The 288,358-nt window shown below is 43.2% G+C and overlaps 1 protein-coding gene and 2 long non-coding RNA genes across 4 annotated transcripts; 2 read left to right on the top strand and 1 right to left on the bottom strand.

Moving 5' to 3' along the window:
* Positions 1–56,806: 56,806 nt before the first annotated feature.
* On the bottom strand, positions 56,807–77,425 carry LOC149971427 (uncharacterized). Its single transcript, XR_016492286.1, has 5 exons — positions 77,095–77,425; positions 59,572–59,660; positions 59,348–59,444; positions 58,891–58,911; positions 56,807–57,029 (listed from the first exon to the last, which is right to left on the bottom strand). It is a non-coding gene; the product is annotated as an uncharacterized LOC149971427 (long non-coding RNA).
* Positions 77,426–78,198: 773 nt separating this feature from the next.
* Positions 78,199–120,992, top strand: LOC149971426 (uncharacterized). The gene is made up of 2 exons (XR_016492287.1): positions 78,199–78,380; positions 119,921–120,992. It is a non-coding gene; the product is annotated as an uncharacterized LOC149971426 (long non-coding RNA).
* Positions 120,993–121,288: 296 nt separating this feature from the next.
* LOC110506631 (spondin-1) lies at positions 121,289–262,661 on the top strand. Of its 2 annotated transcripts, none has more exons than XM_036963482.2 (16): positions 121,289–122,040; positions 122,656–122,762; positions 144,051–144,184; positions 149,655–149,728; positions 150,147–150,269; positions 159,875–160,023; positions 235,328–235,392; positions 244,638–244,839; positions 247,266–247,406; positions 254,033–254,108; positions 254,915–255,097; positions 256,684–256,854; positions 257,289–257,456; positions 257,688–257,852; positions 260,372–260,665; positions 261,433–262,661. In XM_036963482.2, the coding sequence occupies exons 1-16, from the start codon at positions 121,806–121,808 to the stop codon at positions 261,594–261,596; spliced, it is 2,451 nt and encodes an 816-aa protein (XP_036819377.1). In that variant the 5' UTR covers positions 121,289–121,805; the 3' UTR covers positions 261,597–262,661. The 2 variants fall into 2 exon arrangements, with proteins under 2 accessions (XP_036819377.1, XP_036819376.1); XM_036963481.2 differs by having other exon boundaries at positions 121,372–122,040; positions 244,617–244,839.
* Positions 262,662–288,358: the final 25,697 nt, after the last annotated feature.

Below are 288,358 nucleotides of genomic sequence, written 5' to 3'. Positions count from 1 at the left end.
TGGGTCTGGCATTGATGTGTCCTTGGTAGCCGGTGAAGGCAGCGGACCCAGAACTGGCGCTGAGTCAGCCGATGGAGTTTGACCCAGGACAGGAATTGATGGCTAGAACAGGACTTGAGCCTGGTTGGCTGGTGGGTCCAGGACAGGTCTGGACATCGGACCCAGGGCCTGAGTCAGGCATATCTGCAAGGGCAGCAGGTGTAATATGGACCAGGACTGGAGTTGAGTCCGGTGATAGTTGGTCAAGGGAGACACCAGCTTTCGTTTGGGGTGCCAGCTCAGGCACCTGTGGCTGCAGGGCTGACTAAGAGTCTGTTGGCTGAGCAGGTTGGAGCTCTGGCACTTGCTGAACCGGTTGGGGTGCGGAGTGGAGCTCTGCCAGCTGCTGGAATGATTTGGGCCTTGGTAGCTTTCGCAGGGCAGGCTTGAGCATTCACAGTCGCCAGTCTGGCTACACTGCTGTCATCAGGTTGGCTAGCTGGAGCACTTTGGACGATATGGTTAGGTGCAGTTCTGGCCACTGCTTGGCTGGCGCGTGGACTGGTGAAGAGAGCCATGGAGGTTCCGGTGCTGAACTGGGTTTTAAAGTGATGCCCGCTGTGGCATCGGTGTGGGTGACAGGATTCAACTCTGGCAGCTGCTGGGCAGACTGGCATGCTGGAGGCTGGATTGACGGTTGGACAAGCTGGGGTCCGGGTGGATATCTGTTAACCAAAGGAGCTGGTGAGGACAAATGGCTGGAGCACCTCCATGGGCATCAGTGTTCACTCCACATGAGTGAGTTGCGGCTGGACCGGCGGCCGTGACACCCAGGCTGTTTAAGGCTGGGTTGCGTCTGGTCGATCCTGTGGTACTTAGGGAGGGGAGATGAAGGCCAGGAATTGGGGTGCCTCAAATAGCCAGACAAAGGTTTGGGAGCTGGTGAGTTCTGGACATGAGGGGGACTCAGGACCGCCACTGCAGGGTCTGTGTGCCTCAGTAGGGCCGTGTATTCCTACTGTTGACACCTGAGTTACTCCAGGCTCTGTTCCCCGACGGTGACAATGTGACGGTAGGCGGACAGAACCCTCATGGGTTGGGACAGAACCCTCTCCATGGCCTCGATGTTCTGGACTTCCCAGTTCTTCCCTTCTTGCCAGCATGTGTGCCTGGTCTGGGGCATGGCATGTGGCATTAACTGAATCCTATTGCTACTGATCAGAGTCTAGGACAATTGCACCTATCTGGCTCGAAGGACCATGAAAAAGTGTGCCACTATTGGTGATCTCGAAAGAAATGCCAGTTTAGAATTTCGTTGCCACGCTCAACACAGGCACACACACACAGCAGACAGGAAGTGGACTAGTGAATGTGTATTGTAATAGGTTTTTCTGTCAATGATGCACTAACATAGGGAAGGTCCAGTGGAGGATGGGTTCCATAGTTGAGTGGTCTAGCTGTGTGAATGTCCTATTAAGTACCTAACTGTGATTGTTTTCAATTAAAATGGTAAAAAATAAACAAAAATAGCTTCTTAGCAAAAAGCAATTTCTCAAGCAAGAATTTTGCTAGGACTGTCTGAGAGTGGTCTGAGTGGGGAGAGAAAACTAGCTGTTATTGTCAGAGGTTTGAAACCCTCTTTTTTTGTTTTTTTATAAACCCATTACACTCATTCCCATATATGGGTAAGAATGGCAGATCTGGGCACGTATAAGAGCCTAAATTGGAATGTAGTAAATATGCTTTACATGTCGTCAGAGCTCTGGCTCTGCGCTTCACAGCGCTGCGTGGGTTTTGACTTACAGCTGTTCTGAACTTGAGCAACCTGCGCAACAAGACGTTGCCCCCATCCCTCCCAGTAATTGTGAAACATTTGCACATTTTTTGTTGTCTGAGTGAGGGAAATCAATGTATTTTGAAAGATGAAACATTGAGGATTATAATAAATACGGCTTTGATGTCATACTAGCAAGCTAAACACCCGTGAGTCCAAATCTGCACTTCACATTTCCATTTCTTCACGTCATATACAGTGTCAACGTTTATGATCACTATGTTTGATGTACACATGGCAAAATACCCTGGCTTATTTTAAACAGATTGAGCCTGTTTGTTTATTTTGAAGAACATTTGCCGCAGTACAAGCACCCAAATGCCCTAATGACTCCTTTCTATGCACACCAAAATTACAATCTGTTTCTGTAAATTGCCTTGTGAAAGCCTAACATTATAAGATCATATTTTATAACTTTGCTAGTTATGTTGGCAATAGAACAAACTTTCAAATCATGCACACCTGTCCCAGATTGCGATTTATAACGTACTGTTTTCGGATTGCCGGTTTATCGACTTGTAGTGCAGCCTAATCAGCCACGCAAAATGGTCTTGCATGGAAACAAATCTGCCCAATAAGCTGATTTTCACTACTTTCGATACACCCACTCGCTCATACTCCGGTCGCCATATTGGGTTGCAGCTACCCATAAATCAACAGCGCATGCTCAACTAGCATGCAGCCAGTTCACATACAGCACTGGTAAATAGAGACAGATTAACAATAGCCTAAGAATCAAAATATTTACAAACATTGATAAATTAGTGACATTATAGATAAGACTCTGCAATTTGTTCTTTACAATACACAATGTTTGATGGGACTAAGAGATAGCTTAGCAAACAATGTTTGTAGCAAACACTTAGTCTCTTGACTATAACCAAAAAGGTTGTATCATATTACTCCAGTGCTAGCCTCTCTACACTGGCTTCCTGTTAAGGCAAGGGCTGATTTCAAGGTTTTACTGCTATCCTACAAAGCATTACATGGGCTTGCTCCTACCTATCTTTCCGATTTGGTCCTGCCGTACATACCTACACGTACACTACGATCACAAGACACAGGCCTCCTTACTGTCCCTAGAATTTCTAAGCAAACAGCTGGAGGCAGGGCTTTCTCCAATAGAGCTCCATTTTTATGGAGACGAAGACTCGGTCTCAACCTTTAAGCCTTTATTGAAGACTCATCTCTTCAGTAGGTCCTATGATTGAGTGTAGTCTGGCCAAGGAGTGTGAAGGTGAACGGAAAGGCACTGGAGCAACGAACCACCCTTGCTGTCTCTGCCTGGCCGGTTCCCCTCTCTCCACCTCTAACCCTATTACAGGCGTTGAGTCACTGGCTTACTGGAGCTCTTCCATGCCGTCCCAGGGAGGGGTGCGTCACTTGAGTGGGTTGAGTCACTGACGTGATCTTCCTGCCCAGGTTGGGGTGTGCCGTGGCAAAGATCTTCGTGGGGTATACTCGGCCTCGTCTCAGGATGGTAAGTTGGTGGTTGAAGATATCCCTCTAGTGGTATGGGGCTGTTCTTTGGCAAAGGGGTTATATCCTGCCTGTTTGGCCCTGTCCGGGGGTATCATCGGACGTGGTCACAGTATCTCCTGACCCCTACTGTCTCAGCCTCCAGTATTTATGCTGCAGTAGTTTGTGTCAGGGGGCTAGGGTCAGTCTGTTATATCTGGAGTATTTCTCCTGTCTTATCTGGTGTCCTGTGTGAATTTCTCTCTCTCTCGGAGGAGGACCTGAGCCCTAGGATCATGCCTCAGGACTACCTGGCCTGATGACTCCTTGCTGTCCCCAGTCCACCTGGCCGTGCTGCTGCTCCAGTTTCAACTGTTCTGCCTGCGGCTATGGAACCCTGACCTGTTCACCGTTACCTGTCCCAGACCTGCTGTTTTCAACTCTCTAGAGACAGCAGGAGTGGTAGAGATACTCTGAACGATGGGCTATGAAAAGCCAACTGACATTTACTCCTGAGGTGCTGACCTGTTGCACCCTTCACAACCACTGTGATTATTATTATTTGACCCTACTGGTCATCTATGAACATTTGAACATCTTGGCCATGTTCTGTTATAATCTTCACCCGGCACAGCCAGAAGAGGACTGGCCACCCCTCATAACCTGGTTCCTCTCTAGGTTTCTTCCTAGGTTCTGGCCTTTCTAGGGAGTTTTTCCTAGCCACCGTGCTTTTACACCTGCATTGCTTGATGTTTGGGGTTTTAGGATGGTTTTCTGTACGGCACTTTGTTAAGCTGATGTAAGAAGGGCTTTATAAGTAAATTTGATTGAATTTGATTGAAGAGAAATGGAGGGAAAACTCAGACGTCACGATACCTTTAAAACAAATCTATCGTCGTTCCACCTGTCGGTGACCTGCAAGCTGCAGAATTAAATCCACAACAACACACTGCTGAGGGGTATCCTACGAAGCAAGCTAGATCTACTCAGGGTTTTCTAAAGCTAACTAGTTTCAGTTAACTTCACATTCCAGCTCAGGCTTTATCCGTACTACGAAGGTGGATATTGCTCGTCCACCTACCATTAACTCTAGCATGCAGGCTTGTCACTGCATGTGCATGTTGCACATGGCTAGTTGAATACCGAACTATTAATTGAGACAATGCTGAAACATCAATCAATGGTCAGTGACACATTTCCATATGTGCCGAAATCAAAATGAAATAAAAGTTACCTTGCAAATTCAGCTGGCTATGGTGGGAAATAGTCTTGTTGAAGTACCTTCTTTACTTTATTGTTAATTCTGTCTTTGGTGTGCTTTTCAATTTACAAGCAACTTTTTTTATTAAGTCATACAAAAGTGTTAAATTGTGTGAAGTTTAAAATGCATTCTGTGTAATGTGATATATTACATTAAAATGTTTGAAAAAATGTGATTTATAAAATATTTAATCAGTCGTCTTCCATAAATAAAAGGCATGATGACTCACACTTTGCAAGAGGGAGTGACTCTGATTTAATTGGTTCTCGACTAGTGACTCAGTCATTTAATTCAGGGTAAGTGGAGTTAGCCGTGAGATAGTTCTGAAGGATTTGCTTGAGACTGCCCATCTCCTCCCAAGTAGTGACACAGTCCAGATCTCGCTCCCATGTCCAAAAATCCTGACATCGCTACTGCTGCTGCCCATTACCACGCCGCTTGGTCCTTTTGTGGTGGGTGATTCTGTAACGGCAGATCTCCTCTTCATCTGAAGAGGAGTAAGGATCGGACCAATACGCAGCGTGGTAAGTGTCCATGACGATTATAATAAGAAAAGCCTGAACACTATGAAATACAAACCAATAAACGATAACGTGAACTAGTCCCGCGTGGCACTGACACAGGAAACATAGACAATCACCCACAATGACAAAACAGGCTACCTAAATATGGTTCCCAATCAGAGACAATGACTAACACCTGCCTCTGATTGAGAACCATATCAGGCCAAACACAGAAACAGACAAACTAGACATACAACATAGAATGCCCACTCAGATCACACCCTGACCAAACAAAACATATAAACATACAAAGCAAACTATGGTCAGGGCTTGACATTGTTGCCATAGAAATGTACCTGGCTAAAAGGTGAAACACTTTCGTATGACCGGTTATCCCAAGTTGAACTGCTTTGTAGGATACCCCTCCGGTGAATTTCATTCTAGTCCACCTGATTGTGGTGTTATGTTTATTCATGGTTCTTAAAATGTAAATTAGGTTTTAGGAAGGGCCTTCTGTTCTGCTTTACTATTGTGTAGGCTATTTTCACCCTGCAGCATTCAGAGGATATTTTTGAATGACTGCCAATTCGGGTAAAACTCTTGGACCTTGGTTCAGAATACTCTGCTTCCATTATGACCCCAGTTTTAGAAGAGGCATTCTCCTGATTGTTTCCAAATTCTGGGAAACAATCAGGTGGACTAGAGGAGAAGAACACAATGAGTCTGCCCCCCCCCCCCCCTTGCCCCTTAATTAACTGCTGGAATAAAATACAAAATACCATGTTCAATTTCCTGCAGCCTCCTCCTGTAGATAATGCTATTGTCGTGGTGGTAATTTGATTCATTGTAGAGCGCAAGTGTGTATTGCTTTGTATTTTGGTCCTTCTGGCAGACTAGAATTTTGTTCTTCAATTTACGGGACACCAAGGACACAATAAGATGCTGACATTGCCTGACATTTCAGGGCTCCTTACTTGCAACGGAGATTAAATAAAGTCCATTCATATTTCAAAGAGGGAAACGGCACAATTTTATGCTTATTACAGAGTTATGTTCTTGTTTTAAGAGTGGGACCATTCAGAGTGAATTTGTTATAAAAACAAAGGCTAACGGTAAAGTTGGCAGACAGAACAACCGTTCATCCTACAGTTTGAATAACAGGGGGAAAGAATGTTATGTGACCTACTAGTATAATCCTTTTGCGTGTAGGGGGCATTATTTTCATTTTTGGCAAAAAAATGTACCCATTTGAAACTACCTATATCTCAGCCCCAGAAACTAGAATATGCATACAATTGTCAGATTAGGATAGAAAACACTTTAGTTTCCAAAACTGTAAAAAATATTGTCTGTGAGTATAACAGAACTGATATTGCAGGCGAAAACCTGAGGAAGATCCAATCAGGAAGTGCCTCTTATTTTGAAACCTCTCTGTTCCTATGCATGCCTATCCTCCATTTAAAGGGATATCAACCAGATTCCTTTTCTATGGCTTCCCTAAGGTGTCAATAGTCTTTAGACACAGTTTCAGGCTTTTATTTTGAAAAAATGAGCGTGAAAGATCACATTGCGTAAGTGGATAGGCGGGGGCTCTCAAAGTGAGTTTTGCGCTACAGAGTAAATCGGCCATTGTTTCTCCCGGTGTTATTGAAAAACCTACACACCCAGTTGATATATTATCGAGTATATATTTTAAAAACAACCTGAGGATTGATTATAAAAAAAGTTTGACATGTTTCTGTGGACATTATGGATATTGTTTGGAATTTTCGTCTGCGTTGTGGTGACCGCTCTTTCCTGTGGATTTCTGAACATAACGCAACAAACACCTGTATATTTGTGGGAAAATCAGCCTGATTAATTATTTAGTCATATCTCATTCTACCTATTTACTTATGGCCCTGCCTATGCCTAACAACTTGTTTTTTTAATTATATGAGCAAACACGATTCACTTTACTTGGAACGGCAAGCTAGAAACATGTTACGGGCTTATTTATATAATGAATAGGAATTCTGAGGGCAGAAATGATTCAATATTAAAGCATTGGACCTCTCACGAAATAATTCATTCAAAAACGATACTTTAATAATCTGCTAAAGAACCAGTTCGGATTTATGGCTCACCCCGTGTTCAAGAATGGTATTTTTCTCTTCATTCAGATTACAACATCTCACTTTCGTTATTTGAAAATTAAATAATCTCTGAAATATTGCTATTTTTATACCAAGGAATAGAAAGCTGGTTGCAATTTCAGTTTAATCCACCAGAAAAGACAGAACAAATATTATAATGCATTTTAGGGTTAAACTCCCATATACTACATATACAATTATATTATAAATAGGACTGGTGCAGCATTCCTGCAAAAATGGAGGAGGCAAGTGGGAAGGGGAGAATAAAAGGAACTAGCCAAAATTGGGAAGAGAAAATTGTGATAAATGAAAAAGTATACCAGTTTCATTTTAGCTGCACTATACAGGTTGCAAAATTGATGGGAGGACATTTTCGATGTACCGATTCAATGGCACATGGTTTATGAACAATGTAAGATTCAAAACTTTCAAAAGGTTCAAAGGTTTTTTCAATTTAAATTAATATACAAAACTCTTGCAACCAATAGAATGCTATATATTGGGGATACAACCATCCCACCTCTGCAGATTTGGCTGTGAAGACAGAATCATTAGATGTTTTGGTACTGCCCACATGTTGCTTGTTTTTGGTCTCAGAGTTAGGAATTGCTGAATCTATATTTACTTGGAGCGAACTCTGCAAATAGCACTGCTGGGTGATTTTATAAGTCCTAGCCAACCAATAATAATAATACTCTTAGTAAATGTGTTTACTGTATCTTTGATTTACAGTCTGTAGAATCTATGAGAATAGAAAGGTTCATAACCTTTGTGAAACATCACAGCACAATGGAAAAATATAAGATAACCATAACTCTTATCTCTTCTACTCCCCTGCAGGGCTCTTTGTTTATCTTTGAAATGCTTTCTCACAGACCCCATTTCTTTATAAGAGGCAGAGACTTAGAAAAGAGTGTGGAACAATTATAAATCCTTTAAATGAATGTATATATTGTTAATCTGTAGTCTAGGACCATATAAATGTAGAGGAGGAGGGGTCCCATAGCCCCTTCCCTTCTATTAATACAACATATTATAATACATCAAACATTTGGTGCAGCCCCCATCATGACCCCAATTTGACCCATCAATGTATAATCTGAACGTGGAAGCCTAAATATTGTTGTCCATTAGTTTACTCCAATTAGGTGAAGAATGGTAGGGATAGGGGAAAATAATAATGAAGCAAAATATATTAAAATAAATATACATTTAAAATAACATATATATTTAACCCCAAAAATATATATGGGGATTGGAAATGATGCAGAAAATTTAATTGATAGAAGCCACAATATTAAAGCTGATCTACCCCCTAACAATAAATAAATAAAATAGCAAAATAAAATAAAAAAATGTTTATTTTTCCCCCAGGTTTAGCCCAACTTGGTGGGCCCAACTTTCCCTGTGTGGTCCCATGTGGGCAGTGTTCCCAATTGGGAAAAGCAGAGCCGAGATACACACACGTACAGTGGGGGTCGTAATTATTGACACCCTTGATAAAATGAGCAATAATCACTGTATAAAATGAATTATTCAAATACTCAGCTCTATTGTATGTTTAAACATTTTTTAACAATTATAATATTTTATACTAGTATAATTGCTCAGAGAAAGAGATTGTGTTAATCAAGTAAATTATTGACACCCCTAAATATTCTTAGAAATAAAGTAGTCAAAAGTTAGTCACTTTTATTGGAAATCAGAATATAATATGTTTCTCAACACTTCTACATTAATGTCGACGCTACAATGATTACAGATAATACAGAATGAATCGTGATAAGGATGATTGAGAAAGTTACAGAGGGTCAAAGACATGCTAACCTCTCATCATTACAATAACAGGGGAGGTTAGCATGTCTTGGCGGTATGATCCTTGGCCCTCTGTGACTTTCTCACTCATCATTATTCATGATTCATTTTTCCTTTTTCACAAACTTTCCTCTCTGCACGTATTCTGACCAGTGCCAGCCTGGTACGTGTTTGGGGTGGAGATGAATGAAATGGAGGTGTGGCAGAGGTGTGTCTACAGATACGCATATTCTGACCTTGACTTAGTACCCTCATAATTCCACCACTATTGCGCTCTTGAAAAGGTGTAATAAGTTTAGCAAACCTGTTAGTTGCAAGTGGGAAAACACATTCCCAATTATAAGAATGACACGACTCTCTGTGCAGTATTATTGATAAATTGATAAGAGCTATTATAGGTAAATGAGTAATCAGTTTGAAAAGTGTATGATAAATATGCTACACATACTGAAAAAGTATAATGACTGAAATTAGTGGAGATGAATGTGAAACCAGTAGTACGGCAGAAACTGACTGGTTGCCTATTCCGGCCTCTTTTCCACAGTGAAGTATAAATAGCTGTGCCAATATTCATAATTCTAACAATAGAATCTGGGACATATAACCTGCTTCATTCATTATGGAACACAGACCAAATGTGGCAGTTTGAACCTGGAGCCTGGAGCACGGTTCACAACAACTGGAACGTTGTCAATAAGTTCCATGATCACTGAGGATAGGATAGCTTTATAGGACTATTGTGGGAGGGTTTTCAGCTGGTTGAATGACATTTATTCAGTGCGCACAAGGGATCCAAACTGAAAGAGCTTATTGCGCATCTGCATAAGGTAAGTCTGAATACCAAAAACTGAGAAGTGCATAGAGGGGATAGTGCAACATTTTTCTACCCAGAGTCAGATTAACTCATGGATACCATGTTCATGTCTCTGCGTGCCATTTGAAGGAAGTTGAAGGTCATTTCTAGAGTCATTGCTAATCAGCATTAGCGCAATGACTGGAAGTTTACAGGAACAACTAGCATGCAAGCTGTTCCTATAGACGTCCAGTCATTGCGCTAACACTTCCTTGCAATAAAAACACTTATTTGCATAGCCAACATGGGGATGTGGTTTTGGAAAAACGTCCCCTCTACATTACCACAAAGATCACCTCTGCACATTTCAATACTAGCAATAAGGGCCTAATATTACAAAAACCCATCTTATCCCTTGACTAAGGCTGGCAATTTCAGAGCTGGCTTTGACCAGACAGACAAGATTGAAATGGAATGGAATATGATGGACATAAAGTGATACACTCACTAATGAACTCCTACACCTGGCTAGTTAGCTAGTTGTTGAAGCTAGCTAAATACATTGCGCGGACCGAAATGGATCTACAAGTGATTTATAAACATATTGACAACACTGACCCTGCACAGCAAATGTATGTGCTGCTTAGCAAGCTAGCTAGCTACCTCGGCTAGCTTTCTATAACAAGTCATCAAAATATATAACGCTTGGCTGGAACATAATAAAACTAACGCTAGATGACTAGTTAGATAGATATTAGGTATGATTATACTGTAACTAGTAAATGTCAGCTCGTTTTGAGTTTAGCCTTACCATCAGTTTCCGAAGTAGTAGTAACTCCCTTTTGGTTGGCCAATTTAATTTTCTTATCAGATAGTTTCCTCTCAGTTTTCCGTTGACTGGTACAAATCTCGCTATAGCTTTGTAACATCCTCCATTTTTGTTGTGGGGTTCTCAGGAAATGCGGAAATATCCCGAAATACGACCCAACCAATGGAATTTCATCAGCTGCCACAGAGGGCAAACTGGGGTTTGACCTCACCATCTAATATTCATATAATCTCATATTCTGATCCTTGCCTCTTAAGTATGGCCATCTAGAACTGTTTGAATTATTTTTTTAAAAACATATTGTACCTTTAATCAGCCATTAGAAACCCCACTGTAAGGTGCTGAAGTCCTTTGGGTCTGCCTTCCAATGGCATGGGAAACCTGAAGCCTTTTTGTTTTTTCATTACCACAGCATTTGTTGTGTGTGTGTGTGTGTGTATTATCTCGTCTGAAGTCATCATCCTTGAAGCCTTACTGCAAAGGTCAGTGCTTCTATAAAGTCAACCCCGCTACCCCGCCCCCCAGGCATATACCACATAACTTTTGGGACCTCCAAGGGGCTTAATACATTTTGTCAGGAGGTGGAGAGAGGGTGACACCTTAATTACCACAATCCTCTGAAGTCCTTGAGGAGACCCGGGCTCTCAGAGCTCTCATACATACTCATTTGAAAGTTTTGATTACCAATCTCCCACCCGTGGTGTCGGATGAATTTGGAGATCCACGCATGAACGGAGCCATTAGTCTTGAATAAAGCTTTTATGAGAAGTTCTTTACGGCAAAGCATCCTTACAGGGCACAAACTACAGTCTGACCTTCAGATCAAAGAAGTGTTTAGTCCCAGTTGTACACTGAGGAAGGCTTTTATATAATTTGGGCTCTTAGGTGTTGGCTGATCCGATGTTGATCCACGGTTCATCCATCGATTTTATTCTGTTGCATTCAAGTTGTGTTCAAGTTGTCTTTGAGTTTTCTTTGCATTATATTCAAGTTGTATTTGAGTTCTGCACCCCCCTCCTCTACAATCTCTGAACTCTCCAGCTGTGTTTCTGTGCATCCATGCCACCCCGCACCCGGCTGTTAATAAACCATTCTGGTGGGCTAGAGCACAGAGAAGACTGGCTGTTCAGCCAGTACATCCAGAAAAATCCAACAACAGCAGGAGGTTGAGGTAATGATGGCTATTTTATGGAAAGCAGGAGGTCCAGTTGAGCCGGATTCTTACGGTCATCAAGCCAAACCTAGCATTTAGTGCTAATTCCTTTAACTGCTGTCAAGCAAAGCCAGTTCCTTTCACTCTCTATTTTCCTCTCTTTATTATATCTATTTTTGCCATCACTTAAATACACTACATGACCAAAAGTATGTGAACACCTGCTTCTCGAATGTCTCATTCCAAAATCATGGGCATTAATATGGAGTTGGTCCCCCCCCTCCACTCTTCTGGGAAGGCTTTCCACTAGATGTTGGATCATTGCTGCGGGGACATGCTTCCATTCAGCCACAAGAGCATTAGTGAGGTCGGGCAATAATGTTGGGCAATTAGGCCTGGCTCACAGTCGGTATTCCAATTCATCCCAAAGGTGTTCGATGGGGTTGAGGTCAGGCTCTGTGCAGGCCAGTCAAGTTCTTCCACACTGATCTTGATAAATCATTTCAGGACCTCGCTTTGTACACGGGGGCATTGTCATGCTGAAACAGGAAAGGCCTTCCCCAAAATGTTGCGACAAATTCAAAGCACATAATCGTCTAGAATACCATTGTATGCTGTAGCATTAAGATTTCCCTTCACTGAAACTAATCCGCCAAACCCAGATTCGTACGCTGGAATGACAGATGGTGAAGTGTGATTTATCACTCCAGAGAACACGTTTCCACTGCTCCAGCATCCAATGGCGGTGAGCTTTACACTACTTCAGCCAATGCTTGGCATTGCACATGGTGATCTTAGGTTTGTGTGTGGCTGGGGTGTCCCCATACTTTTGTATATTTAGTGTACTTTGTCTATTCACAGAATATATACACACTGCTCGTCAAAAGTCTTTATTTTTACTATCGCCTACATTGTAGAATAATAGTGAAGACATCCAAAATATGAAATAACAAAATATGAAGTAACCAAAAAAGCGTCAATCAAATCAAAATATATTTAAAATTTGAGATTCTTCAAAGTTGTCACCCTGTGTCTTGATGACAGCTGTGAACACTCTTGGCATTCTCTCAACCAGCTTCATGAGGTAGTCACCTGGAATGCATTTCAATTAATATTGAATAATTTCTTTCCTTCTTAATGCGTTTGAGCCAATCATTTGTGTTGTGACAAGGTAGTGTTGGTATACAGATGATAGCCCTATTTGGTAAAAGACCAAGTCCGTATTATGGCAAGAACAGCTCAAATAAGCAAATAGAAACGACAGTCCATCCTTACTTTAACACATGAAGGTCAGTCAATCCAGAAAATTTAAAGAACTTCAAAGTTTCTTCAAATGCAGTTGCAAAAACCATCAAGAACTTTGAAGAAACTGGCTCCCATGAGGACCACCACATGAAAAGAAGACCAAAAGTGACCTCTGCTGCAGAGGATAAGTTCATTAGAGTTACCAGCCTCAGAAAAGTAACAGACACATCTCAACATCAACTGTTCAGAGGATACTGTGTGAATCAGGCTTTCATGGTTGAATTGCTGCAAAGAAACCACTACTAAAGAACAAAAATAAGAAGAAGAGACTTGCTTGGGTGGAAATCTGTCCTTTGGTCTGATGACTCCAAATTTGAGATTTTTGGTTCCAACTACCGTGTCTTTGTGAGACGCCGAGTTGGTGAACTGATGATCTCCACATATGTGGTTCCCACCATGAAGCATGGAGGAGGAGGTGTGATGGTGTGGGGGTGCTTTTCTGGTGATACTGTCGGTCATTTATTTAGAATTCAAGGCACACTTAACCAGCATGGCCACCACAGCATTCTGCAGCGATACCCCATGCCATCTGGTTTGCGCTTAGTGGGACTATCATTTGTTTTTCAACAGGACAATGACCCAACACACCTACAGGCTGTATAAGGGCTATTTGACCAAGAAGGAAAGTGATGGAGTGCTGCATCAGATGACCTGGACTCTGCAATCAAGTGACCTAAACCCAATTGAGATGGTTTGAGATGAGTTGGACCTCAAAGTGAAGGAAAAGCAGCCAACAAGTGCTCAGGATATGTGGGAACTCCTTCAAGACTGTTGGAAAAGCATTCCAGATGAAGCTGGTTCAGAGAATGCCAAGAGTGTGCAAAGCTGTCATCAACACAACTTTTGGTTACTACATGATTCCATATTTGTTATTTCATAGTTTTGATGTCTTCACTATAATTCTACTGCAGAAAATATTACAAATAAAGAAATACACTTGAATGAGTAGGTGTGTCCAAACTTTTGACTGGTACTGTATGTATAGTTGAAGTCGGAAATTTGCATATACTGAGGTTGGAGTAATTTAAACTATTTTTTTTCAACCACTCCACAAATTTATTGTTAAAAACTGTGCATTCAATCAGCTCGGAAAATTCCCAAAAATTATGTCTATACACAACTATTTACAGTTGAAGTTGGAACTTTACATACACCTTAGCCAAATACATTTGAACTCAGTTTTTCACAATTCCTGACATTTTATCCTAGTAAAAATGCCCTGTTTTAGGTCAGTTAGGATCACCACTTTATTTTAAGAATGGGAAATGTCAGAATAATAGTAGAGATAATTATTTATTTCAGCTTTTATTTCTTTCATCACATTCCCAGTGGGTCAGAAGTGTACACACACTCAATTAGTATTTGGTAGCATTGCCTTTCAATTGTTTAACTTGGGTCAAATGTTTCGGGTAGCCTTCCACAAGCTTCCCACAATAAGTTGGGTGAATTTTGGCCCATTCCTCCTGACAGAGCTGGTGTAACTGAGTCAGGTTTGTAGGCCTCCTTGCTCACACACACTTTTTCAGTTCTGCCCACACATTTTCTATGGGATTGAGGTCAGGGCTTTGTGATGGCCACTCCAATACCTTGCCATTGTTGTCCTGAAAACATTTTGACACAACTTTGGAAGTATTTTTGGGGTCATTGTCCATTTGGAAGACCCATTTGCGATCAAGCTTTAACTTAATGACTGATGTCTTGAGATGCTGCTTCAATATATCTACATAATTTTCCATCCTCATGATGCCATCTATTTTCTGAAGTGCACCAGTCTCACCTGCAGCAAAGCACCGCCACAACATGATGCTGCCACCCCCATGCTTCACAGTTGGGATGGTGATCTTCGGCTTGCAAGCATCCCCCCTTTTTCCTCCAAACATAATGATGGTCATTATGGCCAAACAGTTCTGTTTTTGTTTCATCAGACCAGAGGACATTTTTCCAAAAAGTATGATCTTTGTTCCCATGTGCAGTTGCAAACCGTAGTCTGGCTTTTTTTAGGCGGTTATGGAGCAGTGACTTCTTCCTTGCTGTGCGGCCTTTCAGGTTAAGTCGATATAGGACTCATTTTACAGTGGATATAGATACTTTTGTACCTGTTTCCTCAAGCATCTTCATAAGGTCCTTTGCTGTTGTTCTCGGTTTGATTTGCACTTTTCGCACCAAAGTACATTCATCTCTAGGAGACAGAAGATGTCTCCTTCCTGAGCGGTATGACGGCTGTGTGGTCCCATGGTGATTATACTTGCATACTATTGTTTGTACAGATGAACCTGGACCTTTGGATATTGCTCCCAAGGATGAACCAGACTTGTGAAGGTCTACAATTTATTTTCTGAGGTCTTGGCTGATTTATTTTGATTTTCCCATGATATCAAGCAAAGAGGCACTGAGTTTGAAAGTAGGCCTTGAAATACATCCACAGGTACTCCTCCAATTGACTTAAATTATGTCAGAAGCTTCTCAAACCATGACATAATATTCTAGAATTTTCCAAGCTGATTAAAGGCACAGTCAACTTAGTGTATCTTAACTTCTGACCCACTGGAATTGTGATACAGTGAATTATAAGTGAAATAATCTGTCTGTAAACAATTGTTGGAAAAATAACTTGTGTCATGGAAAAAAAGATGACCGAACAGACTTGCCAAACTATAGTTTCTTAACAGAGTTGTTGAAAAACGCATTTTTAATGACTCCAACCTAAGTGTATGTAAACTTCCGACTTCAATTGTACATATACCTACTACATACTGTATGTATATATATTTTTAAGGGATGGCTTCTTAATTATTTTTTAAGTGTATTTAATGTATTGGATATGTGTAATATCTCTCTTTTGTAGTAGGAAAAAATAGATGTTAAATAAATAAATACATTTCACTCTCCGAGTTTCTCATGTACAGTACCTATTGCCTCATATATGAGACAGATAAGGGTAATGGGTTAAAACCCTTAAAAAATACCAGAACATCTTGGATCTTGTATGTATGGACCAGGCCATTATGTCCAACAATGTCCCTTTGAAAGTTCTTAAGGCTGTTGCCTGGGCCACTCTCCATCACCCTGTGCTTTCAGAGCAGTAATAGGATTGCTCAGGGATCATAACAGTATGTGTATAAATGTGTCCATTTGAAAAGCCGTTTGTGATGTCAGAGGTGCTCTACCATTGATGAGGCAATTCTACGCATGACTGCCTCTGTCTCACTCCCTCTGTCTCTCTCCCCTCTCTCTGTTTCTCTCTCCTTCTCTCTGTTGCTACAGTCAGAGTGAGGGAGGGAGCGGGAGGACACACTGCAAATGCATCTCTTTCTATTCAATCCTCTGCCATCCTTTCGTTTCTATCTGTCCCTCTCTCCATCTCTCCTCAGTTGCAAATAGCCAAGCTGTGCATGGGTCACGATGTGTTAGGCTGTGAATGGCTACCAAATATCCATGCTTTCCAAGTGACAATACGTTATCAGCTATCCAAGGATCAGAAAGGCATGTGATATGGCAGACAGACATACTTCACAGTAGGGGAATGCTTTCCAATTTTCAGAGAACTCAGTACTAGAGTCAGGGCTTTCCCATTGTCACCCACTCTGGTGCATACTGACAAGGCCATATCTTACCCCACCCCACACAAGCTGACATTCGTTAATACAGGAGATATGGAGAGATGTGCCCGTATATCATTATATTAAAATAAGAGGATGTATTCAGTGTCCTTGAGAGGCACCTGAAGACCGCATTTTAAATGTCAATGTCTCTTAATAATCCACTCTTTATGCATTGCCTTGCCTGTGCTGCGGAAGGACTGATTTAAGATTCCCCAGCATCTCCATTGCTGGAGCATATGCTGTTAAATAGTAAGACCTTGCTCTGTGTTGTGTAGGGTAATTACCACAGGAAGTTGGTGGCACCTTAACTGGTGAAAACGGGCTCGTGGAAATGACTGGTGCGGAATCAGTGGAATGGTATCAAATGGATGAAATATATGGTTTCCAGGTGTTTCATGCCATCCCATTTGCTCCGTTTCAGTCATCGAGAGCATCCTGACCGGTTGCATAACCGCCTGGTATGGTAATTGCTCGGCATCTGACCATAAGGCGCAATAGAGGGTAGTGCGTACAGCCCAGTACATCACTGGGGCCAAGCTTCCTGGCATCCAGGACCTATATACTAGGCGGTGTCAGAGGAAAGCCCCAAAAATGGTCAAAGACTCCAGTTACCCAAGTCATAGACTGTTTTCTCCTCTACCGCACTACAAGCGGTACTGGAGCGCCAAGTCTAGGACCAAAAAGCTTCTTAACAGCTTCTACCCCCAAACCATAAGACTGCTGAACAATTCATCAAATGGCCACCAGATTATTTACATTGACACCCCCCCCCCCCCCTCCATTTGTTTTTTTACAATACTGCTACTTGCTGTTTATTAGCTACGCAGGGTCACTTCACCCCTACCTACATGTACAAATTACCTCGACAAACCTGTACCCCCCACACATTGACTTGGTACCTTGTACCCCCTATACAGTATCTGTTTACCCGTTTAGAAATGACAGCACTTTATGTCTCTAGTCCTCCTATTTGAAGGTGTCAGAAGAAAATTGGACAATTTACCCTTTTAGTGTGTTAAATGTAGTCAAAGGTTTAGTATTTGGTCTCATTTTCCTAGAAAGCAATGACTACATCAAGCTTGTGTCTAAGAACTTGTTGGATACATTTGCATTTTGTTTTGGTTGTGTTTCGGATTATTTTCTGCCCAATAGAAATGAATGATAAATAATGTAATAGGACATTTTGGAGTCACTTTTATTGTAAATAAGAATATAATATGTTCTTGAACACTTCTACATTAATGTGGATGCTACCATGATTATGGATAATCATGAATGCATCGTGAATAATGATGAGTGAGAAAGTTAGATGCACAAAGATCATGCCCCCAAAAGATAATACTTGGTATGATATTTATCATTATTCACACTAAGCACACATCAAATTCCACAACATCCACATTTTGCAATGGCAATCTCATCTCAGTTTTGAATCCCATTAAAAACCTGTGGTTTGAATTGGAGGGCAGTCCATAGGCGCAGACAAAAGATATCAGGGATCTTGACAGATACTGTATGGAATAATGGTCTAAGATCCTTCCCAATGTGTTCTCCAACATTTTAGAAAAAGGCTCAGTGCCGTTGTTCTAGTAAGGTGAGATATTGAAAACAGGGGCGTCAATAATTTTGACCCCTACCTTTTTGAGAAACAAAAGATGACTTGTTCAACAAAATCCCTTTCTCTGAGCAATTGTATTAGTATAAATAGTATAAATATATACACTGCTCAAAAAAATAAAGGGAACACTAAAATAACACATCCTAGATCTGAATGAATGAAATGTTCTAATTAAATACTTTTTTCTTTACATAGTTGAATGTGCTGACAACAAAATCACACAAAAATTGTCAATGGAAATCAAATTTATCAACCCATGGAAGTCTGGATTTGGAGTCACACTCAAAATTAAAGTGGAACACACTACAGGCTGATCCAACTTTGATGTAAGGTCCTTAAAACAAGTCAAAATGAGGCTCAGTAGTGTGTGTGGCCTCCACGTGCCTGTATGACCTCCCTACAACGCCTGGGCATGCTCCTGATGAGGTGGCGGATGGTCTTCTGAGGGATCTCCTCCCAGACCTGGACTAAAGCATCCGCCAACTCCTGGACAGTCTTTGGTGGATGGAGCGAGACATGATGTCCCAGATGTGCTCAATTGGATTCAGGTCTGGGGAACGGGCGGGCCAGTCCATAGCATCAATGCCTTCCTCTTGCAGGAACTGCTGACACACTCCAGCCGCATGAGGTCTAGCATTGTCTTGCATTAGGAGGAACCCAGGGCCAACCGCACCAGCATATGGTCTCAGAAGGGGTCTGAGGATCTCATCTCGGTACCTAATGGCAGATAGGTAAAAAAAAAAGAAAAAAGATTCTGACATGTAATATTCCTTTGAGCATGGTGAAGTAATGAATTACTCTTTGGAGGGTGTATCAATACAGCCAGTCACTACAAAGATACAGGTGTCCTACCTAACTCAGCTGCCGGAGAGGAAGGAAACCGCTCAGGCATTTCACCATGAGGCCAATGGTGACATTAAAACAGTTACAGAGTTTAATTGCTGTGAAAAGAGAAAACTGAGGATGGATCAACAACATTGGCTAGCAGCATACAACCCTACATCCCAGTGCTAGTTTGCTTCTGAAGCTACGTAGGGTTGGTCCTGGTCGGTCCCTAGATGGGCTTCTGATGCTGCTGGAAGTGGTGTTGGATGGCCAGTAGGAGGCACTATTTCCTCTGGTCTAAAACAATACCCCAATGCCCCAGGGCAGTGATTTGAAGGACATTGCCTTATGTTGCGTGCCATTTTTCATCTGGGACATTAAACGGGTGTCCTGACTCTCTGTGGTCACTAAAGATCCCATGGCACTTATTGTAAGAGTATGGGTGTCCAGGCTAAATTCCCAATCTGGCACTCATACCATCACGGTCACCTAATCATTCCCAGCTAACAATTGGCTCTATTACCCAGGTCGTTGCTGTAAATGATAATGTGTTCTCAGTCAATTTACCTGGTAAAATAAGGGTAAGTAAAAATAAATAGTTACTCCACAATACTACCTTAATTACAGAGTGAAAAGAAAGAACCCTGTACATATTTTTTTATGGGGTATTGTGTGTAGTTGGGTGAGATTTAAAAAATATATATTTTGAATTAGGCTGTAACACAACAAAATGTGGAATACGTCAAAGGGTATGAATAGTTTCTGAAGACATTGTAGATAAACCTGGCATTTAATATGGAACAACATTATTTGCTTATTGATTCAAGAACATGCGAGTGAGAGGGACCGAGAATGGAGTGAAAGATGCAGTAAATTATTGATGGTTGTGATTTTCATTTTTCAAATGGTGGTCACACATACACACACACACAACTCAATTTATGATATCGGGTCAGTGCGCCCACATCTCGCTCTCTTTATCTGGGATGAGTATTTTTTTTTCTAACAGACGTTTTTTTCTAACAGACGTTTCTCTGTAGCAATCCCCTTAATGGGTTCAGAGATGGACATATTTCACTCTAGCGCTCTGAAGCGGATCCTCTGACTCACATCTCTCCCATCAAATCATCTTAAAACGGGGAGAGACACCAACTCTCCTATCAGCGGCCACGCCCACTTCTCAATGTTCCAATCTTCAGTGGTGGCAGCACCTCCACCGACCTGATTGGTGATTAACGCGTGTGGGCTTTGCCTTGCTATTGCCAGAAATTTGATCGACAGCTTTCTGACAGGTTATATAAAAGCATTTCGCTACACCCCAAGCATTTCGCTACACTACAAGCATTTCGCTACACTACAAGCATTGCTACACTACAAGCATTTCGCTACACTACAAGCATTTCGCTACACTACAAGCATTTCGCTACACTCGCATTAACATCTGCTAACCATGTGTATGTGACAAATAAATTTGATTTGATTTATAGGAAGTGCATAGCACCAAGATACACTGTTAGTGCTATAAATTAAGATCTTTAAGAGATGTTAACAAAGCTGCTGAATATGGACATGGAACAATTTAAAAAGAGTTTGTGTTGCAATCTATAGCTGCTTTAGCAGGGCCTATCAGATATATATATTTTTGGAGTAGACAGAGGGGTTGAGACTTAAGAATAACTTTTAAGGAGCCTTATGTGTGGGAGCAACTGCTGGCACGTGCGTTACCACTCCACTATGTCTCCTTGTCATGGCTTTTGATCCATCAGTACAGATACCAACACATCTTGACCACCAAAGTCCATTTGATGTCACAAAGCTGTCCAGTAAATATCCTATCCTGCTGTTCTGGTTTCCAGTGGTTTTCAGAACAGGATGTCTTCCTTAATTGAACCCCATAAATGAAACAGACTTGTACCAGGAGCTGTGCCAGGCCTGCCACGTCTGTTGACTCATCCAGCTGTAACGCATAGAATTCACTGGCTTGTATGCGAAGCAGTAATTGTTTCAAAACATTTGGTTGTCAAGATATATATAAAACTTTACATACCTGTCCTGGAACACCAGGTGTAAATGTCATGTCAGACCTACAGTGTGTTCTCTGCTCATTTAAAATACATTTGAAATGTATACTAAAATTCTACAAGTTTCGCCTAATTTCAGTTTATGTGACAAAACAAGCATGTATAGTGTAGAACATGTATTCACAAACTGGGGTACTTTTTTTTTTTGTGTATCACATTGTTAGTTGGCATACCCCTGACAGCCTTGCACGCGTACCCCAGTTTGTGAATACATGTTCTACACTTCAATTCTAAACCAGAGGTTGATGTACAATAGAGATGTTGAGAAACAACAAACAGAGATCTGTTCATTATCCTCATCCCCATTAGTACAAAGTAAAAATCTGTCGTTCTGCCCCTGAGCAAGGCAGTTAATCCACTGTTCGGGCGCCGAAGACGTGGATATCGATTAAGGCAGCCCCCCACACCTCTCTGATTCAGAGGGGTTGGGATAAATGCGGAAGACAAATTTCAGTTGAATACATTCAGTTGGACAACTGACTAGGTATCCCCCTTTCCCTTACCATATTTCACTGCAGCTGGATAGGGTTTAACTTTAGGTCCTTTCCCAGTGAAAGTCATTATCCACTCAATGACTTGGCTCTGAAGGGGGGAAAGGCGTCATGAAGCACATGCCCATATTGACGCTGATGTTATTTATGCTGGTGTTTTTTATGCTGGTGTTTTTTATGCTGGTGCGTTTTCCTCTGCAGTTAGCTGATCATTAGGCCCCCCTCTGTGTAACTGGAGTGGAGATGCACTGTGGTCAGATCTCTCTCTGATTGATAGTTAGTGGTTGGAGGCTTTTAGTGCTGCCCTTTCATTCAGGATCAGCCACATCGCTCACCCACTTACAGTAGTCATAGATTGCCATCACATTTCTGACTCTAATGGCAGTGCTCCTATAATATACTGTAAATTTCAAGCCTGTCAACAATCAAGCTAGGCTTCATGTGCTTTACACTTTGTTTGCATTGGTGCACAATGAAGGAGGTGTACCAGGGTCTTGCATGTTCTTTGGAGTGTGTTATGATTGAGTGTTAAAGTGTGGTTGTAAAAATATAATTGATACAGCCTTTATAATGTATTACAGTTTGTTTCCTTTACACATATGAATCAGAGACCTTTAGACCACAGAAACTGTGTCTACACAACCTTCACACAACCTTCAGAAGACACATTTCAATAACATTCAGAAACCCTTAAAAACAACACAGAAGATTCCTAGGTTGATTAGGTTTAAGTTTTAATCTTTGTCTGAGTGTGGGCCTTTAGAAAGAACGTTATCATGCATCTCATTACACCTCCCAACCCCATAACTGAGAGGTTATCGATTCTTTCAGGGTGTCACAGTTCAGAGAAAAAGAGGGAGAAACTAATTGAGGCCTTGTAATTACTCACAGTGCTGAAGTTAAGGTGACCTGAAGGACACATGATTTCTAAAGGGAAAGACCTGAGGAATTTGGACATGGGCATAAGTGTGTGTGTGTGGGGGGGGGGGGGGGGGGGGGGTCTATAGCTGATCTGTGTCAAGTTTTCTAGGACAATGAACAGACCACCATGTACTGTACAGTGTGAATTATTCATAATGAATTACTCATAATCAATATCAAATGACACAAATGTACCACAACCATGCTTTTCATTTAACTTCTCATACCATCTTATTTCCTCTTAATCTCCCTTTTTTTTGTACCTCTCTCTTTCTTTCTCTCCTTCCACTCTATTTTACATACTCTATTTTACACGCCATGTTGGCTGCTGACCAGTCTCAGTGCTCCATAATTGGTTTCATGGTGAATGTGTCCATCGCTCAGTCATTCCTCTATCTCTTTAGGCTTGTGCCAAGAGGTTCATCCCTTTAAGGTACATTTTCTATTTGTAAGACTGATTTTGGTTCTACCAGTTTGGAGGATGGAAAAATGACTTGTATGGCTGTGATTTAGTGTGAATAGGAAGAGAAAAAGGGAAAGTGCATGGAAGAGAGCTGGAAAATGCCAGTGATTGGTTTATCTCTGATCAGAGAATTAATCAATCCTTCCAAATCAGTTGGCTTTTGTGCAGCTCCGCTTTGCTCTAATCTGTCTGTGGAAGATTACAACTCTCTGTGCACTGACTGACGAATGAGAAACAGAGAAAGCTAAAACTCCTTCAGACTTTTTGGATAGGAAAGATACATACTTAGTTTGTGTGGGAACTTTGTTTTGAGTTCAGTAATATTTTTTGATTAATTACTTTATGCAGAATCAATGCTGTTTTTTATACTCCTACACTGCACTCAAGTTCAATAAATAATTTCTACTAACCGAACAATTTGTAAGATTCAGTCCTGCATTGGATCTGTCCTGTTATGAACCTTGACCATTCAATTCCATGCAAGAATCTCTCAGAGAATACACTGTAAAAAAAAATCTAGTTGTTTAAACTAATTATTAAGGAACTGGTTCCACAGCCTTTTTTAGTTTGCTCAGCTTTTCAGTGTTACCTGAACTTAACATTTTTAGTTGGACCAAACTTGCCTCCAATATTCAGTCAACTTTGAATGTCTTTGCTCAAATTGTCTTGTACAGTATGTCATTTAACCCTCCTGCTGTGTTCTGATCGAATTGGACCGATTTACAAGTTTTCTCTCTGAAAAATGTAGTTAATTTAATCTGATTGTCATAAGGTTCCATTACTTTGTCCACACAGGGCATCTGAACACACAAAATACATTTAGATGATTTTCATTACATTTTGGGTGTTTTATTTAACTTTTGTACACTTGTGGTGTCACCTGGTCAAAAATTACCGGTCATTAGAAATGAATGTGAGACTACAATTAGTGCATAAAATTTAGTTCAGGCACATGCCCATTCATCAGATGGACACACTTCCTCTCTCAGACCCCCACATGCATGTGTGTTTGAGCACACACACTTCACTCCCCTTCTTGGCATCCAGAGCAACATTTACCCAACAGAATCTTTCCCCCAGGTGAACCACACCTGTTGGCATTCTCACAAACAATCGCAACATTGTTTCAATAATATATCGAATTTTTCTCGAGCTCTGGTATATAAAGCTTTTTGAGGCCTTGCTCACAATTAATTATGTGGTAACACAATGACCAAACGATATACTGTATGTGAGGCTCTTGATCACATCTTTGATCGTGACACTGGTGAGTCCATGTTAACCTTTGACACAAAGTTGTCTGTGATAAACAGCACAATATGTTTCATCTGAGTATTTGTTATAGTCAAAATCATCCATACATTATGTTTTTTTTACTCCAAAACTAGTTGTATGAGCTCAGGTCAATGATAATGAATTAATATGAAACAAACACAAAAGGGGGGTTAACTAGAAATCATTATTTGGGGATTTTACCTTAAAAAAAAGCGGTGGAACTACTTACAAAGACAGTGCTTTTAACAGGCAGAACAATGTTTTAAATGAACATATTTGACACTTTGACATACACTACCGTTCAAAAGTTTGCGGTCTCTTAGAAATGTCCTCATTTTCCATGAAAACGTACATGAAATTATTTGCAAGATGAATAGGAAATATAGTCAAGACGTTGACAAGGTTATAAATAATGATTTTTAATTTAAATAATAATTGTGTTCTTCAAACTTTGCTTTTGTCAAAGAATCCTCCGTTTGCAGAAATTACAGCCTTGCAGACCTTTGGCATTCTAGTTGTCAATTTGCTGAGGTAATCTGAAGAGATTTCACCCCATGCTTCCTGAAGCACCTCTCACAAGTTGGATTGGCTTGATGGGCACTTCTTACATACCATACGGTCAAGCTGCTCCCACAATAGCTCAATAGGGTTGAGATCCGGTGACTGTGCTGGCCACTCCAATGTAGACAGAATACCAGCTGACTGCTTCTTCCCTAAATAGTTATTGCATAGTTTGGAGCTGTGCTTTGGGTCATTGTCCTATTGTAGGAGGAAATTGGCTCCAATTAAGTGCCATCCACAGGGTATGGCATGGCTTTGCAAAATGGAGTGATTGCCTTCCTTCTTCAAGATCCCTTTTACCCTGTACAAATCTCCCACTTTACCACCACCAAAGCACTCCCAGACCCTCACATTGCCTCCACCATGCTTGACAGATGGGGTCAAGCACTCCTCCAGCATATTTTCATTTTTTCTGCATCTCACGAATGTTCTTCTTTGTGATCCGAACACCTCAAACTTAGATTTGTCTGTCCGTAACACTTTATTCCAATCTTCCTCTGTCCTGTGTCTGTGTTCTTTTGCCCATCTTAATATTTTGGCAGCTTTATTAAATAGTACCCGCAAAACACCAGTCTCAACGTCAACAGTGAAGAGGCGACTCTGGGATGCTGGCCTTCTCGGCAGAGTTCCTCTGTCCAGTGCCTGTGTTCTTTTGCACATCTTAATCTTTTACTTTTATTGGCCAGTCTGAGATGGCTTTTTCTTTGCATCTCTGCCTGCAAGGCCAGCATCCCGGAGTTGCCTCTTCACTGTTGACATTGAGACTGGTGTTTTGCGAGTACTATTTAATAAAGCTGCCAGTTGAGAACTTGTTTCTCAAACTAGACACTCTAATGTACTTGTCCTCTTGATCAGTTGTGCACCGGGGCCTCCCATTCCCCTTTCTATTCTGGAAAGAGCCCATTTGCACTGTTCTGTGAAGGGAGTAGTACACAGCATTGTATGAGATCTTAATTTTCTTGGCAATTTCTCACATGGAATAGCCTTCATTTCTCAGAACAAGAATAGACTGACACATTTCAGAAGAAAGGTCGATGCTCCAGATACTCAACTAGTTTAAAGAAGGCCAGTTTTATTGCTTCTTTAATCAGGACAACAGTTTTCAGCTGTGCTAACATAATTGCAAAAGGATTTTCTAATGATCAACTTGGATTAGCTAACACAACGTGACATTGGAACTCAGGAGTGATGGTTGTTGATAATGGGCCTCTGTACACCAATGTAGATATTCCATTCAAAATCAGCCGTTTCCAGCTACAATAGTCATTTACAACATGTCTACACTGTATTTCTGATCATTTGTTATTTTTTTTATTTTTTTGTGCTTTTCTTTCAAAAACAAGGACATTGCTAAGTGACCCCAAACTTTTGAACGGTAGTGTACATGACTACATTGTTAATGTTAATTCATACAGTAACTAATATTCAACATGGCCTCACCTGGGATTTGAACTCAAAACCTCTTGGTTCACAGATGGGATGGCTTGGCCTGGGGGGATTTACTTGGATGATCACACCCTAGCGACTCCTTGTGGCAGGCCAGGTGCTTGCAGGCTGACCCTGGTCACCAGTTGAACAGTGTTTTCTCCAACACATTGGTGCGGCTGGCTTCCGGGTTAACCTGGCAGGTGTCAAGTACACATTAAAGCAGACAATACCCCACCAACAATACAGATTAACATTGCTGAAATAAATTAATCAAATCAATGATGAGAAAATAGTCAGATTAAATTATAATTGAAACAGACATGGTGGCATAGCCAGAAGATTAAAATACTGTGAACCAAGAGGTTGTGAGTTCAAATCCCATGTTAAATAATAATGACTGTATAAATGAACACATACTTCTTCAGGCTAGGCGTCCCACCAGCAGGACAACTTCGCAATTCAAATAAATAATCATAAATATTCATAAAAATTATGGATATTAAACATTTAGGTAAATACAAGTATCTTATATCAGTTAAAAGCTTAAATTCTTCTTAATCTAACTGCACTGATTTACAATAGGCTTTACAGCGAAAGCATGCCATGCGATTATTTAAGGACGGCGCCCCACATCAACAAATTTCTCCACCGGCACAGGATTCATAAAATCACAAATAGCAATTACACATTCACTTACTTTTCTGAATTGCAATCCAAAGGGTCCCAGCTACAACATTTAGTGTTGTTTTGTTAGATAAAATTCTTCTTTATATCTCAAAAAGTGTGTTTAGTTGGCGCCATCGATTTGAGTAATCCACTTGTTCAACATGCAGAGAAAGGAATCCAAAAAGCTACCTCTAAACTTTGTAAAACCAAGTCAAAATACGTACCCTAAAATGTCATTAAACTATAATATTTAATACGGAAAGAAGTATGTTCAATAGGAAAACGATATTAGCAGGTGCGCGCCCTCTTCGTCGCTCGCGCACAGACTGATTTTCAATTTGGAGTCCCAGTAATAAAACTCATAATTCTTCCTCGTTTGGGAAGAAACAAGCCTGAAACCTTGAACAAAGACTGTTGACATCTAGTGGAAGCCATAGGAATTGCAATCTGGGAGCTGGATTTTGTTTATTTGGATATGACCCTATACTTTCCATTGTAAGAGCATGGGCTCTCAAAAAAAAAAAAAAAAAAAAAAAAATCTAATGTACTGTGTGGACAAAGTCATGGAACCTTATGACAATCAGATTAAATTAACTACATTTTTCAGAGAGAAAACTTGTAAAACGATCCAATTCGACCGGAACACAGCAGGAGGGTTAAAAGAACATACTGTATAAGACAATTTGAGCAAAGACATTCTAAGTTGACTCAATATTGGAGGCAAGTTTGGTACAACTAAAAATGTTAAGTTCAGGTAACACTGAAAAGTTGAGCAAACTAAAAAAGGCTGTGGAACCAGTTCCTTAATAATAATAATTAGTTGAAACAACTACAAAAAACGTTTACAGTGTAGAAAGATGAAACCCAACAATTCCACTCACAACACAGGCTATCAAAGTGTGAGGCTTTGGACGATAAGTTCAGGAACAGTTCAGGAACAGTCCTTGCCTATAACCTTCTAAAATATCTCCTCTGATGATCTACAGTGTGTTAGAACCCCGGTTTAGGAGACCTTGCCCCCCTGCTCGTGTTTACGTAACCTGGCTCTGAGTAGCGCTGCGAGGAATGCCATGATTTATTCATCTTCTGCAGGTCTTGGTTGGTGATTATTTGCTTGGCACATTCTTGCCCTCTGCTTTTGTTCTGACTGAGAATTAATACTTTCTTATAGTAGAACCGGGCCCTTGATCCGTCATCTTATGCATATACTATTATCGAGCCTGCCTCGGCTTCTTTGCAGATTAATTTTGTTTTTCCCCCACTCAACACTCAGAATCATGGTGACCTCTGCTACACACCACACAAATAGAACTCTAATTCCACTTTGTAGATCTCACACTCCATGGAGATCGATCTCCACAGTGGGAGGAACTGCTAGCTGATTATTACACAAGTTTTAGCAAAATTCCTACTAAGGAATTCATTAACAAATTCAATGCATTCATTAATACAGTACTTACCTAGCTTCGACTGATTCATTTGGTGCTAAAAAAGCTGTAGTAGGAAATGGTTAACCATTCTCTGCCAATATGGTTTGAAATGCATCAAGCATTTAACATTGTCTCTCTATCTGTCTCTCTCTCAACAGGGAGAGAAACATATATCATTAATCTCTGTGCAATGGAGGAGGTGACAGTAACAAAGTTGCACTGCCAGGACATGTTTTCCTGAGTTGATAAATAGCTTTGTAATGCATGCCTAGAAACTCATTAATGAGTTTAATGCTAACCCCGTGGGTTTGTTTAAAGTAATTAAATTCACCTTAAATTATTCAGAAGAATCCATCAGGTGTCTGCGCTGTGAAAGGAGCTGGGGAGTATGAGCTGGGAGAGAGAAGAACACTTCCATAGCAGTTGTAACATTATGACGTTGAACTAGCAGCAAAGCATAGCCATGTTTTGGAGATTTATGGATGCATGTACTGTATGTGTGTGTAAAATTGGCTGATTAAACAAATTATTGGGGCTGCATTTAAAGAGTGGAAGATTGTATTAACTGGTACAGAGGTATTCATTATTTTTCAGATGGAAGTTTGCTAAAAGAAAAGTCAAAAAAATAGAAAATAAGAAAAAATTCAAGGAGCAGCCTTCCTGTTGAACCCATTATGGAACTATAATCTGAAAGGAAAATGTAATTTTCAACATGAGTCCACTCCAATCAACCTCCTGTATTGTTCAGACGGCAAAATATCCACAGTTTTTCCAATCACGAGTAAGCACAAATCTTTGGTGACATAGCCACAGGAATAGTGGGGGTGATGGGGTGTTGCCATTTATCCGCCGGCGGGGGGATAATTATACATATTTTGTCCGCGCTACAGACGACTATATCGGTTCGCTAATACAGGACTAGTAAAGGCCCAGTGCACTACTTTTGTGAAAAATATACACTACCATTCAAAAGTTTGGGGTCACTTAGAAATGTCCTTGTTTTTGAAAGAAAAGCAAAAAAATGTGTCCATTAAAATAACATCAAACTGATCAGAAATACAGTGCAGATTGTTATTAATGTTGTAAATGACTATTGTTGCTGGAAACAGCAGATTTTTTATTGAATGTCTACATAGGAGTACAGAGGACCATTTTCAGCAACCATCACTCCTGTGTTCCAATGGCACGTTGTGTTAGCTAATCCAATTTGATCATTTTAAAAGGCTAAATGATCACTAGAAAACCCTGCTGTGCTGATTAAAGAAGCAATACAACTGGCCTTCTTTAGACTAGTTGAGTATCTGGAGCATCAGCATTTGTGGGTTCAATTACAGGCTCAAAATGGCCAGAAACAAAGACCTTTCTTCTGAAACTCGTCATTCTATTCTTGTTCTGAGAAATGAAGGCTATTCCATGCGAGAAATTGCCAAGAAACTGAAGATCTCGTACAACGCTGCGTACTACTCCCTTCACAGAACAGCGTAAACTGGCTCTAACCAGAATAGAAAGAGTGATGGGAGGCCCCAGTGCACAACTGAGCAAGAGGACAAGTACATTAGTGTCTAGTTTGAGAAACAGACACCTCACAAATCCTCAACTGGCAGCTTCATTAAATAGCACTTGCAAAACACCAGTTTCAACATCAACAGTGAAGAGGCTACTCCGGGATGCTGGCCTTCTAGGCAGAGTTGCAAAGAAAAAGCCATATCTCAGACTGGCCAATAAAAGTAAAAGGAACTCTGCCTAGAAGGCCAGCATCCCAGAGTCGCCTCTTCACTGTTGATGTTGAGACAGTTTTTTTGCGAGTACTATTTAATAAAGCTGCCAGTTAAGGACTGGAGCTTGCCGAGGAGTCTTGTTCTGAGCATAATCTGTGCAAGCGGCGATGAATATGAAGATGTCAGGAACCATGGTGGGTCACCAAAAGCGTCATCGCACAAACGCCAGGGTCCAATGAGAACCAGGGTGGCAGGCCAGTCCGGAGGAGTGGGCCCACTCCAGGACCGCTGAGCGGACCGCGTCAGGCACGAGCATCCAGTTGTCTGCCAACGTGCGGAAATCCACCGCATAGGCAGCCATACTGCAGGAGACCTGCCGAAGCTGGATTAGCTTCCGGGCAGCTTTTCTCCCGAAGAACGGGGCATAAAAACCTTCTTCACCTCTCCCATGATCCCCTCCAGACTAACGCATATGGCCGGCTGCTGTTCCCATACAGCAGTAGCCCAGGTGAGAGTCCTCCCAGACATCAGCGTGATGAGACATGCTATCTTGAAGCGATCCGAGGGGAAGGATGAGGGCTGAAGCTCGAACATGAGGGCACACTGAGCTAGAAATGCCCGACAGGTGCTCGACTCCCCATTGAAGCATTCCGGGGGGGGGTCCTGAGAAAGTGGAGTGCCCGATGAGACTCCGCTGTGTGCCCGATGAGACTCCGCTTTTTGGTTACTATATGATTCCATAAGTGTTATTTCATAGTGAAGACATCAAAACTATTATTCTACAATATAGAGATTTGTAAAAAGAAAGAAAAACCCTTGAATGAGAACTGTAAGTGCGTCTAAACCTTTGACCGGTACTGTGTATATATTTTGCATTCTTATTTTTCAGGGGGTGCTTCAGCACCCTCAGCACCCCTACTTCCTGTGGCTACAGTATGCCTGGTGACACACTCACGTGCACTCACACACTCAGTGACTCACTCACTCACTCAGTGACTCACTCACTCACTCAGTGACTCACTCACTCACTCAGTGACTCACTCAGCAATCATAACAAAAATATTTCATTCCAATCAGTCCAACAGGTCTGTTCCATCTCAATACAGGAACAGACATTTCCGTTGTACTGTACAGCAGGGAGGAGAAACCTACGCTATAGGCTTAGCGCCATTTTGACATTATCTGTAGAGGACAAAGATCTCCTGCCTTCTCCACTTCTGGTTTATAACAACACCACAGGGAATATCTGTTTAACAAGGTGACAAGCACTTAAATGAACAGACAACCTTGCTGCTTCATCAGAGTCTCTTGGTCTCAGTCTCTTTGTCTCATTCAGTATTCCTCCCACGTGTGTCCGTGATTGACTGTAACAGACCAAGTCTTGATAAATAGAACATGGTTCAAGAGAAGTTCAGAGACCCCCGGCAATGACAATCTTTTATTCCATTTTTTCCATGCTCTAGGACTACATATAAAGTAGTTGTAATACGGGAACTATGTAAAAAGCAGGATGTTTTCCACTTGTAGATTGGTTGAAATTGGTGATTAAATAATCATAATGGCTCAATTGTCTATTGAGTAAAGTTGAGAACACATGATGCAAGATCAAGTGGTCATTTGTAGAAACAGAGGGCAAGCATTCTGATTGGCTGCTTGTCGTCCTCGTTAATCAATTATCTCCAAAAAATGATGACTGCATGGCAACTGGAATATGGTCTGGGTTTAGCCAATAATGATGATGCAAATACACTAGCTTCTAGGTCAGGGGTTTGGCCTAATTACCTGAGGCACAGGAAGCATTTAATGTACAACTCCTTTCCATTGGGAGATCTTCTGAAGCATTGACTAGAACACAAGTAATTTCATATGTCCCTTATGTGAATGGGAGACAACTATTTATGTTTTGTCATTGATATAATTTTAAATTCCCTCTCTAGCCACCTTTCTCTGCAATCAGAACAATGCATTCCATTAGCTCACCAGAACATTATAGAGGTGATCGGTTGATTAAGTTGTCTCTCTGGCTGTAAATGGCAGGTGGATGCTTGGTAGCCTGGCCTAGTCTCTGTGTTAGACATCTTGTTGTTGTCATGTTTGATAGCATTAGAACATTTTGGCTAAAGCTGAAACAGACTGACATCTAGGATAGATGATCGGTGGGCTTTGAGTGGGGCTGGAGCTGGGGATCATATTTGGAGGAATAACTGTTTGAGTGCAAAGCCCATCAGTTGTGGGACGATTACTCATAGCAATCATTTCTAAGTGTACCTTTTGTGTTGGTACTTTACAACGATGTAAAATTAGTATAGTGTCCCCTGTGTTAATGGTACTCTGGGAAGGAGGGGTGAATCTAAGGGGATATCATCATTCACTGCTGTGCACTGTGCTTTAGTAGCCTACACCTTATTAATATTTATAAGTTAAATAATGCAAGAATACCCTTAAAGTGGAACTGACAACATTTTAGCAACATGAACTATTATTAAAATCTGTTCATGTACTCCCCCAGGAACAATATGAAACATTTATTTGACATTTTCTGACAAGTGAGCACTTAGATATGGTCATTTTCATGTTTTCATAAATTCATAGAATGTTTGGAGTCTTTGCAGACCGGTGCGCTATACCCAATCAGCGCTACAGTAGGCCTATAAGCAAATAAGCCATTTCCACATGGGCCTGCCATCATTCACTGAACTGTGTGTTTACAGGCAGTAGCAACAGTGCAACTTCAGATCATTAGAATGAATTCGCCAAAAGCCACAAAATTCACCTGAAAGGATTTCTGCATAAATGTAAATACTGTAATGACCTGACTAGATCATAAAGGAACAATTGTCCAGACAGAGGATTGAGTTTACGAATTGACGGTTTATTAACCCAACTTTACACACCGTAGCCCACGCCAAATAAATGAAAGATAACCCACAAGCCAACCATGACCGTCTCTTGTGAAGGCCAGACATAAGAGAGAGAACTAAGGCTAAACCTGGTCTTAATTTCCAATACTCCATCCCCCGGCCCAACCCCCCTCCACGCCACTCCGCCAACCATCAGAACATTCCAGGCATTCCTGTGATTGGCAGATAGCAGGTTGATTGGCATGTCGGACCCCGCGAACACTGGGTACTGGTAAGTACAACACAACCACCTACTAGCCTAACACATAAAACACAGCTGTCTGTGCGGGTCGCTACAATACCATTGAAGTCCTCTTACATTTGGAAACTTCGTAGTCCGATTGATCAAACAACTATGAAAAGGTATGCTATCGCTCCCTCAGTTGCTTATACACATCATCAACAACAACAAGATCAACAACTAATGCTAGCCAGAGAAAGATGAGCTAAAATCTAACGAGGGAATATTAGTTAAACCCTGGTTGGCCATCATAATTTCACTGATAAACGATGGAGAATTAGTAGCCTTCTCGTCCTTCTGCAGCTTGCCTGCCAATGCATGCTTGTTCCAACCCAAGTTTTGACAACTGAATGGGAACTTTCCTGCACGCTCTTTTGATCAATGCCAAATACATTTAATTGACAACTAAGAGATATGCTGACTGTGGATTAACAGTCATTCAAGTTCAGTATAGCTGGCTAGCTAGCAATGCGATTCACATTTCTTGCTAGCTAACCAAATTACACATACATCTTTAGTTGTAGTCACAGAAAAACGCTATGAGGGGGAAAAAGTTGGTCACTTACTCACTCCTCCAATGACATGACATCCACCCAGCAGCTAGTTAACGTTAGGCTCCGTGTTTTTAGCTTGCTAAATTAAATACCTAGCTGCATAAATATATATGCTAGTCCAGGGGTGTCAAAGACAATCAGTGCACGTGCCAAACACAAATTCACGGGCCAAGAAATAATAAAAAAGAGAAAAAATATTTGTCCAGATTTTGCTGCTATGCTTGCAAATGTGCATAATATTCTGTGACCCTAATCAAAAAGTATTTATCAACTCAAAATAACAAAGTACCGTATAGGTTTTTGTAACATTTAAACTAGTAACATGTTTTTAATTATTTTGTACTGTATGGATCACCGGTCCGGTTGAATGCACCATTGCTGTATGGTGCACTCAAAATGTATTGTAGTTGAGTAGCCAGCCTAGGCTACTGCTTAAATGTATTGTAGTTGAGTAGCCAGCCTAGGCTACTGCTCAAATGTATTGTAGTTGAGTAGCCAGACTAGGCTACTGCTCGAATGTTACTATAATAGGCCCACGTGTTTCTCCTTGGCTTCATGTTTTGTTGCAGGTTTAGTTTTTTGGTTATTCATTGTCAAGCTTTAAAAACCGAAGCCAGACAGCAACATTTTAGTAACCTGACTGTGGGACGTGTCTGTACACTTTCCCACCACTGCATACTGTACACAGGACACATGAAAACAGCACAACTGAAATTGAATTCACCAATGCAAGCACGAGGCTGTAATTATATTAAGTAGATGATTCAACTGTTGACACATTTATACTTGCTTGTGTGTCCTATTGTTTGGCCTTTTGTTTGACACGTGCGCTAGCCCATTAGTCACATTATGACTGACTTGTGATCATTGCCCTTCGATTGTATTGACATTCCCAGCCTTTGAAACAGTCGTCCGTTTTTGTTAAAAATATTGAGTAATTCAACTGAAACAGTGCCTCCCGAATGGGTGGAGGCAGCAATTAATGCACCATGCCAGCTGTGATTTACAACCTGATAACAATATTTTTTGGAATACCAAGACATTTATTGGTAAATTAATCATGCATTGAGCTGCATTAAAGCTTGAAGCTTCAATGCTTTAATGTAAGTCATGGAATTTTGAGTCAAATAGAACCTGTTTTAAAAACCTCTTAAGTTGGTTTTGAAGCATACACTGGAAATTACATATTTTTGACTGATATTATGATTGTCTGTTTGTTTCATATGCAAAGTAGTTAAAACGCTGTCAGTTCCACTTCAAAATGTTTTTCTACACCCTGTACTATTCTCCTCTTGATCCCTTACCTCATGCTATACTTCCTATCGACAAAGTAGCGATAATCTTAATTACACAATTTCCTTAATGTGCTGAGTTGAATGGAGTAATTATCAGTGTCCTAATAATTTGTCATTCTTTAGTAGAACATTGTAATGCAGAGTGTGTGGTTGTTGTAATACATATTGGTAAAGCAGTGAGGTAGTATGACAAGGTTTCATGTATGATACAAGAGTTGTTGTTGACCATTGGTGTAAATAGGCAGGAGTTTGTGTACACTGTTGCTTTTGACTCCTTCACTTAGTCACGACAGCTCATATTCTTGCATGGTAATACCATAAAGCTTACCGTATGCTTCCCAATTGAAACAGTTTGCACATATTACGACTTCGGTAGCCGAAGTCCTACGCCCCTTCATCAGTGATTGGTCAAAGTAATACTCCTTGTAGAGGTGGGAACAAAGGACGGGATTCTTCAATTAAGTGTTTGTTGTCATTCAACAAGAGACAACTAGTTTTCATGCACATTGTTTCACTTGAAAAAAACTGTGCTTAACATCTTAGTTAGATGTACAATTGGGCGACTAAGACCAAAACATGTATTACATGTTTCTTGATTTCTTAGATTAATTTGGCCTATATTGAGGAAGTGTTACTGAGTATGTTGGTGCTACAGTGGCTCAAGAGGGGCAAACAACCGTAATATTGGTGCTTTTTTTCCCCTCATTTTTGAAGTGAAGGTCTTCACGGAGCATGTAAGCACAGATCTTTATTTTGCCTAAGTTCTGATAGAAGCAAACCGAACCTACAGTTGAAGTTGGAAGTTTACATACACCTTAGCCAAATACATTTGAACTCAGTTCTTCACAATTCCCCAAATTTAATCCAAGTAAAAATTCCCTGTTTTAGGTCAGTTAGGATCACCACTTTATTTTAAGAATGTGAAATGTCAGAATAGTAGTAGAGAATGATTTATTTCAGCTTTTATTACATTCATCACATTCCCACTGGGTCAGAAGTTTGTATACACTCAATTAGTATTTGGTAGCATTGCCTTTAAATTGTTTAATTTGGGTCAAATGTGTCGGTAGCCTTCCACAAGCTTTTGGCCAATTCCTCCTGACAGAGCTGCTGTAACTGAGTCAGGTTTGTAGGCCTCCTTGCTTGCACAAGCTTTTTCAGTTATGCCCACAGATTTTCTATGTGATGGAGGTCAGGGCTTTGTGATGGCTACTCCAATACCTTGACTTTGTTGTCCTTAAGCCATTTTGCCATAACTTTGGAATGCTTGGGGTCATTGTCCATTTGGAAGACCCATTTGTGACCAAGCTGTAAAGTCCTGATTGATGTCTTGAGATGTTGCTTCAATGTATCCACATAACTTTCCTGCCTCATGATGCCATCTGTTTTGTGAAATGCACCAGTCCCTCCTGCAGCAAAGCACCCCCACAACATGATGCTGTCACCCCCGTGCTTCACGGTTGGGATGTTGTTCTTCGGCTTGCAAGTCTCCCCCTTTGTCCTCCAAACATAACAATGGCAATTATGTCCAAACAGTTGTATTTGTGTTTCATCAGACTAGAGGACATTCCTCCAAAAAGTACGATCGTTGTCCCCATGTGCAGTTACAAACCATAGTCTGGCATTTTTATGGTGGTTTTGGAGCAGTGGCTTCTTCCTTGCTGAGCGGTCTTTCTGGTTCTGTCGATATAAGACATGTTTTACTGTGGATATAGATACTTTGTACCTGTTTCCTCCAACATCTTCACAAGGTCCTTTGCTGTTGTTCTGGTATTGATTTGCACTTTTCGCACCAAAGTAGGTTAATCTCTAGGAGACAGAACGGGACTCCTTCCTGAGCGGTATGATGACTGCGTGGTCCCATGGTGTTTATACTTGCATACTATTGTTTTTACAGATGAACGTGGTACCTTCAGGCGTTTGGAAATTGCTCCCAGGGATGAACCAGACTTGAGGAGGTTTTTTCTGGGGTCTTGGTGGATTTCTTTTGATTTTCCCATGATGTCAAGCAAAGAGGCTTGAAGGTAGGCCTTGAAATGCATCCACAGGTACACCTACAATTGACTCTAATGATGTCAATTAGCCTACGAGAAGCTTCTAAAGCCATGACATTTTCTGGAATTTTCCAAGCTGTTTAAAGGCACAGTCAACTTAGTGTAGGTAAACTTCTGACCCACTGGAATTGTGATACAGTGAATTATAAGTGAAATAATCTGTATGTAAACAATTGTTGGAAAAATTACTTGTGTCATGCACAAAGTAGATGTCCTAACCGACTTGCCAAAACTGTAGTTTGTTAACAAGAAATTTGTGGAGTGGTTGAAAAACAAGTTTTTTAATGACTCCATCCTAAATGTATGTAAACTTCTGACTTCAACTGTATGTACAGTATGTGGACACCTTTAGACTCAGTAGTCAGCTCTGATCATTCATTCACTTAAAGTTGTATTTATTTTATATAACCTTTATTTATCCGGGAGTCATATGTTTTTACTTATGTCACCGTCTGGCTGCCTCCTTTGATATTAGACAATGTAACTTTTTCTGAATTCAGAAACTATAAGCAAATGTTTATTTTGCTGTTTGATATTTAATTTCACTGACATTAAAAATAACTGAAAGTTCCTTCAATTCAAATATGTCCTGTTCCTCGCACTCCCTGGAATACATTTTGACAATGTAAAAAGCTGTATCAAAAGGAACCATTTTGCCTTGACATTCTTGCAGCCGATGTAGGACGTCCATGAGAAGGCGACAATATTTTACCAAGGTTTTCCAATACACAGCTTTGACCTACAGTAGATATGTTGGTCTATTGTACTTCAAACAATGTGTACGCAGGTTGATTTTTAAGATTCAAACCTTCTCAAACAGACCAAGTCATACACTGAGGTTCTCCCACGATATGATTTGTACCACTAAGAATTTAAAGAATTGGATTCTCCACACACCATACTAATCCCATTCCACTACATTTTCAAGCTTTGTTTTTATATAAAAACAAATCTTTGCTTTTACACTTACAAGATCATCATGCTGAGCAAGCTGTTTTGTCTTGTAGTAATGCCTGTAGTTTCTTCATTTTTATTTAGCAAAACATGTCATTGTGAATTTTTTTTTTGTTCAGTAGGTGCCCAGCGTGTGTTGGACACAGTCACTCAAATAGAGGTCTAACGCCTGTCTCCATCCCTTGACATAAGCTCTTGAAAACATGGTCCTATTTCATCAATTGCAATTGCTGCTCAATGGGCAGTTCATTACCTCTGTCAAATGAATACGTAGCTTAAAGTTGTGTATTTGTATATTTTTTTATCAATAAAGATGAAGCTACAATAAACATTTACAATAGGCCTATATCTAAAAATACTTACATCCTAATTATACAGTATGTGTGTATATATAAAAATATACAGTGGGGAGAACAAGTATGACACACTGCTGATTTTTGCAGGTTTTCCTACTTACAAAGAATGTAGAGGTCTGTAATTTTTATCATATGTACACTTCAACTGTGAGAGACGGAATCTAAAACAAAAATCAAGATTCACATTGTATGATTTTTAAGTAATTAATTTATTTTATTGCATGACAAGTATTTGATACATCAGAAAATCAGAACTTAATATTTGGTACAGACACCTTTTCAATGACAGAGATCATACGTTTCCTGTAGTTCTTGACCAGGTTTGCACACCCTCGCACTGCAGCAGGGATTTTGGCCCACTCCTCCCACTTCTCCAGATCCTTCAGGTTCTGGGGCTGTCGCAGGGAATACGGACTTTCAGCTCCCTCCAAAGATGTTCTATTGGGTTCAGGTCTGGAGACTGGCTGGGCCACTCCAGGACCTTGAGATGCTTCTTACGGAGCCACTGTTACGGTGCGTGAATGAGGACCCAAAAGCGAATTAACGTAAACAGAACTTCTTTAATAACAAAACATAGGTAGGCTCAGATGGACCGGCAGATTCCGACAGGACAGGACAAGGTTGCAGCAAACATGACGATAGTCTGGTTCAGGCATGAAAAACACAAACAAGAATCCGACAAAGACAGGAACAAAAACAGAGAGATATAGAGGACTAATCAGAGGGAAAAAGGGAACAGGTGGGAAAAGGGGTGACGAGGTAGTTAGGAGGAGACAAGGAACAGCTGGGGGAAAGAGGGGGAGAAAAGGTAACCTAATAACGACCAGCAGAGGGAGACAGGGTGAAGGGAAAGGACAGAAACAAGACACAACATGACAATACATGACAGTACCCCCCCACTCACCGAGCGCCTCCTGGCGCACTCGAGGAGGAAACCTGGCGGCAACGGAGGAAATCATCGATCAGCGCACGGTCCAGCACGTCCCGAGAGGGAACCCAACTCCTCTCCTCAGGACCGTACCCCTCCCAATCTACTAGGTACTGATGACCACGGCCCCGAGGACGCATGTCCAAAATCCTACGGACCCTGTAGATGGGTGCGCCCTCGACAAGGATGGGGGGGGGGAAGACGAGCGGGGGCGCGAAGAACGGGCTTGACACAGGAGACATGGAAGACCGGGTGGACGCGACGAAGATATCGCGGAAGAAGAAGTCGCACTGCGACAGGATTAATGATCCGAGAAATACGGAACGGACCAATGAACCGCGGGGTCAACTTGCGAGAAGCGGTCTTAAGGGGAAGGTTCTGAGTGGAGAGCCAAACTCTCTGACCGCGACAATATCTAGGACTCTTAGTTCTACGCTTATTAGCAGCTCTCACATTCTGCGCCCTATAACGGCAAAGTGCAGACCTGACCCTCTTCCAGGTGCGCTCGCAACGTTGGACAAAAGCCTGAGCGGAGGGGACGCTGGACTCGGCGAACTGAGATGAGAACAGCGGAGGCTGGTACCCGAGGCTACTCTGAAAAGGAGATAGCCCGGTCGCAGACGAAGGAAGCGAGTTGTGGGCGTATTCTGCCCAGGGGAGCTGTTCTGACCAAGACGCAGGGTTGCGAAAAGAAAGACTGCGTAAGATGCGACCAATAGTCTGATTGGCCCGTTCTGCTTGACCGTTAGACTGGGGGTGAAAGCCGGAAGAGAGACTGACGGAAGCCCCAATCAAACGGCAAAACTCCCTCCAAAATTGAGACGTGAATTGCGGACCTCTGTCCGAAACGACGTCTGACGGAAGGCCATGAATTCTGAAAACATTCTCGATGATGATTTGTGCCGTCTCTTTAGCAGAAGGAAGCTTAGCAAGGGGAATAAAATGAGCCGCCTTAGAGAACCTGTCGACAACCGTAAGAATAACAGTCTTCCCCGCTGACGAAGGCAGTCCGGTGACAAAATCTAAGGCGATGTGAGACCACGGTCGAGAGGGAATGGGAAGCGGCCTGAGACGGCCGGCAGGAGGGGAGTTACCGGACTTAGTCTGCGCGCAGACCGAACAAGCAGCCACGAAGCGACGCGTGTCATGCTCCCGGGTGGGCCACCAAAAACGCTGGCGAATGGAAGCAAGCGTACCCCGAACGCCAGGATGGCCGGCTAACTTGGCAGAGTGAGCCCAATGAAGAACAGCCAGACGAGTAGGAACGGGAACGAAAAGAAGGTTCCTAGGACAAGCGCGCGGCGACGGAGTTTGAGTGAGTGCTTGCTTTACCTGCCTCTCAATTCCCCAGACAGTCAACCCGACAACACGCCCCTCAGGGAGAATCCCCTCGGGGTCAGTGGAGGCTACTGAAGAACTGAAGAGACGAGATAAAGCATCAGGCTTGGTGTTCTTAGAGCCCGGACGATAAGAAATCACGAACTCGAAACGAGCGAAAAACAGCGCCCAGCGCGCCTGACGCGCATTAAGTCGTTTGGCAGAACGGATGTACTCAAGGTTCCTATGGTCAGTCCAAACGACAAAAGGAACGGTCGCCCCCTCCAACCACTGTCGCCATTCGCCTAGGGCTAAGCGGATGGCGAGCAGTTCGCGGTTTCCCACATCATAGTTACGTTCCGACGGCGACAGGCGATGAGAAAAATATGCGCAAGGGTGGACCTTGTCGTCAGAGAGGGAGCGCTGAGAAAGAATGGCTCCCACGCCCACCTCTGACGCGTCAACCTCGACAACGAACTGTCTAGTGACGTCAGGTGTAACAAGGATAGGTGCGGATGTAAAACGATTCTTGAGGAGATCAAAAGCTCCCTGGGCGGAAACGGACCACTTAAAGCACGTCTTGACAGAAGTAAGGGCTGTGAGAGGAGCTGCCACCTGACCGAAATTACGGATGAAACGACGATAGAAGTTCGCGAAGCCGAGAAAGCGCTGCAGCTCGACGCGTGACTTAGGGACGGGCCAATCAATGACAGCTTGGACCTTAGCGGGATCCATCTTAATGCCTTCAGCGGAAATAACAGAACCGAGAAATGTGACGGAGGAGGCATGAAAAGAGCACTTCTCAGCCTTCACAAAAAGACAATTCTCTAAAAGGCGCTGGAGGACACGTCGAACGTGCTGAACATGAATCTGGAGTGACGGTGAAAAAATCAGGATATCGTCAAGGTAAACGAAAACAAAGATGTTCAGCATGTCTCTCAGGACATCATTGACTAATGCCTGAAAGACAGCTGGAGCGTTAGCGAGGCCGAAAGGAAGAACCCGGTATTCAAAGTGCCCTAACGGAGTGTTAAACGCCGTCTTCCACTCGTCCCCCTCCCTGATGCGCACGAGATGGTAAGCGTTACGAAGGTCCAACTTAGTGAAAAACCTGGCTCCCTGCAGGATCTCGAAGGCTGAAGACATAAGAGGAAGCGGATAACGATTCTTCACTGTTATGTCATTCAGCCCTCGATAATCTATGCAGGGGCGCAGGGACCCGTCCTTCTTCTTAACAAAAAAAAACCCCGCTCCGGCGGGAGAGGAGGAGGGGACTATGGTACCGGCGGCAAGAGCTACAGACAAATAATCTTCGAGAGCCTTACGTTCGGGAGCCGACAGAGAGTATAGTCTACCCCGGGGGGGAGTGGTTCCCGGAAGGAGATCAATACTACAATCATACGACCGGTGTGGGGGAAGAGAGGTGGCCCTGGACCGACTGAACACCGTGCGCAGATCGTGATATTCCTCCGGCACCCCTGTCAAATCACCAGGCTCCTCCTGTGAAGAAGAGACAGAGGAAACAGGAGGGATAGCAGACATTAAACATTTCACATGACAAGAGACGTTCCAGGAGAGGATAGAATTACTAGACCAATTAATGGAAGGATTATGACAAACTAGCCAGGGATGGCCCAAAACAACAGGTGTAAAAGGTGAACGAAAAATTAAAAAATAAATGGTTTCGCTATGATTACCAGAAACAGTGAGGGTTAAAGGTAGCGTCTCACGCTGAATCCTGGGGAGAGGACTACCATCCAGGGCGAACAAGGCCGTGGACTCCCTTAACTGTCTGAGAGGAATGTCATGTTCCCGAGCCCAGGTCTCGTCCATAAAACAGCCCTCCGCCCCAGAGTCTATTAAGGCACTGCAGGAAGCTGACGAACCGGTCCAGCGTAGATGGACCGACAAGGTAGTGCAGGATCTTGAAGGAGAGACAGGAGTAGTAGCGCTCACCAGTAGCCCTCCGCTTACTTATGAGCTCTGGCTTTTACTGGACATGAAGTGACAAAATGACCAGCAGAACCGCAATAGAGACAGAGGCGGTTGGTGATTCTCCGTTCCCTCTCCTTAGTCGAGATGCGGATACCTCCCAGCTGCATAGGCTCAGCACCCGAGCCGGCAGAGGAAGATGGTAGTGATGCGGAGAGGGGGGCAACGGAGAACGCAAGCTCCTTTCCACGAGCTCGGTGACGAAGATCAACCCGTCGCTCAATGCGAATAGCGAGTTCAATCAAGGAATCCACGCTGGAAGGAACCTCCCGGGAGAGAATCTCATCCTTTACCTCTGCGCGGAGACCCTCCAGAAAACGAGCGAGCAAAGCCGGCTCGTTCCAGCCACTGGAGGCAGCAAGAGTGCGAAACTCAATAGAGTAGTCTGTTGTGGATCGATTACCTTGACATAGGGAAGACAGGGCCCTGGAAGCCTCCTCCCCAAAAACAGATCGATCAAAAACCCGTATCATCTCCTCCTTAAAGTCCTGATACTGGTTAGTACACTCAGCCCTTGCCTCCCAGATTGCCGTGCCCCACTCACGAGCCCGTCCAGTAAGGAGAGATATGACGTAGGCGACACGAGCAGTGCTCCTGGAGTAAGTGTTGGGCTGGAGAGAAAACACAATATCACACTGGGTGAGGAACGAGCGGCATTCAGTGGGCTCCCCAGAGTAACACGGCGGGTTATTGATTCTGGGCTCCGGAGATTCGAAAGCCCTGGAAGTGGCCGGTGGATCGAGGCGGAGATGGTGAACCTGTTCTGTGAGGTTGGAGACTTGGGTGGCCAGGGTCTCAACGGCATGTCGAGCAGCAGACAATTCCTGCTCGTGTCTGCCTAGCATCGCTCCCTGGATCTCGACAGCTGAGTGGAGAGGATCCGAAGTCGCTGGGTCCATTCTTGGTCGGATTCTTCTGTTACGGTGCGTGAATGAGGACCCAAAAGCGAATTAACGTAAACAGAACTTCTTTAATAACAAAACATAGGTAGGCTCAGATGGACCGGCAGATTCCGACAGGACAGGACAAGGTTGCAGCAAACATGACGATAGTCTGGTTCAGGCATGAAAAACACAAACAAGAATCCGACAAAGACAGGAACAAAAACAGAGAGAGATATAGAGGACTAATCAGAGGGAAAAAGGGAACAGGTGGGAAAAGGGGTGACGAGGTAGTTAGGAGGAGACAAGGAACAGCTGGGGGAAAGAGGGGGAGAAAAGGTAACCTAATAACGACCAGCAGAGGGAGACAGGGTGAAGGGAAAGGACAAGACACAACATGACAATACATGACAGCCACTCCTTAGTTGCCCTGGCTATGTGTTTCGGGTCGTTGTCATGCTGGAAGACCCAGCCACGTTTCATCTTCAATGCCCTTGCTGATGGAAGGAGGTTTTCACTCAATCTCACGATACATGGCCCCATTCATTCCTTCCTTTACACGGATCAGTCGTCCTGGTCCCTTTGCAGAAAAACAGCCCCAAAGCATGATTTTTCCACCCCAACTCTACATTCTTTGTCCTCCAAACACGACGAGTTGAGTTTTTACCAAAAAGTTATATTTTGGTTTCATCTGACCATATGACATTCTCCCAATCTTCTTCTGGATCATCCACATGCTCTCTAGGAAACTTCAGACGGGCCTGGACATGTACTGGCTTAAGCAGGAGGACACGTCTGGCACTGCAGGATTTGAGTCCCTGGCGGCGTAGTGTGTTACTTGATGGTAGGCTTTGTTACTTTGGTCCCATCACTCTGCAGGTCATTCACTAGGTCCCCCCCGTGTGGTTCTGGGATTTTTGCTCACCGTTCTTGTGATCATTTTGACCTCACGGGGTGAGATCTTGCGTGGAGCCCCAGATCGAGGGAGATTATCAGTGGTCTTGTATGTCTTCCATTTCCTAATAATTGCTCCCACAGTTGATTTCTTCAAACCAAGCTGCTTAGTCTTCCCAGCCTGGTGCAGGTCTACAATTTTGTTTCTGGTGTCCTTTGACAGCTCTTTGGTCTTGGCCATAGTGGAGTTTGGAGTGTGACTGTTTGAGGTTGTGGACAGGTGTCTTTTATACTGATAACAAGTTCAAGCAGGTGCAATTAATACAGGTAACGAGTGGAGGACAGAGGAGCTTCTTAAAGAAGTTACAGGTCTGTGAGAGCCAGACATCTTGCTTGTTTGTAGGTGACCAAATACTTATTTTCCACCATAATTTGCAAATTCATTAAAAATCCTACAATGTGATTTTCTGGATATTTTTTTCTCATTTTGTCTGTCATAGTTGAAGTGTACCTATGATCAATTACAGACCTCATCTTTTTAAGTGGGAGAACTTGCACAATTGGTGGCTGACTAAATACTTTTTTGCCTGTGTGTGTGTACAAAACATTATGAACATCAGCTCTTTCCATTACATATATTGATCAAGTGAATTGACAGCTATGATCCCTTATTGATATCACTTGTTACATCCTCTTCAATCAGTGTAGATGAAGGGGAGGAGACATGTTAATAAGGAATGGACAAATATTTTCAATTTTCGCCTAAAATTGCATACCCAAATCTAACAGCCTGTAGCTCAAGACCTGAAGTAAGGATATGCATATTCTTGATATCATTTGAAAGGAAACACTTTGAAGTTTGTGGAAATGTGAAATTAATGTAGGAGAATATAATACATTAGATCTGGTTAAAAGATGGCCTTTCTCTTGCATTTAAAGATAATACCATGTTGTATTATTCCAGCCCAGGCCATATTGTAGTATTTCACTCAACAGTTTCCTTTGTGTCTCAAGAATGGTCCACCAAGGACACCCAGAAAACTTGACACAACTGTGGGAAGCATTGGAGTCAACATGGGCCAGCATCCCTGTGAAGTATATAAACTCAGCAAAAAAAGAAAGGGTACATTTCTAGGACCCTGTCTTTCAAAGATAATTCATAAAAAGCCAGATAACTTCACAGATCTTCATTGTAAACGGTTTCATTGTTTCTTAAGGTCACAGTTATGAAAACGTAGGACGATAAAGAGGCCTTTCAACTGACTCTGGAAAAACACAAAGAAAGATGCCCAGGGTCCCTGCTCATCTGCATGAACATGCCTTAGGCATGCTGCAAGGAGGCATGAGAACTGCAGATGTGGCCAGGACAATAAATTACAATGTCCGTAATGTGAGATGCCTAAGACAGAGCTATAGGGAGACAGGATGGACAGCTGATCGTCCTCGCAGTAGCAGACCATGTGTAACAACACCTGCACAGGATCGGTACATCCAAACATCACACTTGCGGGACAGGTACAGGATGGCAACAACTGCCCGAGATACACCAGGAACACGCAATCCCTCCATCAGTGCTCAGATGGCCGCAATAGGCTGAGAGAGGCTGGACTGAAGGCTTGTAGGCCTGTTGTAAGACAGGTCCTCACCAGACATCACCAGCAACAATGTCACCTATGGGCACAAACCCACCATCGCTGGACCAGACTGCTCTTCACTGACGAGTCAGGGGGTGTCTCACCAGGGGTGATGGTCATGTTTGCGTTTATCGTCGAAGGAATGAGCGTTACACCGAGGCCTGTAATCTGGAGTGGGATCGATTTGGAGGTGGAGGGTACGTCATGGTCTGGGGAAGTGTGTCACAGCTCATCGGACTGAGCTTGTTGTCATTGCAGGCAATCTCAACGCTGTGCATTACAGGGAAGACATCCTCCTCCATGTGGTACCCTTCCTGCAGGCTCATCCTGACATGACCCTCCAGCATGACAATGCCACCAGCCATACTGCTCATTCTGTGCGTAATTGTCTGCAAGACGGGAATGTCAGTGTTCTGCCATGGCTAGCGAAGAGCCCAGATCTCAATCCCATTGGATCGGAGGGTGAGGGCTAGGGCCATTTCCCCCCCCCCCCCCAGAAATGTCTGGGAACTTGCAAGTGCCTTGGTGGAAGAGTGGGGTAACATCTCACAGCAAGAACTGGCAAATATGGTGCAGTCCATGAGAAGGAGATGCTCTGCAGTACTTTATGCAGCTGGTGGCCACACCAGATACTGACTGTTACTTTTGATTTTGACCCCCCCCCCCCCTCCCCCCTTCTTCAGGGACACATTATTCAATTTTTGTTAGTCCCATGTCTGTGGAACGTGTTCAGTTTGTCTCATTTGTTGAATCTTGTTATGTTCATTTTGATACTAGTGCTGAGAATATTGTGTGTGCAAGTGGATGACATTAGTCTTGGCGGTAAAGGGCTCTATCTTTTTTGTGCCGATTAGCTGTGCTCAGTAAGTCGATGAGCTGGAGTAGGGATACACCCCTACCAGCATGGTGCGGCGTGGCACGGACGGGAGGTTTCTAATCACCTTTCAGAGATGCAATTTATCTACTATCTTTGTGGGGGGAGGCCTATCTGACTCAAGGAGGCTCAAGGAGCTGTGAATGGTGGGAGACTTGTCTGTGTGTGAAATCTTAATTAAAGCCCTCACGTGTGTGTGTGTGTGTGTAAAACGGGCAATTAGAACATGTTGATGGAGGAGTGGGTTTTAGTGTTTTTAAAAAAAAATATATTTACATGTTCTATTACCACAATTGAAAATGGAGAATGATTAAATGAATGCCGGCATGAAATTGCAGGACGAAGGCCGTGGCACAGTGCGGATAAACAATGGATCATTGTGTGTGTATGTTATAGCAATAGCTTCCTTATCTCCTGTAAAGATAGTCATCATGAGTCACGGCCCACCCAGCAGGAGGCCATAGTGTTCTCTTAATGAAGAGTGTCCCTCTCCCACTGTGACCAGACCACCTGGCACAGTCCTGTAGTCAACAAGAGAAAAGTCACCAGTTAACAAACACTGCATCTTCTGCCTTGTGGATTGCAATGTACTGCATGTCCATTCCATCAATGCATGTTAACTTTGCTCTCTTTGTCAGTATACTGCTCAGGTTTTACCATTCACTGCTTTGTTGAATAATGTCCTTGATATCTTTGGTTTATTTAAGGTGATGACTATGAGGATCAGGCCATAATGACCTATACTGTAAACTTTTTCCTGACATGTGACCCAACCAGGAAGTACTCCTGGCCGTAGTGTGCTGATCAGGTAAAATGTAGCTCTGTCCCCATGGAGCCCCCTCTCTCCCTTGCTTTCCTGCCACAAAGATCATTATCTGGCCTTTCAGGTGTTCAACTTCTTCTCCCCTGGCCACATTGATGTTAACCTCAAATTTCTCCTCATGTTAAGATAATCTAATTATTCATGGACCCTGCCACATAGTTGGACTAATAGGTAGGCCTATTAGCTAATTACTAACTAGTCATTGGCTTGAGAAAAAGAAAAAGTATTTCCTAAATGTTGCTTATCTTTCTGATCACAATTATAATTGATCCAAACAAATTAGATTACTTTTTTATCCTGCATAGAGCATGTTTTCTGCATAAATTGTCAACTTGTTTGTCCCCGCCCCTAAAATGTACCACGGTAGTACAATTAAAAAAAGACCACTACCATGGCAGGAAAATACAAAAGTACTGGTGAAAATATCATGGTATGTCTCTGCCACGGTGGTGACAAAAATACATGACAGTCCAATGGTATTTTTTTCCTGCCATGGTAGTGACCAAAAACATGGTATTTATTTAATTGTATTACCATGGTACAAATATGCACCATGAAATAGTACAATGAAAAACATACCATGACTTTGTACTAGCAGCATGTAGTGAAACATGAAAGCATGGTAGTGGTTTACAATGTATTATCAACCATTTTTTGCGTAAAGTGACTTAATACTAATTTATGGTACTCACATAATGCAATATTGACTACTCACTCTGCAATGGCAAAGCATAGGCCTAGTGTACCCTCTGAAACCTCTTAAGCTCATAGTGAAAAACCATAACACACATGGTCTAGTTGTGTAGTATACCCTCTTAAATCTTGGGATGTGGAGAGGGTATGATGAGTAGAATCGATGGAGTCTGACACCTTGAACATAAGGTTTAAAATAATGAGTTGATGTGGCGCTTTCTCTTCAATACAGTTTTCAGTAGGCTCTCTCTCATTTTAACTGACTAGGCTACTTGTATACATTTCTAAATTTGTGAAAAGTTATCTTATTTCATACATTTTCCTTATGTCATTCCCACAGCAAGTTTACAATTTTTCCATTTGTTTACGCTCTCTGTGTCATGGGAGTCCTCGGTCACCATGACTACGACAGGCTAGCTTGACTGCAGCTAACGTTAGCCAATGTTAGCTTCTATTCTAACTGACTTAGTTTAATTAATTTATCAAAATGTCATAATCACAATCACTTCAAACTGAAGCTGGAATGACTGCAAACTAGCTGCACTTCATTTCCTTTTTTCAAATGACATTTCTTTGTATATATCCATAAAAATGATCCAGCTGATTCAGGATTTTGACTGGCTGAGAAACGCTGCCTGTCTGTTCGCCTCGTCCCCTCATTACTATGGGACAGCTGGAGATCTAATTTTAATTATTATTTTTTAAATAAAAAAAAATTCTAAGGGGTGGATTAGCTTAATATTGCGGAATGAATGTTGCTTCCATCAATCTAATTGTCTGCATCATTTCCAATCCCCCATATATTCTGGGGGTAAATATAAATATCCATATACATACACACACATGCATACATATACACATACCTACAGTGCCTTGCGAAAGTATTCGGCCCCCTTGAACTTTGTGACCTTTTGCCACATTTCAGGCTTCAAACATAAAGATATAAACCTGTATTTTTTTGTGAAGAATCAACAACAACTGGGACACAATCATGAAGTGGAACGACATTTATTGGATATTTCAAACTTTTTTAACAAATCAAAAACTGAAGAATTGGGCGTGCAAAATTATTCAGCCCCTTTACTTTCAGTGCAGCAAACTCTCTCCAGAAGTTCAGTGAGGATCTCTGAATGATCCAATGTTGACCTAAATGACTAATGATGATAAATACAATCCACCTGTGTGTAATCAAGTCTCCGTATAAATGCACCTGCACTGTGATAGTCTCAGAGGTCCGTTAAAAGCGCAGAGAGCATCATGAAGAACAAGGAACACACCGAGATACTGTTGTGAAGAAGTTTAAAGCCGGATTTGGATACAAAAATATTTCCCAAGCTTTAAACATCCCAAGGAGCACTGTGCAAGCGATAATATTGAAATGGAAGGAGTATCAGACCACTGCAAATCTACCAAGACCTGGCCGTCCCTCTAAACTTTCAGCTTATACAAGGAGAAGACTGATCAGAGATGCAGCCAAGAGGCCCATGATCACTCTGGATGAACTGCAGAGATCTACAGCTGAGGTGGGAGACTCTGTCCATAGGACAACAATCAGTCGTATATTGCACATCTGGCCTTTATGGAAGAGTGGCAAGAAAGCCATTTCTTAAAGATATCCATAAAAAGTGTTGTTTAAAGTTTGCCACAAGCCACCTGGGAGACACACCAAACATGTGGAAGAAGGTGCTCTGGTCAGATGAAACCAAAATTGAACTTTTTGGCAACAATGCAAAACGTTATGTTTGGCGTAAAAGCAACACACCATCCCCACTGTCAAACATGGTGGTGGCAGCATCAAGATGGGGACAGGGAAGATGGTTAAAATTGATGGGAAGATGGATGGAGCCAAATACAGGACCATTCTGGAAGAGAACCTGATGGAGTCTGCAAAAGACCTGAGACTGGGACGGAGATTTGTCTTCCAACAAGACAATGATCCAAAACATAAAGCAAAATCTACAATGGAATGGTTCAATAATAAACATATCCAGGTGTTAAAATGGCCAAGTCAAAGTCCAGACCTGAATCCAATCGAATCTGTGGAAAGAACTGAAAACTGCTGTTCACAAATGCTCTCCATCCAACCTCATTGAGCTCGAGCTGTTTTGCAAGGAGGAATGGGAAAAAATGTCAGTCTCTCGATGTGCAAAACTGATAGAGACATACCCCAAGCGACTTACAGCTGTATTCGCAGCAAAAGGTGTCGCTACAAAGTATTAACTTAAGGGGGCTGAATAATTTTGCACGCCCAATTTTTCAGTTTTTGATTTGTTAAAGTTTGAAATATCCAATAAATGTCATTCCACTTCATGATTGTGTCCCACTTGTTGTTGATTCTTCACAAAAAAATACAGTTTTATATCTTTATGTTTGAAGCCTGAAATGTGGCAAAGGGTCGCAGAGTTCAAGGGGGCCGAATACTTTCGCAAGGCACTGTATATAGACATACACACTTTTTTTTAGAATATACCTTAATTATTCCCCGCAAACCCTACCACCCTTCCCCCAATTGGAGTAAACCAATAAACACTTAGGCTTCTACCTTCAGTTTATATATCTTATACACATTTTACAGACACAATCTATTTTACAATAGTTATATTTCGTCTGTTTTTAGTCCTTCCAGTTTGATATCTATTTGTAACTGTGCCATTTCACAAAATGTCTTAACCTATAAACATTTGACAGACCCTGTATGTTTTACGTTGGTTATCTTGTTATTAGTCCCACCCTTCAGCTCCATTCAACCCCTTCCATCTATTTCTCAACATCAATCCATTTTGGATTTCTATTTGCCATTAATTTTTCAACTGTGCAGTGAGGCTTCACAGAAATATTGAACCTTTCTATTCTCAAAAATAAACATTTTTGCTAAAATAATTATATTATTGATTGATTGACTATGGCTTTTCAAATCACCCAGTATTGCTATCTGCAGCGTTAGTTCTAGGCAAATGTTGCAATTCTTCAGCCATTCCTTCAACCATTCCTGGAGCTACATATGGACAGTACCAAAATAAATGATCTAATGACTCTGCCTCCTCACAGCAGAATCTGCAGAGCTGTGAAGATTGTATCCCATATATATTTATATATATATATATATATATATATATATATATATATATAACATTCTATTGGTTGCAATAGTTTTGTATGGTAATTTAAATTGGAGTTTTGAATCTGGCGTTGTTTTGCGCATCAATTCATAAACCATGTGCCATGGAATGGGTACATCGCAAATCTCTTCCCAACTATTTTGCAATTTATATGGCACAGCTGTCAGTTTTTGGTCCTTAAATGAAATTGGTATACGTTTTTATTTATCATACTTTTCTTTAACCATTTATGTTCTTTAATACAGGGCCGACAAACAAGTTCCTTACTTTTTCCCCCTTCTACTTGCCTCTTCCATTTTTGTGGTAATGCTGCAATTAATTGGTTGTAATTTTGGGTAGAGCAGATATTTCCATATGTCTGTGTTATCATTCACTAAAAACTTTTTAAAAAATGTATTTGAAAAATGTATCTTTTTCAATCAATTAGTATATTGAGTTTTACCACTATTTGTATTATTTGTTCTGTCTTTTCAGGTGGATTGAACTGAAATTGCAGCCGACTCTTTTAAGGCTTGTTTAAAAAAATTATCGTTTGGAGATTACACCTGCTCACTTTCAGTTGTTTGAAAAGGAAATAATCTGAAAAAAGGGGAAAAGGCCCTTCTTAAACACAGGATGAGACATTCTTACCAGTTTGGATTTAAGTATAACTTTTGTATGACTGATGCCTTTAGTGAGAGGTCTAATGCTTTTAATATTTAATAATTTCTGCCCTCCAAATTCATATTCGTTATATAAATAGGCCCTTTTTAATTTTGTCTGGCTTGCTGTTCCAAATAAAATTTGAATATTTTTTTGTTCATATAATTTAAAAAGCAGGTCACTAGATGTAGGCAAAACCATAAGCAAATGGCTAAACTGTGATATGACTAAAGAGTTAATCAGGGTGCTTTTTCCACAAATAGACAGGTATTTTCCTTTCCATGGTAGCAAGATCTTATCTATTTTTGATAACTTTCTATAAACATTTATTGGAGTGAGATCATTTCTTTCTTTTGGGATTTGTATACCGAGTATGTCCACATCTCCGTCAGACCATTTCATTGTTAAACTACATGGGAATGTAAAATGTGCCTTTTTTTTAGTGATCCAATTCGTGAAATAGTACACATCATAATTTGGTTTTAATCCAGAGAGGATAGCGAAAGTATCTAGATCATCTATGAGGCCGTGGAGAGAATCTAATTGTGGTTTTAAAAGAAAACAACATGAATCATCAGCGTACAGCGACACCTTAGTTTTTAAGCCACGGATTTCTAATCCCTTAATATTATTGTTTGATCTAATTTTAACAGCTAACATTTCGATGGCAAAAATAAATAGATATGCCGATAGTGGACAACCTTGTTTTACTCCTCTAGACAGTTTAAACCTTTCTGAGATGTAGCCATTATTTACTATTTTACACCTAGGGTTACTATACATAATTTTAACCCATTTTATAAGAGATTCCCCAAAATAATCTAGGCATTTATATATGAACTCCAGTCGTACTTTATCAAAAGCCTTTTCAAAATCAGCTTTGAAAGCAGGACTGGTGTCCCCGATATTTCATAGAATACTATTGTTTCCAGTACTTGTCTTATATTATCTCCAATGTATCATCCATGTAAAAAAAAACCTGTCTAATTAGGATGAATAATATGACAATACTTTTAAAAATTCTATGCTCCAAGCATTTTGCTAGGATTTTTGCATCACAACATTGAAGTGTAAGAGGTCTCCAATTTTTTTAAATGGATTGGATCTTTATAATATATATATATATATATATATATATATATATATATATATATATATATATATATATATATATACGAAAACAAAATATTCACACAATGCAAACCGAACTCTCCAGATTTTCTTTAGACAGTTAAAACTTAATTAACCATACACACACACCATTTGGGTCCTGTTTCAGTAATAATGCTATCAGACTTCCCTGTTGCATGCCTGATAGTCTACCATTTTATATAAGAGTTGTTAAAAGATGCTAATAATGGTCCTCTGAGTATATAAAACATTTTTTTGTATACTTCCACTGGTAAGCCATCCTGCCCGGGAGTTTTCCCATCCTTAAAGGCCCCAATTGCATCAAGAACGTCCTCCTGTCATTTGGCCTTCACATTAGTCTTTCTGTACAGATGTATGGATTTTTTTTTCTAAAAAGAATGTAAAATTAACAATTAGTTTCAGTTAGTGGAGATGGAGGAGACTGAAACAAAAACATATTGTAACAGCTCTCGTTGGTGGTAGGAAGAGTGGACCAAAGCGCAGCGTCGTAAGTGTTCATGATTCCTTTTATTCAAACAACACTTAATCCATATAACAACGCGAATAACGAAAGCAAACAGTTCTGTTAGGCACAGACACTAAACAGAAAACAAGATCCCACAAAACCCAAAAGGAAAATGTACAATTTATATATGATCCCCAATCAGAGACAACGATAGACAGCTGCCTCTGATTGGGAACCACACTCTGCCAAAAACAAAGAAATAGAAAACAGACTTTCCCACCTGAGTCACACCCTGACCTAACCAAACATGGAGAAATAATAGGGATATCTAAGGTCAGGGCGTGACACATATTCTTAAAGTACTTTACTTCCTCTTTCAAAATATCATTCAGTGACTCATGCGTGACTCTATCATTTTTAACATACCCACCCCATTCAGGTGGGTGTCTAGGGTAGAGGGCTGTGGACCGTTCCATCAATATAGGATAATTAATAAATGAATTAGATACCCTTGATAGGGCAGTAAATAAATTAAATGTATAATTTATTTTAAAACGGTTCCACCCTGATAGGACAATAAATAAATAAGATGTATAATTCATTATAAAAAGTATATCCATCATCTGAACAACATTGATAGCTCTCTGACACCCCCGCTCACAGCAATACATTGGTTCTGGGATATGCAACCATTTAATTTCTCACTCAACGCTACACTTTCCCAAACATAACAAATGAAATAAAAAATAAACACACACCACACCATCCATACATATGCTTACTGAGTTATCTTCACCATGTTGAATTAGTGCTTGTGTGTTCCAATTAGTTATATTTGAAGATGTATAAAAAAGCATTTTTTTTATTGTATTGTTACAATCCATAACCGGGCTAAAATTGTGTTTAATTATTTTCCTAGTCAATGAGAACTTTATAATTTTTAAAATAACCATGGAGTAGTCTGTCTCTGAGCAACTGGTTATCAATAAATAGTTTATCGACGACGAGAGCTAATCGTTTCCCTTTTAATCTATTTTCTTTGAAAATTGGATACAGAACTTTACGCCGTTCTGCAATTTCCTTCGGGAACTGATCATTCATGCCAATTTTGGTCCCAGCAAGTCTTATACCCAGGCTTTTAACCATTTTATCTTTAAAGGAAGCAAATTTGCCAACGATTGGGTGTTCATACCTTTGCCCTCTCTGTCCGAAGCGGTGTATACGTTCAAGTTGGATTTTGACGATAGCTTGCATGGAATCTGAAGCGCTGTAAGGAGGAACTCTAACTACAGATTCAGGAACTTCTCCTTCTTTCTCTTGGATACCTGTAAGTACCAGATTCTCTCTCATGGATCTAGTCTGTATGTCAAGTAAAGCTTCTCTCAGAACGGTGTTCTCCTTTTTAAGTTCATTCACTTCGGTTTCAATCTTATTGACTGTCCCTTTTCGCTTGTTTCCTTCTCCAATGTCACAACATTTTCCTTCACGCATCTCGAGACTTGCCTTCAACTATTTTATATCTTTACTGACTAATTCAAGTATACCCAGTTTGTCATTTGTTGATTTTAACAGATCAGTTTCGACCTTTACCATTGCCGGTGGTGAAACTATTAAATCGTCTGTGTCTGTAGAAGAGTAACATTTTAGTTTAGAAATCGGGTCCCCTGTCTTACTCTCCGTCATGTTTGGGTGTTGCTTGTTTTCATAATATTTGTCGATAAATGTTTCTCGTCTTAATATTTGTTTTGTGTTATTTTCCAGATTGAAGGTTATCACCCATCAGATTGTGTAGTGCTACTATTTAGTCTAACTTGCCGATATTGAATATTACGTTTTTATCTAGAGGTGTTCTACACAACTTCCAAGGCACAGCGTGGTATGCGTACATTCTCTTAATAAAACTTATTGGTGACAGGGAGGCAGTATTGAGTAGCTTGGATTAATAAGGTGCCCAGAGTAAACTGCCTGCTACTCTGTCCCAGATGCAAGTAGATGCATAGTGTTAGTAGTATTGGATAGAAAACACTCTGAAGTTTCTAAAACTGTTTGAATGATGTCTGTGAGTATAACATAACTCATATGGCAGGCAAACACCTGAGAAAAATCCAACCAGGAAGTGGGAAATCTGAGGCTTGTATTTTTTAAAACTCAGCCCCTATTCTACCTACAGTGGGATATTGGTTATGTTGCACTTCCTTAAGCTTCCACTAGATGTCAACAGTCTTTAGAACTTTGTTTGAGGATTCTACTGTGAAGTGGGGGCTCATAAGTGCTGTTTGAGCCAGGTGTCTGGCAGATTGCCACAGGCTCTGCCCTGCACATTCACTGGCTGTTGGCGAGGTGGGACGCTACCATCCCACATATCCCAGAGAGTTTAAAAGAATGAACACCGAACAAAATAATACCTGAAATGTGAAGCTAAACAATATAGTGCTGAAAGGCAACTACACATAGTCAAGATCCCACACCAGAAAGTGGGAAAAAGGCCTGCCTAAATATGATCCCCAATCAGAGACAACGATAAACAGCTGTCTCTGATTGGGAACCATATCAGGCCAACATAGATATACAAAAACCCCTAGACCTACAAAAACTGTAGATATACAAAAACCATAGACATACAAAAGATTAGAGTACCCACCCTAGTCACACCCTGACCAGTAACGTTATCAGTCAAAAGTTTGGACACACCTACTCATTCCAGGATTTCTATATTTGTACTATTTTCTACATTGTAGAATAATAACTATGAAATAACACCAGTCTCCCGCGTGCCCTGCATTCTGTAGTACAGACATGGCCCTTATGTAAGGAATTAGGCACTTTCCCATGTTTACTACAGTATGTATTGTAGACTGCACAGTAGCCTTAACAAATAAACACATTTTGTTAATAAAATAATGATCAAAAATACTCTTTCAAAATGCAGATGTTGATTTAGTTATGGATCCATAATGAATTACTATGGAAATAAATATCACTGATTTACAGAAATATTGGAACAAAGTTGTCTAATGAAGGCAAACAATTTATAATCCTCCAATCCTGTAGCCTACTCCTGACGGTCATGTTGTACATCGCCATATTTTCCATTCCATCCTGCCGGAAACACTGAGGGTTTCGTTTTTCGTTTTTCTCTGAATAGAAACACCATAATATTAATCAAATGAATTAAGCCAAATTTCTTAAACTCAATCCCATACACTATGTTATAACAAAAAAAGGTTTAAAATTCTCTGGTAATGCCAATACAGAATTCCATAAAATGCTTCTCAAAGATGCCCTCTGGTGCTCAAACTAGCAATAATTTGCAGTAACAGAAAAAAATGGCTGGGCATTAAATGACGTGCCACACGTCCAATCTATGTTCAGTTTTGGTAGAAAGTGAAAGTTGAAAGGTCATTGTAAAAACAAATTTATAAACACATCCGTTTACATTCAGGTTTTTTTACGACTTGAAAACAACTTAACTTCAATCTACTTCCAGCCTATGAACAATTTTATTAACAATTATACATCACTCCAGTATTTACACACAGTATTTCTTCACAACATTCAAGTGCTAATTGTCTTTATTCCATTACTGAAGATTGCCACTACATATTATTGCCACTACATATTAACAAAGGGGTTTCCATTTGGTTTTGTTATTTCATATTTCCACTTCAGGTAAAATTTAGTAATCATCATTATTTATGCAACCAAATGAGAATTTATATTATTTACAAACAATGGAGTAAAACAAGCTTATATTTTGAGTCGGACATTGCATCCTATTCTTACTCTTTTAATCAATGGCATCAACATATTTTAAAACCAATGAAGCCAATGAACTGACTCTTGCAAAACCAATGAACAAATATATGCAAAAGCAACACATCTTGGTCCATTTTGTTATGAAAAACAGTGAATTCATTATGTATCTTCCACTATGTCAAAATAGTGCAGGGTAAAGTAAGTAGCCTTGCATGTGCATTGGCTTGTGCGAGCCGGAACAGCTCATATGGCAGGAGCCTATCTCCTGTTTCTGTAGTGTAAAGCAGCTTGATGTACAAGTACACCCCCTGGACAGGACACCAATCTATTGCAGGGCCTGGTATATTCACTGAGAACAAAACATTAACAACATCTGCTTTTTCCAGACCTGACCAGGTGAATCCAGGTGAAAGCTATGGTCCCTTTATCTCACTTGTTAATCCACTTCAATCAGTGTAGATGGGGGAGACAGGTTAAAAAAAAGCTTTGAGCCTTGAGACAATTGTGACATGGGTTGTGTATGTGTGCTTTCAGAGGGTGAATGGGCAAGACAAAAAATGTAAGTGCCTTTGAACAGGGTATGTAGTAGTAGGTGCCAGGCACAGCAGTTTGTGTCAAGAACTGCATTGCTTCTGGGTTGTTCACACTCAACAGTTTCCCGTGTGTATCAAGAATGGTCCACCACACCCAAAGGACATCCAGCCAACTTGACACAACCGTAGGAAGCATTGGAGTCAACATGGGCCAGCATCCCTGTGGGACGCTTTCAACACCTTGTAGAGTCCATGCCCCTACTAATTGAGGCTGTTCTGAGAGGGGTGCGATTAAATAAAAAAATCAACACGTGTCATATGTTGCTGCCGTGCTATGTTGTCTTAGTTCTCTCTTTATGTAGTGTTGTGGTGTCTCTCTTGTCATGTGTGTTTTGTCCTATATTTTTATATATATATATTTTTAAATCCCCCATCCCCGCAGGAGGCCTTTTGCCTTCTAGTAGGCCGTCATTGTAAATAAGAATTTGTTCTTTAATAATTGACTTGCCTAGTTAAATAAAGGTTAAATGAAAAACAACATAAAAAATCCCTACATCAAAAGATTGAACTACTGAAAACTGAAAAAAACAAGGACAAACAGATCAATCCCACTTTTCCAGCCTACTGAAGGCATGTGGTGGTGGGGTACTAAACACCACCCTCGGCTTGTCTCCCACAGTTCTGTGTATGTCATGTTCTGTGGACTTACCGTTCCATTTCTTGACTGCCCCTACAACACAAAAAGAAACATGTTTAGTTATGTAAAACACTCCAAATAATGGATATGGAGCATCTATGGCCTCGGTTGCACCCAGCACTTAAATGTGACCTCGGCCATCCGATCACTCCAAGCTGCATTAGGTCTGGATGCAAGAAAGTCACATTGTGCTCGTATTAGGTTTAGATCTGTCAGTATCGGCATTGTGTTCGGAATTTGACATAGTCTGGATGCTATCGGACCACTGAATATGGATAAGCAATGTAAAGAGGGGGAGTACATTCTACACACATTACTTTCATAATAACAGAGAACAAATGTGAAATTACATGAATATCGGTGGACAAATGTAAATGAACATAGGTGATGGAACATATTCCCTTTTGCTTTTGTGATGAACCACTATGGGGATATAGATATTTACCCTAAACCATGTGTGACCTCTCACCTCTCTGGCTGTAGAAGTGTTCTTCCTAACCAGTGCCTCAACAGCTCACAGACTTGATTGAGCTCCACCCTCACTGGGTCCTCAGAGGAAAGTATGGCTGGGGAGAGATGGAGGGATAGAAGGATGAATGGATCAATCATTCAACAAGTCAATAAAATGAAGAGTGTTGATAAGGTTAAATGTCCATCTCCCACCCATGGAGAGACCTATATACTGTATCTTACCCTCCAGGCAGTCTCGGAGGTAGCGAGGCGGAGCGGCTTAGCTCATCTCCTGGTCAGCTGACATATTGTAGGGAGTGAGCGAATCATCACTGGTTCATACACACACAGAACAGTTAATACAACACTACTATTGAGAGATAGTAATTGCTTATTTTTGTAGGCACTAAATCTGCCATGGTTCTTTTGAAAAAGCCTATGGGGAAATGAATGGCTTTTTTGTAGGGGTTTTGGATAAATGCCAAACATATGGTCTGTGGTAGATACAGGTTTAGGAGATCTTAGTTATATGAGAATCTTCATAATTAAAAAAAAAAAAAAAAAAATATATATATATATATATATATATATATATATATATATATATATATATATATATATATATATATATATATATATATATATATATATATATATATATATATATATATATATATAATTAAAAGCATTTACAGTATGTAACCAAACAAAGCCAATAAAGCACATAAAGGTATCATACTGGTCATGTTAAGTGACTGATATTAATTAATAGAACAAAACGTATAAGATCTTGTAAGCCAGTGTAAACCTCAGACGTTATTTTCGGCGTTAATCCCAAAAGCTTCATGCCCTTTACTCCTAATGTTAACCATCCATAATTTATGTCTAATGTTAAGAGTCTATGTTCTAGTTTTAGAAGTGATAGTTTTGATCAGTTAATGTCATAATTTTGACCACTGATATTGCGGCATTTTGTAACAGCTAGACTGGCGGTTGATGGGACGTGTTGGTATGTTGTATTTAGCTCGACATTGGGAATCACATGTATAGAGTTTTGGAATATCAACTCTTAAAAAGTATTTTATGTTTTAACATCAGCTATGCAAAAACCCAACTGTTACATGACATACCTTGTGTAACAGCGGAACAACACATGTTGATCTGTGGGGAAAAAAGCAAAAAGCTATGGCATGGCAATATATTGTAAACTGTTCTGTTGGTATATTATCCTACAATGACTACTAAAGGGGTGTTTAACAGCTATGCCACTGGTATGACAATAATATCACTAGCTAGCTATTACAGTTTTTACTCAGCAATAAAGTAAAGTGCTTCACAGCCTAATAAAACTCTGATAAGGAGAAGGAATAGCTCTCATCTTTGAACTGCATTTGCCAGTAAGAGTGCGTGCACACACACACACACACACACACACGAGAGCCAGGAAGAAGCAAAAGAGGGAGGGGCAGGGAGGGGGATGAAGGTTTAAACTACAGGATGATTCTTGTTTTTGCTCGTTTAAAACATGTTTGACTAGATAGCTAGCTAATAGAAATGGTGCAGTAATGAAATGTATCAGTGTATAATTCTGACTTGCAGGGTTATTCAAGGTTAATTCTCAACTGGGAACTAGGAGCTTTCAAAATGTACTACAAAGTGTAAATTGCATCATTTTGGTCATAAAGTAAGTGTCTTCCAAAATTGTGATTTGCGAGATTTAGAGAAACTCTGACATTCCTACATCCTTGGAAATTTGCAGGTTGGGTTTTGATTTCAAATCATGCCCAGTCATGACCACATTTCCACTAACACGGGATGGTAACGCCTAGTGAGAATTGTCATGCACAGAGAAACAGCTGTGCTGATTGCACTCTATCCAATCGTAGCAGCAGAATCAACCTAGACAGTGAGACAGACCTGCCCAATATGCAGCGCCTCGGACATGTTTACATAAGACAACACATCACCAATGTTATGTTGAAAGAACACTTGACCCCTAAGCCCTGTATTAAGTGGCCACTTACTGATGATGTATTTGATATACAGTTGAAGTTGGAAGTTTACATACACCTTAGGCAAATACATTTAAACTCAGTTTTTCAAAATTCCTGACATTTAATCCTAGGAAAAATTCCATGTCTTAGGTCAGTTAGAATCACCACTTCATTTTAAGAATGTGAAATGTCAGAATAATAGCAGAGAATTATTTATTTCAGCTTTTATTTCTTTTATCATATTCCCAGTGGGTCAGAAGTTTACATACACTCAATTAGTATTTGGTAGCATTGCCTTTAAATTGTTTAACTTGGGTTAAATTTTGTCCCATTCCTTTTTTTTTTCTTTTTCCCCACCTTTTATTTAACCAGGTAGGATAGTTGAGAACAAGTTCTCATTTGCAACTGCGACCTGGCCAAGATAAAGCATAGCAGTGTGAACAGACAACACAAAGTTACACATGGAGTAAGTAAACAATTAACAAGTCAATAACACAGTAGAAAAAAAAGGGGAGTCTATATACATTGTGTGCAAAATTCATGAGGAGGTAGGCGAATAATTACAATTTTACAGGTTAATAACACTGGAGTGATGAATGATCAGATGGTCATGTACAGGTAGATATTGGTGTGCAAAAGAGCAGAAAAGTAAATAAATAAACAGTATGGGGATGAGGTAGGTAAAAATGGGTGGGCTATTTACCGATAGACTATGTACAGCTGCAGCGATCGGTTAACTGCTCAGATAGCAGATGTTTGAAGTTGGTGAGGGAGATAAAAGTCTCCAACTTCAGCAATTTTTTTTTATTTATTTTTTTTATTCATTTTATTTTATTTTTGTAAAAAAAAAATTCGGTCAGGCGTGCGGGTGCAGGCAGCGAACGGTTGAAAAGCATGCATTTGGTTTTACTAGCGTTTAAGAGCAGTTGGAGGCCACGGAAGGAGTGTTGTAATGGCATTGAAGCTCGTTTGGAGGTTAGATAGCACAGTGTCCAAGGACGGGCCGGAAGTATATAGAATGGTGTCGTCTGCGTAGAGGTGGATCAGGGAATCACCCGCAGCAAGAGCAACATCATTGATATATACAGAGAAAAGAGTCGGCCCGAGGATTGAACCCTGTGGTACCCCCATAGAGACTGCCAGAGGACCGGACAGCATGCCCTCCGATTTGACACACTGAACTCTGTCTGCAAAGTAGTTGGTGAACCAGGCAAGGCAGTCATCCGAAAAACCGAGGCTACTGAGTCTGCCGATAAGAATATGGTGATTGACAGAGTCGAAAGCCTTGGCAAGGTCGGTGAAGACGGCTGCACAGTACTGTCTTTTATCGATGGCGGTTATGATATCGTTTAGTACCTTGAGCGTGGCTGAGGTGCACCCGTGACCGGCTCGGAAACCAGATTGCACAGCGGAGAAGGTACAGTGGGATTCGAGATGGTCAGTGACCTGTTTGTTGACTTGGCTTTCGAAGACCTTAGATAGGCAGGGCAGGATGGATATAGGTCTGTAACAGTTTGGGTCCAGGGTGTCTCCCCCTTTGAAGAGGGGGATGACTGCGGCAGCTTTCCAATCCTTGGGGATCTCAGGCGATATGAAAGAGAGGTTGAGCAGCTGTAACTGAGTCAGGTTTGTAGGCCTCTGTCCTCGCACATGCTTTTTCAGTTTTGCCCACAAATTTTGTGTAGGATTCAGGTCAGGGCTTTGTGATGGCCACAATACCTTGACTTTGTTGTCCTTAAGCCATTTTGCCACAACTTTGGAAGTATACTTTGGGTCAACGGGAAGACCCATTTGCCACCAAGCTTTAAGTTCCTGACTGATGTCTTGAGATGTTGCTTCAATATATCCACATCATTTTTCTCCCTCATGATGCCATATATTTTGTGAAGTACACTAGTCCCTCCTGCAGCAAAGCACCCCCACCACATGATGCACCCCCGTGCTTCACGGTTGGGATGGTGTTCTTCGGCTTGCAAGCCTCCCCCTTTCTCCTCCAAACATGATTATGGTAATTATGTCCAAACAGTTATATTTTTGTTTCATCAGACCAGAGGACATTTCTCCAAAAAAGTACGATCGTTGTCCCCATGTCCTGTTGCAAACCGTAGTCTGGATTTTTTTAATGGTGGTTTTGGAGCAGTGGCTTCTTCCTTGCTGAGCGGCCTTTCCGGTTATGACAATTATAGGACTTGTTTTACTGTGGATATAGATACTTTTGTACCTGTTTCCTCCAGCATCTTCACAAGGTATTTTGTTCTTGTTCTGGGATTGATTTGCACTTTTCGCACAAGTCGTGTGTCCTTCCTGAGCGGTATGATGGCTGCGTGGTCCCATGGTGTACATACTTGCGTACTATTGTTTGTACAGATGAACATGGTACCTTCAGGCGTTTGGAAATTGCTCCCAAGGATGAACCAGACTTGTGGAAGTCTACAATTTATTTTCTGAGGTCTCGACTGATTTCTTATGATTTTCCCATGACGTCAAGCAAAGAGTCACTGAGTGTGAAGGTAGGCCTTGAAAAACATCCACAGGTACACCTCCAATTGACTCAGTTAGCCTATCAGAAGCTTCTAAAGCCATGACATAATTTTCTGGAATTTTGTTGTTGAAAGGCACAGTCAACTTAGTATATGTTAACTTCTGACCCACTGGAATTTTGTGATACAGTGAAATAATATGTATGTAAACAATTGTTGGAAAAATACTTGTGTCATGCACAAAGTAGATGTCCTAACCGACTTGCCAAAACTGTAGTTTATTAATTAACAAGAATTGTATGGAGTGGTTGAAAAACGAGTTTTAATGATTCCAACCTAAGTGTATGTAAACATCCGACTTCAACTGTATCAATCACTCGAGTCTGAAACTGTTTTGGGCAAAATTTGAATCAAGACGATGCACCTCTTATCAATATTCAACATTTTTCAACCCATTCGTGAGAATCTTGTGTCTCGCCGTGACCTGTTTTGTAGCCTGATTCGCTAAGAAACACTGCCAGAGAGACGCACACTCCAGTAATAGATAGTGTTTTGTTTTTAAAACTTTATCACTATCGCTCTACTCCAGCACAAGAAAAGCATGTAGCCACTCATCAGTGACATGATAAAATTATTTAGCTGACATAACTTGCCTGTTCTTCCCTAGCTCTAGTAATTTTGGACACTGATAAACAGCTTCCTTCATGGTTTTTAATTTATGATAATTTGAAAGCTTGCTGAATCTGATGTTGTAGGCTTGTTCTCAGAAGTCTACAGTCGTGGCCAAAAGTTTTGAGAATGAGAATTAATTTTCAAAGTCTGCTGCCTCAGTTTGTATGATGGCAATTTGCATATACTCCAGAATGTTATGAAGAGTGATCCGATGAATTGCAACTAATTGCAAAGTCCTTCTTTACCATGCAAATGAACTGAATCCCCAAAAAACATTTCCACTGCATTTCAGCCCTGCCACAAAAGGACCAGCTGACATCATGTCAGTGATTCTCTCGTTAACACAGGTATGAGTGTTGACGAGGACAAGGCTGGAGATCACTCTGTCATGCTGATTGAGTTCCAAATACAGACTGGAAGCTTCAAAAGGAGGGTGGTGCTTGGAATCATTGTTCTTCCTCTGTCAATCATGGTTACCTGCAAGGAAACACGTGCCGTCGTCATTGCTTTGCACAAAAAGTGCTTCACAGGCAAGGATATTGCTGCCAGTAACATTTCACCTAAATCAACCATTTATCGGATCATCAAGAACTTCAAGAAGAGCTTGAAGTTGTGAAGAAGGCTTCAGGGTGCCCAAGAAAGTCCAGCAAGCGCAAGGACCATCTCCTAAAGTTGATTCAGCTGTGGGATCGGGGCACCAGTAGTACAGAGCTTGCTCAGGAATGGCAGCAGGCAGGTGTGAGTGCATCTGTGCATGGTTGTTTATTAAACACATAAACTGAACACTATACAAAACAATAAACGTACCGTGAATAACGAAAACCGAAAACAGTACCGTGTAGTGTAAACCACGGAAACAACCACCCACAAACACAGTGAAACCCAGACTACTTAAGTATGATTCTCAATCAGAGGCAGGTGTCGTTAGTTGTCTCTGATTGAGAATCATACTTAGGTAGTCTGGGTTTCACTGTGAACCATACTAGGCCGAACACAGGAAAAACAACCTAGACACACAAAACGTAGAATGCCCACCCAGCTCACGTCCTGACCAACACTAAAACAAGGAAAACACAAAAGAACTATGTTCAGAACGTGACAAACTTCATGTAATTGTCAAAAGCCGTTGACACTTATGAAATGCTTGTAATTCTACTTCAGTATTCCATAGTAGCATCTGACAAAAATATCTAAATACACTGAAGCAGCAAACTTTGGAAATTAATATTTGTGTAATTCTCAACTTTTGACCACTAATTTGTTCAGCTAAGCACAGCAGCAGCTGACTTGATAATGTATGTTTGACTAGTTTTCATGCACGTTTTCCTAACTTCAGAAATGCTGCTCTTTCAATCACAACGCCTTAGTTTAGCAATTTTACATCTAGCTAAGGCCTCTTTGGCAAAACGGCAACATTTTTATTACAGATTTCTTGATTTATCTTAGATTTATTCAGATAATTTTGAGGCCCAAATTGCTATGTTGCTATGGTGGGTAAAGAGGGACAAAGAACATCTGCCAGGAACGGATATAGCGAACATAACACACTCACATTAAGCCACACCCCCAAGATGCAAGTGTCATTTTTCTTAATGAGCAGCAGAAAATCCCAGGCAAACCTGGGTGAGTTCATCCCTCCTTAAGTCATTATTTGTTTGGACAATTGGCCGTCCCAACCGTGATTATGGATAATCATTAATGATTCGTGAGTAATGATGAGTGAGATAGTTCAGAGGCACAAAGATCAAACACCCCCCCAAGGATGCTAACCTCCACTGTTGTAGCTTCTGCAACCTTCTCACTCATTATTCATGATTCATTCATTATTTTTCTTTATCATGGCATCATGAGTAATCAAGTGTTCAGAAATCTTATTTTCTCACTTATAAAGATAAATTAAGTATACATACAAATACGCCAGTCCTCATTCACCATCCATTTGCTACTTGGCAAAACATAACCCCAAACTGTCAAGCCCTGATCTGTTTCACTTGTGCTTGGATTCACCCCTTCCAGGTGTCACCCATCTTCCCCATGTATCCTATACCTGTGTTTTCTGTCGGTCTGTGCCAGTTCATCTTTGTCAAGCTTACCAGCGTTTGTCCTGTCAGTGCCTGTCTTTTCCCAACCTCTCTTTTTCTCGTCCTCCTGGTTTTTGACCCTTGCCTGTCTGCCATCCTGTACCATTGCTCCACCTCTGGATTACTGAACTCTGCCTGACCCTGCCTGCCATCCTGTACCTTTGCTCCTACTCTGGATTATCGACCCCTGCCTGCCTTGACCTGCCGTTGGCCTACCCGGTTGTTACAATAAACATTGTTACTTCACACAGTCTGTACTTGGGTCTTACATTGATTCCTGATAGTACAAACTGGCCATGACTGACCCAGCAGACTTGGACCAGCGCCACAACGCCATCTCCTCCCAAGGTGCCACCATTGTTAGGCACGAAGAGTTGCTTCGCGGTCTGATAGAAGGGTTCCAGGCTGTGGCCGAACGTCCCGACCTAGCCTTGGACGCATTGCGGGAGCAATTCCGTGGGTTGCCTATTAGGCAGCCTACCACGATGGTAACCTCCCAGCCCCTCTGTAACCCGGCTGGTAGTAGCGCCATCACTACGGTTTCCTGGGAACCCCGCTTACCTCCCCCGGAGTGCTACGATGGAGATTCTAGAACCTGCCGGGCCTTTCTCTCCCAGTGCTCCCTCGTTTTCGAGCTGTAGCTTTCTTCGTCCCCCTCGGACCGGTCAAAGATGGCATACATTATTACACTGATGTCCGGGAGGGCACTCACCTGGGCCACGGAGGTGTGGGAGCAACAATCCACCGTCTGCCTCAGTCTGGAGGTATTCATGGCAGAGGTGAAAAGATTTAGGCTCTGGTGTCCGGGAGAGATGCTGCCCGGAAGTTACTCCAGCATCTGCTGGACACCCTCAGTGTGGTAGACTATGAAGTGGAGTTCCGCACGCTAGCAGTGGAGGGTACCTGGAACCCAGAAGCGCTGTTCGACACGTTCCTGCACGGATTATCGGAGGAGATACAGTAAAAGATAAGCTGGCAGCCTGAGAACTACCGACGGATCTCGACTCACTCATCGCTTTAACCATCCGGATCGATTGTCGGCTACGGGAACGTAAGAGGGAGAAGAGGTCCGATTGTCGTCCCAATCACTCACTCAGGGATCCCACCTTGCAGCTGATGAACTTGGATGTCCCCGGCGTCTACGTCCCCGAGAGGATCCGAGCTTACCCGAGTCCCTCCAAGAGCCTCCTGAGACTGCCGATTCACTTCTTCCCAAGCCGATGCATCTCGGCAGGGCCAGGCTGTCTCCAGCTGAAAGTGTACGCAGACTTGAGACCCAGAGTAAATCAAAGTTTATTTGTCATGTGCGCCAAATACAACAGCTGTACAGTCACGCCCTGATATGTTTCACCTGTCCTTGTGCTTGTCTCCAGCAGTGTTTGTCCTGTAAGCTCCTGTCTTTTCCCAACCTGCCTTTTTCTCGTCCTCCTGGATTTTGAACCTTGCCTGTCCTGACCCTGTACCCGCACGCCTGACCACTCTGCCTGTCCCTGAGAATGTCTGCCATCCTGTACCTTTTCTCCTTCTCTGGATTATCAACCCCTGCCTGCACTGACCTGTCGTTTGCCTGCTCCTGTTACAATAAACATTGTTACTTCACCCAGTCTGCACTTGGATCTTACCTTAATACCTGATTAAAAACACAACCAAAATAAACTGCACATACATCCAATGTTTTTTAGAGTCCCAAGCTTGATGTAGTCATTACTTGCTAGGAATATGGGACCAAATACTAAACTTTTGACTACTGTAATGCACTATGTTAATTTGTCCACGTATTTATGACTTCTTCAAATGGGGGGACTTAATACATACACTGCTTTTGTTTCAAAATGGTAAAACCGATACAGTATGAATGAAAATAGTCAAATAGAAGGTAACATTCTGTATTTTCATCTTGTATTAAATATTTGATCTCCAATTCAAAATGCTGGAGTATAGAGCCAAATATTTTTTTTTTCTTCACTCTCCAAATACATATGGAGGTGAGTGTGCATGATGTAGGACAACACATCAGAGAAAGGGAACATAATTATGATACACTACATATACAATGGTGTATATATTGCAGCTCAAACTTGAGTTTGAGCTGCAACCATGATGCAGTTAGCCATTGTGGCTGGGATCGCGGATTGTCCCTGGTTTGTGGCTGTCTAGATCCCTGCTGTTTGTTTTGAATTTTCCCCGTGACCTGCCCTGTCTGGAACTGCGAGGAGTAACAGCTAGCTGCTAGCTACCATGACAAAGATCAAAGCTGGTGGGAGTACTGTTGAGGACAGTGCCAGTGGTGTCTCTATGTCACATGTGAAGGATCTTTTAAACAAACAAAAAGAGACCTATAAGCAGTTGTTACAACAACAAGAAAATGGTTTCAACTGTTTTGTCCAAATACTCATGGATTCTACTAATAAAAGAATGGACAACCTGACCAGAAAGGTCCAGGACCTGAAGAACAGTTTGCAGTTCTCCCAGGGTCAGCTCGACGAGTTGAAACAGGAGAATAGCAAGATGACAGCAATCTGTAGAGCGGTTCTGTGTGTGAATCCATGATAACAATAACAGATAAATCAGACTATCTTGAGGGACAATCAAGGCAAAACAACATGGTTGTGGACAGAAATGCAGAATCTCCACCTGAGATCTGGATTGAGTCTGTGGACAGTGAGGGAAATGATCTTTGAGAAATTCAAGATGGACCACAGGAAGTTTGAGGTGGTGCGAGCCCATAGGACTGGAAAACCCACCACCAGCCCAGGTGATAGGCCCAGGCCGATAGTGGTCAAGTTCCTGAGGTTCAAGGACAAGGTAGCTGATCTGGAAAGAGCCAAGAACTTGAAAGGAACGTATATCTTCCTCAACGAGGACTATCCTGAAGCTGTGCGCCAGAGGAGAAAAGAACTGATCCCAGCCATGAAAGCTGTCAGAGTGCGTGGGGATATTGCGTACATCTGCTATGCTCTTTGTCCACCCTCCCTCCCAGAAGCCTGGAAGGGATGAGAGAGCCAACTCTATGGGTCCGTAGCCTCAACCCCGCAGCACACACACACACCAATTGATTAATGGACTGCTGAATGTACATTTTTTTTTCTTGCTTTGTCTGCCCTTTTCAATATTATGTCTATCTCAGATAAGCTGCGCAGGAAAGGGCTGAAAATAGCCCATATTAATATATGTAGCCTTAGAAATAAGGTTCATGAAATCAATAACTTGCCAACATCAGTAAACATTCATATATTAGCCATTTCTGAGACTCACTTAAATAATTAATTGATACAGTAGCAATACAAGGATATAACATTTATAGAATGCTTATGGGGGAGGAGTTGCTGTATATATTCAGAGCCATATCCCTGTAATGTTTAGAGAATCTTATGTCAAGTGTTTTTGAAGTGTTGTGGTTGCAGATTCACTTGGCACACCTAAAGCCTTTTCATTTGGGGTGTTGCTATAGGCCACCAAGTGTTAACAGTCAGTATCTAAATAATTTAAGTGAAATTCTTGATATTGTATGTGATGTAAACAGAGAGGTCTTGGGAACCTGAATATTGACTGGTTTTCAACAAGCTGTCCGCTCAAGAGGAAGCTTCTTAATGTAACCAGTGCCTGTAATCTGGTTCAGGTTATTAATCAACCTACCAGGGTGTTTACAAACAATACAGGAACAAGATCATCCACATGTATCGATCACATATTTACTAATGCTGTAGAACTTTGTTCTAAAGCTATATCCGTACCCATTGGATGCAGTGATCACAATATTGTGGCTATATCTAGGAAAGCCAAAGTTCCAACAGCTGGGGCTAAAATGGTGTATAAGAGATCATACAAAAGATTTTGCTGTGACTCTTATGTGGATGATGTTAAAAATATTTGTTGGTCTGGTGTGATTTAATGAGGAGCATCCAGACGCTGCACTTGATACATTTTATGAAATTGCTTCTTCCAATTATTGATAAACATGCACCTGTTAAGAAACTGCCTGTTAACTGGCTGTTAGAACTGTTAAGGCTCCATGGATTGATGAGGGGTTGAAAGAGATGGGGCAGGAGGAGTGGCTAATAAGTCTGGCTGTACATCTGACTGGCTTACTTACTGTAAATTTAAGAAATTATGTGACTAAACAACAAAAAGAAGAATAAACTTTATTATGAAGCCAAGATCAGTGATATAAAGAATGATTGAAAAAAAACTTTGTAGTACTTTAAGTTAAATTATGGGCAGAAGACACATTCTTTCATCGAATCACAAAATAATTTGTTGCCAATTATTTTAATGATTTTCATTGGCAAAGTGGGCAAACTTAGGCAGGAAATGCCCACGACAAACAGTGAGCAATTATGTTCATGCATAAAAAAAACAAATAATGAAATAAAAGAAGTGCAAGTTTGAATTTTGTAAAGTTAGTGTGGGAGAGGTGGAAAAAATATTGTTAACGATCAATAATGACAAACCTGGCATTGCCAACTTAGATGGAAAGCTACTGAGGATGGTGGCTGACTCTATAGCCACTCCTATCTGTCATATTTTTAATCTGAGCCTAGAGGAAAGTCTTTGTCCTCAGGCCTGGAGGGAAGCCAAAGTAATTCCGCTACCCAAGAGTGGTAAAGCGAACATTACTGGTTCTAACAGCAGACCTATAAGCTTGCTGCCAGCTGTTAGCTTGTATTTGACCAAATACAATGCTATTTCTCTGTAAACAAATGAACAACAGACTTTCAGCATGCTTATAGAGAAGGGCACTCAACATGCACTCAACACTGATGCAAATGACTGATGATTGGTTGAAAGAAATTGATAATAAGAAGATTGAGTGAGCTGTGGTGGTAGATTTCAGTGCAGCCTTTGATATTATTGACCATAACCTGTTGTTGAAACTTAAGTGCTATGGGTTCTCAGCCTCAACCATATAGTAGATTCAGAGCTATCTATCTAATAGAACTCAAAGGGTTTTCTTTAATGGAAGCGTCTCTAATGGAAGCGTCTCTAACATGTAAAGTCTGGTGTACCGCAGGGCAGCTCTCTAGGCCCTCTACTCTTTTCTATTTTTTTTTACCAATGACCTGCCACTGGCATTAAAAAAAGCATGTGTGTCCATGTATGCTGATGATTCAACCATATACACATCAGCAACCACAGCTAATGAAGTCACTGAAACCCTTACCAAAGATTTGCAGTCTGTTTTGGAATAGGTGTCCAGTAAAAACTGGTCCTGAACATCACTAAAACTAAGAGCATTGTATTTGGTACAAATAATTCCTTAAGTTCTAGACCTAGGCTGAATCTGGTAATGAATGGTGTGGCGGTTAAACAAGTTGATAAATTACATGAACCAAGATGGCGTAGCAGTGGTTTGTTGTTCTCTCATGTACTTGTATTTTTTGTAATTTTTTTGTATATTTTAAAATGTATATTTAATCTCCTTTCCATTTTTAAATGAAATATAGCTTCCGGTAGCCAGCCTCACCCAATGTGATACGGATCCATCAGAAGCTAGACGTCAGAAGCTAATGAGTTAATTATCTACTAGCTATTTAGTCATTGTCAGCCACTGCTAGCGGCCTTTACCTTCCGCACAGTCACCAGCCATTTTATAGCCTGGATAATACTTGCCAGCCTGCCACTATCAGACTGTTTTCTCCACTACAACGCCGGATTCCTGCCGTAAGCCCTGGACCATTACTCCTGATCATCACAGCTAGCTAGCTGCCACCGAGTGACCCAGCCCCAAAGCTAGCTCTGAGCCCGGCCTACTCAGTGATCACTCGGCTACACAGCTGATGCCTCCCGGACTCTACCCCAAAACGGCTAGAACCCACTACTCCACCGGATCCTTGCCGTAAGCTCTGGACCTTTGCATCGGATCATCACTGCTAGCTAGCTGCTACCGAGTGGCTATTGTGGCTTATGCCCCTGCCCCCGAAGCTCGCACCATTTAGTCGCGAGCCAGATGCATCTCCCGGCTAGCAAACAAAATTACTAGAACTACAATACCTCTTTCGCCATCTGGCCTGGACCCTTTGTTGACACGGCACCCCGCCATACCACCACGACTGGTCTGCCGACAGAAATCCATCCGCAGTGCCCTCAACCGGTCTTTGCCGGACGTCGGAGCAGACGCTTCTACTAACCCCGGCCTGCTAACTTTAAACGCCATATCTCCCACGTGCTAGCATAGTAACGACTAGTAACGTTCCATCTATTGCTGTTCACTGGACCCTATGATCACTTGGCTACATAGCTGATGCCTGCTGGACTGTTCATTAATCCATTTTAGTTTAGTTTTTTGTTTCTGTCTCAAACTCAGGCCCTGTGTGTAGTTAACCGACCCTCTCTTCCCATTCATTACCGTTTTACCTGTTGTTGTTGTCTTAGCTGTTGTTGTCTTATGTGTTGTTGTCTTAGCTAGCTCTCCCAATCAACACCTGTGATTGCTTTATGCTTCACTTTGTCTCTCTCAAATGTCAATATGCCTTTTACACTGTTGTTTAGGATAGCTATCATTGTTTTTAGTTTACTGCGGAGCCCCTAGTCCCACTCAACATGCCTCAGATACCTCCTTTGTCCCACCTCCCACACATGCAGTGACCTCACCCAGAGATGCAGCCTCTCTTATCACTCAGTGCCTGGGTTTACCTCCACTGTACCCGCACCCCAACATACCCCTATCTGTACATTATGACCTGACTCTTTTCTACCACGCCCAGAATTATTCTATCTCCACAATGCACTAGACAACCAGTTTTGATAGACTTTAGCTGTACCCTCATCCTACTCCTCCTCTGTTCCTTGGGTGATGTGGAGGTTAACCCAGGCCCTGCTTATCCCCAGGCACTCTCATTTGTTGACTACTGTAATTGAAAAAGCCTTGGTTTCATGCATGTTAACATCAGAAGCCTCCTCCCTAAATTGTTTTACTCACTGCGTAAGCACACTCCACCAACCCTGATGTCCTCGCTGTGTCTGAATCCTGGCTTAGGAAGACCAACAAAAATTGGGAGATTTCCATCCCCAACCACAACTTTTTCCGTCACGATAGAACTGCCAAAAGGGGAGGAGTTGCCATCTACTCCAGAGAGAGCCTGCAAAGTTCTGTCATACTTTCCAGGTCTATGCCCAAACAGAGCTTCTAATTAAAAAAATTATTCTCTCCAGAAATAAGTCTCTCACTGTTGAAGGCTGTTACAGTATATACAGTGGGGCATAAAAGTATTTAGTCAGCCACCAATTGTGCAAGTTCTCCCACTTAAGATGAGAGAGGCCTGTAATTTTCATCATAGGTACACCAACTATGACAGACAAAATGAGAAAAAAAATCCAGAAAATCACATTGTAGGATTTTTTATGAATTTATTTGCAAATTCATTAAAAATCTAACAATGTGATTTTCTGGATTTTTTTTCTCATTTTATCGAAATGACTCATCACGTTTGGTTGTGTTACAAACAAACCAGTTGATTGCAATGAAACCAAACATGACTGGAAAAGTCACGTTTCGTGTGTATTTACATCGAATGTGTCGTCAAATTGAATGAGACGGAATTCACGACACAAGCCGTTCACAAAATGTTTCGTGTTAGGCTATAAAAATGGATTTTATCAAACAAAGACCATTCATTGTGTAACAATGAGCATTGGGATTGCAAACAGAGGAAGATCGTCAAAGGTCAACAATTTATTTTATTGCAGTTTGTGATTTTGTTACGCCTGTGTTGGTTGAAATTGTTGTTTTTTATGGGGGTCTATCCTCAGATAATCGCATCGTATTCTTTCGCAGTAAATCCTTTTTTAAATCTGACAATGCAGTTCGATTAGCAAGATTCTAGGCTTTTGAAACATGTGAGACACTTGTATTTTCAGGAATGTTTAATATGACTATTTATGTAGCGATCACCGTATGTTGTCGAATTTCATCCTGCTAATCGGTTCTGTGCGCAGAGAAGTTAAAAGTAATTTCCTCACCATCTTAAATAATCATTCCCCTTTCAAAAAATGTAGAACTAAGAACAGATCTAGCTAGCCCTTGGTTCACTCCAGACCTGACTCCCTCGACCAGCACAAACATCAAACATCCTGTGGTGGACTACACTAGCATCGAATAGTCCCCGCGATATGCAACTTTTCAGGGAAGTCAGGAACCAATACAGTCAGGAAAGCAAAGACTAGTTTTTTCAAACAGAAATTTTCATCCTGTAGCTCTAACTCCAAAACGTTTAGGGACACTAATGTCCATGGAGAATAAGAGCACCTCCTCCCAGCTGCCAACTGTACTGAGGCTAGGTAACACTTTCACCACCAATTTAAATCCACGATAATCGAGAATTTCAACAACCATTTCTCTACGGCTGGCCATGCTTTCCTCCTGGCTGCCCCAACCCCGGCCAATAGCTCCACACCCCCCCGCAGCTACTTGTCCAAGCCTCCCTAGCTTCTCCTTCACCCCAATCCAGATAGCAGATGTTCTGAAAGATCTGCAAAACCTGGAATCCTACATATCAGCTGGGCTAGACTATCTGGACTCTCTCTTTCTAAAATTATCCGCCGCCATTGTTGCAACCCCTATTACCAGTCTGTTCAACCTCTTTTTCATATCGTGCGAGATCCCCAAAGTTTGGAAAGCTGCCGTGGTCATCCCCCCTCTTCAAAGGGGGTGACACTCTAGACCCAACCTGTTATATACCTATATCCATCCTGCCCAGCCTTTCCAAAATCTTCGTAAGCCAAGTTAATAAACAGATCACTGACCACTTTGAATCCCATCGTACATTCTCCGCTGTGCAATCCAGTTTCCGAGCTTGTCACGGGTGCACCTCAGCCACGCTCAAGGTACTAAACGATATCATAACCGCCATCGATAAGACAGTGTATACATCTGGCCCTTCTTTGGACACTGTATTAACTAACCTCCAAATGAGCTTCAATGCCATACAACACTCCTTCCATGGCCTCAACTGCTCTTAAACACTAGTAAAACCAAATGCATGCTTTTCAACCGTTTTCACCCGCCCGCCCGAATAGTATCACTACTCTGGAGTGTTCTGACTATGTAGACAACTACAAATCCCTAGATGTCTGGCTAGACTATTAAACATCTCCAATCCAAAATTAAACCTAGAATCGGCTTCCTATTTCTCAACAAAGCCTCCTGCACTCACGCCTCCAAACATACTCTCGTAAAACTGACTATCCTACTGATCCTTGACTTTGATGATGTCATTTACAAAATAGCTTCCAGTACTTTACTCAGCAAACTGGATGTAGTCTATCACAGTGCCATCCATTCTGTTACCAAAGCCCCTTATGCCACCCACCACTGCGACCTGTATTCTCTCGTCGGCTGGCCCTCGTTTCATACTCGTCGCCAAACCCACTGGCTCCAGGTCATCTACAAGACCCTGATCTCCCTCACTAGCTTTAAGCACCAGCTGTCAGAGCAGCTCCCAGATCACTGCACCTGTACATAGCACATCTATAAATAGCCCAAACAACTACCTCTTCCCCTAATGCAGTTATTTATTTATTTATTTATTTATTTATTTATTTATTTATTTAGCTCCTTTGCACCCCAGTATTTCTACTTTGCACACTCATCTACTGTCAAATCTACCACTCCAGTGTTTTAATTGCTATATTGTATTTACTTCGCCACCATGGCCTATTTATTGCCTTTACCTCCCTTATCCTACCTCATTTGCTCACACTGTATATAGACTTATTTTTCTACTGTATTATTGACTATGTTTGTTTTACTCCATGTGTAACTCTGTTGTTGTATGTGTCGAACTGCTTTGCTTAATCTTGGCCAGGTCGCAGTTGTAAATGAGAACTTGTTCTCAACTTGCCTACCTGGTTAAATACAGGTGAAATAAATCAAATACATACAAAAATCTTACATACAAAAGAAGGCTGTGGAACTATAGTAGTTACAAACACACAGTGCTTCTAACATGCAATGATTTCAGCTGAAATATTTTACAAATGTTGACATACAGTTGAAGTCGGAAGTTTAAGTACACCTTAGCCAAATACATTGAAACTCAGTTTTTCACAATTCCTATCATTTAATCCTAGAAAAAAATATCTGTCTTAGGTCAGTTAGATCACCGCTCTACTTTAAGAATGAAATGTCAGAATAAGAGTAGAAAGAATGATTTATTTCAGCTTTTATTACTTTCATCACATTTCCAGTGCGTCAGACATACACTCATTTTGAAATTTTGTAGCATTGCCTTTAACCTTTCTAAACCACCCATCCCGGATCCGGTCTAATTGTCATCAGCAACGCTGAATAGCATAGCGCCACAGTCAAATAATATTACTAGAAAATATTCATATTCATGAAATCACAAGTGCAATATTGCAAAACACAGCTTACCCTTTTGTTAATCCACCTGTCGTCTCAGATTTTGAAATTATGCTTTACAGCGAAAGCAATACAAGCGTTTCTGTAAGTTTATCGATTGCTCGACAAAACAATAAGTACACTTAGCATCAGGTAACTTTGTCACGAAAATCAGAAAAGCAATCAAATTAATAGTTTACCTTTGATCTTTGGATGTTTTCACTCACGAGACTCCCAGTTAGACAACAAATGTTCCTTTTGTTCCATAAAGATATTTTTTATATCCAAATACCTCCGTTTGGTGCGTTGTGCCCAGGAATCCACCGGAAAGAGCGGTCACGACAACGCAGACAAATTCCAAATTATATCCATAATGTCCACATAAAAATGTCAAACTGTTTTTATAATCAATCCTCAGGGTGTTTTTCAAATATCTATTCGATAATATATCAACTGTGACAGTTGGCTTTTCACTAGGACCGGGAGTAACAATGGCCGCCTTTCTCTTTTGCGCAAAACTCGCTCTGAGAGCCCCCACCTATCCACTTACGCAATGTGGTCGTTCACGCTCATTCTTCAAAATAAAAGCCTGAAACTATGTCAAAAGGCATTTGACACCTTAGAGAAGCCATAGAAAAAGGAATCTGGTTGATATCCCTTTAAATGGGCAATAGGGATGCATAACAACAGCGGTTTCAAAAACAGGGGCACTTCCTGATTGGATTTTCCTCGGGTTTTAGCCTGCAATATCAGTTCTGTTTAACTCACAGACAAAATTTTGCCAGTTTTGGAAACTTTAGAGTTTTATAATCTGTCAATTCTATGCATATTCTAGCATCTGGTCCTGAGAAATAGGCCGTTTACTTTGGGAACGTTATTTTTCCAAACACAAAAATAGCTTCAAGAGGTTGTTTAACTTGGATCAAACATTTTGGGTAGCCTTCCATAAGCTTCCCACAATAAGTTGGGTGAATTTTGGCCCATTCCTCCTGACAGAGCTGCTGTAACTGAGTCAGGTTTGTAGGCTAGGTGGTGCTTCAATATATCCACATTATTTTCCATCCTCATGATGCCATCTATTTTGTGAAGTGCACCAGCCGCTCCTGCAGCGTAGGTCACCCACAAGATGATGCTGCCACCCCCGAGCTTCACGGTTGGGATGCTGTTCTTAATGTAGATAATAGATCATGTATATAATGTTGACACTAAGAAACGTTTCAATCTTAATGTGGATGATGTTGCCACTATGAAAGGTTTATCTTCAAAAAAGTTATAATCTGATTAAAGTTTCTTTATCTCTGCATCTTTCCCTTCCCTCTCTCTTTTCTCTTTGATTTCCTCTGTCTCTCTCTGTGGGCTTTCGTCAGACCAGAGGACATTTCTCCAAAAAGTACCATGTGCAGTAATGTACATTATCGAACAAAAGCAACGATTTCTTGCAGAACTAGGATTCCTTGCACTGCATTCTGATGAAAGATCCTCAAAGGTAAGGGAATATTTATGATGTAATTTTGTATTTCTGTTGACTCCAACATGGCGGAGAAATATATTTACGTATCAGCGCCGACTCCAACATGGCGGAGAAATATATTTACGTATCAGCGCCGTCTCAGATTATTGCATGGTATGCTTTTTTCATAAAGTAAAAAAATATACAAATCTGACAGCGGTTGCATTAAGAACCAGTGTATCTTTAGTTATATGTAAAACATGTATCTTTCGTCATAGTTTATGATGAGTATTTATGTTATCTGACTTAGCTCTCTGTAATCAGAGTAATAATTCTGAACATGGCGCCATTGTAAAACGAGATTTGTGGATATAAATATGCATATTATCAAACAAAACATAAATGTATTGTGTAACATGATGTCATATGAGTGTCATCTGATGAAGATTATCAAAGGTTAGTGATGAATTTTCTCTCTAATTCTGCTTTTGTGACTATCTTTGGCTGGGAAAAATGGTTGTGTTTTTTTGGATTTGGTGGTGATCTAACATATATGTTGTGTTTTCGCTGTAAAACATTTTAAAAATTGGACATGATGGGTAGATTAACAAGATGTTTATCTTTCATTTGCTGTATTGGACTTGTTCATGTGTGAAAGTTAAATATTTCAAAAATATTTCAAAACAATCCACCCCCTGTACTTTGGTTAGGGCACCAGGTGGTGCTAAATTAGGTAAGTAGTGGTTAGGCAGGTAAGATAGGCAAGGGGGCTTTGATATTTACTTTCTTTGCTTTGGTTCCGTCCAGCCCCTTTTCCCCATATTACCGTGTGAAGGAATACATTCCTAGTAAACGGTAAATTCTCTGCCTTTTGTCTTGCACCTACAGTCCATACCTCTTTCACTTCACGGAGAGTTGACTTGTAGCAGGGTGTTGCGTTCCCTCTTCATAGAGGTGTGCGTAACAATGTTGAATAATAATTACTGCACAAATGAACATCTACAGTCTGTGCTGTCATCAAGCTGTCATCAAGGCAAAGGGTGGCTACTTTGAAAAATCTCAAATATAACATATATTTTGATTTGTTTAGCACTGTTTTGGTTACTAAATGATTCCATATGTGTTATTTCATAGTTTGTCTTTACTATTATTGCACAATGCAACAAAAATTGAAAAATAAAGAAAAACCCTTGAATTAGTAGGTGTCCAATCTTTTGACTGGTACTGTATGTCAATGTGTGTCAAATATGTAAGTTGCGCAGCCTCCCGAGTGGCACAGTGGTCAAGTGGCACTGCATCGCAGTGATAGCTGTGCCACTAGAGATTAGAGTCGAGGCTCTGTCGCAGCCGGCCGCGACCGGGAGACCCATGGGGTGGCGAACAATTGGCCCAGCATCGTCCTGGTTAGGAGAGGGTTTGGCCAGCAGGGATGTCCTTGTCCCATCGCGCACTAGCGATTCCTGTGGCGGGCCAGGAGCAGTGCACGCTGACACGGTCGTCGGGTCTACGGTGTTTCCTCCAACACATTGGTGCGGCTGGCTTCCAGGTTAAGAGGGCATTGTGTCGAGAAGCAGTGCGACATGGTTGGGTTGTGTTTCGGAAGACGCACGGCTCTCGACCGTAGCCTTTCCCAAGTCTGTACGGGAGTTGCAGCTATGAGACAAGACTGTAACTACCAATTCGATACCAAGAAATTGGGGAGAAAAAGGGATAAAAAATATATTTAAGTTGAAACCATCGTATGTTGTGCTCCCGAGTGACACAGCGTTCTAAGGCACTGCATCTCAGTGCAAGAGGAATCACTACGGTCCTTGGTTTGATTCCAGGCTGTATCACATCTGGCCGTGATTGGGAGTCCCATAGGGTGCCGCTCAAATTCGCCCAGTGTTGTCTGGTGTAGGCCGTCATTGTCAATAAGAATTTGTTATTTTACTGACTTGCCTAGATAAAGGATAAATGCATAAATAAAATGTAAAAAAAGTATGTTTTTGTACCAAGTTGCACAGCCATTTTTAGTTAAGATGCCCAATTAAAGTTAAATGAACACGTAGAGAAAAAAACATTTTAAATTTACCTAATTTGAATTTTTCTCAAGTTGGAGTTAAGTTTGGGCCAACCATTTTTTGTTTAGTTCAGGTAACACTTGAACTGAAATATTTAGTAACCAGTTACTTCATACAGTTCCTTAATATAAGTAACTGGAACCAGTAAAATGAGTAAAAACAACTAGATTTTGGGGGGTTGTTTTTACAGTGCTGACATTGCACAGAATGGTTAGTGTCTTGGCATTTCTCGCCACTCATAACATCCATATTCTTAATGAAGTTCCCACGAGTGATCATGACCTTTCTCTGTGCCCCTGTATAACCCCTGTACAACGACTGTGGATCTAACGTAGCATATGATGACACGCTTTAAGGTATGTTCATGATATAGGAGCCATTGTGTGTGTGTGTTCGTGTGTGTAATACTGGTCACTCATTAATTTCACCTGTTGATGATAAATAATGAGAGGTCCCTGTTACTAAAGCAAATTGCATGGGTGATTGTTGTCAACTGTATGTTGATCTGTTTCTTAGTAAGCATATTGTTTGGTGGAAATGCAACCTATCAGGCTGTACAGTAAAGGTTATGATGGACTGTGGTGTTGGTGTAGAGACACTGAGGGTGGTTTTACTCTATCTGATTTGCTGAATCCTATTGATTTAAGTATGGTTGAGCAGACAGGGAGAGCATGCCATTGATTCTGCTACTGGAGCACCGGAACACTGGCGAGGGTTGAGTGAGTGGGAGAGCTAGAAAGCATGTGGAACAATCTCCATGCACACCAAGAAACCATGCTCAGAGACACTGCCTGGCGAGTTTCCAAGCAACACAGACTAAACCCTGGAGTGGGCGACGAGTGTTCTGCCCACTTCACCCTAAGACAATTTCCCGTGAGCCTCCATTTTCTGCATTTCCAGCTACGCAACATATCCAGTAGTCTCAGTGGAACCCCACACCCCTAGCTTTAAGGGCAATAACTAAACACTGCACTTCCAGTTCAGCGCTGAGCTGTTCCTCCATTTCTGTTCTTCTTTAATTTTTCTTGAATACTTTATGTAGTATTTAGATATATACTGAGTATACCAAATATTAGGAACACCTTCCTAATAGTGAGTTTTTTTTTGCACTCAGAACAGCATCAATTCGTCGGGGCATGGACTCTACAAGGATTCACAGGGATGCTTCCCCATGTTGACTCCAATGCATCCCACAGTTTTGTTTAGTTGGCTGGATGTCTTGTGGGTGGTTCACTATTCTTGATACACACGGGAAACTGTTGAGTGTGAAAAACCCATCAGCGTTTCAGTCCTTGACAGAAACCGGTGTACATGACACTTACTTCCATACCGCTTTTAAAGGCACACATACACAATCAAAGTCTCAATTGTCTCAAGGCTAAAAATCCTTCTTTAACCTCTCTCCTCCCCTTCATTTACACTGATTTAAAGTGGATTTAGCAAGTGACAAGGGATCATAGCTTTCACCTGGATTCTACTGGTCAGTCTGTCATGGAAAGAGCGGGTGTTCTTAATGTTTTGTATACTGAGTGTATGTTAACTAATTGTGAAAGTGGAGCTGATAGCTTTCAATTAGGACTAATGAGAAAATGATGAAAAGAGGGAGAGAGAGAGAAACAGAGAAGTCAAGAGAAAGAAACTGAGGAATAAAGCCAGAGAGGAGAACCAGCTCTCTTTGGTCCTGCGCCCCTTCAACTCACACACTGTTTTCCTTTCCTTTGGTCCTGCGCCCCTTCAACTCGCACACTGTTTTCCTTCCTTTTCCACACACCTCCTCATCACCTCCCTCCTCCCCTCTGGCACTCTGTTTACTCTCCCTCTGTTACCACTCAGACGGCCCTGTGTCCCTCTCTCTCCATCCTTCCATCTGAAGCCTGTAGAGCACTAGACGTCTCACGCTCTGCTCTGAAGCCAAATTCAGGAGATTAAAACCCAACACTCTTCATTGTTATTCAGTGCTGGCAGGGCTCTATGGAGCTAAGTGGCCCTCCACTCTTTGTACCCGATGCCCAGCAGAAACAGAGAGTGATTGAGACTCCTTTGTTTGTGATGGGCCTCCATGGAATTCACTCAGTATGGATATCTGTCTAAGAGTGTGATAGAGTTAAGAATTCTGCATATGCTTTGTACTCCACAGGTTTTCACACTGCTTTGATGCTGTAGGCTGGAACTAGCATGCCATACAGCATGAATGTACATATTTCTCACTGTGTGTGTGTGTGTGTGATTTATCAGTGCATCATAAAAACATGAGGCTAATGTAGTCATATTAATTCCTTCAGAAATTGTGCCCCTTCAAGACACCCTCTCGTCCTCTTCCTCACACTGGCATTCTTCATTAATCAAAAAGAACAAACTATCTATTTTTCTCTCTCCATCGGACTCGTTCCCAATGATCTGGAATAACTGTATATTACGTTTTCACCCTCTCTGGTTTCCCAGATTATTGCCTGTCATTTTTCTTCCGAGCTCACTTCTCCATCCCTGTTTCTGTGGAGAAACAGTCTGGGTGTGGGGAGAGTGAACTGATTCAGAGTGTATTAACACATAAATCACCAACTACCATCTGCTGCCATCTAATAAAACAGACTTTTGGTCTCTCTTCGGCTCTCTGAGATTATCTCTATTCTGCTTTCTCTCTCACTCATCTCTGCCTTTCACTATCTCCCTTTCATTCTACTTTACTTCTGCACAACCATTTCATATTAATCATCCTTAGTATTGGAATTTAGTTTGAAGGCGTGCCTCAAAGTATGCCTTTTCATTTTCCCTCTTCTTTTTACGATGAGGATTCAGAAACCGTGTCTTGAAAGACATGACCTTAAGAAGAATTATCCCCGTTCTACTAGATTTATATCTATAGGGCAGAGCAGTGCTTTAAAACATCGATTGGGACACTCTCTGCACTGCAGGCTTCACATAGCTTACATGACAGGGCTGTACTCAGGACCTTGGGTGTCTGCCTTTATATGGTAAGACGAATGAGACAATCTGTACTCTTTGTCATGTTGGTGGAGGGTCTACACTCTTCGAAAAAAGAGCTCCCAAAGGGTTCTTCGGCTGTCCCCATAGGATAACCCTTTTTGATTCCAAGTAAAACTATTTTTGGGTCCAGGTAAAAACCCTTTTGGTTCCATGTAGAACCCTATGTATGAAACCCAAAGGGGTTCTACCTGGAACCACAAAAAGGGTTTTAAAAAAGGTTCTCCTATGGGATAGCCAAAGAACCCTTTAAGGTTCTAGATAGCACCCTTTTTTCTAAGAGTGTACCCTGCCTTGACTAATATTCCCTCTACTAGGAGAGATAACATACTTTGTTCAGACCTCCAATTGTATTTCTGAACTAAAGAGGAAATAACATGTAAAGTGGTGGTATGGAATACAATAAATGTTAGAACAAATGTGACAGTCTTATACAGTCGTGACAAAGTTTTGAGTGACACAAATATTAATTTTCATATACTTTGCATATTTGCATATACTCCAGAATGTTTTGAAGAGTGATCAGATGAATTGCAATTAATTGCAAAGTCCTTCTTTACCATGCAAATGAACTGAATCCCCAAAAAACATTTCCACTGCATTTCAGCCCTGCCACAAAAGGACCAGCTGACATGTCAGTGATTCTCTCTCTCTCACAGGTATGAGTGTTGACGAGGACAAGGCTGGAGATCACTCTGTCGTGCTGGTTGAGTTTGAATAACAGACTGGAAGCTTCAAAAGGGTGGTGCTTGGAATCATTGTTCTTCCTCTGTCCATTGTTAGCTGCAAGGAAACACGTGCTGTCATCATTGCTTTGCACAAAAAGGGCTTCACAGGCAAGGATATTGTTGCTAGTAAGATTGCGCCTAAATCAACCATTTATTGGCTCATCAAGAACTTCAAGGAGAGCGGTTCAATTGTTGTGAAGAAGGCTTCAGGGACCGTCTCCTAAAGTTGATTCAGCTGCGGGATCGGGGCACCACCAGTACAGAGCTTGCTCAGGAATGGCAGCTGGCAGGTGTGAGTGCATCTGCATGCACAGTGAGGCGAAGACTTTTGGAGGATGGCCTGGTGTCAAGAAGGGCAGCAAAGAAGCCACTCATCTCCAGGAAAAACATCAGGGACAGACTGATATTCTGCAAAAGGTACAGGGATTGGACTGCTGAGGACTGGGGTAAAATCATTTTCTCTAATGAATCCCTTTTCCGATTGTTTGGGGCGTCCGGAAAAAAGCTTGTCCGGAGAAGACAAGGTGAGCGCTCCCATCAGTCCTGTGTCATGCCAACAGTAAAGCATCCTGAGGCCTTTCATGTGTGGGGTTGCTTCTCATCCAAAGGAGTGGTCTCACTCACAATTTTGCCTAAGAACACGGCCATGAATAAAGAATGGTATCAAATCAAATCAAATGTTATTTGTCACATACACATGGTTAGCAGATGTTAATGCGAGTGTAGCGAAATGCTTGTGCTTCTAGTTCCGACAATGCAGTAATAACCAACAAGTAATCTAACTAACAATTCCAAAACTACTGTCTTATACACAGTGTAAGGGGATAAAGAATATGTACATAAAGATATATGGATGAGTGATGGTACAGAGCAGCATAGGCAAGATACAGTAGATGGTATCGAGTACAGTATATACATATGAGATGAGTATGTAAACAAAGTGGCATAGTTAAAGTGGCTAGTGATACATGTATTACATAAGGATGCAGTAGATGATATAGAGTACAGTATATACGTATACATATGAGATGAATAATGAAGGGTATGTAAACATTATATTAGGTAGCATTGTTTAAAGTGGCTAGTGATATATTTTACATAATTTCCCATCAATTCCCATTATTAAAGTGGCTGGAGTTGAGTCAGTGTGTTGGCAGCAGCCACTCAATGTTAGTGGTGGCTGTTTAACAGTCTGATGGCCTTGAGATAGAAGCTGTTGTTCAGTCTCTCGGTCCCAGCTTTGATGCACCTGTACTGACCTCGCCTTTTGGATGATAGCGGGGTGAACAGGCAGTGGCTCGGGTGGTTGTTGTCCTTGATGATCTTTATGGCCTTCCTGTAACATCGGGTGGTGTAGGTGTCCTGGAGGGCAGGTAGTTTGCCCCCGGTGATGCGTTGTGCAGACCTCACTACCCTCTGGAGAGCCTTACGGTTGTGGGCGGAGCAGTTGCCGTACCAGGAGGTGATACAGCCCGCCAGGATGCTCTCGATTGTGCATCTGTAGAAGTTTGTGTGCTTTTGGTGACAAGCCGAATTTCTTCAGCCTCCTGAGGTTGAAGAGGCGCTGCTGCGCCTTCTTCACGATGCTGTCTGTGTGAGTGGACCAATTCAGTTTGTCTGTGATGTGTATGCCGAGGAACTTAAAACTTACTACCCTCTCCACTACTGTTCCATCGATGTGGATAGGGGGGTGTTCCCTCTGCTGTTTCCTGAAGTCCACAATCATCTCCTTAGTTTTGTTGACGTTGAGTGTGAGGTTATTTTCCTGACACCACACTCCGAGGGCCCTCACCTCCTCCCTGTAGGCCGTCTCGTCGTTGTTGGTAATCAAGCCTACCACTGTTGTGTCGTCCGCAAACTTGATGATTGAGTTGGAGGCGTGCGTGGCCACGCAGTCGTGGGTGAACAGGGAGTACAGGAGAGGGCTCAGAACGCACCCTTGTGGGGCCCCAGTGTTGAGGATCAGTGGGGTGGAGATGTTGTTGCCTACCCTCACCACCTGGGGGCGGCCCGTCAGGAAGTCCAGTACCCAGTTGCACAGGGCGGGGTCGAGACCCAGGGTCTCGAGCTTGATGACGAGTTTGGAGGGTACTATGGTGTTAAATGCTGAGCTGTAGTCAATGAACAGCATTCTCACATAGGTATTACTCTTGTCCAGATGGGTTAGGGCAGTGTGCAGTGTGGTTGAGATTGCATCGTCTGTGGACCTATTTGGGCGGTAAGCAAATTGGAGTGGGTCTAGGGTGTCAGGTAGGGTGGAGGTGATATGGTCCTTGACTAGTCTCTCAAAGCACTTCATGATGACGGAAGTGAGTGCTACGGGGCGGTAGTCGTTTAGCTCAGTTACCTTAGCTTTCTTGGGAACAGGAACAATGGTGGCCCTCTTGAAGCATGTGGGAACAGCAGACTGGTATAGGGATTGATTGAATATGTCCGTAAACACACCGGCCAGCTGGTCTGCGCATGCTCTGAGGGCGCGGCTGGGGATGCCGTCTGGGCCTGCAGCCTTGCGAGGGTTAACACGTTTAAATGTTTTACTCACCTCAGCTGCAGTGAAGGAGAGTCCGCATGTTTTCGTTGCAGGCAGTGTCAGTGGAACTGTATTGTCCTCAAAGCGGGCAAAAAAGTTATTTAGTCTGCCTGGGAGCAAGACGTCCTGGTCCGTGACTGGGCTGGTTTTCTTCTTGTAGTCCGTGATTGATTGTAGACCCTGCCACATGCCTCTTGTGTCTGAGCCGTTGAATTGTGACTCTACTTTGTCTCTATACTGACGCTTAGCTTGTTTGATAGCCTTGCGGAGGGAATAGCTGCACTGTTTGTATTCGGTCATGTTACCAGTCACCTTGCCCTGATTAAAAGCAGTGGTTTGCGCTTTCAGTTTCACGCGAATGCTGCCATCAATCCACGGTTTCTGGTTAGGGAATGTTTTAATCGTTGCAATGGGAACGACATCTTCAACGCACGTTCTAATGAACTCGCACACCGAATCAGCATATTCGTCAATGTTGTTATCTGACGCAATACGAAACATATCCCAGTCCACGTGATGGAAGCAGTCTTGGAGTGTGGAGTCAGCTTGGTCGGACCAGCGTTGGACAGACCTCAGCGTGGGAACTTCTTGTTTTAGTTTCTGTCTGTAGGCAGGGATCAGCAAAATGGAGTCGTGGTCAGCTTTTCCGAAAGGAGGGCGGGGCAGGGCCTTATATGCGTCGCGGAAGTTAGAATAAAAATGATTCAAGGTTTTTCCAGCCCTGGTTCCGCAATCGATATGTTGATACAATTTAGGGAGTCTTGTTTTCAGATTAGCCTTGTTAAAATCCCCAGCTAGAATAAATGCAGCCTCAGAATGTATGAATTCCAGTTTGCAAAGAGTCAAATAAAGTTTGTTCAGAGCCATCGATGTGTCTGCTTGGGGGGGAATATATACGGCTGTGATTATAATCGAAGAGAATTCTCTTGGTAGATAATGCGGTCGACATTTGATTGTGAGGAATTCTAAATCAGGTGAACAGAAGGATTTGAGTTCCTGCATGTTTCTGTGATCACACCACGTGTCGTTAGCCATAAGGCATACGCCCCCGCCCCTCTTCTTACCAGAAAGATGTTTGTTTCTGTCGGCGCGATGCGTGGAGAAACCCGCTGGCTGCACCGCCTCCGATAGCGTCTCTCCAGTGAGCCATGTTTCCATGAAGCAAAGAACGTTACAGTCTCTGATGTCCCTCTGGAATGCTTCCCTTGCTCGGATTTCATCAACCTTGTTGTCAAGAGACTGGACATTGGCGAGAAGAATGCTAGGGAGTGGTGCACGATGTGCCCGTCTCCGGAGTCTGACCAGAAGACCGCCTCGTTTCCCTCCTTTTACGGAGTCGTTTATTTGGGTCGCCGGCTGGGATCCATTCCGTTGTCCTGGTTGAAAGGCAGAACACAGGATCCGCTTCGCGAAAATCATATTCTTGGTTGTACTGATGGTGAGTTGACGCTGATCTTATATTCAGTAGTTCTTCTCGACTGTATGTAATGAAACCTAAGATGACCTGGGGTACTAATGTAAGAAATAACATGTAAAAAAACAAAAAACTGCATAATTTCCTAGGAACATGAAGCGAGGCGGCCATCTGTCGGCGTCATGGCAACCAAGAGACATGGTACCAACACATCCTCCGAGAGCAACTTCTCCCAACCATCCAGGAACAGTTTGGTGATGAACAATACCTTTACCACCATTATGGACCACCTTGCCATAAGGCAAAAGTGATAACTAAGTGGCTCGGGGAACAAAATATTGATTTTACGGGTCCATGGCCAGGAAACTCCCCAGACCTTAATCCCATTGAGAACTTGTGGTCAATCCTCAAGAGGCAGGTGGACAAACAAAAACCCACAAATTCTGACAAACTCCAAGCATTGATTATGCAAGAATGGGCTGCCATCAGAAGTTAATTGACAGGATGCCAGGGTGGATTGCAGAGGTCTTGAAAAAGAAAGGTCAACACTGCAAAAATGGACTCTGCATCAACCCCATGTAATTGTCAATAAAAGCCGTTGACAGGTATGAAATTCTTTTAAATATACTTCAGTATTCCATAGTAACATCTGACAAAAATATCTAAATATACTGAAGAAGCAAACTTTGGAAATTAATATTTGTGTCATTCTCAAACCTTTTGGCCACGACTGTACAGTATCGTGTGATTGCTGTTGAACTAATACATCTCTGTCTGGACAGAGCAGAGTAGAGTCTATACTATACTGCCTTGTCAGTATCTCCTACCGCCTTTATACGTCACACAACCTCCAGCTCACGGTTCTATCAGACACACACCCCTGTTTCCCCCCATCCCTGTTACTGGGGAGCCCACCTCCCATCCAGCCTGGCGGGGATGAGTAAAGACTCCAGCAGCAGTTACAGCAGGAGGGGAGAGAGGGGGATGTGCAAGAAAGGAAAGCTGGTATGGAGAAATAAAGAGGTTGGGCGGAAGAGGAGGGAAGGAGAGGGGGTTGTACTGGTGGATTTATGAGACACACAGAGCTCTCATACACCCCTGAGACCTGAGTACTTACATGTAGGGAAGAGATGGATCTATTAAATCCCCATGGTGTCTGAGTGCTGGTGCGTCTGGCATTCAGGAGAGGAAAGTGTCTCTTCAAAAACATCCCCTCCAGTTGGACTTTTGGAGTGCATGGTGAAGCATCAGTCGTAATAAACACAATTATGCCAGGGTGTGTCAGTTGGTGCTGAGCGTTGAGCGAAATGTCAAATTTTTGTTTAGATGATGTTCATGAACACCACAGAGGAGATAATAGTAAGAGATGTTATGCTGAGATTTGGGGTAAGAAACTCAAGTCTAGTAGGCCTAGTCCCAAAACTCGTTCCCCACTCCAATACATACAATATAAAGAAAAAACCCTACCTCTCACACTATAGATGGACGATGATTACTTTCTCTTTTTTATGATCTGTTATCCCAGGATCTATTTTAAGTGAGAGAGGAAAATAATTGACAGTGTGTCTATTTGGAATTCATTACATACGTGTTCTTGAGATGGGCCCAATGTAATTTTGTAGCGACGGTGATAGCGGTGGGAAATTGTGTGGCTCTGCCATGAGATAAGGAATGTAATTACAGAAGCAGCGAGGCGGAGAGCGTGAAGGTCCGTGTGTCAACACACACCCAAAGCCTGTACTTACTACCTCTCATCATCTCAGGCGATGGGGAACGGACGAGAGGGCAGTGGTAAGGATAAAAGGAAACCTGGGAAGATGAAGAACGAGTAAGGAATGAGAATGAGAGAGAGAGGTGTGTGTGTGTGTGCTTGCCTTCCTGCTGGTGTGTGTGTGTGTTTGGGAAAAGCACCACACAACAACTCACGCCACCTAACATCTCCTTATCTCATATATTCTTCTAATGAATCTCTGTGTGAGAGGCTGCTGGTTTCAGACCACTCACACCGCTCTCCACATTGAGCATGCCTGCTCCATATCAAGATGATATCCTGCTGATTTCAGCAGAGACGCTTGTCGTTGGCACTTCAAATGGGCCCAAACCTCATTAACCTGGGCAGGGCTCATTATTTTGGCCAAGGGAGCTTGACAGAGACATATGCTGTGTGAGCGGTCCATGACATGGGAAGACATTAGACTTCAATTAGCAAGAGGTCTGGCCACCCACTGTCTGTCAGAGCGGCAATCTACCTGACCCCAGTGTCCTGATTACGCTTCACGAGAGGAGAGGAGAACAGGGAAACAAGTCCTGTAGTACTCTCACAATCTCTCCTGTATTAAAAGGAAACTCTGTTCTGTGTATTATTGAACTGATTGGACTGACCTTCTCAAAAGCCTGTTCAGAAAGAAAGCACATCAACATTATCTCACTCAAAGTGATGCCTGTGTTAATTAAAAATGACACTCCAGGTTCATTGCTGTAATGCCTGCTTTCTACCTCCGCTTTTGATCTCAGAGAGGGTTTGCATGTGTTTTTGTTATTGCAGAGACACCTTGGCTGTCAAAGAGTGGTGCACAGCTAACTAATGGGTAAATAACTGACTTGTTCCCCCCACACTTAGCCAAGATGGTTAGCTACAGTTGTCTACAGTTAGCTAGTAATCACTCTACCAATTCCTCTAGTAGAGTGGGTAATTGGGTAAGGAGTTGTTCACTTATATAACTTTTTTCAGGGTTTATGGAGTGTGATGGATCACTATTCTTCTGTTTAAGTACTTCCCTCTCAGCCTCATCTCTGCCTCATACACACCAAGTATAAAAATGATCATATCAACATTGTCCATCGCTTGATATGACTTCCTTTCAGTAAGTCCTGCATGGAAAACACAACAGATGTAAGCTCTCTCATCCTCCCTGTTTCAACTCCAATCTCCACTTTACTTTATCTCGGCATTGAACACTCAGTTTTACCATTTTTACATCTTTCATATTTCACTGAGCTGTTGACAAGTAGCTCACAAGTAAGCATTTAATTGCACTGTTTACACCCTGCTGTGTCCTGTGTGTGTGAGACAAACAATATTCAATTGTGTGCTGGGCAGGGTCAGAATAAATAATATATAGGCCGATAATACATCATGTATCCAAATGTTTATTTTCTTTCGGATATCATTCTGAATCAGGTGACAATCTTAGGAAATACATACTTTAAATGCATACATGTATTTCACCAGATCTGATGCAGGTAGATTGCTATTTCCCAGTTTTGCCTTCTTGCCAGGTCACCCTCTGAAAAGAGTTTTTCAGCCTCAATGGGTCTTACAGCCCCTACAGAAAATACCCTTTATAATTGGAATACATATTCCAGAGCCGGAGTGGAATACACTATCAAATCCAATGAAAAATAGGAGCTTTCTTTATAATAATTTAAATTAGCTGAGGAAGGAACAGGAGCAGAATGTTGAGTGCAGTATATAGAACCCCCAGCTGCAGCTCTCAATGTGGAGCGTAAAGCTGCAGGATAATGTCACCATACAAATCAGATTCCTGTGCGAGCCTGAACTGCTATTAGACGTTATTGCCACTTAATGTATCCCCAGCTAATCGTCCTCTTTCCACCAACCATGGCTGATTGATAGCATTTAAAGAGCGTCACTTCTTTAGCCCCATGTGGGATTTGGAGGATATTTCACCATTAACTGGTTCGCGCTGGAACAAGAGAGATTTACTTTGGAGATGGAAATGTTGTCAAACTGTGACAGTGAATTTCACCCTCTGCGTTGCTCTGTCATTCTCCTGAATGTTCTAGTCATCTCTAAAAAAGTAAACATCAAGCATTGAGTGTACAGCATTTACATTGTTTCAAAGACCATGACTCGCTTTTCAGTTTGTCACTACATTTAGCATATCCAACCCTCACAAGAAAATAACCTTGAGATGTTGCGTACAGTGGCTTGCGAACGTATTCACCCCCCTTGACATTTTTCTTATTTTGTTGCCTTACAACCTGGAAGTAAAATGGTGTTTTGGGGGGTTTGTATCATTTGATTGAACTTGAGCGTGCATAACTTGACCCCCCCCCCCCCCCCAAAGTACATACTTTGTAGTGCCACCTTTTGCAGCAATTACAGCTGCAAGTCTCTTGGGGTATGTCTCTATAAGCTTTGCACATTTAGCCACTGGGATATTTGCCCATTCTTCAAGGCACAACTGCTCCAGCTCCTTCAAGTTGGATGGCTTCTGCTGGTGTACAGTAATATTTAAGTCATACCACAGTTTCTCAATTGGAGTGAGGTCTGGGCTTTGACTAGGCCATTCAAAAACATTGTCGTGTTTCCCCTTAAACCACTCGAGTGTTGCTTTAGCAGTATGCTTAGGGTCATTAAGGCTGAAACCAGTTTTCCTCAAGAATTTCCCTGTATTTAGCGCCATCCATCATTCCCTCAATTCTGACCAGTTTCCCAGTCCATGCCGATGAAAAACATCCCCGCAGCATGATGCTGCCACCACCATGCTCCCCTGTGTGGATGGTGTTCTCGGGGTGATGAGAGGTGTTGGGTTTGTGCCCGACATAGCGTTTTCCTTGAGGTCCAAAAAGCTACGTTTTAGTCTCATCTGACCAGAGTACCTTCTTCAATATGTTTGGGGAGTCTCCCACATGCCTTTTGGCGAACACCAAACGTGTTTGCTTATTTTTTTCTTTAAGCAATGGCTTTTTTCTGGCCACTGTTCCATAAAGCCCAGCTCTTTGGAGTGTTTGGCTTGGTGGTCCTATGGACAGATACTCCAATTTCCGCTGTGTAACTTCGCAGCTCCTTCGGGGTTATCTTTGGTCTCTCTGCTGCCTCTCTGATTAATGCCCTCCTTGCCTGGTCCGTGAGTTTTGGTGAGCGGCCCTCTCTAGGCAGGTTTGTTGTGGTGCCATATTCTTTCCATTTTTTTTATAACAGATTTAATGGTGCTCCATGGGATGTTCAAAGTTTCTGATATTTTTTTATAACCCAACCTTGATCTGTACTTCTCCACAGCTTTGTCCCTGACCTGTTTGGAGAGCCCCTTGGTCTCTGTGGTGTCGCTTGCTTGGTGGTTCCCCTTGCTTAGTTGTTGGGACCTTTCAGAACAGGTTCTGAGATCAGAACATGTACTGAGATCATGTGACTCTGACATTGCACACAGGTGGACTTTATTTAACTAATTATGTGACTTCTGAAGCTAATTGGTTGCACCAGATCTTATTTAGGGTCTTCATAGCAAAGGGGTTGAATACATATGCACATTTTTTTCATTTCATTCACCTTTTTGGACTAATTTGTGTATGTCCGTGACATGAAATCCAAATAAAAATCAATTTCAATTACAGGTTGTAATGCAACAAAATAGGAAAAATGCCAAGGGGGGATGAATGCTTTTGCAAGGCACTGTATGTTCTATAGTACTGCTGGGCACAAAGTCATGCATAGGTTATTCCAAGGTCTACCTACTACTACATCAATGGTCTGGTCTGCTGCACTGGTTCTGCTTTATACATAAATGATTCCCCAGCTCTCATCCACTTTATGTTCAGCCGTCTTACTTTGGCCAAACATGGGAGTGGAGGTGATCCATGTTCTTTACATGACTACTGAGCTGCGGAATGCAACACCTGCCCTGATAAAGGTTCCTGTCGGACCCATTCCACCCCTCTCCACTGGATAAAGGTTCCTGTCGGACCCATTCCACCCCTCTCCACTGGATAAAGGTTCCTGTAGGACCCTTTCCACCCCTCTCCACTGGATAAAGGTTCCTGTAGGACCCATTCCACCCCTCTCCACTGGATAAAGGTTCCTGTAGGACCCATTCCACCCCTCTCCACTGGATAAAGGTTCCTGTAGGACCCATTCCACCCCTCTCCACTGGATAAAGGTTCCTGTAGGACCCATTCCACCCCTCTCCACTGGATAAAGGTTCCTGTAGGACCCATTCCACCCCTCTCCACTGGATAAAGGTTCCTGTAGGACCCATTCCACCCCTCTCCACTGGATAAAGGTTCCTGTCGGACCCATTCCACCCCTCTCCACTGGATAAAGGTTCCTGTAGGACCCATTCCACCCCTCTCCACTGGATAAAGGTTCCTGTAGGACCCTTTCCACCCCTCTCCACTGGATAAAGGTTCCTGTAGGACCCATTCCACCCCTCTCCACTGGATAAAGGTTCCTGTCGGACCCTTTCCACCCCTCTCCACTGGATAAAGGTTCCTGTAGGACCCATTCCACCCCTCTCCACTGGATAAAGGTTCCTGTCGGACCCATTCCACCCCTCTCCACTGGATAAAGGTTCCTGTCGGACCCTTTCCACCCCTCTCCACTGGATAAAGGTTCCTGTCGGACCCATTCCACCCCTCTCCACTGGATAAAGGTTCCTGTAGGACCCTTTCCACCCCTCTCCACTGGATAAAGGTTCCTGTAGGACCCTTTCCACCCGTCTCCACTGGATAAAGGTTCCTGTAGGACCCATTCCACCCCTCTCCACTGGATAAAGGTTCCTGTAGGACCCTTTCCACCCGTCTCCACTGGATAAAGGTTCCTGTAGGACCCATTCCACCCCTCTCCACTGGATAAAGGTTCCTGTAGGACCCATTTCTACCCCTCTCCACTGGATAAAGGTTCCTGTAGGACCCATTCCACCCCTCTCCACTGGATAAAGGTTCCTGTAGGACCCTTTCCACCCGTCTCCACTGGATAAAGGTTCCTGTAGGACCCATTCCACCCCTCTCCACTGGATAAAGATTCCTGTAGGACCCATTTCTACCCCTCTTCACTGGATAAAGGTTCCTGTAGGACCCATTCCACCCCTCTCCACTGGATAAAGGTTCCTGTAGGACCCATTTCTACCCCTCTCCACTGGATAAAGGTTCCTGTAGGACCCATTCCACCCCTCTCCACTGGATAAAGGTTCCTGTAGGACCCTTTCCACCCGTCTCCACTGGATAAAGGTTCCTGTAGGACCCATTCCACCCCTCTCCACTGGATAAAGGTTCCTGTAGGACCCATTCCACCCCTCTCCACTGGATAAAGGTTCCTGTCGGACCCATTCCACCCCTCTCCACTGGATAAAGGTTCCTGTCGGACCCATTCCACCCCTCTCCACTGGATAAAGGTTCCTGTAGGACCCATTCCACCTCTCTCCACTGGATAAAGGTTCCTGTTGGACCCATTTCTACCCCTCTCCACTGGATAAAGGTTCCTGTCGAACCCATTTCTACCCCTCTCCACTGGATAAAGGTTCCTGTAGGACCCATTCCACCCCTCTCCACTGGATAAAGGTTCCTGTAGGACCCATTCCACCCCTCTCCACTGGATAAAGGTTCCTGTAGGACCCATTCCACCCCTCTCCACTGGATAAAGGTTCCTGTAGGACCCATTCCACCCCTCTCCACTGGATAAAGGTTCCTGTAGGACCCATTCCACCCCTCTCCACTGGATAAAGGTTCCTGTAGGACCCTTTCCACCCCTCTCCACTGGATAAAGGTTCCTGTAGGACCCATTCCACCCCTCTCCACTGGATAAAGGTTCCTGTCGGACCCTTTCCACCCTTCTCCACTGGATAAAGGTTCCTGTAGGACCCATTCCACCCCTCTCCACTGGATAAAGGTTCCTGTCGGACCCATTCCACCCCTCTCCACTGGATAAAGGTTCCTGTAGGACCCTTTCCACCCCTCTCCACTGGATAAAGGTTCCTGTTGGACCCATTTCTACCCCTCTCCACTGGATAAAGGTTCCTGTCAGACCCATTTCTACCCCTCTCCACTGGATAAAGGTTCCTGTAGGACCCATTCCATCCCTCTCCATTGCCTGCTTGTCCTGGCTGTGGATTACAGCTCACAGAGACTGGGGCTTAGACTAGTCCAGGGAGGGGACGTCCACACTTAACTAGGCTCACACAGATCTCCCTGAGCACCTCGTTCAAAGCCAGACCCAAAAGCACAGGGCTATTGATCTACTTACTGCTAAACTGCTTCAATAATGGCTGGGTCTGAGACACTAAGGGCCGGTGAATATCATTATACAACAATGAGAATACTTGGGAAAGCCAGAGGTGGAGATTTACATGACTATTACTATTAGGCAACACAATGTAAATCCACCTGGATGTGGACAGAGGATAGGAGACATGTTAGTTTGACTCTCCCTTTATGTGTAGTGCATACCCATATGTTAAGGATTGGCAAACAGTGGTAGAGGACTAATTTAGCTTCATTCTGGACAACTTGCTATACACTTTCAACGCATATATTAAAACAAGGGTATGGGTAGAGGTATGGTTTACCATGGCTAATGTGCACACCTTGCTAATAGCATGTACAGCCCCCTCACAAGAATTGGCTATTAGCACGCAGAGTATTGGCACACCTAGATATTAGCATCGGAAGTCCGCACAGTCTGCTGATGGCACAGATACAGTCGTCCTGCTCAGCATGCTATTAGCCTGGCTATCCTGCACAGCTGGGCTAGCGCAGCATCCATATCTTACAGCTGAATCTTGGCACGGTTATAAGTCAGTCAACCAATAACAGGGAAGCGCGGCTCCACACTTGGCTAATTACACTGGAGCTCCCTCGGTGCCACGCTATTCTAGCAGACGGCAAGACCTCGCGGCCCTGACCCTGAAATACTTACCCATGACCACTTCCCCGGACGACGGCCAGAGAAACCAGCCATCATCCATCATGGAGCTAACGCTGGAGAGGGAAGGAGGAGAGCGGGAAGGAACGGGGAGTAAAGGGGGGGAGAGAGGAGAGGGGCTGAAGGGAAGGTTTAAGTGAGGGGGGAAGGAAGCAAGAGGAAGGAAGGAAAGGTGGTAGAGCAAGCGAAGAGAATGTCAAAGAAGGAAGAGAGGAGGGGGAGGAGGAAACGATTGGAGGTGGGCTTGTGGAACACTGCCTTGCACTACCTTGCATCTTGGTTCCCAGTAGGCATTACACAAGCGCATTGTGAAAAGCACAGTGTATTCTCATCATTGCATCAGCACAAAAATCCAACAGAACAGCTACATCTAATTGATTATTTTGAAACGTGTAATTTGTTGCTTGCTCTCTTATCCCCTCCCTATAGCCTGCTCCCTCTATTATTATTTTCTCTCTCACTCCCCAGCCTATATTTCCCTCTTATATACTCTCTCATCTCACATCACTCTCTGACTGTTCTCTCTTCCTCCCTCTCTCTCTCCACTTTTACTCTAAATCCCTCTCTCCTTCCCTGTGGGAAAATCTCAATTGCATTTTCCTCGTGTCCCCTCTCCTTGTCTCCTTCTCAAAACCCATTGGAAGAGAAGGTTAGAGGGGCAGGACATCTGGCTTTTGGGATTTGAGAAAGGGACAAGGAGAGAGTAGAGAGGACACGAGGAGTGTGCAATTGTGGTCTTCCCACAGTTTCTATACTGAATGTAATGAGGTGAGTGTATATGCAAAGCATTATGAACACCTGCATTCCATTAAATAGACTGACCAGGTGAATACTATGATACCTTATTGATATCCACTTCAATCAGTGTAGATGAAGGAGAGGAGACAGGTTAAAGACAGATGTTTGAGTATTGAGACAATTGAGACATGGATTGTGTGTGTGCCATTCAGAGGGTGAATGGGCAAGACAAAATATTTAAGTGCCTTTGAACTGGGCATGATAGGAGCCAGGTGCACCGGTTTGTGTCAAGAACTGCAACGCTGAGTTTTTCACACAACAGTTTCCCGTGTGTATCAAGAATGGTCCACCACCCAAAGGACATCCAGCCAACTTGACACAACTGTGGGAAGCATTGGAGTCAACATGGGACAGCACCCCTGTGGAACAATTTCGACACCTTGTAGAGACCATGCCCCCACGAATTGAAGCTGTTCTGAGGTCAAAAGATGGTCAGAAAGATGCAATTACTGGGCTTTTAGCCCTCCATTACACCACAGCGAGTAACAAGAAAACAGCCATCCACCCCTCATCTTCCGTCTCCCGGTCATGACAGTCTTGAGATGAAGACTAGGAGTCGTGTTTCGCTCTCTACATCACCAGAACTATTAACAAGGCATAGCGTGAGGTATGAGTTAAGGTTCAAATGATGTGACCGCTCGTCTTGGTTTGGGTACACATGCTCAGCATACTGATTGAGTCAGCCGCCTTAGAGGCTCGCTTCAGGAAAGACTGCAAGGATGGTAGTGGTATTGTGCTGGATGTGGTCCTCGCATTGCACCACCTGGGAATGCTTATTGGAAAGGAGGTATTCTAAACATGAATTCTGATTATATTGAAGGCAATGTCCCTGCATTATTTCAGTACCACCTGAACTGAAAAACTCTAAAGTAAAATCCCAGCCACACCAGGTAAAGCAGGGTAGGAAGATGCAACTGGAGTTAATATACAGTATGTTCACTTGCAAAAACACAGAAAATATTCACCCCTATACACACATGCCACATTATCTCCCATTGACAAACACACACACACAGACACACACACACACACACACACACGACATTAACTCCCAGCGGAAGACACATTACTCAGGTAAGGACAGCGGTGTAGCTTTACCTCCCACACACCCGTCTCACTCAATGGGCTCTGACCGTAGGGTGGAAACACATCCCATGGGCCTGTTATGATAGTAATTATGAAGAGATAGGTGGTTTACCTTGAGCCACAAATACTCTGTAATCTGAATTATAAATATATAAGATTTACTTTGCATCATTGGAAATCTATAATAAATAAATCAATACATTTTTGGTTTGAAAAGTAAAACATTTTCAAGTCTCTGTACCGTACCTTCTGTGCTTATATCACTTATTCTCTCTCTCGAACACAGGTAAGATCCTGCATCCAGAGCCCAAGTGGCTGTGGGTGTTTTGCCTCAAATGTCAAGGAATTCATTAAAAAGCCCATAACGAACGCAGCTCACCTGCACAAAGGCAAAAGCAGAGGGATGTAGGGAGAGACGGGGAGAGAGTCTGTGCTCAGAGCAAACCAACTCACCTCTGTGCTTCACTTCTGTGCCATTGGCACCCCCAGGCTACCACGGGCGATCACTGTTGTGGTTGCCGATGGCAATTTACATATTTATTTATTTGAAATTTTGCAGGACGAAATCTCGTTTTCAAGTCTCCAAACGAAAAAAGCTAAACAAACAAACAATACTTAGTAACAACAATAATATGGCAACTTTTACATTATCATCGAGGGGGCAGGCAAGGCCTCCTCCCTCATGTGGTACCCTTCCTGCAGGCTCATTCTGACATGACCCACCAGCATGACAATGCCACCAGTCATACTGCTCGTTCTGTGTGTGATTTCCTACAAGACAGGAATGTCAGTGTTCCGCCATGGCCAGCGAAGAGCCCGGATCTCAATTCCATTGGATCAGAGGGCTTGGGCTTGGGCCATTTCCCCCCCAGAAATGTCAGGGAACTTGCAGGTGCCTTGGTGAAAGAGTGGGGTAACATCTCACAGCAAGAATGGGCAAATCTGCTGCGGTCCATGAGGAGGAGATGCACTTCATGCAGCTGGTGGCCACACCAGATACTGACTGTTACTTTTGATTTTGACCCACTCCTTTCTTCAGGGACACATTATTCTATTTCTGTTAGTCACATGTCTGTGGAACTTGTTCAGTTTGTCTCAAGTTGTTGAATCTTGTTATGTTCATGCAAATATTTAAGTTTGCTGAAAATAAACACATTTGACAGTGAGAGGACATTTCTTTTACATACATACATACATACATACATACAGGTGAAGTCGGAAATATACATACACCTTAGCTAAATACATTTGAACTCAGTTTTTCACAATTCCTGACATTTAATCCTAGTAAAACTTCCCTGTCTTAGGTCAGTTAGGATCACCACCTATTTTAAGGATGTGAAATATCATCAATAGTAGAGAGAATGATTTATTTCAGCATTTATGTCTTTCATCACATTCCCAGTGGGTCAGAAGTTTACATACACTCAATTAGTATTTGGTAGCATTGCCTTTAAATTGTTTAACTTGGGTCAAATGTTTCAGGTAGCCTTCCACAAGTTTCCACAATAAGTTGGGTGAATTTTGAACTCCTTGCTTGCACACCCTTTTTCAGTTCTGCCCACAGATTTTCTATAGGATTGAGGTCAGGGCTTTGTGATGGCCACTCCATTATCTTGACTTTGTTGTCCTTAAGCCGTTTTGCCACAACTTTAGAAGTATGCTTGGGGTCATTGTCCATTTGGAAGACCCATTTGCGACCAAGCTTTAAGTTCCTGACTTATGTTTTGAGGTGTTGCTTCAATATATACACATAATTTTCCATCCTCATGATAGCATCTATTTTGTGAAGTGCACCAGTCCCTCCTTCAGCAAAGAACCCCCACAACATGATGATGCCACCCCCGTGCTTCACGTTTGGGATGGTGTTCTTCAACTTGCAAGCCTCCCCATTTTTCCTCCAAACATAACAATGACCAAACAGTTCTATTTTTGTTTCGTCAGACCAGAGGACATTTCTCCAAGAAGTACGGTCTTTGTCCCCATGTGCAGTTGCAAACCAAAGTCTGGCTTTTTTATGGTGGTTTTGGAGCTGTGGCTTCTTCCTTGCTGAGCGGTTTTCAGGTTATGTTGATATCGGACTCGTTTTACTGTGGATATAGATACTTTTGTACCTGTTTCCTCCATCTTCACATGGTCCTTTGCTGTTGTTCTGGGATTGATTTGCACTTTTCGCACCAAGAACATGTCTCCTTCCTGAGCGGTATGTCAGCTGCATGGTCCCATGGTGTTTATACTTGCGTACTATTGTTTGTACAGATGAACGTGGTACCTTCAGGCGTTTGGAAATTGCTGCCAAGGTTGAACCAGACTTGTGGAGATCTACAATTTTTGGCTGATTTCTTTTGATTTCCCCATGATGTCAAGCAAAGAGGCACTGAGTTTGAAGGTAGGCCTTGAAATACATCCACAGGTACACCTCCAATTGACTCAAATTATGTCAATTAGCTTCTAAAGTCATGACATAATTTTCTGGAATTTTCCAAGTTGTTTAAAGGCACAGTCAACTTGGTGTATGTAGACTTCTGACCCACTGGAATTGTGATACAGTGAATTATAAGTGAAATAATCTGTCTGTAAACAATTGTTGGACAAATGACTTGTGTCATGCACAAAGTAGGTGTCCTAACCGACTTTCCAAAACTATACTTTGTTAACAAGAAATTTATGGAGTGGTTGAAAAACGAGTTTTAATGACTCCATCCTAAGTGTATGTAAACTTCTGACTTCAACTATACATACATGCAAATTTACAAATATCTTCACATGGTGATGTTTCTATTAGTTAAAAACAGATTGAAACAATAGGGCTTCTTAAAATTCACTGGGATTGTAATGCCCTGATTTCTATTTGTAAATTATTCCAGTAAGTTGGGCTTTTGCATCTGAAAGGTCTTACTCAAACCTCATGATGTATTTTGTAATTTCTGTTGTCAAAAATAGTAGTGTGAGTCTTGCAAAGTTAGGTGTTCCTTAATATGTACAGAGAAATGTGAATTGACACATTTCAACATTTTAAATATTTTGCAGTAGCTACATCAAAATCTGTTTTGTTTTTTCAATGTGAATGAAATCCGAGACTCCAAGAAAGGAACTTGTGGTCAGAGTTTATGGTAAAATGGCATAATCCACAATAAGAGGCAATAGGTGGAATCGTAAGTTAAAGTATTTTTGGGGGTATTTGGTATTTTATTAGGATCCCCATTAGCTGTTGCAAAAGCAGTAGCTACTCTTCCTGGGGTCCACACAAAACACAATACAGAATGACGTAATACAGACCATCAATAGACAAGAAGAGCTCAAGGACAGAACTACATACTTACAGTTACATACATACAAAGTCAAGGTCAGTATTAGCATAGGCAATAGCATTACAAAAGTCCCTTGGCCAACCGCAGCATATAATGTAACAAAGTCCAGTGCATGTCATATTCAGGTGTTTTTTTTCTGTATTTATGTCTCTCTGTAAATGTACCTTGACTTTCAACTTAATCTGAATAAATATAAAAATGTATCATTATAATGACACATTGTAGTAAAACGTCTATGTGTGAGGGCTAGGGGGTTTCTTTTAGAATATAAATGTCATACTGACTGAAAATCTCCAACTGTGCAATTGGATTTTCTTTAGATAGCATTGTGGTATTGTCCTTGTGTTATATAAGCCAGCCTTCGGGCTAGAGAGATCTCTCAGCTATAACACACGCCATGGTTTCTTACTTTTATTTGTGTGGATACATGTGGAGATAAACATAACTTGCATAGCCCAAAACAGTACTGAAACTATAAACATATTTGTATGCTTAATCATTTATTAAGCTATATGACAGATTTTCTTCTCAGTTCTGTGTAACTCCTTATTTACCCACCAGTACGTCCAGTATATGTGCATAAAAACAAGTTTGCAGTCAGCACTCCATCAAGCTGTGTGCGTGTTTGTTTGCGTGTGTGTGTGTGTGTGTGTTCATGCGAGTGTCGTGTACTGCGTGTGTGTTCTTCGAGTGTGTGGTAAGGAAAGAGATTGTATCACTGACCTTTGTGACATCATTCCCTTATTCAAGTTGAAATTATGCCTTCGATAAATGTGTATGTCTTTTCAAGCAACATTTCTCTTACATTAGTCTGACATGACCTCATCTTGTCAGGCCTTTTTTGTGAGCATTTAGCTGCTGTTTTAATAACAGCATAACAGCTTGAATGGTGATAAAGTGAGATGCCTGTAGATGAGCTACAGAGCACTGTTGCGCCTCCAGGCATGACATTCAGGAAAACACGAGTGCGTCTTCACATTAACAAACTCGCCTTCCCAGCGAAAGGTCAGCAACCGAGCCCAGTTGTGGAGAAAAGGTCAGAGTTGCTTGGAGGGGGTTGTAAACAAAATGGTTGACATTGTGAACAAGTGAAATGCATTAGGACTGATTAGTGATGACGGTGTAGTATGTGCAGTAGGCTGTGAATAATGACATACTGTTTGTTCAATCTGGGTAGCAGCGTTATAAAGGGACTGATATGAAGATCCGTGTCACTGAGTTACAGTTTTTCTTAAACACGTACAATAATTTTGGGGAACAATTTTGGCGATTTTAAAAGCAGTGTCCACAACAAACAACTCTGGTCTTTTGCAAAACAGTAAATGCATTTTCAAATTGTAGTTGCCTTCTCAAAACATACAGTGCCTTGCGAAAGTATTCGACCCCCTTGAACTTTGCAACCTTTTGCCACATTTCAGGCTTCAAACATAAAGATATAAAACTGTATTTTTTTGTGAAGAATCAACAACAAGTGGGACACAATCATGAAGTGGAACGACATTTATTGGATATTTCAAACTTTTTTAACAAATCAAAAACTGAAAAATTGGGCGTGCAAAATTATTCAGCCCCCTTAAGTTAATACTTTGTAGCGCCACCTTTTGCTGCGATTACAGCTGTAAGACGCTTGGGGTATGTCTCTATCAGTTTTGCACATCGAGAGACTGACATTTTTTCCCATTCCTCCTTGCAAAACAGCTCACGCTCAGTGAGGTTGGATGGAGAGCATTTGTGAATAGCAGTTTTCAGTTCTTTCCACAGATTCTCGATTGGATTCAGGTCTGGACTTTGACTTGGCCATTCTAACACCTGGATATGTTTATTTTTGAACCATTCCATTGTAGATTTTGCTTTATGTTTTGGATCATTGTCTTGTTGGAAGACAAATCTCCGTTCCAGTCTCAGGTCTTTTGCAGACTCCATCAGGTTCTTCCAGAATGGTCCTGTATTTGGCTCCATCCATCTTCCCATCAATTTTAACCATCTTCCCTGTCCCTGCTGAAGAAAAGCAGGCCCAAACCATGATGCTGCCACCACCATGTTTGACAGTGGGGATGGTGTGTTCAGCTGTGTTGCTTTTACGCCAAACATAACGTTTTACATTGTTGCCAAAAAGTTCAATTTTGGTTTCATCTGACCAGAGCACCTTCTTCCACATGTTTGGTGTGTCTCCCAGGTGGCTTGTGGCAAACTTTAAACAACACATTTTATGGATATCTTTAAGAAATGGCTTTCTTCTTGCCACTCTTCCATAAAGGCCAGATTTGTGCAATATACGACTGATTGTTGTCCTATGGACAGAGTCTCCCACCTCAGCTGTAGATCTCTGCAGTTCATCCAGAGTGATCATGGGCCTCTTGGCTGCATCTCTGATCAGTCTTCTCCTTGTATGAGCTGAACGTTTAGAGGGACGGCCAGGTCTTGGTAGATTTGCAGTGGTCTGATACTCCTTCCATTTCAATATTATCGCTTGCACAGTGCTCCTTGGGATGTTTAAAGCTTGGGAAATATTTTTGTATCCAAATCCGGCTTTAAACTTCTTCACAACAGTATCTCGGACCTGCCTGGTGTGTTCCTTGTTCTTCATGATGCTCTCTGCGCTTTTAACGGACCTCTGAGACTATCACAGTGCAGGTGCATTTATACGGAGACTTGATTACACACAGGTGGATTGTATTTATCATCATTAGTCATTTAGGTCAACATTGGATCATTCAGAGATCCTCACTGAACTTCTGGAGAGAGTTTACTGCACTGAAAGTAAAGGGGCTGAATAATTTTGCACGCCCAATTTTTCAGTTTTTGATTTGTTAAAAAAAGTTTGAAATATCCAATAAATGTCGTTCCACTTCATGATTGTGTCCCACTTGTTGTTGATTCTTCACAAAAAAATACAGTTTTATATCTTTATGTTTGAAGCCTGAAATGTGGCAAAAGGTCGCAAAGTTCAAGGGGGCCGAATACTTTCGCAAGGCACTGTAAATACATACATCAAAACTATATTATACTCTTAAAATTACAATGACATTCATCAAAAGAGCCTAATTATGGTGGTTATCTCTTGAGTACAAGCAGAAAGTTAGTATGCCTTTAGAAAATCTCAGTAGAATTATGGGCAATTTCATACACATACAATCTAATATTATCCCTGATGAAAAATGTAATAAAAAATAAGCACCTTGTGTGCAGGATTTATTCACACAATCCGATTCCATGTATTCAATACATAGGTTGGTTTGCTCATAGTTTTGTAGACTTTCTATTGGCCCACAGAAACACAATCCACAATAGACGTAAGGAAAGGTGACCACAATAGAGGAACACAACTAAATCCACACCAAAGCAAAGCTCTATAATGGAAGGTCACAATGTTGGAGATGATGACTTAAAAGTAACCCAACTTCATTCTCCGCATGTCTGCAATATTGTAAAAAAAAATCAAGAATAATTACACAGTCCCCATTGCCTATATTGTACATGTTCAAATCCTATCCAAAGTACAACAGGTGTGGACTTTACAGTGAAATGCTTACTTAGATGTCCTTTCCCAACAATGCAGAGTAAAAAAAAAAACATTTCGAAATTTAGTGTAAGAGTCAGTGCCCCCCAAAAAAGGGGGGTCAATGCAGATAGTCCGGGTAGCCATTTTAAACAACTGTTCAGCAGTCTTATGGCTTAGGGGTAGAAGCTGTTCAGGAGACTTTTGGTCCCGGACTTGGTGCTCCGGACCTGCTTGCCGTGTGGTAGCAGAGACAACAAACAGTCCATGACTTGGGTGGCTGGAGTGTTAGAAAATTTGACACCGCCTGGTACAGAGGTCCTGGATGGCAGGGTGCTCAGCCCCAATGATGTACAGTGCCTTGCAAAATAATTCATCCCCCTTGGCATTTTTCCTATGTTGCATTACAACCTGTAATTTAAATGGATTTCTATTTGGATTTCATGTAACGGACATACACAAAATAGTCCAAATTGGTGAAGTGAAATGAAAACAATTACTTGATTCAAAAAATTATATATATATATATATATATATATATATATATATAAATATAAATAATTTTTTAAATTTTAAGTGGTGCGTGCGTATGTATTCAACCCCTTTGATCTGGTGCAACCAATTACCTTCAGAAGTCACAGAATTCGTTAAATAAAGTCCAGCTGTGTGTGATGCAAGTGTCACATGATCTCAGTGTATATATACACTTGTTCTGAAAGGTCCCAGAGTCTGCAACACCACTAAGCAAGGGGCACCACCAAGCAAGCGGCACCATGAAGATTAAGGAGCTCTCCAAACAGGTCAGAAGTTGTGGAGACAAAGTTGTGGAGAAGTACAGATCAGGGATGGGTTATAAAAACATCTAAAACTTTGACCATGCCAAGGAGCACCATTAAATCTGGTACAAATAAATGGAAAGAATATGGCACCACAACAAACTTGCCAAGAGAGGGCCGCACACCAAATCTCACCGACCAGGCAATGAGGGCATTAATCAGAGAGGCAGCAAAGAGACCAAAGAACCTAAGTCCCAGTCTCACATCTCTAGAAGACTGAAACAGCTTTTCCTCAAGAATTTCCCTGTACTTAGCGCTATCCATCATGCCTTCGATTCTGACCAGTTTCCCAGTCCCTGCGGATGAACAACATCCCCACAGCATGATGCTGCCACCACCATGCTTCCCTGTGTGGATGGTGTTCTCGGGGTGATGAGATATGTTGGATTTGCACCAGACATAGCATTTTCCTTGATGGCCAAAAAGCCACATTTCTGTCTCAACTGACCAGAGTACCTTCTTCCATATGTTTGGGGAGTCTCCCACATGCCTTTTGGCAAACACCAATTGTGTTTGCTTATTTTCATCTTTAAGCAATGTTTTTTTTCTGGCCACTCTTCAGTAAAGCCCATCTCTGTGGAGTGTATGGCTTGGTGGTCCTATGGACAGATATTAAATCTCTGCTGTGGAGCTTTGCAGCGCCTTCAGGTTTATCTTTGGTCTCTTTGTTGCAAATGGAAAATTGGAAAATCACCAAGGGGGATGAATACTTTTGCAAGGCACTGTATCATCGGAAGCAGAGTACGCTCTGTATATTGATGTTTGTCTTGCTGAGCCGGCCACAGTGCTTGTGGAAGTGTCCGGAGGGAAAGAGAAGTTCATCTCAACTACTGTAATTGCACGACTGCAAGGAGGAGGGAAGTTGCTCATTCACAGAGACAGCTAGCTCGAAATCATGAAAAGAATGGTCAATCAGGTTGGCTGATGGAATGTGTCGAGATATCGTAACATCTCCTTGGTTCGAATTCTTCACCAAGAGGTTTCAAAATGTATTTTTCCCAAGGGGTGCTTACGACCGATACCCCTCATGAATGACTGCGTTGCAGCTAGCGTTAGGGGAAGACAGTGTGGTCAGTGGAGAAGGCACTGTGGCCTGTGACCAAACATGGTTAGTTTTCCAATCCATTAGTGGGAGTAACCGATCCATCAAGTTTGCTCCAAGAAGCAGGGCTTCAGATTCGAGGCTAGTAACATACACAGGGTGAACGAGCAATACTTCCTGGAAGTGTAGTTTCAGCATCACTCTCAATGTGAGAGGCGAGGTTGTCTGAGTGAAACCTCAGAGTAGTGTCGCATCATTCCACTTTTAACCAATGTTTAGTTAGTTTCAAAGCCCTTTTGATATCATCAAACAATGTTTGAGAGATCAGCGATATTTTCACACCCGAATCAATTACACGGAACCCAAACTGGCTGCGCGGTGTGCCATCATGCGCTATCGTGAATACATTTATTTCCCCCCCACACCAAAGGTTAAAATATCAAAACAAACTCTGAACCAATTACATTAATTTGGGGACAGGTCAAAAAGCATTAAACATGTATGGCAATTTAGCTAGGTAACTTGCACTCGCTAGCTAACGTTAATTTGTCCTATTTAGCTAACTTGCTGTTGCTAGCTAATTTGTCCTGGGATATAAACATTGAGTTGTTATTTTACCTGAAATGCACAAGGACCTCTATTCCGACAATTAATCCACACGTAAAACGGCATGCCGAATCATTTCTAGTCATCTCTCTTTTTTCCAGTCTTTTTCATCGTTTAACTTATATGGTGATCGCATCTAAACTTTCATTGTATCACCACGACAACTCGTCTTTCAATCACCCACGTGGGTATAACCAATGAGGAGATGGTACGTGGGTACCTGCTTCTATAAACCAATGAGGAGATGGGAGAGGCAGGACTTGCAGTGCGATCTGCGTCAGAAATAGGAATGAGTTCTATTTTAGCCCTTGGCAATGGCGCGCGAGCAGTGTGGGTGCGATAATTGAATAACATGGATTTCTATTATTATTTTCTATATTATTTTTATTTTGCGAGTTAAAAGTTCTTTGGGCTAGACCCCTTTTTTCTCCACTTCCTGTCTGAATGAAGTGCCCAAAGTAAACTGCCTGTAGCTCAGGCCCTGAAGCCAGGATATGCATATAATTGGTACCATTGGAAAGAAAATACTTTGAAGTTTGTGAAATGTTAAAATAATGTAGGATAATGTAACACAATAGATATGGTAGGAGAAAATCCAAAGAAAAACTAACCGGAATATATTTTTTTGAGAGAGACCATTCTCTTAGAAATGCAAGAGAAAGGTCATATTGAACATTAGCTCCCTGGATGCAATTTCTATGACTTCCACAGGGTGTCAGCAGTCTGTGTTCAAGGTTTCAGGTTTGTAACTTAAAAAATGTATAAGAAATATCAGTTTTAGTAGAAGGACACAGTCTTGGAAATTCATGTTTGCATGCGCCATGAAGACATTACGCACCTGCTAAAATCGGTTTCCTATTGAACATACTTCTCTCCGTAAGAAATATTATAGTTTGAAACAAAGTTTAGGGGTAGATTTTCAGATTCCTTTCTTTGCAAGTTGAATGAGTGGATTACTCAAATCAATGGCGCCAACTAAACTGACTTTTTGGGATATTAAATCATTATTTTTTCCAACAAAACAACACTACATGTTATAGCTGGGACCCTTTGGATGACAAATCAGAGGAAGATTTTCAAAAAGTAAGTGAATATGTTATCTTTATGTGATTGTATGAAACCTGTGCAGTGGATTTTTTTTAATCTGGGGTGCCTTCCTCAAACAATTGCATGGCATGTTTTCGCTGTAATAGCTAATGTAAATTGGACAGTGCAGTTAGATTAACAAGAATTTCTTTCATTCGATATAAGATACTTATATGTACCTAAATGTTTAAAATCCGTAATATTTATGATTATTTATTTGAATTGCGTGCCCTCCAGTTTCACCAGAAGTTGTCCCGCTTTAGGGACACCGATTCTTATTAAGCAGTCCTACTGGACTGTTTCCAGGTTTAGATTGGTGTTCAGTTAGCAACGACGTGATGTGCCATTTCTGTTCAAGGTGGAAGCAGATCGACTTTTCAGATTTTGAGTGAGCTTGGCTTTAACGAAGCTATTGACAATTTTCTTCGCAACCTTTGTATCAGAGTCTATAGGCAAAGCCTGTGGGCTTCTTTCTTGATCAAGCGGGCCCTGGATAGGGTCTCGAGTGAGAGCGGGAGAAATTTGAATTTTAACGTCCTTGCTATGAGTGTTAATTCCTGCGGACCTGGTGTCCGGTAATTCCCCTTCTAGTCCTTGTGACTTATCTTTTACCCTTTTCTCAAAATTGTCTAGCTTTAGTGGAACTAGAGTAGTGGAACTTCGGGACTACCCTTGTGCTCTGACACTTTGTGTGGGTTGGGTGCAGGAAGGTAGCGAACAGGTTGATTGTAGCTGTAGTCTTTTCGATGGCAACGATGGCAACGTACTTTACAGTTATTTTTGATAGTGGAGGTTATTGGACTCGTGGTTCCGTGGTCGAAACCGTTGTTGTGCTCCATCTCTTAATGCACCAATACTTGATAATGCACCCTCTAACTGGAGTGAGTGCTCCTGGTCAAACTTCAAAACCGAGTGGACAGGGCTCTTAGCGTTGTGAAGTTTTGATGCGTCAAAAGCTGTGCTTGCAAGCTCTCTGAGTTGTAAGATAGGCAAGCCAACGTGGGATGCAGGGCCCAAGTACGTAGGTATGAAGGTGGGAAACATGTTCGACAGAAACATTTGTTTGAATGGTAACAGCTCTTCCATTCCTGTTTCAGTGATTAGGCCAAAGTAAGCTGAACGAAGCCTATGATAGTAATCTTGTGAGTGTTCGTTCCGAGCTTGTTTGATGATGTTAGCCAGGGAGCTATCGTGTTCGCGAGTCGGAGAACCACTGAATTCTAATTTCAAAGCTGTGGCACATTTAGCATATTCATTTAGCAAGTGTTGCACTTTTAGATGAAGGAAGCTCGTCATGTGTCTGTCTATTTGATGTTCGCTTCAACAGGTAAACCCTGTCAGAACCCGTAGCATTCGGGTAGCCATCCAATGCGTCCTCTGTCAGCTCGAAACGTCTCAGAATTGTTTGGCTGACCGGGAAAGGGGTCAAAGGTGGGGAAATTCTTGTCAAGGTATTCCGCGTCAAGTGGAGAGGGTTGTGGAGAAGGTTGGCTACCTCCTGTGGAGAATTTGGGGCCGAAAGTCCAAGAGGAGAAGCCAAGCTTTGGCTTTGTTGGCCAAGAGGCGCCATATTACTCAGTGCCAAATGGCCAAGAGGAGAAGACTGAGGAAACATGGGCGAGGCAAAGTCTCAAACCTATCGTCTTTACTCCGGTTGCTTGGATGGGAAGACACGTTATGCGTGATCATTCTGGATTTTCTCCAGATGGTAACTAAGGGTGTTATTCTGCTGCATTGCAGAGTCCACTTGAGCGCTTACAGTACTGATTTTGGATACGTGAGTGTCGCACTTTCTCCTTTCGGTCTCAAACTTATCTGTCATTGTTTGCAGATAGAGTTCTTGAGTACAGAACGAGAGATTCAGTGGTGAGATTTCCTCCGCTTGCTTAGAAATCAATATTTTAGTTGAATTGAATGAGACATTGATATCCAGTCATTTGCGATTGGCTGGATATCTTAACCTGATCCACGTTCGGGTGTTACCTAATTTCTTTTGAAGAAAATGTACTCGTGATTCTTCACTACCAGGGGGTCACTGATCACAGAAAGTTGAAATCAATGGTGGGACTTCCATCGCGCAAGGTGGAGGGATTTCAACGCGACACAGGAAAAAGAAAATGCTGTTTTCCATTTGTAAGCTTAGTATCTCGTGCAAGCTAATCCTACTTTGTACAGAAATCTCACTTCCGAGCAGAAAATAGGGTCCCCTTCACCATGGAAAGGGGGGTTTACTAGTGACATCTCACATTAACCCATTCGGCATACTATTTGCTAGCATTATATTACCGGAGCCCACGGTACATAAAAACAGATATGCCTATCCACACTGGTTTATGCCTATCCACACTGGTTTAGCGCGGTAGGCGGACAGATAATCCTTCGGCTCGGTTACCAAACAGATATCTCCTCTAATTTCTAACCTTGCTGGCTCTATGCTCTTGCTCTAGAAATTAATATTGACCGACAGAAATAGTACCGTTTGGCCTGGACTAAATCTGGAATTTACAACTCATTGCGCTGACGCTATCGACACACGACCGGAGGCACTTCCAAATAGCTTGTTCAACTGGAAACACGCATGCAACCAATAACTTTCTCTATTCGCATACAAACAATTCTGTTTCCACAATTGATAAATACATAATTCAACAGCAAAGTCTCGTGCAATCTTAGATGCCTCACACGGGGCAACATAATATGTTGTGTCTTTGGCATCATTAACCTCTAGTGACTCCCCATCCCGGGTGCGGGAGCGTAATCATCGACTGACACTAATTAGCATAACGCAATGGACATAGATATTCCTAGTAAATATTCCTATTTATGAAAATCACAAGTGAAATATCTTGAGACACAGCTTAGCCTTTTGTTAATCACCCTGTCATCTCAGATTTTCAAAATATGCTTTACAGCCAAAGCTAGACAAGCACTTGTGTAAGTTTATCGATAGCCTAGCATAGCATTTTGTCCAGCTAGCAGCAGGTAACTTGGTCATGAAAATCAGAAAAGCAATCAAATTAAATAATTTACCTTTGAGCTTCGGATGTTTTCACTCACGCGTCTCCCAGTTAGATAGCCAATGTTCCTTTTTTCCCAAAATATTATTTTTGTAGGCGAAATAGCACCGTTTGTTCTTCACGTTTGGCTGAGAAATCGCCCAGAAATTGCAGTCACGAAAACGCCGAAAAATATTCCAAATTAGCTCCATAATATCGACAAACATGGCAAATGTTGTTTATAATCAATCCTCAAGGTGTTTTTCAAATATCTATTCGATAATATATCCACCGGGACAATTGTTTTTTCAGTAGGACTGATTGGAATAATGGCTACCTCTGTATTTTACGCTAGAATCACTCTGGGAGCCATCAGGTGACCACTTGCGCAATGTAGCCGCTTACGGGTACTCTTCAACATAAATGCGTAAAACTATGTCACATTGCTGTAGTCACCTTGGGGAATACGGAGAAAAAGTCATCTGGTTGCTGCATTGGAACGCAGAGCTTTCAAAAGATGAGTCGCTTCCGGATTGGATTTTTCTCAGGCTTTCGCCTGCAATATCAGTTCTGTTATACTCAGACAATATTTTTACAGTTTTGGAAACTTGAGTGTTTTCTATCCTAAGCTGTCAATTATATGCATATTCTAGCATCTTGTCCTGACAAAATATCCAGTTTACTACTGGAATGTTATTTTTCCAAAAATTAAAATACTGCCCCCTAGTCACAAAAGGTTGAAGGTGAAGACTGTTATATGATCAAATCAATTCTCTGTAATTATTATTACGTGATTAAACTAATCATGTAAATGTAATTAATTAGGAAGTCGGGGCACCATGGAAACTCTTCAGATTACAAAGTTACAATTTTCTGAATATAACTCTTCAGATATTTAAATATCTGATCAATTAGTATCTAAGATTGCTCTTATTCTGTTGGGATCGATAGTCTCAGAGTTGAACCCTTTCCAGCCGTGTAGCCACTGCTCCACGTGGTATGGCTTTCTAGTCTTGGTACTCAAACCTGTGGTATGTGTGGTCTAAAGAGGATTTTCTCAGGAGGGGTTTTTATTCGTAAACAATAGAAAAGGCGGTTCCATGATGCCAGATCATGCCTGTGCTCATGGGGGCGTGGCTGGTGACTAGTTCAACTTTACAGGCAATTCAATTCTATCAAAATTGAAGTTTAACATCTCATTACATCATTCACAAATAGTTTAATCTTTACTCATTAATTTTATACAAGAATTAGATGCAAACCACCATTATTGAGAAATGTACACATTCAGAGATATAATTATGTGTGTTTCCTGTCCTTCGGGAAGTCATCAAATGAAACACACTCAACTGTCCCTTAAGTGTCCATAGACCCTTCCCATATCCTCACAAATCCTTTGTTCACTCTGGTCTCTCTCTCGGCATGAAAAGGGGAATAGAGTCTTCGCCAGGAATTTACAACCTGAGATAACAGAACTTGGGTATAGGAGAGAGTGAGAGAGGGGGAAGCCATGATATACACCCAGAAAGGGCCACGTCATGACACTTGCTTCCTCCAAGGTTCTGATTGATTGAATCTTGATTAGCAACATTAGACGTGCCAACACCAGGGTTAGGCTTAATTCTATTTACATTTCTGTTAATTCAGGAAGTACAATGAAATTCCTATTTGAATTATCTTCAATGCTTTTCAGTTAGGAAAATGTGTATTTGGAATTTGGTGTACTTTCGAAATTGAGTGGAATTCAAATGGAATTGATCCCAATCCTGTCCAACACACATTCTCCCTCACACACAGGCACACAGACCCAGACACACAGACCCAGACACACACACACACACACACACACACACAAACCTATTCCCCCTAAGCTCCTTCTTGCTGTCAAACTGGTAAACAGTGCTTGAAGCTGTCAGTTCAGAATGTGTGTATCAGTCTGTATTGATCCCTGTCTTCATGTTGTCGCATTCTATCTAACAGAGTGCAGTTCAAGGGCCTATAATGGTGGCTGACGTCCGTGCTGAGCAGAGCTGAGTGTTATGTCTATCTAAATAGCCCAGTCTGATTCCTCTTATCGGCCCCTTTTGTTCAGATAAGTCCTACTCAGGTTGACGTGTGGAGCACATGGGTGTCTGGGGGAACTCCAAGAGAGCTTAGCCAGAGCTACAGGTGTATAATCTTAATTTGATTACACTGTTACAGGGGTAATCAAATTATAATCCACATAATAATTCACATTTCCTGTTGCTGCAGGATTATTTTCCTGATGTAGCAAACTGGCTCAAATTAAGATACTACATCTGTTTTTACAACTATGCTGGATGCAGGGAATTGACATTAAAGGTAAAAAAATGTCTGGCTGCTTGAAAAATAATGCAGGAGGAATCAAACCTGCTACTTATATCAAGGCTGTCAAACAGATTCCTACAATCCACTCACTGTCTTGGATATAACTTGGTTTAGCCAGCCCCTTTATCACAGCCCAACACTCTCCTTCTCATTTCTCTTTCTTAGCAAACGTTGGCTGACCCTGGCTGCATCTGTGGCGGGGGCTCAATAGCTTCTGACAGGGTGTATGATTTCCTTAGTCACTCGGATACGCCCGAGCCCCTCCGGAGCGGGAGACAGGACCCAATGAGTGACGCCTTAGCGGCTTCCCGTACCTGGGGATGTTTGTCCCCCAAATCCCCTCCCCCTGTTCAGCTCCGTCCACCCAACTGACTCTAATCACTTCTGAAGGACCCCATACACTACCAGCCCTCGAGTGCACACGTTTCACTCAGGCATTTAGACGGACATCAAAACGCATTACCTCAGAGATCAGGAGACGTGTGTGTGTGAGAGGCAGGGTGTGGAAATGAAGACATTAACTCTGTCTGCTGACTCGGAGGAACCTGTACAGTTCCTGAGTGGCAGAAAACAGAAGGTCGGTTATGTGTTTATCCTACCAGGGTTATTGAGTACAGCCTGTAGGGAGGTCAGGTAAAAGTAGGCTATAGTTATGATTAAAACATCCTATTGTATCAATCTCTATTTTCATCAACCTTCTGCCTATCTGTCTGTCTGCTGGCATTTGTCTAGATTGACATTATTTTAGTCCATAAGTTTCCATAAGTCACATTTACATAGATTTTCTTGGGGTTTATACAGTGGAAGTCAGAAGTTTACATGCACTTAAGTTGGAGTCATTACAACTCGTTTTTCAAACACTCCACACATTTCTTGTTAACAAAGTATAGTTTTGGCAAATCGGTTAGGACATCTACGTTGTGCATGACACAAGTAATGTTTCCAACAATTGTTTACAAACTAATTATTTAATTTATTAATTCACTGTATCACAATTTCAGTGGGTCAGAAGTCTACATACACTAAGTTGACTATACCTTGGAAAATTCCAGAAAATGATGTCATGGCTTTAGAAGCTTCTGATAGGCTAATTGACATAATTTGAGTAAATCGAAGGTGTACCTGTGGATGCATTTCAAGGCCAAGACCTCAGAAAAAATTGTAGACCTCCACAAGTCTGGTTCATCCTTGGGAGCAATTTCCAAACGCCTGAAGTTTCCATGTTCATCTGTACAAACAATAGTATGTAAGTATAAACACGATGGGACCATCATATATCTTTATGTACATATTCTTTATCCCCTTACACTTGTGTCTATAAGGTAGTAGTTTTGGAATTGTTAGCTAGATTACTTGTTGGTTATTACTGCATTGTCGGAACTAGAAGCACAAGCATTTCGCTACACTCGCATTAACATCTGCTAACCATGTGTATGTGACAAATAAAATTTGATTTGATTTTTGCAGCCGTCATACCGCTCAGAGATGAACGTACTTTGGTGTGAAAGTGCAACTCAATCCCAGAACAACAGCAAAAGACCTTGTGAAGATGCTGAAGGAAACAGGTACAAATGTATCTATATCCACAGTAAAACGAGTCCTATATCGACATAAGCTGAAAGGCCTCTCAGCAAGGAAGAAGCCACTGCTCCAAAGCCGCCATAAAAAAAGCCAGACTACGGTTTGCAACTGCACATGGGGACAAAGATCGTAATTTTTGGAGAAATGTCCTCTAGTCTGACAAAGGCCCACAGAGAGAGACAGAGGAAATCAAAGAGAAAAGAGAGAGGGAAGGGAAAGATGCAGAGATAAAGATAAACTTTAATCAGATTATAACTTTTTTGAAGATAAACTTTTCATAGTGGCAACATTATCTACATTAAGCGCACACAAGCACATACACACATACATACACACATACAAACACACACACACACACACACACACATTGTACACCTACATAGAGACATACAAACACACACATACATACACACATACTGTACATGCACATTCAGGCATACACACATACATGCACACACAAACACACATGCACACATTCACACACATATACACACAGACACATATACACACACACACAAACACACATACACACACATACAGGCATACACTTAATGGGTTAAAATAACAACATAGTCATTAAACAGCAACTAGAAGAACACATATGTCATACATATGGAGGTATATGTTTCTATAGACAGGCAACACACAGTCAGTCCTGTCATTAGATGAGCTGCTTCCTTCAGGAGTGGATACCATTGCGACCACTTCATAACCAACCCTGTGACAGTGTTGTGACCGCGGCGTCACCAGCGAGGAAAACACAACACGAGTGTCTGGACCGGAGGCGACCGCCTCGCGTGCCGGTGTAACCACATTCAGAGGCCACATGTGCATTCTCAGAATGATGTCATTTATGGTGAGGAAGGATTACCACCTCCTCCCTCTCTCTTTTCCTCTCGCTCTCATCACTCTTCATGTTGCACCTCTCCTCTCTCCTTTTCATCTCTCTCTCCATGTTGCGCCTCTCCTCTCTCCTTTTCATCTCTCGCTTCATGTTGCACCTCTCCTCTCTCCTTTTCATCTCTCCATGTTGTGCCTCTCCTCTCTCCCCATCCTCTCTCCTTTTCATCTCTCTCTCCATGTTGAACCTCTACACTCTGTCCCCAGCATCTCTCCTTTTCATCTCTCTCCATGTTTCACCTCTCCTCTCTCCCAGCCTCTCTCCTTTTCATCTCTCTCCATGTTGCACCTCTCCTCTCTCCCCATCCTCTTCATCTGTCTCTCCATGTTGCACCTCTCCTCTCTCCTTTTCATCTGTCTCTCCATGTTTCACCTCTCCTCTCTCCCAGCCTCTCTCCTTTTCATCTCTCTCCATGTTGCACCTCTCCTCTCTCCCCATCCTCTCCTTTTCATCTGTCTCTCCATGTTGCACCTCTCCTCTCTCCTTTTCATCTCTATCCCCATTCTTTTATTTTTCTTCCTTTCCCCATCCCTGCAGCGTATGTTACTCAATCCATCTCTTCTCTTCTTTCCCCTGCTGCCCTCTCCTTTCCTTTTCCAATTATCTCCCCTTTCCCTCTCTTTCCCTTTCCAATTAACAGCTGACCACCTCCCACCCGTTCATACCCATGGGATCTTGGTGAACTTTCATCTCTATATGGAGGTGTATCTAACTGGAGGAGATTGAGCTTCCATCTGGCCAAATGAGATCCACCCCTGATATGAGTTTTCAAAATCAGAACCTGCATGCTACTCCTCTTTCACAATTTTGCTCTCTTCTTCTGTGCCCTCCATCCCTATTGCCTTGCTATTTTATTGCCTCTCACCATTTTCTCTTTATCTTCCTCCCTCTCAGTCCCCTCCCCCCTCCCCCCTTCCACTCTTAGCGGAAAAAGGCCATCAAACTGTGTGCCATCAGACATTATGTGTCTCCATCCATATCACTGAGTGGATTCATTCCTAGTAAACAGAAGAAACAGACTTTAAGCAAAAATAAAAACAAATCATGACTGAATTATGAAATTGAACCATTTTCCTCTGTTTTTTTACTGCCCTTGCAACAGTCCCCTGGCTCCTAAAAATAAGCACAGCATTTGCTGTAGGCTACCATTAACTAGAGACTAGAGGGAGGCTGAGGCAGGGTAAGGCAGTCTAACATATGTGTGGTTGCACTCCCCTGTGTAAAAGCCTATACATGATAATTACAAACACAAACCCGTTGGATCGTAAATAATTTTATTACGCAAGTCTGTTGAGTCACTGCTGTGAGCTGGCGGGGAATGAGTCAATTTGCTTCTCTGAAAAATAATAGATGTGATTGTGTTTGTTCGCTTTCATATGCAAACATCAGTAGGCCTACACGTTAGGAAATGCTATGAGGAACATGTTCAGTGTGTTGTCTTTTCTATATGCAAAATGTATGTGTTGTAGTTCTATGCTTTGGACAGGAAATGTTAGACCTAGACCTACAGTCAGGTCCATAATTATTGGCACCTTTGACAAAGATGAGCAAAAAAGATTTGTATGAAATAAATTATACAAATACTGAGCTATATTGCATGTAATTATGTATTATTTTATACTACAAGAACTGCTCAGAGAAGTCATATAAGTCATATTAAACAAAAACGGGTCAGAATTATTGGCACCCCTGTTTTCAGTACTCCGCATCCTACCCTTGTGAGGATAACGCCACTGAGCCTTTTTCAAAAATGTTTTCTGAAATTGGAGAACACATTGGGAGGGATCTTCGACCCTTCCCTCATTCAGAATCTTTCCAGATCTTTGGATCTTTTCAAACCATAGGTTTTCAATGGGGTTTAAGTCCGGAGACTGAGATGGCCATTACAAAATGTGGATTTTGCGGTCAATTAATAATTGATTTGTGGATTTTGATGTGTGCTGATGTGCCTGGCTAAAGAGGTCTACTTTCATGTCATCTGACCAGTGCTATGGTCAGATGACATGAAAGTAGACCTCTTTGGCCATGCACAACAGTTGTGGGTTTGCCGTTGGAAAAACAGAAGCATATGCAGAACAGTACCTCATACCTATGGTAAAATATGGTGGTGGATCTTTGTTATGGGGCTATTTTGCTTCCACTGGTCCTGGGGTACTTGTTAAGGTCAACGGAAGCAATATCTTTACCAAGTACCAGGACATTTTAGCCAAAATCCTGGTTGCCTCTGCTAGGAGGCTGACACTTGGCCGGAAGTGAATCTTCCAGCAAGACAATAACCCCAAGCACACTTTAAAATCCACAAAGAAATTGTTAATTTTCTACAAAATCAACATTTTGCAATGGCCATTGCAGTCTCCGGACTTTAACCGAACTGAAAACCTGTGGTTTGAATTGAAGAGGGCAGTCCATATGTGCATACGAAGGATATCAAGGTTCTGGAAAGATTCTATATGGAGTAATGGTGGTCTAAGATCCTTCCCAAAGTGTTCTCCAATCTTTTTTTCTTTTTTTATTTTTAATACTAAATGTCATTATCCTTGCAAAAGGGGAGGGTGCTGTAGTATTGAAAACTGGGGTGCAAATAATTTTGACCCGTTTACCTCTTTCTCTAAGCAATTGTATTAGTATAAAATAATATAATTTCCCAATTTTAGCATATTATACAGCTCAGCATGTGTATAATTTATGTGATAGTCTTTTATGCTCATCTTTATGATCTTTATCAAGGGTGCCAATAATTATGGACCTGCCTGTAGGCTACATATAGGATCAAAGGCGAGATAAATGTACATATTGCTTTGAATTGCCTTCAAATATCTCTGAACACAGCACTTTTAGTCGAGGAAAATGTGCATTATATGACCACAGCCTATGTACAAACTATAAGCTGAATCATTACTTGTTTCCTTGTTGAGATAAATGAAGGCATTTTCCCAGTCAGTGTCAAACCTTCCCATCCCAAACAAGAAGGAACAGGAGCTGAGACAAGCATGCTGATAAAAAAATGAAACGTCATTTTCAGCACAGTAAATGCCTGACTGCTATGCTTATCCCCTCGATGCTGCCTTTTATCTGCAGTTTTATAGTCTATTCTGTGGTTGTGTTGTAGGAGGACGAGCTGTGACCGCAGTGGAGGCTTTCATGACACCTGCTGGTGTTTTGCCCAGCTATCCCTGGCCTTCCCCGCTCCGCTTGCGTCTTCTCCTCGTAGAGCACCGTGTCTGACCGCATCCATTGGACGGATCTGCAGGCTTCTATATATTCACATCTTCCTCCTACGTATTCCTTTGAAGACTGAAATAAACTGCGGGAGATCTTTGAAACAATGTTGCAGAAGATGAAGTAGAATATGTCTCACAGGTTAGATAAAGTTTCAATGAAAACGTGTGATTGCACCAACACTTCCCGTTTATCGATTTGTAGCGTACTTGTTTCTTGTTACACATCTGAGAAAACAACTTCCACACCTGTTTCAAAAGGCTTTTCAATCAATCAATGATGTAATCAAATCAAATCATGATAGATAATAAAGTGCTGAGATAAAGTATAGGTCTACAGCATCACTAGCACACCCTGTCCAAGCAAGGCTATTTTTCTCATATTTCCAATGGCTCTGAAGCACGGGAACTAGAGAGGGAAAGGCAGAGGTACAAAGAAATGGGGAAACAAGAGACAGAATATACAGAATTTGAATAGAATGAGGGGGGCAGAGGAGAGTGAGTGTCAAAGTAAGTGTGTGTGTGTGGAGGAGGCTGAGGGGGTGAGTGAGATCATTTTAATTTCAAAGAAAATCATTTTAAAGCTGGATTACAGTATGCCTACCATAGGAACTATTGACCTATATGGAAGATGAAAGTTCACTGAGGCCCCATGGGTATTGTGGGTGATACTGAGGAGAACGCATGACAGGGCATCATTACTCATATTGTTGCTATAACAAAGACAGTCCACATATATCATTTCTGTTTTTTTCATTATTGTTTTTCAAGGTCTGTTGTGGTCAGTTATACAGTTGAAGTCGGAAGTTTACATACACCTTAGCCAAATACATTTGAACTCAGTTTTTCACAATTCCTGAAATGTAAAAAAAAACAGCTGTAACATGGACTGCCCCCAACTTGTGAGCATTGTTGATTCATCATTCAAGACAGATTAAAATAAAAGTTTATTGATTATTGTGACCATTCTCCTTCTGTCAGTGACCATTCTCTGTCAGTGGCAACAGCTGGACAGTGGCTAAAAGAAGCCAATATGAGGTTAAGAATGAAGTCCCTGGAAGCTTGGTCCACATTCCATATTTCTTTAACTTAATTCCCTCTAAAGGGCTTATTGGCCCTGTCTCTCTTTCAAACAGACACACACACACACACACAATAGACTGTGCAGAAGGGGGGGGGGGGGGGCATAAAGGAAACCGTTTAGCATGCATTATTAATTACTATTTGAGAAAGTGTCTGTGCGGTCAGCTAAGGGGCTTGGGGGCGGGGGGATCCGCGGCTGAGCAAACACACAGGCAGGTTCCAGCTAGAGCGTCAAATGCGTCCCTCCATCACTGCAGCCATTGGTAGAAATGTCTGTTTCCAGTCTGTTGGCTTGGGTCGTTGGGCTCATAGCCTGCGTCAATGCCTTGGAGACAGCAGCGCTACGCGCTACACTGCTCCACTATTTCCCCTGACCCTGTGTAGGCTCTCACGCTCAGTTAAGCAAACACTAGACCCTCTCATCATCAGACGCTCTTCAACAAATCAGTGTGCGATTCTGCAAGAGCGAGTGCACATCGTAAACTATTATTTCTCTACACTCTATATCTCTCCAGGATGGATTTACTTTTAGCGGTGACAGCTACCTCGTATCCCGAGTGAGGGGAGTCTTATCAATTGACAACTTTCGTCAATTCCTGGAGTTTTGAGTGGGGAAGCAAGCGTTTTTTCCTCTCTTGATCCTCACTCGTATTTCACCACCGCATCAGCTGGAGCGATAGCTGCCGCTTCACGATGGCAGGAGCGGGAATATTTCTGTGCATTCTGCTATTACATTTTTTTATCTCCACTGCGCTGTGCAACGCCGGATTCATCTTCACGGAGGAGCCCTCTGAGAGAGCTGGGAAGTCAGACGGGTATTGTAGTAAGATATTACGGGCCCAGGGCACTCGGAATGAAGGCTACAACGAGTTTCGGCTCCGAGTCGAGGGGGACCCAGAAAATTATCAGCCTGGGAGCACTTACAGAGGTACTGTATTCCGTCCTATTGCGCGCACGTTGTCTGACACCCAATAGGGTATTTTTTTGCCTTTACACTATTTATCTTTTGTGTTCAACTCATGTGAAGACGCAGTGTTGAGGTCATTTATAAGGAAGTGATATAAGCCTAGAAGTCAGAGCTGTGTTATGACAAGTCAAACTCTCTTGTGGAAAGAGTTGGTCACAGACCAGAATGTTTATCGCTGAAATATTTGGAACTTGTAATGCTCTAACTTCATTTTTGGTGACTGCAAACTCATTGGTCATTATAGTTAACATTTTGATTCATTAGTCTAAATAAAGTCCCATTTTGGCTCAATCACTCATCACATCACAGTTTTATTCGAACACATTATCTCAGGGAAGCTAGTGTATATCAATACAGTAATGATAATGACACGAGTAATGGCAGCAATTTCCAGTTGTTTCAGCAAGTGAAGAGCTAATTTCCCTTCTGATTGATATAGCCTATAAAGATCTCATTCCTATGAGGTACGAATCCAGAAGGGTTAGCACTTTAGGATTTTGCAAACCTTTATTAAACCTATCAATATGTTCCCCATCAGTTTGTTTTCTTCACTGACTGTGTGTTTGTGATCCCCAGTGACTCTGTATGCATCCAGTCCCGCTTACTTCAGAGGTTTCACCCTCATCGCTCTGAGGGAGGGCAGGGAAGGAGACAAAGAAGAGGACTATGCTGGCAATTTCCAGGTAAGACAACAATTCAACTTGTTGTCATATGTCATTGAAATGATACAAAATGAAAATGTAGATATTACAACATGTATATTTTTTAATTGTAAATTACCTTCAGTTATTCAGGTGAAAGTAATGTTATTTCAAGATGCAGTCAGTCATCAGAAGCTAGCAGATTCATTACTTAATGTACCAACAACAGCTGCAAATTCCAATAAAACTACATCACGTTTTGAAGTTCACCTTCCTTGCTTTGTCTATCATGAATCTAGCAAATAAGTTTTGTAGGTCAGATTGCAGTATTTATTTGATTTCATAGCACAAACGTTTGTTAGAACATTTCTCACACATGCTTTAGCCAGGTATAGAGCAGGCCTGCCCAGGCAAGTGCAGGGGATTGCCTAGTAAGATGTGCCTCAGAGGGAGACAACGTCTTCATAGCGCGGCAAATACCCTTATTTGTGAATCTGTTCGGCCTGAACAGCTAGCCAACAGCTAAAATGTCTTTGAAAAATAAGATTTCAGCTCATAGAGAGAAGTATCTAACTAAATAACTACATTATGGCGTTCACTAATCATAAACTGTTTACATATAATAGAAATATGGGTACATTTGTGGACAAAATTCCTACTTACTCAACCTTTAACTTGTTATGCCTGAGATTACCGGGGGCAATATAACAGCAACCAGTGATAGTACAGGGTGCCATATTCAAAAGAACAGAAATCTCATAATTAAAATTCCTCAAACATACATGTATCTTATATCGTTTTCAAGGTAGTCTTGTTGTTAATCCCACCACAGTGTCCGATTTCAAATAGGATTTACGGGGAAAGCACCACAAACGATTATGTTAGCTCACCAACAACTCACTAAAATACACAGCCAATTTTACCAGTCAAAGAGAGAGAGAGAAAAAGCACATATATAGATAAAATGAATCACTAACCTTTGATAATCTTCATCAGATGACACTCATAGGACTTCATGTTACACAATACATGCATGTTTTGTTTGATAAAGTTCATATTTATATCAGAAAATCTGAGTTTACATTGGAGCATTACATTCACTAGTTCCAAAAACATCCAGTGATTTTGCATAGCCACATCATTCAACAGAAATACTCATCATAAATGTAGATGATAATACAAGTTATACACATGTAATTATAGATATACCTCTCCTTAATACAACCGCTGTGTCAGATTTCAAAAAAACTTTACGGAAAAAGAAACCCATGCAATAATCTGAGACGACGCTCAGAACAAAAGTGAAATTAGCCGCCATGTTGGAGTCAACAGAAACCAGAAAATACATGATAAATGTTTCCTTACCTTTGATGAACTTCATCAGAATGCAGACCTAGGAATCCCAGGTCCACAATAAATGCTTGATTTGTTCAATAATGTCCGTTATTTATGTCCAATTAGCTACTTTGGTTAGCGTGTTTGGTAAACAATTTCAAAGTCACAAAGCGCGTCCACTATAACGTGACGAAATGTCCAAAAGTTCCGTAACAGTCAGTAGAAACATGTCAAACGATGTATTGAATCAATCTTCAGAATGTTGTTAACGTACATCTTGAATAACGTTCCAACCGGAGAATTACATTGACTTCAAATGAGCGATGGAACCGAGCTGCCTCTCACGTGAACGTGCGTGGTCACCTCATGGCAGTGGTTACTCATTCCTGTCTCCTTCGGCCCCCCTTCACATTAGTCATCAGACAAAGTTCTATTGACTGTTGACATCTAGTGGAAGCCGTAGGATGTGAAAACTCATCCATATCTCGCTGTAATTTCAATGGGAGCTTGTTTGAAAATCTACCAGCCTCAGAAAAAATCCAAACAGGAAGTGGAACTTCTCAGGTTTTTGCCTGCCATATGAGTTCTGTTATACTCAAAGACATAATTCAAACAGTTTTATACACTTCAGAGTGTTTTCTATCCAATACTAATAATAATATGCATATATTAGTAACTATGACTGAAGAGCAGGCAGTTTACTCTGGGCACCTCTTCATCCAAGCTACTCAATACTGCCCCTGCAGCCATAAAAAGTTAATACGTTTATCCACAGTGTAAGTCAAAGACATTATGATTATACTGTATTTCAAGTTTGCATGATACAGGAACAAAAGAAGGCTGCACTCAAAGTTCACAAAGGTAGTGTAGGTTTTTATACCCTATTCGTATTATGGAGTCAGTCAGTCAGCCAGTCAGTCGCTAGGTGCACAGCAGTCCCAGCGAATAGGGAGTGTATTGATGCAGTCATGTGATATACAGGTGCAAGGATATCCTCTCTCCCAGAGCAGAGCAGAGCCAACACACTTAACCACACCTGGTAGAACACTTACATCAACACCATATGCTGCTTGTGCTGGCTCTCACCCTCTCCGCTCTGTGTGTGAGAGAGAACTCCCAACATAATCTGTCCCCTCTCAGACCCCTCATGCCAGAGTCGTTCTGTTTCACGCATCATCTTGGAGGAAGCGCAATTACTTTCACCTCGTTTCCTCTAATTCCTCTATTTATGGCCCCCTCTGTATTCCTTGTGTGTGTGTGTGTGTGTGTGTGTGTGTGTGTGTGTGTGTGTGTGTGAAAATGGGAAAAGGAGCCTTGTGCCAGTCAGGGAGAGCCCAGGTGTGTGAAATTGGCAATGCATGCATGTACGGTGCGCACACACACACACACACACACAAATCTAGCCAGGTTTAGAGCAAAGATCGTTCCCAGCCTACACAGACGGCTCCACCTGGACTGGAAAAGGGAGGGAGCGAGAGAGGGGGAAGGAGGGATGGGGGAAGTGTTTTCACACTTAGATGTCAGGGGATATTGTAGGACATGTCCCCAGCTCTGATGAGGCCCTCCGGGTTCTAGCGTGGTGAGACATGGGCTGGGGGAGACAGAGGTTTCAGGCCAAGAACACACAGCAGGTGAATTGGCCAATAATATGTTGTTTATAGGTTTTATAACCAGATTGCTGGGCCAGAGGACTGATACTCCTCCTTTACAAACACTATTTTAAACAAACAATGTTATGAAGCCATTTGTTAAACTAGTCACGCACAATCTGACTGAAATCTTTGAGTGATTTGAATAAATCAATGAAAACTGAGCTCCTATAATGCTTCGGGAAAGAAAATCTTCCAACAAGGTGGAACTTCTACAAATATATTATATTTATGACCTTATTATAAATCATTTTTGCACCTTGTAACAACGATAAATGTAATAACACTTGTAAGTGTAATAACTCTGCTTTTAGACTCTCCAATCCAAGTTCTCTGCTGCCAATGACTGGAACGAACTGCATAAATCACTGAAGTTGGAGACTTATATCTCCCTCACTAAGTTTAAGCATCAGCTGTCAGAGCAGCTTACCGATCGCTTTAACTGTACACACCCCATCTGTAAATAGCCCATCCAATCAACTACCTCATCCCTATATTTGTTTCTGTCTTTCTGCTCTATTGCACACCAGTATTTATACTTGCACATCCTCATCTGCACATCTATCACTCCAGTGTTAATTGCTAAATTGTAATTACTTCGCCACTATGGCCTATTTATTACCTTACCTCCTTACTTCATTTGCACTCACTGTATACAGATTTTTCTGTTGTGTTATTGACTGAATGCGTGTTTATTCCATGTGTAACTCTGTGTTGTTGTTTTTGTCACACTGCTTTGCTTTATCTTGGCCAGGTCGCAGTTGTAAATGAGAACTTGTTTTCAACTGGCCTACCTAGTTAAATAAAAGCAATTATTATTATTTTTTTTAAATGAACGTTCTATTTGTAATAACTTTTAAAAATTTGGTAATACCCCCGGTACAGTTTATAACTTGCCGATAAACATAATTTTCCCGCTAAATGGAGTAAGTTATTACATTAACCGGTGGTTATTACGTTAACTGGTGGTTTCATGAATAATGTAATAACTTCATCCAATCATGTAATAACATACCAAAATATATATATTTTTGATGTAATACTTCAGTAAATGTGATGCACATACAGTAGCACCACGCACTGCCAATTACAACACTAACAAACTCTTGCACATCATACAGGAATAGTCATACATAGAGACACCCACAAGCACACATTGAAATGTACACACACACACACACACACACACACACACACACACACACACACACACACACACAGAAATAAAAAAAATACCTGAATGAATCTGTAGGCCCTGGTATTAAACATGTCATCTGCAATATTTCCCCGCAAACAATAATTAATCATTAGGAGGTCACAAAAGTCACCTGAAGTCGCCAGGATGTTGTGTCATGGTCCCTGGAGTTTTTTTTTCTAGATTCCAGTTGGTCCTGGGGATGTTCTTGGAACATTGTGTCATGGTCGCCTCAAGATTTTTTCTAGTTCGCAATTTGACCCGAGGACGATTTTATTTTGGGACATTGTGTCATAGTCTCCTGGAGGTTTTGTCTAGTTTTCGGTTTGTCCCGAGGACGATTTTAGGACATTGTATCATGGTCTCCTGGAGGTTTTGTCTAGTTTCCGGTTTGTCTCGAGGACGATTTTGGGACGTTGTATCATGGTCTCCTGCAGGTTTTTGTCTAGTTCCCGGTATGTTCTGCCAAATTCAAAACAACAAAAATTTCATAATTAAAATTCCTCAAGCATACAAGTATTTTACACCATTTTAAAGATAAAATTCTTGTTAATCCAGTCACAGTCTTCAAAAAGGATTTACAGCGAAGCACCACAAACGATTATGTTAGGTCACCACCAAGCCACAGAATAAACACAGCCATTTTTCCAGCCAAAGAGAGGAGTCACAAAAAGCAGAAATAGAGATACATTTAATCACTCACCTTTGATGATCTTCATCAGATGACACTCATAGGACTTCATGTTACGCAATACATGTATGTTTTGTTTGAGTTTACATTGGCGCGTTACGTTCAGTAGTTCTAAAACATGCGGTGATTGTGCAGAGAGCCACATCAATTTACAGAAATACTCATAATAAACATTGATAAAGATACGACTATTATACATGGAACTTTAGATAAACTTCTCCTTAATGCAACCGCTGTGTCAGATTTTTTTTTAAACTTTACGGAGAAAGCAAACCATGCAATAATCTGAGTACAGCCTTTAGACAGCAAAGCAGCCATAAAGATACCTGCCATATTGGGTAGTCAACATTACTCAGAAATAGCATTTTAAATATTTACTTACCTTTGATGATCTTCATCAGAATGCACTCCCAGGAATCCCAGTTCCACCATAAATGTTTGATTTGTTCGATAATGTCCATCAGTTATGGCCAAATATCTTCTTTTGTTAGGGCGTTTGGTAAACAAATCCAAAAGCAGGTTCAGGTCGCGCCGAACGTCGGACGAAATTTTCAAAAAGTTCCGTTACAGCCAATAGAAACATGCCAAACTAAGTATGGAATCAATCTTTAGGATGTTTTTAACATAAAACTTAATTAATGTTCCAATCGGACAATTCCTTTGTCTGTACAAATGAAGTGAAACGTGAGCGCGCCAGACTGAGGCACTCACTCAAAGATCCGTTATGAGCCCCTCCTTTAGAGTATAATCCTCAAAACAGGTTCTAAATACTGTTGACATCTAGTTGAAGCCTTGGGAAGTGAAACATAACTAATATCACCCTGTATCTTCAATGAAAAACTACAAACCTCAGATTTCCCACTTCCTGATGGATTTTTTCTCAGGTTTTCGCCTGCCATATGATTTCTGTTATACTCACAGGCATCATTCAAACAGTTTTAGAAACTTCAGTGTTTTCTATCCAATACTACTAATACTATGCATATATTAGCATCTGGGACAGAGTAGCGGGCAGTTTACTCTGGGCACCTTATTCATCCAAGCTACTCAATACTGCCCCCCTGTCACCAAGAAGTTAAATCAAATCAAAATCCAATCAAATGTATTTATATAGCCCTTCTTACATCAGCTGATATATAAAAGTGCTGTACAGAAAAAACCCCAAACAGCAAGCAATGCAGGTGTAGAAGCACGGTGGCCAGGAAAAACTCCCTAGAAAGGCCAAAACCTAGGAAGAAACCTAGAGAGGAACCAGGCTAGGAGGGGTGGCCAGTCATCTTCTGCTTGTGCCGGGTGGAGATTATAACAGAACATGGCCAAGATGTTCAAATGTTCATAAATGACCAGCATGGTCAAATAATAATAATCATAGTCGTTGTCGAGGGTGCAACAGGTCAGCACCTCAGGAGTAAATGTCAGTTTGCTTTTCATAGCCGATCATTGAGAGTATCTCTACCGCTCCTGCTGTCTCTAGAGAGTTGAAAAGAGCAGGTCTGGAACAGGTCAAGGTTCCATAGCCGCAGGCAGAACAGTTGAAACTGGAGCAGCAGCACAGCCGGGTGGACTGGGGACAGCAAGGAGTCATCATGTCAGGCTGTCCTGAGGCATGGTCCTAGGGCTCAGGTCCTCTGAGAGAGAGAAACAGAGAATTAGAGAGAGTATACTTAAATTCACACAGGACACCGGATAAGACAGGAGAAATACTCCAGATATAACAAACTGACCCTAGCCCCTCGACACATAAACTACTGCAGCATCAGAAGACACTGTTGCCCCATCCGATGATACCCCCAGACAGGGCCAAACAGGCAGGATATAACCCCACCCACTTTGCCAAAGCACAGCCCCCACACCACTAGAGGGATATCTTCAACCACCAACTTACCATCCTGAGACGAGGCCGAGTATAGCCCACAAAGATCTCCGTCACGGCACAACCCAAGGGGGGGGGGGGGGGTCGCCAACCCAGACAGGAAGACCACGTCATCGACTCAACCCACTCAAGTGACGCACCCTTCCTAGGGATGGCATGGAAGAGCACCAGTAAGCCAGTGACTCAGCCCCTGTAATAGGGTTAGAGGCAGAGAATCCCAGTGGAGAGAGGGGAACCGGCCAGGTAGAGACCGCAAGGGTGGTTCGTTGCTCTAGAGCCTTTCCGTTCACCTTCACATTACTGGGCCAGACTACACTCAATCATATGACCTACTGAAGAGATCTTCAGTCTTCAGTAAAGACTTAAAGGTTGAGACCGAGTCTGCGTCTCTCACAGTGTAGGGAGGCTAGCACTGGAGTAATATGATCAAATTTTGGAGTTCTAGTCAGGATTCTAGCAGCCGTATTTAGCACTAACTGAAGTTTAATTAGTGCTTTATCTGGGTAGCCGGAAAGTAGAGCATTGCAGTAGTCTACCCTAGAAGTAACAAAAGCATGGATTAATTCTTCTGCATCATTTTTGGACAGAACGTTTCTGATTTTTGCAACCAAAGAAATTTGGAAAAAAGCTGTCCTTGAAACAGTTTGATATGTTCGTCAAAAGAGAGATCAGGGTCCAGAGTAATGCCAAAGTCCTTCAGTTTTATTTGAGACGACTGTACAACCATCAAGATTAATTGTAAGATTCAACAGAAGATCTCTTTGTTTCTTGGGACCTAGAACAAGCATCTCTGTTTTGTCTTAAAAGTAGAACGTTTGCAGCCATCCACTTCCTTCTGAAACACAGGCTTCTAGCGAGGGCAATTTTGGGGCTTCACCATGTTTCATCGAAATGTACAGCTATGTGTCGTCCACATAGCAGTGAAAGTTAACATTATGTTTTTGAATGACATCCCACAGAGGTAAAATATATAGTAAAAACAATAGTGGTCCTAAAACGGAACCTTGATGAACACCAACATTTACAGTTGATTTGTCAGAGGAAAAACCGTTCACAGAGACAAACTGATATCCAGAACTTGTCCGTGTAGACCAATTTGGGTTTCCAATCTCTCCAAAAGAATGTGGTGATCGATGGTATCAGAAGCAGCACTAAGGTCTAGGAGCACGAGGACAGATGCAGAGCCTCGGTCTGACGCCATTAAAAGGTCATTTTCCACCTTCACAAGTGCAGTGCTATGATGGGGTCTAAAACCAGACTGAAGCATTTCGTATACATTGTTTGTCTTCAGGAAGGCAGTGAGTTGCTGCGTAACAGCTTTTTCAAAACATTTAGAGGAATGGAAAATTCGATATAGGCCGATAGTTTTTAATATTTTCTAGGTCAAGGTTTGGCTTTTTTAAGAGGCATTATTACTGCCACTTTAAGTGAGTTTGGTACACATCCGGTGGATAGAGAGACGTTTATTATGTTCAACATAGGAGGGCCAAGCACAGGAAGCAGCTCTTTCAGTAGTTTAGTTGGAATAGGGTCTAGTATGCAGCTTGAAGGTTTAGAGGCCATGATTATTTTCATCATTATGTCTAGAGATATAGTACCAAAACACTTGAGTGTTTCCCTTGATCCTAGGTCCTGTCAGAGTTGTGCAGAATCAGGACAACTGAGCTTTGGAGGAATACGCAGATTTAAAGAGGAGTCCGTAATTTGCTTTCTAATGATCATGATCTTTTCCTCAATGAAGTTGAATGAATTTATTACTGCTGAATTGAAAGCCATCCTCTCTTGGGGAATGCTGCTTTTTAGTTAGCAATGCGACAGTATCAAAAATACATTTTCCTCAATTATTTTCCTCAATTAAGTTGGAAAAATAGGATGATTGAGCAGCAGTCAGGGCTCTTCGATACTGCACAGTTCTGTCTTTCCAAGCTAGTCGGAAGACTTCCAGTTTGGTGTGGCGCCATTTCCGTTCCAATTGTCTGGAAGCTTGCTTCAGAACTCGGGTATTTTCTGTATACCAGGGAGCTAGTTTCTTGTAACAAATGTTTTTAGGTGTGCAAACTGCATCTAGGGTATTGCACAAGGTTAAATGGAGTTCCTCAGTTAGGTGGTTAACTGATTTTTGTCCTCTTGTTACGGTTTTCTTCCGTCGAAAGAGAGGAGGACCAAAATGCAGCGTAGTTATCTTTATACATCTTTAATAAAATATGAAAAATGAACAATACACAAAACAAGAACCGTGAAAAACCGAAACAGCCCTATCTGGGGCAACAAACACAGAGACAGGAACAATCACCCACAAAATACTCAAAGAATATGGCTGCCTAAATATGGTTCCCAATCAGAGACAACGATAAACACCTGCCTCTGATTGAGAACCACTCCAGGCAACCATAGACTTTCCTAGACTACTATACTACACACAACCCCATAAATCTAATAAACCCCTAGACAAGACAAGACACATAAATCACCCATGTCACACCCTGGCCTGACCAAAATAATAAAGAAAACACAAAATACTAAGGCCAGGGTGTGACAGTACCTCCCCCCAAAGGTGCGGACTCCCGACCGCACCCATAGGGGAGGGTCTGGTTGGGCGTCTGTCCACGGTGGCGTCTCTGGCGCTGGACGTGGACCCCACTCCATCATAGTCTTTGTCCACCTCCTTAGCGTCCTTAGATTGGCGATCCTCGCCGCCGACCTTGGCCTACTAACCTTAACAAAGGGCCCCACTGGACTGAGGGGCAGCTCCTGACTGAGGGACAGCTCGGGACTGAGGGGTAGCTCGGGACTGAGGGGTAGCTCGGGACTGAGGGGTAGCTCGGGACTGAGGGGTAGCTCGGGACTGAGGGGTAGCTCGGGACTGAGGGGTAGCTCGGGACTGAGGGGTAGCTCGGGACTGAGGGGTAGCTCGGGACTGAGAGGAAGCTCGGGACTGAGAGGAAGATCGGGACTGAGAGATAGCTCAGGCAGGGTGACGGCTCTGGCAGATCCTGGCTGAATGGCGTCTCTGGCAGATCCTGGCTGAATGGCGTCTCTGGCAGATCCTGGCTGAATGGCGGTTCTGGCAGATCCTGGCTGAATGGTGGTTCTGGCAGATCCTGGCTGACTGGCGGCTCTGGCTGCTCCATGCTGACTGGCGGCTCTGGCTGCTCCATGCTGACTGGCGGCTCTGGCTGCTCCATGCTGACTGGCGGGTCTGGCTGCTCCATGCTGACTGGCGGCTCTGGCTGCTCCATGCTGACTGGCGGCTCTGGCTGCTCCATGCTGACTGGAGGCTCTGGCTGCTCCATGCTGACTGGAGGCTCTGGCTGCTCCATGCTGACTGGCGGCTCTGGCTGCTCCATGCTGACTGGCAGCTCTGGGTGCTCCATGCTGACTGGCGGCTCTGGCGGCTCCTTGCAGACTGGCAGCTCCTTGCAGACTGGCGGCTCTGGCGGCTCCTTGCAGACTGGCGGCTCTGGCGGCTCCTTGCAGACTGGCGGCTCTGGCGGCTCATTGCAGACTGGCGGCTCTGGCGGCTCCTTGCAGACTGGCAGCTCTGGCGGATCCTTGCAGACTGGCGGCTCCTTGCAGACTGGCAGCTCTGGCGGCTCCTTGCAGACTGGCAGCTCTGGCGGCTCCTTGCAGACTGGCAGCTCTGGCGGCTCCTTGCAGACTGGCAGCTCTGGCGGCTCCTTGCAGACTGGCAGCTCTGGCGGCTCATGACAGGCGGGAGACTCTGGCAGCGCTGGACAGGCGGAAGACTCCGGCAGCGCTGGACAGGCGGGAGACTCCGGCAGCGCTGGCGAGGAGGGAGACTCCGGCAGCGCTGGCGAGGAGGAAGGCTCCGGCAACGCTGGACAGGCGGGAGGCTCCGGCAGCGCTGGACAGGCGGGAGGCTCCGGCAGCGCTGGACAGGCGAGGCGCACTGTAGGCCTGGTGCGGGGTGCTGGCACTGGTGGTACTGGGCCGAGGACACGCACAGGAAGCCTGGTGCGGGGAGCTGCCACCGGAAGGCTGGTGCGTGGAGGTGGTACTGAAAAAAACGGACCGTGCAGGCGCACTGGAGCTCTCTAGCACCGAGCCTTCCCAACCTTACCTGGTTGAATGCTCCCGGTCGCCCTGCCAGTGCGGCGAGGTGGAATAGTCCGCACTGGGCTATGCAGGCGAACCGGGGACACGTGCGCAAAGCTGGTGCCATGTAAGCCGGCCCAAGGAGACGCACTGGAGACCAGATGCGTAGAGCCGGCTTCATGGCACTTGGCTCGATGCCCACTCTAGCCCGGCCGATACGCGGAGCTGGTATGTGCCGCACCGGGCTATGCACCCGCACTGCGGACACCGTGCAGCATAACACGGTGCCTGCCCAGTCTCTCTAGCCCTCCGGTAAGCACAGGAAGTTGAAATTATTGGGGCTGACTCTCGGGCTTCCATCCACGCCGCCGTGCTCGTCTCTCCAACTCCATCTCCATTCTCCATCCTACACTGAAATGACCCTTGCCTAACGATTGCGTCTGAAGCTGGGCTTGTAGCACAGCTATCCTCGCCGTAAGGCGATCGTTCTCCTGTATATTATGAGTACAGTGACTGCAATTAGAAGGCATCATGTTAATGTTACTACTTAACTTCGGCTGTTGGAGGTCCTGACGAACCATGTCCAGATAAAACGTCTGGAGTGAAAAAGTTGTATGAAAAACAGTTGAGTGAGGGAAAAACAAAAAATATAAACGGTAATTAAAAAGTAAAAACCATGTAGTTGTCAGGTAGCAAAGTAAAGTTGGCAACAAAACGCACAGCAACACGTAAACAAGTCTGCAAGTTGTGACCGAAAATTAGAGAGAGACACAGTAGGACCCAAAAGCTTAATCAGTGCTCTAACTCCCCCTTGCGCTGATCTGGAGCAATGAAGTGGTGACGCAGGGTACCCTACTAAACCACAAATGACCTAAACCACAAAGTCCCGCAGCGTAATCGCAAAACTTTTAGTGGAGCAACAATTGTACATATGCATTGATAACACCTTTATTAAATTATTCAAACCCCCTTCATGAATGTTGCAGTATCTTTAATTCCACATTAAACATCAGTCATATGTAATCTTCACAACAAAAGTCATGTTTTCATTACAGTATTATAGTAGAAATATCTGGTTGGATTGAGCTTGATCATTGCTGGTGCTACTGACTGGGTTAGTTCTGCACTGCACAAGACTTTGATAGCCTCTGGCTGAGCTGAAGCCAAGGTGTTAGCTTGTGGAGCTAATGCAAGTCTTCAGGTCTTAGGCAAGTTTTCTCAACATGTACATTTGACACCATTTGCCCTGGTGTCAACCAGATCTGCCATACAGATTTGAAATAGTTTAAATACTTTGAGCGTTTGCTTGAGCCTGCCTGGAGTTCCAGATTGATGGGTTTTGCACTTTTAGGACTATTCCATGGCCATCAAAATAAGGGAGGTAGTACATGAAGTCGCAAAATGGCGCCGGAAGAAATGGCAGCAGTTTTACGGGAGCCCAACCAAATGTGTTTTTTTTCACGTAATTTGTAAATTATTTTGTACATAATGTTTCTGCAACCGTATCTTACGACAAAAAATAGCTTCTGGATATCAGGACAGCGATCACTCACCTCGGATTAGATGAAGATTTTTTCTTCAACAAGCAAGAAGCACAAGACATTCTCTAAACACCCGACAGTGCCATCATCCCCATTATTTGCAAGAGGAGGCGACGCAGGTACAGAGGACAAAGAGCCGGATGCCTGGTCAGGACCCGGAAAAGGTGAGTGGGAAAGCTGCCGTTACCGTCAATACTACTCGCCAACGTGCAATCATTGGACACTAAACTAGACGAGGTACGATCACGAATATCCTACCAACGGGACATCAAATACTGTAATATCCTATGTTTCACGGAATCGTGGCTGAACGACGACATGGGTATTCAGCTAGCGGGATATACGCTGCACCGGCAAGATAGAACAGCACTCTCCGGTAAGACAGGGGGGCGGCGGTCTGTGCATATTTGTAAACAACAGCTGGTGCACGAAATCTAAGGAGTCTAAGGAAGTCTCTAAATTTTGCTCGCCTGAAGTAGAGTATATATTGTGGTAAATTGCAGGCCACAGTACTTGCCTAGATAGTTTTCAGCTATACTTTTTGTGGCTGTTTATTTACCACCACAGATGGATGCTGTCACGAAGACCGCACTCAGATAGCTGTATAAGGAAATAAGGAAACAGGAAACCACTCACCCAGAGGTGGCACTCCTAGTGGCCGGAGACTTTAATGCAAGGAAACTTAAATCAGTTCTACCAAATGTCCATCAACATGTTAAATGTGCAACCAGAGGGAAAAAACTATCTAGATCACCTGTATTCCACACACAGAGACGCATACAAAGCTCTCCCTCGCCCGCCATTTGGTAAATCCAACCACAACTCTATCCTCCTGATTCCTGCTTCTTTATCTACCTATTGTTCAACTAATACCTTTTTTGCACTATTGGTTAGAGCCTGTAAGTAAGAATTTCACTGTTGTATTCGGCGCACGTGACAAATAAACTTTGATTTGATTTGAAGACCTTGATGTTGGGATGTTATTACATCATCGTTTGACGTGATGTTATTAATCAAAAAAGTTGCTACTGATCTGATAATTTATTAATCACGGATAACATAATAATAAGCTTGATTAATAATAATCAAGTAAAGTGTTACCCGATTATTTGTGTTTGCACCTTTTCAATGTGTGCTTGTGAGTGTCTCTATGTTTGAGTATTCCTGTATGATTTGCATGAGTTTGTTAGTGTTGTAATTGGCAGTGGGTGCTGGTATGTGCATTACATTGAGGGAAGTAGTACATAAAGCTTTGGTATGTTATTTCATGATTGGTTGAATATTATATTATTCATAAATAAGTTGTTACTCACCAGTTAATGTAATAACCAAGGATTAATGTAATAACTTTTTGCATTTAGCGTAAAAAGTTATTACATTTACCATGTTTCTTAAATAAAAAATGTATTACATTTAGAAAAGTGATAACATTTACTGGTGTTATTACATTTACAGTTGTTACACACCTCTCCACCTTACTCTGCTTCACTACACTCCCCTTTGGCACCGCATGTTCTTTCACATCACTCTTTTTTTTTTAGACCTTTGAAAAGAAGAGTGCAGTTAGTTCAACACATCTCCATTCACTGGTTAAGTGATAAAGGATTAGTGGATGAAGGGCAAAATCTAACTTCATCAATGTAAAGGAAACAGGAGGGTGAGGGAATGCCTCTGTCCCTGATCCATCCCATCCAACTACTGCCAACCAACCTCACTGTGAGACTCTCATTAGTCAAGTCAATCGTCCCCTGCGCCTTTTGCTTACTGACTTATCTCCCCTTTTCACCTCCCATACTTGCTTCTCTGTTTGCACACCAGTCTTGTCTCCCTGTATTTTTCTCTCACCGTCCTCCTTTAGGGGAATATTATTCACTCTTCCACTCAACCTCACTCCTTACCACCTGCCAGAGTTAGTATACAGTGATCCAATCAGCAAGGGCTGAATGTATGTGTACAAGCCAGACCTCATCAATTAGAGCCTGTTACATTGGTTTTAAGAGCAGCCATAACTGTAGCAGAACTATCACTCCCGTGAACCTTTTGGTTTCATTCCCTTTCCACATAAAGCTGTAGTGGGCACAGCACGGCGTGACAGAGCATCGTAAATGTCACAGGGTGAAAAAGGGAAAATGTATCATCCAGTCAGTTCCAATCACTCAGGTCTACACACACTGACAATGTTGCTGTATCTTCAGTGAGATACGAAGGGTAAACTGAAATATCTGCTGTGGGATACGAGGGGTAAACTGAAATATCTGCTGTGGAATACGAGGGGTAAACTGAAATATCTGCTGTGGGATACGAGGGGTAAACTGAAATATCTGCTGTGGTGATACGAGGGGTAAAGTGAAATATCTGCTGTGTTGATACGAAGGGTAAACTGAAATATCTGCTGTGGGATACGAGGGGTAAACTGAAATATCTGCTGTGGGATACGAGGGGTAAACTGAAATATCTGCTGTGGAATACGAGGGGTAAACTGAAATATCTGCTGTGGTGATACGAGGGGTAAACTGAAATATCTGCTGTGGGATACGAGGGGTAAACTGAAATATCTGCTGTGGAATATGAGGGGTAAACTGAAATATCTGCTGTGGAATACGAGGGGTAAACTGAAATATATGCTGTGGTGATACGAAGGGTAAACTGAAATATCTGCTGTGGTGATACGAGGGGTAAGCTGAAATATCTGCTGTGGGAGAGGGGTAAGCTGAAATATCTGCTGTGGGATACGAGGGGTAAACTGAAATATCTGCTGTGGGATACGAGGGGTAAACTGAAATATCTGCTGTGGGATACGAGGGGTAAACTGAAATATCTGCTGTGGTGATACAAGGGGTAAACTGAAATATCTGCTGTGGGATACGAAGGGGTAAACTGAAATATCTGCTGTGGTGATACGAGGGGTAAACTGAAATATCTGCTGTGGGATACGAGGGGTAAACTGAAATATCTGCTGTGGGATACGAGGGGTAAACTGAAATATCTGCTGTGGGATACGAAGGGGTAAACTGAAATATCTGCTGTGGTGATACGAGGGGTAAACTGAAATATCTGCTGTGGGATACGAGGGGTAAACTGAAATATCTGCTGTGGTGATACGAGGGGTAAACTGAAATATCTGCTGTGGGATACGAGGGGTAAACTGAAATATCTGCTGTGGGATACGAGGGGTAAACTGAAATATCTGCTGTGGGATACGAGGGGTAAACTGAAATATCTGCTGTGGGATACGAGGGGTAAACTGAAATATCTGCTGTGGGATACGAAGGGGTAAACTGAAATATCTGCTGTGGTGATACGAGGGGTAAACTGAAATATCTGCTGTGGGATACGAGGGGTAAACTGAAATATCTGCTGTGGTGATACAAGGGGTAAACTGAAATATCTGCTGTGGGATACGAGGGGTAAACTGAAATATCTGCTGTGGGATACGAGGGGTAAACTGAAATATCTGCTGTTGTATTTATAGGTACACAGAATGTAATTATTCAAAACACGCAAACACACTAATACAGTACCAATACCCACTACTATGTACACACAGAGTACAATATTGCTCCTTCCCTTTCTTCTTCCCGTCCTCTCTTCCTCCCCCCCATTCCTCTGCTGCTCTAGAAGTGTTCCTTTCACTGTCAACCTCAACTACATGCAAACAATCCACATGCACACTCACACACACACACACAAACATGCATGTACACACACACACACACACACACACACACACACACACACACACACACACACACACACACACACACACACACACACACACACAGGACAGAGTTCTAATATGTTAGAGCGCCCCTCATCAACAAAATCCCATTTCTATGTCTTTCTCTGTAGTGTCTTCCCATCATCAGCAAGTCATATTGGAGATTTGACGCACAGCCCCTTTCAAACACAACTATCTGGTCCTGCCTGGTAGGACAGAAACTGTAACGTGTAACAACACCTGCACAGGATCGGTACATCCGAACATCACACCTGCGGGACAGGTATAGGATGGCAACAACAACTGCCGAGTTAAACCAGGAACACACAATCCTTTCATCAGTGCCCAGACTGTCCGCAATAGGCTGAGAGAGGCAGGCCTGTTGTAAGGCAGGTCCTCACCAGACATCACCGGCAACAACTTTGCCCACCGTCTCTGGACCAGACTGGACTGGCAAAAAGTGCTCTTCACTGACGAGTTGTGGTTTTGTCTCACCAGGGGTGATGTTCGGATTCGCGATTATCGGCGAAGGAATGAGCATTATACCGAGACCTGTACTCAGGAGCGGGATCGATTTGGAGGTGGAGGGTCCATCATGGTCTGGGGCGGTATGTCACAGCATCATCGGACTGAGCTTGTTGTCATTGCAGGCAATCTCAATGCTGTGATTTACAGGGAAGACAACTTCCTCCCTCATGTTACCCTTCCTGCAGGCTCATCCTGACATGACCCTCCAGCATGATAATGCCACCAGCCATACTGCTAGTTTTGTGCGTGATTTCCTGCAAGACAGGAATGTCAGTATTCTGCCATGGCCAGCGAAGTGCCTGGATCTCAATCCCATTGAGCACATCTGGTACCTGTTGGATCATAGGGTGAAGGCTAGGGCCGTTCCCCCTAGAAATGTCTGGGAACTTGCAGGTGCCTTGGTGGAAGAGTGGGGTAACATCTCACGACAAGAACTGGCATATCTGGTGCAGTCTGAGGAGGAGATGCACTGCAGTACTTAATGCAGCTGGTGGCCACACCAAATACTGACTGTTACTTTTTTTTGACTCCCCTTTGTTCGTGGACACATTATTTCATTTATGTTAGTCACATGTCTGTGGAACTTGTTCAGTTTATGTCTCAGTTGTTGAATCTTGTTATGTTCATACAAATATTTACACATGTTAAGTTTGCTAAAAATAAACACAGTTGACAGTGAGAGGACATTTCTTTTTTTGCTGAGTTTATCTGCCTCACTTTCCTGACATCCCCACTTGTTTTGTCATCTCACCCTGCTGTGAAGTGATGTGTAGTCAGAAATCCATTTCCCTTGAAAGTATTGTTGGCAAATCGTGTACACACACACACACACTTCTAGCTGACCTCCCCAGAGAGCTCAATAAAAAGCGCTTTTCATCGAGTCTGGAGCTGTCCAAAGACAGCTGAGATGGAGCACATTTTCAAATTTCAAATGAGCTGTACGTCAAGTAGACGCTGTCGTGTGTGTGTAACGTGTAATCACTTTTCATGTTGGCCCACAATAGTTTGGGCAGAATGTTGTTGAATGTTATTGTTAAAGTCTGACCAGCTGTTGCAAGCAAACAGACTACCTAAAACAGTATTCCCCTTTCTCTGTTTCTCACATTTATTCTCTCATGCACGGTCTCAGTCTCCGTCACTCGCTCTCTCAAACGCGCACACACACACACACACACACACACACATGCAGTCAGAGCCATAGGTCAGTTGAATGGCTGCTGCTTTTCACAGATGGTGTTTAATGCTTTCAATCAATCAATTAAATGTATTTATAAAGCCCTTCTTAAATCAGCTGATGTCTCAAAGTGCTTTACAGAAACCCAGTCTAACACCCCAAATAGCAAGCAATGCAGGTGTTGAAGCATGGTGGCTAGGAAAAACTCCCTAGAATGGCCGGAACCTAGGAAGAAACCTAGAGTGGAACCAGGCTATGAGGGGTGGCCAGTCCTCTTCTGGCTGTGATTATAACAGAACATGGCCAAGATGTTCAAATGTTCATAGATGACCAGCAGGGTCAGATAATAGTAATCACAGTGGTTGTAGAGGGTGCAACAGGTCAGCACCTCAGGAGTGAATGTCAGTTGGCTTTTCATAGCCGATCATTCAGAGTATCTCTACTGCTCTTGATGTCTCTAGAGAGTTGAAAAGAGCAAGGTAGCACGTCCGCTGAACAGGTTAGGGTTCCACAGCCGCAGGCAGAACAGTTGAAACTGGAGCAGCAGCACGGCCAGTTGGACTGGGGATAGCAAGGAGTCATCAGGCTAGGTAGTCCTGAGGCATGGTCCTAGGGCTCAGGTCCTCTGAAAGAGAGAGAGAAAAAGAGAGAGAATTAAAGAGTGAATACTTAAATTCACACAGGACACTGGATAAGACAGGAGATATAACAGACTGACCCTAACCCCCCGACACAAACTATTGCAGCATAAATACTGGAGGCTGAGACAGGAGGGGTCGGGAGAACACTGGGTCATCACAGACTCCAGTCAGCTCAGTCAGCCCCCACCCCAGGGATGCCTGTCAGAAACCATGGGAACCCAGCAAGGGTTTTATGACCTCTGGGTGTGATTCCGAGGGCTGGATACAGACGCAGCCAGGCCAGTCAATCCCAGAGCTCGCTCTCGCTCTCACACACATACACACATACACACAGTCGTCCAAAGTAACCTGATTCATAACATGGCGTGACTGAGGGAATTCTCCGCTGACAGCTTTAATAAGTGAGAGAGTTCCGAGTATTTATCGCCCTGATGTCACTTCCTGTCAAATAGAACTGTGGAGAATGTTGTCACAAACATGCACAAACACGCACACACACGCACGCACGCACCCACATGCACAGGCATGCATCCACACACATGCAAACACACGCACACACACACACACCAAAAGCAATTGGAGCTGAAAATGCGCACACACACTGAAAATGACCCTTCAAGGACGGCACTTAAGCCCTTCATTAATTTGCTAAGAATTGTTGCTGGTCACATACAGTATGTCTGTGAAATGCGCTATCGATCCTACAGTATAACTACTGGTGTGTGACACAGAGGTTGTGAGTGAGTGTGTGTGTGTGTGTGTGTGTGTGTGTGTGTGAAAAACCATTATATTTGCTGTACAGCTGTCAATTAGCCACTATAGGATAGACTTATGTATGTATTCAAACATAATATATTACATTGCATACCAGCCAGACATACAGTGCCTTGCAAAAGTATTCATCCCCCTTGGCGTTTTTCCTAGTTTGTTGCATTACAACCTGTAATTTAAATCGATTTGTTTTGGGATGTCATGTAATGGACATACACAAAATATTCCAAATTGGTTAAGTGAAATGAAAAAAAAATATTGTTTCCAAAATCTATAAAAAAAATATAAAAAAAACGGAAAAGTGGTGCGTGCATATGTATTCACACATAATTAGTTAAATAAGGTCCACCTGTGTGCAATGTAAGTGTCACGGCAGGTAGCCTAGTGGTTAGAGTGTTGGACTAGTAACCGAAAGGTTGCAAGATTGAATCTCCGAGCTGACAAGTTATTAATCTGTTGCCCCTGAACAAGGCAGTTAACCATCACTGTAAAGTTCCTTGGCCATCATTGTAAATAAGAATTTGTTCTTAACTTACTTACCTAGATAAAACATGATCTCGGTATAAAGGTTCCAGAGTCTGCAACACCACTAAGCAAGAGGCACCACCAAGCAAGTGGCACCATGAAGACCAAGGAGTACTCCAAGCAGGTCAGGGACAAAGTTGTGGAGAAGTACAGATCAGGGTTTGGGTTATAAAAAAAATCTGAAACTTTGAACATCCCACGGAGCACCATTTAAATCTGTTATAAAAAAAATGAAAGAATATGTCAACACAACAAACCTGCCAAGAGAGGGCCTCCCACCAAAACTCACGGACCAGGCAAGGAGGGCATTAATAAGCAGAGAGGCATCAAAGAGACCCAAGATAACACTGAAGGAGCTGCAAAGCTCCACAGCGGAGATTGGAGTATCTGTCCATAGGACCACTAAGCCATACACTCCACAGAGCTGGGCTTTACTGAAGAGATAAAATAAGCAAACACGTTTGGTGTTCGCAAAAAGGCATGTGGGAGACTCCCCAAACATATGGAAGAAGGTACTCTGGTCAGATGAGACTAAAAGTTAGCTTTTTGGCCATCATGTAAAACACTATGTCTGGCGCAAACCCAACACCTCTCATCACCCCAAGAACATCATCCACACAGTGAAGCTTGGTGGTGGCAGCATCATGCTGTGGGAATGTTTTTCATCGGCAGGGACTGGGAAACTGGTCAGAATTTAATAAATTATGAATGGAACTAAATATAGGACAATTCTTGAGGAAAACCTGTTTCAGTCTTCCAGAGATTTGAGACTGGGACGGAGGTTCACCTTCCAGCAGGACAATGACCCTAAGCATACTGCTAAGGCAACACTCAAGTGGTTTAAGGGGAAACATTTAAATTTCTTGGAATGACCTAGTCAAATCCCAGACCTCAATTCAATTGTGAATCTGTGGTATGACTTAAATATTGCTGTACACCAGCAGAGCCCATCCAACTTGAAGGACCTGGAGCAGTTTTGCCTTAAGGAACTGGCTCTACAAAGTATTGAATTTGGGGGGTGAATAGTTATGCACGCTCAAGTTTTCTGTTTTTTTTCTTGTAGGTTTCACAATAAAAAATATTTTGCATCTTCAAAGTGGTAGGCATGTTGTGTAAATCCAATGATACAACCCCCCCCATGAATCCATTTAAATTCCACGTTGTAAGGCAACACAATAAGAAAAATGGCAGGGGGGGAATAGTTTCGCAAGCCACTGTATCCACTGATTCATATTGTAGAACGACACAAGGAGCTTAAAATGGATCAAATTCATTTAGAGCACTCATTTAATTGAAAATAATTTGTGAAATGCAAAATGCACTATTACTTTGCAATGAACAGATGCTCCTAATGAATTAGATAATGTCTAATTGAAGCGTTCTAATTAGGCCTGGTAATGGGAGCTAATGGCAGTTAAATGAAGTTGCACTTGAACTCACATTGAGAGAGGGTAACATAGTAATGAAATGTATGGTATAATACAGAGAGAACATGAGGTACAATGCAATTACTATTACATTATCTTTCCTCATTTGCTTGTCCTTATTTAAATCGAATCCGTGCTGTGTGTGTGTGTGTGTGTGTCGTCTGTCTGTCCGTCTGTGTGTGTGTCTGTTTTTATGTGTTATACAGATCATCGATGAAGAGGACACACAGTTCATGATCAACTGTCCCTCGGCAGTGACAGAGAGTACCCCTCGGAGACGCACCAGGATCCATGTGTTCTGGACAGCACCCCCCAGCTCCTCTGGTTGTGTCACCCTCAAGTAGGTACATGTACTTGGGGCTCTCTGAAGAACCCTAAAGTAAGGATCTATATGGCTGTGTCCCCATTTTCCACCCCTCTCACGAAGTGTGCACTTGTCCTGCATACTCTCCATTATGAATGCAACAACAGTGGAAACTCCCTCCAGCCAATGCTTACATCAATCCAATGTGCAAGTGCGCACTTTGGGAGAAGTGTGGAGAATCGGGATGCAGCCAAATGTGATCACCACCCGTGGTACTGGAGAGCTACAGTGTTTAGAGGCTTTTATTCCAGACCAACAGTAATATTATCTGATTCAACGAGTCAATGTTTTGATGGCTTGGTGATTAGTTCATCCAGGTGTGTTAGTGCTGGGCTGGAACAAGACATTCCCAACCTTTAGCTTGTGTATAGGACCAGAGTTGGTGACCATACTATGACACAAATCCAGTGTGTGGTTGATTGTATACTGTGAATAAGGAGCTGTATGTGGACCACTCAGGCATGTTTACATACAGTATCGTACTCACATGTGTCAACCAGTGTGTACCCAGTGGGGGGAGAAGAGCGAGAGGAACAGAAACATAGGGTGGTGCCCTACATGGCATGCTAATCTCTGCATTATTAAAGAGTTCAGTTGGCCTGTCACTTTCTCTCCTGCCCCGTTTAAATCTCTCACTGTGCCGCTGTTATGTGTGTAGGGGCGTAAAAAAAGGCTTGCATTTCTTATTAATGCACGTTATTATGTGCCTGTCAGAGTGAGTGATGAGATGTCCTTGCCTTCGTCTCTGTCTCTGAACTCCCCCTTTCTTTGGCTTTCTTCCTCCCTCTCTCTACTCTCACTCACTCTTCTCTCTCCTGTCGGTTTCTCTTGCTACTACACACCCTTTTCATTCCTTTCCCTCTCTCTCTCCTTTTCCGCTTCACTCTTTCTGCCTTTCTCAACCAGGGCACAGTTCTGTTGTTCCCACAGCACACTAACCAGACAGGCAGGCATCTTCCCCTACTTTACCTCTCAGCTATCTTGTATCTATTGGGAGAAAGGAGGTGAGACAGAGAGTGGGGGACAGAGGTAGAGAAAGAGGTAGAGAGAATAGATGAATGGAAAGAGAGCGGCAGCATGTGAGATGAGGAGAGAGTGAGATATAGTCACTTGTGGTTGGGGAGTGGGGATGTGATACTAAGGTACGTCCAGTGGGGAAGCTTGTTTTTCACTGTAGAGTGATGACACCAGGCGAGGACATGTTCATAGTTGAGTGTTTTTTGGAAACTGGAAAGTTGTATTACTGGGTGATCACACTTATTAAAGTTTTGTCAGTGAAGTGGGGCAGGTGTACCCCTAAACATCATACTGATTGATTATTATTGAGAAGCTGGTGTATATCTCTAGCTAGAGCCCAAGCAGCAACAGCCTCTTTCCTCTCTCTGCCTAAACAAATGCAAACACATATTGGTCATCTACACACACACACACACACACACACACACACACACACACACACACACACACACACACACACAGACACAGACACAGAGACAGACAGAGAGACACGCAGGCAGCATTGAATCTGAAATGGTTGATTATAGTGTGTTTCCCGATATTGTGACTTTACTAGCTTAAATAACAAATGGACGGAGAGCGAAATATGGTTAATGCCAACAGGCGTTTTTATGTTACACCGCACGGGGTAATGGGGAGCTGCACAAAACAACCAACCTAGCCTGAACTAGCTGGCCATAAATCACAGTACAGCAGGAGGTATCTCCCCAGAGATATCATCACCAGAGAAAGAAAATGGGTCTCTCCCCATTAGATATATCCCCACAAACCTACGTGCGGCTCCCCCCTCTTCTATTACCATGACAACCCCATATACACTGAACGTGACTGGTGCTGCCAGCCTGGTGGAGTGTCTTGCCCACCTTTCCTCAGCTACAATAGCATTTGTTTCATCAGAGAATGGGGGATTTCATTATTGATACGAGTTTTTAACTGGTTAACTCAGACACCTCTGGCAATAACTATTATGGAAAAACAGACTGTGCATGTGTCTGGTGTCTGTGTGTGCGTTTGTGTGTCTTTACATGTACGTGTGCGTTTGTGTTGGTGTGTGAGTGTGTGTAATACAGCATAATTTAACATGTGTAGATTTGTACTCTGTGTGTATTACTGTGTATAGTGTCATCGTCGCTCAGTGTGTCTGTGTGGAAAGTGATCAGAGCATCGTCAGAGCATCGTCAGAGTTTTTGAGAGCTCCTCTAGTGCTGTAGCTAGAGAGGCTGTGGTATGACGGCCTCGCCTCCCTGACGGTTAGCTGTAATTGAGGAGTAGCTGCTGTCTCCTGGTGGCTGGAAACAGTGAGCGTGGTGGTTTGATCTGGCTCACCATGATTATGGGGGTCAAAAAGGGACAGACGTTTGTCTGATTTCTGGACCACACTCCCTGTAGAATCTTTATATTTTTGTTCATTTATACATTTTTCAGGTTCACCTGACATAAAGTGTAGTACAGTTTTGACAGTCAGAACATGATAGTGTCAAAACCTATTTGAAATCTCTAGGAATTTAATGACATGAACACAATGGCACATAGATTAAAAAGCCTTCCCAGAGAGAATGGCAGTAACTCTGCAGTTATTACATGTGAGATGAGTAGGAATGGTTCAATGAAACTGGTACAGTATGTGCCTTCCCAAAGGAACAAACTGTAAACAAATAGCTATGTTTATTTATCCCTCTCTGACCTGGCCACACGCACGCACGCACACACACACGCGCACACACGCATGCACACGCATGCACACACACACACACACACACTCCTACCTACCCCACATACCGGAGCGCTTTTGAGGCGATAACCATCGGCGGTGAGGAGCCAGGAAAGTGAGTCTGGCTTTAATAGCATCTCATTGATAGAATTTAAATTGGATGTTAAATAAGCATTACTGTGCCTGATTGCCTGGCCAGCCCCAGAAAGTGGGCAGCTAGTGAGGCAGTTTGTGAGCAGCTCGCTCAGGGAGAGATATCTGAAATTGGGGTGAGATTGAATTAAGGTTTGAACAATTAGAGATATGGTGGCGGTGTGTTTAGGAGCGCCTGGGGTGGGGTTCCCCTGTCACCTCTGTACTTCTAGGTACACCCCTCAGACAGGTTTTTAATGTCCTGCTACTATCCCCTTCCAAACCCATTCCTTGTTTTTGGATGGGATCTGTTGTGTTCTTCTCTTCTTATTTCCCTCTCTCTCTCTCTCGCTCTCTTCTCTTTCCTCTCTGTCTGTCTGTCTCTGTCTCGCTGTGTGCCTTGGAGAGTACAAAATTGCTAAAAAAAAACAAAAGCAAGAGAGGGGGTGAGAAAAAGAGAGATGAAGAAAGAGTTATGTTATGTTAATAGGGGCATATAGCTGTCACTATAGAGATACCATCCCTTCTCTGGCCGGCCTGCCTGACACAGCCTCCTCTGCCACTGGTCCTCTGCAACTGGTCCAGCCCTTAGATCATCAAACATAATCCCCTGATAGCCTGCTCTGGAGACAGGCAGGATAAACAGACAGGAGAGTGGTTGGAGGTTTATTTATAATAAAATCAAAAAATGTACTTTTTATCACTTTTTTATGATATCTAATTGGTAGTTATGGTCTTGTCCCATTGCTGCAACTCCCGTACGGACTCGGGAGAGGCAAAGGTCGAGAGCCATGCGTCCTCCGAAACACGGACGTGCCAAGCCGCACTGCTTCTTGACACACTGCTTGCTCCACCCAGAAGCCAGCCGCACCAATGTGTCAGAGGAAACACTGTACAACTGGTGACCGAAGTCAGCGTGCATGCTCCTGGCCCACCACAAGGAGTCACTAGAGCACTAAGCGACAAGGACATCCCAGCCGGCCAAACCCTCCCTTAACCTGGACGACACTGGGCCAATTGTGCGCTGCCTCATGGGTCTCCCGGTCGCGGCCGGCTGCGAAACAGCCCGTGATTGAACCCGGGTCTGTAGTGACGCCTCTAGCACTGCGATGCAGTGTCTTAGACTGCTGCGCCACTCGCAAGGCCCTAGCAGTAGGAGGCTTGCTTGGGGAATAGGTTGGAATCCCATCAGAATTGAGAGATAATGTATTGTTCCAAAGCAGCTCATCTGAAGTGTGTCCTTCAAGCATAAGGTGAAATGATTTGTCTTCTTTGTCCTTGTCTTGTATCTCTCTTTCTTTGTGCCGTTTCTCCTCCTCACTACCACGGCTTCCTGAGATGAGCATATAGTACGTCTCTCTGTCTTCATAACTTTCCTCTTCTACGTCTACGTCTCGTCTCGCTCTTCTCCCTCCCTCTTTCTCTTTCTTTATTTTTGTGAATGTGGGAGAGCACAATGACAGCAGTGGGCTTGGCCCAGCTACTCCTGCTCCATAAACAGTCCAGCTGGACAGGAACCACCTGGACCAGACCCAGAACCCAGACAGTCCAGAGCCTAGAACCTACACCCTGCTGCTACCCTCTGCCCACTATCACCATGGAAACCTGCAGCCTGTTGTGGGAGGCCAAGTCTGATGTAATGCACAGCACCTAAATGGAGTTTGTTTGTGACAGCTTTTGGGCCCTGAAAGTAATTTGGTTGCGATTGTTTCTGGCCCACATGCGGGCCCCCTTCTGGTCCTTGAATGGGTTTGTTTGTGTCTGATTTGCATGTCAAGGCCCCACTAAGACCTGTGTCCACCCAGCACTCAGTGGCTCTGTCCCCAGACAGCTCTATCAGAACAGTCTCTCTGCCAGGACCCGGAGCAGGACTTTAGCTCTGGGAAACTTAACTTTTGGCCTGTCACTCAGTCTTATCTTTGACACACTGTAGTTCCTCTCGCCTGAGTGTGTGTGTGTGCTCGTTCACTCTTGATCGTTTCTCAAAAGCGAAGCTTACTTTCTGACTTTTTTCTCTCCCTTTTCTCTTTCTCTCTAGGTTTTCAATCTCTTTTCCAACCGCATCTCTCTCCTGCTAAATACAAGTCTTTATGTTAATAAATACTTTCTGTAAGAGCTAGCAAATCCCTCCGGTCTGAGAGTGCCTGTGATTCAGCACCCCTGTGTGCTCTAGTAGCTGATCTCAGACCTGCTGGCAGACCTGTCTGGAAGCACAAGAACACTTCCTCCCCAGGTTTTATTCATTCAGACACTCAACACTCATCCTTAGTTCAACATTACTCCCCGGTTACTCCCTGTGCTAAAAGTACTGTATGAGTATTTAACTCTTCTCTTCTTTCTCATCTCCTGCTTCTTTCCTCCCTTATTCCACCTGTCTTCCATCTCCTGCCTTGTACTCCTCTCATCCTTTCTTGTCTTTTCTCCTCTGTTCATTCCCAATCTCTTTCAACCCTCATCTCCACTTTACCCTCATCTTTTCACTTTTCATCTGCTTTCTCTTTCTAACCTCTTTCTAATCTCCTTTCTCATAACCTGAAACTTCCTCTTCTCCTCTCACCTCCTCCCCTCCTCCTTCTTTCTCTGCAGGGCCAGCATTGTTCAGAAGAGGATCATCTACTTCCAGGATGAAGGCTCTCTCACCAAGAGGATGTGTGAGAAAGGTATGTCATACATTACTGAGACGCAGTAAAGGGCGCTACATGTCTTCCACTCCTCCTCTCTCTCCCTTACTATATCTCAGCATCTCCTGTCTTACTCTCTCTTCCCTTACTGGGTCAGGATGTTTACGCTTGTGCTGTATCTCCCAAGCTGTGCATGACATTGGATAGAGAATTTATGGAGACTGATCACAAGAACATGATCATCCCTCCCTCCCTCCCTCCCTCCCTCCCTCCCTCCCTCCCTCCCTCCCTCCCTCCCTCCCTCCCTCCCTCCCTCACTCACTCACTCACTCACTCACTCACTCACTCACTCACTCACTCACTCACTCACTCACTCCCTCACTCCCTCACCCCTACAGCCCCTCCTCCCACCCTCTCCGCCATTAACTCTCTCTCACTCTCTTCTCTCCCTTCTCAGAGTCATTGTATGGGGAGACCACAGAGAAGCCTCTGCTGGATTGCTGTGCCTGTGGAACAGCTAAGTACAGAGTCACCTTCTATGGCAACTGGTCAGAGAAGGTGCACCCCAAAGACTACCCTCGTAAGTACCCCATAACTTCCAAATGACCCAGGCACATACCCCATTTAATCCCGGAAATACAACTTTAGTTAGTACCCCATTTCACCCCAGGGCTACACTAGTTGGTGCCTCCATTACGTGAAAAATACCCCTTTACTCATAAAATTGCAATACTGTTCAAGTACCTAGCATCACAGTCTACCGAGGACACTACAACCTCCATGGTCACCCCAGGATACTCTCTCCCCATGGAGCTGTCCCCCTGTCTCATTCCTACCCCAGCTTGGCCCTGGGCTTCAGTCTGTGGTGCTACACTGTATAACCTTGAGCCTGACTCCTCACCAGGCAGGCAGGCAGGGTGTGAATGGAGATGGGGATACTGGACTCTTCCCTCCTTCTAAGACACTCCTCTCTCTCACAGCCCAGATCAATATAATGATTAACATGGAGTCCCACAGTAAGATAAACGTGTAGATCGAGTGACACCCTCATTTATTGGCTTAGGAGAGACAGCAGTGTATGTTTTTGAGAATGTGTTTGTGTGTATCTTTATGTTTGAATGTCTTTCTGTTTGTGTGGATGTCTGTCTGTGTTACATTGTGTGTGTGTGTGTGTGTGTGTGTGTGTGTGCTGTTTATGCATGCGTTTCCACTCTGTGTCTTAGGAAACCCATAATTGGTTTTGTGGTTTTTATAATTGAGTTCTCCTCACCACCACAAAGTCATAGCCAAGGTAACAATCCCTGGTTGTCATACATACAGCAGATCACCATCTACAACTTCCTCCCCAAGCATCATTAGTGTCTGGTAATTATTTGTTAATGTGCCTGTGTTTTTTCTATAACTACTGTCAATCAAACACAGATAGAACCATTGCTAAAAGAGGTTTTAGCAATGTTTTTCACACGCTATCCACGGTCATGATGGTCTGTGAGTGTCTGCTTCTTCGCTGCTAGCAGCAGGAGTGAGAGAGAGAGAAGAAAGCGAGAGGGAGAGAGAGAAGAAGATACAGCACAATGTCACGTCAGGCTGATATTTTTACAAGGCGTCCATTCGTTCTTCAAGCAGAGGAGAGGCACACGTGAAGGGCCGATGACATACATTCTGATGTTGAAGGTTACTCTAAAACAGGCTAGCAGGTTTTTTATTCTCCTCGCTCCCTCCATCGTCACATGCACAGCTTTATTTCCCTCTCTGTGTGACTATAGTTAAACAATAAGGTCCGAGGAGGTATGGTATATATGGCTAATAGACCACGGCTAAAGGCTGTTCTAAAGCAAGACACAACGTGGAGTGCCTGGACACAGCTCTTAGCTGTGGTATATTGGCCATATATCACAAACCCCTGAGGTGCCTTATTGCTATTATAAACTGGTTACCAACGTAATTAGAGGACTAAAAATATATATTATTTTTATTTATTTCACCTTTATTTAACCAGGTAGGCTAGTTGAGAACAAGTTCTCATTTACAACTGCGACCTGACCAAGATAAAGCATAGCAGTGTGAACAGACAACACAGAGTTACACATGGAGTAAACAATTAACAAGTCAATAACACAGTAGAAAAAAAATGAGAGTCTATATACATTGTGTGCAAAAGGCATGAGGAAGTAGGCGAATAATTACAATTTTGCAGATTAACACTGGCGTGATAAATGATCAGATGGTCATGTACAGGTACAGAGATATTGGTGTGCAAAAGAGCAGAAAAGTAAATAAATATAAACAGTATGGGGATGAGGTAGGTAAATTGGGTGGGCTATTTACCGATAGTCTATGTACAGCTGCAGCGATCGGTTATCTGCTCAGATAGCAGATGTTTGAAGTTGGTGAGGGAGATAAAAGTCTCCAAGCAGTCACAGGCAGCAGAGAACTGGAACGAAAGGCGGCCAAATTAGGTGTTGGCTTTAGGGATGATCAGTGAGATACACCTGCTGGAGCGTGTGCTACGGGTGGGTGTTGCCATCGTGACCAGTGAACTGAGATAAGGCGGAGCTTTACCTAGCATGGACTTGTAGATGACCTGGAGCCAGTGGGTTCCAGGTCGACGAATATGTAGCGAGGGCCAGCTGACTAGAGCATACAGGTCGCAGTGGTGGGTGGTATAAGGTGCTTTAGTAACAAAACTGTGATAAACTGCATCCAGTTTGCTGAGTAGAGTATTGGAAGCTATTTTGTAGATGACATCGCCGAAGTCGAGGATCGGTAGGATAGTCAGTTTTACTAGGGTAAGTTTGGCGGCGGTGAGTGAAGGAGGCTTTGTTGCGGAATAGAAAGCCGACTCTAGATTTGATTTTAGGTTGGAGATGTTTGATATGAGTCTGGAAGGAGAGTTTACAGTCTAGCCAGACACCTAGGTACTTATAGATGTCCACATATTCTAAGTCGGAACCATCCAGGGTGGTGATGCTAGTCGGGCGTGCGGGTGCAGGCAGCGAACGGTTGAAAAGCATGCATTTGGTTTTACTAGCGTTTAAGAGCAGTTGGAGGCCACGGAAGGAGTGTTGTATGGCGTTGAAGCTCGTTTGGAGGTTGGATAGCACAGTGTCCAAGGAAGGGCCAGAAGTATACAGAATGGTGTCGTCTGCGTAGAGGTGGATCAGGGAATCGCCTGCAGCAAGAGCAACATCATTGATATATACAGAGAAAAGAGTCGGCCCGAGAATTGAACCCTGTGGCACACCCATAGAGACTGCCAGAGGACCGGACAACATGCCCTCCGATTTGACACACTGAACTCTGTCTGCAAAGTAGTTGGTGAACCAGGCAAGGCAGTCATTAGAAAAACCGAGGCTACTGAGTCTGCCGATAAGAATATGGTGATTGACAGAGTCGAAAGCCTTGGCCAGGTCGATGAAGACGGCTGCACAGTACTGTCTTTTATCGATGGCGGTTGGCCGAGGTTGGAGTAGCCAGGAGGAAGGCATGGCCAGCCGTTGAGAAATGCTTGTTGAAGTTTTCGATAATCATGGATTTATCGGTGGTGACCGTATTACCTAGCCTCAGTGCAGTGGGCAGCTGGGAGGAGGTGCTCTTGTTCTCTATGGACTTTACAGTGTCCCAGAACTTTTTGGAGTTAGAGCTACAGGATGCAAATTTCTGCCTGAAGAAGCTGGCCTTGGCTTTCCTGACTGACTGCGTGTATTGGTTCCTGACTTCCCTGAACAGTTGCATATCGCGGGTACTATCCGATGCTATTGCAGTCCGCCACAGGATGTTTTTGTGCTGGTCGAGGGCAGTTAGGTCTGGAGTGAACCAAGGGCTATATCTGTTCTTAGTTCTGCATTTTTTGAACGGAGCATGCTTATCTAAAATGGTGAGGAAGTTACTTTTAATTAATGACCAGGCATCCTCAACTGACGGGATGAGGTCAATATCCTTCCAGGATACCCGGGCCAAGTCGATTAGAAAGGCCTGCTCGCAGAAGTGTTTTAGTGTTTGACAGTGATGAGGGGTGGTCGTTTGACTGCGGATCCGTAGCGGATACAGGCAATGAGGCAGTGATCGCTGAGATCCTGGTTGAAGACAGCAGAGGTGTATTTGGAGGGCCAGTTGGTCAGGATGACGTCTATGAGGGTGCCCTTGTTTACAGATTTAGGGTTGTACCTGGTGGGTTCCTTGATGATTTGTGTGAGATTGAGGGCATCTAGCTTAGATTGTAGGACTGCCGGGGTGTTAAGGGTTTTCATACTCATGGTATACGGTCTAATATAGCATGGCTGTCAGACAATCAGCATTCAGGGCTCGAACCACCCAGTTTTTAATAAGTAATACACCACTGAGAAGCTATTCAACCATTATCTGTGGAGAGCGGAGTTAGCCAGCAGGTTTCCTGGTTACCTGAACCCATTCAGACACTCAGGAGAGAGACAGGTAGAGAGAGAGAGCCCAGTCAAGATAGCCATGACTGCTACTCAGGTGGCTAAGTGTACAAGAGAATTGCCCTGTGGTTTCGATGGATTTGATGTTACATCTAAGGATTCACAGCTCAAGTGTCATTTCATGTCTACTGTGGATATGGGTTCTCAAAAGCATTTCTACCAGACTCACACAAAGCTGAAATATGAGCAATATGAGCAATCACGTTGCTGTTAAGACAGAACACAGACAAGACCAGAAATTCAGCAATACTGTTATTATACTGAGAGAAAGAGAAATAGATGAAAGGAGTTTTTTTAGAGAATATGAAAATAGGCTGTGGAACATCAGTGTATATGATCGAGATTGAATACAGTTCTGATGTATATAGAGGGAATAACCTTAGTGAGTTTGTAGTAACCACTTCCCCTATTTGTGTGTGTGTCTGTGTACACCCCATCACGCCAGAGTAGTGTTATAAATTGCAAAAGGAAATGAGACAGAAGGATTTGAGTGGTCAGATAGAGCCTCCCTTTGCTGAACAAAGACTTTCTGATAATATTTTGGACACTGTGTTAACAACTCTCCAGACGAGCTTCAATGCCATACAACTCTCCTTCTGTGTCCTCCAACTGCTCTTAAATACAAGTAAAACTAAATGCATGCTCTTCAACCGATCGCTGCCTGCACCTGCCCGTCCGTCCAGCACCACTACTCTGGACGGTTCTGACTTAGAATATGTGGACAACTACAAATACCTAGGTGTCTGGTTAGACTGTTAACTCTCCTTCCAGACTCACATCAAACATCTCAAATCCAAAGTTAAATCTAGAATTGGCTTCCAATTTGTTGCCAAACATACCCTCGTAAAACTGACCATCCTACCGATCCTCGACTTCGGCGATGTCATTTACAAAATAGCCTCCAATACCCTACTCAACAAATTGGATGCAGTCTATCACAGTGCCATCTGTTTTGTCACCAAAGCCCCATATATTACCCACCACTGCAACCTGTACGCTCTCGTTGCCTGGCCCTCGCTTCATACTCTTCGCCAAACCCACTGGCTCCAGGTCATCTACAAGACCCTGCTATCTCAGCTCGCTGGTCACCATAGCAGCACCCACCTGTAGCACGCGCTCCAGCAGGTATATCTCTCTGGTCACCTCCAAAACCAATTCTTCCTTCCAGTTCTCTGCTGACAATGACTGGAACAAACTACAAAAATCTATGAAACTGGAAACACTTATCTCCCTCACTAGCTTTAAGCACCAGCTGTCAGAGCAGCTCACAGGTTACTGCACCTGTACATAGCCCACCTATAATTTAGCCCAAACAACTACCTCTTCCCCTACTGTATTTATTTATTTTGCTTCTTTGCACCCCATTATTTCTATTTCTACTTTGCACATTCTTCCACTGCAAATCTACCATTCCAGTGTTTTACTTGCTATATTGTATTTACTTTGCCACCATGGCCTTTTTTTTGCTTTTCCCTCCCTTATCTCACCTCATTTGCTCACATCGTATATAGACTTATTTTTCTACTGAATGACTTATGACTTATTTTTATTGACTGTATGTTTGTTTTACTCCATGTGTAACTCTGTGTCGTTGTACGTGTCGAACTGCTTTGCTTTATCTTGGCCAGGTCGCAATTGTAAATGAGAACTTGTTCTCAACTTGCCTACCTGTTCAAATAAAGGTGAAATAAATAAATAAATAAAAATATGTGTGAGTTGCTCTTGATGAGGAGAGGAGGGAGGGATGAGGAAGTGGGATATGAGTTTATTTTGTAGTAATAAAGAAGACAATTATCCACTCGTAGGTCTTTGACCTTGAAGTGAAGAGAGGACAATATATTGCATCAGCAGATCAAATTTTGACTTTATATTTGGAAACTCAGTATGCTATTTCAAGTTTTTAATGTCACGTGAACAAGTACAGTGAAAGGCCTTTCTTGCAAGCGCTAAACTCAACAACGTAGTAATCGATAACAATGTAACACTAAAAATAACATAAGGTAGAAAAAGACACACAGGAAATAAAAATAAGAAGAACACAAGAAAGTAAGTAAGCATACTATATACAGGTTCAGTCAGTTCCAGTACTGTATTTACAATGTGCAGGGATACTGGAGTGATAGATGTAGATATGTACAGGGGTAAGGTGACTGAGTATCATGATATGTGTGTAACGTCTGCTTCCAACTCACACTCTCAAACATGTAGATCCCCTGAACGCAGCTCACTTTCCAGCTCACAATCTCAAACACATAGATCCCTAGAACGCAGCTCACCCTCCAGATCCCAATCCCCTCAATTCTGATCACCTGTTCACACACCTATATGTCATTATCACACACTATTTATTTGTACCCCATCATTGTGAGGTATTGTTTGATTTGTGACACACTTCTATTGGGAGCTCTGTTTTTCCCCTAACGTAATCCTCCCGTGTATGATAGTTTTGGCCTGCCTCATTAACGATGCCTTTTGCCTATTCCCTGCCTGTACTTTAGCCTATCGGATTTCCTGTTATCAACCTATTGCTTGATCTCCCGGATAACATTACTAGCCTTTTCCCTGCTTGTACTGTTGCCTTTTGGACCCCCTGTGTATGACCTTCTGCCTGCCCCTGGACCCAGCTACCTGCCTCTTCCTGTGGTCATTTAAAATTAAACACCTGCTGCACCCTGTCCTTGAAACCAGCTCTCTGTCTCCCATCGTGTCCATTACAATATGATGAACAGAGTAGTAGCGGTGTATATGATAATTGTGTGGAGTCAGTATACATGTTTGTGCATATTATGTGTGTATGAGCAAATTATAAAGTGAGTGTTTGTGTCTGTGTTGGAGTGTCAGTGTGTGTGAGTGTGTAGGGAGGGCACTGTGAGTGTGCATAGAGACTGTGCAAAAATACGGGTCAACTCAGAGAGTCCGTGTGGCAATTTAGTTAGCTATTTACTAGTCTTATGGTTTGGATGCTGTTCAGGAGCCTGTTGGTGTCAGACTTGATGCACCGGTCCTGCTTGCCGTGTGGAAGCAGAAAGAACAGTTTATGGCTTGACTGGTAGGAGACTTTAACAATTTTTCAGGCCTTCTTTTCACACCGAGGTCCTGGATGGCAGGGAGCTTGGCCCCAATGATGTACTGGGCTGTCTGCACCACCCTCTGTTCGGCCATGCGCTCAAGGACGGTGCTATTGCCATATCAAGCAGTGATGAAGTCAGTCAAGATGCTCTCAATTGTACATCTGTAGAACTTTTGGAGGATTTGAGGGCACTTGCCAAACATGTTTAGCCTCCTGAGGTGTGTGTGGACCATTTTAAGTCCTTAGTGATTTGGACACCAAGGAACTTGAAGCTCTCAATCCCCCCCGGATGTGATGTTTGCCTACCTTCACCACCTCGGGTCAGCCCGTCAGGAAGTCCAGGATCCACTTGCAGAGGGATGCAGTAGTCATTGTGGCATGAAGTCTTAGGTGTTCTTAGGAGTTCTTAGGTGTTCTTAGGAGTTCTTAGGTGTTCTTAGGACTTCTTAGGTGTTCTTAGAAGTTCTTAGGAACAGGGATGATGGTAGTCATCTTAAAACATGTGGATTACAGACTGGGACAAGGAGACGTTGAAAATTACCATGAATATGCCTTCCAGCTGTTCTTCACATGCTCTTAGAACATGCCATGGAATACCGTCAGGCTCCGCGGCCTTGCGGGTTTTGAGCTGATTAAAGACCTTTCTCACTTCAGCCTCAGAGAGCAATGGTGGCGGCACTCACACCCGGCACAATGTTGTTATTGACGAAGCATGCATAAAATGCATGGAGTTTGTCTGGTAGAGAGGCATTGTTTGGCTGATCACGGTTGGGTCTTCCTTTGTAATCCGTATTTTACTGTAGCCCCTGCCACATGTGGCGGGCGTCGGAGCCTGTGTAATATTATTCCACCATATTCCTGTATTGTCCTTTTGCTTGTTTGATTACTCTGCGGAGGTCATAGCAGGATTTCTCATATCTGTTCCAGTCCTCAGACGAAGCCTCAGGGTTGTCTGCAATGTTTATTTATTTAATTTAACTAGGTAAGTCAGTTAAGAACAAATTCTTATTTACAATGACGGCCTACCCCGGGCCAAACCCTAACCCGGACAACGCTGTGCCAATTGTGCACCGCCCTATGGGACTCCCAATCATTGCCGGTTGTGATACAGCCTGGAATCTAACCAGGGCCCTTATTGACGCCTCTAGCACTGAGATGCAGTGTCTTAGAACGCTGCGCCACTCTGGCGCGATAGCCCTGTGTGTGGTAGCCCTGACCTCTAGTTTAGCGCCAACCTCGGTGTTAATCCAGGGCTTTTGATTGGAGAAGCAGCGAACCTTCACTGTGGGGACAATGTCACAGATGAATTTCCTATTGAAGCTGGTGACGGACGTGGTTAGCTTGTTGATTTTATCGACGGAGTCTCGAAACATATTCCAATCAGCGCTGTATCATAGTATCTGATTCTGGTCACCATTTCTCAACCGGTACTTCGTGTTTGAGCTTCTGTGTAATATTATTCCACCATATTCCTGTATTGTCCTTTTGCTTGTTTGATTACTCTGCGGAGGTCATAGCAGGATTTCTCATATTTGTTCCAGTCCTCAGCCGTAGCCTCAGGGTTGTCTGCGATGTTTATTTATTTTCATTTAACTAGGTAAATCAGTTGTACGGAGTCATGATCTCATTTGCTGAATGGCGGATGAGACAGGGCCTTGTATGCTTGCTTGTGGATTGAATAACAGTGGTCTAAGGCTTTATCGCCCCTAGTGGCGCGAAGGAGACTCGTTGATGGAAGTTGGGCATCATGTGTCTTAATGACACGGAGTTAAAAGTGCCGTTAATCAGAAAAGCAGCCTCCGGATTTAAGTTTTCCTACTTGTTTATAGCCTTGTACAGCTCGTTATTGTGTCTCTCTGAACATTGTAATAGGCTGTACGGACCAATTGCAACCATTGAAAGCCACCAGATTATCGCCAGCTGATCTCTTGTTAAACCATCAATACACACTAAAGTCACCCGCACAACTAATCTCAATTGCAACCAACATTGACCAGCGATTTACCGCTCCCTAACATAGATGTCAAGGTTATCAGATTATTTCACCCTCTGGTTGGTATTATCATCAGAACAACAAAGTCCTACTTTATGAGCAGACTAAGTGCGATTTTTCTATTTGACAATAATTCTCTACATCTGAAATAAAATATTTAATTGTTTACCACTGCAAATCTACTGTCTTCTGTCTACCGACATGTTGTATGAATGGAAAACTCATGTTGATGGTCTAGCCTACTATTCTTACACTCAAATAAGTATATTTTTTTTACATTCATCAGCCTTGTGGTTTTCCGATGCTACTGGTCAGTATTTCATTGGGGGCAGGAGCGTGATAAATTCTACCTGTTCATTGCAATCTAGCGTAAATGTCTACAGAGAGAGTTAGGTACTGAGCCTCTGAAGTAAAAAAAAATTATGTAATTACTGTGTCACGATCGGATACGTACATTACTTCAATATGAATCATTATCTATCATTTTCAAAGTGAATAAGAAACAGAACATTCCGTAACCTTACATTAATCTTATTTATTTTTTTACCTATATATATTATGCCTTGTGGAATGGGAATAGGTGCAAACCTTTCACTGGCAGAAATGTTTGGCCAGCCTGCCTCCTGGATTGTAAGAGATTATGATAATTCTGGTGTTGTTTTGTTTCTTAACCTCACCAGGGCGTGCTAACCACTGGTCGGCCATCATCGGAGCGTCCCACTCTAAGAACTACGTGCTGTGGGAGTATGGTGGCTACGCCAGCGAGGGCATCAAGAAGGTGGCCGAGCTGGGATCACCTGTCTCCATGGAGGAAGAGATCAGGCAGAAGGTAAGACTTGGCATGGCCTTATGCAAATACACTTGCTATTGATATTGCAGCACATTTTAGGTCCAACGATTGACAAGCCAACACCTTATCAAGTTACGCCAAGAGATCTGCATCCCTTGCTGATGTTCTGGGTGTTAAGGTCGCTACATTATGTCACTTTTTATCTGACCAAGATGATCGGATCCCTGGTTATGCTTCACTGCATCCTCAAATGGAGTCCAGATTAGCATTGTATTCTGATTGGGGAAGCAATGATGTTCAAATGTGGTTGAAACCTTGAGAATCCATTCTAAACATGTTGGTAGTGCTACTGCTACTGCAGTGGATGATCTATGAGTCTTTTATAAAGGTCAAGGATGGCAAACTCATAAAAATCATTTCAATCTCCATCCCCATTCAAGTCATTGTTCAACTTGCCTTGGTTTAAGGGTATTTTCCCATTCTAGTAAGTATATATATATATGGGCCAGCCAATGGCTCTACTCTCTGGATAATCCAGGTGGCTGTGGTATCAGTACAGTAAGTAATGGAGTTTTCATATCTCAGTGGGCGTTCTGATCGATCCGTGAGCTACAGAGTACTTTAATTAATTACATTCAGCAAGTCTCTCAACCTGCCCCTTAATGTGGTTGTGTACTTCACAGCTGTGAAATGCATGGTGGACACTGTTGCGTTATCTACGTCCTCTGGATATTCAAAGTAGATAGTGTCTACTTGGTATTTACAGTATAAAGCCATGGAATTGGAACATGGAATGTTTTCCAAAGTGTGTTGAAGTATTCAATACTTTTTGCATAATGATTTCCACAAGCGATGACCTAAATGAGAGAAACATCTGTACTATAAGGATCATTGCAAATGTTGGTTAATGGTCTGCTTAATTGTCTACAGTGGTTCCTCCTTTAAAAGTTGCTAGCTTGCACCGCAGGACTTAGAGGTACCCAGCGTCACGGCTGCATTGCTCCAGACCACCACAAGAGGGAGTTAGAACACTCATTATGCATTTGGGTCCCAACGTTTTTATATGAACAATCATATCGAGTGGTTCCAATGATGAATTTTGATGCGAGCCACCCGTCCCTGGTAGCGTTCTTCAACAAAGATGGCTGACAAAACATTACGGTGGAACCAAATGTAAGTAGTTATAACGCCATAATGAGTCGAGCAAAAATATGTACAATTGAGAGGAATATTTTAGTTAATGTAGAGACAAACATTTGTGCATATTTTTTTGTCATTAAGTCCATTTGCGAAAATAGCTATTTAGCAAGTTATCTGTCTAGCTAACATTAGCCAGCTAGCCCATGTTAGGAGAATGTCCCGTGCAACTGGTGATGACCTCAAATCCTAGGAAGTTCACATTCATGCAAGGTTAATAGATACATTAATGTTCGTAGGTATGAGAGCTTCTCTCTTGTTCAAAAATATTAAATATGAAAATATAGTTTAGCAATTTTACCTCTAGTAAAAATCTTCCTGTTTCAGTTTCTCACCATATTTCTATGTCTTTGCGTGTCTTTCACACTCTCTCCCACCTTTGTTACTTTTTCCACCTCTCTCCCCAACTCTCTTCTCCAAACCTCTTCTCTCTCTCTCTCTCTCTCTCGCTCTCTCTCTCTCTCTCTCTCTCTCTCTCTCTCTTTCTCTCTCTCTTTCTCTTTCTCTCATTCTTTAAATAGCCTGTGCTAGTGTGTAGCAGATGGGCCCATAGAGTGTATTATTTATTGTAGGGTAATATTGAAGACCTGGAGTCATGGCACATAATGAGAGCACACTGTGAGAGCTGGGCTCTGTGCGTCATCACCGCCACCTATCCACAAGGCTGTATTATCCACAATACTGTCTGCTATAGTATCTGTATTAGTCCTCCTGGACCTCCAAATGATTAGAGCAAATAGAGGATTTATGGAGAGATGGCCGCAAAGCAAGGTTGGCGTCAGTTTTAACTCTACAGTGCAGAGTAGTTACAGTACTGTTGAGTGACAAGATAATTGATGACATAAAATGGTGGATAGTTCTTTTCACCCACTTGTGTCAGCTATTACAGTAGGCTTACATTGATATTCTAGGTAGCTCTCTGTAGAATATTAGCCCAGTGGGGGGTGGTAAATGATCCAATCCCCCCCCACCCACTGAACAGACCTCAATTTAAACCAGGTAGAAAGCAACAGGATCAAACCATTACCTTCTCCCGGGGGAGATGTGAAAATATTACATATGGAATATTGCACAGTACTCTACATGGCAGAGGAGAGAGAGAGATGATTTCTGTAGCCTGTTGTTTTCAGTGGAGACTGCTGGGGAAAGTAAACGCGATTGGCTGTCACCAGATCCCATGGTGATAAGCCTTGTTCACACTGCAGGCCTTAATGCAGCGCTTTAATACATGCGCTGACCAGCTGGCAGGTGTCTTCACTGACATTTTCATCCTTTCCCTGACCCAATCTGTAATACCTATGTTTAAAGCAGACCACCACAGTCGCTGTGCCCAAGAATGCCAAGGTAACCTGTCTAAATGACTATCGCCCCGTAGCACTCACATCTGTAGCCATGAAGTGCTTTGAAAGGCTGGTCATGGCTCACATCAACACCATCATCCAAGACATCCTGGACCCACTATAATTAGGATGCCAACCCAACAGATCCACAGATGGCACAATCTCTATTGCACTCCACACTGCCCTTTCTCACTTGGACAACACCTACGTGAGAATGCTGTTTATTGACTACAGCTCAGCATTCAACACCATTGTGCCCTCTAAGTTCATCACTAAGCTAAGGACCCTGGGACTGAACACCTTTCTCTGCAACTGGATCATGGACTTCCCGACGGGCCACCCCCAGGTGGTAAGGGTAGGCAACAACACATCCACCATGCTGACCCTCAACACTGGGGCCCTTCAGGGTGCGTGCTTAGTCCCCTCCTGTACTCCCTGTTCACCTACAACTGTGTGGCCATGCACGACTCCAACAACATCATTAAAGCCTGATCACTGACAATGTGAGGTCAGATACTTGATAGTGTGGTGCCAGGACAACAACCTCTCCCTCACATCAGCAAGATAAAGGATCTGATCGTGAACTACAGGAAACATCTACGCGGCATGCAGTCGTGAAGAGGTTATGACAACGTCTCTTCCCACTCAAGAGGCTGAAAATATTTGAGAGCTTCAAAAAGTTAGTGTGTATGGCCCAGTACATCACTGAGGCCGAGCTCCCTGCCATCCAGGACCTCTATACCAGGCGGTGTCAGAGGAAGGCCCTAAAAATTGTCAAAGACTCCATCCGCCCAAGTCATAGACTGTTCTCTTTGCTACCGCACAGCAAGTTGTACCAGAGCGCCATGTCTGGGACCGAAAGGCTCCTGAACAGCTTCTACCACCAAGCCATAATACTGCTGAACAGTTAATCAAAATGTGTCTACCCGGACTATTTACACTGACTCTCTTGCACTCGCTCTATGCACACTCACTGGAGTCTACCCACACACTCACACATACTACACTGACACTCCAACACACACATATACACACACACACTACATACACTCACATGCATATTGACACCACACACACACACACACATTCACGTTCTTTCACACTCTTGCACATTGACTTGTTACTGGTACTCCTTGGAGCCAGATCCAGCCAATCAGAATGAGTTTTTATTTTATTACAGACAGAAATATTATTCAGTTTCATCAGCTGTCTGGGTGGCTGGTCTCAAACGATCACGCTGGTGAAGAAGCCGGATGTGGAGGTCCTGGGCTGGCTCGGTTACACGTCTGCGGTTGTGAGGCCGATTGGACGTACTGTAAAATTCTCTAAAATGACGTTGGAGGAGGCTTATGTTAGAGACATTAACATAAAATGAAATTCTTGCAGAAAAAATGGCTTCCCTGCTAAAAAAGTTTGAACACCACTGCACTAGTGGATAAATGAAGAGTCAGATTGGCTGGTTCAAAACATAGCAGCATGGTGATTACCAGCTGATTACCAACTGTCTTGTAAAACAGGTTGAAAGAAGATGCTGTATCAAATCAAAAATGCTGTATCAAATCAAATTTGATTTGTCACATGCACTGAACCTTACAGTGAAATGCTGACTTACAAGCCCTTGACCAACAATGCAGTTTCAGTATTTAATCAAATAAACTGAAGTAAAACATAAATGAAGAAAAAAGAAGAAAATAGAAAAATAACAAATACTTAAAGAGCAACAATAAAATAACAGTAGCAAGACTATATACAGGGTACCCTTACAGAGTCTATGTGCAGGGGCACTTGTTAGTCGAGGTAATTGAGGTAATATACACATGGCTTAAAGAGTGTGTGTGAGTGTCATTAGTGTGTGTGCTGTGGAGGAGATGAGCCTGTAGTCACACACAACCTCTCGTTATGTCAGAGGGCGTACTGGGCACTAACTGGTGAGCTCCATACAGTATGTGCTGTGTTAACTAGGAGTTGACAGCTCCATTGCCCTGGGCTGCTTGGCTGTCGCCTGCCTTCACTGTGTTCCCTTTTAATATTTCTCTGAGAACGCACACACAGTCTCTCCTTGTCCTTGAGGGAAAGTTAGCCTCTGGGGTGAAGGAGCCGCTCTGTTTTTGAGCAGCGGAGCAAGAAAGCACTCTTTGGTATAAATGCTGACACAAACAAAAAGGCGCTTTGCTTTGTGACAGGTAGGGTGTGGGGGCTAGCAACGTAGCAATGAAGGCAGTTATAAATTGATATTCATAGAAAGCAGAAATTGATATTCATAGGCAGAGGCTCGACGCTAGCCAAGGGGTGCACTGATCTCAATGTTCATACAAAGTTTCATTTGCCAAGCCAAGTAGGCATTGAGTATGCACGCTCACATACTGTACACACACACAACCCAACACACACACGCACATGGATGCACGCACACACACACACACACACAACCCAACACACACACGGACATGGGCGCACGCTCACATACTGTACACACACACAACCCAAAACACACACGCACATGGACGCACCACACACACACACACATACGCATACGCACGCACGCACACACACACACACACACACACACACACACACACACACACACACACACACACACACACACACACACACACACACATTCGTAAACACACACACATGCAGCTCCCCCTCATCACGTCAGCACAATGCTGTGCGTGATGGCTTTATTTTTCACTGCCGTTACCAAGATGTACTGTGCCATCTGTCTAGCTGTGTCTCTACGTCGGGTTCCTATTGATATATGGCGTGTGTTCGTTACCCACGATGCCTCTCTCCTGGGGACTGAACAACAACTTTCCAGTCTGCAAACAGAAGAGAAACCCATATCGATTCAGAAGTGAACCCCACAGTCCCTATATGAACCAATAGGAAACACGTATCAGTCACACATCGTGCATTACATACACAGAATGTTCTTTGTGTTTTCACTTCATTACGGCGTCTGTGTTGAAAAGAGTGGTGAAGATACATGCATGATAACCACACTTGGCTGGATTCAATTTGTCCATCCCACACAGCCTGCATGTTTTCACAGCCAGCCAGCCGTATGCTTCTGCCTGGTGAACTCGTTACAATCTCTCCCATGTGACCCGCTGGGAATGAAAATTTTATTGCATGTAAGAGCCTCCTCAAACAGAGCCCTCACCCACATTCTCTCAGCACCCCTACTCCACCATATTGAGTCAGACATGACACATTAATCACATTTAAATGATCTGTTAGAAAAATTCCAAGGGTCACCATTGTTGCTCTAATAAGAATGAATGTATTTTTAGTGGACGGGTGAAGGTGGAAAAGGGTAATGTGTGTGGAGGTTTGTTGAATAGATCCACATCTTGTGTGTGTGTGTGTGCGTGCGTGCGTGTGGTGTGTGTGCGTGTGTGTGTGCGTGCGTGCGTGTGTGTGCGTGTGGTGTGTGTGTGCTTGCCTGTGCGTCTGTCCACATGATCTGTTCCTGCTTGTGTTCTTAATGTACCGAATGAGAACATTTTCTTCCTCTTTAGTCTCCACGCCATATGTGACTTTACGTTTCATTAGCCAAATGCAAATCTGATTTACAGGAAACTTGGTATTATGTAGTGTAACTGAGGCATTGCTGCCCTCTCCCCCCTCCACACACACATACACTGAGGTGATTTGTGTATGCGGTCAGCCATTACAAAGGCACTAATGACAGTCTGATAAAAATACTCTCCCTCCACAGGTGAGTGGTGGAAACGTGGCGAAGGGACTATGATTTCTCTCGAATGTATTGTGAAATCTGTCAGTGTGGGTGCGTTTTGTTACTGCACAGTAGCTTACAGAAGCCCACAGAATGCAGAACTATGTGAAACCACAGAGCAGACAGTTACAGATGCCACAGGCTGGACCAATGAGGGATGGCACAACCTGACTTGGAGGAGATAGAGGAGATGGTCTGGTACTCAGGAGAAGTTTTCTAGGAGTATGATTGGCCTGGGTTTTTTAGTAAGTCATAAATCCTACTTTTCTCTCCAGCTGTTTATCATGCGAGAGTATCAATCAGCCTGCATAATTATAACTGAATTGGAGCCTCAAATAAAGAGACTAGCTACCACCTGTGTGTGGGAGAGGATCAGGACATTTGATCTGGAAGACATACAGGTGAGAACAAGTGAGTGGGAGAACGCAGGTCAGTTTGAGACAGCAGGTCAGTTTGAGAGAGCAGGTGAGTGGGAGAGTAAGTAAATTATTATTTTTTTTTAAGCATTATTTTTATTAAGGGATCATATTCACAAGCTTTTACTCTCCCTGCCATGAAATATATTAGGTGTGTGTGTCTGTTTGTGTGTGTGTGCGCGCAGTGTTTTTCGTAAGTACATGGAGTAGCCAGCCAAACCGAAACACTTGCCAGCCAGGGAGTTCTGGCATGCAGAAAACAATACAGAATGAGCTCTATTTTGGTGTCCACTGGTACATTCTAATGCTTTAATTCCATCCAAAATATACTGCTAAATTATTGAATACTTTAACGACTTTAACGACTCCCAGATTCGTAAAATGAATTATGGTATTGCAATTACATGACTTTGCAATTAAAGTTACTGAACATGAATGAATTCAGTTGTTATTTGTTTTGGATATTGTCTAGGCCCATATTATCAAGACTATTTTCTAAGCAATATTTTTTTCTAACATTAAACTTGTCTTCTCTTCAGAGTCACTTCATGATGTTCATGTTTACAGTTTTACTGCAAGATATGCATTGCCACAATGATGTTTGTTCTTCAAATTATGTATTTTATTCTCTCTGCTGCTGTGGAAACTTAGGGTAAGGAAACCAATGTGTAATTTTACAATTTGGATCAACTGTCCCTTTAAAATTTTGCCAAATACAAATGTGCCGAATACAACAGGTGTAGGTAGACCTTACCGTGGAATGCTGACTTACGAGCCCTTAACCAACAATGCAGTTCAAGAAATAGAGTTACGAAAATATTTACTAAATTAAAAGTAACACAATAACGAGGTTATTTACAGGGGGTACCGGTACAGAGTCAGTGTGCGGGGGTACAGGTTATTTGAGATAATTTGTACATGTAGGTAAAGTGACTATGCATAGATAATAAACCGATGCATCAATCACTGTGGGTGGGATTGTCAGGGAAGAGGGGAGCATTTTTGTGTCACAGAGTTGGTAGGGTTTCAGACCTGTCAATCAATCAATGTGGGTGGGATGGTGAAAAGGCGGTAGATTAGTAATCTAGTCAGAAAAACAAGTCTAGTCTACCTTTTCAATTTAATTTATCATAGCAAAAACTAAATTCAAAAAATGCAGAACTAAGAACAGATATAGCCCTTGGTTCACTCCAGACCTGACTGCCCTCAACCAGCGCAAAAACATACTGTGGCGGACTGCAATAGCATCGAATAGTCCCCGCGATATGCAACTGTTCAGGGAAGTCAGGAACCACTACACGCAGTCAGTCAGGAAAGCAAAGGCCAGCTTCTTCAGGCAGAAATTTGCATCCTGTAGCTCTAACTCCCAAAAGTTCTGGGACACTGTAAAGTCCATGGAGAACAAGAGCACCTCCTCTCAGCTGCCCACTGCACTGAGGCTAGGTATCACGGTCACCACCGATAAATCCATGATTATCGAAAACTTCAACAAGCATTTCTCAACGGCTGGCCATGCCTTCCTCCTGGCTACTCCAACCTCGGCCAACAGCTCCCCCCCCCCCCCCCCCGCAGCTACTCGCCCAAGCCTCTCCAGGTTCTCCTTTACCCAAATCCAGATAGCAGATGTTCTGAAAGAGCTGCAAAATCTGGACCCGTACAAATCAGCTGGGCTTGACAATCTGGACCCTCTATTTCTGAAACTATCCGCCGCCATTGTCGCAACCCCTATTACCAGCCTGTTCAACCTCTCTTTCATATCGTCTGAGATCCCCAAGGATTGGAAAGCTGCCGCAGTCATCCCCCTCTTCAAAGGGGGAGACACCCTGGACCCAAACTGTTACAGACCTATATCCATCCTGCCCTGCCTATCTAAGGTCTTCGAAAGCCAAGTCAACAAACAGGTCACTGACCATCTCGAATCCCAGCGTACCTTCTCCGCTGTGCAATCTGGTTTCCGAGCCGGTCACGGGTGCACCTCAGCCACGCTCAAGGTACTAAACGATATCATAACCGCCATCGATAAAAGACAGTACTGTGCAGCCGTCTTCACCGACCTTGCCAAAGCTTTCGACTCTGTCATTCACCATATTCTTATCTGCAGACTCAGTAGCCTCGGTTTTTCTAATGACTGCCTTGCCTGGTTCACCAACTACTTTGCAGACAGAGTTCAGTGTGTCAAATCGGAGGGCATGCTGTCCGGTCCTCTGGCAGTCTATGGGGGTGCCACAGGGTTCAATTCTCGGGCCGAATCTTCTCTCTGTATATTTCAATGATGTTGCTCTTGCTGCGGGCGATTCCCCTGATCCACCTCTACGCAGACAACATCATTCTGTATGCTTCCGGCTCGTCCTTGGACACTGTGCTATCTAACCTCCAAACGAGCTTCAATGCCATACAACACTCCTTCTGTGGCCTCCAACTGCTCTTAAAAGCAAGTAAAACCAAATGCATGCTTTTCAACTGTTCGCTGCCTGCACCCGCACGCCCGACTAGCATCACCACCCTGGATGGTTCCGACATAGAATATGTGGATATCTATAAGTACCTAGGTGTCTGGCTAGACTGTAAACTCTCCTTCCAGACTCATATCAAACATCTCCAATCTAAAATCAAATCTAGAGTCGGCTTTCTATTCCGCAACAAAGCCTCCTTCACTCACGCCGCCAAACTTACCCTAGTAAAACTGACTATCCTACCGATCCTCGACTTTGGCGATGTCATCTACAAAATAGCTTCCAATACTCTACTCAGCAAACTGGATGCAGTTTATCACAGTGCCATCCGTTTTGTTACTAAAGCACCTTATACCACCCACCACTGTGACCTGTATGCTCTAGTCGGCTGGCCCTCGCTACATATTCGTCGCCAGACCCACTGGCTCCAGGTCATCTACAAGTCCATGCTAGGTAAAGCTCCGCCTTATCTCAGTTCACTGGTCACAATGGCAACACCCATCCGTAGCACACTCTCCAGCAGGTGTATCTCACTGATCATCCCTAAAGCCAACACCTCATTTGGCCGCCTTTCGTTCCAGTTCTCTGCTGCCTGTGACTGGAATGAATTGCAAAAATCGCTGAAGTTGGAGACTTTTATCTCCCTCACCAACTTCAAACATCTGCTATCTGAGCAGCTAACCGATCGCTGCAGCTGTACATAGTCTATCGGTAAATAGCCCACCCAATTTTACCTACCTCATCCCCATACTGTTTATATTTATATACTTTTCTGCTCTTTTGCACACCAATATCTCTACCTGGACATGACCATCTGATCATTTATCACTCCAGTGTTAATCTGCAAAATTGTAATTATTTGCCTACCACCTCATGCCTTTTGCACACAATGTATATAGACTCTCTTTTTTTCTACTGTGTTATTGACTTGTTAATTGTTTACTCCATGTGTAACTCTGTGTTGTCTGTTCACACTGCTATGCTTTATCTTGGCCAGGTCGCAATTGTAAATGAGAACGTCTTCTCAACTTGCCTACCTGGTTAAATAAAGGTGAAATAAAAAATAAATAAAAAACATCTCTTTCAATTTAGTTTATTGTGGCAAAAACGTAAGAGAAAGGTTGTGTTCTGTCAAGTAAACATGGACTCCCTTTTGAGAAGCAATATAGAATTGCAGGAAAATAGTTTTAAAAATGCAACTGTCATGGATAGCTAGGAGTGGTTGGTGTGGAGTCAGGCCCAGAGATCAATGCTTCCAATGCATACATTTATTACGCTGGGTCTAGCCAACAAACAGGCAAAATGACCAATAATCAGGTATGTCCCCAAAACCAGGGAAAATAACAGACAGTAAAATCAAAACAATTTCGCCACTGACAGTGAGAATAAGCACGCAGAAAAGCAGGCGGGCCCTGGAAGTTTAAATAGGCCATCATTAACAACAAATAAGTAACAGGTGAAAACAATCAAGACAAAACTAACTGAAAAGAAAAATAAATCGGTGGCAGCTAGTAGACCGGTGACGACGACCGCCGAGCGCTGCCCAAAAAGGGAGAGGAGCCACCTTTGGTGGAAGTCGTGACTGCAACAGTTTTCAGAGCGAGGACCCCAGACCCCTGCCAGATTGTGCACCTCAACTTTTATACAAAGTCAGGCGCCCATGAATAGACTGTAATGAGTGCGCTGAGAGTCGGGAAGCAAGTTAAGGGAGTGAGTGTTTTAAGAAATAAAATAAACACGAAACACAAACAAGGCACCGACATGAAAACAGAGTCAATAACACCTGAGGAAAGACCCAAGGGAAGTGACAGATATAGGGAAGATAAGCAAGGAGGTGATGGAGTCCAGGTGAGTGTCATAAGGAACTGGTGCGTGAGACGATGGTGAAAGGTGTGCGGGATAATCAGCAGCCTGATGACCTGGAGGCTGGAGAGGGAGTATATGTGACATAGACCTACAGTTACGATTGAAGAATGAAGCAGGTGTAAACATGGGCTTTTCTGCACAGAAAGCATCAGTTGACTACTCCATTGTTGACACTAATCAAATCAGTAGTTCTATATCAATGTCCTTAATAATACCATATAGCCTAAGAATCATTACATTAGCTTTTATAACCTTCAATCTGTTTTCTTTTCTCAGACTTTCACTCCACTACGTATTATTCCTGCAGTGAGGATTCATAATCTTCATTGAATATTTTCATAATTTATCTGCAGAAGTAGTCTACCAGTATGCAAATTAGGGAGCCAAATGACCTGCTCTCACCGATGGGATTCTACTAGCTGACATATGGAATTGTTTCAATATGGTCATACCATGAATCATTTAGCTATTGGATTTTTTAATTTTAGGACCCCTTTATGTATGTAAAAAAATTAATTTGGCCTTATTATAGCTTATTATAGCCCGTAAAAACACATTGAATAACACATTCATAAATGGCATAAAAGACTGTTACAAAATGCATCATAAGGAATAATGTTTTGAACTGTCTGTCCTATATTTACCACTATTTCTGAGGGGCACAAAACTACTTCCAATACTTTTTTAAACACTTGTGGGGGTCAAAGAACAAAATGGAGAACATCATAGTGGGGTCATATTAGTTTGTAGTCCAGACAGTTTCGACGATACAGACGTTTTTGTCTCCTCGTCTGACAAACACCACTGTAGTTCTGTCACTTTCCACCTCAGATACGGAAGGCGTCAATCGACTCTAAGGGTGTTTAATGTCATAATAGATTCTGAATGCTTTACTCTCTGTGAAGCAAAAGTACAGGAGAGTGTGTACATCAATTAGCCCGCTTAATTATAACTGTGAGACTAAATAAATTGAAGCCTCAATTTAAGGCGTTCCTCTAGCGCATGGGTGTCAAACTCTGGCCCGTGGGCCAAATTTGGCCCGCGGGGTAATTATATTTGGCCCGCGAGACAATACCAAATTACTACTAGAGCTGGCCCGCCGGTATTATACAGCGCATTCACCACTAATACTACGAATCCCATAATGCTCTGCTGTTTTCGCTCGCCAATCAGGACAGGACCCAGAAACGCTCTCTCCTCTGTGACAGTAGTCATAGCAACATAGACGCTACAACTGTCAGCGAGCTAACCCTTCCCAAAAATGGCGAAAAGAAAGGCAGAAAACAGGAGCTTTCTGGACAAGTGGGAGGCAGAATATCTGTTTACATATGTAAAAGACAAACCTGTTTGTCTTGTTTGTGGAGTCAACGTAACTGTAAGTAAGGAGTACAACAGTAGACGACACTATGAAACGAAACACCATGACAAATACAAGGACCTGGACATGACTCAAAGGAGCCAGAAAGTAGAGGAGATGAAAAGAAGTTTGGTTTCACAACAGAATATGTTTAAAAAAGCCACATCACAAAGCGAGGCTGCTGTAAAGGCTAGTTATATAGTGGCAGCAGAGATCGCAAAATCAGCCCGGCCCTTTAATGAGGGAGAGTTCATGAAAAAGTGCATGATGAAGGTTTGTGACCTCGTATGCCCAGAGAAAAAACAAGCATTTTCAAACGTGAGCCTGCGCAGGAACACAGTAGCTGATCGCACATGTGATCTTGCCACCAATCTGTATGACCAGCTGATGGAAAAGGGAAAATATTTTGTTGCGTTCTCCCTCGCTGTGGATGAGAGCTGCGACGCATCTGATACTGCTCAGCTGTCAGTCTTCATCCGTAGAGTGGACTCAAATCTGTGTGTTACGGAGGAGCTATTAGGATTCAAATCAATGCATGGCACAACCACAGGAAAGGAAATCTTTGAGGAGGTTTCCAAATAACTGAAATAAAGCTGCCGTGGGATAAACTCGTTGGATTAACGACAGATGGTGCGCCAGCGATGTGCGGTAAAAAGAGTGGACTGGTGGGCATGGTTCGGGAGAAGATGCGGGAAGAGAACTGTGCAGGTGAGCTAACTGTTTACCACTGCATCATACATCAGGAAGCACTGTGTGCCAAAGCCCTAAAGATGGAACATGTTATGACCACAGTAACACAGGTAGTTAACTTTATAAGAGCCAAAGGTCTAAATCACCGCCAGTTTAAATCTTTTCTGGAGGAGTGTGGTTCGGAATACGCAGACGTGCCTTATCACACAGAGGTGAAATGGCTAAGCAGAGGAAAAGTACTGAACAGATGTTTCGAGCTGCGTGAGGAAATATGTCAATTCCTGGAAACCAAAGGGAAGGATACAGCAGAGCTCCGGGAGCAAAAGTTCCTGTGTGAGCTGGCCTTTCTCTGTGACATCTCGAGCCATCTCGATGCGTTGAACCTGCAGCTTCAGGGGCGGGGGCGCATCATCACAGACATGTACGCTGCAGTGAGGGCCTTCAAAACTAAACTGTGCCTGTGGGAGAATCAGATGCTGCAAGGAAACCCTTGCCATTTTCCCTGCTGCCAATCCATGAAAGCGCAGATCTCTACCGCCGTGTTCCCATGCGCACAGTTTGCTGAAAAACTCAGTGTTCTCGCCGCTGAGTTTAGCCGGTGATTTGCCGACTTCGATGCCCAGAATGCAAGTTTGAACTGCTTAGTAATCCCTTCGCAGTTGATGTGGAAAATGCACCAACCAACATCCAAATGGAGCTGATTGAACTCCAGTGCAACGACACGCTGAAGTCAAAGTATGATGCTGTGGGCGCCGCACAGTTTCCACGGTTCATCCCTGACACAATGCCTCAGCTCCGCACCCAAGCTGCTCAGATGCTCTCCATGTTCGGCAGCACTTATCTATGCGAGCAACTTTTCTCCTCGATGAAGATGACCAAAACAACTCACAGGAGACGTCTGACTGAACATCTTCGCTCGATACTGAGGATTTCTTCAGCTCAGAGCTTGAGCCCAGACATTGATGAACTAGCATCCAAGAAGAGATGCCAGGTATCTGGCTTGGGCACATCAGATTAGACCAGTGTGCAATAATTAACGTTTTCTTTATGCACTTTTTCTTGCTACAAGGCATGGGCTTGAATGGTTGATTGATTTATTATAATTTTATTTGTAAAATTATTAGCCAGTGGAAAAAGTTTATTTTGGTATTTAAATCAGAAGGCTGCAAATAGAAAAGAGGCATACAATTTTTATTTAAATTTTATTTATTTAATAAATGAATGCCATTGATGTGTTTTTTCATTTGAAATTCGATTTTGCATGTCTCCACTATTAAATGATATATTGTATGGTAATAAGCGATGCTTGTTCCATATTCAATGTTAAAGCAAAACTTGTTTGGGTCCATATTAAAAGGTTAATTTGTTCAATGTTGGCCCGTGACTTTGTTCAGGTTTTACATTTTGGCCCACTGGGTATTTGAGTTTGACACCCCTGCTCTAGCGGGACAACTTCTGGTGAAACTGGAAGGTGCGCTATTCAAATAAATAATCATAAAAATTATGGATATTAAACATTTAGGTACATATAAGTGTCTCATATCGGTTGAAAGCTTGAATTCTTGTTAATCTAACTGCACTGTCCGATTTACAGTAGTTATTACAGAGAAACCATGCCATGCGATTGTTTGAGGACGGCGCCCCTCTTCTAAATATTTTTCCACCGGCACAGGTTTCATAAATTCACAAATAGAGATGAAATATTCACTTACTTTTTGAAAATCTTCCTCTGATTTGTCATCCAAAGGGTCCCAGCTATAACATGTAGTGTTGTTTAGTTAGAAAAAATCCTTCTTTATATCCCAAAAAGCCTGTTTAGTTGGCGCCATCGATTTGAGTAATCCACTCATTCAATTTGCAGAGAAAGGAATCCGATAATCTACCCCTAAACTTTGTTTCGACAAAGTAAATACATTTATATTTACTCCTCAGATACCCTAAAATGTAATAAAACTATAATATTTATTACGGAAAGAAGTATGTTCAATAGGAAACCGATTTTAGCAGGTGTGTCCTGTCTTCATGGCACGCGCAAACAAGAATTGTTGTGTCCTTCTACTAAAACTGTTATTCCCTATTCGTTTTTGAAGTTACAAGCCTGAAACCTTGAACATAGACTGCTGATACCCTGTGAAAGCCATAGGAATTGCATCCAGGGAGCTAATTTTCAGTATGACCTTATACTTGTCATTGTAAGAGGATGGTCTCTCAACAAAAATAGATATTCTGGGTTGGTTTTTCTTTGGATTTTCTCCTACCATATCTATTGTGTTATATTATCCTACATTATTGTAACATTTCTACAAACGTCAAAGTGTTTTCTTTCCCATGGTATCAGTTATATGCATTTACTGGCTTCAGGGCTTTGAGCAACAGGCAGTTTACTTTGGGCACATCATTCAGGCGGAAAATTAGAAAAAAGGGGCCTAGCCCTAAGAAGTTTTAATTGGAATGCATTCTGGGTGACTACCTCATGAAGCTGGTTGAGAGAATGCCAAGAGTGTGCAAATCTGTCATCAAGGCAAAGGGTGCCTTCTTTGAAGAATCTAAAATATAAAATATGTTTGGATTTTTATTTTATTTTTTTCTCCCAAATTGGTAGTTACAGCCTTGTCTCATTGCAGCAACTCCTCTACGGACGAAGGTCGAGAGCCTAGCGTCCTCAAAAACACAACCCAACCAAGCCCCACTGGTTCTTGATGCAATGCCCACTTAACCCGTGAGCCAGACGCACCAGGAAACACTGTTCACCCAGCGACCGTGTCAGTGCCCAGCCTGCCACAGGAGTCATCCGTGCGCAATATAACAAGCCCTCCCCTAACCCTCTCCTAACCCTTGTTGGGCCTCACTTACCGCTTCCGAAGAAACTCGCCAGCGACCTTTGTTTGTTTTTATTAATGTCAGCTAACGTAGCTAGCTAGTACAAAGTTGGCGGGCAACACAGCTCATGCAGACCGTGATGAACTCGCGCATTACTCAAGTTCAAAATCTGTGAACTGTTGTGGGTGTGACAGAGATATTAGAGTGGTGAGAACAGGACCAATAGACTGCACCAAGTGCAATTACTGCACAAATAGCCTATAACTGTATATCATTATTATTTATTTTACAGATTAAAAAAAATATATATAATAATTGACCCTTTCCATGCGGCCTGGTAGTATCAATCCACCTCTGAAGATTAAATAATGTTTCTGCTCTGCTGTGGAGAAACAGGGAAGGGTGAGGTGGAGAGAGAGATGTGGAGAGAGAGATAAAGGAGGTATTTACATCGTAAATACGCTATTAAAACCCATGCAGAACGTCTGCTCAGCTCTTGATTGCTTTATGTGGTGTCTCAGAGCGAGGAATGTATCCCAGATTCCACCGGGACCATTAGCCTGACAAGCACTAATGAGCAATGTGGCCCTGGCTCATTCTCTTCATTCTCTAAACACTTTCATATATTTAGCCTTAATATGTTTGGATCTGCAGCAGTCATCACACACACACACACACACACACACACGAGCTTGAGCTTGAATCGGCCAGATGATACCTGCTGCCCCATGTGAAGTTAAAAGTTGTCGTGAATCTGCCTTCAGTCCTCCTGTCCTCCCATCCTCCAGGCTTATGTTTCTCTAGGTAGCATGTTCCTTCAGAGAGTGAAAACTTGTCAAGCAATAGTAATATCTCTCAAAAATCTACAGCAGTGGTGATTGTTCATTAAAAACCTTCACCATGTAGCCAGTAAGCCAGTTAAACCATTTTGATTGCTCATTTAATAGTGAACAGATTGAAACCCGGTATTTACAAACTGCCAGGGTTTATTTTTGAGCACAAACTGATCAGGCAGTTATTCTGTATTATTAAAGTAAATGCCTTTATTGAGGCAGGATGACAAGTGGGTCACTAAAGGGGGTCAGGTTGTGATGGGTTTTGTAGTTAAATGGGGTCAGGATGCTCAGCGGTTTGTAGTTCCTCTCATGAGTGCCCGCCAGCTACATTCTCTCTGTCTCTCTCTCTGTCTCTCTGTCTCTCTGTCTCAGTATAATAAAGCACCAAGAGGGTAAACCTTGCTCACTACCAACACTCTCACAAAGGAGGCCAGGTAGATAGATACTGTAGTATCTGTGCCTCCAGCACAACTGGCCGTGGATGGGAAATGTAATGTAGCAGGTGTGATAGAATGTGTCAAGGTCTGTGATAAATGTACTCAATTCAACCTCTATGTAGCCAGGTAAGTCAATATAACAAATGATTGCTTGTCCATCTGCATTTGAATGACTATTTGTTTTTTCTTGAGCATTACTTCCTTGTGTGTCAGGGTCAACTCTATGATTCCTCCTCTCACAATTGAATGTTTTGAGTGACATAATCACTCTACTACACACTTACAGAGGAAGTGCTTTTGAGAAAGTTGCTCAATATTGGTCAATCCTTTCGCCATCAAAATTCCAGTAGGGTAACAATGTTGTTTTCGAAAAGTTTTGGTTTATTGGACTGACAGAAATAAACTTTTTGCTTTATTGGAATTTGGACAGAAATGAGGACACTGGTTTGAAACATGTGTGCCTTAAATGCCACCAATATGAGCCAGAAATATTTCCTTAATCAGTATGAGTACTGGCTCTTGAAAGGACTCATCCACTGACAAAAAACTGAGATGATTTATTCAAATGTAGACCACGTTTTACTACACAAACCTAAACCCATGAAGAAACTGGTATAATTCCATCTTGATGAATAACTGGCATCCCATCAGTCACTGGCATATGCTGCCAATGGGGACTGTTGTTATTTTGTCAATGTGTTGACATAATGATGAGTGGACCTGTATTCTATGATTGATTGTCCACCGTAGCCTGTCTAGAGAGGCTCTCATAGGTCATGTCTCTGTTAGATATGTTACAGAGTGTGACCCGTGAAGCAATAAGTGACCTGGCTGCATCTTTCTCTCTGTCTTTTTATTTATTCATCTCTCCCCCTCTCTCTTTCTCTCTGGCCCTGTCCTTCTATGTACCTCTTTTTCCAGTCCTCTAATTCTCCCTTTCAGAGGTTGTCTCTCTCCAGGAGGGCCGAGGTCAACTTGGCCAGAGTGGGGAGCAATTAACCGTAAACGGCCTCCCCAGGGGGTGAGTGCCTGACCCCTATCCCTGTGCCAAATCCTGAGACAAGCGGGCTGAGAACTGCGAGCTGACAGAGAACACATTCCCCTAACTCCTGTCTACAGACAGACAGGTCTTAAGCTAGCTGGGCTTTGGGTTGCTGCCACCACATCCACGTTGCCCATCCCAATCCAACTAAATCCACCCCCCATCCCTCATACACCCCCCTCGCAATGCCACTCTTCTGCCCGCTGAGCCTTTTGTTTGCCTGGTATCCGTCTAGCCCACGTTCTGTTTGCAAAGCGGGCACACGAGTTTTAGCAGGCACAATTGTTTTATTTTAACCAACTGGCAGGTTTCTGGTGGCCTGTCAAGTTGGCTTTGTGAGTCGTGCAGAGATATTCCTGTTTGTGAAAACGAAGAGCTCAGAAAGCCTAATGCTTTCCTGCCTTGGCCAGCAACACTGTTATTATGATTGTCAAAGAAGGACAATACAGCCAGGGTCAAGCACATTCTGAGATGTATTGGGGTAGAGAGCTAGCCAATATGTTCATTGCATTGTGTCTGTGTGTGCGGATCTAGAATCCAAATCCTTCTCAGTGCACAGATACCAGAAACATCTCAAGTACTAGAAGGAGATTGTACATAAAGTGTTTTCCTCATACTGTAGCCAGTGAAATGTAATACTGTACAAAGCACTGATTCAATAAGTTGTCTGTAGTCATCAACACAAAGTTAAAGTACATAGGCCTACTTTTAGAGGATTTTACAGATAGAAAGGCTGTTAGTGAGTGATTATTTGGAGCTCTGTGCAGTAGTCAGAATGGTCTGGAGTGCTGACTCTGGAGGTCCGTTTGGCCAGCCTGAAGGGTCCACATCAGGAGCTGCAATATTCCCAGGATAAAACCTGGATTATTCTTGAATCTCATACATCTTGGCAGAAGGTGTCTTTGAAAACACCAGTGCCCAAAAGATACCCACTGAAATCCAAGACTAGCAGGTACTGATGGGAAGGCCGGCCAAGCGCTAGAGGTCACAGCTGTATCCCATCCCTCTGTTCCAAACACATCACAGTGTGAACCAAATGCAGTGAGTGTGTGTGGGCCGAGTGTGTTAGACTATCTTTTCTGTAAGGCAATGGGAGTTTAGTGGGAATGTGTGAGTTCTTCTGCCAGTGTGTTAGATGAGAGAGGGTGTAACACAGACAGAGCTCAAGCTAATAAAAATTTGAATTCATCCAAAACATTGCAATGATTTCAGTGAGGGTTAGATCTGCAGTATCGAGGGGGCAAATTATCCTGTATTATCATTAATCCGTGCTGTTAATACCTTATTAAATATGTGAGTATGTGGTTGTGTGCCCATACTTTCTGCATACCTTGTCAAATCAAATCAAACGTGTGTCCTTGTACATGCGTGTGCCTATGTTTCTGTCTGTGAACGTGTTTGTGTGTCAATGGTCTATGCATTCATTAGGGTTGGCCGACATTACGATAATATCAGATATTGAAGATGATTGACAGCCATCATCAATGGTGAAGACTTTGTGATGTCACAGATGATGTTTAGCCTATTTCTACTTGACCGGCACCACGCAGTAAAAAGCTGACCGGGCAGCCCATAGTAGGGCCATGCTAAGTGGCCTATTCCTAGTACCTGGAAAACACCCGTCTCAACGTCAACAGTGAAGAGGCGACTCTGGGATGCTGGCCTTCTAGGCAGTTGCAAAGAAAAATCCATATCTCAGACTGGCCAATAAAAAGACAAGATTAAGATGGGCAAAAGAACACAGACACTGGACAGAGGAACTCTGCCTAGAAGGCCAGCATCCCGGAGTTGCCTCTTCACTGTTGACATTGAGACTGGTGTTTTGCGAGTACTATTTAATAAAGCTGCCAGTTGAGAACTTGTTTCTCAAACTAGACACTCTAATGTACTTGTCCTCTTGATCAGTTGTGCACCGGGGCCTCCCATTCCCCTTTCTATTCTGGAAAGAGCCCATTTGCACTGTTCTGTGAAGGGAGTAGTACACAGCATTGTACTAGTTCTTCAGTTTCTTGGCAATTTCCCGCACACACAGACACACACCAACAGGTATAAGCTACTAAAAAAGTTTCAGCTCAAATATATTTGGTCAGGATTCCTCTCGTCTCTCCAGTAGCATGCGAGCTCGCGCTAAAGGCCCATTTTAGCTGTATTTTTTAAATGAAATGTTGTACTTTTTTTCTCCAATGATTTATTTAATTTAATTTGGCCAATAGGGGGCAATACCATCATATATCAAAATGTTTTATTGGTACTTATTCATGATAGGACAAAGGTTGACATTGCCTAACCCTATCATGCATCATACCGTAGTGTGTTTGTCTGCCCATATTTGTTGAGTCTCTCAGAATTCTGCTCAACCGAGCGTGCCAAAATGAAACTCCTACTGCCATGTCAGAAGTGAAGGGAATAGACAGATGGTGGACAGTGATTGGCTAACAGAATGTAGGAAGTGTTCCAGAGACCGACATATAAAGCCCAGAGCAGCAGAGGGAGATGGGTGTGGGCATGGATAAAAGCCTGTTGGTATGACACCATATGCCCGCCTCTCATGTTCATCCCACCATCGCTGCACCGGCACCAAGCACCTTCAGAAAGTATTTACACCATTTGACTTTTTTGTTGTGTTAGAGCCTGCATTTAAAATTGATTAAATTGAGATTTTGTGTCACTGGCATACACACAATATCCCATAATGTCAAAATGGAATTCAGTTTTTTTTTTTATGTTTATAAATAAATTAAAAGGAAATTCTGTAATGTCTTGAATCCATACATATTCAACCCCTTTGTTATGTCACATAATAAGTTGCATCCCTGTAACCCACACATACAATTATCTGTAAGGTCCTTCAGTAGAGCAGTGAATTTCAAACCACAAAGAACGGGGAGGTTTTCCAATGCCTTGCAAAGAATGGCATCTATTGGTAGATGGGTAAACATTAAAAGCAAACATTAAATATCCATTTGAGCAAGGTGAAGTTATTAATTACACTTTGAATGGTGTATCAATACACCCAGCCACTACAAAAATACAGGTGTCCTTCCTAACTCAGTTACTGGAGAGGAAGAAAACTGCTCAGGGGTCGCACCATGAGGCCAGTTACAGAGTTTATTGTTGTGATAGTTGATGTTGTGATAAACTGAGGATGGATCAACAACAGTATAGTTACTCCACAATACAAACATAATTGACAGAGTGAAAAGAAGGAGGCTTGTACAGAATAAAATGTTCCAAAACATGCATCCTGTTTGCAATTAGGCACTAAAGTAAAACTGCAGAAAATGTGGCAAATAAATGAACTTGATGTACTGAATACAACGCGCTATGTTGGGGCACTGAGTACTACTTTTCATATATCCAAGCATGGTGGTGGCTGCATCATCGGCAAGGACTAGGGAATTATTGTTTTGATAAAAATTAACAGACTTGTGCTAGCGCAGGCAAAATCCTAGAGGAAAACCTAGTTCAGTCTGCTTTCCAACAATAATAATAACCTAAAACACAAGGCCAAATATACACTGGAGTTGCCTACCAAAACAACATTGAATGTTCCTGAGTGGCCTAGTTACAGTTTTTACTTAAATCGTGTTGTAGCTCAAAAAAATGTGGAATACGTGGAGGGGTATGAATACTTTCTAAAGGCACTGTAAGTCTTTCACTCACCTCCCAGTATGATGAGAGGAGGTATTACTCGTTCTCTCCATCCCTTCTCCATTGTCTATATTTTGCTTGACCTACTTAAAGTGCATCCACAAGATCTAGGGTATGTTCAAATGGGAGCAACGTTCAAGACCTTTACACATTTCTATGCAGTGCATAAACTGATTGTCGGTCATGTCCGGCTACCTATACATTCCGTTTCTATGTTTGAGGCTTCAAAGTGAGAAGTTCAGTACTGCTCTGGGTTCAACTGGCTAGCTTGCTCATTTGCTTTCGATTGTGTGTTTTTCTCAACTACATGAGTCATTGAACTTCATCGGGACTATTTAGGTATCTCTCATACGTCATCTATTTCTCTGAAGAGATGAGAGGAGAACTCTCAGCTGCTGCGAACTTCAAATGTCTATCAGATGCCAAGCCTCTTGTGATATCTGAAGCGTATTGCAAACATACGCTCACTAACAAACAAGGTTTTGGAAGCAAATCTCAATACCGGGAATCGCTTTGATAATGTTTATCTTCTCAGCCGGTTGACAGCCATCGCTGAGAATCTACTGATGACAACAACAACCGTAGACAGAAACAAGCGAGGAAAAAACTGTGGATATAGATATTCACCAGAAACAGCTCTGAGATATTCAGCCGAGCTGGAGAGACAACCGTTCGCTGCAACACCTGGATACTGAAATCCCCACAGAGTTGTTACACTGTTACAGTGGGAGATCTAAAGTGATGTGCTGTCACAGACCGTGCTTCCCCTATAGAATTTACATGCCGTAAACGCCTTTAAATTGCCACTGCTGAGTCACACCGCTCCTCTGACTCCCATACTATTCCGGTGTTCCCAGAAGTCCACTCCCAGCCTAGCAGCATAAGGAAGCAGCATTTCCCTGGATTAACATTCCAGAGATGCCATTTTCTATTTTCTTCCCTTTACGATCTTCATAACATCAAGTGCTGCTAAATACAATAAACCTGTGTAATGCGTATTTTATTCATGATGGTCTGGCTAAATCTGTTTTCAGTAATGGCCTCCACCTGCCATGTTTTCCCTATGTAAATGAGACCTTGGCTCTAAGGTCCCCATCAGCCCCAACCAGACAATCTCCATATTATTTGGCTGGTTGGGTCTTTCCTTGTGATGGATCCCCAGAGGGGCAGCGTCTCGCAGGCACAGGTCACACATAGCGAGGATACAGGGCTTGATAGGCATCCTCAACCCCAAGTGGAAAATCACACAGTACAACGCTCACACAAACATTCATATGCTGCAGACCACAGTCGCACAAAGGCAGATGGACTCACACACAAGGGAGTACAGACATGTACAAGCTAGTCTGCGTACACATGCACATGCGCACACCTGCGCACAGACGCATGCACGTACACGAACTGTGGACACTGCATAGAGATTGATGCTTTTCCTGGTCTGACAGCTTTGCCTTGATATTGTGAAATCCTCTGCAGATGTGATGAGGAGCTTTCAAAGCCACACCAGACTGCATCATAAGCAATTCCATCATCATATCTACTGCTTAAAATTTTTAATTCTATATCGAGTAAGAACAAAATGGCTTCAAATGGAAGTTATTGTAATAGCTGTTAATGTGTAGTGAGTTGATTCAATATTGCAGCAGTGATGTACAGGTAACTGCCAAAGTAAAGGAAACACCAACATAAATAAAGTGTCTTAATCAATTCAATGCACCTTGGCATAGATTCTACAAGTGTCTGTCTAAACTCAGGAACCACACCTATGTGGATGCACCTGCTTTCAATATACTTTGTATCCCTCATTTACTCAAGTGTTTCCATTATTTTGGCAGTTACCTGTAGCTCGTTTACTTCATTATAATAAATTAGGTTTAAGTACCACAACAGCGAAAAATCTTTTTTTTTTCAGGTGAAAGACGACGCCCAAAGCTTACCCATGATGTTGCACAACAATTTTAGTCAATAAGTCATTGTTTTAGTAGGGTATATGTGGGCTTAAATTGGGAAATCTGAAGTGGGAACTTTGTGGAAATCAGTGTCAATGCTGTGTGTTTCTGCTATGAGATGATGTGCAGATATTTTTCAGACTACGTTTCTTTTCAGGGCTGGATTTTATTTGAATGTTACCACTGTTGCTAGATCAAATCCCCGAGCTGACAAGGAAAAAATCTGTGGTTCTGTCCCTGAGCAAGGCAGTTAACCCACTGTTCCCTGGGTGCCCAAAAACGTGGATGACGATTAAGGCAGGCCCCTAGCACCTTTCTGATTCAGAGGGGTTGGGTTAAATGCAGAAGACAACATTTCAGTTGCCCTTTCCCTTTTATTAAGCAGAAACACCTGCAAAGTTCTTCTTCTTCGAGAGAGAGTCGGGACTGATCCTTTCGACGTCCACTTGGGCACCTGAGCCTAGGAGCAAATTAAAATATTTTTTACCAGATAATTATCATAATCAATTGGATAATTTTGTAAATTTTCACTTATTTTTGAGCTAGTCTGTATTAAAGGGTGTTGGGCCATCAGTATGACCACACATTATGACCGTTTTATAAATTATATAACTGCATGATATGATTGCATTTTGCAACCCTGCTGCCCCCATCGCCCCAAGACCACTAAAGTGTTGCTGCTTTGCTACACGTACCACTGCTGTGATTAGTGCAGCTAGAAAGCACTATTTCACAAGTGTCTATCGTATAATGAAGGCCCCCATGAAAATAAATTCAAGGAAGTTGTTTAGCTATTTTGTTCTGCTGTTGTTATGTTTGTGTTGGTGTTTCCTCCAATGCACTCAGGGTGTTGTTACTTATCATTTGAGCAGCATGCATCATGAGATGACAACCACGAGCACGGGCTGACTTGGATTTACTGTACTACAGCAGAATAGCATACCAGCAGCCTACCAAAGTTTGCACCTTGTCCATTACAATGTAGAAAAAATGCATGTCTAGCTCAAACCGTTCAATTGTTATCCATATATCTTATTCTTTCTAACTATTGCTATGGCGGATTTGTGGCCGCAATTTATGGAATATGTAAAAACGTTGGCGATAACAATAGACGGCGAAGTCAAAGTTGCTGGTTTCCCCTATCCATCTGTGGCGAAGTTTTTGCTAAATGCTTATGACAAATTCTCCTCCAAAAGCAGCCATCTTTTGTATAGTGTATAGTAAAAAAGAACCCAGCACCAACAGATAACAGCTAGCTAGATAAGATTAGCATGCTAGTTAGCTACACTGACAGTGTAGTTCCTTATTTGTTGTTGTTTTTCTCCACTCCACATGGAATGCACAATGATGTTCACACCTTCAATTTGTGAATATGTATAAGGAGCCTGCGTCATTCTTCAGAGGTGTAACAAAACAAGCATAGTACAGGAATTACGTCGAAATAGTTGGGCTACTTTGTCCGCCTTTTACTGTCAAACAATCAATCAAATGTATTTATAAAGCCCTTTTTACATCAGCCGATGTCACAAAGTGCTATACAGAAACCCAGCATTAAACCACAAACAGCAAGCAATGCAGATGTAGAAGCACGGTGGCCAGGAACAACTCCCTAGAAAGGCAGGAACCTAGGAAGAAACCTAGAGAGGAATCAGGCTCTGAGGGGTGGCCAGTCCTCTTCTGGGTGTGCCGGGTGGAGATTATAACAGTACATGGCCAAAATGTTCAAACATTCATAGTTGACCAGCAGGGTCAAATAATACTAATCACAGTGGTTGTAGAGGGTGCAACAGGTCAGCGCCTCAGAAGTAAATGTCAGTTGGCTTTTCATAGCCAAGCATTCAGAGTTAGAGACAGCAGAGCGAGAGAGTCAAACAGCAAAACCCATTCTCACTGCTCCTCTTCTGCTTGTAGGACACATGAGTTTTCTATTTTACACTCAAACTATTTTGATACCTGATGATGGACTGAAAGGCCAGGGAGATGGGTTTCACCTTTATATGAATCACTATAAATAAGATCATAATTATTTTTACATCTTTATCATCTTTTCCCTGCCTTGCCTTGCAGTGCATTGTGGGAAAGTGTGGCCCAGGGATAGCTTCTTCTGTCAGTGTCGTCTCAGTGTGCTTTAATGAAAGAGAGAAAGAAGAAGGGCATGTGGGAGTTACTTTTGACGTTCTCAGTGTGTTGGATGGTGCTGCGGAGATAAATGGCAAGAGACCTCTCCCATCCCCTCTTCCTTTGTGATGTCACTTGCATAATTAGTCCGAAGGCTCGGTACCGACACTGCTCATTATTCTACTCCATGTAATATTGATTGTGTTATAAGTTGATTACAGTGATTTCTGAGCTCGTTGTTGCAGAAACAGCTCTACTGGACTCCCAAAGTCGACTTTTAATTAAGATTGTGATCAAGACACAAGGATTCATGAATGATACAGTGTTTGTCTGTCTATGTAGCTTGTAAGATGCCCCTGATGCGACCTAAGTTGGATGTAATTGCTAATTAAAATGGAAGATTCAATCTCAATGTTATATTGATTGTCTTATTGTAAGACTAGGATTCATGTGGGAGGCAGAATGTTTTAAACTTGTGTTCCATTCTCTATATAGCTAAACAAATACAATGTTATTGGTTGTCAACACATATATAATGGTATGTATAGACAGTATGGACAATACATTAGTAGAAAAGGTGTGTACGACAGTAGTTATATAGGATGAGCCTTGACTAGAATATAGTATAAACAAACACTCAGTGTACAAAACATTATGAACATCGTGCCATGACATAGACTGACCAGGTGAGTCCAGGTGAAAGCTATGATCCCTTATTGTCACTTGTTAAATCCACTTTAATCAGTGTAGATGAAGGGGAGGAGACAGGTTAAAGAAGGATTTTTAACCCTTGAGACAAGGCTTTTGTATGTGTGCTACTCAGAGGGTGAATGGGCAAGACAAAATATTTTAAAGTGCCTTTGAACAGTCACCCTCCTTACCATTTTTCTTATTTTGTTGCCTTACAACCTGGAATTAAAATGGATTTTTGGGGGGTTTGTATCATTTGATTTATACTACATGCCTACCACTTTGCAGATGCAAAATATTTTTTATTGTGAAACAAACAAGAAATAAGACAAAAAAACAGAAAACTTGAGCTTCATAACTATTCACACCCCCAATGTCAATACTTTGTAGAGCCACCTTTACAGCAATTACAGCTGCAAGTCTCTTGGGATATGTCTCTATAAGCTTGGCACATGTAGCCACTGGGATTTTTGTCCATTCTTCACGGCAAAACTGCTCCAGCTCCTTCAAGTTGGATGGTTTCTGGTGGTGTACAGCAATATTTAAGTCATACCACAGATTGTCAATTGGATTGAGGTCTGAGACTGCCTGTTACGCGAATGCAGTAAGCCAAAGTAAGTTGCTAGCTGGCATTAAACTTCTCTTATAAAAACAATCAATCATAATCACTAGTTAACTACACATGGTTGATGATATTACTAGATATTATCTAGCGTGTCCTACAAGTATCTTAAGTATCTGACTGAGCGGTGGTAGACAGAAGCAGGCGCGTAAACATTCATTCAAACAGCACGTGCGTTTTGCCAGCAGCTCTTCGTTGTGCATCAAGCATTGCACTGTTTATGACTTCAAGCCTATCAACTCCCGAGATGAGGTTGGTGTAACCGAAGTGAAATGGCTAGCTAGTTAGCGCGTGCTAAAAGCATTTCAAAAGTCACTCGCTCTGAGCCTTCTAGCAGTTGTTCCCCTTGCTCTGCATGGGTAACGCTGCTTCGATGGTGGCTGTTGTCGTTGTGTTGCTGGTTCGAGCCCATGGAGGAGTGAGGAGAGGGACGGAAGCTGGCAATACTTGCAATACTAAAGTGCCTATAAGAACATCCAATAGTCAAAGGTTAATGAAATACAAATGGTATAGAGGGAAATATCATTCCTATAATTACTACAACCTAAAACTTCTTACCTGGGAATATTGAAGACTCATGTTAAAAGGAACCACCAGCTTTCATGCTTTCATATGTTCTCTTGTTCTGAACAAGAACTGAAACATTAGCTTTCTTACATTGCACATATTGCACTTTTACTTTCTTCTCCAACACTTTGTTTTTGCATTATTTATACCGAATTGAACATGTGTCATTATTTACTTGAGGATAAATGTATTTTATTGATGTATTATATTAAGTTAAAATAAGTGTTCATTCATTATTGTTGTAATTGTCATTATTACAAAAAAAAAGATAATAATCGGTATCGGGTTTTTGGTCCTCCAATAATCGGTACCGGTATTGGGGTTGAAAAATCATAATCGGTCGACCTCTACTCTGTAGTGCCTTGCCGAGCAGTTGCCGTACCAGGCAGTGATGCAACCAGTCAAGATACTCTCGATGTTGCAGCTGTAGAACCTTTTGAGGATCTCAGGACCCATGCCAAATCTTTTTAGTTTCCTGAGGGGGAAAAGGCTTTATCGTGCCCTCTTCACGACTGTCTTGGTGTGTTTGGACAATTCTAATTTGTTAGTGATGTGGACACCGGGGTGTACTCGGTCCTCCTTTTCCTGTAGTCCACAATCATCTCCTTAGTCTTGGTTACATGGAGGGATAGGTTGTTATTCTGAAACCACCCGGCCAGGTCTCTGACCTCCTGCCTATAGGCTGTCTCGACGTTGTCGGTGATCAGGCCTACCACTGTTGCGTCGTCTGCAAACTTAATGATGGTGTTGGAGTCGTGCCTGGCCATGCAGTCGTAGGTGAACAGGGAGTATAGGAGGGGACTGAGCACACACCGCTGGGGGGGCTCCACTGTTGAGGATCAGTGTGGCAGATGTGTTGCTACCTACCCTCACCACCCGTCAGGAAGTCCAGTATCCAGTTGCAGAGGAAGGTGTTTAGTCCCAGGATCCTTAGCTTAGTGATGAGCTTTGAGGCTACTATGGTGTTGAACGCTGAGCTGTAGTCAATGAACCGCATTCTCACATAAGTTTTCCTTTTGTCCAGGTGGGAAGGGGCAGTGTGGAGTGCAATAGAGATTGCATCATCTGTGGATCTGTTTGGGCGGGATGCAAATTGGATTGGGCCTAGGGTTTCTGAGATAATGGTGTTGATGTGAGCCATTACCAGCCTTTCAAAGCACTTCATGGCTACGGATGTGAGTGCTACGGGTCTGTAGTCATTTAGGCAGTCTTTTTTTGTTTTCTTGGGGACAGGGACTATGATGGTCTGCTTGAAACATGTTGGTATTACAGACTCAATCAGGGACATGTTGAAAATGTCAGTGAAGCCACCTGACAGTTGGTGAGCACATTTTTTAAAATTATTTTTCATTTCACCTTTATTTAACCAGGTAGGCTAGTTGAAAACAAGCTCTCATTTGCAACTGCGACCTGGCCAAGATAAAGCATAGCAGTTTGACACACAACAACAGAGTTACACATGGAATAAACAAAACATACAGTCAATAATACAGTAGAAAGGGGCCTCCCGGGTGGCGGAGTGGTTAAGGGCCATCAGAGTCCCGGGGTGTGCCATCAGAGTCCCGGGGTTCGCGCCCAGGCTCTGTCGTAACCGGCCTCGACCGGGAGGTCCGTGGGGCGACGCACAATTGGCCTAGCGTCGTCCGGGTTAGGGAGGGCTTGGTCATTGTCTCATCGCGCACCAGCGACTCCTGTGGCGGGCCGGGCGCAGTGCGCGCTAACCAAGGTTGCCAGGTGCACGGTGTTTCCTCCGACACATTGGTGCGGCTGGTTTCCGGGTTGGATGCGCGCTGTGTTAAGAAGCAGTGCGGCTTGGTTGGGTTGTGTATCGGAGGACGCATGACTTTCAACCTTCGTCTCTCCCGAGCCCGTACGGGAGTTGTAGCGATGAGACAAGATAGTAGCTACTACAACAATTGGATACCACGAAATTGGGGAGAAAAAAGGGGTAAAATTAAAAAATATATAATAATACAGTAGAAAAGAAGAACAAAAAGTCAGTGACAATACAGTGAGTGCAAATGTGGTAAGATAAGGGAGTTACGATAATAAAAATAAACACTGGAATGTTGGATGTGCAGAAGATGAATGTGCAAGTAGAGATACTGGGGTGCAACGGAGCAAGATAAATAAATAAATACACTATGGGGATGTGGTAGTTGGATGGGCTGTTTACAGATGGGCTGGCAGGTGTAGTGATCTTTGAGCTGCTCAGACAGCTGGTGCTTAAAGCTAATGAGGGAGATATGAGTCTCCAGCTTCTGTAATTTTTGCAGTTCGTTCCAGTCATTGGCATCAGAGAACTGGAAGGAAAGGCAGCCAAACGAGGAATTGGCAACCAGTGAGATATACCTGCTGGAGTGTGTGCTACGAGTGGATGCTGCTATGGTTGAGATAAGTTGGGGCTTTGACTTGCAGAGACTTGTAGATGACCTGGAGCCAGTGGGTTTGGCTACGAGTATGAAGCGAGGGCCAGCCAACAAGAGCGCACAGGTCACAGTGGTGGGTAGTATATGGGGCTTTGGTGACAAAACGGATGGCACTGTGATAGACTGCATGCAATTTGTTGAGTAGAGTGTTGGAGGATATTAAGTCGAGGATCGGTAGGATGGTCAGTCTTACGAGGGTATGTTTGGCAGCATGAGTGAAGGATACATTGTTGCGAAATAGGAAGCAGATTCTAGATTTAATTTTGGATTGGAGATGGTTAATGTGATTCTGGAAGGAGAGTTTACGGTATAATCAGACACCTAGGTATTTGTAGTTATCCACATATTCTAAGTCGGAGCCGTCCAGAGTAGTGATGCTGGACGGGAAAGCAGGTGCGGGCAGTGATCGGTTGAAGAGCATGCATTTAGTTTTACTTGCATTTAAGAGCAGTTGGAGGCCACGGAAGGAGAGTTGTATGGCATTGAAGCTCGTCTGGAGGTTAGTTAACACAGTGTCCAAAAAAGAGCCAGAATTATACTGAATGGTGTCGTCTGCGTAGAAGTGGATCAGAGAATCACTAGCAGCAAGAGCGACATCATTGATGTATACAGAGAAAAGAGTCGGCCTGAGAATTGAACCCTGTGGCACGCCAGAGTTCCGGACAACAGGCCCTCCGATTTGACACACTGAACTCTATCAGAGAAGTAGTTGATGAACCAGGCGAGGCAATCATTTGAGAAACCAAGGCTGTTGAGTCTGCCAATAAGAATGTGGTGATTGACAGAGTCGAAAGCCTTGGCCAGGTCGATGAAGACGGCTGCACAGTAATGTCTCTTATCGATAGCGGTTATGATATAATTTAGGACCTTGAGCGTGGCTGAGGTGCACCCATGACCAGCTCTGAAACCAGATTGCATAGCGGAGAAGGTACGGTGGGATTAGAAATGGTTGGTAATCTGTTTGTTAACCTCTCTGATCTCCCAAACCCGGATCCGGTATCGTGACTACAGCCTCAAGCTCATTACCATAACGCAACGTTAACTATTCATGAAAATCGCAAATGAAATTAAATAAATATGCCATCTCTCAAGCTTAGCCTTTTGTAAACAACACTGTCATCTCAGATTTTCAAAATATGCTTCTCAACCATAGGAAAACAATAATTTGTGTAAAAGTAGCTAGCTAGCGTAGCATTTAGCGTTAGCATTAGCGTTAGCATCCAGCACGCAACATTTCAACAAAAACATAAAAGCCTTCAAATAAAATAATTTACCTTTGAAGAACTTCTGATGTTTTCAATGAGGATACTCTCAGTTAGATAGCAGATGCTCAGTTTTTCCAAAAATATTCTTTGTGTATTAGAAATAGCTCCGTTTTATACATCACATTTGGCTACCAAAAAAAAACTAACTCCATAATATCGACTGAAAACATGGCAAACGTTGTTTAGAATCAATCCTCAAGGTGTTTTTCACATATCTCTTCAATGATATATCGTTCGTGGAAGCCTGGTTTCTCCTCTCTATCAAATGGAAAAATACTTGCACCTGGCTTTGCGCACCAGTTTCGACGCAGGACACCAGGCGGACACTTGGAAAATGTAGTCTCTTATGGTCAATCTTCCAATGATATGCCTACAAATACGTCACAATGCTGCCGACATCTTGGGGAAATGGCAGAAGGTCTAAGCTTATTCCTGTCGCATTCACAGCCATATAAGGAGACATTAGAAAACAGAGCTTCAGAAATTCTGCTCATTTCCTGGTTGAAGTATCATCTTGGTTTCGCCTGTAGAATGAGTTCTGGGGCACTTACAGACAAAATCTTTGCAGATTCTGAAACTTCAGAGTGTTTTCTTTAATATATGCATAGAATATGCATAGTCGAGCATCTTTTCGTGACAAAATATCGCGCTTAAAACGGGAACGTTTTTTATCCAAAAATGAAATAGCGCCCCTAGAGATGCAACAGGTTAACTCTGCTTTCAAAGACCTTAGAAAGGCAGGTTAGGATAGATAAAGGTCTGTAGCAGTTTGGGTCTAGAGTTTCATCCCCTTTGAAGAGGGGGATGACCTCAGCAGCTTTCCAATCTTTAGGATTGGAAAGTGATAGGGGTTGCAACAATAGTGATAGGGGTTGCAACAATTTCGGCAGATCATTTTAGAAAGATAGTGTCCAGATTGTCTAGCCTGGCTGATTTGTAGGGGTCCAGATTTTGCAGCTCTTTCAGAACATCAGCTATATGGATTTGTGTGAAGGAGAAATGGGGGAGGCTTGGGCGAGCAACAGTGAGAGACTTATTTCTGGAAAGGTGGATTTTTAAAAGTAGAAGCTCAAATTGTTTGTGTACAGACCTGGATTGTAAGACAGAACTCTGCAGGCTATCTCTGCAATAGATTGCAACCCCCCCCCCCCCTTTGGCAGTTTTATCTTGTCGGAAAATGTTACAGTTAGGGATGGAAATTTCAGGGGTTTTGGTTGTCTTCCTGAGCCAGGATTCAGACACGGCTAGGACAACCGGGTTGGCAGAGTGTGCTAGGGCAGTGAATAAAACAAACTTAGGGAGGAGGCTTCTAATGTTAACATGCATGAAACCAAGGCTTTTACGGTTACAGAAGTCAACAAAAGATAGCGCCTGGTGAATGGGAGTGGAGCTAGGCACTTCAGGGCCTGGATTAATCTCCACATCACCAGAGGAACAGAGGAGGAGTAGGATAAGGGTACGGCTAAAGGCTAAAAGAACTGGTTGCCTAGTACGTTCGGAACAGAGAGTAAAATTAGCAGATTTCTGGGCACGGTAGAGTAGATTCAAGGCATAATGTACATACAAAGCTATGGTAGGATGTGGGGTGTCAGGGTAGCCTAGTGGTTAGAGCATTGGACTAGTATCCAGAAGGTTGCAAGTTCAAATCCCCAAGCTGACAAGGTACAAATCTGTCGTTCTGCCCCTGAACAGGCAGTTAACCCACTGTTCCTAGGCCGTCATTGAAAATAAGATTTTGTTCTTAATAAGGTGTATTGAGGAGGGCTAGAGGCTCTACCCTGAAATAAGGCAATAAAAACTAACCAAAACAGCAATGGACAAGGCATATTGACGTTAGCAAGAGTCGAGCGTAGTTGAGTGAAAGTGGCTTCAGGCAGCTAGCAAGTTAGCAGAAAGGCCTTGGAAGGACGTCGCAACGGACGAAAGTCGGCAGACGGAACAGCAGGGCTCCGTGTGGTAAACCAGACCAATTGGCAAAATGGGTATGGTGGCCAAAGAATTTGTCCGATTGGCCTCTTAAGCTAACAGTCCGATGTGCTCTGGACAGCTATCAGGCCGCAGCTAGCAGGCTAACGGATGGGCATTCAGGGGACGACGCGGAGGCAGTTGAGAAAACCCCCTCAGGCAAATCATGTCGGTGGTCCAGTCGTGATGAGTCGGTGGGGGTCCGGGCCAGTAGGTATTGTAGCCCAGGGAGTGGCTGATGGGCCTCTTTGGCTAGCCGGGAGATGGGTCTGGCAGGGCTAGCTCCAGGCTAATTGGTTCTTGCTTCGTGACAGGGATGTCAGCCAGGAGTGGCCACTCGGATAGCAGCTAGCTAGCTGCGATGATCCATGTGAAGAAAATTATAGGATTCCGGAGATGTGGAGAAAAATAAGTCTGATTTGCTCTGGTTTGAGTCGCGCTGTGCAGACTGGCGAAAGTTGTCCATGCTAGAGGTAGCTGATGACCGCTAGCAGTGGCTAGCTGACTACTTGATAGTTAACTGGCTGGCTTCTGTTGGCGTTCCGGTTCAGAAGACCGGGCACCATGATACGCAGGGCACCGTGTGATAAACCAGGCCAATTGGCAAAATAGGTATAGTGGCCAAAGAATTTGTCCGATGGGCCTCTTAAGCTAAGTCCGATGTGCTCTAGACAGCTAGCGGGCCGCGTTTAGCTAGTAGCCAGTGAGCTGGTAGCCAGTTAGCTTTTGATGGGAGTTCTGATTCTTAAGTATTAAAATAGCAGATCCGTACCACATTGGGTGAGGCTGGTTGCAGGAGAGTATATTCAGTCCGTAGATGGAAAGTGATATTAAAATATATATGAAAAAAAAGGAAAAACTATGTTTAGAAGGGACACGAAGGGACAAGATAAAAACACACATCCAACTGCTACGCCATCTTGGGAGCTCAGCAAAGGTGCCCGGAGCACATGTCCTGGTTATCCGTCTGGACACGCAGCCTGGTGTATGTTGACCTGTTTACAGGTCTTAATTACATCAGCTACGGAGAGCGTGATCACACAATTGTCCGGAACAGCTGATGCTCTCATGCATGCCTCAGTGTTGCTTGCCTCGAAACGAGCATAGAAGTGATTTAGCTCATCTGGTAGGCTCGCGGCTGTGCTTCCCTTTGTAGTCTGTAGTAGTTTGCAAGCCCTGCCACATAAGACGAGCATCGGAGCCGGTGTCGTATGATTCAATCTTAGCCCTGTATTGACGCTTTGCTTGTTTGATGGTTTGTCGCAGGGCATAGCAGGATTTCTGGTAAGCTTCCGGGTTATCGTCCCGCACCTTGAAAGCGGAAGCTTCCCTTTGTGGATGGTGTTCTTGGGGTGATGAGAGGTGTTGGGTTTGCGTCAGACATAGCATTTTCCTTGATGGCCAAAAAGCTAAATTTAGTCTCATCTGACCAGAGTACCTTCTTCCATATGTTTGGGGAGTCTCCCACATGCCTTTTGGCGAACACCAAATGTGTTTGCTTATTTTTCTCTTTAAACAATGGCTTTTTCTCGCCACTCTTCTGTAAAGCCCCGCTCTGTGGAGTGTATGGCTTAGTGGTCCTATGGACAGATGTTCCAATGGCCTCTGTGGAGCTTTGCAGCTCCTCCAGGGTTATCTTTGGTCTCTTTTTTGTCTTTCTGAATAATGCCCTCTTTGCCTGGTCCGTGAGTTTTGGTGGGCAGCCCTCTTTTGGCAGGTTTGTTGTGTTGCCATGTTCTTTCCATTTTTTTTAACAGATTTAATGGTGCTCCGTGGGAGGTTCAAAGTTTCTGATATGTTTTTATAACCCAACCCTGATCTGTACTTCTCCACAACTTTGTCCCTGACCTGTTTGGAGAGCTCCTTGGTCTTCATGGTGCCGCTTGCTTAGTGGTGTTACAGACTCTGGGACCTTTCAGAACAGGTGTATATATACTGAGATCATGTGACACTTACATTGCACACAGCATGACTTTATTGAACTAATTGTGTGGCTTCTGAAAGTAATTGGTTGCACCAGATCTTATTTAGGGGCTTCATAGCAAAGGGGGTGAATACATTGGCACACAGCACTTTTCCATTTTTAATAAAATTAAATTGAAACAAGTCATTTTTTTTCATTTCACTTCACCTTTTTGGACTATTTTTTGTATGTCCATTACATGAAATCCAAATCCAAATCCATTTAAATTACAGGTTGTAATGCAACAAAATAGGAAAAACTCCATGGGGGATGAATACTTTTGCAAGGCACTGTAGATGCCAGCCCCACCGGTTTGTGTCAAGAACTTCAACGCTGCTGGGTTTTTCACGCTCAACAGTTTCCTTTGTGTATAAATAATGATCCACCACCCAAAGGACGTCCAGCCAACTTGACACAACTGTGGGAAGCATTGGAGTCAACATGGGCCAGCAGCATCCCTGTGGAATCTTTTCAACACCTTGTATAGTCCATTCTGCGATGATTTGAGGCTGTTCTGAGGGCAAATTTCAGGGTGTAAGTGATGTGCATGCCGAGAAACTTGAAGCTTTTCACCTTCTCTACTGCGGCCCTGTCGATGTGGATGGGGGTGTGCTCTCTCTCTGCTGTCTCCTGAAGACCACAATCAGCTCCTTAGATTTTCTGACGTTGAGGGAGAGGTTTACATTGCACCAGCAGTGCTGGCTGACAGCTCCTCCCTGTAGGCTGTCTCTTCGTTGTTGGTGATCAGGCCTATCAAGGTTGTGTTGTCAGCAAACTTGATGATTAAGTTGAAGACATGCGTGGCCACGCAGTCTTAGGGGAACATGAAGTACAGGAAGGGGCTGAGCACGCACCCTTGTAGGGCCCCCATGGTTGAGGATCAGCATGGCGGAGGTGTTGTTGCCTACCTTCACCACCTTGAGTCGGCTGGTCAGGGAGTCCACGATCCATTTGCACAAGGCGTGGTTCAGACCCAGGGCCCTGAGCTTAGTGATGAACATGGAGGGCACTGATGTTGAAGGCTGAGCTGTAGGCGATGATCAGCATTCTTACATATATATTCTTGTCCAGGTGGGATAGGGCTGTGTGCAGTGCGATTGCTTTGTCCGTGGATCTGTTGGTGCGGTATGCAATTTGTAGTGGGTCTAGTGTGTCGGATAAAATGGAGGTGATTTGATCCTTAACTGGCCTCTCAAAGCACTTCATGATGACAGAAGTGAGTGCTATGGAAAATATGATGCAACCTAGGAATTGGAAATTAGCCAGCAGCTTCTCTGACCCTGTGTAAACCAGTCATGGGGTTAGAAGTCAATTTAGTACTGCTCTAAACAACACTTGTTCATTTTTACAAACCCATTAAACACAAGTAGAAATCTGCTCTTCTATATTTTACTTCCTGTAAATGATAGATATCCCTTCTGTTTTATTGTTCACATATTGGAAGAGAGTGTGTTTTATTAGGCCGGTTGCACATCATTTTGGAAAGATAAGGTAGGATTTAGTAGTATTTGTATTCACCACCACTCATTGTTTGTGTTGGGAAGCAACAGTCATTCAGATTGCTTGGCTGCATCTTGACTTGAGTGTGTCATTATGCATCTGTCCATTCCCTGTCAGTGTGTATTGGGCATATGGGGTTGACTGACTACAACAGTTCAGCAGCCTGTCTCTAGCCCGCCTTCTTTGCAGTTCATTGCATTCCATACCACTGTTTTACTGCAGATGCTGTAACAGTATGCAAGTCTGTCAGCACTGTAAAACCTGTAGGAGCAACCCAGAAAGTATTTCATGAGCAGTGAGGCAGTCGGTGACAGCAATCACATCTACAGCCAGTCAGTCCATAGGACCTTTCCTGCTGACCTGTGATTAAGACAGAGTCAACAAGGCACTGAAACATGTCAGTATCAAATCATTTTTGGGGCTTGCATACACAGTTTGGCAGTCAATATACTTATTTTAACCAAATGCCTAAAATACCCTTTGGAATAGGCTAGATGTTTGACATTCGTTTTGGAGTCCTTTATTTTGTAATACAATCAGTTTTTGTGTTTTTGGCACCTACGTATGTTCAAAAGTGAGAAGCTTTCAAAACAACACAAGTATGTCTTCTGCCAGGGTTGGCTGGCTCTCCTGAGAAGTGATGTGGTGCTTTGATGAGCATCTAAAAGCTGGTCTTTGACATTTCAACTAAAGGAAGCCGAAATAATACTGTGAAGTGAAGTGTGTGTGTGTGGTTGGTATCTGAGCGAGTAGCCTCGTTCAGCCTGAATTAGGTCTGGCCTTGGCCTGAGATAGTGGAGCAATCATCAGTCACCTTCGCTGGTCCCCACGGTGTGCTGCAGACCTCCCACAGCGCATCACTGCATACTAGCTCTTAATAAACACTGACCTCTTTAAAGAACAAAGGATGTGAGGGGAGAAATAAAAAATAATAGAACTGAAGTGGCCTGGAGAGGGATAGAGATTGAATTGGGTCATCAGAACCAGTTACCTTAATAATACCCCCTATCCCCCTCGTCCCTTGCCCCTGGTTTCTGCTGAAGCTGCCTGTGTGTTGTCACGCCCTGGGTTGATGAATGAGTGTGCCAGACAGCAGCAGTGGATCCAGGCTGCGCTGTCTGGCTTACCGATAGCCACTCAGGACGTCTACGGTCGGTCAGCAAATCAATTTACAGCCCTACTGAGAAGCAGCGCTCTCAGAAACTTGTTGTTCCTAAACACGGAAAACCTTTTGTCACCGCGTTGCTTCCCCCCTCACCTGTGGTTTGGATTCTGTTTCATGGGAATATTTATACATACAGCATGTGCCTGCTGTGGTGTTACCTACCAACACAGTATCTGGACTGCAGATTTTCCATCCTGTGGGCTGGGAAGGCAAAATGTCAATGGAGATTTAATGAACACCTGAAGGCTGTGTAAAGCTACGCTAGCGTGCAGATAACATTGTGTCCCTTTGGAATTCCAAGACATCTTTTCTGTCTATTAATAGTTTTTAAGGACGTGCTGGGACAGTCCAATATGAGATGCCTGAGCAGAGCTTTGATTACAGCATCACAGCAGCTCCTGGCTCACCCAGGGAATGGGCCTTGCTAGAACAGTGAGAGTAAGGAAGGAGTCACTGCCTCACAGGCAGAAAACAGCTCTTAATTTGATGGTCTCCCAGGGAATAGGTGGTAGGCTTGGCCATCATTTGTTAATGCAGAATGAAACAAATGGTATGTTCACTGCCACATATACTTACCCTATTAAAGTACTGTACGTCTGTGTTTTATTCAGTTTCCTTTCCATGAGATTTGGGTTGGTAGCATTGATTGTGGTGTTTTTGACACACATATAATTTGTTCCTGTTGCACACACATTAGTTGAATGTGATAGCTACACCGTAGGACAGTCACCATGAGATCCCAACACATTAATCCCATCCCACTGCTCCTTTCATTGTAACAAATACAGAAGGCCCTTGTCGCTAAGCCACCACGTCACATTACTTCAGCAATAGAGGAAGTCATTGACTAATCTGCATAGTTATGTGCTCCGTGGAAATAAGCTTTCCTCTTAATATGAATGGGGTGAATAAATAACAGAGGTATTTGCATGGTAATTAGTGCTAATGACTTTTTAAGCATGATGATTAGCTTAGCACATGCAGCTGGGATTCAGGGGGGCTCCAAAGAGGCAGCAGCTCCAGCTGTTGTTGCCTAGCAAGGTTTTTGTTTTCTCTCTAGCGGCCTAGCGCGTGGTGAGGATACCTAGCTGCCACAAACTGTTAGCAATGACATGCAGGAGCCATATTAGCATAGTAGCCTTTTTCTCGTAGGTAAAAGCTGTATAGTGATGTGGGTTTATTCCATGGGGTATACACCTTGTCTGCTGTCCTTTTTGTCACTGTCAGACTAGCATAGTTAACAGAGAAAGTGGCCAGATAACTGGGATCTGCCTCCAGTGATTACACTGGCCTATACACAGTATGGGAAACATGTGCATCATTATTACATTGTCTGATTTGTCCCAGGTATTGTCTGGTATCAGAGAATGGTTAATGACTATCGACCTATAGTCAAGTTCTGTTCAGTTTGAACATGCATACGCACGCACACGCACATACGCACGCACACACACACACACACACACACACACACACACACACACGCACGCGCACACAGCCATAATGTAATGCTCAAATAAACTTGGATGTGTGTGGGTGTTTTTTTTGCCATGGTTTCTGTGATAACCTTCTCTTTATAGCCAGGAGACATGATGATTTGCTAGTGCATGCCTGTTAGCCGAGTCAAGTTTATTTGAGCATGACATTTGTTAGAATATCCAGTAATTGTTCTGGATTGTAATTGTAGTCTGGAACATTGTGTTAAACAAATCTCTGGGCTGCTCATCCATCCAACACAACACCTCTGAAAGAAGCAGATATACTATGGCTGTCTTCCCACTCATCCCCATACTAAATCATAACAAGTGTCATCGGAGCAAGGAGGCGATATTTAAAGATGTTAACAATGTGACTCCATTCCTAACTTTTCCAGTTTGTAATGATGCCAGTTTAAATGTCGGTCCTCGCCTAACGGGAAATTAGAAAAGCTAAATCAAGCATTGCAAATGAAGGTTCACTGCACTTGTCAGCGCTAGATGGAAATTATTAATGCAATGTAAATCTTTTCCCTCCAAGATGAGTGTGTCATCTATGTTTCCTGGTGTATTTCCTCTGATGGATAGAAGCAGTTCCGTGTTCCAGAAATGTCTCTGCACTGACAAGTTTGACAAATTATGATTTTTTTTTCTCACAATTTAAACTAATTTGTGTGTAGCCCTTTACACTCGTACCCTCAGGTTGAAAATGGCAGATTTGGCAGTGGCTGTGGCTATACAGTAATATGCTATAAATGACGTCAGAACTCAGGCTCAGCACTTAACAGTGCTGTATGGGTTTTGACTGACAGTCGTTTTGAACTTGAGCACTGCATGCGACAAGAAGCTGACCCCATCCAACCTGCTAATTGGGCAACTTTTGAAAATGTTTTCTTGTCTGAGTGAGGGAAATGCAGTAAATTAAGAGGACTCAGTGTATTTAAATACCGCTTTGATGTCATACAAGCAAGACAAACAGCCATGACTCCAAATGTGCACTTCACATTTCCATATGATATAACTCATGTCATTCCACAGGAGGTTGGTGGCATCTTAATCTGGGAGGACGGGCTCATGGTAATGGCTGGAGCAGAATTCATGGAATCGGAGCAAATACATCAAACACATGGATGCCATTCCATTCACTGCGTTCCAGCCATTTATATGAGCTATCCTCCCCTCAGCAGCCTCCACTGTGTCATACAGTATACAGTGCCAACGTTTATGTTCACTATATGTAATGGACAGTTACAAGATGACATGGCGTTATACCCTGGGTTGTTCTGAACCAAATGAGCTTGTGTTTGTCTATTGTGAAGAAAATTGTCTGCGGAACACACACCTGAATGCACGCATTACTCTTTTCTATGCACACTAAAATTATGATTGGTTTCTCTGAATTGCCCTGTGAAAGCCCTACACTGTAAGATCATATTTTGTAACTTAGCTAGTCAGGTTGGCAATAGAACAAGCTTTCAAATGATCTCCACCTGACACAGATTGCAACTTATAATGGGGACGTTTATGGTTTGTGTAAACAACAATAGTAATTGTGTGATGGCGGGGATGCAGGGCTGTGTTCCAAACAAGACCACTGCAGGGCTGTGTTCCAAACAAGACAACTGCAGGGCTGTGTTCCAAGCAAAACAACTACAAGTGTGTTTGCTCTAGCTTCTAGCTGCACAGCTAGGAGAGCTCAAAAAATCCCCTTGTAGTTGAAGACTTCTTTGAGTCATAGAAGTGCATAAGGGAATTACTTAGAATCTTTGCACACTTTGGAGAGGTGTGTGGCCACATGGAGACACTACTTAGTGCTTTCTCTCAAACCCTTGTCATTGTGTTGTTTTATGTTGCACTTACCCCACATTATCCAGGAATATTCTTATCATGTTACTGAATGTATTCTGAGTATTTTCAGATTTCGTTATCAACAAATGCGACAAAAAGTACAGTAAATGTAAAATGCACATAACATCAATAGTTTAATGTTTGGATTCAGTCTTGTGTCAGGTGAACTGTTCATCTAATCATTTGTCCTATGACCTTCAAACTGTTCCCTTTCCATTACTACAATGCTTATTAATTTTTATACTTCTTCTGCAAGAAACATTTCAATTTAGCCCAATCCATATATGCGTATTTCCAGGAGTGTAAAGAGTTAACCGTGACTAGCTAGATAAGTGTGGTGCGAGGACTATTAAAATGAGAGCACATCAAATCAACCCTCAACTGTAGGTAAATGTGTTCATATTAATTTCACAACTTGGTTGACAGGGATGTACAGTACCAGTCAAAAGTTTGGACACACCTACTCATTTTCTTAATTTTTACTATTTTCTACATTGTAGAATAATAGTGAAGACATCAAAACTATGAAATAACACATATGGAAACATAACTAAAAAAGTGTTAAACAAATCAAAATATATTTTATATTTGAGATTCTTCAAAGTACCCACCTTGAGAGTCACCTGGAATGCATTTCAATTAACAGGTGTGCCTTGTTAAAAGTTAATTTGTGAAGATAGCCCTATTTGGGAAAATACCAAGTCCCTATTATGGCAAGAACAGCTCAAATAAGCAAAGAGAAACAACAGTCCATCATGACTTTATAACATGAAGGTCAGTCAATGCGGAAAATTTCAAGAACTTTGAAAGTTTCAAGTGCTGTCGCAAAAACCATCAAGCGCTATGATGAAACTGGCTCTCATGAGACCATTAGATTAGACCGGTGGAAATCTGTCCTTTGGTCTGATGAGTCCAAATTAGATTTTTGGTTCTAACCGCCGTGTTTTTGTGAGATGCTGAGTAGGTGAACGGATGATCTCTGCATATGTGCTTCCAACGTGAAGCATGGAGGAGGAGGTGTGATGGTGGGGGGGAGGGGTGCTTTGCTGGTGACACTGTCAGTGATTTATTTAGAATAAACAGAATTCTGCAGTGATTTGCCATCCCATCTGGTTTGCGCTTATTGTAACTATCATTCGTTTTTCTACAGGACAATGACCCAAAACACACCTCCAGACTGTGTAAGGGCTATTTGACCAAGAAGAAAAGTGATGGAGTGCTGCATCAGATGACCTGGCCTCCACAATCACCCGAACTCAACCCAATTGAGATGGTTTGGGATGAGTTGGACCGCAGAGTGAAGGAAAAGCAGCCAACTAGTGCTCAGCATATGTGGGAACTCCTTCAAGAATGTCAGAAAAGCATTCCCCATGAAGCTGGTTGAGAAAATTCTAAGAGTGGGCAAAGCTGTCTTCAATCAAATGTATCAATCAAATGTATTTATAAAGCCCTTTTTACATCAGCCGATGTCACAAAGTGCTATACAGAAACCCAGCCTAAAACCCCAAACGACAACAATGCAGATGTAGAAGCACGGTGGCTAGGAAAATCTCCCTAGAAAGGCATGCACCTAGGAAGAAACCTAGAGAGGAACCAGGCTCTGAGGGATGGGCAGTCGTCTTCTGGCTGTGCCAGGTGAAGATTATAACAGAATATGGCCACGATGTTCAAACGTTCACAGATGACCAGCAGGGTCAAATAATAATCACAGTGGTTGTAGAGGGTGCAACAGGTCAGCACGTCAGGAGTAAATGTCAGTTGGCTTTTCATAGCCGGTCTTTCAGAGTTAGAGACGGCAGGTGGGGTAGAGAGAGAGTCGAAAACAGCAGGTCCGGGACAAGGTAGCATGTCCGGTGAACAGGTCAGGTTTCTCTAGCCGCAGGGAGAACAGTTGAAACTGGAGCAGCAGCACAACCAGGCAAAGGCAAAAGGGTGGCTACTTTGAAGGATCTCAAATATAACATATATTTTGATATTTTAACACTTTTTTGTTACTATATGATTCCATATGTGTTATTTCATAGTTGTGATGCCTTCACTATTATTCTACAATGTAGAAAATAGTAAATATAATGAAAAATTCTGGAATGAGTAGGTGTGTCCAAAGTTTTGACTGGTACTGTACTGGTACTGTACCAGTCCTTGATGGATGGAGAGGAAATTACATCATCAATATGAGACACTAGAGAAAGCGGAGGTTTAAAGTGCTACTCTAATCTGTTCTCCCTCACATGGTAAACCCACACAGACTTGTCTTGGCTCCTGACACGTCCATTGATCAGGTGAGCTCTGTTAACACCAAACCTCTGGTCCTGTCTCCACTGTCTCAGCTCTATTAATTTCTCCCTGCAGTCTCCAGGCTACTAAGACACGGACAAAGACACGGACAAAGTAAGAAAGAAATTGAAAACAAAACACGAGGAAGTGCCTCTCCTGGAGGGAAATGTAATTTCTACTCAAAGCCAATGAGTAAGAGTGTTGAATGGCACTGTTCTCATTTAAACTCAAAATCCAAACGTGAAATTCGCCAGACTTCCAATTCGCCAGACTCCAATAGAATAAGACAGGAGGCTGGCCACGCAATATTAGGGGAGGGCTACAGAAGTCAGGGAATGACATTTCTAATTTATCCAAAATGGCTGTTCATGCTGCTGTCACATTTCACATCGATTCCCTCTGTCTGTGCTTCAACACATACATCCTCTTCGACAGGCATGCATGGCCATCTCCCAAGGGAAAAGCTGTTCTCTCTCGCCAGCTGCTTGAGAAGCCTTGCAGACGGTGAAGCAACCTGTCTGTGCTCACTGGGAGCTCACTGGGAGCTCAGAGACTTACCACTGCTGTTAGCAGGCTCATACCTCACCTCAGCATGGGACCTAGCCGGGCTTGTCTCATCTACCAATACTTTGACAGAACCTCAAACAGACAGGGGGAATCAGTGTATCCCCATGCAGATTGTAAACTAACACCATGTAAGTGTACAACCTCGGTCCAGAGCTCCAAATGGATGCTTGATGGTTTTGGCACTTTGCCGAACACAGAGTAGAAACTGTGGGAGCGAGAGAGAAAAAATACAGAAAATGCTGTGAAATTCAAATCCTCCTCCGCCGCCTCCTCCTGCCCCAGTAATGACACCCTGGGAAGAAAGTGAGGGAGAGAAGAGAGCAGAGAAAGAAAACTGTCATCTGCTTCCTTCCTAAGGCTCTCATTTATTTGATAACCCCCTCCTCCTTCTATCTACGCTCCCTTATCTGAACTCCCCAACTCCCTCCCCATCAAACTTAGGCCTGTAAGAAACCCAAATCTCCAGTAATTTCGGCTGCCGATAAAGCAAGGCAGGAGAGGATGGATGGATATAAACAATTTGATTAGATAACTGATCTATTCAGTCATTACTCGGAGAGGAATTTTGTCCCTAATGAGATAAGGGCTTATGAATATGTATTGCAACGCCTGCAAGGCGATAAATGGAAATCACTGTGGGACGATGGGAGTTTTGTTTGGAGAATCTTTTCTCCTGGTGGTGGAGGAGCTCTCAAACAAGGCCACACACCTGTTGTTTTGTTTGGCTGGCAGTGACATCACAGGGTGGTGGCTTAGAATCAATTACCCAGAATTCCCCAGTGTGGATATTGGGTGAATAATGAAATCGTAGTTCTGAATTAGCGAGGATGAGCCTTGAGTCGTGTGTGTGTGCGTGCATGCGTGAGTGTAAGAGTCTGCAGATTGTGCAGCCTGGGCTATGCTGCTTGGGTGTGCATATCCGACCAAAACAAGGAGATTAAAAGATCTGGGAGACAGATTGGAGTCGAATTGGGACACTGTCCCTATCCCATCCTTAGAGAAACAAAAAATGAGCCTCTAAGTTTTGATTAAAGGAAGATTTGTTTTTTTGGAATGAAACAAAGAAAAGACAAAAGAGAGGATGAGCTTGGTGAGGTTTATGCTGAACTTGAAAGAACAAGAGATCATCCTGAATTGTTAGGTGTGGAGTAAGGTTGTAGGTGTGGAGTAAGGTTCAGGATGGAGGTAGGTGTGGAGTAAGGTTGAGGATGGAGGTAGGTGTGGAGTAAGGTTCAGGATGGAGGTAGGTGTGGAGTAAGGTTCAGGATGGAGGTAGGTGTGGAGTAAGGTTGAGGATGGAGGTAGGTGTGGAGTAAGGTTCAGGATGGAGGTAGGTGTGGAGTAAGGTTCAGGATGGAGGTAGGTGTGGAGTAAGGTTGAGGATGGAGGTAGGTGTGGAGTAAGGTTGAGGATGGAGGTAGGTGTGGAGTAAGGTTGAGGATGGAGGTGGGTGTGGAGTAAGGTTGAGGATGGAGGGTGTGATGGAAGATGGAGGTAGGTGTGGAGTAAGGTTGAAGATGGAGGTAGGTGTGGAGTAAGGTTGAAGATGGAGGTAGGTGTGGAGTAAGGTTGAAGATGGAGGTAGGTGTGGAGTAAGGTTGAGGATGGAGGTAGGTGTGGAGTAAGGTTGAGGATGGAGGTAGGTGTGGAGTAAGGTTAAGGATGGAGGTAGGTGTGGAGTAAGGTTGAGGATGGAGGTAGGTGTGGAGTAAGGTTGAGGATGGAGGTAGGTGTGGAGTAAGGTTGAGGATGGAGGTAGGTGTGGAGTAAGGTTGAAGATGGAGGTAGGTGTGGAGTAAGGTTGAGGATGGAGGTAGGTGTGGAGTAAGGTTGAGGATGGAGGTAGGTGTGGAGTAAGGTTGAGGATGGAGGTAGGTGTGGAGTAAGGTTGAGGATGGAGGTAGGTGTGGAGTAAGGTTGAAGGTGGAGGTAGGTGTGGAGTAAGGTTGAGGATGGAGGGTGTGATGGAAGATGGAGGTAGGTGTGGAGTAAGGTTGAGGATGGAGGTAGGTGTGGAGTAAGGTTGAGGATGGAGGTAGGTGTGGAGTAAGGTTGAGGATGGAGGTAGGTGTGGAGTAAGGTTGAAGGTGGAGGTAGGTGTGGAGTAAGGTTTAGGATGGAGGGTGTGATGGAAGATGGAGGTAGTTGTGGAGTAAAGTTGAGGATGGAGGTAGGTGTGTAGTAAGGTTGAGGATGGAGGTAGGTGTGGAGTAAGGTTGAGGATGGAGGTAGGTGTGGAGTAAGGTTGAGGATGGAGGTGGGTGTGGAGTAAAGTTGAGGATGGAGGTAGGTGTGGAGTAAGGTTGAGGATGGAAGTAGGTGTGGAGTAAGGTTGAGGATGGAGGTAGGTGTGGAGTAAGGTTGAGGATGGAGGTAGGTGTGGAGTAAGGTTGAGGATGGAGGTGGGTGTGGAGTAAAGTTGAGGATGGAGGTAGGTGTGGAGTAAGGTTGAGGATGGAGGTAGGTGTGGAGTAAGGTTGAAGATGGAGGTAGGTGTGGAGTAAGGTTGAGGATGGAGGTAGGTGTGGAGTAAGGTTGAGGATGGAGGGTGTGATGGAAGATGGAGGTAGGTGTGGAGTAAGGTTGAGGATGGAGGTAGGTGTGGAGTAAGGTTGAGGATGGAGGTAGGTGTGGAGTAAGGTTGAGGATGGAGGTAGGTGTGGAGTAAGGTTGAGGATGGAGGTAGGTGTGGAGTAAGGTTGAGGATGGAGGTAGGTGTGGCGTAAGGTTGAAGATGGAGGTAGGTGTGGAGTAAGGTTGAGGATGGAGGTAGGTGTGGAGTAAGGTTGAGGATGGAGGTAGGTCTGGAGTAAGGTTGAAGATGGAGGTAGGTGTGTAGTAAGGTTGAGGATGGAGGTAGGTGTGGAGTAAGGTTGAAGATGGAGGTAGGTGTGGAGTAAGGTTGAGGATGGAGGTAGGTGTGGAGTAAGGTTGAGGATGGAGGTAGGTGTGGAGTAAGGTTGAGGATGGAGGGTGTGATGGAAGATGGAGGTAGGTGTGGAGTAAGGTTGAGGATGGAGGTAGGTGTGGAGTAAGGTTGAGGATGGAGGTAGGTGTGGAGTAAGGTTGAGGATGGAGGTAGGTGTGGAGTAAGGTTGAAGATGGAGGTAGGTGTGGAGTAAGGTTGAAGATGGAGGTAGGTGTGGAGTAAGGTTGAGGATGGAGGTAGGTGTGGAGTAAGGTTGAGGATGGAGGGTGTGATGGAAGATGGAGGTAGGTGTGGAGTAAGTTTGAGGATGGAGGTAGGTGTGGAGTAAGGTTGAGGATGGAGGTGGGTGTGGAGTAAGGTTGAAGGTGGAGGTAGGTGTGGAGTAAGGTTGAGGATGGAGGTAGGTGTGGAGTAAGGTTGAGGATGGAGGTGGGTGTGGAGTAAGGTTGAGGATGGAGGGTGTGATGGAAGATGGAGGTAGGTGTGGAGTAAGGTTGAGGATGGAGGTGGGTGTGAAGTAAGGTTGAGGATGGAGGGTGTGATGGAAGATGGAGGTATGTGTGGAGTAAAGTTGAGGATGGAGGTAGGTGTGGAGTAAGGTTGAGGATGGAGGGTGTGTTGGAAGATGGAGGTAGGTGTGGAGTAAGGTTGAGGATGGAGGTGGGTGTGGAGTAAGGTTGAGGATGGAGGGTGTGATGGAAGATGGAGGTAGGTGTGGAGTAATGTTGAGGATGGAGGGTGTGATGGAAGATGGAGGTAGGTGTGGAGTAAGGTTGAGGATGGAGGTGGGTGTGGAGTAAGGTTGAGGATGGAGCGTGTGATGGAAGATGGAGGTAGGTGTGGAGTAAGGTTGAGGATGGAGGTGGGTGTGGAGTAAGGTTGAGGATGGAGGGTGTGATGGAAGATGGAGGTAGGTGTGGAGTAAGGTTGAGGATGGAGGGTGTGATGGAAGATGGAGGTAGGTGTGGAGTAAGGTTGAGGATGGAGGTGGGTGTGGAGTAAGGTTGAGGATGGAGCGTGTGATGGAAGATGGAGGTAGGTGTGGAGTAAGGTTGAGGATGGAGGTGGGTGTGGAGTAAGGTTGAGGATGGAGGGTGTGATGGAAGATGGAGGTAGGTGTGGAGTAAAGTTGAGGATGGAGGTGGGTGTGGAGTAAGGTTGAAGATGGAGGTAGGTGTGGAGTAAAGTTGAGGATGGAGGTGGGTGTGGAGTAAGGTTGAAGATGGAGGTAGCTGTGGAGTAAGGTTGAGGATGGAGGTAGGTGTGGAGTAAGGTTGAAGGTGGAGGTAGGTGTGGAGTAAGGTTGAGGATGGAGGGTGTGATGGAAGATGGAGGTAGGTGTGGAGTAAGGTTGAAGATGGAGGTAGGTGTGGAGTAAGGTTGAAGATGGAGGTAGGTGTGGAGTAAGGTTGAGGATGGAGGGTGTGATGGAAGATGGAGGTAGGTGTGGAGTAAGGTTGAGGATGGAGGTAGGTGTGGAGTAAGGTTGAGGATGGAGGGTGTGATGGAAGATGGAGGTAGGTGTGGAGTAAGGTTGAAGGTGGAGGTGGGTGTGGAGTAAGGTTGAGGATGGAGGGTGTGATGGAAGATGGAGGTAGGTGTGGAGTAAGGTTGAGGATGGAGGTAGGTGTGGAGTAAGGTTGAGGATGGAGGTAGGTGTGGAGTAAGGTTGACGATGGAGGTAGGTGTGGAGTAAGGTTGAGGATGGAGGTAGGTGTGGAGTAAGGTTGAAGATGGAGGTAGGTGTGTAGTAAGGTTGAAGATGGAGGTAGGTGTGGAGTAAGGTTGAGGATGGAGGTAGGTGTGGAGTAAGGTTGAAGATGGAGGTAGGTGTGGAGTAAGGTTGAGGATGGAGGTAGGTGTGGAGTAAGGTTGAAGATGGAGGTAGGTGTGGAGTAAGGTTGAAGGTGGAGGTAGGTGTGGAGTAAGGTTGAAGATGGAGGTAGGTGTGGAGTAAGGTTGAGGATGGAGGTAGGTGTGGAGTAAGGTTGAAGATGGAGGTAGGTGTGGAGTAAGGTTGAGGATGGAGGTAGGTGTGGAGTAAGGTTGAAGATGGAGGTAGGTGTGGAGTAAGGTTGAGGATGGAGGTAGGTGTGGAGTAAGGTTGAGGATGGAGGTAGGTGTGGAGTAAGGTTGAAGATGGAGGTAGGTGTGGAGTAAGGTTGAGGATGGAGGTAGGTGTGGAGTAAGGTTGAAGATGGAGGTAGGTGTGGAGTAAGGTTGAGGATGGAGGTAGGTGTGGAGTAAGGTTGAAGATGGAGGTAGGTGTGGAGTAAGGTTGAAGATGGAGGTAGGTGTGGAGTAAGGTTGAGGATGGAGGTAGGTGTGGAGTAAGGTTGAGGATGGAGGTAGGTGTGGAGTAAGGTTGAAGATGGAGGTAGGTGTGGAGTAAGGTTGAGGATGGAGGTAGGTGTGGAGTAAGGTTGAGGATGGAGGTAGGTGTGGAGTAAGGTTCAGGATGGAGGTAGGTGTGGAGTAAGGTTGAGGATGGAGGTAGGTGTGGAGTAAGGTTGAGGATGGAGGTAGGTGTGGAGTAAGGTTCAGGATGGAGGTAGGTGTGGAGTAAGGTTGAAGATGGAGGTAGGTGTGGAGTAAGGTTGAGGATGGAGAGTGTGATGGAGTTGAAGATTTTGGGAACTGAACTCATGGAGGTGGGGGAGTTTTTCCTCTTTTCCCCATTGTGTGTATGGTTTTTGGCTTCAAGCATCTGACATTGTGGCACCTGGCAGCTGCTTTTGAGTATTTTGGATTTAGATACTTCCTCCCTAATTTCCTCTGTGTTCTTAGACAGGTGTGGAGAAGGAGCCTGCCAAATGAATGGCTTCAAGTGCTGTTTATATTTAATCTGCAGACACTTCATCTGTTTCAGGAGATGAGATGGAGATGGGGATGCTGTTACCTTGTCCAGCTTATCAGCTATTCCCTGATTTTGCCCTATTGCGCTTTTAGCTGAATGGTCTCGAGTGAGAATGACAGTGATTGTAACACCGATTTTAAATTTAATTTGGGTAATAATTAAACGTTATGTAATTATTCGATAAATAGCATGTCATCACATTAAAGATAGTCACGTCACAACACCCCTCTCTCAAAGCCTTTCCAAGCCAATCATTAATCACACGCTAGCGTTCATGCGGTGATGGGGTTTACCTCAATGCTGTTATTAACAATGGTATTCATCAAAATGACATTTGTATTTTCCTTTGGCTTTGTTCAGTCTCTCTGCCCACCCTGTTGTCTCTGCCAACCTGTCTCTACCCTACTATTGGGTGAGGCTAGCATATGGAGTCCTGACATGCATCACGCTCCTCTAGCTAGCTAGTGTACAGTACAGTAGCACTTAGTCTCTGTAAGCTGCTGTACACGGCCTGCCTCCTGTCTCCTGCCTCCACTCTCATCTGTTTGTCTAATTTAAACAGAGCTGGATGTGGAACAGATTAATACAGACGAGATGACAGGACACACATACATTATACACCCAGATGTTGAGTGTGACAAGGTTGGCATTTGACAGCAAATTAATGCACAAGGAAGCACACTCACACATTGTCATGCACACAGGCACAGGTGGGGATACACACAGATGAGCATGCACATACACACACACACACACACACACACACACACACACATACATACACACTGCACACATACTTACACCCGATGTCAAAAACAATTCTTTGCCTCCCACGCTTAGAGGCTATTTGTGAAAACTCGCCCTTGTCATCTATGCTAAATAGATTTTAAGCAAAGAAATGCAATGTGCCACGAGAGAACGAGTGGTGCAGAGTTAGTTGCAAGCCACTGTTTCTTACCAGCTAAGGGAAGAAGAGGGAAAGTCTGGTCATGAGAAGTAGAGTTGAGGAGAGAGGCAGTCAGGAATGTAAAAGAAGATAATGGAAGTTTGTTTATAAACCAAAAACGAAGCCATTCCCTTTCTAACATGCCAAAGTCAAAACTAGATAACTGCTTTCAAGCAGTCACAGTGAAACCGATGGACCCTCCCATTATGAGAGGAGCACAATATGTGTCCATTGTTTTCCCCCTGACCCTGCTGACCTGAGAGGCAATATTTAAACGCCTTGAACCAATTTCATGGCTGATCTCCCCAAACGGAGGGCCCACGACAGGCCAATTCCTTCCCGGATGAGAAGCTTGGCCCTGGGGTCCGGGGCCTCTGACAGTGGGCTCACATCCAACACGTAATGTCCCTATTTAACAGGTCAAGAGCAAATTCAAATGGACCTCAGGGAGAAGCCTAATCTAGCATTAACAAGCCGGTAACGCCGTTATAAATATTCATAAGTGTCCTTGTGAATTGAGAAGTGCATCTGTATTATAACTGTGAGATCAGATCTCCTCCTCCTCCTTACCTTTGTTCAAGGATGAAAAAAAAGAAAATGAAAGTGTGTTAAGCCAGGGCTATCATGCAATTAACCAGAGATAGACAGAGTAAAGTCTTTTGTGAGCACTATTGAGCACTGTCATCACTAGCTGGGAAAATTCCACATTCAGAAGTGAGATTCAAGACATGAAAGTAAAAGTGGAAAAAAGAGGAAGATAGGAGGAAGTGTACAGAAAATAACAAAAATAAATATGTTTGGATTCTGACAGACAGACAGACAGACAGACCCAGGGAGATGGCTAAATATGAATATGTTACAGAGGTCTTGGTTTAGGAGTGTAGGCAGATGGTGACATACAGTGGGGCAAAAAAGTATTTAGTCAGCCACCAATTGTGCAAGTTCTCCCACTTAAAAAGATGAGAGAGGCCTGTAATTTTCATCATAGGTACACTTCAACTATGACAGACAAAATGAGAAAAAAAATCCAGAAAATCACATTGTAGGATTTTTAATGAATTTATTTGCAAATTATTGTAGAAAATAAGTATTTGGTCAATAACAAAAGTTTATCTCAATACTTTGTTATATACCCTTTGTTGGCAATGACAGAGGTCAAACGTTTTCTGTAAGTCTTCACAAGGTTTTCACACACTGTTGCTGGTATTTTGGCCAATTCTTCCACGCAGATCTCCTCTAGAGCAGTGATATTTTGGGGCTGTTGCTGGGCAACACGGACTTTCAACTCCCTCCAAAGATTTTCTATGGGGTTAAGATCTGGCTAGGCCACTCCAGGACCTTGAAATGCTTCTTACGAAGCCACTCCTTCGTGTTTCGGATCATTGTCATGCTGAAAGACCCAGCCACGTTTCATCTTCAATGCCCTTGCTGATGGAAGGAGGTTTTCACTCAAAATCTCACGATACTTGCTTAAGCAGGGGACACGTCTGGCACGGCAGGATTTGAGTCCCTGGCGGCGTAGTGTGTTACTGATGGTAGGCTTTGTTACTTTGGTCCCAGCTCTCTGCAGGTCATTCAGTAGGTCCCCCCGTGTGGTTCTGGGATTTTTGCTCACCGTTCTTGTGATCATTTTGACCCCACGGGGTGAGATCTTGCGTGGAGCCCCAGATCGAGGGGGATTATCAGTGGTCTTGTATGTCTTCCATTTCCTAATAATTGCTCCCACAGTTGATTTCTTCAAACCAAGCTGCTTACCTACTGCAGATTCAGTCTTCCCAGCCTGGTGCAGGTCTACAATTTTGTTTCTGGTGTCCTTTGACAGCTCTTTGGTCTTGGCCATAGTGGAGTTTGGAGTGTGAATGTTTGAGGTTGTGGACAGGTGTCTTTTATACTGATAACAAGTTCAAACAGGTGCCATTAATACAGGTGGAGGACAGAGGAGCCTCTTAAAGAAGAAGTTACAGGTCTGTGAGAGCCAGAAATCTTGCTTGTTTGTAGGTGACCAAATACTTATTTTCCACCATAATTTGCAAATAAATTCATTAAAAATCCTACAATGTGATTTTCTGTATTTTTTTTCCTCATTTTGTCTGTCATAGTTGAAGTGTACCTACGATGAAAATTACAGGCCTCTCTCATCTTTTTAAGTGGGAGAACTTGCCCAATTGGTGGCTGACTAAATACTTTTTTGCCCCACTGTATGTTAGCCTTGTTTGTCTTAATTGTATTCACGGGAGCATTACGTTTGGACAGGAGTTGTCATCGTTCAGCCATGAGAGTAGAGAACTCCACTAAGTAGACCTCAGACATACACACACACACACACACACATGCCAGGTATCTATTTGAATTTTATGCTCAGTTGCTTCTCTTCCCCGGGTCATCAAACTCTCTAACTGACGTATAGCACCTGTTTACAAGTATTAGACTACACTTAGGAATTATATGAATATTTCATGTAATTCATATTTACTGTTGTTTCTAGTGCTATTAATCATTACAGCCAATTATATCCATAATACTCCATCCTGTCAAGCCATTTCCCACAAAAATGTTGTGTTAACCTAGCCCACCATCTCTAAATGAAATCTAAGTTTGCTGCAACATGGAAAACTAATTAATTGGAGTGATTTCCGTGCACAGAAAATGCCAAAATTCAGGACGGAATTGCATGCTTGGCATTGACAAATGCGCCTTTTGCTCGCCATGCTGGACTATAGTGAGATAATTAATTTGGAGCAGATGTTTTGTTACCGAATAGCATATTTTAATCAGGCCCACGTTTCTGCCTTTCCCTGGAGTAGCAATGTTCCTGTCCGCTTGGTCAGACCAGACTGGCTGGTTTAGGCTGACACTGATTAATGAGATAGAGGGACTGTGACTCACCGCAGTACGCCCCAACCAATGCTGTCTCACAGACAACACACTACCAGCAAAGCTATGATGTCATCTAGGAAGTCTAAAACCATGAAGATTGGGATGAGAAAGAGATGGTTTGTCAAAATGTGGTGAAGAGATAGAGAACAAGGTCTGGTTGTACACATTTTTTCCCTCTGAAATGCATTAGTAATAAGCATGTAAAAAATGTATTCAAGTATTTTTATCTACTTCTTGCACAGTGATTTAAGGATATTTTACTGCACTTAAGTGCTTGAATATGGCATCAAATGGGACTTCCATATATTTATTTTCAATGTACTCAACCAAAAGATCCATAAAGAAAATAATTCATTCAAAGTTGAGAAGAAGAGAGTGTTGGATACTCAGAGCCAGGCAAAGCTGATTCTGAATGGCATTAGTATGTATTTATTCTGCGACAGAGAGCAGAGAGAAAGGGTGGCGGCTGTGTTATTATTAACTAATGCCGACTCTTATTAAAGTGTATAACAGGGAAGTGACTGCTTGAGCTCATCCAAATGAACATCATGAGAGGTTCTCTTTCTCTCTCTCTCTCTCTCTCTCTCTCTCTCTCCCTCTCCTCCTATTGAATTAGTCTGGGGGAAACAACTGACTCTCTGAACAGCTAATTGGTGGGTATCTGTGGAGGGAGAACCCAGGGACCATGTCCTGTTATGTAGCTAATGGGGATCAGTCATTAAGTGTCCTGTCATGGGCTCTGATATGCCCTCCCTCTGTGGAGACTGTTCTTAGACCAGGACACAATAAGGCCCTGGTGGAATACTTTAAACAATGCATTCCTTACTTTCTTGAGGTAAAGACTGTTCTGTTTGGGATAAGAGAGGTGAAAGCTAGGTTTATAACCTATTGCTTTCCCAGTATTCTGAGCAGAGAGATGTGAATTAGATGGTACTTTTGAACCTCTATCATAAGGTTAATAAACTGTTACTAAACTTACTTAACAAACTGTCCTTACTGCTGATGCAAGATGATGGCAACTTCACTGCAAATGTGTTTGGAGCTGACAATTATAGTCTCTGAGCTGAAATTGATCCAGTCAATTGTGTCTAAACCAACTTTTTCTGTATGAATGCTTCTCTCTAGCTTGTCTGAGTGTTAATGCTATGCCTGCCATTGTGTCAGAGGAATCACATCTAAGTAAACATGCATTGCTAAAGCACATGTTTAGATTGTTGTTGTCCTCTGAAGAACCATCAGATTGAAGCCTTGGCCACCTCTGCTAAGAAGAAAGTCCTATGGGCTTTTGGTGTGAAGTCCAATCCACTTTTCTGCTGACTCGTCAGTCTCCAAATGCAAGAGATCCCTCCTTCCTCTCCTGCCCTGAGAACAGCCTAGGCATCAGAGCAAAAATGGGCAATCTGTGCCACTGTATTTACCTGAACACCGTAACCACCTTATCCCTTTATCTGTGTGCGTGTGTGTGTGTGTGTGTGTCCATGGAGTCGGAGTGTCTGTGTCTGGCAGGTAAAGCGGCCAATTCACTTTCATGTTTTTCTTTCCAGTAGCCTACAGTACCTACTACTATAAGGAACATGGACCTCATCCTTTATCGACTCACATTAGGTCTTTGTTGTTTAATGCTGTTAACTTATGTAACAGGCATGGGGGGCAAATACTGTTTAAACGGGGTTGTGTGAATCCTCTATTAATGCATTCACTTGATAGCAAAAAAAAGCATGACTGTTTCCCTTATTGCTTCCATTCTTTGCTGAGGAAAGGTATGACATGTTTATTTATCCTGGAGAGGTACATTCTCAGTTTTTCCATAACTACATGAAATGGCTGCTCTATAACATCCCTAAATGTACTGTAATGTTATTTCGAGGCAGAGTTGACATCTGTGTTGATTCTCCAATAACTTTTTTTCTGCTACCACTTCAATCATAGTTAATCCAGAGATCCTGCATTTTATCTTTATTTGTGTTTCAGTATCAAACTGTCATAATAATCATGTTCAAGTTAGACAGCAGATATTACTAACCTACCGTCGCGGCTGCAGTGGCAGCAGGCGGAGATTCTAATGTGTTCATTCAATTGGAAAGCAACCAAATCGGTGCGGGAGTGGTTCCTGTCATTAATTGAGTAGTGTAGGCGGGGGCTGCAGCTTGCGTTGCTATGTGGCGCGTGTGTCATTAAGCCAATAAATTCAGGTGTTACCGGTCATTAACCCTAATGGCAAAGTTGTGTGAAGCAGCACAAGTGGCTGGGGTTTATTTATGGCAGGCTACTTTGGTGTTTGCGGCAAACTTATCAACTTAGCGCCATAGCTAATGAACAGATTGGACTCAGTGTTCCCAACACACGCACTCTCTCTCTTTCTTTTGCTCTCTCTCGTTCTCTCTCAGGATGATGGAGAAGAGATTCAGCAGGGATGGGATGTGAGGAGAGAGCGGTGGATGCAGCAAAACAGGCTAGATAAAGTCTCATGCACTTTCAAAATTGTGTTTTAAATTAACATTTTCATTTGTTAGTTTTTTTCTTGATTGGTGCCTTTAAAATCACTTCTGACTCATGGCTTCATTATTCCAGGAGATAAGACATGACATTCAGAAACATATGAATCACATCAGGAAAGGAAATAGGATTGCCTTGCTGGGAATGTTGCGTGGAGGGGGGTACTGTATGATGGGCTGTGGGAGGGATACCAGCGGTAAGGACTATATAATTGAAGTAGTGCTCTCTCAGCATCTGAGGGAGCAGATTGACACACTCCCGAATCTCAGAGAGCCCCATACGTAAATCTATTTTTTATGAACGGAGCAGCCCACTGATGACGTCATTCACTTTAAATTCAATTTCTGAGTTGATGAGCGGCTGATTGAGACCCTACACTCTGGGGAGGCTGTGTCAGAGCACTCTGTCCTGACATTGAGGGAGAGTGGCTCAGAGGATGCGGAATGGAGAGTGCCTGACACTGTGGGAGAGTGGTTCGTACATAAGGGGTCTGTACTAGTGGGGAGGGTGATTTTAACATAGGGCAAAAGGAGATCTGTACATGGGTAAACAGTAGATCTATGGATGGAGAGAGTGATAGAGGTTCTGAGGATAGTGGTGGAGGGTATCTGACATGGGAGAAAGTGGTTCTGACACAGGGCTCTGAAGGGACCATCACAATCAATGATCAGTCGCTTTCATCCCAGTCAAGTGACCTTTCCCATTCTCTTCCCTGGAAAATATAGAACTCCTCCCAGGAAGATCATCCATGTTGTTGTGAGTTTGTGAAAGTCATAGCTGTGACCTTCCATAATGTATTCCCTCTGGATGACAGTTACATAATGATGGGTGACACACTGACACATCACTCTGCAAAACACAGAAGAAAGCTGGGAACACTGAATGACCCTTGAATTGATAGATCTGAGTTACTGATTGGATGAAGAATCCATCCACTTCTCATCACAGTCTGAAATCTGTTTCTGATTAGAATGCAACACATACAACTAGAAGTGGAATGGGAAATTCCCTTTGGAATCACTTTACAGAAAAACTTACACAACAACACCTAATACCTACATGCAAAGATAAGAGCATGATATACATGCTGTATTACAGGAATATCTAGACACATCTATTTAGTAGGCCTGCAAATAAACAGTTTCTTCCCTTTACATCTAAAAAAAGCTAGAGAGAGAGAGAGAGAGAGATGGGGGGGACACAGATGGCAGCATGAAACCACCCAACACCACCACACAACCATAAGCTACTGTCAAACCTCATGCTCCGGTGCTTATAACATGCAATGCAACTGTTGGCTAAATAACAAACACTGTTAACATGTTCTCCCCATCAGGTTCCAAGGGAATCTGTATTCCAAAAACTAACAGCGGATTTGACAGCTCTGGCAGCAGGAGCACGTCCATATCCAAAGCTGACTGAGGGTTGATTTGAAAACAAAGCTCAGCCCGGCGTAGGTCTAATGCTGTGTGATATGAACAGGAAGAGAGAGTTTGTACTGTAGCCTATCTGGGCCTCTAGATTAAATGGTGGTATTCTATAACATTTGATGAAAGTGGTGATGTTGAAGCCATGCAGTGTATGAGGCCCTGCTAAAGTGGATAGGGCATTAGCTTTCTGTTCACTCTGCCCTAACCCCAATCAATAACGTAATCCAATGAACCTCTGTCTTAGCTGTTTACCCGTTGTTGTCTTAGCCCTCCCAATCAACACCTGTGATTGCTTTATGCCTCCCTCTAATGTCAATATGCCTTGTATACTGTTGTTTAGGGTAGCTCTCATTGTTTTGTTTTACTGCGGAGCTCCTAGTCCCGCTCTACCTGCCTCGGTTAGCACCCTTGCCCCACCCCCCACATATGCGGAGACCCCACCTAGCTTAACTGGCGCTTCCAGAGATGCTGCCTCTCTCATTGTCATCCAATGCCTAGGTTTACCTCCACAGTACTCGCACCCTACCCTACCCTGGTCTGTGCATTATGCCCTGAATCTATCCTACCATTCCCAGAAGTCTGCTCCTTTTACTCTCTGTTTCCGAACACACTAGACGACCAGTTCTTATAGCCTTTAGCCGTACCCTTATCCTACTCCTCCTCTGTTCCTCTGGTGATGTAGAGGTTAACCCAGGCCCTGTGTGTCCCCAGGCGCTCTCATTTGTTGACTTCTGTAACCGGAAAAGCCTTGGGTTCATGCATGTTACCATCAGAAGATTCTGAAAATTCTGAAATTTCCATCCCCAATTACAATATTTTCCATCAAGATAGAACTGCTAAAGATGGCGGAGTTGCAATCTACTGTAGAGATAGCCTGTAGAGTTCTGTCCTACTATCCAGGTCTATGCCCAAACAGTTCGAGCTACTACTTTTAAAATCCATCTCTCCAGAAATAAGTCCCTCACTGTTGCCTTTTGTTATAGACCCCCCTCAGCTCCAAGCTGTGCCCTGGACACCATGTGACTTGATTGCCCCCCATCTATCGTCAGAGTTTGTACTGTTAGGTGACCTAAACTGGGATATGCTTAACACCCCGGCCGTCCTACAATCTAAACTAGATGCCCTCAATCTCACACAAATTATCAAGGAACCTACCAGGTACAACCCCAAATCCGTAAACATGGGCACCCTCATAGATATCATCCTGACCAACTTGCCCTCTAAATACACCTGTGCTGTCTTCAACCAGGATCTCAGCGATCACTGCCTCATTGCCTGCGTCCGTTATGGGTCTGCGGTCAGACGACCACCCCCCATCGCTGTCAAACACTCCCTTAAACACTTCAGCGAGCATGCCTTTCTAATCGACATGACCCGGGTATCCTGGAAGGATATTAATCTCATCCCGTCAGTAGAGGATGCCTGGTGGTTCTTCAAAGTACCTTCTTCACCATCTTAAATAAGTACGCCACTTTCAAAAAATTCAGAACTAAGAACAGATATAGCCCTTGGTTCACTCCAGACCGGACTGCCATCGACCAGCACAAAAACATCCTGTGGCGGACTGCACTAGCTTCGAAAAGTTCCTGCGTTTTGCAACTTTTCAAGGAAGTCAGGAACCAACATACACAATCCGTTAGGTAACCTAAGGCTAGCTTTTTCAAACAGAAATGGCCATCCTGCAGCACTAATTCCAAAACGTTTTGGGACACTGTTAAGTCTTTGGAGAATAAGAGCACCTCCTCCCAGCTGCCCACTGCACTGAGGCTAGGAAACACTGTCACCACCGATAAATCTATGATAATTGAGAATTTCAATAAGCATTTCTCTACGGCTGGCCACGCCTTCCACCTGGCTACCCCAACCCAGCAAACAGCTCTGCACCCCCCACAGCAACTGGCCCAAGCCCCCCCCCCCCCCCCCCCCTGCTTCTTCTTCACCCAAATTCAGACAGCTGATGTCCTGAAAGAGCTGCAGAACCTGGATCACTACAAATCAGCTGGGCTTGACAATCTGGACCCTCTCTTCCTTAATTTATCCGCCGCCATTGTCTCAACCCCTATTACTAGTCTGTTCAACCTCTCTTTCGTATCGTCTGAGATTCCTAAAGATTTGAAAGCGGTCGCGATCATCCCCCTCTTCAAAGGGTGAGACACTCTAGACCCAAACTGTTACAGACCTATATCCATCCTGCCCTGCCTTTCTAAAAGTCTTCAAAAGCCAAGTGAAGAAACAGATCACCGACCATCTCGAATCCCACCGTACCTTCTCCACTGTGCAATCTTGTTTTCGAGCTGGTCACGGTGTACGTCAGCCACACTCAAGGTCCTAAACGATATCATAACTACCATTGATAAAAAAAAAAACAGTACTGTGCAGCCGTCTTCATCGAACTGGCCAAAGCTTTCGACTCTGTCAATCACCACATTCTTATCGACAGACCCAACAGCCTTGGTTTCTCTAATGACTGCCTCGCCTGGTTCACTAACTACTTCTCAGATAGAGTTCAGTGTGTCAAATCGGAGGGCCTGTTGTCCGGACCTCTGGCAGTCTCTATGGGGGTGCCACAGGGTTCAATTCTCGGGCCGACTATTTTCTCTGTATATATCAATGATGTCGCTCCTGCTGCGGGTGATTATTTTATTCACCTCTAAAGAGACGACACCATACTGTATACATCTGACCCTTCTTTGGACACTGTGTTAACAAACCTCAAAACGAGCTTCGATGCCATACAACACTCCTTCCGTGGCCTCCAACTGCTCTTAAACGCTAGTAAAACTAAATGCATGCTCTTCAAGCCATTTCTGCCCGCACCAGCACCCGCCCCCCCCGCCCGCCTAGCATCACTACGCTGGACGTTTCTGATTTAGAATATATGTACAACTATAAATACCTTGGTGTCTGGCTAGACAGTAAACTCTCCTTCCAGACTCATATTAAGCATCTCCAATCCAAAATTACATTTAGAATCAGCTTCTTATGTCGCAGCAAAGCCTCCTTCACTCATGCTGCTAAACATACCCTCGTAAAACTGACTATCTTGCCAATCCTTGACTTCGGCGATGTAATTTACAAAATAGCCTCCAACACTCTACTTAGCAAATTGGATGCAGTCTATCACAGTGCCATCTGTTTTGTGACCAAAGCCCCATATACTACCCACCATTGCGACCTGTATGCTCTCGTTGGCTGGTCCTCGCTACATGTTCGCCGCCAAATCCACTGGCTCCAGGTCATCTATAATTCTTTGCTCGGTAAAGCTCCACCTTATCTCAGCTCACTGGTCACCATAGCAACACCCACCCATAGCACGCACCGGAGCAGATATATTTCACTCGTCATCCCCAAAGCCAACACCTGCTTTGGCCGCCTTTCCTTACAGTTCTCTGCTGCCAATGACTGGAATGAATTGCAAAAATCACGGAAGTTGGAGACTTATATCTCCCTCAATGAGTTCAAGCATCGGCTGTCAGAGCAGCTTACCGATCACTGCAGCTGTACACAGCCCATCTGTAAATAGCCCATCCAACCTTCTACCTACCTCATCCCCATATTTGTTTTTTGTTTTTACTGCACACCAGTATTTCTATTTGCTCATCCTCATCTGCACATCCATCACTCCAGTGTTAATTGCTAAATTGTAATTATTTCGCCACTATGGCCAATTTATTTCCTTACCTCCTTACTTAATTTGCACACACTGTATACAGATTTTCTATTGTGTTATTGACTGTACGTTTGTTTATCCCATGTGTAATTGTCGCACTGCTTTGCTTTATCTTGGCCATGTCGCAGTTGTAAATGAGAACTTGTTCTCAACTGGCCCACCTGGTTAAATAAAGGTCAAATAAAAATCTTGCGATACTGAGTTGTAGAGCCGGTGTATTACATTACATTTCTTGAACAAATTGATCCTCTACAGGTGTCCTTTGTCCATCTGTCCGTCCATCCGTATGTCTGTCTCACTTTCTTTCTTTCTTTCTTTCTTTCTTTCTTTCTTTCTTTCTTTCTTTCTCTCGCTCTCTCTCTCTCTCCCGGTCTATCTCTCTCATTCTCTCCCTTCCTGTCTGTCAGATTGCCACAAATTGTGGCCAAACACTATTGGAGTTTTTTTTCCCCCTCACCAGTCTGTCAAGGGCCCATTAGTGATTATGTGTGTATGTTAAGCCGGGCGTACACTACACATTTTTGGCGCCGATTTAGCTGTCCCAGACAGGTTTTTGAGATTGTACATGAATCCCCATGTTGTTGCCTATTCGTGCCTATCACAACGTTCATTTAATATGCGCTGGTCAGATACACAATCTGAGGGCTACCGATCTCGTCTTTCAGCGAATCTCAATATTTTCAAACATCCCATTGGGCAAAAAGTGTTTGAATCATCCTTGTTTTCACCTCATTTAACCCCCCTAAAAAGCAATGTGAGGACGTTGAATCAACGTGGAAAACTAATTTGATTTGCAAAAAGGCTTCAATGTAAGGGCATTTCATATTTTTTTACCTAAATACAATGACATTGTGAAATAAATGTAAATAAAATGTAAATAAAAACTAGACGTTGAACTGACGTCTGTGCCCATGGGATTTTAGATTTTATCCTCACAAAATCTGCAACTCTTTTGTAATATGAGAACGGTGATCAGCAATACCCAATGATATGATGACGTTGCTTCGCATCACCCAGAATGTGCAGACTCTCGAGCAGGAGCAATGACTACTACTAGCATGCGTTTGTTCTTGCTTTTAACCAAAGCCAAAGTGTGAAATTGTTACAGCTCTGAAGTTCACAAGCATTGTTATTCAATTATAAATGTATTAGCTAGATATTTCAACGCTGTATGACAATGTCTTACTGAAAACATTTATGAGGCTGCTTTGAGCCAGAGCTCGGTTTAGCTACGTTAACAATCTAATCACATCATCACGTCATTTCTTTTTTGCAAGACAGCGTGGTACCGAGAATGCATTTACAGATGTAAATCACAAAGCTTGTAAGTCACAAAATGTTCATTAGTCTGTGAGTGTGTGTGTGTGATCTGCAGTTAATGTATCTGCAACGAGTCGATTACTAAACACACTCACTTCTCAGTTGAAGTGTTTTGCCTCCAAATCACTGCATGTCGGATGTAGAAGCCTTAGAAAAAACTTGAACAGAGATTTGGTATATCCGTCGACAACTCCTGTCGATTCTCTCTACAAAGTACCACTCTTTCACTTACAGTAGACTCTCTTATTGTTTTCATTAGATGTCTTTCTCAACCAGATTAGAAAGTGTGTGTGGAAAGCTTCTATTTCCTGCTCACCAGCAAGTAGCATTTTGGCATTTCTCTCTGCGTTGTACTTAGGCTACCACATTTATCTTCACAACTGTGTACTATCTGCTGGTCCCCATCGCAGCACTGTGTTTCAGTCACAAATTCCACTGCTCACTACGTTTGTCATTTTGGAAGATTAAGTACACTGTAGTCATTACTGACAAGGGTTTATTTTTTTTTCATTGTCTCTTGACATCGCTCTTGGTCATTCCCACTTTCCCTCTTACAATTTTAGGTTAACTTCTTGTCTTTCTTGCTTCTGTCTCTCTTCTTCCCCTACACCTCAATCTCTATCTCCTTCTGACCCCTGTTCATATTCTACAGGGTATGTTAAACCTTGAGTCTCTGGATCTGTTGTTTTTTCCTGATCCCTCTGCCAAGGGAGGAGAACTTTTGAACCCTCCCTCCACATCATTATTTAAGACTAAATTACATTAAGTGTGGGCTGTGTGGGAGCCAAGCTGTCTCCTAAAGCCAGGAGGGAGCAGGTTCCCCATGCTCCCCCTCAAAGAGTTATGGCTCACCTTTTACCGCCTCCTCCTCTCCTCCCTCTCCTCCTCTCCTCCTCTCTCACTCCACTTCAAGTGCTACAGGTGAAGGAGTGAAGAGGCCAGGAGTCATCTCTCTCTTCTCCAGGAGCTCTCTGCTTCCCTGCCAAGCCACACCTGTGCCAAGCAGATTGTGTGTATCACCTAGGAAAGATCTCTTGAACCCAAAGTGACAGTACAGCACCGTGAAGGGAATGCATCGGCTCCGCCAGCATCATCTTTTATACTATAGGCACATTTACAGAGCAGTCAAAGCCAGTTGCCACTAAAAATGAAATACAATATGTTTCCCCCCCTGTATGCAAGGCAAGTACAGTGTGGCTCTAGTGAGGCCTCTACATCAAACGTTTCATTATGGATTAAAAGCAGTGGGCCAGAGAATGAGGCAGACGGGGCTACTGCTTGCACTGACCGTGATCAGATAGACAGACTCCAGACCGGCCAATTAAAAGGCCACACATTCAATTTCCTCTCTGCATAGGGACTGGGGATGAGACGAGACCACTGTGAAAGTATGAACCTTTTAAAGCACACAGCCTTTCACTAACTGTTATTTATCTTAGTGGTGGAAGAATAGAAAATGGTCTGCTGTGCTGGTTTATTAGAGAGCCTGTTGAACTTGATCAAGTTATCAAGTTAAACCTGTTTGGCTACCACTAGCTAGAACTTGACAGGTGGGAGGCATTGCCATGTAAATTCTACCTAGCCCGCTGGTTTAAATCTATGGTAATTACCAGGTTAAAATAGTCTGGACGAAGTGGCACTCTATCAGGCAGACAACTGATGTGTTCTGTCGAGGCATGGTTCATTTGATGATCGAGAGATGGGGATAAAGACAGAGCACCTCTGAAGACACTCTTAGGGTAAAACCACCAACATGTATTTTTTTCATGTGTGTCCTTCCGGAAGCCATTATTGCAATCTGATGGCTTGAGAGAGTGTATGTTCAATGTGATGGTTCCCTAGTATGACCAAGGAAATATCTAGCACTATTGTGTGTTTTGCAGTCTCCTGACAATGTCATCTTTGGGACGCATTTTGTGTCGACTGTGTGGATTAGTGGTATGTATGCTTGTCAGTAACGGTCTACAATAATGCATGTTTTATGGTTGATGCTTGTATACCTTCCACCAATCATTGTGTATCAATCCCACATACGTGCAATGCAAGTTGTTTAAGTAGCGTTATTTACAGAGTTCTGTGAAATTATCCTTAACTTTCACAGTTGTACCTGTCTGTACTGTATATTGAACTCTGGTGTTTGTTTCTATTAAAACCTACTGGTTAGATGTTGCCTGTAAACCCTCTGTGCAGCAGATCAGCTTGGCCTCTCCTAGAGGGAGAGATGCTATAAATTCCCTCCCGAGGTTTTTATGGTAACGAGCAAGGCCACAGTGAGCAGAGAAGACCTATAGAAGGAAGGTCAGACACAAAGGCAACTATAGAAATTTGAGGAAAAAGCAGACATCTGTCCGAGCATGCAGAACACTCACATGCACAAAGTTATGCACACACAATCACACACACACACACACACACACACACACACACACACACACACACACACACACATTTGCATGAACATAAAAAGATTCAACAACTTGACACATAAACTGAACAAGTTCCACAGACATGTGACTTACAGAAATTGAATAATGTGTCCCTGAACAAAACGGGTGGTCAAAAGTAACAGTCAGGTATCTGGTGTGGGCACCAGCTGCATTAAGTACTGCAGTGCATCTCCTCCCCATGGACTGCACCAGATTTGCCAGTTCTTGTTTTGAGATGGTACCCCACTCTTCCACCAAGGCACCTGCAAGTTCCCGAACATTTCTGGGGGAAATGGCCCTAGCCCTCAACCTCAGGTCCCAGACGTGCTCAATGGGATTGAAATCAGGGCTCTTCGCTGGCCATGACAGAACACTGACATTCCTGTCTTGCAGGAAATCACGCACAGAACGAGCTGTATGGCTGGTGGCATTGACAAGCTGGAGGGTCATGTCAGGATGAGCCTGCAGGAAGGGTACCACATGAGGGAGGAGGATGCCTTCCTTGTAACGCAAAGCGTTGAGATTGCCTGCAATGACAACAAGCTCAGTCTGAGGATGCTGTAACACACCGCCCCAGGCCATGACGGACCCTCCACCTCCATCCATCCCGCTCCAGAGTACAGGCCTCGGTGTAATGCTCATTCCTTCGACGATAAACACAAATCTGACCATCACCCCTGGTGAGACAAAACCGCGACTCGTCAGTGAAGAGCACTTTTTGCCAGTTCTGTCTGGTCCAGTGACGGTGGGTTCGTGCCCATAGGTGACGTTGTTGCCGGTGATAACAACAGGCCTACAAGCCCTCAGTCCAGCCTCTCTCAGCCTATGCAGACAGTCTGAGCACTGATGGAGGAATTGTGCGTTTCTGGTTTAACTCGGGCAGTTGTTGTTGCCATCCTGTACCTGTTCCGCGGGTGTGATGTTTGGATGTACCGATCCTGTGCAAGTGTTCTGCCACTGTGAGGATGATCAGCTGTCCATCCTATCTCCCTGTAGCCCTGTCTTAGGCGTTTCACAGTATGGACATTGTCATTTATTGCCGTGGCCACATCTGCAGTCCTCATGCCTCCTTGCAGCATGTTCAAGACACGTTCACGCAGATGAGCAGGGACCCTGGGCATCTTTCTTTTTGTGTTTTTCAGAGTCCATAGAAAGGCCTCTGTAGTGTCCAAGTTTTCATAACTGTGACCATAATTGCTTCTCGTCTGTAAGCTGTTAGTGTCTTAACGACTGTTCCACAGGTGCATGTTCATTAATTGTTTATGGTTCCTTGAACAAGCATGGGAAACCGTGTTTAAACCCTTCACAATGAAGATCTGTGAAGTTATTTGGATTTTTACGAATGTCTTTGAAAGACAGGGTCCTGAAAAAGGGATGTTTTTTGCTGAGTTTATATATCTCTAACGTCACCCTGTTGTAAATGTTCAGTGTGATTACGTTTACAACCTTTGTCAATTTCATAACCTTTTTTCTACAAGCAGCAACCTGAGCTCATCCATCAAATTCATTTCCTAAAAAGAGATGGAGGGCTTTTAAAAAGAGATAACCTTGTTATTTTGTGGTGAAATGAAATGAGTTAATTTGTTTGTCAGGCTTGTCCCCCTCCTCAGTCTGACGATGAGAGGAACAGAGACAAATCTAAGCTCAAGACAACAACACTTTATTTTACAATGCCAATGCAGCTTTCCCAGATAGTCTGTTTACATGTATTAGAAAAGACTGCCACAATCGACAGTCTCCGGTACTATTCTAGCATGTCAGTAACCCACTGAACTCATACGTTTATTGACTATTGTACCATTCATTATAACAATAACATCATTACACTATTATCTGTCGATCAACTTCACTACATATCCTCCCTACAGTTGGCTTACTGATGTTATGTTAGCATTCACAACACGCTGAGTGGGTGTTACAATCATTAGCACAGTGGTGTCCAATCAGAGACTTCCCAGGTGCTACCCTAGGATCATGTTCATTATCTATTGTATGAGATTTGAGAGTATCATCCCAGAGAGGAATTGAGAGAGAGAGTGGAAGAGAAAAAGAGAGTGCTGAAGAGGGGAGAGTAACAAAGAGGTAGAGAGAGGGAGAATGGATGGGATGGAGGGAGGGAGGGAGAGGGAGAAGGAGAGAGAGGGAGGGAGAAGGAGAGAGACAAGTGAAAGAATCACCAACTTGCTTTTAAAATCAAGTTGGAAAATTATTTCCCTGAAAAAAGGGACCAAGTGATTGGGCGGCTAAATTGCTTATAGCATTCAAACACATTCAAACGCCTGTTTCGGCATACTCTTTTGACGGCGTCCTGAAAGTGGTGGAGGAATAGTCTACCTTAAAGATCTGAGCCAGAGCACTACCTGTGGGTGGTTCAATTAAATCAAATGTATTTTAAAGTGACTGGGGAATGGGGCTGGCTGACATGTCATAGAATGCAGGATGTTCTGAAGTGGATTGAGTGTCCCTCGAAAATCTATCCCCCTTCTATCTCTTTGTTCTCTGGAGTGCCTTTTGAAGCAGACCACACACACACCACACATACACTGCATCCACATCCAGAGATCTGTCAGTGTGTTCCTTCTGGGTCGGTGAGCGGAAAGAACAGATCCTGTTGGAACCACCCTCTCTGCCTTAGGAGTAATGCTATAATGAAGCTCTATGGGGGCTGGAGTGGAGTATTGGAGTTTGGAGTAGAGCAGTGTCATTAGACATAGCTATGGTTCACACAGACCATCAGCACACGTCCCACTACAGTGGCTGCCTCATTCTCCCTCTCTCTTTTTCTCTTTCATCCACTTTTTAGGGACTTCTGTCTCTCTCTTTTGCTCTCTCTGTCTGTCTCTCAATCTCTCTCTCGCTCTCTTTCTTCTTCTATATTCCTCCATGCACCATGAGTGGAGAGTTTAATTAATCTATTTCCCTGATGTTTCCTTTCAAGTCCAAATCTAAAACACAATCATCAAGCCGACAGAGCTATTCTGAACAACACTGGGCTATTATGTTTCTTTGTCTGAAACAAAGATGAATCAAAACGTATTTTTTCGGATGCGTCAGAGAGACATAGACTTGCAACAATAGACACAGCGGGAACTGAAGAGCAGTCTTGGCGGGTGTATGCTCAAATGAGCAGCCTTAGTACATCAGTTTGTTTTGCTATACTTTCTGGTACAGACTAACCTGTTATTTGACACTGAGGTGTTCCACAATAGGGGATTTCCTTACGAAACTAGAACAAAACAGGACCATGATCTTTTTAATTTTCACGAAATTGTATCCATAGAAGGGTCCTTTGGTGGAATAATTGTTGACATTCTTAAAGCATAATAAAAAAAATATTTCTCAATATTCATATATTACTGTAAGAGAATTGTTATTGCAATCAAACTACTCATTACAGAGCAAGCGGTAAAGCTTCATATGACAAATATTTTATTTCTGCGACTTACAGATGAAACATTATGGTGGGTAAGGCCAAAATGTTCCAACTTCAATTAATTATTTATAATTATGCTTTAAGATACATACAGCAAATGTATGTCAACAATACTTCCTCCTGTTACGCGGAGTGGAACATGGGAACCCAAGAGCAGACTCAGACGAGGAGATTGGGAGAAGTAACCAAGGTATTTATTGAAACACAGGCGGAAGATGGAGTACAGGTCAGGGGAAGCTCGGGCGGGTTGCTGGAAACCAGGTGCGGAGGCTGAGGCTGGAGCGAGAGGGGTTGAGACAGGGTAAGCAGGTCCAGAGGGGAATCCAAGGGAGTAGTAGAGTGGGGAATCCCGGACAGAGTAGCAGGATGACGAGATGTGGGACTGGAGACAGGGACCAGAGTCAGAGCGGGCAGAACTGTAGCACAGAGGGAAACAGCGTCAGGCAAGGAAAACAGGCACAACAGGATAACAGGATCTGAATAGTAACAAACGGCTAGAAACGTAGACTGACTGAGCAGAGATTACGATCTGGCAACATAGAAGTGGCTGAGTATTTGTAGAGGTCTTGATTATGAAACAGGTTGTAGCTGGTGGGGATCTGCTCTGACTCACACACATACACAGAGAGAGAGGGAGAGAGAAGTGGGGGAGTGATGGCCGGTCAAGGAGACACAGGATGAGCAGTAGAGGGTGTTGCAGGAGCAGATGTGACACCTCCAAGGGACCCTTCAATGGACAAAGGGTCCTTTGGAGGTGAGTCCTTTGGCGCCACCTGGTGCCCGACCAGGCTTATCTGGGTGTGAGGTATAGAAATCCCGTAAGAGGGAGGGGTCCAGAATGTGATGGCGGGGCAGCCAGCAGTGCTCCTTAGGCACATATACCTTCCAGTCCACCAGGTACTGCCAGCAACGACCCCGACGGTGCACGTCCAAAAGCAGCCGGACAGTATAGGCAGGATGGTCATCGATGAGCCGAGGGGGTGGAGAAGCTGCTGCAGGAGGAGACAGGGGACTGGAGCAGACAGGCTTAATCAGGGTTACATGGAAGGTAGGATGTATCCTGAGAAAGGTTGGGAGTTTCAGGCGCACCGCAGAGGGGTTAATGACACGTCAATTTCAAAGGGACCAACGAATTAAGGCAAAAGTTTCTTCAATGCCACCTTCAATGGCAGGTCTTTCGATGGAGAGCCATACCTTTTGACCCGGGGTGTAGACTGGAGCAGAGGCACGGCGACGGTTGGCTTAGGACTGGGTCCTGTCGGAGGCACGAAGAAGGGCAGCCCAGGTTTCCCTCCAGGTACGATGACAACAGCACAGATGGTCCTGGACAGAGGGTACCGCAACCTCAACCTCCTGGGTGGGAACAAGGGGGGTTGGTAACCCATAGCACACTCGAAGGGTGACATACCTGATAAGGCGTTGATGAGGGTGTTGTGGGAATATTCAACCCAGGGCATCTGAGCGCTCCTGGAGGAAGGTTTAGCAGAAGTCACGCAGTGGAGGGCAGTCTTCATCTCTTGGTTGGCCCATTCGGTCTGGCTGTTGGTCTAGGGGTGATATCCAGAAGAAAGACTGACATTGATACCAAGAGCTGAACAGAAGGATATCCATACCTGGGAGGTAAACTTGGGTCCTCTGTTTACCTTTACAATGTCAGTGGGGATGCCATGCAGATGAAGCACATGGGGTACTAATACGTCCGCAGTCTCCCTTTGAGGACGGGAGCTTGGAGAGAGGAATGAAGTGAGCCATTTTGGAAAAACCTGTCAATAATGGTGAGGATTACGGACCAGAGGGCGGAGTAGACTGGAAGTGGGTTTAGTGACTCGGATCTTTTCCTGGTGATTTCCAGAGAGACGCAGGATGACAGGGACTGTTCTCACAGACACGGGCGAGGAGCTGTCTATTGAGAGCGTTGGCATCAAGGGGTGAATCGAGTGGGACTGTGTCCAGGCCCAACTGGGTAATGACACCTCGGTCCAGGAAGCTCTCGTCGGCGCCCAAATTGAAGGGAGTAGACAGAGGAAAAACCTGGCTCTGCCACACATGGTTGCCTTCAAGCAGGGGTCTGAGAGAAGATGGGCAGGCGATTTGGCTCAACAATATATCCCCCACGACTGCCAAGCCCCCTCTTTTTCTGGACGCAGGGAACAAGTGGAGACAAAGTGACCAACCTGGTCACATTATAGGCAGCTCCTAGCGCAGATTCGCGTTGCCTCTCCTCTGGAGAGAGACAGGCCCGGCTGAGCTGCATGGGTTCAGGATCTGGATGGGATGCAGTCGGAGAAGGAGGACAAGGCACTGAAGCAGATGTTATGGGACATGCAACCCTACCTACCTTCTCTGTCCGATGCTCACGGAGACGGTTGTCGATGCGGATAGTAAGAGAGATGAGTACAGCAAGTCCATCACGGACATGGGGGACTGTCTCTCCCACACCGCTGTGTCCCAGGAAAGCGCTGCTCCTCGTAGGCAGTCAATCAGAAAGGAAATCTTGGCCCGTTCGCTAGCACAAGAGTAGGGCTGTTGCTCAACTTCTAGTAAACATTGTACCAAAAAGGCTCTGCAAGCTCCAAGGTTTCTTCTTGCGGATCAGCGGGACGCTAGCGTTTCGACAACTTCCGGTGAAATTGCAGAGCGCCAAATTCAAATTAAATTACTATAAATATTAAACTTTCATGAAATCACAAGTGCAATACATCAGAATAAAGCGTAACTTGTTGTTAATCCAGCCGCCTTGTCAGATTTCAGAAAGGATTTATGGCAAAAGCAAACCATGCGATTATCTGAGGACAGCGCCCAGCTCATAACAAATCATTTCCAACCAGGGAGTTGCGACACGAAAGTCAGAAATAGTGATATAATATATGCCTTACTTTTGAAGATCTTCTTCTGTTGGCACTCCAAAAGGTCCCAGTTACATTACAAATTGTCCTTTTGTTCGATAAAGTCCTTTCTAAATATCCATAATAAATTAGTTTAGCTGGCGCACTTCAGTCAAAAATGCATGCAAAATTAATCCCAAACGTTACCAATAAACTTATCCAAACATGACAATCAACATTTATAATCAAACCTTAGGTACCCTAATACGCAAATAAACAATGAAATTTAAGACAGAGAATCATTATTGTCTTTACCGGAGAAAAATACCAAAGAACGCGCTCTCATTCACGCGCTTGGAAACACTACAGCCAAAATGGGAGCCACCTAGAAAAACTACAATTTCTGGCTCATTTTTCCAAAATCCAGCCTGAAACTCTTTATAAAGACTGTTTACATCTAGTGGAAGCCCTAGGAACTGCAATCGGGCACGATTTCACACTGTTATAAAAGTGCCAGCCATTGACATCAGTGGTAGGATAATTTTTTTTGGGGGGGGGATGGTTTATCCTCGGGGTTTCGCCATTATAGTTGTGTTATATTCAAAGACATTGTTTTAACACTTTTAGAAACTTTGGAGTGTTTTCTATCCAAATCTACCAATTATATGCATATCCTAGCTTCTGGACCTGAGTAGAAGGCAGTTTACTTTGGGCACGCTTTTCATCTTGACGTTAAAATACCGCCTCCTGTCCCAAAGAAGTTAACGTTCGGGAGTCGGAACAAACAGCTCCCTGATTTTGAGCTCTGGGCGAAGGGTCGGCCCTGTAGGTCAGACAGGCTTCAGGGCTTGGTCATGTTGCTCGAGCAGGGCGCCTGGGTTCTGCTGGGTTCATCTCTTTGGCCAGATCATACTGTTACGCGGAGTGGAACAGGGGAACCCAAGAGCAGACTCAGACGAGGAGACTGGGATGAAGTAACCAATGCATTTATTGAAACACGGGGAAGATGGAGTGCAGACCAGGGGAAGCTCGGGTGGATTGCTGGAAACCAGGTGCGGAGGCTGAGTCTGGAGCGAGAGGGGTTGAGACAGGGTAAGCAGGTCCAGAGGGGAATCCAAGGGAGTAGTAGAGTGAGGAATCCAGGACAGAGTAGCAGGATGATGAGACGTGAGACAGGGACCAGAGTCAGAGCAGGCAAAACTGTAGCACAGAGGAAAACAGTATCAGGCAAGGACAGCAGGATAACACACTTGGTTAACATAGAGATTCTGCGAACATCAGAAGGTGGGGGGGAAATTAACTATATTCTGGTAAACCGACCAATTGAACGGTGGTACTTAATGAATATAGTGTCAGTTCGGTTGTCATCTGAGACATTCTCATCAATGATAAGATGACATAAACTCTACAGTGGAAAGTCTACACATCAGAGTTATAGGATTCACAAGGAATTGTTGTTCAATTTAAATGTTTGAATATGAAATTACTTGTGATGGGATGAAATGTGATTTTAGCTTCTAAAATGTGATAAGATAAGGCTCTGCTCAATCAGTGGCCCGCCCTCCTCTCCCTTCCTATATAAAGCCTTGACGACAATATAACCTCGTGTTCCGAGGATGTGAGGAAAACAGTCCGATGTCAGAATGGTTCAGATAATAACTACAGAACGAAGCCAACATCAGCGTGAGCTTTGGTTGCGAATGGTATGAACTTTGAACTCTTATTCACTACAGAAGTGATACCTCCTAGCCGTTGCGTTAGCAACAGCAGCTGCAAACTCAGGTTAGGAAGGAACATACAGAGTATTCTGTCTACCACACAACAACGTTATTACAACGTATTCAATATACCAGCAGATACATTATTCAAAGGACTCGGTTGGGCAACATGGCCTTCCATCTACCACCAACCTACCGAAGCGCAGCTCAGAGTAAATATTTATTGCATTTTCCTTTTCCAAATAGGCGGTAATTTAGAATGCATAAGATACTGTATTTACGATAGCACAGCTTCGCCCTTTGTTCCTCAGTCTTCCCGAACTTTCACTCAAACCCAGCCCCTTTTCCTTTGTGTAACAAGCTGTCATATCTGTTCCGCCCGCTAGGGACGTCTCTATGACGTAATTTGTAATCAAGTTATGATTTATTATATGTATGTGTAATTCTGTGTGATTAGTTAGGTATTTAGTAAATAAATAATGAAACCCAATTTCGTATTGCTGATTCAACTTGTTAGCCAGGGTTCGTGAAGATAACCAAGAATTTACAACTTTCAGATGAGACTGAATTAAGGTGACGATTAATATTGACTACTATTGATGTAAAATATTACTAGGTCTTTAAGAGTTTATTCTGAAGATAACAGCTCTATAAATATTAGTTAATTACATTTACATGATTAGCTCAATCAGGTAATATTAATTACGGAGAAAGGATTTTATAGAGTAGCATGTCATATCACTTAATCCGGCATAGCCAAAGACACGACAGCTCTGTATGACTGGGATCACAGCCTATTACTAATAATTATCTTACAGGAAATAAATAATTAAAAAGTGATCACCCAACACACAGCAATGGGACTGGATGGTACTGGAACAGAATCCTCTATTGGAAACATTAATTGGTGGCTTGTAAAGCAATGATCTGGCATTGGATACTTAACTTTGATCTTTATAGACGCCACAGGTGTAAACATGCCCGGTGGCAGATGTCTGACAAGATGTGCTGAGCTGCAGTTTTCTTTTCTTCTGGGGACTCGTGTTCGATGTTCATTGTTCATCGGGACACAGGGTTTCCATTTATGTCACCATTTACATTCTCGCCCAAATTATAGCTTTATAATTGCTGTATTACATATGAACCAATATATCCATGTTTTCTAATGTGCTTTATCTACACCATTGTGTAAAGGTGTCAAAAATGCCCAGAGCAGGGTTTGGTTCATCGCACATATGGCAGAATGCACTTTTCATTGTATTGTACATCACACAGTCTCTCTCATCTATAGCAATACAAACCGAATGTTCTAGTCAACTGCTAGCCACCTATTCACAGCCAAAGAGCCATTACTGCCACAGTGTGATGTCATAAATCACAGCCGTAATGAAAAAGTTGGGGCGCAAATGAGCCAGTGTGGTGCTCAAACACTTTTAATTGTGTCTTTTGCAGTCGCAGTGATCCTATTGTGCTCCAAGTGAATTGCGCTTAAGAAATATGATTTCCACTTGGAATGGGCCAGAGTGTATAATGCTGTTATCCAAGATATATGTTTAATGTTGAACATTATAACTGATTATATAGGCCATATAATAAATACAATTTGATTTGATATAATATTTTCATGTCCACACCACATTTCTATGATATGCACAGGAGAAGTATTATTTCACAAGCCAATCCAGTAGAAAGGAAAAAACGATGTTGATTAAACATTTTCTCACAACTCTCAAGGCTTCTCTTTTGTTGTGATTGGATGTCGATGGAGCTGTGTCTCTCTCAGGTCTGAGTTCAGTCTGGGGTTAAATCCTGCTCTATGCGTTGAGTGTTTTATCTGATCATGGACCAGCACAGAGACATTCCCTCTCTCTCAGGCAGTGACACAAAGAACCCTGCGGTGTCCAGAGCTACTGATTAAATATTTATGCAGGTTTTATGAAGTGGTGATGCCGGCGCTCCATCTGAAGTGACGCACGCTGTATTCATCACTTCTTTGTCTCAGAGAGAAAAAGGGAAGAGGGGAAATAAACATCATCCGTTCTCTCCCCTCATCTGTAAGTGTAATGTGGTGAATATGGCTGGGCCTCCATCTGTCAGACGACAAGTGAATTTGATGATCTCGCTCTCTCTCTCTCTCTCTCTCTCTCTCTCTCTCTCTCTCTCTCTCAGGGTGATGACGTTCTGACAGTCATCAAAATGAAGGCTCAGTGGCCTGCCTGGCAACCCTTCAATGTGTGAGTAGTCCAACAGTAACCTCCTCTATCATCCCTCTCTCTCTCGCGCTCTCTCTCTGTTTCTTTCGCTCTCTCTTTGTCTAACTCACTCACACTTTCTCTTGGGGGATTGACCCATCCTGCAGCAACGTCCTTTTTCGTTCCTCTCTCTCCTTCCTGTATGCCACCCTCACCCTTCTTCTTCTCTCTCCTTTCTATATGCCACCCTCACCCTTCTTCTTCTCCCTCCTTTATGTATGCCATCCTCACTCTTATTCTTCTCCCTCCTTTCTGTATGCCATCCTCACTCTTCTTCTTCTCTCTCCTTTCTGTATGCCATCCTCACTCTTCTTCTTCTCTCTCCTTTCTGTATGCCATCCTCACCCTTCTTCTTCTCCCTCCTTTCTGTATGCCATCCTCACTCTTCTTCTCTCTTCTTTCTGTTTGCCACCCTCACCATTCTTCTTCTCACCCCTTCCATGTTTTCTCTCTTTTCACAAATGCATGAGTTACACCACACTGCAAGGTCTTCTTCATCGCTCATCAACTCACGTTGAATCATGCCTTGCCTCCCAAGCACACAAATGAGATATCACAACTTATTCATCCAAAGTTATGCACTCGACTTGTTATGCACTCGACTTAATCTCTTATTTAGGACAAAAACAAGGAACAAGTTAGCCCAGGTAGCGCAGAGAGAAGCATCCTCAATGTAAAAAACACTCTCACAGAGGATCTGAGTGTGAGACTCCAAAGAGAGCTTTCAAAGGCAGCCACAGCTAGGGACAGAGCCAATCAAATACACAGAGGGTAATTATCTCGCTATCTTGTTTATATGCCAGAAAATTAATTGTATCATAAAGTGGTTATGTAAATGCAGAGGAAATCAAATCAACTGGTTTAGGGGATGGGTGGTAGGAAAGGGAGGATGAGAGGAGGAGGTGGAGGTTCTTGCTTGTAGTGTGATGTGGAAATGCACACGTTCTGTTTGTACATTAGGTTTTCTTCCTTGAAAGTAGGGTGCAGAAATGGTTACGTGCGTATTTTCCTCCTACAATTGAAGGATGTTTCTTTTTATTCTTTAATATGAGTCTGTTGGGATTGCATGCGATTTTTGTTCATACGTGTTCGTACATGTTTTTGAACATGTTTATAAATGTTGTTTGTTCGTCTTTGTACATGTGATTCATAAAGTTTGTGTGTGCGTGCGTGTGTGTATGTGTGTGAATAAGTGAAGGGGGCTTATGTTACTGCACCTGTGTGTACGTGTATATGTATGTGTGTGGGTTAAGAGGGTGTGTGTTTTGATGATGATTGATAGAACTCCTGGAGGGGTTTTTCTCCATCAATGTTAATGGCCTCCAGGCTCCTGTGTATCAAGACATCAGGCTGACCTATACTACACAGCTGCCTGCCAATTAACAAACCCTCCTACCCTGCCTTTGAAGAACAGGAAGAGGGAGAAAAAAATAAACAGAGAGAGAGAGAGCAAGAGAGAGAGAAATAGACGTTGATTAATTATCAGTGGTTAGACAACCAGCTCTTTATCACGTCTGAAGGATCCAAGGGATTAGTGTTGGGTTCGGAAGCATTTGGAAGAACCATCATAATGGGACCACATGTAACCACATATTTATTTACCGGTCTCTCTATGCATCTTCCTTTCTGGTGCCTTTGTTCCCCATTATATCACTTGTACTGATTACGAACTAAAGTGGTCATCTTGAGAGAGATGTGGTGGCTGGAGCAAAGGAAAGGGAGAGAGAGTCAGAGGAGGGTGGAGAGGGAGCGAGGGAGGTGGGTGAGCGGAGGGGTGCAGATATGACAGCCATTATTACACACAGCAGAGCTACAGCAGTCTGTCTCCTGAGACTCATAACATGTTCAAGGGAGAGGAAGAGAGAGAGAGAGAGAAAGAGAGAAATTAGCCAAAATAGGGAACGATGGACACAGAGAGAGCAACAGAGAAGGAGATGTGGTCAGAGAGAGTGAGGGAGGAAGAGAAAGTAATGGATGGATGAATAGATTTCCACCAGAGCCGTCTCCAACCAACCAACCGCTCCACGCCGCCACACCAAGGTCAGCATTATGGTGTTCACGGATTTACGAGGCTTGCTGGACCTATCGTTGAGGGAAGCTCGCCTAATTAAAAACACTGCGGCGCACTGATTAAATTACCCCCTGCCCGCCTCATTTGCATACACGCCAGGGGATTAGCCGGGCTGGACTTGGAAGGAATCAATTTCCTTTGTGTTGTGTTCACGTTCCTCCTACTTCCCTTTGGCCGTGTTTTATTGACGTGTAAACACATCATTCTCCCTGCCTGTCGTTTTCACAATGTCCTTTTAAATGACATGTTTGCTTTTGCCCTCCCCGGCTGGATTGATGAGGAGTACATTTTACACAGTAAACTGGAGACTCAGGGGCGCTGCAGCTCCTTTCCCCTTTGAGTTTGAGGTCTGTGTCTGTCTGTCTGTCTGTCTGTCTGTCTGTCTGTCTGTCTGTCTGTCTGTGCGTGCGTCGTAGGTAAACCACGTTTGAGAGGATGTCTGGTTTCATCTGGTTTCCCTCTCAGTCCCACTGGTCTACCTGCACTTCTAGATAACCTGACATAATTCGCTTCAATGTTTCTCTGGGAATATCTCTATCTCACGCATACACCTGTCCCCTGTACACACGCATGCACGCGTCCGAGCACACACACACACATGCACACACACACACACACACCACTCGTATGGTCAGGTGCTACGAGAGGGACCTTGGAAAAATACAATTGGCTCAGAACAGGGCAGCACGGCTGGCCCTTAAATGTACACAGGGAGCTAACATTAATAATATGTACGTAAATCTCTCATGGCTCAAAGTGGAGGAGAGATTGACTTCATCACTACTTGTTTTTGTAAGAAGTGTTGACACACACACAGTTAACACAGCTGTTCTATAATATACTATTTATTCAACTGTGCGACCAAGACACTATCCACTTTATATTTGTAACACAGTCATACTTGACATAGCACATTAATCATGAATACTGTATATCCTATTGTGTAGATATCAGTCTTATTACTATGCATATGACTTCCTCTAATGACTTGTTCATTTTCATTGACCTCTGATGAATATTGTTTGATATTGTAATTCCATGTTGAGGGGCCAGCACGCAAGTATTTCACTGCACCTTTTATACCTGCTGCCAACTGTGTATGTGACAAATAACATTTCATTTGACACACACACAACAACGGTGTCACACAATGTGTTAGTGACACAGAGAGAGCAATCTGCTGTAGGAATCTTCGTCGCTGGGTGGTGTTCTCTGTCACTGTCACAGTACAGAGCCATCCCTCTCTCAAACACACATTCGGACATGAAGGCAAGCATGCACACACACCCTCCAGAGTCCTAATGTACTCAGACGGTCCCCACAGAAGACAGCCTACACCCCTCATTTTCTCACCATCTTCCTCTCTTTGTTCTGCTCTATCTGACCCCACTCACACACCTCTCTCTCTCTCAGAACAGGAATGGCTCTGCCTGTGACAGCTACAGTTACCTCCATGATGTCCAGTAGTGAGTCCCTCGTCTTTTTAAAGCACACTATACGTCTCATCAGACCCTTTCTAAAGACAGCAGGACTACCCCAGCTCCCTGAGGCTTCCAGTTGATTAGCACTGTGCTGACAGACAGACAGAAACAGAGAAATAAGGGGTTGTCAATGAAAACACAGCTCTTAATGAGCTAAAGGGTTTGTCTTTGTCACTCAGAGACAGCGTGTTTCCTGGGGATGTGGGTGGTGGGAAAAATGGAGGGAGGGACAGTGTCACTGAAGAGAGAAGGAAAAAAGGGAATTAGAGAGAGAGTCTAATCAGATATACTGTATACCCATTACAGGATATCTATCCAACTGTCCCAATAGGTGATGGACCGTGATGTTCACTGTACTTAGACTTGAACAGATTAAAGGATAAACATTTGAAAGTTGAGATCTGGGCTCTTCGCTGGCCATGGCAGAACACTGACATACAGTGCCTTGCGAAAGTATTCGGCCCCCTTGAACTTTGCGACCTTTTGCCACATTTCAGGCTTCAAACATAAAGATATAAAACTGTATTTTTTTGTGAAGAATCAACAACAAGTGGGACACAATCATGAAGTGGAACGACATTTATTGGATATTTCAAACTTTTTTAACAAATCAAAAACTGAAAAATTGGGCGTGCAAAATTATTCAGCCCCTTTACTTTCAGTGCAGCAAACTCTCTCCAAAAGTTCAGTGAGGTTCTCTGAATGATTCAATGTTGACCTAAATGACTAATGATGATAAATACAATCCACCTGTGTGTAATCAAGTCTCCCTATGAATGCACCTGCACTGTGATAGTCTCAGAGGTCCGTTAAAAGCGCAGAGAGCATCATGAAGAACAAGGAACACACCAGGCAGGTCCGAGATACTGTTGTGAAGAAGTTTAAAGCCGGATTTGGATACAAAAAGATTTCCCAAGCTTTAAACATCCCAAGGAGCACTGTGCAAGCGATAATATTGAAATGGAAGGAGTATCAGACCACTGCAAATCTAACAAGACCTGGCCGTCCCTCTAAACTTTCAGCTCATACAAGAAGAAGACTGATCAGAGATGCAGCCAAGAGGCCCATGATCACTCTGAATGAACTGCAGAGATCTACAGCTGAGGTGGGAGACTCTGTCCATAGGACAACAATCAGTCGTATATTGCACAAATCTGGCCTTTATGGAAGAGTGGCAAGAAGAAAGCCATTTCTTAAAGATATCCATCAAAAGTGTCGTTTAAAGTTTGCCACAAGCCACCTGGGAGACACACCAAACATGTGGAAGAAGGTGCTCTGGTCAGATGAAACCAAAATTGAACTTTTTGGCAACAATGCAAAACGTTATGTTTGGCGTAAAAGCAACACAGCTGAACACACCATCCCCACTGTCAAACATGGTGGTGACAGCATCATGGTTTGGGCCTGCTTTTCTTCAGGAGGGACAGGGAAGATGGTTAAAATTGATGGGAAGATGGATGGAGCCAAATACAGGACCATTCTGGAAGAACACCTGATGGAGTCTGCAAAAGACCTGAGACTGGGACGGAGATTTGTCTTCCAACAAGACAATGATCCAAAACATTAAGCAAAATCTACAATGGAATGGTTAAAAAATAAACATATCCAGGTGTTAGAATGGCCAAGTCAAAGTCCAGACCTGAATCCAATCGAGAATCTGTGGAAAGAACTGAAAACTGCTGTTCACAAATGCTCTCCATCCAACCTCACTGAGCTCGAGCTGTTTTGCAAGGAGGAATGGGAAAAAATGTCAGTCTCTCGATGTGCAAAACTGATAGAGACATACCCCAAGCGACTTACAGCTGTAATCGCAGCAAAAGGTGGCGCTACAAAGTATTAACTTAAGGGGGCTGAATAATTTTGCACGCCCAATTTTTCAGTTTTTGATTTGTTAAAAAAGTTCGAAATATCCAATAAATGTCGTTCCACTTCATGATTGTGTCCCACTTGTTGTTGATTCTTCACAAAAAAATACAGTTTTATATCTTTATGTTTGAAGCCTGAAAGGGTGGCAAAAAGGTCGCAAAGTTCAAGGGGGCCGAATACTTTCGCAAGGCACTGTATCTGTCTTTTCTGAGACAACCGCAACTCTTCAGTGAAGAGCACTTTTTTCCAGTCCTGTCTGGTCCAGCGACGGTGGTTTTGTGCCCATAGGCTACATTGTTGCCGGGGATGTCTGGTGAGGACCTGTCTTTCAACAGACCTACAAGCCCTCAGTCCAGCCGTTCACGCAGATAAGCAGGGACCCTGGACATCTTTCTTTTGGTGTTTTTCAGAGTCCGTAGAAAGGCCTCTTTAGTGTCCTAAGTTTTCATAACTGTGACCTTAATTGCCTACCATCTGTAAGCTGTTAGTGTCTTAACGACCGTTCCACAGGATGCATGTTCATTAATTGTTTATGGTTCTTTGAACAAGCATGGGAAACAGTGTTTAAACCTTTTACAGATCTGTGAAGTTATTTGGATTTTTACTAATTAACTTTGAAAGACAAGGTCCTGAAAAAGGGATGTTTCTTTTTTTGCTGAGTTTAGAACCATAGAGTATATCATATTTCCCAGCATGCTCTATTGCATGGTGATTTTCAGAACTGTTTATTTTAATGTGTTTTTGCATGGACATTGATTGATTGATAAATGCTATGCTACACAAAGATAAATAACGTACATTTTTTGTAAACTAAACCAATTTATTAATAATTTGACTCATTGCACCCATTACTGAGATGGTTGTTCCAGTTTAGACCATTGAGGTAGTATCAGTTGTCCATCTTCCCTACCATGGCAGTCATTCTCAATGCAAATTGCGGGTGATAAAAACATCCATTTGTTGGATATCCTAACTCTGACTGGATTCCAATAGGAATTGAACATCACTTTGCAAGCCAACATAATGTGACTTGCAAGCCTGATGTGGCCTGTAAACCAGGAGTTTTCTAATAACACTGTTTTTGGGTATAACATGGCCCTCAATGAAAGGTGTTATGATATACTGTATGGTTCTACATAGCACCTTCTAAAACTGTACGGAAGCTCAATTGTCACCTGAAACAATTATCCCTCCTGCTATTCTCCTGTCACTGTTCTGTTCTTCATCTGCCGATAAATCCATCAGATTTTCTATCACCACACACACCTCAGCCCTGTCCAGTCCTGTCCTGTCCTCACATACACAGTAATAATCACCTCTAAGGCTGTGTAAGAGCTCTAATCCTCTGGGAACACACTGGCTGCCAGCCGTCCCCTCTTCCCCCTCACCGTGTGTCACCACGTCCCTTTGCTCAGCTCAGCTTTGCTGGAGGCCTTAGGTTTATTTCTGACAGCCACATTGGACCCAACACAAAGCCAACTTGTACAGTGCCTTGCGAAAGTATTCGGCCCCCTTGAACTTTGCGACCTTTTGCCACATTTCAGGCTTCAAACATAAAGATATAAAACTGTACTTTTTTGTGAAGAATCAACAACAAGTGGGACACAATCATGAAGTGGAACGACATTTATTGGATATTTCAAACTTTTTTAACAAATCAAAAACTGAAAAATTGGGCGTGCAAAATTATTCAGCCCCCTTAAGTTAATACTTTGTAGCCCCACCTTTTGCTGCGATTACAGCTTTAAGTCGCTTGGGGTATGTCTCTATCAGTTTTGCACATCAAGAGACTGATTTTTTTTCCCATTCCTCCTTGCAAAACAGCTCGAGCTCAGTGAGGTTGGATGGAGAGCATTTGTGAACAGCAGTTTTCAGTTCTTTCCACAGATTCTCGATTGGATTCAGGTATGGACTTTGACTTGGCCATTCTAACACCTGGATATGTTTATTTTTGAACCATTCCATTGTAGATTTTGCTTTATGTTTTGGATCATTGTCTTGTTGGAAGACAAATCTCCGTCCCAGTCTCAGGTCTTTTGCAGACTCCATCAGGTTTTCTTCCAGAATGGTCCTGTATTTGGCTCCATCCATCTTCCCATCAATTTTAACCATCTTCCCTGTCCCTGCTAAAGAAAAGCAGGCCCAAACCATGATGCTGCCACCACCATGTTTGACAGTGGGGATGGTGTGTTCAGCTGTGTTGCTTTTACGCCAAACATAACGTTTTGCATTGTTGCCAAAAAGTTCAATTTTGGTTTCATCTGACCAGAGCACCTTCTTCCACATGTTTGGTGTGTCTCCCAGGTGGCTTGTGGCAAACTTTAAACAACACTTTTTATGGATATCTTTAAGAAATGGCTTTCTTCTTGCCACTCTTCCATAAAGGCCAGATTTGTGCAATATATGACTGATTGTTGTCCTATGGACAGAGTCTCCCACCTCAGCTGTAGATCTCTGCAGTTCATCCAGAGTGATCATGGGCCTCTCTGCTGCATCTCTGATCAGTCTTCTCCTTGTATGAGCTGAAAGTTTAGAGGGACGGCTAGGACTTGGTAGATTTGCAGTGGTCTGATACTCCTTCCATTTCAATATTATCGCTTGCACAGTGCTCCTTGGGATGTTTAAAGCTTGGGAAATCTTTTTTTTATCCAAATCCGGCTTTAAACTTCTTCACAACAGTATCTCGGACCTGCCTGGTGTGTTCCTTGTTCTTCATGATGCTCTCTGCGCTTTTAACGGACCTCTGAGACTATCACAGTGCAGGTGCATTTATACGGAGACTTGATTACACACAGGTGGATTGTATTTATCATCATTAGTCATTTAGGTCAACATTGGATCATTCAGAGATCCTCACTGAACTTCTGGAGAGAGTTTGCTGCAATGAAAGTAAAGGGGCTGAATAATTTTGCACGCCCAATTTTTCAGTTTTTGATTTGTTAAAAAAGTTTGAAATATCCAATAAATGTCGTTCCACTTCATGATTGTGTCCCACTTGTTGTTGATTCTTCACAAAAAAATACAGTTTTATATCTTTATGTTTGAAGCCTGAAATGTGGCAAAAGGTCGCAAAGTTCAAGGGAGCCGAATACTTTCGCACGGCACTGTAATTGACAGGGTGGCAGGAGAGATAGGGTTTAGGAGGGTGTACGAGGGTGGGAGGTATCTATCAACCCCTGATAAACGTTCATTATAAGTGCTGTGGTTTGGTACTAGGAAAAAGTATTTCTGAACAGATATTTGTGCATTATTGTGCTTGTGACTGTCTGTGAACTAGCGCACACATCTCTTTGGGTGTGTGTGATCTCTCATCACAACATTATCTGTTGCACACACGCACACGCACACACACACACACACAAACACACACACAAACACACACACAGCTATCTTCCACCAGTAAAGTGTTTAGGGGTGTTTATTACTCTTTACCTCTGGCTGGCGGCTCTGTGTTGAACTGTTGTAGGGGGTGAGCTGGATGTGCAGGGCATGCCTGAGGCAGCAAAGAAACTTCTCTACATCTCTGTGGACTTAAGTACCGCTTCTATCATCCTTTCCTCATATAGTCATCATCTCCCTTTCCTTGCTATCCCTCTTTCGCTTTTTCATGCTTTTTAGGGACTTCAGTCAGTATTTCTGTTCTCTCTCTTCTCTCTTCTACTTTTCATATTTAGTCATTTAACAGGCACCCTTATCCAGAGTGACTTGCAATCAGTGCATTGATCAACTAAAGGTAGGTAAAACATCACATATCACAGTTATTGCAATTGTGACTTTCTTCAAAATAGTCCCTTCTCTCTGTCCTCCAGTCGTGCTGCCCCGTCAGCTGAGTTCTCAGTGGACCGTACCCGTCACCTGATGTCCTTCCTCACCATGCTGGGGCCCAGCCCTGACTGGAACGTGGGGCTGTCTGCAGAGGACCTCTGCACCAAGGAGTGTGGTTGGGCCCAGAGGGTTGTCCAGGATATGATCCCCTGGGATGCAGGCACCGACAATGGGGTCACCTATGAGGTCAGTGACCCCCTCAAAATGTCACAACTACACGCTCTAATCTTCACACTCTCTCTACCACAGTGATTCTAACCATAACCCTGGAGCGCAAGCCCCAGACATCACTCACACCACCTACTGTATAAAATAACACTTCTTATAGGGCTGGGAGTTCCCAGGGTCCTCACGATACCATATTATCACGATACTTAGGTGCCATTATGATATCTATTGCGATTCTTACTATTCGATACTGCAATGCGATGTTCCAAACATACGTCTGCTGCAGAGGGACAAGAGAGAGCCATGACAAAACGACTTTTGATCAGTCATGGAAATAAATGTGCTGAAAACAAATTGGCTCAGTATTTAAAAAGAAGATGGAGAACAAGCTATGAAGGAAAAATACTGGAATTTTGGTGCCTGTACAGCCGACTAGCACAAAAATAATATTAAGATATTGTCAAAACGTATATACACCGAGTGGACAAAACATTAGGAACACCTTTCTATTATTGCGTTGCACCTACTTTTTCCCTCAGAACTGCCTCAATTCAACGGGGCATGGACTCCACAAGGGGCATGGACTCCACAAGGGGCATGGACTCCACAAGGTGTCGAAAGCTTCCTACATTTGTGTCAAGTTGGCTGGAGGTCCTTTGGGTGGTGGACGATTGTTGATATACATGGGAAACTGTTGAGCGTGAAAAGCCCAGCAGCATTGCAGTTCCTGCCACTGTCACGGCCGTCCTCCTCTTCATCTGAAGAGGAGAGGCGAGATGGATCTGAGGACCAATACGCAGCGTGGTAAGTGTCCATGGTGAATCTTTAATAAAGAAAGACTGAACACTATACAAAAGAGTAACAATAAACCAAATACGACCGTGAAGCTACAAAATGAGACCTGTGCTGACACAAGCCACTAACATAGACAATCACCCACAAACACAGTGCAACCCAGGCTACCTAAGTATGATTCTCAATCAGAGACAACTAATGACACCTGCCTCTGATTGAGAACCATACTAGGCCGAAAACATAGAAATGCCCCAAAACATAGAAAAACAAACATAGACTGCCCACCCAACTCACGCCCTGACCATACTAAATAAATACAAAACAACGGAAATAGAGGTCAGAACGTGACAGCCACATTCAAACCGGTGCGGCAGGCACCTACTACCACACCCCGTTCAAAGGCACTTAAATATTTGGTCTTTTCCATTTACCTTCTGAATGGCACACATACACAATCCATGTCTCAAGGCTTAAAAAAATCCTTATTTAACCTGTCTCCTCCACTTCATCTAAACTGATTGAAGTGGATTGAACAAGTGACATCAATAAGGTACTATAGCTTTCACCAAGATTCACCTGGGCAGTCTGTCATGGAAGAGCAGGTGTTCCTAATGTTTTGTACACTCCGTATATATGTCAATATATTATTTTCCATATGGACAGACTGGTTGAGGAGAGTCTATGACTGCGCTGTGCTGTGTGAGCTCACAGACAGACCTTTGGCTGATCCCTGGGAGTTCACAGACGAACCTGTTGAACTGTTACTCCCCTGTTTGATTTGGCTCGCCCCAACAATGACCTTACTCATATCAAATGTCTGGAGCCTCAGACATACTTACGGTGTACTTGGGTGGAAGAAAGAACACGTTGTGTAAGAACCGGTCAAGAGTTATGAAATGAGGTTGTAGAGTGTTTTATTGTTGAACGGTGTCTAGTGGTCTCTGTTGTTTCAGGAAGCCTGAAGTTGACGTTTGGAGTTGTTAAAACAGCTCCTGGTAACCTCCTGTGGTGTTCTCTCTCACTGTGTGACTCTGCTCTCCACTGGGGTGAAACAGTAGGATATTTGTAGTGATATAGCAACCACATTCTGTACATTGTAATTGAATCAGAAGTTCACAGGTGTGAAAGATGTTGATCACCATAACACAACAGCACTTTTACGAAGTGACATGTCAACCCTTCATGTTCAGACTAGTGGATGGCTTGTTTTACAGTGTTGTGCCTTCAGAAGCCCTGTGGCTGTGTTTGCTGTGTTAGCCCCCTGCTAGCAGACGTTTGCTGCAGACTAATGACAACAGTTTCACCACATAACCCCATAACTCACAGTGTCCCTGACCAAGATCGATGGATTCATGTTGTTTTAGTGGATGTGGCTTTGTGACTTGTATAATCTAGGTTTGCCAGTCTTAGGAGGCCGTATATGTTTTGTGCTGGGACGAGACTTTATTATAGATGTGTTGTATACCTCCATAGTGCACATGAAGAGACCTATTGCAACCTTTCAAGGTTATCTGCAAATACATATTTCATCACTGACATCATGACACTGTTCCTCAATACTACAATGGAACACATATTGACATGAAAAGCAAAGTCATGTATCTATGTTGACTCTTCATTTGTGTGTGTGTGTGTGTTCTGACCTCCAGTCTCCCAACAAGCCCACAGTCCCTCAGGAGAAGATCCGCCCCCTGACTAGCCTGGACCACCCTCAGAGCCCCTTCTACGACCCTGAGGGGGGCGCCATCACCCCCGTGGCCAGGGTAGTTGTGGAGCGCATCGCCCGAAAGGTCTGTTCATCCAATCATCTCTCTCCATTTCTTCCATTCCTTTGGCTGCTATATCTCTCCCACTTTTGTTGCCTCGATCCTCTTTCTTTGCTCACTTCACTTCCTATTTCCATCCTCTTTCTGTCTCATGCTCTACTCACTCCTCATGTTCTTTCCCTCCAGCTGTCACCAACACAACCTGATTTCATGCACGTCAAGGCATGTTTGAGGTTCGCTCTAAGATCTCGAAGCGGTTACAAACATTTGATTATGTGCCTGTGTTCATAACGTTGTTTCGGTATACGACTCGAAATGAGAAGGTAAACAAACAGGACAATGGAACATATTGGTGTATTGAACTAGAGATGTCAACTTAAAATCTTCAGACACTGAGAGGAAGATACATCTTTTTCAGAAGAAAGGAACTTTATTTTAACTTCCTCTGCATTGTTCCAGTGTCTAACTGAAGACGTTGTGAGTCAATACAGCTGTAGATATAGATGTTAGTTGTATAGGTGCCGTTTGAAGAGAACAGTGTGTTGAACAGTGATGTAAATGTCAGTGGACTATAGCATTTACACAGCATCCAACCTGGCAGACTCAACTGGAATCTCTCCATCTACTCATAGTCTTTATCAATATATTGATCCTCACACACTGAAGCACAATCCTACTATGCCCTCCGACGTACCATCAAACAGGCAAAGCGCTAAGATTGAATCGTACTACACCGGCTCCGACGCTCGTCTTATGTGGCAAGGCTTGCAAACTATTACAGACTACAAAGGGAAGCTCAGTCGCGAGCTGCCCAGTGACCCAAGCCTACCAGACGAGCTAAATCACTTCTATTCTCGCTTCGAGGCAAGCAACACTGAGGCATGCATGGAAGTATCAGCTGTGTGATGACGCTCTCCGTAGCCGACGTGAGTAAGACCTTTAAACAGGTCAACATTCACAAGGCTGCGGGGCCAGACGGAATACCAGGACGTGTGCTCCGGGCATGTGCTGACCAACTGGCAGGTGTCTTCACAGACATTTTCAACATGTCCCTGATTGAGTCTGTAATACCAACATGTTTCAAGCAGACCACCATAGTCCCTGTCCCCAAGAACACAAAGGAAATCTGCCTAAATGACTACAGACCCGTAGCACTCACATCCGTAGCCATGAAGTGCTTTGAAAGGCTGGTAATGGCTCACATCAACACCATTATTCCAGAAACCCTAGACCCAATCCAATTTGCATCCCGCCCAAACAGATCCACAGATGATGCAATCTCTATTGCACTCCACACTGCCCTTTACCACCTGGACAAAAGGAACACCTATGTGAGAATGCTATTCATTGACTACAGCTCAGCGTTCAACACCATAGTGCCCTCAAAGCTCATCACTAAGCTAAGGATCCTGGGACTAAACACCTCCCTCTGCAACTGGATACTGGACTTCCTGACGGCCCGCCCCCAGGTGGTGAGGGTAGGTAGCAACACATCTGCCACGCTGATCCTCAACACTGGGGCTCCCCCAGCGGTGTGTGCTCAGTCCCCTCCTGTACTCCCTGTTCACCTACGACTACATGGCCAGGCACAACTCCAACATCATTAAGTTTGCAGACGACTCAACAGTGGTAGGCCTGATCACCAACAACGACGAGCCTATAGGGAGGATGTCAGAGTCCTGGCCGGTGGTGCCAGAACAACAACCTATCCCTCAACGTAACCAAGACTAAGGAGATGATTGGAAAAGGAGGACCGAGCACACCCCCATTCTCATGGACGGGGCTGTAGTGGAGCAGGTTGAGAGCTTCAAGTTCCTTGGTGTCCACATCAACAACAAACTAGAATGGTCCAAACACACCAAGACAGTCGTGAAGAAGGCATGACAAAGCACTTTTCCCCTCAGGAAACTAAAAAGACGTGGCATGGGTCCTCAGATCCTCAAAAGGTTCTACAGCTGCAACATCGAGAGCTGGTTGCATCCCTGCCTGGTACGGCAACTGCTCGGCCTCCGACCGACCGCAAGGCACTACAGAAGGTAGGGGGCCTCTACACCAGGCGGTGTCAGAGGAAGGCCCTAAAAATTGTCGAAGACCCCAGCCACCACAGTCATAGACTGTTCTCTCTAGTCTAGAACCAAAAGGCTTCTCAACTGCTTTTACCCCCAAGCCATAAGACTCCTGAACAGGTAATCAAATGGTTACCGGGCTTTTGGCACCCCCCCCCAATCCCTCTTTTAAGCTGCTGCTACTCTCTGTTCATCATATATGCATAGTCACTTTAACCATACCTACATGTACATACTACCTCAATTAGCCCGACTAACCGGTGCCTGTATATAGCCTCGCTACAGTTATAGCCTTGCTACTGTTATTTTTCACTGTCTTTCTACTGTTGTTTTTTTTATTTCTTTACTTATCTATTGTTAACCTAATACCTATTTTTTTACTTAAAAATTGCACTGTTGGTTAGGGCCTGTAAGTAAGCACTTCACTGTAAGGTCTACCTACACCTGTTGTGTTCGGCGCACGTGACAAATAAACTTTAATTTGATATGGAATCGCACACACACAGCAACCCCCCCCAGCCTCACACACACAGCAACCCCCCCAGCCCCACACACACAGCAACCCCATCAGCCCCACACACACAGCAACCCCGCCCAGCAACCCCCCCAGCCTCACACACACAGCAACCCCCCAGCCCCACACACACAGCAACCCCCCCAGCCCCACACACACAGCAATCCCCCCCAGCCCCACACACACAGCAACCCCTCCCAGCCCCACACACACAGCAACCCCACCAGCCCCACACACACAGCAACCCCACCAGCCCCACACACACACACCCTATCACTCTGATCGTTTGTCACTTGCCCTAAGCAGACCTCTGTTGTTATGACAGCTGAATGCCATTATCAGCATGTCCCCATATCACCTCCCCGTTCGCTAGAAAGTTAAATAACTAAATATCAAATCAAAATCAAATCAAATCAAATTTTATTTGTCACATACACATGGTTAGCAGATGTTAATGCGAGTGTAGCGAAATGCTTGTGCTTCTAGTTCTGACAATGCAGTAATAACAAGTAATCTAACTAACAATTCCAAAACTACTGTCTTGTACACAGTGTAAGGGGATAAAGAATATGTACATGAGGATATATGAATGAGTGATGGTACAGAGCAGCATAGGCAAGATACAGTAGATGGTATCGGGTACAGTATGTACAAATGAGATGAGTATGTAAACAAAGTGGCATAGTATAGTATAAAGTGGCTAGTGATACATGTATTACATAAGGATACCGTCGATGATATAGAGTACAGTATATACGTATGCATATGAGATGAATAATGTAGGGTAAGTAACATTTATATAAGGTAGCATTGTTTAAAGTGGCTAGTGATATATTTACATCATTTCCCATCAATTCCCATTATTAAAGTGGCTGGAGTTGAGTCAGTGTCAGTGTGTTGGCAGCAGCCACTCAGTGTTAGTGGTGGCTGTTTAACAGTCTGATGGCCTTGAGATAGAAGCTGTTTTTCAGTCTCTCGGTCCCAGCTTTGATGCACCTGTACTGACCTCGCCTTCTGGATGATAGCGGGGTGAACAGGCAGTGGCTCGGGTGGTTGATGTCCTTGATGATCTTTATGGCCTTCCTGTGACATCGGGTGGTGTAGGTGTCCTGGAGGGCAGGTAGTTTGCCCCCGGTGATGCGTTGTGCAGACCTCACTACCCTCTGGAGAGCCTTACGGTTGAGGGCGGTGCAGTTGCCATACCAGGCGGTGATACAGCCCGCCAGGATGCTCTCGATTGTGCATCTGTAGAAGTTTGTGAGTGCTTTTGGTGACAAGCCAAATTTCTTCAGCCTCCTGAGGTTGAAGAGGCGCTGCTGCGCCTTCTTCACGATGCTATCTGTGTGAGTGGACCAATTCAGTTTGTCTGTGATGTGTATGCCGAGGAACTTAAAACTTGCTACCCTATCCACTACTGTTCCATCGATGTGGATAGGGGGGTGTTCCCTCTGCTGTTTCCTGAAGTCCACAATCATCTCCTTAGTTTTGTTGACGTTGAGTGTGAGGTTGTTTTCCTGACACCACACTCCGAGGGCCCTCACCTCCTCCCTGTAGGCCGTCTCATCGTTGTTGGTAATCAAGCCTACCACTGTTGTGTCGTCCGCAAACTTGATGATTGAGTTGGAGGCGTGCGTGGCCACGCAGTCGTGGGTGAACAGGGAGTACAGGAGAGGGCTCAGAACGCAACCTTGTGGGGCCCCAGTGTTGAGGATCAGCGGGGAGGAGATGTTGTTGCCTACCCTCACCACCTGGGGGCGGCCCGTCAGGAAGTCCAGTACCCAGTTGCACAGGGCGGGGTCGAGACCCAGGGTCTCGAGCTTGATGACGAGCTTGGAGGGTACTATGGTGTTGAATGCCGAGCTGTAGTCGATGAACAGCATTCTCACATAGGTATTCCTCTTGTCCAGATGGGTTAGGGCAGTGTGCAGTGTGGTTGAGATTGCATCGTCTGTGGACCTATTTGGGCGGTAAGCAAATTGGAGTGGGTCTAGGGTGTCAGGTAGGGTGGAGGTGATATGGTCCTTGACTAGTCTCTCAAAGCACTTCATGATGACGGATGTGAGTGCTACGGGGCGGTAGTCATTTAGCTCAGTTACCTTAGCTTTCTTGGGAACAGGAACAATGGTGGCCCTCTTGAAGCATGTGGGAACAGCAGACTGGTATAGGGATTGATTGAATATGTCCGTAAACACACCGGCCAGCTGGTCTGCGCATGCTCTGAGGGCGCGGCTGGGGATGCCATCTGGGCCTGCAGCCTTGCGAGGGTTAACACGTTTAAATGTCTTACTCACCTCGGCTGCAGTGAAGGAGAGACCGCATGTTTTCGTTGCAGGCCGTGTCAGTGGCACTGTATTGTCCTCAAAGCGGGCAAAAAAGTTATTTAGTCTGCCTGGGAGCAAGACATCCTGGTCCGTGACTGGGCTGGGTTTCTTCCTGTAGTCCGTGATTGACTGTAGACCCTGCCACATGCCTCTTGTGTCTGAGCCGTTGAATTGAGATTCTACTTTGTCTCTGTACTGGCGCTTAGCTTGTTTGATAGCCTTGCGGAGGGAATAGCTGCACTGTTTGTATTCGGTCATGTTACCAGACACCTTGCCCTGATTAAAAGCAGTGGTTCGCGCTTTCAGTTTCACACGAATGCTGCCATCAATCCACGGTTTCTGGTTAGGGAATGTTTTAATCGTTGCTATGGGAACGACATCTTCAACGCACGTTCTAATGAACTCGCACACTGAATCAGCGTATTCGTCAATGTTGTTATCTGACGCAATACGAAACATCTCCCAGTCCACGTGATGGAAGCAGTCTTGGAGTGTGGAGTCAGCTTGGTCGGACCAGCGTTGGACAGACCTCAGCGTGGGAGCCTCTTGTTTTAGTTTCTGTCTGTAGGCAGGGATCAACAAAATGGAGTCGTGGTCAGCTTTTCCGAAAGGGGGGCGGGGCAGGGCCTTATATGCGTCGCGGAAGTTAGAGTAACAATGGTCCAAGGTCTTTCCTCCCCTGGTTGCGCAATCGATATGCTGATAAAATTTGGGGAGTCTTGTTTTCAGATTAGCCTTGTTAAAATCCCCAGCTACAATGAATGCAGCCTCCGGATAAATTGTTTCCAGTTTGCAGAGAGTTAAATAAAGTTTGTTCAGAGCCATCGATGTGTCTGCTTGGGGGGGGATATATACGGCTGTGATTATAATCGAAGAGAATTCTCTTGGTAGATAATGCGGTCTACATTTGATTGTGAGGAATTCTAAATCAGGTGAACAGAAGGATTTGAGTTCCTGTATGTTTCTTTCATCGCACCATGTCACGTTAGTCATAAGGCATACGCCCCCGCCCCTCTTTTTACCAGAAAGATGTTTTTTCCTGTCTGCGCGATGCGTGGAGAAACCTGTTGGCTGCACCGCTTCGGATAGCGTCTCTCCAGTAAGCCACGTTTCCGTGAAGCAAAGAACGTTAGTCTCTGATGTCCCTCTGGAATGCTACCCTTGCTCGGATTTCATCAACCTTGTTGTCAAGAGACTGGACATTGGCAAGAAGAATGCTAGGGAGTGGTGCGCGCTGTGCCCGTCTCCGGAGTCTGACCAGAAGACCGCCTCGTTTCCCTCTCTTTCGGAGTCGTTTTTTTGGGTCGCTGCATAGGATCCACTCCGTTGTCCTGTTTGTAAGGCAGAACACAGGATCCGCGTCGCGAAAAACATATTCTTGGTCGTACTGATGGTGAGTTGATGCTGATCTTATATTCAGTAGTTCTTCTCGACTGTATGTAATGAAACCTAAGATGACCTGGGGTACTAATGTAAGAAATAACACGTAAAAAAACAAAAAACTGCATAGTTTCCTAGGAACGCGAAGCGAGGCGGCCATCTCTGTCGGCGCCGGAAGTAGAAAACCTAAATATGCTAGCTAGATAGCGACAACGTGTATCTGTGAGCTCAAGCGAAGGTGAGAGGATGTATCAGCTGACCTCCCTGTTTACCCCCTTTGTCTGATAGCCGCCAGAGGCAAACGGAGGATCTTATCACAACAGAGTAGTATGTATTCCACAACGCAGGCCTGTGTTTGTCTGTCCGCAGGGAGAGCAGTGCAACGTCGTGCCTGATAACGTGGATGACATTGTGGCTGATATCGCCCAGGAGGAGAAAGAGGAAGGTCTGTGTCTCTCTTTATCTCTCTCTCCCCTCTGCGTCCCTGTATCTCCCCAACTCTGCCAACAAAGGTTGTAACAGAGGAGCGATAAGCAAGAGAGAGGAGAAAGGCATGTCTCTCGCTCTCTCTCATTCTCCCTCTGCCCATCTCCAGGAGTGTGAAATTAGAACCAGAGCTTGAGAAACAGTTGAATTAGTTAACCCAGTATAATCGTCCTCCATGTTGCCGCTCTCTCTCTCTCTCTCTCTCTCTCTCTCTCTGTCTCTCTCTCTGTCTCTCTCTCTCTCTCTCTCTCTCTCTCTCTCTCTCTCTCTCTCTCTCTCTCTCTCTCTCTCTCTCTCTCTCTCTCTCTCTCTCTCTCTCTCTCTCTCTCTCTCTCTCTCTCTCTCTCTCGGGAATGCTGCACAGATGGAATCGTAAGCAGATTTGATCAGTAGTGGCATTTTCAATAAATCAGTAATTCTGCATTTGAGATTGTTCCGATTTGAACTTTCACTCCTTAACATGTCCCAGGAACAGAGATGTTTGATTTGAGTCAGATCAGTGTTTCAATAGCACATCACTTAGTGAATAGGGGCTTAGGCACTCAACACACACCTGAGGAAACACATAACTAGTTATGACTTTGAACGTTTGTGTTTGTGCCCTTCATTTGATTAATGTCCTTCTCCTCCCTCTCTATCTCTCTCTCTCTTTCTCTCTCGCTCTCACTCTTTCTCTAAACCCTCCCCTCCTCTGCCACCCTTTCTCTCCCTCCATCCCTCTCTCTGTCTTGCTGTCTCTCTTGTTCCCATTTTCCCTCCCTCCAGACGACACTCCAGAGACATGCATCTACTCCAACTGGTCTCCCTGGTCAGCCTGCAGCTCAGCCACCTGTGACAAGGGCAAGAGGATGAGACAGAGGATGCTGAAGGCCCAGCTGGACCTCAGTGTACCCTGTCCTCACACCCAGGACTTTGAGCCCTGCATGGGGCCCGGCTGCAGCGACGAGGGTCAGTATGTTGGATGTACTAGGCAGCTCATGAGACATGGCGGGGTTTCGACCAAAGGTTAACCTCAGATTTACAAGCTGATATATTAACCACCCCCATTACCACCCCCGTTACACAAATGTATATTGACATGAACTCATATAGTGCAATACAATCTAGGATACAATCTGGAAATGTGTATTTCTTGTTGCTGTCTTGGTGTATAAACACCCATCTAAAAACAAACTTCAACATCCGACCAAGTCCCTGAGCTCTAGGAGCTTTATTAGTGTGGACGTCATCTTTGTTAGCATTTCATAGGTTATTGTAAAGAGTCAAGACAGGGAAAGGTAAAATCTGGTTTACTGTAGGTCTTTATTGGTGTTGGGTCATCGATTAAGCCCCCAGCTCATTTGTAGCTCAGCCAATAAAGTTGTAGCAGCATAGAGGTGAGAGGGACACTGTGTTTCTGAGACAAGCCTATAAAATGTGTATTGGGCTAAAGCTGCTGGGAGGCCACAGTGGATACTAAGGCTTTATTAAAAGACATATAACAAGTTATGAGAATATACACAGGGGGCATCACGTCTTTGCTGCTTGCAGTGAAAGACTAATGAATAATAAAATAGGCTTGGGATGTGTGTGTGTGTGTGTGTGTGGTGGGGGGGTGTAAGGGTCCCGTACACACACACATGGGCTCTTATTCGGGGCTCTTATTCATGATATGCTTATTAATAATGATTCATTAATGATTTGCTCATCTTATTAATGATGAGCTGCTTTATTGAGCAGAATTGAATGAGTCTTTCAGTCTGGAGAGGGAGGGTTTTAGATATAAATCCATGTGAGTCTCACCCAGAACGACTCATATCCTCCCTCCCTCCCTCCCACCTTAACATAATGCAACAACAGCAGGGGGTTGTTTTTAATGAGGAGAAACATTTCTGTTGCATAAATGTGTTCACAGCTCATGCATTTTCAAAGCTCTTGGGTAACACTGTAGGTACAGGCGTACTGGTACAAGCTCTTGGGTAACACTGTGGGTACAGGCGTACTGGTACAAGCTTTTGGGTAACACTGTGGGTACAGGCATACTGGTACAAGCTTTTGGGTAACACTGTGGGTACAGGTGTACTGTTACAAGCTTTTGGGTAACACTGTGGGTACAGGCATACTGGTACAAGCTTTTGGGTAACACTGTGGGTACAGGCATACTGGTACAAGCTCTTGGGTAACACTGTGGGTACAGGCATACTGGTACAAGCTTTTGGGTAACACTGTGGGTACAGGCGTACTGTTACAAGCTTTTGGGTAACACTGTGGGTACAGGCATACTGGTACAAGCTCTTGGGTAACACTGTGGGTACAGGCATACTGGTACAAGCTCTTGTAATGGCCATGAGCTGACATGGATGCTCATAGACTCCTACTGTCTTATTATGATAAATGAAACTAACAGAAGGTCCCATGATGTAGATGCATTATACACTGGGTGATTATATAAAGTATGATGTGGCTACTAACACTGTAACGACATTAAAATCTTGAATGCAACTCAAATGCCATATCTGACTGTGACCTTCTGCACTTTGCCCCCGACCTCTCAGAAGGGTCCACCTGTACGATGTCAGAGTGGATCACCTGGTCTCCGTGTAGCATGTCATGTGGGATGGGCCTGCGGTCCAGGGAACGCTACGTCAAGCAGTTCCCTGACGATGGCTCTGTGTGTACCTTGCCTACTGAGGAGAACGAGAAGTGTATTGTGAACGAGGAATGCAGTGAGTAGCTTTAACCCCTGAAATCAATGGTTCACAAAGTCATTATCACAAACATTGCTGCATTTACCAAAGTTTTAGTTTTTAATCAGGTGAACAAACATTTTCCGAGGTATAGGAAACTTTTGATTAATCTGTGTATGCATTTTTCATACAAACAAATCTATGTATTTCTATGCTGTAGATAAATGAGGCTCATTGTGTGCATCAATTCACAGTGGAAGAGCATCTGCTAAATTATTCAAATGTACTGTTCAAACTATTAGGATGATGTATAATTATGCCTGATTACAGGACAAAGTAATACATATGTGGATTAAGTTCTGTCTCTCCCATTGAACACACCCACTCCCCTTCTTATTCGCTCCTCCTCTTCCCTTCCCCCTCTCCGCCTTTTCCCCTCTTAACTGTCTGATCCCCCCTCTCCCTCTCTTTAGCCCCCAACAGTTGTCTGGTGACAGAGTGGGGTGAGTGGGACTCCTGCAGTGCCACCTGTGGGCTGGGCATGAAGAGAAGGGAACGCATGGTGAAGATGCCTCCCCCGGACGGCTCCATCTGTGGGGCTGAGGTGCTGGAGGTGGAGAAGTGCATGATGCCAGAGTGTCGTGAGTAACACACACACGCACTCACACATACGCACTCACACACACACATACTCACACGCACGCACTCACACTCACACAGATAAGCATGAGCAGGCTTATACAAACAAACATACACATGCACACACACGCTCATCTGTACACACACCTGTACACTTACACACACCACAACAAATGCCAACTGCATGAAATCAGATAGACACTGTGTGTGACACTGATTCTGTGTGTGCACAGACACCATTCCCTGTATGCTGTCTCCGTGGTCTGACTGGAGTGACTGCAGTGTTACGTGTGGGAAGGGCATGCGGACGAGGCAGCGCGTGCTCAAGTCTCCTGTGGAGCTGGGAGAGTGTATAGAGGACCTGGATCAGGTGGAGAAGTGCATGCTGCCAGAGTGTCGTAAGGAACACACCCACACACACACACACACACACTGGAGCGAACCTACTTTATTCATGTGTGGACACACCAACTAAAACAGTACTGCACATATGTAATTCATGATAATGCTGATTAGTATCTTCATTGTGCAACCTAACATCCATCTGCTTATAATACTCTCCCTATCATATCCAAATGCATACACACTTAAAAGACACTTGGCTTGTTAGGGTGTACACATCTGGTTGACATCTGCGTTAGGAGTGCCCATAGACTCATCTCCAGCCCAAACTCTCCCAGATAGGTTTATCATGGGAATACCCTGGTGGGTTATTAGCTGGTTTATATGAGAGGGAACAGCTTCCTCAAGCTGCTCCTCCATTGGAAACCAGAAGTGCCCATGTGCTCTTACATTTAAGCCTGACTTAATCGGTTATATACAGTTAAAGTCGGAAGTTTACATACACCTAGGATGGAGTCATTAAAACTCGTTTTTCAACCACTCCACAAATTTCTTGTTAACAAACTATAGTTTTGGCAAGTCGGTTAGGACATCTACCTTGTGCATGACACAAGTAGATTTTCCAACAGTTGTTTACAGACAGATTATTTCACTTATAATTCACTGTATCACAATTCCAGTGGGTTTACATACACTAAGTGCCTTTAAACAGCTTGGAAAATTCCAGAAAATGATGTCATGGCTTTAGAACCTTCTGATAGGCTAATTGACATAATTTGAGTCAATTGAAGGTGTACCTGTGGATGTATTTCAAGGCCTACATTCATGGGAAAATCAAAATAAATTAGCCAAGACCTCAGAAAAAAAATGGTAGACCTCCACAAGTCTGGTTCATCCTTGGGAGCAATTTCCAAACGCTTGAAGGTATCACGTTCATCTGTACAAAGACTAGTATGTAAGTATAAACATCATGGGACCACGCAGCCATCCTTCCGCTCAGGAAGGAGACGTATTCTGTCTCCTAGAGATGAGCGTTCTTTGGTGCGAAAAGTGCAAATCAATCCCAGAACAACAGCAAAGGACCTTGTGAAGATGCTGGAGGAAACAGGTACAAAAGTATCTATATCCACAGTAAAACCAGTCCTCTATCAACATAACCTGAAAGTCCACTCAGGAAGGAAAAAGCCACTGCTCCAAAACCGCCATAAAAAAAAGCCAGACTACGGTTTGCAACTGCAAATGGGGACAACGATCGTACTTTTGGGAGTCCTCTGGTCTGATGAAACAAAAATAGAACTGTTTGGCCATAATGACCATCATTATATTTGGAGGAAAAAGGGGGAGGCTTGCAAGCCGAAGAACATCATCCCATCCATGAAATATGGGGGTGGCAGCATCATGTTGTGGATGGTGCTTTGCTGCAGGAGAGACTGGTGCACTTCACACAATAGATGTCATCATGAGGTAGGAAAATTACATGGATATATAGAAGCAGCATCTCTAGACATCAGTCAGGAAGATAAAGCTTGGTCGCAAATGGGTCTTCCAAATCGACAAGGACCCCAAGCATACTTGCAAAATGTTCTATGCACAACAAAGTCAAGGTATTTGAGTGACCATCAGAAAACCCTGACCTCAATCCTATAGAAAATGTGTGGGCAGAACTGAAAATGTGTTTGTGAGCAAGGAGGCCTACAGACCCAACTCAGTTACACCAGCTCTGTCAGGAGGAATGGGCCAAAATTCACCCAACTTATAGTGGGAAGCTTGTGGAAGGCTACCCAAAACATTTGACCCAAGTAAAACAATTTAAAGGCAATGCTACCAAATACTAATTGAGTGTATATAAACTTCTGACCCACTGGGAATTTGATGAAAGAAATAAAAGCTGAAATAAATCATTCTCTCAACTATTATTCTGACATTTCACACTCTTAAAATATTGTGGTGATCCTAACTTACCTGAGACAGGGAATTAATACTTGGATTAAATGTCAGAAATGTAAATAACTGAATTTAAATGTATTTGGCTAAGGTGTATGTAAACTTCCGACTTCAACTGTATATTCTAGTCAGGTACGGGACTGGCAGACACATTACCATAGGAAAATACTCTCTTTCTCCTCTCCTTTCTCCTGTTCCCTAGAAAATGAGGGAGCTAATTTAAGGGCTGTATTGTGAAGAAAGGGATTAAAAGGCAGAAATAACCAGCTTTAACTTCGGCACACATGTCATTGTATTAGGGTGAAAAAGCTTGTTAACTGGTCTTCCCTCAGTCTTAGTGAGGGGATAAAGCTGGCCGTATAATTCTGGCCAGCCCTAATCATCCTTGCAGTTCTTTAAGAATGTTCCCGTTATGGACATAAGTCAGAGAATTTGTTTCCAGGGGATTCATATTGTGTTATGTTTAGAATAAGGAACACTAATGCAAAGTCATGAGGTGTATCTACAAGCTTTCTTCCCATATTAACTCTTCACCTTTCTTACTACACCCTATCCCCCTCTTCATTATCTCCCATCCCCCCTCTCTTCTGTCTCTCTTACTCCCTCTCTCTCTCTCTCTCTCTCTGTACAGCGACAGACTGTATGGTGTCAGAGTGGACGGAGTGGTCTGAGTGTAACAAATCCTGTGGTAAAGGTCACATGATAAGGACACGCATAGTGAAGCTGGAGCCCCAGTTCGGAGGGGACTCGTGTCCCGAGACAGTACAGAGGAAGAAGTGTAAGATCAGGAAGTGTAACCGCGATGATGGCCAGGGCCAGGTCAACAGCGACGAGAAGAAACGACGCAAGGAGGCGAGGGAGAAGAGGAGGAGCAAACAGGGGGGTCCACAGGGGGAGGAGACCATGTCACCTGCTGAACACCCAGGTTGGTGGGACTCATTATCACCACCATAACCATTGTAAGCAGCAGTGTTATAGTCATTATCATTTGCATCATCATCAACTATGTAATCATCATCACTGTCATCACATTAAGCTAATTTAGTAAGCTAAATTATAGAGTGTGGATACATGCACACAATAATGTGATTATTGTGGATAGTCAGGTTAATATAATAGTTTGATTAAAATGTTTACATGCAATGCAAGAAGAAGGATTTCCCTAATAACTCTGTTTACATGGACACTTCTGAAATCAGGCTACCTGATGTTCTACCACGGCGAACATGTTATTTGTGAGAAGCATATTTGATTCTGAGTTGGGACATATAAAGTTTGTATGTGAAAACTACTTCTAAGACATGTACATTCAGTTGTTCCGAACACACTTTACTCGCTCTAAAGAGGGAGGCACTCGGCTGGTGCTATCACATTCACAGATCAAATACACCGCTGGCACGCCGATTAAGGTGTTTACATGTCCTAATAATGACTTATTTCTTTTGACATTACCCCGATTAAGATGAGCAGAGGAATTTGTTTACATGACTATTGAATATTCTGCCAACTGCCATAACCAGTTTAATATTGCATATGTGTTCATATTGCATTAGTGTGCATGTAAATGTACTAATAGAAAACTAAATCACAGTCAGGTTTGATAGTCAGTATCTTCAATATGATCATTGCTATTCTTTAACATGGAACAATTTTCAACGAAATTGTATAAACTCTCTCTCTCCTTCTCATCAGGTTGTAAGATGAGGCCGTGGTCCAGCTGGACGGACTGTACCAAGCTGTGTGGCGGGGGGATCCAGGAGCGGCTCATGACAGCCAAAAAGAGGCTTAAGAGCGCCCAGCTCCCCAGCTGCAAGGACAGGAAGGAGATCCGAGCGTGTAACGTGTACCCCTGCTAGATGGACCAAGGTGGGCAGGACGGGGATGGGATGGGTACGGAGTGGGTGGAGGTTGCCCATAAACACTGGTGTGAGCTCAGTTGTTTTCCCCTCTGACAGTTCAGGTTAGGATTGGGGATTGTAAACTGATCCTAGATCTGTGCCTATGGGCAAGTTGGTTATGGGACGGAGCGTGAGGTGGCATAGTGTCACTCAATGATCCAATGCACTCTGTTTAGGGCTGGCAAGGACCTTAATCTCTCTTGGTTTAATCCAGGGTTGAGTCTGAAGATTCTAGATTGGGAGTTGAAGATTCTAGATTGGGGAAGGTACACTGGTTCTGTATATACCTCTAGTCAGAGGTTGGAAAGTGTTTGGCAAATTCTGAAATGATCCATCCTTCCAGGTCAATGGTCATGGGTTATTTTACAAGAAGGAAGGAAGGAATTCCCTTGGTCTCTTCTCGAGCCTAAAACAAACAGCCATTTTGAGAGAGGATCTAGGCTAGGCTTCCCCAAATAACGCCTAGCCTATGATGAACCTGACTGATTTCCCTCTGTGTGTACAATAAACTAGCTCTGTTACATATAGAATTCTTCTGCAAGATTACTGTAAACTTGTTGTGGTATAATATTCTTGAATAATGATAATGATGAAAACACCAATTGATTTAATAAGCGATAGTACTGTTAGGCTATATCCTGTAGTATCCTCTTTGGCAGTGTATATTATCCCAGAACTTAAAGCACAGTTACCCAGCCATTCCAGCATTTTTATAATCCTTCAGAAAAAAAAACATGTTTCTAGGATCAAGAAATCTCCTGTATGACTTTTTACTCAGCTGTACTACTGTTCATGTAGACACACCGCAACGGAAATCTCTATGATTTTGTGCATTGTTATTATAAGATCATTTTTATTTTTTTTGCTGTGGATTTTTTGATAACAATATCACCCAAGAGTCTTACCCAAGTCTTGTGTAGGTGTTTTTTACATGTCTTTATGTGTCTTTTTCCTCTGCTCCTCTAACATATTCATATTTTGGAATATATCACCTTTACAATAAAAGTAAATGTTAGAAATTGTCATATGGATGTTTATTTTTGTTTGAATAGCATTTAAATTGAGGTAAATGTTTGCACACAATACATAAACCAATGCATTTCATACTCTTGGCCACTAGATGGAGACTATAAGCTGATTAGAAGTGAGTTCTTTTTGGTTTGACAGGTGGAGTCAGTACACCAGTAGGTGCCATCTAAGCCTGTGCTATTTCAATACACTTTGGTCATACATAGTACTGTAACAGCATACTTGATTATCATGACTCATTTTTCTCAACCCATAACCAGAGACATGTGAGTGTCTAGGCAGGGAGCTGCATAAGCAGCACTGTAACACTGGTCTGCAGAAGGGTGCGCTTCCCGGTGATGCAGTACATACACACATTGACCAAACGGTGGCAGAAGATACCTATTTAGTGTTGAGCCTTGAAGTGTTGAGGGTTTTATTATTTTTTGCCTTCGGGCAACACTGTGATTAGTGCTGATTGTGTGTAAAAGGTCCACATATTAAGCCACTTCACTCTGTCAGAAATGTATGGAAATCCAACATCAGTCTCATACAGTGAGACATGTGCCTCGTCCCATCAACGTTTGGACCTAGACACAGTCATGAGGGCCATGTTCAGTATCCAAACATTAGGAAACGCTGTAGATAGAAATGTCATGAGTAGAGCTGATATGATTCCTTATTCTACATGTCAGAGAGGCATGTTTGTTCTACATGCTATATTTCTACATGCTATCTGAAAGTTGTACAACGATGTGCCTTGCTGAATGCACCCAGGTTGCTCATAGTCTGAGCTCATCTTCGAAAGATATTCACAGTGACACAATTAGGGACAGTTAGTTGCCAGCTTTGCTCATTAAAGCAACATGCTTTGGTTTCAATTTGTGTCTCCATTAAGTAGTATTTCACTTAAACCAAGCAGAGTAAAGAGAGGGGAAATAATTGAACAGAGATGTCATGCACTGGTGGCCATCTTGAGGAACATATTCAAATTAGTCTGACTCGACCTTTGACAGTCTGAGGGATATGATGGTGTCCTATGGGTGGTGGAATTCAGAGGGAAAAGGTGAATAATGCAACACAAACACACTTTACAATGATATACACAATGCCATAACAACCACACATTAGGTTCACACTGCAGCTTTGGGAGATTTCCAACATGAATTGTCAAGGTGATATCTGCTGTAATATACATTAAATATCCATGGTGGTAGTGGCTAAATGGGAGAAGAGAGATGTGAGATAAAGAGTTGCATAAGATCGTTGATGCTGGTGATGTGTGTGTGCGAGTGTGAGTGAGTGAGAATGCAGCACACGGCGACTCGCCTCAAAGCGCTCCCCCCGGGGCCTCATCAGGCGTTGTTTTTTGCATTCACTGTTGCCACAGCAACCACTCACAGCAGATCATAAGCAGCTCTCCAGGACTCGCCACTGCGGGCCTATTTGAAACGTTGCCCACAATAAATAGGGGCGGTGCTACAGCTTTACACACACAGACTGGGGGCAGTGCAGTGGTCGACTGTGTGGGAGTGTTCCAGAGTACCCATAAGGCATCCATCAACATGAACTGTCTCTTCTCTGACAGAGGGCTGGCTTTCTGGCTTCTCTCCACCTTCTCTCCCTGTTGGCAACAAGGCAGGATAGGTGGGCTCAAAATAGATGTGATGTCTACCTCTCTATCACAGACTGCCTTTAGGCTACTGCTGGTGAGATCTCAAGTTGACTGATGAAAAACTTTGAGTCCAGTGAGAAGTATTTATTCGGTATGTTAAGTGCTCTGTGATATAAACATTGATAAAGCCACTAGTAGGAAAAACCTTGTTTGTGCTGCAATGGCACTGCATAATGTATGGTGAGACTATACATTCCTCTGCATTCCTTTGCATTGAAATGTGCATTGACTGTGCATAGTGTGAAGTTGGCATGAATAGTTTTACATGTATTAACAGTAGAGAGACTGAAACTGTCATGTGGAAATGGAGCTGGAAGAAACAAAATAGTAAATCTGCCCTAACATCATGATGCTGTACTGTAATTGATGACTTATGGTGATATATCATCACAGAGTAATCTAAAACATTCATTATGAGACATTTAATATAAAATACATATCTTCCCCGGGGACTTTTGGTGTTATTTGAATCATTATTGAGCACATTGAGATTCAGGTAATAAAGTGTTTCGGTCCTGCATTTGTTTTCTTTATCTTTCCCAAAAACAAATCTACATAAACCCAACACTTGCTTTAAAACACAGCAGGTGGCTGCTCGTACATATGGAGCTTGTACACTTGCTTGTACAATTCCTCATATGGAGTCAGTCAGAAAATGTCAAAAGCCCTAGAGCTGAAAGAAATGACTGTTGCTATAGGAGCTGTGATTTTATTTAACTACCACACAAAGCGGAACCTAGGAGATAAGCAATGGAATTCCAATTTGTTCAATCGCATTATGCAAATGTTGCATGCTTTCAGTGAATATTAATGTGAAAACGAATTTATGACCAAACATGGCTATTCTTATTGGGTACTTGTATGAGCTCTGGTCCAATATATCAAATGACTGGAAACCTAATATTACGGGTATTTTACAGTATAAGCACCTTACACCCTCTCATTTGGCAAACGTGCCTTTCTTTCATTCTCATGTAATGGGTGTCTGAATTCTCTTTTTAGCTGCAGTGATCAGAATGGCTTGAGCTGCAGAAGCAGGGCATGGAAAGGGTTAACCACCTACACATCTCAGTCTAGCGTGGCTAAAAGGATAGATGTGTCTCTGAGATAATTGCCCTGTGATGTGCCTGACACTCAAATCATCCCAGCTGCTGACAGACTGCTGACAGACTGCTGACAGACTGCTGACAGACTGCTGACAGACTGCAAGACGAAAGAGAAAGAAAGAAAAGGAGAAGAAAATAACAATAACTTGATTTTAAATTTTTCAAACTGCATTGGGAAATACAGCAGCTCCTTCCTTCCTTCCCTGGCCAGTCTCTCTATCCGTCTGGACAAGGAGTCAGAGGAAATCTAAGATTTCATAAACCAGGCTAGTAAAAATCAATATGAAGACCAGACATCCAGAAGCTCTTTTCCACAAATGTATAGACCTCAATTGGGCTCCATGGCAGTGATAAATTCGTATAGGGAGGGGAGGTGACGGTGGGTAGGACTGACTACGACTGTTCATATCAATATTGGTGCATATGTGGCATGGCAGAACAAGGTTGGTCATCTCGTTAAACACACCATGTCTATAGACTGGCACTGAGCTGCGATGTTATAATTTAATGCCAGTGGTGTAAAGTACTTAAGTACAAATACTTTAAAGTACTACTTAAGAAGTTTTTTTGTTATCTGTACTTTACTTTACTATTTATATTTTTGACAACTTTTACTTTTAATCCACTAAATTCCTAAAGAAAATGATGTATTTTCTACTCCATACATTTTCCCTGACACCCAAAAGTACATTTTGAATGCTTAGCAGGACAGGAAAATGGTCCAATTCAAGCACTTATCAAGATAACATCTCTGGTCATTACTACTGCCTCTGATCTGGTGGACTCACTAAACACAAACGCTTTACTTTTCAAACTTAGGTATATTTTCACTTTTACATTTACTTTTGATACTTTTAAGTATATATACACCAAATACTTTAAGACTCAAGTAGCATTTTACTGGGTGACTTTCACATTTAGTTAGTCATGGTTTTGTTTATCCATGTTCTCTGGCCCAGCATATTACATGTATATATTATGCAATTGTTTCTGCTGGCAGGTGTCATACAGAGGCTCAGTCAGTCAATATGGTTGAGTATAATTTATCATTTACTATGGATAGTTTGTTTAGTCTTGTCTACATTTTTATATACATTTTTGTTTTATTTACTGTCTTTCTTCCCCCATTGCAGAAAGAGAAAAGAAAACCCCATCCTGGCGATAGCAGAAAACAAATTCCCTATCATGTTATCTCGCTGTTGCTTGGGAAACGCATTTCACGGGAATTCACCATGCACTAATCAGAAATTGACTGCTGTTCTACAGCAATGCCAAAGGACTCCAAACAATGTGGCGGTTGGCTTGGTAGCCGCTAGTCATTGTTTAATTAAAGCTAGAGCAACGGATGAGTTCAGAAATAATACAAGTGTTTAATAATGTATTAAATAATAAAGAAGATCGTTAGACATAACAAATGTCTTGCGTAACCTAAACCCAAACGATCCTTTTCTCTCCCTCAAGCCTCAATCAAATCTAATGAGTTGTTTCCTCTCCACTCAATATTTGTTTGTCTCTCACTCTTTCTGTTAGCCATGATATCAACAAAGTGGAGGTCCATGAAGTCCACAAATATAGAATATTTCATATCTTGTTGGACAAGAGATAACCCAACAGGTGGGTGGTCAAGCCTGAAGAAGTGTATCTGTTAGCCTGAGGGTGTATCCATATGTTGGTGTGTTGGATTCTTCCCCCTGTGGTGTGACACCTCCTGCTCTCTCTCTCACACAAACACACACACACACACACACACACACACACACACACACACACACACACACACACACACACACACACACACAAACTAGAAACCCACATGTACAGTCATGGCAAGAGTACAGACACTCACACCCATTCCTCCTCTCTCCCACACTCTAACATTCATCCATCTGCTCTGCTGCATTTAGATAAAGAGTGGTTGTTATGTGGCTCTAGGATTTGTGCCTTACAGCCTCTCCCCACACTTATACATACCCTCACACTCTGCTGGCTCACCTCTCTTATCTCAACAGCCCAACACGTATAACTCAAACACCTAGGAGGGTGTCTATGCCCACCACACATGCTACTCTGAGGGGATCTGGACTCACCCGCAGAAAAACACAACTATTCAGACTGGAAGCCTATCATAAGATTGTAATGGTTTGGCCTGCATATACAGGTATATGATAGATAGATAGATCAATAAGATAGATGGCATTTTTCTTATTTTGTTGCCTTACAACCTATAATTAAAATTGATTTTGGGGGGTTTGTATCATTTGATTTACTTTGAAGATTAAAATGTTTTTTTATTGTGAAACTGGCAAGAAATAAGACAAAAAAAAAAAAAAAATTGAGCATGCATAACTATTCCCCCCCCAAGTCAATAATTTGTAGAGCCACCTTTTGCAGCAATTACAGCTGCAAGTATCTTGGGGTATGTCTCTATACGTTTTGGCAAAACTGCTCCAGCTCCTTCAAGTTGGATGGGTTCCGCTGGTGTACAGCAATATTTAAGTCATACCACAAATTCTCAATTGGATTGAGGTCTGGGCTTTGACTAGGCAAGAAATGTAAATGTTTCCGCTTAAACCACTCAAGTGTTGCTTTAGCAGTTTGCTTAGGGTCAACCTCTGGAACCTCTGTCCCAGTCTCAAATCTCTGGAAGACTGAAACAGGTTTCCCTCGAGTACTTCCCTGTATTTAGTGCCAATTATCATTCCTTAATTTCTGACCAGTTTCCCAGTCCCTGCCGATGAACAACATCCCCACAGCATGATGCTGCCACCACCATGCTTCACTGTGGGGATAGTGTTCTCGGGGTGATGAGAGGTGTTGGGTTTGCACCAGACATAGCGTTATCCTTGATGCCCAAACATTTTAGTCTCATCTGACCAGAGTACCTTCTTCCATACACCTAACGTGTTTGCTTATTTTTTTATTTAAGTAATGGCTTTTTTTCTGGCCACTCTTACGTAAAGGTCAGGTCTGTGGAGTGTACGGCTTAAAGTGGTCCTATGGACAGATACCCCAATCGCCGTTGTGTAGCTTTGCAGCTCCTTCAGGGTTATCTTTGGTCTCTTTGTTGTCTCTTTGATTAATGTCCTCTTTGCCTGGGGAGAGCTCCTTGGTCTTCATGGTGCCGCTTGCTTGGTGATGCCCCTTGCTTAGTGGTGTTGCAGACTTTGGGGCCTTTCAGAACAGGTGTATATATAATGAGATCGTGTGACAGATCATGTGACACTTAGTTAAATAAAGTCCATCTATGTGCAATCTAATTATGTGACTTCTAAAGGTAATTGGTTGCACCTTATTTAGGGGCTTCCTATAAAAAGGGGGTGAATACATATACATGCACCACTTCCTTTTAAATACATATTTTTAAAATTAAAATCCATTTCAATTACAGGTTGTAATGCTACAACATTGTTAACACGTGCAAGGCACTGTAGATAGATACGTATATGTACAGTACTAGTCAAAAGTTTGGATACACCTACTCATTCCACGGTTTTCTTTTTTTTTATACAATTTTCTACATTGTATAATAATAGTGAAGACATCAAAACTATGAAATAACACATACACATGTAGTAACCAAAAAAGGGTTTAAAAAAAAAAGAGATTCTTCAAAGTAGCCACTCTTGGCATTCTCCCAAACAGATTGAGGAAAAAAAGTGTTAAACAACTGAAAATATATTTAATATTTGAGATTCTTCAAACCCTTTGCCTTGATGACAGCTTTGCACACTCTTGGCATTCTCTCAACCAGCTACACCTGGAATGCTTTTCCAACAGCCTTCAAGGAGTTCCCACATATGTTGAGCACTTGTTGGCTGCTTTTCCTTCACTCTGCGGTCCAACTCATCCCAAACCATCTCAATTGGGTTGAGGTCGGGTGATTGTGGAGGCCAAGACATCTGATGCAGTACTCCATCACTCTCCTTCATATAGCCCATACACAGCCAGGAGGTCGGTTTTGGGTCATTGTCCTGTAGAAAAACAAATAACAATCCCACTAAACGCAAACCACATGGGATGGCGTATAGCAGCAGAGTGATGTGGTAGCCATGCAGTTAAGTGTGCCTTGAATTCTAAATAAATCACAGACAGTGACACCAGAAAAGTACCCCCACAAAGTACCCCCATGCTTCACGGTGAGAACCACACATGCAGAGATCATCCATTCACCTACTCTGCGTCTCACAAAGACACGGCGGTTGGAACCAAAAATCGCATATTTGGACTCATCAGACCAAAGGGCAGATTTCCACTGGTCTAATGTCCATTAATCATGTTTTTTGGCCCATGCAAGTCTCTTTCTTTAATGACCGTTAGCAGGACTGATTCACGCGGTCTCCTCCTTATTGAAATCTTCCTGATTAACTGACCTTCATGTCTTAAAGTAATGATGGACTGTCATTTCTCTTTGCTTATTTGAGCTTTTCTTGCAATAATATGGACTTAGCCCTATTTGGTAAAAGACCATCTTATTTATACCAACCCAACCTTGTCACAACACAACTGATTGGCTCAAAAGCATTAAGAAGGAAAGAAATTCCACAAATCAACTTTTAACAAGGCACAACTGTTAATTGAAACGAATTCTAGGTGACTACCTCAGGATGCCAAGAGTGTGTAAAGCTGTCATCAAGGCAAAGGGTGGAAACTTTAAAGAACCTTAAATACATTTTGATTTGTTTTACACTTTTTGGGGGTACTACGATTCCTTTTGTGTTATTTCATAATGTTGTTTCTCTCTCTCTCTCTCTCTCCCTCTCTCTCTCTCTCTCTCTCTCTCTCTCTCTCTCTCTCACTCTCTCTCATAGTGTATAGTTTAAAAAGTAGTGTATAGTTTAAAAAGTAATGATTGATCACTTGACCTTTCTTCAATGTATTTTATGTGGAGTATAACCCTTTCATACTTGTTTTGAATGTGGTATATTTGATTGAACGCACCCCACATATCTCTAAATCATATTTTGACCACTGTGCCGTGTTTAAGACAAATTACTGACTCAATTCCCCTTGCCAACAAATCTACAATCACATCATCTGAACTGATATAGGACAGGCGTATGATCCATACTGTACTTTCTCAGCCAATACAAAACAGTTCCCATCATGTGCCAACTTGTGTTTGCATCTTTATTTCCATCTAACTTTGATTTAACCAGGACTTTAAGGTCTTGACTGTTTCACAGCTGGTTAGAGTGGTCAGGTGTTGAAGTGATTTATACATACAATTGGAGAGCTCTGAGATTCTGATATTCAGTTTTTTTACATGAGAACATAACCCGTGTCACATCCATGTTATTAAGCACTGTACATGTCCCATGTGGCTCAGTTGGTAGAGCATGGCGCTTGCAATGCCAGGGTTGTGGGTCCGATTCCCATGGGGGACCAGTATGAACAAGTATGAAAATGTATGCACTCACTACTGTAATTCGCTCTGGATAAGAACATCTGCTAAATTACTAAAATGTTGTGTAAATATAATAATCAGGCACTCATCTGCAGTACTTTTCTGAGAAGTCACCCTATATTAATACAACTTCACATTTACGCATTATTCATAACAAGTGTAAAATGAGTCCTGTCCAGAATAATTACATTTTAATAATTGGATCTAGCTACTCTATAACAAAAAATGTAATCTTATGCAATATTGTGATTGCATTTAGAATTTGAGTCCAACCCAATCATGGACTTTCTCTGAGGGAGGCTGAACATCCATTGTTATAAGACATTGCATCAGTTATGAAGACATTACACCATGCATCTCCCATCAGTCATCTTGTTATGTTCTGATGAATGTCTTCTTTTCCAACTGATTCACGTTCCTGAGAATCATGTTGTCTTGAGCGTACCGCACAATCAAACAAGCCCAGCTCTCCCCTGCGGCTTGCACCCCTTGGTTTGTGTTTCCGTGGCAACAGCTTCCCTCTTGTCAGAAATTGCGATATGTGGGTGTGGGGGGGGGGGGGGGGGGGGAAACAATGTGTGTGTGTGGTATGTTTCCGTGGGTGGGAGTGTATGTGTGGGTGAGAGTCTTGAGTATCTGTGTGTGTGTGTGTGTGTGTGTGTGTGTGTGTGTGTGTGTGTGTGTGTGTGTGTGTGTGTGTGTGTGTGTGTGTCATTGAAGAACACATCTCCGTGTGCACTATTCCACACAGAGGGAGTGTTGGAATCCCACACACCCATATGGAGGCATCGATCAGCTGCTTCTTATGGGCCGGGCTGCCATAGTTCTGAGACAAGGTCACAGTGAATCAGCCCAGCTCAGAGTAGGCAGGAGAGAGAGAGGGAACCAGAACACACTCATCCATCAAACTGTGATCCACTTAAATGGAGCGGAAAGAGAGGGTTAACCTCTTAACTGGCCCCCACGGCCTGTAGTGAAGCCATAAAAATGAATTCTCATGGTATCATCCCTCCTTCGATAGATTGCTGTTGCTGAGGAAGATTAATAATTTATATTATTGATACATTGAAGGAGGTGGAACTGTCTGCAAAGTTAAGTTACCCTAGGTCATTTGGAAACTTCAGTATTGGGATTTTGCTTACCCTTTCCATCTTTTCTTTCCATTCACCTGTGTCACAAACTGCCAGGCTCAAGCTCACACTCTCTGTACTGTCTTTGTAAATCACAGAACACTCCAACAGGGAACTAGCTACAGGACACTACAGAGACAGCCCTTGGACAGAGTATCACTCCACCATGCTGTTAATGTACTATCTTCTATGAGTCATTCAACACACTCCCTATGCAATAGAACACACTCCCTATGCAATAGAACACACTCCCTATGCAATATAACACACTCCATATGCAATAGAACACACTCCCTAAGCAATAGAACACACTCCATATGCAATAGAACACACTCCCTATGCAATAGAACACACTCCCTATGCAATAGAACACACTCCCTATGCAATAGAACACACTCCCTAAGCAATAGAACACACTCCATATGCAATAGAACACACTCCCTATGCAATAGAACACACTCCATATGCAATAGAACACACTCCATATGCAATAGAACACACTCCCTATGCAATAGAACACACTCCATATGCAATAGAACACACTCCCTAAGCAATAGAACACACTCCATATGCAATAGAACACACTCCCTATGCAATAGAACACACTCCCTAAGCAATAGAACACACTCCATATGCAATAGAACACACTCCCTAAGCAATAGAACACACTCCATATGCAATAGAACACACTCCATATGCAATAGAATACACTCCATATGCAATAGAACACACTCCATATGCAATAGAACACACTCCCTATGCAATAGAACACACTCCCTAAGCAATAGAACACACTCCCTATGCAATAGAACACACTCCCTATGCAATAGAACACACTCCATATGCAATAGAACACACTCCATATGCAATAGAATACACTCCATATGCAATAGAACACACTCCCTATGCAATAGAACACACTCCCTATGCAATATAACACACTCCATATGCAATAGAACACACTCCCTATGCAATATAACACACTCCCTATGCAATAGAACACACTCCCTATGCAATAGAACACACTCCATATGCAATAGAACACACTCCATATGCAATAGAACACACTCCCTAAGCAATAGAACACACTCCATATGCAATAGAACACACTCCATATGCAATAGAATACACTCCATATGCAATAGAACACACTCCATATGCAATAGAACACACTCCCTATGCAATAGAACACACTCCATATGCAATAGAATACACTCCATATGCAATAGAACACACTCCCTATGCAATAGAACACACTCCCTATGCAATAGAATACACTCCATATGCAATAGAACACACTCCCTATGCAATAGAATACACTCCATATGCAATAGAACACACTCCATATGCAATAGAACACACTCCATATGCAATAGAACACACTCCCTATGCAATAGAACACACTCCATATGCAATAGAACACACTCCCTATGCAATAGAACACACTCCATATGCAATAGAACACACTCCATATGCAATAGAACACACTCCATATGCAATAGAACACACTCCCTAAGCAATAGAACACACTCCATATGCAATAGAACACACTCCATATGCAATAGAATACACTCCATATGCAATAGAACACACTCCCTATGCAATAGAACACACTCCCTATGCAATATAACACACTCCATATGCAATAGAACACACTCCCTATGCAATATAACACACTCCCTATGCAATAGAACACACTCCCTATGCAATAGAACACACTCCATATGCAATAGAACACACTCCATATGCAATAGAACACACTCCCTAAGCAATAGAACACACTCCATATGCAATAGAACACACTCCATATGCAATAGAATACACTCCATATGCAATAGAACACACTCCATATGCAATAGAACACACTCCCTATGCAATAGAACACACTCCATATGCAATAGAATACACTCCATATGCAATAGAACACACTCCCTATGCAATAGAACACACTCCCTATGCAATAGAATACACTCCATATGCAATAGAACACACTCCCTATGCAATAGAATACACTCCATATGCAATAGAACACACTCCATATGCAATAGAACACACTCCCTATGCAATAGAACACACTCCATATGCAATAGAATACACTCCATATGCAATAGAACACACTCCCTATGCAATAGAACACACTCCCTATGCAATAGAATACACTCCATATGCAATAGAACACACTCCATATGCAATAGAACACACTCCCTATGCAATAGAACACACTCCATATGCAATAGAACACACTCCCTATGCAATAGAACACACTCCATATGCAATAGAACACACTCCCTATGCAATAGAACACACTCCATATGCAATAGAACACACTCCCTAAGCAATAGAACACACTCCATATGCAATAGAACACAGTCCCAATGCAATAGAACACACTCCATATGCAATAGAACACACTCCCTAAGCAATAGAACACACTCCATATGCAATAGAACACACTCCATATGCAATAGAACACACTCCCTATGCAATAGAACACACTCCCTATGCAATATAACACACTCCATATGCAATAGAACACACTCCCTATGCAATATAACACACTCCCTATGCAATAGAACACACTCCCTATGCAATAGAACACACTCCCTATGCAATAGAACACACTCCCTATGCAATAGAACACACTCCCTATGCAATAGAACACACTCCCTATGCAATAGAACACACTCCATATGCAATAGAACACACTCCCTATGCAATATAACACACTCCATATGCAATAGAACACACTCCCTAAGCAATAGAACACACTCCATATGCAATAGAACACACTCCCTAAGCAATAGAACACACTCCATATGCAATAGAACACACTCCCTAAGCAATAGAACACACTCCCTATGCAATAGAACACACTCCCTATGCAATAGAACACACTCCATATGCAATAGAACACACTCCCTAAGCAATAGAACACACTCCCTAAGCAATAGAACACACTCCCTATGCAATAGAACACACTCCATATGCAATAGAACACAGTCCCTATGCAATAGAACACAGTCCCTATGCAATAGAACACACTCCCTATGCAATAGAACACACTCCCTATGCAATAGAACACACTCCCTATGCAATAGAATACACTCCCTATGCAATAGAATACACTCCCTATGCAATAGAACACACTCCCTATGCAATATAACACACTCCCTATGCAAGGCCTGTTTCTCCCTCTCTAAGTTCTCCCTGGTTGTGTTCCCCTGCTATGGTTCTCTCTCCTTTAGGTTGCCTCTTCCAGTATCCCCTGTCTCCATAGTGTTTCCCCCATTAACCCATAGTCTCTGCATACTGCTCCCGACACCCCTAATGTCCCCTAATGTCCCCTACTTTAACCCAGCCTCACCTTGCCACCTCGGCCTCCCTCATCCTGCCAGGCTCAAGCTCACACTCTCTGTACTGTCTTTGTAAATCACAGAACACTCCAACAGGGAACTAGCTACAGGACACTACAGAGACAGCCCTTGGACAGAGTATCACTCCACCATGCTGTTAATGTACTATCTTCTATGAGTCATTCAACACACTCCCTATGCAATAGAACACACTCCCTATGCAATAGAACACACTCCCTATGCAATATAACACACTCCATATGCAATAGAACACACTCCCTAAGCAATAGAACACACTCCATATGCAATAGAACACACTCCCTATGCAATAGAACACACTCCCTATGCAATAGAACACACTCCCTATGCAATAGAACACACTCCCTATGCAATATAACACACTCCATATGCAATAGAACACACTCCCTAAGCAATATAACACACTCCATATGCAATAGAACACACTCCCTATGCAATAGAACACACTCCATATGCAATAGAACACACTCCCTAAGCAATAGAACACAGTCCCTATGCAATAGAACACACTCCCTATGCAATAGAACACACTCCCTAAGCAATAGAACACACTCCCTATGCAATAGAACACACTCCCTATGCAATAGAACACACTCCCTATGCAATAGAACACACTCCCTATGCAATAGAACACACTCCCTATGCAATAGAACACACTCCATATGCAATAGAACACACTCCCTATGCAATAGAACACACTCCCTATGCAATAGAACACACTCCCTATGCAATAGAACACACTCCCTATGCAATAGAACACACTCCCTATGCAATAGAACACACTCCCTATGCAATAGAATACACTCCCTATGCAATAGAATACACTCCCTATGCAATAGAACACACTCCCTATGCAATATAACACACTCCCTATGCAAGGCCTGTTTCTCCCTCTCTAAGTTCTCCCTGGTTGTGTTCCCCTGCTATGGTTCTCTCTCCTTTAGGTTGCCTCTTCCAGTATCCCCTGTCTCCATAGTGTTTCCCCCATTAACCCATAGTCTCTGCACACTGCTCCCGACACCCCTAATGTCCCCTAATGTCCCCTACTTTAACCCAGCCTCACCTTGCCACCTCGGCCTCCCTCATCCTGCCAGGCTCAAGCTCACACTCTCTGTACTGTCTTTGTAAATCACAGAACACTCCAACAGGGAACTAGCTACAGGACACTACAGAGACAGCCCTTGGACAGAGTATCACTCCACCATGCTGTTAATGTACTATCTTCTATGAGTCATTCAACACACTCCCTATGCAATAGAACACACTCCCTATGCAATAGAACACACTCCCTATGCAATATAACACACTCCATATGCAATAGAACACACTCCCTAAGCAATAGAACACACTCCATATGCAATAGAACACACTCCCTATGCAATAGAACACACTCCCTATGCAATAGAACACACTCCCTATGCAATAGAACACACTCCCTATGCAATATAACACACTCCATATGCAATAGAACACACTCCCTAAGCAATATAACACACTCCATATGCAATAGAACACACTCCCTATGCAATAGAACACACTCCATATGCAATAGAACACACTCCCTAAGCAATAGAACACAGTCCCTATGCAATAGAACACACTCCCTATGCAATAGAACACACTCCCTAAGCAATAGAACACACTCCCTATGCAATAGAACACACTCCCTATGCAATAGAACACACTCCCTATGCAATAGAACACACTCCCTATGCAATAGAACACACTCCCTATGCAATAGAACACACTCCATATGCAATAGAACACACTCCATATGCAATAGAACACACTCCCTAAGCAATAGAACACACTCCATATGCAATAGAACACACTCCATATGCAATAGAATACACTCCATATGCAATAGAACACACTCCATATGCAATAGAACACACTCCCTATGCAATAGAACACACTCCATATGCAATAGAATACACTCCATATGCAATAGAACACACTCCCTATGCAATAGAACACACTCCCTATGCAATAGAATACACTCCATATGCAATAGAACACACTCCCTATGCAATAGAATACACTCCATATGCAATAGAACACACTCCATATGCAATAGAACACACTCCCTATGCAATAGAACACACTCCATATGCAATAGAATACACTCCATATGCAATAGAACACACTCCCTATGCAATAGAACACACTCCCTATGCAATAGAATACACTCCATATGCAATAGAACACACTCCATATGCAATAGAACACACTCCCTATGCAATAGAACACACTCCATATGCAATAGAACACACTCCCTATGCAATAGAACACACTCCATATGCAATAGAACACACTCCCTATGCAATAGAACACACTCCATATGCAATAGAACACACTCCCTAAGCAATAGAACACACTCCATATGCAATAGAACACAGTCCCAATGCAATAGAACACACTCCATATGCAATAGAACACACTCCCTAAGCAATAGAACACACTCCATATGCAATAGAACACACTCCATATGCAATAGAACACACTCCCTATGCAATAGAACACACTCCCTATGCAATATAACACACTCCATATGCAATAGAACACACTCCCTATGCAATATAACACACTCCCTATGCAATAGAACACACTCCCTATGCAATAGAACACACTCCCTATGCAATAGAACACACTCCCTATGCAATAGAACACACTCCCTATGCAATAGAACACACTCCATATGCAATAGAACACACTCCCTATGCAATATAACACACTCCATATGCAATAGAACACACTCCCTAAGCAATAGAACACACTCCATATGCAATAGAACACACTCCCTAAGCAATAGAACACACTCCATATGCAATAGAACACACTCCCTAAGCAATAGAACACACTCCCTATGCAATAGAACACACTCCCTATGCAATAGAACACACTCCATATGCAATAGAACACACTCCCTAAGCAATAGAACACACTCCCTAAGCAATAGAACACACTCCCTATGCAATAGAACACACTCCATATGCAATAGAACACAGTCCCTATGCAATAGAACACAGTCCCTATGCAATAGAACACACTCCCTATGCAATAGAACACACTCCCTATGCAATAGAACACACTCCATATGCAATAGAACACACTCCCTATGCAATAGAACACACTCCATATGCAATAGAACACACTCCCTATGCAATAGAACACACTCCCTATGCAATAGAACACACTCCCTATGCAATAGAACACACTCCATATGCAATAGAACACACTCCCTATGCAATAGAACACACTCCCTATGCAATAGAATACACTCCCTATGCAATAGAATACACTCCCTATGCAATAGAACACACTCCCTATGCAATATAACACACTCCCTATGCAAGGCCTGTTTCTCCCTCTCTAAGTTCTCCCTGGTTGTGTTCCCCTGCTATGGTTCTCTCTCCTTTAGGTTGCCTCTTCCAGTATCCCCTGTCTCCATAGTGTTTCCCCCATTAACCCATAGTCTCTGCATACTGCTCCCGACACCCCTAATGTCCCCTAATGTCCCCTACTTTAACCCAGCCTCACCTTGCCACCTCGGCCTCCCTCATCCTGCCAGGCTCAAGCTCACACTCTCTGTACTGTCTTTGTAAATCACAGAACACTCCAACAGGGAACTAGCTACAGGACACTACAGAGACAGCCCTTGGACAGAGTATCACTCCACCATGCTGTTAATGTACTATCTTCTATGAGTCATTCAACACACTCCCTATGCAATAGAACACACTCCCTATGCAATAGAACACACTCCCTATGCAATATAACACACTCCATATGCAATAGAACACACTCCCTAAGCAATAGAACACACTCCATATGCAATAGAACACACTCCCTATGCAATAGAACACACTCCCTATGCAATAGAACACACTCCCTATGCAATAGAACACACTCCCTATGCAATATAACACACTCCATATGCAATAGAACACACTCCCTAAGCAATATAACACACTCCATATGCAATAGAACACACTCCCTATGCAATAGAACACACTCCATATGCAATAGAACACACTCCCTAAGCAATAGAACACAGTCCCTATGCAATAGAACACACTCCCTATGCAATAGAACACACTCCCTAAGCAATAGAACACACTCCCTATGCAATAGAACACACTCCCTATGCAATAGAACACACTCCCTATGCAATAGAACACACTCCCTATGCAATAGAACACACTCCCTATGCAATAGAACACACTCCATATGCAATAGAACACACTCCCTATGCAATAGAACACACTCCCTATGCAATAGAACACACTCCCTATGCAATAGAACACACTCCCTATGCAATAGAACACACTCCCTATGCAATAGAACACACTCCCTATGCAATAGAATACACTCCCTATGCAATAGAATACACTCCCTATGCAATAGAACACACTCCCTATGCAATATAACACACTCCCTATGCAAGGCCTGTTTCTCCCTCTCTAAGTTCTCCCTGGTTGTGTTCCCCTGCTATGGTTCTCTCTCCTTTAGGTTGCCTCTTCCAGTATCCCCTGTCTCCATAGTGTTTCCCCCATTAACCCATAGTCTCTGCATACTGCTCCCGACACCCCTAATGTCCCCTAATGTCCCCTACTTTAACCCAGCCTCACCTTGCCACCTCGGCCTCCCTCATCCTGCCAGGCTCAAGCTCACACTCTCTGTACTGTCTTTGTAAATCACAGAACACTCCAACAGGGAACTAGCTACAGGACACTACAGAGACAGCCCTTGGACAGAGTATCACTCCACCATGCTGTTAATGTACTATCTTCTATGAGTCATTCAACACACTCCCTATGCAATAGAACACACTCCCTATGCAATAGAACACACTCCCTATGCAATATAACACACTCCATATGCAATAGAACACACTCCCTAAGCAATAGAACACACTCCATATGCAATAGAACACACTCCCTATGCAATAGAACACACTCCCTATGCAATAGAACACACTCCCTATGCAATAGAACACACTCCCTATGCAATAGAACACACTCCCTATGCAATATAACACACTCCATATGCAATAGAACACACTCCCTAAGCAATATAACACACTCCATATGCAATAGAACACACTCCCTATGCAATAGAACACACTCCATATGCAATAGAACACACTCCCTAAGCAATAGAACACAGTCCCTATGCAATAGAACACACTCCCTATGCAATAGAACACACTCCCTAAGCAATAGAACACACTCCCTATGCAATAGAACACACTCCCTATGCAATAGAACACACTCCCTATGCAATAGAACACACTCCCTATGCAATAGAACACACTCCCTATGCAATAGAACACACTCCATATGCAATAGAACACACTCCCTATGCAATATAACACACTCCATATGCAATAGAACACACTCCCTAAGCAATATAACACACTCCATATGCAATATAACACACTCCCTATGCAATATAACACACTCCATATGCAATAGAACACACTCCCTAAGCAATATAACACACTCCCTATGCAATAGAACACACTCCCTATGCAATAGAACACACTCCATATGCAATAGAACACACTCCCTAAGCAATAGAACACAGTCCCTATGCAATAGAACACACTCCCTATGCAATAGAACACACTCCCTAAGCAATAGAACACACTCCCTATGCAATAGAACACACTCCCTATGCAATAGAACACACTCCCTATGCAATAGAACACACTCCATATGCAATAGAACACACTCCCTATGCAATAGAACACACTCCCTATGCAATAGAACACACTCCCTATGCAATAGAACACAGTCCCTATGCAATAGAACACACTCCCTATGCAATAGAACACACTCCCTAAGCAATAGAACACACTCCCTATGCAATAGAACACACTCCCTATGCAATAGAACACACTCCCTATGCAATAGAACACACTCCATATGCAATAGAACACACTCCCTATGCAATAGAACACACTCCCTATGCAATAGAACACACTCCCTATGCAATAGAATACACTCCCTATGCAATAGAATACACTCCCTATGCAATAGAACACACTCCCTATGCAATATAACACACTCCCTATGCAAGGCCTGTTTCTCCCTCTCTAAGTTCTCCCTGGTTGTGTTCCCCTGCTATGGTTCTCTCTCCTTCAGGTTGCCTCTTCCAGTATCCCCTGTCTCCATAGTGTTTCCCCCATTAACCCATAGTCTCTGCATACTGCTCCCGACACCCCTAATGTCCCCTAATGTCCCCTACTTTAACCCAGCCTCACCTTGCCACCTCGGCCTCCCTCATCCTGCCAGGCTCAAGCTCACACTCTCTGTACTGTCTTTGTAAATCACAGAACACTCCAACAGGGAACTAGCTACAGGACACTACAGAGACAGCCCTTGGACAGAGTATCACTCCACCATGCTGTTAATGTACTATCTTCTATGAGTCATTCAACACACTCCCTATGCAATAGAACACACTCCCTATGCAATAGAACACACTCCCTATGCAATATAACACACTCCCTATGCAATATAACACACTCCATATGCAATAGAACACACTCCCTAAGCAATAGAACACACTCCATATGCAATAGAACACACTCCCTATGCAATAGAACACACTCCCTATGCAATAGAACACACTCCCTATGCAATAGAACACACTCCCTATGCAATATAACACACTCCATATGCAATAGAACACACTCCCTAAGCAATATAACACACTCCATATGCAATAGAACACACTCCCTATGCAATAGAACACACTCCATATGCAATAGAACACACTCCCTAAGCAATAGAACACAGTCCCTATGCAATAGAACACACTCCCTATGCAATAGAACACACTCCCTATGCAATATAACACACTCCATATGCAATAGAACACACTCCCTAAGCAATATAACACACTCCCTATGCAATAGAACACACTCCCTATGCAATAGAACACACTCCATATGCAATAGAACACACTCCCTAAGCAATAGAACACAGTCCCTATGCAATAGAACACACTCCCTATGCAATAGAACACACTCCCTAAGCAATAGAACACACTCCCTATGCAATAGAACACACTCCCTATGCAATAGAACACACTCCCTATGCAATAGAACACACTCCATATGCAATAGAACACACTCCCTATGCAATAGAACACACTCCCTATGCAATAGAACACAGTCCCTATGCAATAGAACACAGTCCCTATGCAATAGAACACACTCCCTATGCAATAGAACACACTCCCTAAGCAATAGAACACACTCCCTATGCAATAGAACACACTCCCTATGCAATAGAACACACTCCCTATGCAATAGAACACACTCCATATGCAATAGAACACACTCCCTATGCAATAGAACACACTCCCTATGCAATAGAACACACTCCCTATGCAATAGAATACACTCCCTATGCAATAGAATACACTCCCTATGCAATAGAACACACTCCCTATGCAATATAACACACTCCCTATGCAAGGCCTGTTTCTCCCTCTCTAAGTTCTCCCTGGTTGTGTTCCCCTGCTATGGTTCTCTCTCCTTTAGGTTGCCTCTTCCAGTATCCCCTGTCTCCATAGTGTTTCCCCCATTAACCCATAGTCTCTGCATACTGCTCCCGACACCCCTAATGTCCCCTACTTTAACCCAGCCTCACCTTGCCACCTCGGCCTCCCTCATCCTGCCAGGCTCAAGCTCACACTCTCTGTACTGTCTTTGTAAATCACAGAACACTCCAACAGGGAACTAGCTACAGGACACTACAGAGACAGCCCTTGGACAGAGTATCACTCCACCATGCTGTTAATGTACTATCTTCTATGAGTCATTCAACACACTCCCTATGCAATAGAACACACTCCCTATGCAATAGAACACACTCCCTATGCAATATAACACACTCCCTATGCAATATAACACACTCCATATGCAATAGAACACACTCCCTAAGCAATAGAACACACTCCATATGCAATAGAACACACTCCCTATGCAATAGAACACACTCCCTATGCAATAGAACACACTCCCTATGCAATAGAACACACTCCCTATGCAATATAACACACTCCATATGCAATAGAACACACTCCCTAAGCAATATAACACACTCCATATGCAATAGAACACACTCCCTATGCAATAGAACACACTCCATATGCAATAGAACACACTCCCTAAGCAATAGAACACAGTCCCTATGCAATAGAACACACTCCCTATGCAATAGAACACACTCCCTAAGCAATAGAACACACTCCCTATGCAATAGAACACACTCCCTATGCAATAGAACACACTCCCTATGCAATAGAACACACTCCCTATGCAATAGAACACACTCCCTATGCAATAGAACACACTCCATATGCAATAGAACACACTCCCTATGCAATATAACACACTCCATATGCAATAGAACACACTCCCTATGCAATAGAACACACTCCCTAAGCAATAGAACACACTCCCTATGCAATATAACACACTCCCTATGCAAGGCCTGTTTCTCCCTCTCTAAGTTCTCCCTGGTTGTGTTCCCCTGCTATGGTTCTCTCTCCTTTAGGTTGCCTCTTCCAGTATCCCCTGTCTCCATAGTGTGTCCCCCATTAACCCATAGTCTCTGCATACTGCTCCCGACACCCCTAATGTCCCCTAATGTCCCCTACTTTAACCCAGCCTCACCTTGCCACCTCGGCCTCCCTCATCCTCCCCCAGTCTCCTCAGTCTCCCCTACTGTTCTCCATTCTTCCCATGTGTCCCACTAGCATCCTCCTGTCTCCCCTATCCTCCCCAGCCTCCCCCAGCCTCCCCAGCACCCCAGCTTTCACCCGCCCACAACAGTCTCTCCCAGCCTCCCCTTTCACAGGCTGGGTAGAGACAGACGGATGAAACATGGGCCATGACAGCTAGTGCCAAATTAGATCAAGGCTCTGTCAATGTGGCTGGCACGGGGACGGGAACGGTACCACACACTCAGCAGGTAGTCTACTGAGTCTACTCCTTACTTCACTACCAGCATAGTAGCTGATTTATGGAGCTGTGTAGGGAATGGCAATGGTTGTGTTTCATCGACCACAAGATCACCTGAAGAAGGCTTTCATAGTGAGATGAGATATGTGTAAAGAGTTCAAATGAGGCATTTTGGAGTTTGGGGATTTTGAAATACATTTCTGAACCAGCAGTTATACTGTACCTGGCAGCTTGTTTATGTGATGGTGCTTGATCATGAATGAACACATTTGCGAGGTGCGTTTTCAGTAAATGTGCCATGGAATTGAAATTATAACCCTTATTATGTAAACATTAATGGGGTTAAATATCCATCCCTTTAGATTGTGTAAAGAATTTCTGTTTAACGTTTACATACATGAGACTTAATAGAAAATTACTTATAATAGGTTGGTTGCTATACAGTTATAGTACAGTCCTTAAGTTCATAGTCTGATTTGGAAAGTTCTGGATGTTCGACTACATGTGCGCCTGGAGGGAGGGAGTGGAGAGAGATTATCTGTAAATCAAGGTGCAGAGCTCTGGGGAGGAATGGACTATATTTACAAAATTACACCAAGGCGAGAGCTATAGTAATTAACTGAAATTTGTGAGTCACACCAGAGAGGATGAGGTGAAGCGAGAGTGATAACTGGGCCCAAAGTCTGTCTTCTCCAGAAGGTGGCAGTTTTTTTGGGCCACGTGACCTTGAGTACAAATCAAATCAAATCCAATTTTATTTGTCACATACACATGGTTAATGCGAGTGTAGCGAAATGCTTGTGCTTCTAGTTCCGACAATGCAGTAATAACCAACCAGTAATCTAACTAACAATTCCAAAACTACTACCTTATACACACAAGTGTAAAGGGATAAAGAATATGTACATAAAGATATGTGAATGAGTGATGGTACAGAACGGCATAGGCAAGATGCAGTAGATGGTATCGAGTACAGTATATACGTAGACATATGAGATGAATAATGTAGGGTATGTAAACATTATATTAAGTAGCATTGTTTAAAGTGGCTAATGATATATTTTACATCAATTCCCATTATTAAAGGGGCTGGAGTTGAGTCAGTGTGTTGGCAGCAGCCACTCAATGTTAGTGGTGGCTGTTTAACAGTCTGATGGCCTTGAGATAGAAGCTGTTTTTCAGTCTCTCGGTCCCAGCTTTGATGCACCTGTACCGACCTCGCCTTCTGGATGATAACGGGGTGAACAGGCAGTGGCTCGGGTGGTTGTTGTCCTTGATGATCTTTATGGCCTTCCTGTGACATCGGGTGGTGTAGGTGTCCTGGAGGGCTGGTAGTTTGCCCCCGGTGATGCGTTGTGAGGACCTCACTACCCTCTGGAGAGCTTTACGGTTGTGGGCGGAGCAGTTGCCGTACCAGGCGGTGATACAGCCCAACAGGATGCTCTTGATTGTGCATCTGTAGAAGTTTGTGAGTGCTTTTGGTGACAAGCCAAATTTCTTCAGCCCCCTGAGGTTGAAGAGGCGCTGCTGCGCCTTTTTCACGATGCTGTCTGTGTGGGTGGACCAATTCAGTTTGTCTGTGATGTGTACGCCGAGGAACTTAAAACGTATTACCCTCTCCACTGCTGTTCCATCGATGTGGATAGGGGGGTGTTCCCACTGCTGTTTCCTGAAGTCCACAATCATCTCCTTAGTTTTGTTGAGTGTGAGGTTATTTTCCTGACACCACACTCCGAGGGCCCTCACCTCCTCCCTGTAGGCCGTCTCGTCGTTGTTGGTAATCAAGCCTACCACTGTTGTGTCGTCCGCAAACTTGATGATTGAGTTGGAGGCGTGCGTGGCCACGCAGTCGTGGCTGAACAGGGAGTACAGGAGAGGGCTCAGAACGCACCCTTGTGGGGCCCCAGTGTTGAGGATCAGCGGGGTGGAGATGTTGTTGCCTACCCTCACCACCTGGGGGCGGCCCGTCAGGAAGTCCAGTACCCAGTTGCACAGGGCGGGGTCGAGACCCAGGGTCTCGAGCTTGATGACGAGTTTGGAGGGTACTATGGTGTTAAATGCTGAGCTGTAGTCAATGAACAGCATTCTCACATAGGTATTCCTCTTGTCCAGATGGGTTAGGGCAGTGTGGTTGTGGTCTGTGGACCTATTTGGGCGGTAAGCAAATTGGAGTGGGTCTATGGTGTCAGGTAGGGTGGAGGTGATATGGTCCTTGACTAGTCTCTCAAAGCACTTCATGATGACGGAAGGTAGTCGTTTAGCTCAGTTACCTTAGCTTTCTTGGGAACAGGAACAATGGTGGCCCTCTTGAAGCATGTGGGAACAGCAGACTGGGATAGGGATTGATTGAATATGTCCGTAAACACACCAGCCAGCTGGTCTGCGCATGCTCTGAGTTAACACGTTTAAATGTTTTCCTCACGTCGGCTGCAGTGAAGGAGAGTCCGCATGTTTTGGTTGCAGGCAGTGTCAGTGGCACTGTATTGTCCTCAAAGCGGGCAAAAAAGTGATTTAGTCTGCCTGGGAGCAAGGCATCCTGGTCCGTGACTGGGCTGGTTTTCTTTTTGTAATCCGTGATTGACTGTAGACCCTGCCACATACCTCTTGTGTCTGAGCCGTTGAATTGCAATTCTACTTTGTCTCTATATTGACACTTAGCTTGTTTGATTGCCTTGGAGGGAATAGCTACACTGTTTGTATTCGGTCATGTTTCCGGTCACCTTGCCCTGATTAAAAGCAGTGGTTCGCGCTTTCAGTTTCACGCGAATGGTGCCATCAATCCACGTTTTCTGGTTTGGGAATGTTTTAATCGTTGCTATGGGAACGATGTCACACCCTGACCATAGTTTGCTTTGTATGTTTCTATGTTTTGGTTGGTCAGGGTGTGATCTGAGTGAGCATTCTATGTTACATGTCTAGTTTGTCTAGTTCTTTGTTTGGCCTGATATGGTTCTCAATCAGAGGCAGGTGTTAGTCATTGTCTCTGATTGGGAACCATATTTAGGTAGCCTGTTTGGTGTTGGGTTTTGTGGGTGATTGTTCCTGTCTCTGTGTTTGCACCAGATAGGGCTGTTTTGGTTTTTCACATTTCTTGTTTTGTTAGTTTATTCATGTATAGTGTCTTTATTAAAGTACCATGAATAACCACCACGCTGCGTTTTGGTCCGCCTCTCCTTCACCACAAGAAAGCCGTTACAAACGACATCTTCAACGCACGTTCTAATGAACTCGCTCACCGAATCAGCGTATTCGTCAATATTGTTATCTGACGCAATACGAAACATATCCCAGTCCACGTGATGGAAGCAGTCTTGGAGTGTGGAATCAGATTGGTCAGACCAGCGTTGAACAGACCTCAGCGCGGGAGCTTCTTGTTTTAGTTTCTGTTTACAGGCAGTGGGTTAGCTAAAGAAACTGCAGTTGCTGGCCCAGCAACATCTACCAGTTAATCAAGCTTTTATATGGCCCACTTGGGCCAGTAGGCTACATTTTCAAACTCCAAAATAAATATTTGTATTTAATCCTTCACAATCTCCCTGACGTCTGACACTTCACACTTGTTATCAACCAGCATTCTCTCTCAAGTGACCCCCGCCTCCAAAAGATTGGCCGCTTCGTGGGTGTGTGCGTAGGCATGAACCATTTCAAGTAAGTAAATGTATTATTAGCTAGCTAGCTACAACAAGCTAATGAGCTTCTAGCTAGATAGCTAGCTAGCCAACTTTACATACTATAGCTGTCACGCCCTGACCTTAGAGATCCTTTTATTCTCTATGTTTGTTTGGTCAGGGTGTGACAAGGGTGGGAAAGTCTATGCTTTCTGGTTCTTTGTTTTTGGCAGGGTATGATTCTCAATCAGGAACAGCTGTCTATCGTTGTCTCTGATTGGGAATCATGCTTAGGCAAATTTTTTCCTTTTCTCATTTGTGGGTTGTTGTCTTTGTTTAATGCATGTATAGCCTGACGGAGCATCACGTTCGTTTTTGTTGTTTTATAATAAAGAAAAATGTACGCTCACCACGCTG

This window comes from Oncorhynchus mykiss, chromosome 26 (assembly GCF_057628025.1).
Source record: "Oncorhynchus mykiss isolate SJ-2025 chromosome 26, ASM5762802v1, whole genome shotgun sequence".
In the NCBI taxonomy this organism is placed as follows: Eukaryota; Metazoa; Chordata; class Actinopteri; order Salmoniformes; family Salmonidae; genus Oncorhynchus; species Oncorhynchus mykiss.
Note: the sequence above shows the minus strand (reverse complement) of the source record. Positions and strands in the feature narration are given on the sequence as shown.

What these genes read in the sequence shown, in the direction of transcription:
- LOC110506631 (XM_036963481.2), top strand. Translation starts at nt 121,806, where the DNA reads ATGGCAGGAGCGGGAATATTTCTGTGCATTCTGCTATTACATTTTTTT. An exon ending in GCCTGGGAGCACTTACAGAG is followed by an intron (nt 122,041 to 122,655) that starts GTACTGTATTCC and finishes TGTGATCCCCAG; the next exon opens with TGACTCTGTATGCATCCAGT. An exon ending in CAAGAGGATGTGTGAGAAAG is followed by an intron (nt 149,729 to 150,146) that starts GTATGTCATACA and finishes CTCCCTTCTCAG; the next exon opens with AGTCATTGTATGGGGAGACC.